The following is a 288,358-nucleotide window of genomic DNA, read 5'->3' on the forward strand; positions in this document are numbered from 1 at the left end:
GGAGGTGGACAGATTCAGGAAATACTTAAAAGCACAATGGCCAGGTGCAGTGTCTCATGCCCATAATCCCATTCTTTCGGGAGGCCGAGACAGGATTGCTTGAGCCCAGGAGTTCAAGACCAGCCCAGGCAACATAGCAAGACCCCATCTTAAAAAAAAAAAAATCTAAAAATTAGCCAGGCATGGTAGTACCCACCTGTAGTCTCAGCTACTTGGGAAGCTGAGGCAGAAGGACTGCTTGAGCCCAGAAGTTCGAGGTTGAATTGAGCTATGATCGTGCTACTGCAGAGGGCAACAGAAATGAGACCCTGTCTCTAAAAAAATTGTAAACACATAAATAAAAGCATGATTGCTCCCTCACCTCCTTTAGGTCTCTGCTATAATTTTTCCTTCTAAATGATTCCTTTCTTGACCACCTATTTAAAACAGCAACCCTGGCCAGGCATGGTGGCTCATGCCTGTAATCCTAGCACTTTGGGAGGCTGAGGCAGGTGAATCACCTGATCTCAGGGGTTTGAGACCAGCCTGGCCAGCGTGGCAAAACCCCATCTCTACTAAAAATATAAAAATTAGCTGGGTTTATTGGCACATGCCTGTAATCCCAGCTACTCAGGAGGCTGAGGCAGGAGAATCCCTTGAGCCCAGGGGGTGGAAGTTGCCGTGAGCTGAGATTGCGCCACTGCACTCCAGCCTGGGTGATAGGTGACAGAGCAAGACTCCGCCTCAAAAAATTAAATAAATAAATAAATAAATAAATAAAACAGCAGCCCCTTCCCCACACCCTATACTTTCTCTGCTTAATTTTTCTGCATAGTTTTTATTGCCATTTGACATTCTGTATAACTCAATCATTAATTTGATTATTGTTTGTCTTCCCCAACTAAAGTATACACTCTTTGAGGGCAGAGGTTTTTGTATCTTTTGTTCTCTGTAGCCCCAATACTTAGAACAATCCCTGGCACATAATAGATGGTCAATAAATATTTTTAGAATGAATGAATAGGTGAAAGATGACAGAATTGACAGGACGTGATCATTGGTTGAATGGGAGGGCGTAAGAGGAAGTGGTAAAGCAGCAAAGGTAGGTTCCCAGGTGTCTAGCTAGGTTAACTGAGGGGGATGGCCTGCTATTCAGTGAGATAAGGAACACAAGGCAGGAAGGGGAGAAGCAGGTTTGGAGGTGAAGGGTTGGAGGTGAAGGAGGTGATGATAAACTTGAGGCACTTGTGGGCTGTGTACAGAAAAATGTAGAGGCGACAGGACTTTGAGCTGAAAGAATAGATTGTGCAACCTTTAGAGTCCTTATACATTCAAAAAATATTTGTTGTGAACCCTCTTTGTTCCAGACCCTACACCAAGCATGTCCAATACACAGATGAGTAAACTGAGGTTGTTACCAGAAAGTGGTCCTGATCCAGACCCCAAGAGAGGGTTCTTGGATCTCACACAAGAAAGAATTCAGGGGAGTCCATAAAGTAAAGTGAAAGCAAGTTTATTAGGAAAGTAAAGGAATAAAATAATGGCTACTCCATAGGCAGAGCAGCCCTGAGGGCTGCTGGTTGCCCATTTTTTTGGTTATTTCTTGATTATATGCTAAACAACGGGTAGATTATTCATGAGTTTTCTTGGAAAGGATGGGCAATTCTGGGAACTGAGGGTTACTCCCCTTTTTATATAGGGTGACTTCCTAGTGTTAGCATGGCATTTGTAAACTGTCATGGCACTGATAGGAGTGTAGCAGTGAGGATGACCTGAGGTCACTCACATGGCCATCTTGGTTTTGGTTGATTTTAGCCAGCTTCTTTACTGCAACCTAGTTTTTATAGTTGTTGTTGTTGTTGTTGTTGGATACTGAGTCTCGCTCTGTCACCAGTCTGGAGTGCAGTGGCATGATCTCTGCTCACTGCAACCTCCACCTCCCAGGTTCAAGCAATTCTCCTGCCTCAGCCTCCAGAGTAGCTGGGACTACAGGCACATGCCACCACACCCACCTAATTTTTGTATTTTTAGTAGAGATGGGGTTTCACCATGTTGGCCAGGATGGTCTCAATCTTCTGACCTCGTGATCCACCTGCCTTGGCCTCCCAAAATGCTGGGATTACAGGCATGACCCACCGTACCCGGCCTACTACAACCTGTTTTATCAGCAAGCTCTTTATGACTTGTATCTTGTGCTGACCTCCTATCTCATCCTGTGACTTAGAATGCCTTAACCATCTGGGAATGCAGCCCAGTAGGTCTCAGCCTCATTTTATCCAGCTCCTATTCAAGATGGAGTTGCTCTGGTAAAGGCCTCTGATGAGGTCATGCAAATGGATGACATTACATATAAAATCACAGTTACCACACAGTTGATAACAGCCAGTGTTACTGAGGGGACAGGGAGTAAGCACTCTCATAGACTTTGGAAGGAACTGGAAAAGCGTGGAATCTTTCTGGAATACAATTTGACAGTATGTATCAAAAAGTTTATAAATTTACATATCCGTGACTCAGTAATTTCCCTCCTAGATACATATTTGCTGGTCATAAGCACAAGATTTGCTATTCACCAAGAGGACAAGGGAGGTTCCTACTTGGGTATGATCAGCTTGTGTACTAAGCAGGCACCTAGGAGCCCCATCAAGTGATGCACCAGCAGGACACCCTAAGAGGGGTTATATGGGCCCCATCTAGATGCAGCTGCAGAAAAGTCAGGGTCTACCTCTAGTCCCTTGCTCATGTCTAAGGCAGACTCTCACAGAAGGGCAACTGGCTCCCTGTTCTGGTTATTTGTCTCTGCATAACAAACTAATCCAAGACTTAGTAGCTTAAAACAGTTATTCTATCTCATGATACCATGGGTCAGGAATTTGAGGGGCGATCAGCTGGGTGATTCTTCTGTTCCATATGGCACCAACTAGAGTCACCTGATGGTACTAAGCTGCTACCTGGGCCAGTCTGGAACATCCAAGATGGCTTCAGTCACAAGCCTGACACCTTGGTGGGAACAGCTCTCAGGCTGTAGTCTCAGAGCCCCTCCATGTGATCTCTTCAGCAGGGTAGTCGGACTTCTTAAATGGTGACTCAGGGCTCTAAAAAAAACCAAAGCAGACGTGACCAGTCCTTTTAAATGGTAGTCCTAAAACTAGCATAGCATCACTTTGACCATACTCTAAAGGTCAAAATGTAATAGGCCAGTCATAGATCCAGCCTCTCAACAGGAGGAATATCAATGAATTTGCAGTCATCTGTAATCTGCCACACTCTCTGGTTCAGGATTTTCAAGGGGGCAAGGTCTGATGCATACATCCAAGTTGTTCTCCTTCTGCTCCTCTACTGTGTGGACCAATTTTTCTCTAGAAGTGTCTTGCAAAGTCAAAATCTCTCCACTTCTTTCTTTATAGGAAGTGAGGCTTATTATAGCAAACAGAAAGGATCCCTTATGCTATCACTCTAATACCAAGGCTGTCTGGCTCCAGTGAGATGCTAAGCTGGCTCTCCTGAGAAGGCCGTTTGCTGTGAAAGAGATGTAATCAGCCTGGAAACATGACTCATCCAAGGGTGTGGAGTTTCTACTGATCAGTTATCACACTGGTCACCAGCAATAACTGGCCATTCTGAAGGCAGTTGCTTCTAAGCCAGACTTGCAGACCTTAGTTATAATTCCTGAATATTCTTGTGAAAGTCATTGAGACTTCCTTATTTTTCAATAGTGAAGAGATATAGCTCTTGCCAGTATTACAGACAGTTTAAAATCTCTTAGGGCATCATGAACTACACAAAAAGTGCCTGAGGAGTGGCCAAAAGTGAGAAGATAGCTACCAATTGGTGGGGCACCATCAAGGCAAGGAGAAGAGTGACTAGTGGCACTGGGAAACCTCGCTGAGAAAGCTGATCAGAGAGAAGGTCCCAAGAGGCTGGAAGATCCTCTCATCTCAGGCTGACATCGGCGACTCCCCTTGGATTATCTTTATATCAGGAGGGCCTCAGAAGGTTTCTCTGAATGTAGATGCCTTTCTACCTTGCAAGGCTGGCAGCTGGTTACAAAGGGCACAGGCTTTCCAAGTGCTAAAAGAGAGGACAAAAACTTCCGGAAAAGCATTTGGTGCAGCTGTTAAAAAAAAAAAAAAAAAAAAAATTCACCAAAAGGACAGCCTCCCCACCCCCTTAATTCCATTGCTAAGCCCCTGTTAAAAGAAAAACTTCAGCCAAATTAAATTTAAAGGGTTTAATTGAGCAATGAATGATTCACAAGCTGGGCAGCCTTCAGAATCACAGCAGATTCAGAGAGACTACAGTGATGCCTAGTGGTCAGAACAAATTTATAGACAAAAAAAGGGAAGTGACATACAGAAATCGGAAGTAAGGCATAAAAACAGCTGAGTTGGTTACAGCTGGGCGTTTGCCTTTTTTGAACACAGTTTGAACACTCAGCTGTATATGAGTGGTTGAAGTATGACTGCTGGGATTGGCCAAGACTCAGCTATTGTTACAGGTGCATACTCCTAAATTAGGTTTTTAATCTTGTCCACCTATCAAGTTAGGTTGCAGTTCATCCACAAGGACTCAAATATAGAAGTACGGACTCCTTCTCAGGCCATGTTTAGTTCGCTTTAATACATCATAACTGTTAATTGCAGCTCTAGGTCAGGCTGAGAGGTTGGAGACTTCCAGAATGGTGAAGTAATAACCTTCCAAAAATCCACTCTTAAGAATATGTGGCCAAAAAAAAAAAAAAACAACTTTTTTTAAACTCTGGAAATTAACCAAAGGCTTGCAAAAAATCCAAGGAGCATTTATGCAAGAAAAACTGCTGAATCTTGGTAAGAATAGCAAAATGTTGTAACATTTTAACTTGCACTATTCCTGTACTCCTCACTCCCACTCTGCAGAAACCTTGAAAACAGCAGCTCTGCAATTATGGAAGCTGTGAAAATGAGCAGCCTTACAGCCACTGGAGGTATAACCTGGATTTAGAGCTCCCCCAAAAGCACATCTCCTTAGAATTGTCACATTTTACCTGTCTTTCAGCTCCCTGGAAAAGCTCCATTCACAGGATGTTGTTGTCATTATTAGATCTGATTCACAACTCATTGCTTGGGATCTGGGGTGTAAAACTTATCCCTAGGGTGTTTGTCAAAAACAACCAATAGCAATGATTTAACATGTGGCTGCCTGAGGCTGCAATACCAGTTGGGGAAATGGGAGCCTGGCAAAATATTTAAAAGGAAGATCTTGGGAATGGGATATTCACAGGGGGCTTTGAAAAAGCTCCAACATATCACAAGGGATCTGGAAGGCCATACACATGGCAGAGCTGTGTGTGCTCAGGAAAGACCTAAGTGGAACCTAACTTCTCACCTCTGGCTGACCTTGCAACCAGGAAGTCGTACTGGAGCATTGAAAGTGTGCCCCAACACACAGCTAACAGTACCCCTTGGCTAAGGCTAGAGACATATTAGTTCCAAGAACTTAAGAAAATCTCTGTTCAGTCATTAGCTGACCACTAAGTTAACTGAGTAGGACTTCAGTCATAAAAGGAAATACTTATTTACAGAATTTGTCCAGGAAAGTTACTAAACAAACAGTAAAAACAACAAAACAGCAATAACAAACCCTGGATACACAGGGAACAGGTTGAGCATCCATAATATAAAAATCTAAACTTGAAATGTTCCAAAATTTGGAAGTTGAGCACTGACATGATGCCATGAGTGGAAAATTCCACAGTTGACCTCATGTGACAGGTCTCAATCAGAACTTTGTTTCATGCACAAAATTATTCAAAGTATTGTAAACAGTTACTTTCAGGCTCTGTGCATAAAGTATGTAGGGGAGCAAACATAATTTCTTTTCCTTTCTTTTTTAAGTTCTTAATTGAGACACCCTCCTGAAAACAAAAGTAAGATTAACAGAAGAAAAACAAGTAGAAGTTTAGTAATGCATGCTGTACCCATCACAGGGAAAGGCCTCAGTTCAAAAATATTTCCCTCTCAAGGCAGTGGTTCTGGGGCCTTGCTTAAATAGTATTGTTACAGGAGAAGGGTCCTGATCCAGACCCCAAGAGAGGGTTCTTGGGTCTTGGGCAAGAAAAAATTCAGGGTGAGTCCACAGTACAAAGCAAAAGCAAGTTTATTAAGAAAGTAGAGGAATAAAAGAATGGCTCCTCCATAGACAGAGCAGCCACAAGGGCTGCTGGTTACCCATTTTTATGGTTATTTCTTGATGATATGCTAAACAAGGAGTAGATTATTCATGCCTCCCCTTTTTAGACCATATGGGGGAACTTCCTGTCATTGCCATGGCATTTGTAAACTGTCATGGTACTGGTGGGAGTGTAGCAGTGAGGACGACCAGAAATCACTCTTCATGGCCATCTTGGTTTTGGTGGATTTTAGCCAGCTTCTTTACTGCAAACTGTTTTATCAGCAAGGTCTTTATGACCTGTATCTTGTGCTGACCTCCTGTTTCATCCTGTGACTTAGAATGCCTTAACCGTCTGGAAATGCAGCCTAGTAGGTCTCAGCCTCATTTTACCCCACCCTTATTCAAGATGGATTTGCTCTGGTTCAAATGCCTCTGACATTTCCCCCCTCCCTTTTAAAAGACAACCCCAGCTTCAAGGTTTGCAGAGGGATGAAGATCTATCTTCTGTAACTACTTCAGGCAGAATAGGGGTGATGATGTTTCTGCCTAACTATTAGAGTCTCTTGTATTTGGGGTATAAAACAGCTCAGTCAGAAAGCATTGGTACGGTGAGGGACATTCCTAACTTTTGAGTTCCAACAAAAGATAGTATCTGGAAGATTAATAAGTGTTCAATTTAAGAAAACATTGAGTAACCTCATCCTCATTCCTACACAAAGAGTACAACAGCAATATATTACACAATAGTAAGGCAAAATTAGTAAAATTATCCCAAGTAAGCTAAATTAGAAGGCTTTCCATGAACTGGGCAGCTGTTGGAAACAAGCTGATATGGGGGTGCTAGATGATTTCAATATGTGCCCAGAATATTGATCCAGATTTTTACATTACCCATGCCTCTTGTTTCTTCTGAGCAGCAGTCAGAGATCACTAGTTGGTTCACAGGGATAAGCAGGATTAGTCTTAATTGCAGGAAATAAACTCATAAACAACTGATGAGACTAGAATTTAATAACAAGTGTACCATAGTTCTTGAAACATAAGTTTTCTCTTTCCAGTTTCCCATTTTTATTAAGACAAATCATGGTAAGACTGATTTGTTTCATTTTACTTGGCCTGATTATTTGTATAAAGTGCAGCAAGAATAATTATTTTTCACATAAGCTCCCTTTAAATTGGCATTGATGTAACTCTGTTCCATAGAAGGAATCTTAGACAAGACTTTTTTAGAGCTGAGCCCTGCCATGGGTTTGTACCCTCAAATACCTATAAGTTGAATAAATTCCTCTTCTCTTGAGGTTCCAAGATAACTTAGCTCTCCTAGGCCTGATAGAAAGTGACATTCTTTACTTATGACATGTCAGGAACCCTGTGCAGGGACTGTGTAGACAAGGTATGAGGCCAGTTTTCCCAAGGGGCTTTTATTGGCTCTATAAGTCAAGTTTAATTCCTTAAAGGAAAACACACCATTCCAGTCAAAGCCTCGGTAAAATAACCAGTTTTTCCAATTATGTCCTGTTACAAAAGAAAACAGATTCTTATTGCACTTATGCAAATAACTATATTGCCATAAATTAAGAATACTCACAAGTAGTTTCCAAATTCTGGAGAAACTAGGTAAACAAATATGCTCCAAATTGTGTTCATAGGAGTATACTTTACCTAATTGTTAAAAGCTGTAAATAGCTTAAAAGAATTGTTTTCTTGTCTTTGAAAAACAAAACAAAGAATCAGCAACATTTTAAGCTAAAAGTTAAAAAGATTACTTTAGACTTCTACTAGTTTACTCCATGCAGTTAACTTCTCTCCTGTTTGATATTCATGAACATTTCAGTTCTCCATGAGAGTTCTGAAAGTTGTTTCATCTATTCTAATGTCACAATTTCCAAAGTTATCAGAAAACTGCATTTAAGAACACCTGTTAGAGTTCTACAGCTGACTATAAACCACCTTTTGAAGAGGATTGAAACAAGAAAACAATTGTTTGTGGATGACAAAAGGTTTTAGGACAGCCACAGCCAAAAACATGATTGACAAATTTGGTTACCTCTGTGGCATACAGTGATTTTATGTAACAATTATAATTATTAATAACCTACAATAAGTTTTATTATATTTGTCAGTGCTTCTTGTATGATTTTACTATACCAAATAGGGCAAATTTTATCTTTGTGTTAGTGTACTATTACCATTAAACCCAATTCTTAATAAAACCTTATAAATAAATCTGTCCAATCTTAAACCATTTGACCATAAGATAAGATTTTCATAAATCTTGTATAACCCTTTACAAATTTTTATTAAAGAGCAGATTATAAGCAGGTTTTTGCTTTAAGAAAAACCTGTTGTCCTTTTATTCCAATGTTCAATTTACAGAAAAACTGAATAATACCCCTTTAACTTCAGCCAATATGTTCACACACAGAATCTCTTTCACAATTAATTTTTCACAAACCTTCCACAACTTGCTGACATCTTCAGCTTTACCTTATCTAACTTAAAACAATCCTTTAGCACTTTAGGCATAAAAAATCCACATTCCTATGACTTCTTATCAAAAACACATTTCTTCTTTACCAAAAACACATTTCACTTTCTTTACACACCTTGCACGTAAAACTGTTTTTTAATAGTCTCAAATACATGTTACACTGTTAACTCTTAGCAACTCTTACTTCTGGTTAAAAGCCTGGTTAGTAAGCCATTTTAATTATGTACTAGTGTGGAGCCTAGGACCCACAGAAGTGCAGATAAGTCCTGACTCTTTCCAACATCTAACTTCACGTGTCCCAAGCCTTACCTAGCTGTAAAGCAGGCAAGTTGTATGGTTAAGCGTCATAGTGGTATTCTATGAAGCATTTAGGAGGCCTAATCACCTTTAAATTATACATTTCTTGCATAAATTCCCTGCTATGGGAATTGCATGACCTACACAGACTATCTATGACATACTTTGACTTTGTGACTAGTCCTAAACATCCCTTTTTTTAAACAACCAGTTATTTTACTTTAGGACAAGAATTTACCATATAACATCCTTTCTTACATAAAGTCTCTTTTCTTTATAAACTTCTTTGCATAGCTATGGAGTATGGCTAATTCCACATGTCCCCAGGCCTTATCTAGAATCTAATGCTTCAAAGTAGGTAAACTGAACAATTTTTAAAAGTCAAAGAAGCAGTTTATGACCTTAAAGCATTTAGTAAACTTAATATCTGACCTGCATAATTTAGAAGACATGTTTACAATTTGGAAGATATTTTGATTTTACCGATAATTTTAAAAACTGTCTCTATTTCCCAAAGATTACTAAAGTCACATAATGTAAAAGGCATTACACTTTTTACTTTTCTGACAACGTATTTGATTTAAGCACTTATTTTTAAGCCAATTAATCAAAGCTCTTTCATATATAATCACACACACAACACATATAAATACACTGACAGACAGAAGATAAAGGACTCATTCTCTAAGCCAGGAATTGGACCCTGAACCCAGGCCACCATTGTGAAAAGAGAAAGCACAGCCACATAGTTACAAGGTCAAGCTCCCAAGGACATACTTGGAAACCTCATCCAGTTTTTTTCAGGGACCTGCAGCAAAGTTTGTAACTGACCAGTTTGTTGGGCCATCTTGAAAAGCCCATGCTGTATCCTAAGGTACCCCTCTTTATGACAGAACAATACAGAAAAATGCACGAAGCACACCAGATTTGCTACAGCTTAACACTAGCCTCTCAAATCCTTTTTCCATTAATCAGAACTTTACAGAGGAGATAAAAAGTTATTTTTACCATTAATTCAACTGGTTAGCATAGACAGAGACAGAGAGAAAGCATTTTCTGAGGCAGGGTGGGAAGGCGAAGAGCTCAGGGAGACCAGAGAAAGATCCCCCTGTTGCTCAAACATTCAGGCAGCCACTTGTTGATCATGAAGGGATCTTTTCCAGCAGTTTCATCAGCTCTTAGGTTTTCCCTTTTAGGGAAGAAGACACTCCCCATGTCCCGTGATCCTGTACATGCCTAATCCTGTTACCCACAGCCGTCAGCAAAGAGTACAAGACAGATTAATCCAAAGAGAATAGCAGTTAGCATCCCATAGTGCCAAACTCATCCTTAGCCAAAAGGGACTTTACCGAGAGGGGCCTCTAACCCACTCTGTCTAGGAGAGACTCTAACTCCTGTAAGTTGAGCCTCTAACCCAATCCCATTCTTTACCCAGGTATATGCACCCCACTTACCCAAAGTCAGCCAAAATTGGTGCAAGCAGATGATTTTCAGTTGAGATTGGGGGTCTCTTCAGTATCATTCCTTTGTGGTTGCCAGAAAGATGTTACAGGAAAGGGGTCCTGATCCAGACCCCAAGAGAGGGTTCTTGGATCTTGGGCAAGAAAAAATTCAGGGCGAGTCCACAGTGCAAAGCAAAAGCAAGTTTGTTAAGAAAGTAGAGGAATAAAAGAATGGCTACTCCATAGACAGAGCAGCCACAAGGGCTGCTGGTTACCCATTTTTATGGTTATTTCTTGATGATATGCTAAACAAGGGGTGGATTATTCATGCCTCCCCTTTTTAGACCATATAGGGGAACTTCCTGTCATTGCCATGGCATTTGTAAACTGTCTTGGCACTGGTGAGAGTGTAGCAGTGAGAATGACCAAAGGTCACTCTTCATGGCCATCTTGGTTTTGGTAGGTTTTAGTCGGCTTCTTTACTGCAACCTGTTTTATCAACAAGGTCTTTATGACCTGTATCTTGTGCAGATCTCCTATTTCATCTTGTGACTTAGAATGCCTTAATCGTCTGGGAATGCAGCCCAGTAGGTCTCAACCTCATTTTACGCAGCCGTTATTCAAGATGGAGTTGCTCTGGTTCAATGCCTCTGGCAGTATTTTCACAAAGACCCATAAATCTTATACACTGACAATACAAAGAAGGCTTCCAAAAGGCAGGAAAATGTGGAAAGTAAATTTATGAGCAGAGTAAAGTCTGCTCTAGATCTTCTAGTAGCACTGTTTCTGAGCTCTGTTTCTCAGTTGATAAGCAAGCATTAAACAGGGGCCTATCTTTAGGTGGGAAAGGCAGAGAGCAGGGGCAGAGTGTACCCCTATGTTTAAACCTTTTAAAAGACTTTAACTAAAATCCCCAGTACTTTATACAGGAATATTTTTGTTTCCTTCAGCTGTATATGAAACATAAATGAATTTCATATTTAGACTTGGGTCCCATCCCCAATATATCTCTTTATATATATGCAAATATTCCAAAATCCAAAACAAATCCAAAATCTGAAACACCTTTGTTCTTAAGCATTTTGGATAAGGGATATGTGACTTTGTCTGATTTCCAGAGTTACTACACTACATTATTTTAAATGTCCAGTTTTGAATTACTAGGTGTGGGGTTTCTTTTTGGGTTGATGAAAGTGTTCTGGAATTAGTGGTGATGCATCCAGAACCTTCTGAATGCACTAAAATCCATTGAATTATATGTACACTTTAAAAGGGTAAATATTATGTATGAGACATATTTCAATTAAAAAAATTTAAAGAAAAAAGTCCAATTTTTAACAAAAAAACTTATGAGATGCACACAGAAACCAGAAAGTATGGGCCATCCACAGGAAAAGACAAGTCAATAGAAATTGAGGAAGTCCAGATACTGGACTTATTATACAGATAGTTTTAATCAGCCAATATGAATATTTTCAAAGAAAGGAACTCATGGCTAAAGAGTTAAAGGACAGCATAAGAATAATATCTACTCAGCAGAAACCTTATAAGCCAGAGGAGACTTGGGGCCTATTTTCAGCATTCTCAAGGAAAAGAAATTCCAACCAAGAATTTCATATCCCACCAAAGTAAGCTTCATAAGCAAAGGAGAAATAAAATCTTTTCCAGACAAGAAAGTGCTAAGGGAATTCGTTACCAGTATACTAGCCTTACAAGAGATCGTGAAGGGAGTTATATACATTGAAACCACCTGACCGACATGGTGAAACCCCATCTCTACTAAAAATACAAAAATTAGCCAGGTATGGTGGTACAAGCCTGTAATCCCAGCTACTTGAGAGGCTGAGGCAGGAGAATTGCTCGAACCCAGGAGGCAGACATTGCAGTGAGCCAAGATCACGCCATTTTACTCCAGCCTGGGCGACAGAGTGAGACTCCATCTCAAAAAAAAAAAAAAAAAAAAAAAAAAAAGGAAACCAAAGAATGATACCTACTGCCAGAAATACATACTGAAGTACATAGGCTGCAGACCCTATGACCCTATGGAGCAAAAACACAATAGAAATTACAAAGCAAAAAGCTAACAACTTCACCACTGGATCAAAACCTCGCACGTAAATATTAACCTTGAATGTAAATGGTCTAAATGCCCCACTTAAAAGGCATAGAGCGGCAAGTTGGATTAAAAAAACCAGACCCTTCCTTCCATGTGCTGTGTTTAAGAGACCCATCTCACACATAATGGTGCCCAAAGGCTCAAAGTAAAGGGCTGGGGAAAGATCTGCCATGCAAAACAAAACAAAACAAAAAGCAGGGGTCACTCTTCTTATATCAGATAAAACAGAGTTAAAACCAACAACAGGAATAAAGGACAAAGAAGGGCATTACATAATGATAAATAATCCAATTCAACAAGAAGACTTAATTATTCTAAATATATATGCACCCAACATTGAAGCACCCAGATTATTAAAACAAGTACTTAAAGATCTACAAAAAGATTTTAGACTGCCACACAATAACAGAGGGGGGCTTCAACAACCCACTAACAGCATTACACAGGTCATCGAGGCAGAAAACTAACAAAGAAATCCTGGACTTAAACTCAACACTTCACCAATTGGACCTATTCCATATATGCAGAATACTCCACTCATTAACCACAGAATATACATTTTTCTCATCTGCATATGGAACATCCTCCAAGATTGATCACATGCTCATTCATAAACCAAGTATCAATAAATTTTTAAAACTCGAAATTATACCAACCATACTCTCAGACTACAGTGGAATAAAAATAGAAATCAATACCAAGAAGATTCTTCAAAACCACATAATTACATGGAAATTAAACAACTTGCTCCTGAATGACTTTTGGGTAAACAACAAAATCAAGACAGAAATAAAATTATTTGAAATAACTGAAAACAGAGATGTGACATATCAAAATCTCTGGCATGCAGCAAAAGCAGTGTTAAGAGGAAAGTTTATAACACTAAATGTCTACCTCAAAAAGTTATAAAGATCTCAAATTAGCAATCTAACATCACACCCAGAGGAACTAGAAAAACAAGAGCAAATGAACCCCAGAGCTAGCAGAAGAAAATAAATAACTAAAATCAGAGCATAACTGAAAAATATTGAGTCCCAAAAATCCATACAAAGAATCAACAAAACCAAAAGTTGGTTATGTGAAAGGATGAACAAGATTAATAATCTGCTAGCTAGGTTAACGAAGAAAAGATCCAAATAAGCACAATCAGAAATGACAAAGATGACATTATAACTGATCCCCCAGAAATACAAAAGATCCTAAGAGACTATTATGAACACCTCTACATACACAGACTAGAAAATCTGAAGGAAATGCATAAATTCCTGGAAACACACAATCTCCTAAAACTGAATCAGGAAGAAATTGAAACACTGAACAGACCAATATCGAGTTCTGAAATTGAATCAGTAATTTAAAAACCTACAAACCAAAAAATGTCCCAGACCGGGTGGATTCATAGGTGAATTCTACCAGACATACAAACAAGAGCTGGTACCAATTCTGCTGACACTATTTTTAAAAATCGAAGAGGAGAGACTCCTCCCTAACTCATTCTGTGAATCCAGCATCAGTATTGATAACAAAACCTGGCAAAGACACAATGAAAAAAGGAAAACTACAGGCCAAGATCCTTGATGAATATAGATGCAAAAATCCTCAAACGCCAATCATTAAATGCAAATCAACAAATGTGATTCACCACATAAGCAGAATTGAAAACAAAAACCATATGATCATCTCAATAAATACGGAAAAATATTTCAATAAAATCCAACATCGATTCATAATAAAAACCCCAACAAACTGGGCATCAAAGGAACATATCTATGACAAACTCGTGGCAAACATCATACTGAATGGGCAAAAGCTAAAACCATTTCTCCTGAGAAGTGGAACAAGGATGCCTACTCTCACTACTCCTATTCAACATAGTACTAGAAGTCCAAGCCACAGCAATCAAGCAAGAGAAAGAAATAAAAGGCATCCCAATAGGAAAAGTCAAACTATCTCTCTTTGTGGATGATAGGATTCTATACCTTGAAAACCCTAAAAACTCCACCAAAAGGCTCCTGGAACTAATACATGACTTCAGCAAAGTTTCAGGCTACAAAATCAATGTACAAAAATCAATTACATAATTTCTACACACCAACAATATTCAAGCTGAGAGCCAAATCAGAACACAATCCCATTTATAATAGCCACACCAAAAACAAAACACCAACATAAGAAATCCTAGGAATACGTATAACCAAGAAGATGAAAGATCTCTACAAGGAGAACTACAAAACACTGCAAAAAAGAAATCATAGATGGCACAAACAAATGGGAAAATATTCCATGCTCATGGATTAGAAGAATCAATGTTATTAAAATGGCCATACTTTCCAGAGCAATCTACAGATTCAATGTTATTCCTATCGAACTGCCAACTTCATTTTTCACAGAATTAGAAAAAACTATTCTAAAATTCATATGGAACCATAAAAGAGCCCAAGTAGCCAAAACAATCCTAAGCAAAAAGAACAAAGCCAGAAACATTACATTACCCAACTTCAAATTATACTATAAGGCTACGGTCACAAAAACTACATAATACTGGCTCAAAAACAAACACATACACCAATGAAACAGAATAGAGAACCCAAAAATAAAGCTGCACACCTACGGCCATCTAATCTTCTACAAAGTTGACAAAAATAAGCAATGGGGAAAAGACTTCCTATTCAATAAATCTTGCTGGGATAACTGGATAGCCATATGTAGAAAAACGAAATTGGACCCCTACATTTCACCTTATAAAAAATTAACTCAAGATTCATTAAAGTAAATGTAAGACCCCAAACTTTAAGAATCCTAGAAGAAAACCTAGGAAACACCATTTTGGACATGGGATCTGGGAAATAATTTATGACTAAGTCTTCAAAAGCAATTCCAATAAAAACAAAAAGTGATAAGTGTGACCTAATTAAAGAGTGTCTTCATAGCAAAAGAAACTATCAACAGAGTGAACAGACAACCCACAGAATGGGAGAAAATATTTGCAAACTATGCATCCAACAAAGGTCTAATTTTCAGAATCTATAAGGAACTTAAATAATTGAACAAACAAAACACATTAGAAAGTGGGCAAAAGACATGAACAGACACTTCTCAAAAGGAAGCATACAACAAATTTATGAAAAAATGTTCAACATCACTAATCATCAGAGAGGTGCAAATCAAAAGCACAATGAGTTTTAATGAAAGGAAGAACTTTACATAGGAAGAGTAGCCCACAATGGAATAAGTCACATTTTAAAGTGGTGTGCTGCTTTTCACTTAAAGACTTCAGTCAAAGATAGAGGGCCATTTATCACAATGTTGAATGTGATTTTCTTCTCTACTGGGTAGAGGATTTTTTAGAAGACCTTTTGTGTTAGTCAGCGTTCTCTAAAGGGACAGAACTAATAGGATATAGGTGTATATATGAAGGGGAGTTTATTAAGGAGTATTGACTCATATGATCACAAGGTGTAAGTCCCACAATAGGCCATCTGCAAGCTGAGGAGCAGGGAAGCCAGTCCATTCCAAAACCTCAGAAGTCAGGAAGCTGACAGTGCGGCCTTCAGTCTGTGGCCAAAGGCCAAGGGCCCCTGACAAACCACTGGTTAAGTCCAAGAGTCCAAAAGCTGGAGAATTTAGAGTCTGATGTTCAAGGGCAGGAAGCATTCAGCAGGGGAGAAAGATGTAGGCTGGAAGACTCAGCAAATCAAGTGCTCCCACGTTCTTCTGCCTGCTTTATTCTAGCCTCGCTGGCAGCTGATCAGATGGTGCCCACCCAGACTGAGGGTGGGTCTGCCTCTCCCATCCACTGACTCAAATGTTAATCTCCTTTTGTAACACCCTCACAGACACAACCAGGAACAATACTTTGCATTCTTCAATCAAGTTGACACTCAATATTAACCATCATAACTCTGTTTTCAAGTTGACTTATAACTTGACATCTGCCACCACCACCATTTTTTTACAGAAAAAAATATGAAGTAGTATGGAATTATGATATATACACATTAAAAACATACAAATTTAAAAAAATAGAGATCAGAAACCACATGGAAGACTTAGGAGAGTGGCAACAATTAAAATTAAAAATTTGAGCTCATGGAAGTTCAAAGAAGAAAATCCAACTCCCAACGATTGGAGATGTTGATTTAGTACATCTGGAGTGGAACTGGGTAATATATTCTTTTTTTAAGCCTCTTCTCTAATTCTGGTTAGAGATCGACTGTCTCAGACTGTCTCTCCCATCTCTTGGTCATCTCCTCCATGATTTTGTCAGGGGCTAAACATTACCCAGTTTAAGGTAAGCTAAAGAGTATTCCTGTTACAGATAGGAAAAAAAAAAAAAAGTTCATGGGCAGCAGTTCCCAGAAGGTGGGTATGAAAAGCCTAGCTCTCTCCCTAATGGAGAAAAGCAAATCTCACCATCCATTATTCACAGAGACTTTTTGTAGTTCCCTGAAGCAAGGCTGTTTTATCCTGCCCAACTTGGGAAGCATTCTCCTTGGTTCACGCTAATGGAAAATGGAGGGGAAAATGGTTTATAGACTATTCTTGCTGAGACAACCGTCTGGGTGACCCAAAACAAAAATCAACTAATCAATCCCAAGGCTTCCTACACATTGACTGGAAATCTACCCCCACAACTTGATGTGGGAGGGAAACACCCAAGTTCCCAGAAAATCCCATTTATCCATAAGACCCTTCTCCTCGTTATTTCAGCCTCCCTAGGGATAGACACTAAGGTGTTACAGCTCTGGTCCATTGCATGAAGAGTTATCCAGGGCCTGGAAGATGTTCATGGTGGCATCAACTGGCCACCTCAGTCATAAATGGTCCTGGAAATCCGACTTGGATCAGTACTGCCTTCTGATCAAAACTTAGATGATCAGTGATATCCAAGGTCCCTAATAACTACTGGATTCTCAGATTCCAGTGTGTGAGCATGAGACAATGAAGGCAAATGGGTAGGACCTGGCACACACACATCCCAAGCACTGTCACGAAAGGAGGATTCACACATATCAACATAAAGTCTGAGACCGAAGCAAAGAAATAGCACCTGATGTTCTTTTCAACCAAGATCCCTGCTTAATTCCAAACATATTCTTCAGGCTGGATGTCGGGCAGCTGAAGGGTGATCAGTCTTCTGCTGGAATTAAAGCCTGCTGTGATGTTAATGAAGAACGGCCAGTGGGTTTGCTGGAAGGTAATTTAGATCTACATAATTATGACTTAATCCCTCACCCCGTGACATCAGAAAGGTCCTTACCCAAGTGCAAGCTGCGTGATATCATGCCACAGAGAGTACAGCTGTGTGACTCCTGTTCCTTTTTGTGAGTAGTGCTCACATCAGTCTTGATAGCTTTATTAAATGGTGTAACCCAACCCAATTCTTGCACACACAGTGCTATTTCCTAATCAAAACTGCAAAATGTGGCTGAGCAGGCTGTGAAAAGAAAGCTAGGTCTGCATCTTAAATAGCAGATTAACTGCTCTGCATGGGAAGGTTGCTGGGGTGGAGGGGTGGGGACAGCTGAGAACATCAGTACTTCAGGGGTAGCAGTTGGAGGTACTGCCTTTCTAGCAGTTGGAAGTGAAGAAATCCTCACAGCTATCTTCAGAACTCTACCTCTGGTTCTGGGGACAACTGTCATGGCAGGGACACGTCACATTCAGCCAGTTCCCAGGGCCAACAAGAGCTCTCACTGAAGTATTTATGCTTCTTGTCCTCCATCTTCCAAGAGAGATGAGACATGGGTGTGAGAAAGAGAAAACCTTTAGAAAATAGCTTGGAGCCACGTCCAACACAGTGCCTGACTCAGATGCAAAGCCAGTGTTTTGTGCCATCAAGTATGGTAAAGATGTAAGAGTTTCTTAGGCCAGAGGCATTCAAGGAGGGATAGAGTTTATGTCAAGCTTGGGGTAGGGAGGTGGGGAAAGGGTCAAGGGTGTTTCCAGAAGGAGATGGCATTTGGGCTTGGCCTAAAGGATGGTGTTATGAGTTGAACTGTGTCCTCCGCCAAAATGCGTATTTTAAGTCTTAACCCCCAGTACCTCAGAATGTGACCTTATTTGGAATTCGGGTTATTGTAGATGTAATTAGTTAAGGTGAGGTCATACTGGAGTAAGGTGAGCCTCTAATCCCATAAATGGTGTCCTTGTGAAAAGGGTGATGGGACTCAGGACATGCTACCAACATTGTGGCACTTTGGCATTTGAGAAAACAGCAGAAGCAGGAAGGTCATTTTCACCATCCCCCTCACGCTTTGTCCCTGAAGCAGGCCATAAAACCTAGAAAGGCCACTCTCTGACCTCCCTCTCTTCTCTCCTGAAGACCGTCATGTGACAGCTGTCCTGTCTTATACCTAGAGGGAAGGAAAGTCACACAGGGACACCAAGAAGGAGCTGAACAAACAGGCCTTCTAGTTCCCCCCAGTGTATTACCATTAGATGGTTCCCTTTGCTCCTCCCATCACACTTCTTTTTTTTTTTTTTTTTTTTTTGAGACAGTCTCGCTGTCACCCAGGCTGGAGTGCAGTGGCACGATCTCGGCTCACTGCAGGCTCCGCCCCCCCCCCCCCAGGGTTCATGCCATTCTCCTGCCTCAGCCTCCCGTGTAGCTGGGACTACAGGCACCCGCCACCTCGCCAGGCTAATTTTTTGTATTTTTAGTAGAGACGGGGTTTCACCGTTTTGCTCTTGTCACCCAGTCTGGAGTGCAATGGCGAAATCTCAGTTCACTACAACCTCCACCTCCTGGGTTCAAGTGATTCTCCTGCCTCAGTCTCCCAAGTAGCTGGGATTACAGGTGCCCACCACAACACCCAGCTAATTTTTGTATTTTTAGTAGATACAGGGTTTTGCCATGTTGGCCAGGCTGGTCTCGAACTGCTGACCTTAGGTGACCCACCCGCCTCGGCCTCCCAAAGTGCTGGGATTACAGGCATGAGCCACTGCACCTGGCCCTCCCATCACACTTCTGCACAGGTTTCCCTGGTTCTTTGGGTCTTCATTTCTAAAGGCTACCATGTCACATAAAACTTAAAAAAAATATGCATTTTTCTTGCTGATATGTCTTTTTGTTATAGTGGTCTCAGCCATGAACCTTGTTAATGGGTAAGGAAAATACCTTTTTCTCTCCTACAGGGGGAAATTTGGAGACAGACAGATACACGGGGAGATGCCGTGTGAAGACTTGAGTTCTGCTGCCACAAGCCTAGGAACCATTAGAAGCCAGGAAAGAGGCCTGGAACAGCTCCTTCCCCAGCACCTTCAGAGGGAGCAAGGCTCTACCAACAACCTGATTTTGAACTCCTCGCCTCCAGAACTGCGAGACAATATATTTCTGTTGTTTTAAGCCACCTAGCATGTGGTACTTGGTTACAGCAGCCCTGGCAAACAAATACAGGTTTGTAGGACTGTATTTTTAGAGATGAAAAGGAGAACCTCAAGCGGAAGGAAGAGCATGAGCTTACTGGGGTAAGAATATGTATTTATATATTGAGTGCATTCAGCAGTTCGGTTCTACTGGAACCACGGTCTGTAAAGGAGCCATGGGAAGGTTATTGTGGCCAAGTAACAGAGGCTTTGAATGCTGGAAAAGACATCTAAATTTTGGGGCCAGGCACGGTGGCTCACGCATGTAATCCCAGCACTCTGAGAGACCGAGGCAGGTAGATCACAAAGTCAAGAGATAGAGACTATCCTGGCCAACATGGTGAAACCCCATCTCTACTAAAAATACAAAAACTAGCTGGGCGTGGTGGCATGCACCTGTAGTCCCAGCTACTTGGGAGGCTGAGGCAGTAGAATCGCTTGAGCCTGGGAGGTGGAGGTTGCAGTGAGCCGAGATTGCAGCACTGCACTCCAGCCTGGTGACAGAGCAAGACTCCATCTAAAAAAAAAAAAAGACATCTACATTTTTATCTGGCAGAGTTTGCTTGTTTTGTGTTAATATTTATTTCTATCTATCTTGGCCTAAAATGATTTGAGGTGGCTGACCTTAGCATGTAGATCATGGGGAACCAGGTTGTGTGCCAGGAAGTGACTTGATCGGCACCTGCACAGGAAGATGATCTCAGATGCAACTCCTTGGAGAAACAGAGTCAAGCAGCAGCCTAGGTGAGAAGCTGTGGCCATCATCTGAAAACTATGCAAAGCAGGTCTGAACTAGGAAAAGGGCAGCAGGTCAGAGAAGAGGGGATAAAGACAAGAGGTGAAATGATAGGTTGACCTGGCAAATGCTTGCATGAGACAGGAAGAGAGAGAAAGGAATTGAATGGAACGTGGTCAACATTTGAGCCTGGTGACTGTGAGGACAGTGGTGCCATTTGCAGATTTAGGAGGAAGCATCACGTTGGGGAGGTGGAGGAGTTGGTTTTGTGCACATTGACTCTGAGGTGGTGGAGGGGTCCAGCAGGCAGTTGGACTTACGAGAAAATGCACCATTATTCATCCAAACAAGATAATTGAATTTTTGAAGGCAGCTAAAAAATAATGGTTCTACTCTACAAGAAATGAAGTGAAATGGTAAAACAACAACAAAAAAAAACATACACACACACAAAAAAGCAAAAAACAAAATAACCCACCCAATTAATCCATTTGGAGGTTGTTCTCATCTAGTGAAATGTGTGTGTGTGGTGGGGGGTGTGTGTGCACTTAAGTACTGTTAACAAAGAAAAGGTCTGGTCATTGGCAAAAACTACTTGAACGCTGCTTTTAGCAAAGTCATCCCTGTCTTCAGAAGGATGAAGTACTCTTGTTTCTCAAGGAAGGTCCCTCTCAACTAGAAAAACAGCTGCAGGAACTCCAGCCCAAGGTCCCACAGCCCACAGGGGTGATCTCTTGCTTTGCTCTCCTGGCTGTCTCAGGAAGCAGAAGTGGAAACATTTGAGATGACAGCAGCTCTGCTTTCTTTGTAGAGTTAATTAGCTGGTGGATACTGAGCTCTCCGACAGAGAGGAAGCTTGGGTTATCAAAGTATTATTAATTGATGCATCTGGAGAAAGAGAGAAGCAGCCCCATCTGGACAGAGCTTGGATTCTTTTAGCGCCAGAATGGAAGAAAGCCCTTTTTAAAGTACAGTAAGAAAAGCCTGGTTCAGCTAAACAGTGAGGGGTAGTAGAATCTAACTCGCACTCAACCCTACTTAACACCTTCCATTCTTAAGTATTTATTAAGCCCGGTACAAGTGACAAATACCACATGTGATCTGTTGTCACCAAAACTCATTAAGACCAATAATATTGAATAAGATCACACAGGATGGCTTGCCATCAGAACTACTTACTACTTCAGGCCAGGTGCCATGACTCATGCCTGTAATCCCAGCGCTTTTGGTAGCTGAGGCAGGTGGGTCACCTGAGGCAAGGAGTTCGAGACCAGCCTGGCCAACATGGCGAAACCCCGTCTCTACTAAAAATACAAAAATTAGCCAGGCGTGGTGGTGGGTGCCTGTAATCCCAGCTACTCAGGAAGCTGAGCCAGGAGAATCACTTCAACCCAGGAGGCGGAGGTTGCAGCGAGCCAAGATTGCACCACTGCACTTCAACCTGGGCGACAGAGCAAGGCTGCATCTCAAACAAACAAACAAATAAACAAACAAGCAAACAAACAAACTACTTACTACTTCCAATAGAAATAGAATACAAGCCACATGTAATTTTAAACTTTCTTTTTTTTTCTTTTAGGGACAGTTTCGCTCTTGTCGCCCAGGCTGGAGTGCAGTGGCGCGATCTCAGCTCACTGCAACCTCCACCTCCCAGTTGGTTTCAAGCAATTCTCCTGCCTCAGCCTCCCAAGTAGCTGGGATTACAGGAGACCGCCACCACACCTGGCTAATTTTTTATATTTTTAGTAGGGACAGTGTTTCACCATGTTGGCCAGGCTGGCCTCAGTCTCCCAAGTAGCTGGGATTACAGGTGTGTGCCACAACACCGGGGCCTCAGGTGAGGCTGAGGGATGAGACTTTACTCAACATCCTGGAGCTGGCTCTTCCTCATGCACAGCCTTTGAAGATCCAATGGAAAAGGCAGCTAGCAGCAATAAAATATGTTACTGGTGGAGGGTGTCCAGGTTCTTGGCATTTTTTTTTTTTTGAGACTGTCACTCTGTTGCCCAGGCTATAGTGTAGTGGTGCAATCTCGGCTCACTGCAACCTCCACCTCCCAGGTTCAAGTAATTCTCCTGCCTCAGCCTCCCAAGTAGCTAGGATTACAGGTGTGTGCCACCATGCTTGGCTAATTTTTGTATTTTTCGTAGAGACAGGGTTTCACCATGTTAGTCAGGCTGGTCTCGAACTCCTGACCTCATGATCCGCCCACCTCAGCCTCCCAAAGTGCTGGGATTACAGGCGTGAACCACCGTGGCCAGCCGGTTCTTGGCATCTTGAACAAAGAATTGGACAAGACGCACAGACAAAGCAAGGAAAGAATGAAGCAACAAAAGCAGAGATTTTTTGAAAACGAAAGTATACTCCACAGAGTGGGAGCGGGCCAAGCACAGGGGCTCAAGAGCCAGTTAAAGAATTTTCTGCCATTTAAATACCCTCTAGAGGTTTCCATTGGTTACTTGGTGTATGCCTTATGTAAATGAGGAAGATGAAGTAAAGTTGCAAACTCATTTACTTGGTGTATGCCCTGTGTAAATGGAAAGGATATTTCCTGTCATAGCTGAAGTGTTTCCATTTGATTTAGTTCTAGGAAGTCAGCGTGAATTGGCCTTATGTTCCCTGCCTCCAGATCTTGTTCTCCTGCCTCAATAATACTACATTTTAAAAAGTGGTTGAAGAGAGTTCCTCATTGCAGAGGGAAGGCAGCAGTGCACAACAAGGGGCAATGGGCTAGTTAAGAGGACAGGTCAAGAAAAGGGTGAGGTGGAAAAAATAGTGGGGGGCCTGCAACCTGCAGAGTCCTGCAGTTGATCTGCAAAGTGAAAGAAGCAGGGGCTGACTCCCCTCTTCTGCCCCCCTCCTCCCATCTCACTCCCAAGGCTCACCTGCCCTTTCTTCCTCAGCTGGTAAAAAATGGGACCCTGATTTGTACTCTCTGCTTACTTTACCCTGATTTATTTCCCTTTCAAGAGTATAAGCTGAGGGCAGAGTCTTGACTTTACTAGAGTTTATATCTTGCACCACACTTATCACAGTGCTTTGCACAAGCAGGCAATCCACACTATTTGGTGAATTTAATGATGAAGATCTGGGGTGCCCTGTGAATTTAAGATTGTAAAGGGGTTAAGAGTAAAAAGACACAGAGAATATTGAGACATTCATTTGCATTTGAGAGAGAGGAGTGGGAGGAGGATACAGAGAGGGACTGAATTGGGACGAGGTACAAGTGGGGTACAGTCTGCAGACCCTTGAAACGCCCCGGATAAATCACATTAAAGAGCTCGAGCCTGAATGACTGCTTTTGGTGGACAGATACCTGTTTGATCTTAAAAAAGAACGTGGGAGAGAAGTTTCCTCTGGCTCCCTGTGTAATTGCTCTGCATTTCAGAAAGAAAGCTCTCTAAATTACAAGGAAAGAAATGAATGTGTAGTAATTAATTGCCCCAGCTTCTCCAAAAAAAAAAAGAAAAAGGCGACATAGCTTAAGTAACCATTTCACCACTGGAAACATCCAAAGGCAGTTACCATCATCAAGGGAAATAATAAAAGGCCCAAGCTGGTTTTCTGTGGGATGCACAGAATGTGGTAGAAAGAGCATGGGTTTAGGGATCGGAAGACCTGGGTTGACATTTTTTGCGGCACCACTGAGTAGCTTATGTGCTCTCAGTCTTAGGCAAGTCACCTAAACTCCTAAACTATGTTTGTTCCTCTGCAAAATGGGAATAATAATTCCCACCATTATAACTATTAAGAAACAGAAAGTGTGTAAAGAACTCAGTGTAATGCCTGGATTATTGAAGGTGCCCTTACTGTGAAATCCCTTTATTCTATACGTGTCCAAAATGGTGGCAGTACCTGGTGGGCCAGCTGCTTATTAATTTGCTAGCGGGTTGACATCCTAGATTTGTTTTCAGAAGAAATGCATTAAATAATTTACAGTTCCACAGCATCCACAGAGAAAACTGGTAGGATTGGGTATCTTCATAAAATATTGAGGAAGGGAGGCACCTAGAGCCAGTCAAGCAAATTAGGAGGCTCAAACTGAAAAGGAAAACATTGGCATGCTTTCTCTCCTCACTAGGACTTGGTACTCCACTTGTTCACTAGTCTATGATAGTGAGAACTGTTGGGTACAAAAAGAGCTCCACTGGCCCCCATTTCTGCTGCTTTCTGTTAGCCCCCTGGTCCATAGCTCCATTAGTACATAATCGCATTGTATTACAACACCCATCCATCTTTATGAGTCATCTGGACTTAGTTCACTTTCTCCTGCTAGACCATGGGTTAGCCTAGGCACCTTTTTAAAAACTTTTCTTGTCTTCCTAAGGGAAATTCCAGGAATCTAGAAGCTTCTGTGTAGTATGTAAATTACAGAGAAAGACTGCCATTTTCCAACTGAAATATGACCCCTTTTAGTGCTGAGATGAGGTCACGGGATGTTCATTTCCTCGTATCTTTAGGGGATAGCTGCAAAGTTAACAGAGCTACTTTCAGAGGAGCCATTAGGAAGGCAAGGGAGGGCTGAGGCTCTTACCCACATTTCATTTTTGTAAGTGTCTGCCATCTTCCTGCTTAGTTATTCCTTTTTTTTTTTTTTTTTTTTTTTTTGAGACACAGTCTCGCTCTGTTGCCCAGGCTGGAGTGCCGTGGTGGGATCTCAGCTCACTGCAACCTCTGCCTCCCGGGTTCAAGTGATTCTCCTGATTCAGCCTCCTGAGTAGCTGGGATTACAGGCGCCCTCCTCCACTCCCAGCAAATTTTTGTATTTTTAGTAGAGATGGGGTTTCACCATATTGGCCAGGCTGGTCTCGAACTCCTGACCTCAGGTGATCTGCCTGCCTCAGCCTCCCAAAGTGCTGAAAGTGCCGGGATTACAAGCGTGAGCCACTGCCTGGCCTTGTTCCCTTCTTTTTCTTTTTTCTTTTCTTTTTTTTTTTTTTTAATCTCAGCCTCTCGTGGCAGCTCTCTAACTGTTGTTCTTTGAGAGGGAGTTCTTGTTCCTCTATTCTAGTAGAGCGGCTCCAAGTTTATGGAACTAGCTTTCTTTGATTTGCTGTTGTTCCTCCAGAAGTTGTGTGCTTACCAGAGTTGCTTTAAGAAGAATGTTTGATTTTCTAGTAATAGTCTTGAGTTGAGCAGTGGTGGCTTCATCCTTGTTTTGCATTTCTACATATTCCTCATGCGGTGATACTTCTTCACCTTAGGCACTTTGGTCTTTGAGTGGTTGAGCTCAGAATTGTAGCTTTGACAGTCTACAGCCTAAATTCTACAGTTTGTCACATAATTAAAATGCCTGTGCTCTGTTGCCCTCAATTAATACATCAATGGGCCTGCTTAACAATGAAATGTATCTAGTTTCTGTGTTTATTATCTGAAATCATGAACAAGGTAGGTGGGTAGCCCTGGTGATCCTAATAGTAGACCAGCATTTGTTTTGGGAAGGGAAGGCAGGCTAGGGTGGGAAGGGATAATCAGGCTGCAAACCCAAGTCCTATGCCCTGTAGGAGAGGAAATTGTCTCCTTCTATCCATCTTAGGTGCATCTCAGGGGCCCCAAAAGACAGACAAACTTATTTAATGTAAGTTTTATGTGATACAGGAGCCTTCATAAGGAAGACCTGAAGAAATGGTTAAACCTGAGTATTTTCTTTTTTTTTTTTTTTTTGGAGATGGAGTCTCGCTCTGTCACCCAGGCTGGAGTGCAGTGGCGCAGCCTCAGCTCACAGCAACCTCCGCCTCCTGGGTTCAAGCAATTCTCCTGCCTCAGCCTCCTGAGTAGCTGGGACTACAGACGCATGCCACCACACCCGGCTAATTTTTTTTTTTTTTTTTTTTTTTTTGGATTTTAGTAGAGACGAGGTTTCACTGTGTTGCCCAGGCTGGTTTCAAACTCCCGAGCTTAGGCAATCCACCCGCCTTGGCCTCCCAAACTGTTGAGAATACAGGCGTGAGCCACCACACCTGGCCCTGAGTATTTTTTAATAGTAGGTTTGATGAAGAGCAGAAAATTGTGGAGAAATATGATAGGGCAAAAAGGGAATGATCTAATGGTAATAAACTGAGGGAAACTTAGCAAGGCCTGTTCAGATTCTTCTTGCCATCTCTGTGTCTTCAAAGATAAGAATGTTATTTCTTCCACATGCAGGTGGGCACCTCCCACATTAGAGTCTTTTGACCTGCTTCAGGGGAAGGTCAGCAAATCCTTTTTAGGTTTTATGACCTGCTACAGGAGGTTGGGGAGGGTGGGTGGCAGTCAGAGTGACCTTTCTGCTTCTGTAGTTTTCTCATATTCTTTCGGTATAAAATATTCAGTACACCAAGGTGATATTTTTGGGGTAGCATTTCTCACACCCCATCATCCCCAGGTAAGTTCTGGGCACCAACTAATATCTCAACGATGGAAGTTTGCTAAAGGCTTAAAGCCAATAGCCACACTGTTACTTGAAGGTAAGTGGACTTGTCTTTGATCCTGAATGACATGACCTTCCCTGTTAAAGCACCTGATCCTTTTCTGGACAATGTCTGGCCCGTGCATACGTTGGTGTCCAGTGCTCTCTTCCCCTGGGTTGATGTGCTTGCCTCTGCTCTTTCTTCTTGCCCTCCCTCATTTGTTTCCTTACCCCTGGAAACAGTATTGCTGCTTCCCATCTGAGTTTGCTTATGCAATCAAGACTCGGCATAGACCATGGTGTATTCTTTTCTCTCCCTATCTTTCCCCTCTGTTCATCTATTTCTTTCTAAGCAATTCAAATGACAACCTCTTCCTACAATGGCAGCCTGTCTGGTAGATACTGTTGTAAAACAATACAGATCTTTTTCTTCTTTACTCAGAAAAACTAATGTCTTTTGTGGTCAAAAGAAAATGAGTAGCAGCTAAAAGTGGAATTTTAATGACAAAACAACCTAATTGTTATTCAGCTTTAACTTTCAGTCCTACCTCCTGTTCCACAAATTCGTATTAATTCATCAGCTAAATAACGTGGCTTCTACTAAAGATTCTGACATCTAATTCTCTGCCTGTACAGGTTTATTGCCAGGGTGAAAAATACTTTGTCTTTATATTTTCATTTTTAAAAACAAGCATAATGAAAATATAAAATATCATTTAGGATTTATCTAAGAAGATTTGGCAGCTTCTTTGAGAAATGGCTAGATAAAGAAATATGGATCAAATTTAGAAGTCGTCTCTCCTAGCCTTAAGTCATTATTTCAATATGTATGAACTGATTAGATGGGGAGAAGATCTCTCTATCTATAGTTTTAACTATGATCCATGTCCACTTATTTATTTTAAAAAGTTTAACATAAAGAGTAATTTTTGAGACAACAAAGGATTAGGAAGTAGCCATGTAACTGTAAATTGTGATGGTTATTATCCTTGAAATAGGTTGGGTTTACAACGCTCATGCCTGGCTGTCTACCTACTGTAACAAGAGGATACAATCCCTTTGAAAGAGGACTAAAAGAGCAAGAGCAAGAGAAATAGAACACTTGGGTAGTCCCAGATTGGTGTCATAGCTCTCATTCACTTCTGATATGATAAATTTTGCTTAATGTAATCCAGTCCTGCGTTCACTTGTTATGTCCAAATTATAAATATATTTCTGTGGCTGAGTGATACATAAACAATGCTTAACATCTTGTCTGGGTTTAGGGAGACTGGAGAAACCCTCCTGGATCCTTTAAGCTGCTGGTAGTGTAAAATCCTATTACTTGTCTCCATATAATAATTATATTAATCACTGCTCAGTAAGAGATGTTGGTCTTTTACATCAAGTTTTCCCTTTGGAATCTTAGCCTTTAAAACACACACACACACACCCCCCTCAGAATTTCCCTTCCCTTTCTTTCCCCCACAGTTCCCCTCCCCATACCAAAAAAAAAAAAAAAGAAGAAGAAGAAAGAAAGAAAAGAAAAAAGAAAAAAAAGCACAGGAGACATGACTCCTGGGTCTCTCTCACTTAACCATCAACTTCCAAACAGGATGTAAGTACCATGGTGAATATCTCTCTAGACTAATTAGTTTTGTTGGCTCCTTTCAAATGGTTGTCTTTATGTTCATGTATCATTCTTATTGGGCAGGAGCCCAGCAGGAAATATTTGGCCCACTCAAAATTCTGAAGAGAATTTAATAAAGGGTCTATTTACAGAGGTATGGGCAAGGTTAAGGAAACCAACAAAGGATGCTGAGGTCCCCGGGGCCTAGCCACAGCAGGAAGCTGAAGGATCAAGAGAAGCAAACAATATTTTTTTAAAAAGCAGTAGGGTCTTTTCAACAGATGATGTTGGGACTACTGGATATCCACATGCAGAAGAATGAAATTGCACCCTTATCTCACACCATATATAAAAATCAACTCAAAATGGATTAAAACTTGGCCAGGCATGGTGGCTCATGCCTGTAATCCCAGCACTTTGCGGGGCCAGGGCAGCTGGATCACCTGAGGTCAGGCGTTCGGGCCCAGCCTGGCCAACATGGTGAAACCCCATCTCTACTAAAAATACAAAAATTATCTGGGTGCAGTGGCACATGCCCATAGTCCCAGCTACTCAGGAGGCTGAGGCAGGAGAATCGCTTGAACCTGGGAGGTGGAGGTTGCAGTGAACCCAGATCACACCACTGCACTCCAGCCTGGGTGACAGAGCAAGACTCCATCTCAAAAAAAAAAGCGATTAAAAACTTAAACATAAGACTTCAAACTGTAAAACTACCAGAAGAAAGCGTAGGAAAAAAATGATTCTTAATGTTGGTCTTGGTGTAAGCCAAAAATAAAACTCTAAGCTTTCCCCCTGACCCCCAACTGACTGAATGGACTACTCTCTCAGCCAAGGACATTCCAAAGTAAACCTGAAAAACTAGTTCAGGCCATGATGGGAAGAGGGGGTCAGACATTATACCCTCCTCCCTTTGGAATACAAACACAACTGACCAGCATTAACATTAAAACAGTGGTCTTAAGACTGACAAAACAGACTCTTGTCAGTAGCAATAAGATACTGAATTCCAACCTGACTCTAGTATAGCATCACATGACAGATAGCAGGCCCTGAAAGAAATCAAAGTGTTTTACCCCCAAATATACTTCTTTGACATATTTTGAAATGGCCCTGCAAAACTGTTTCTTGCAGGGAAAATTTACATTCTGTAGAGAATCCCCTTCCATTTCCAGGTCATTTCCTGATCCAGGAGAGAACTAACTAAGAGTTTGGCACCATTTTAGGTCGGATAAGAGACATTTACCATCTATTCTCTCTGAAGGCTGCTACCTGGAGGCTTCATCTACATAATAAAAACTATGGTCCCCACAACCCCTTAACCCAGACACTCCTTTCTATTTATTGATTCTAGGTCTTTAGATAATTACTTAACTCTTTCAACCAATTGCCAATCAGAAAATCTCTGAATCCACTTATGACCTTGAAGCCTGCACTTTGAGTTGTTCCAACTTTTCAGACCGAAGCAATGCGCATCTTACATGTATTGATTGATGTCTGATTGAAGCTTCTGTCCCCCTAAAATGTATAAAATCAAGCTGTAACCAACCACCTTGGGTACATGTTCTCAGACCCTCCTGGGGAATGTGTCTTGGGCCTTGGTCACTTATATTTGGCTCAGAATAAACCTTTTTAAATATTTTACGGTTTGACTTTTTGTTGATGTCAGTCTTGGCAACAATTTTTTGGATATGACAAAAAGCATAGGCAACAAAAGCAAGGATAAACAAGTGGCATAGCATCAAAATGAGAAGCTTCTGCACAACAAAGCAAACAATCAACAGAGTGAATGAGAGAAAATGTTTGCAAACCACATATCTAATAAGGTGATAACATCCAAAATATATAAGGAACTCATATAACTCAATAGCAAAGAACACAAATAACCTACTTAAAAAATAAGCAAAGGACCTGGGTAGATATTTTTTTCAAACAGGACATGCAAATGGCCATAGGTATATGAAAAGATGCTCAACATCACTAATTATCAAGGGAAACAGGTGTTGGTGAGTGATAAGGTTCGGCTCCGTTTCCCCACCAAAATCTCATGTTGAATTGTGATCCACAGTGTTGAAGGTAGAGCCTAGTGGGAGGTGATTTGATCATGGGGGTGGTTTCTAATGATTTGGCACCATCTCCCTAGTGCTGCCTCATGATAGAGTTCTTGTGAGATCTGGTTGTTTACAAGTGTGTAGTACCTCCCCCTTTGCTCTCTCTCCTGCCAGCCACGTGCTTGCTTCCCCTTCACCCTCCACCATGATTGTAAGTTTCCTGAGGCCTCCGCAGAAGCAGAAGCCTGTACAACCCACAGAACCGGGAGCCAATTAAGCCTCTTTTCTTTATAAGTTACCCGGTCTCAGGTGTGTCTTTATAGCATTGTGAGAATGGATTAATACAGTGAGGATGTGGAGAAAATTGAACCCTTGTACACTGTTGGTAGGAATGTAAATTGATACAGCCATTATGAAAAACAGTATAGGATTTTCTTAAATTAAAAATAGAGCTCTCCTGTGATCTGGCAACTCCACTTGTGGGCATATAGCTAAAGGAAATGAAATCAGGATTTTTAAGGGATAGCTACATTCCTATGTTCATTGTAACATTATTCACAATAACCAAGATATGAAAACAACTTAAATGCCCATTGGCAGTTGAATGTGTAAAGAAAATGTCAGATACATATATATATACATATATATGTGTATATATATATATATGTATGTGTGTGTGTATATATGTGTATGTATATAACATTGTGTGTGTGTGTGTGTGCGCGTGTGTGTGTGTGTTTTGAGATGGGGAGTCTTGCTCTGTCACCCAGGCTGGAGTGCAGTGACATGATCTTGGCTCACTGCAACCTCCACCTCCTGGGTTCAAGCAATTCTCCTGCCTCAGCCTCCTGAGTAGCTGGGACTACAGGTGTGCACCATCACGCCTGGCTAATTGTTGTATTTTTTTTTTTTTTTTGAGACGGAGTCTCGCTCTGTTGCCCAGGCTGGAGTGCCGTGGTGCTATCTCGGCTCACTGCAAGCTACACTTCCTGGGTTCATGCCATTCTCCTGCCTCAGCCTCCCAAGTAGCTGGGACTATAGGCGCCCACCACCACACCCAGCTAATTTTTTTGTATTTTTTAGTAGAGACGGGGTTTCACCGTGTTAGCCAGGATGGTCTCGATCTCCTGACCTCGTGATCCGCCCGCCTCGGCCTCCCAAAGTGCTGGGATTACAGACATGATAATTGTGTATTTTATGTACAGATGGGATTATGCCATGTTGGCCAGGCTGGCCTCCAACTCCTGACGTCAGGTGATCTGCCTGCCTTGGCCTCCCGAAGTGCTAGGATTACAGGAATGAGCCACCATGCCTAACAAGTATAAAACATTGTTGATTGTAATGTTTCATGCACGTAAGTTTTCAATTTTGATGTAATCTTGCTACTTGTCATCTTTGCTTTTGTTTCCTGTACTTTTCTGTCATATCCAATCATATGTATTATATATATATGCACATACACACACATATATATATACAACACAGATATATATAAAATGAAATATTATTCAGTCTTAAAAGGGAAAGAAATCCTGTCATTTGCAACAACATGGATGAACCTGGAAGACATTATGCTAAGTGAAAGAAGCCAAACACTGAAAGGCAAATAGTGCATGATCTCATTTATATGTAGAATCTTAAAAAAGTGAAACTCATAACAACAGAGAGTAGATTGGTGGTTCCCAGGGGCCCGAGAGAGGAGGTAATAAGGAGATTTTGGTAAAGGGTACAAAGTTTCAGTTATGCAAAATGACTAAGTTCTGGAGATCTAGTGTACAGCATAGTGACTATAATGAACAATACAGTATTGTATACTAAAATTTGCTAATAGAGTAGATCTTAAGTGTTCACACACACACACACACGAAAGAAAATGATAACTGTATGAAGCAATGATATGTTAATCAGCTTGATTGTAGTTATCATTTTACAATGTGTACTTATATCAAAACATCAGGTTGTATACCTTAAATATATATGATTTTTATTTGTCAATTATACCTCAGTGAAGCTGAAGAAAAAGAGGGGAAAGGCTTAATGATATTGGATTTGGCAATGACTTTTTGGACATGACAGTAAAAGCATAGGCAACAAAAGTAAAAATAGATAAATTGGACTACATCAAAATTAAAAACTTCTTTGCATCAGAAGTCACAATCAACAAAGTGAAAACACAAGCCATAGAATGGGAGAAAAAACTACTTGCCAACCATAGATCTGATAAGAGGTTAATATCCAAAATATATGAAGAACTCCTGACCAGGTGCAGTGGCTCATGCCTGTAATCCCAGCACTTTGGGAGGCTGAGGTGGGTAGATCACAAGGTCAGGAGTTCAAGACCAGCCTGACCAACATGGTGAAACCCCATCTCTACTAAAAATACAAAAATTAGCTGGGCATGGTGGCGCATACCTGTAATCCCAGCTACTCAGGAGGCTGAGGCAGGAGAATTGCTTGAACCCAGGAGGCAGAGGTTGCAGTGAGCCGAGATCTTGCCATTGTACTCCAGCCTGGGTGACAGAGCAAGACTCTGTCTCAAAAAAAAAAAAAAACAAAACAAAACAAAAAAAAAAACTCCTACGACTCAATAACCACAAAACAAATAACCCAATTTAATAATGTGCAAAGGACTTGAATAGACATTACACCAAAGAAGATAAACAAATAAGCACATGAAAGATGAAAAGATGCTCAACATCATTAATAATTAGGGAAATGTAAATGGAAACCACAATGGGAAGTAATCTTGCACCCATTAGGATGGCTGCTATAAAAAACAGAAAATAAGTGTTGATGAGAATGTAGCAAAATGGAAACCCTTGTGCAGTGTTGGTAAGAATGTAAAATGGTGCAACCAGTGTGAAAAGCTATATGGCATTTTCTAAAGCTAGTGTATTGCCATATGATCTAGCAGCTCGACTTATGGGTATATACCTCAAATAATTGAAAGAAGGATCTTGAAGGGATATTTGGACACCCATGTTTATAGCAATATTATTCATAATAGCCAAAAGGAGGAAGTAACCTAAGTGTCCATTGACAGACGAATGGACAAGCAAAATGTGGTCTATCCATACAATGAAATACTATTCAGCCTTAAAAAGGAAGGAAATTCAGACAGAGGCTACAACATAGATGAACCTTAATGGTGTTACGCAAAGTGAAATAAGCCGTTAACAAAAAGGCACATACCGTGTGATTCCACTTATATGAGATATTTAGACTAGTCAAATTCATAGAGGCAGAAAGTAGAATGGTGTTTGCCAAGGAACAGGGGAGAAAGGAATAGGGAATTACCGTTTAGTAGTAATGAACTTTCAATTTTGGAAGATGAAAAGAGATCTGGAGACAGGTGGATTGCACTGCAATGTGAATGTATTTAATGCCAGTGGACTATATACTTAGACATAGTTAAAAGGTAAATTTTATGTTGTGTGTATTTTACCACAATGTTTTTAAAGGCTGTAGCATTAAGAGCAACTCAATACCTAAAGAGTTAAAATCAAATTTCTCTAAAATGGTTTTTCTTCAAAAGAATTTTGTAAAAGCCCATAAATCACTTTCTGAATGAGTTTCCAGTCAAGATGGACTCTTTAGTAGCTTGATTTGCTCAGGAATGAAAATCACAACGTGACAAAGTGAGAACTTCTTGAGGACGCCTCAATAATGAATGACTTTGAAAAATGCCCTACGTCTCAATTTATTTATAATGGAAATACCAAGCCTTCTCAAATCTGTTTGTGTCTGCAAGACTGTATATGTACCAGTAAATAATTCAAACACAAAATCCCTCACTTTGATATCTAAAGGCAATGAGGGGCAAAGGTCAGGCTTCTGTCTTATTCTTCACATGGCAATGGATTTTTGTCCTCCAGAAATGTTGCTGATGTCCTGTGTCTCACCAGAAGGCCCTGTGTGAAACGACTCAGGGTGTGATTCTCTCTTTATCATACTCTTTCCATTTTAAACATTTAATGTTTGATTTGAAGGGGAAAGAATTTCAAAGCCACGCCTTGTCTACTTGTACTTTTTCATGATTATCATATTATTTCTATGTACACCCTAGACTTTGTAGTATTCTTAATGGTTTGCATCATCACAAACCTTAAGGAAGGTTGGAACACTTTCCAGACAGTGGTGCATGAAATGGCGGAGGATGTTGAAGCAGAGCATCCATGAGGCCTGCTTGGCTGGATGGGAAGGTTGGTACAGCAACACTCAGAGATGTAAGGTTTGTTCTTTCTCTTTAAGAGATTCCAAAGGACTTTCTGTTTGCTGTGGTTTAAACATCTCCTCCAAAACACATGTTGAAACTCGGTTGCCATTGTGGGGTGTCAAGAGGTGGGGCCTTTGGGAGGTGGTTGGGCCATAAGTACTCTGTCCTCATGAATGGATGATGTTTTTATCATGGGAGTGGGTTAGTTATTTTGGGATTTTGGCCCCCTTTTCATCTCTTGTCTTGTGCCCTCTGACTCTCTCTTGCCCTTCTGCCTTCTGCCCTTTTACTGTGAGATTACCCTTGCCAGATGTGGCACCATGCTCTTGAACTTCCCAGCCTCCAGCACGGTAAGAAATAAAATTATTTTCCTTATAAATTACTGTCTTTGATATTCTGTTATAGCAACAGAAAAAAGACTAAGACACTGTTCTTTACTTAGAAACTTCCCTAAGTGTTACATGCTGTGATAATTTTGTCAATTTGAGTGAGACATGGGGTGCCTAGATATTAGGTCAAGTTTTATTCTGGGTGTGTCTGTGAGGGTGTTTCTAGATGAGATTAACATACAAGTGGGTAGACTGAGGAAAGCAGATTGCCCTTCCTAATGTGGTGTGCTTCATGCAATTAATTAAAGACCTGAATAGAACAAAAAAGCTGAGTAATGGGAAACTTTGTCTGCCTGGCTTCTTGAGCTAAGACTTTGGTCTTCCCCTGCCTTCAGACTGGCACTTACACCATCAGCTCTCCTGCTTCTCAGGCACTTGGACTTGTACTGGAATTGTACCACCTGCTCTCCTGAGTCTCCAGCTTGCCAACTGAAGATCATGGAATTCTTAATCTTCATAATTGCATGAGCCAATTCCTTATAATATGTATGTATGGATCTATAGCCTATCGTATTCATTCTGTTTCTCTGAAGAAACATCTTCCATCCTATTAGTTCTGTTTCTCTGGAGAACCCTGACTACAAATACACTTGCATTGTGGGAAAGATTTGCAGCTTCTTTTTTGGCCTTTATAGCAGCAAAGATTTGTTTATTACGGAAGATAGTACTCACAGTAGCAAAGACTAATATGAAACTAATCACTTCAGTGAGAGTCAGAAAATAAAGTCTTTTACTAACCATTGAGTGAGACTGTAGGCATCTTACATCCTATAGACATCCAGATACCATATGTATAAGTTAACTTTTACTGCCTTTCAAACTATCCCAAACATTAGTGGCTTAAAATAGCCATTGATTTGGCTTATGATTCTTGGGGTTGCCTGAGCAGTTCTTCTGGCCTGAGTCATCTCAACTGATTTTTACTGTACTCCCTCATAAATCAGTTGGCAAGGCAGCTGGTACCAAATAATCCGGGCTGCCTTCATTCTCATGTCTGGCAATGGGATGTGGTTAGCCAGGCCCACAAGGGAAACTGGTCCCAGCATCTCTTGTTATCCCGCAGGCTAGCCTAAGCTTCTTCACAGGGCAGTCACAGCATTCCCAAGAGCAACAAGAACGAGCAGCCAATGGCCAAGCATTTGTACCACATTCGCTACTGTTCTTTTGGCCAAAGCAAGTTTCACGGTCAAGCCCAGATTCAAGGGGTAGAGAAATAAGACTCCACCTCTTAACTTGGAGGAGCTACAAAAGTCACCTTGCAAGGGTTGTGCATGCAGGGATGGGAAGAATTGGTAGCTGTATTTGCAATCTAGCACACTGAATCACCCAATTTTACACTCATCTCCTTTAACTTTTCCTGTAACCTTGGAAGGTAGGCATTTGGGCTGGTTTGGATTAGATCTCAGGTCTGACTCTAAATGAGTCCTGTTAGCCCCTCTGAATGCTAGTTTGTGTCTTTTTAATTCTTTGGAGGCTTCAGAGTCTCAGCACTCCTCTCTGAGACAAGCATCCTGATCATTTCATTCCAAGCACTTATCTGCACAGATGTCATTTCACTTAGGAGGAACCAAGTAGCAGATGCATTTGGCATAATCACCATAAAGATAACTTTGTGAGCAGTCATCCATGTTTATAAAGCACACCACTATGTGCAGGAGACTTTTGGCAAGAAAGAGGGATACCCTTGTGGGAGAAAAGTAACTGAGGAAGTTTGGATACAAGGTATAAATAAAAGTTCTATAAGGTGCCTAAAAGGTACAGTAGATCACAGAGCACAGAACCTCCTATTAACCTCATGGGAGAGCATCATCTGTGTGTAATAGACGTCACGTAAGACCAGGAGTTATAAGGCTCCTGCTTCCCCTCACTGTTATCAGGACCTCTAGCTGTGCCCATCTTTTCTTCCTTTGTTTTAACTCTCATCTCTAGATTCTGCTTAGACATTTGACACAATTTCCTCCTTTTCCTCACTCATGTCCCTTTTCTTACAGGAAGGCAATACCCTCGTCCTTCTTCCGACTTGCTGTGAACAGAGTTTATTTCTATATTATTAATATAGAAATACCAAGCCTACTCAAAGCTGTTTGTGTTTGCAAACTAGGACAGACTTCTCAGAGACTTCCTACAGCACAGCCCAGCCAGCCTCCTCCCCTTTATCTCTACCACTTTCCCTTCCCAGAATGCCCACTTCCTTCTCCTCTTTCAGGGTCTCACTCAAGTCTTACCTCTTCCCTAAAGCTCCTTAGCAACTCTCTCTTGGGACAGATTTGACCCCAACTGAGATTTTTCTCTTAACTCCCCTGGACTAGCTCGAGCATTGCATTGTCTGAGTCCAGGATTGAGCCCCGTCTGCCAACAGTGGTAAGGGGAAAGTGATGCCACTGCTGCCTCCAATTCAATTCCTCCCTGAAGACCTGTAACACAACTCCAGACCAATCAGGCAGAACCTATCTCCTCTTGTATACTTTTAACTTAATATGTTTGATGTAGGTGTCCTGCTGCTCCAACCATAATGCAAATCCCTTGAATAAAGAGACTACAACTTTAACTTTTTCTGTATCCCCAGTGCCTGAAACAGCCCTCTCTGTGTAGTAGGGCCTTATAGGTTGTATAACCAGTTGCTGATAATGATGACTTGGGTGTTTCCTGTGCTTTATATCAGAGCCTGCATGACTTGCTTTTCCATAAAGCAGCACTGTTCCACACTTGTTCTTAACTAGATTGTGTTGCTATTTTTGAAGTGTATGCGCTGTGGCAGGATTTCTTGAACCTTTCATGTAACTGTCTTCTATTTGCTCTTCTTCCTGTTTTTATTATTCAGTGCCACTGGGACCCTTTAGTTATTAAAACTTGTGTCTCTCAAGCACTTGTACCTTTTACCACCTCCTGTGATTATTTCTTCCTGAATTTCTCCTCGTCTTCTTTGATCTCCTGACTGTCCTAGTGTAACGTTCTCAAGTCCTCATATCTTCATCCCCAAAAGATTTCACACAGTCCCTTCTGGTCATCATTTTAATCATTTTGATCTTAAGTCTTTGTGACTTCCCTGATGATATCCAGTTTTCTGTCTGCTAAGATAATCTGAGCTAGAAATTCTCAGTAGTCCTTATCTAGTCCTGTGTTCAGATTTTATTCACAACATGATGCTTGCAATTCCTTTGCAACAATTCTTCATTGGCTTAACTTTTTTTGCCTTAGTCTCTGAGCTTTTAAGATTATCTTTTCCTGGACTGCAATTTTTATGTTTGATCTCAACACCAGTATCTGATCTGGGTTATCTATTAGTGGGGCAACCTACAAAGCACCTCTGATATCTGCTAGGATGGATATTATTTGGCTCAGTCAACTTCTGCCTAGACTTTATCGGATCTTATTAGCCCAATTACTTATGACAATTATAATCTGAATGTAGCTGATTCCTGCAAAGGTAACACATGCATTCCTCATCTGTTGTTGGCTTTTCCCAACTTTATAATCATGAGGCTCAAAGTGTTTGTCTAACATTTTAAAGGGCCCCTCTCCATGGTACTGGGTCAGGGCTACAGGTGAAATTCTCATGGCTCCTAGGTTTTCCCTCCTTAGCCCGTATGACAAATAAAACGACATGATTATTAGTGTAATTGTTTGCTTAATGTCTATATACCCATTAGGCTTTTATGAGATAATAAGCTTTCTTTTCTTCTTCCTAGAAAGGGATAAGAAACCATCAAAGGATAATAAGTTAATTCATCAAATTATCTCAAATTTAAGGTTCTCCTCCATAAAGTTTTACTGAAGCAGTTGAGTAGAAGCACAGTGTTTTGATTAAGGATGTAGGCTGGGAAACCAGACTTTGTATCTGAGTCCTAGCTTTGTCACTGTTTGACACAGTGGATTGAAGGGTTACATGACCTCTCTATGCCTATCCTTCCTCATCTATAATATGGGAATAATAATATTAATCTCTAACTTGTAGGGTACCTATAGGGATTGAGTTTATATATGTAAAGCACTTAGTTGTCTGGCACTTAGCAATTACTCATAAATATTAATATGGTTGTGTTTTAATTGTTATTATTATGTTAATACTAATGGTGCCTTCTATTGTCTATATTCTCTCTTCATTTCAAGGTGTTCTGTAAAAATTACAGTGTTCCATAAAAAATCACCATGAGTTTGAAGTGCTGCCATCTCAACTTGTCTGAGAAGCACTGTTTGTCCTTCGCACAAAAGCGGTGTAAGTATGTACAGGGGAAGGGGACACACATTCTTTGCCTTGCCCAAGGTCCACACTCCTGGAAAGGCATTCTTTCCAAATATAGGCAACAGAAGGTGCACCTGGCCTCTTCTTTCCATTCTGAATGAGGTTAGGTGCTGGCTCCAGACTGGGAGAACAACTCAGTTGCACACCGAAGAGTTTGAGGTAAGTAAGAGTTAATAATAACACCAACACAAAGATACCATGAAGCTGAAGCTGGAGTCAGCACCCTCTTTCCAACTTAAGCTCTTTACCCCTTTGGTTCTCCCTCCAGGACAGCCTATCCTGGATGCCCTCTCAAAAAAGGCACTCTGAGAGTATCATCATGTCACTCCTCTACTTTCTCCTTCCTCTCACCCAAGGTGGAAAGGATCCAGGGCTATCACAAAAAGACCCTGCTCTCCGGAATGATCATATCCCACTGTCTTTGCCCACCTCACTTCATTCCCTGGGTCCCAGAAACCTGAGATCTTCCTGCCGCTCCAACACATACACACACACGCACATGCACACACACCCCATTCTCACTCACTCACTCTCTCCCATTTTTAGTATCTCACCAGGGTCAGGTTCTCTATGCCTTGTGATAAGTTCCTCAGAAACTAATTCATACTTTTGGAGAAAGAAGACTATTAATGGTTAATTTCAGGGGCTTTGGAGCCAGGAAGACCTGAGTTGTAATGCCACTTTAGATACAAATTTTGTAACTGGGCAATTGCTTACCATCTTTGGGCCTCTTTCTTCTCCTTTGAAAATAGGGATGTCAATCCTCTTTCAGAGGGCCGTTGGAATAATTAAACGAGATACGTGTATAGCCCTTAGAACAGGCCTGGTTTACAGTAAGCAATGAATAAATGGAAGTGATTATTGATGTTTTTGTACTAATGAGAAGAGTTTAGAATAAATATTTCCTCCCCTCACCTCCTCTCCCTCTGTCTAATTCTGTCTTCTCTGCCTGATAAAAGAACTTGTTTTATGGATACAACGCCTTGTACTTTGATGCCCAGAATCCCAAAGTAGGGATTCTATTAGTAAAAGTCCAGCCTAGTGAGCAGTTTGGTGAACTAGCAAGAGTAAAAATTGAGCAACAAGAGGTCTAGACACTAATTCCTGCTCTGCTGCTAACAAGCCAGGCAATTTGGGGCAAGTCATTAGCCCCTGAAGGCTATAATTTCTTCTATAAAAAGAATTGGGATAAGATGGACTTGTAGGTTCCTTCTGTTTTTTATATTTTATGGTTCTATATGAAAAGGTTTTTCTCTGAATGAATTCTTCTATTGATACTTTAAAAACCTTGGCTGATGTATTTTTTCTTCTGAGACCTCTTATTGCGTAGCTTTATCTTGCCTCATTTTTTTTTCACACGCAAAAGGGGTAGTTGAAGGTGAACTGTGGAGTTGGTCATTCTAGGTTTGGATTTCAGTACCACCACTTGGCTTTTGGCCAGTTATTTAACCTCTCTGAGGCTCAGTGTTCTCATCTGTCTAATGAGGATGGACAGAGGGTAGATGTGAAGATGAAAGGAGGCAGAATTCTTAGACTAACCTCAAAGGCTATAGTTTGATTGTCCTGTAGGACATTAACCAGTTTTGTCTATAACTTGGCAAACTTATTTCAGAATGTCTTTTCTCATGGACTCTGAATGCCTGATTACTATCTTCCTGATTTCTTCATTAATTAGTGAGTCTAATAGAATCTTTCACATGTGCTTCATTCTATTTTTTATATAAGAATCCTGTTTTTAACTTTTTGAAAATTATTCTTTGACTGCCTTCAGACACTCTCCTCGATAGACTGACATAGGCGAAACTCACTAGAAATGCTGATTAAGTTACTGAAAAAAAGAAAAACGATCGAGATTTGCATTTTTACACTTTCTGCCTGATTCTTCCCTATGTCACTTAGCCGAAGCCAGGCCCTACGAGGGTAAGGGTGGGGAAAATTCCCTTGGAGGAATCTCTACTTATTGGAAAAAGAAATAAGCAAAAAGCAAGAGGAGCCTGGCAGAAAGAGATATTTTGCTTGTGGCCTTTACATTTATGACTAGCAAGATAATGAAGGAAGGTAATTCTGAAAGCTTTATGTCAGTTTTAACGGTCCCTCAAGCACTGAGAAAGATAATCGTCAATGGATGGTGTCCATAAGGATTTTTTCTCCTTCTCCCCTGACAGCCATTGACAGGATCATTTTGTATTTGCAACTGCTGTCATTGAAGCGTGCAGAAAAGGCCCCGTAAGGCCAGAAGGATGAGGGCTACTTCCCTGCAAGGATCTCTATTGTCATCACTATGGCAATAATAGTTACTATAATTTTCATTCTGCTTTTCTATAGAGTGTCGACTTTGTGGAGCTTAAGGCTATGGGATTTGGGTCACATAAAGTCACACTAGCATAAAATCATGCTTTGTTATCTTGAAAGAATATTTTTTTTAACTGCAAAAAGAGCCTATGCAACAAGATTAAAATAATTGCCAATGCAGGTCACTTGACTAATATAATTATTTATGGGATGCTAATAGCTTTTCAGACGCTTTCAGATACAGCGTCAATTTGACAGCAGTTTTTTCTCTCTCTGTTTGGATTGTAAGACCACTGCCAGTTTTTCTCCGCAAGGACAAGGCTTATCATTGGGGGGTGGGGGTGGGGAATGTAAATTAATTGGAAATCAGCTCTCAGGCGTCGTCTGGTAGTTTCTCTTTATTATCTGCAATTAAATCATAAGGACAGGAACCATGCCTTCTATTTCACTTATATGCACCCTCATCTCCTAGCGTCGCGCTCTGCATAAATTTCAGTGGTACTAGCTTTCCTACAGACTGCTTTAGAGACATCAGACACTTCTAAAGTACGACTCTGCGGAAAGAGCCCTTTGGGAATGAAGCGGCAACGGTGGCGCACCTGCGATCCTATCGTGGGATGACAAAGCTCTAAGAGGGGTCTCAGGGTAGGGAGGAAACAGCTGGAGACAAAGAAAGGGGGTGTAGCGAAAAGAGGTGAAAACAGGAAAGATAAGCGAACAGAACAGACCAAAGAGAGAAAAATAACAGAAGAGACTGAGAAAAAGAAAAGTCAAGTGGAGCGCCCACTGCCCCGCCTGCAGAAGGCGAGTACGCGCGGAGGAGACTACAGGCCCCAGAATCCTCCGCGGTTCCCCTTGCCTGGGGTCAGTCTCCTAGGCAACCCCGCTAAACAAGATGGCGACCTCCGAGAGGGCTCTCCTGAGGACCAGAGCTGCCTCTCTCCTGAGAGGCTTGGGCAGATCCCGAACTGGAGCCCGATCGTTACAGTTTCGCGCAGAAAAAGAGCGTCAGCCTTGCTGGTCTTTTCCCGTGGGGCAGAAGACGAAAGGCAGCTCTAACATAGCCTCCTCCTACCTGCTCCAGCAGCTCATGCACCGCTATCAGGAGCTGGACTCGGACGGAGACGAGGACCAGGGCGAGGGCGAGGCGGGATCCGAGGAGTCCTCAGAGTCCGAAATGCTGAATTTGGAGGTGTGTCTTCCCCCCAACCCCGTACTCCCTGGCTCCCTCGTCCAGCCCTGTTACTTCAGCGGCAGCTCCCCGATGCACCCCCACGAGCCCGAAGCTTCCCACATCTTCTCAGGCTCTCTCGCCTCCAGGAACGCCTCTTCCCCCTCTTTTCTTCCCCTGTCTTACCCCGTTTTCTCACCCCCTGCCTGAAATAGCTCTAAATATTTCCTTTCTTTTTTCATTAACACATTTGATTTCTTATGAGTCAAGTTAACACAGCGTCACTTTGTAAGAGTGTCTAGATAATTGTCTGGGAATTATGGCTTTAGCTTTTTCAAAATTATACTTTGACAGTATTGTGAATAGGCAGAGTTCATCTCTGACATTGCCAGCACCTGTTGCCCATGGCTATGACATACTTCCACACTCTTCCTCAGTTCTAGTCCCGTCAGCCTCCCTCCAGGAAAAAAAAAAAAAAAAATCCGCTTTTGAAAGTGCTTCTTCAAAGACTAAAGTGACTTAAAAGTTGAATACATTACTTCTGTTGGGGGCATATGCCTTATACAAGCAACATGCACACACACCAGAAAAGAGCCTTAGAATGTTCGAACAGCCAGCTCATTGTGGGAGTATTTTAGGATGTGGGGAATGTTCCCATCATCCCACCCATATTGACTGGGATGGCGGCTTCACGTTTCACATGACTGCGATTCCCTCCTTTCCACAATACCTCTTCTGACCACCACACAATTCCTCTTCTTTCTTATGCTTATTATCGTCCTTTTCCTTTCTTAGTCCATTGCTGTCTTCTTGTCCTTTTCCACTTCTCATCACATCACTTCTTTTCTCTTGGCTTCTAATAGATTGCTTTCTTTCAAAAGCGTAATTTAATTTGCTTCCTTTCTATTTTGTTTATTTTTTTGAGATGGAGTCTGGCTTTGTCACCAGGCGGGAGTGCAGTGGCGTGGTCTCCGCTCATTGCAAGCTCCACCTCCTGGGTTCAAGCGATTGTCCTGCATCAGCCTCCCGAGTAGCTGGGACTACAGGTGTGTGCCACCATGCCCAGCTAATTTTTTATATTTTTAGTAGAGACGAGGTTTCACCGTGTTAGCCAGGATGGTCTTCGATCTCCTGACCTCGCCATCCGCCCACCTCTGCCTCCCAGAGTGCTGGGATTACAGGCGTGAGCCACCGCACCTGGCCTAATTTGCTTCCTTTCAATACACTGTTAGGTTCTTCTCTTTGTCTTGGCTGCCAGGAAACTTAGATTCAATAGTTTTTCTTAATTTCAAAGTTTTCTTTAGGTTTTTTCTCCCGTTTCCTTTTCCTTGGCAGTATAAATTGCATGAAATTCTTTTCAGAAGTAAATATAACATAGAGAAGTAGAATATTTTCTTTTCTTTTTTCTTTCTTTCTCTTTCTTTCTCCTTCCTTCCTTCCCCTCCCTCCCTTCCTTCCTCTTTCTTTCTTTCTCCTTCGTTCCTTCCTCCCTTCCTTCCTTCCTGCCTTCCCCTCCCTCCCTCTTTCCCTCCCTCCCTTCCTTCTTCTTTCTTTCTTTCGTTTTTTCTTCCTTCCTTCCTTCCTCCCTTCCTTCCTGCCTTCCCCTCTCTCCCTTCCTTCCTTTCCCTCCCTCCCTCTCTCTCTCCCTCCCTCCCTCCCTCCCTCCACTCTCTCTCTCTTTCTTTCTTTCCTTCTTTCTTCCCTCCCTCCCTTCCTCCCTCCCTCCACTCTCTCTTTCTTTCTTTCCTTCTTTCTTTCTTCCCTCCCTCCCTTCCTCCCTCCCTCCCCTCTACTCTCTCCTTCCTGCCTTCCTTCCCCCCTTTCCTCCCCTCCCCACCCCTCCCTCCCTCCCCTCCCCTCCCCCCTCCCTCCCCTCCCCTCCTCTCCTCTTCTCTCCTCTTCTCTTTCTTTCACAGGGTCTTACTCTGTCACCCAAACTGGAATACAGTGGTACAGTCATGACTCACTGCAGTCTCGACCTCCTAGTCTCAAGTAATCCTCCTGCCTCAGCCTCCTGAGTAGCAGGGACTATAGGTGTACACCAAAGCAACTGGCTAATTCTTGTAATTTTTGTAAGAGACGGGGGCCTTGCCATATTGCCTAGGCTGGTCTTGATCTCCTGGGCTCAAGAAATCAGGCCACCTCAACCTCCCTAAGTGCTGGTGTTACAGGCATGAGCCACTGTGCCCAGCCTAAGATATTTTCAGTGCTCTCATTCTGTGATATTCTTCTGGTTTCCCCTCTTTGCATCTATTCACAGTCACCTTTTCTCTTTGAGGCCAAACATGTTTCTGTGTTATGCCTGTTCCCTTTCACAAACTCCTTTCCTCATTTGTCTTATTTCTTCTTATTCTCCCCTCTCTAACCTGCGGTGTCTTCTGTTACTCTGATTCTTCTATTAACCACTTGGGTTCCCCTTCCTTTGTAATGTCCTTCTGTTCACTTTCAACATTTGGCCTGTTTCTTTTTTCCCTTCCTCATACCCCATTTTGTCTTTCCTCTTTTTTTACTTCCTTCCACATGAGCTAGTTCCCATTAGTTTTGCTTAAAGTTGACCATAGAAAGCTATTAATTATTCTATTCGTTATTACTTCTTTTGTCTTTTGTTGATTTACTTTGCTATCTTTAACAGTGACTGTTGCAAAACTATAGCAGTGTTTTTGCAACTTTGAGATGTTTGTATGGTTTCCACCAGCTTCCCCCCCAGAGGAATTCACAAATGAACCACCAGTATACTTTGTTATTCTAATTAACACATAGCTCTTTGGCTATGGGGTTCATTAGCACCATTGTTAATCTGTCTTCAGTATGCCATTAACAAACCATAGAAGGGGTTGACATGAACTAGCTATTCCTTTTTGGCTTGTAAGACACATGTGGAACAGGTTCATTATTTCTTCCATTTACATTCTAAATATTAATTTTGTGTTTTTATTCTATTTTGGCTTTTTAGTATTGCACACATATTAATATGCTAAATAAACTGAAACAAAGTTTTAAAAAGAAACATTTGGAAATTCATGTTCAGTGATTTATTATTCCCATCTTAGCCTGTTATTCTCAGTTTATTATTCCCAGCTTAGCACCTTTGCAATGCTATCATGGTCACAATAATTACTGAGTGCCTTTAATGCAATTTGCCTTAAACCTCGGAAGCCCTTATGAAGTGAGGGAGGCAGTATGGACCACCTGTTCAAAACACTGCCGTTGGAATCAAAGATTTGTGTTTGAGGCTTGATTTAGCCTTTTGTTAGTTGTGAGATGTTGAGCAAATTACTTAACCTCTCTCATTCTTCATGTGGGAATTATAATAATACTTAAAGAATTGTGAGAATTAAATGAGATCCTATATGTTAAATGCTTATCATATATTTTGATACAGTTAATAATACAAATAGTAACTTACATGTTTTCATCTGCTAACTACAGCCCATTAAGTGATTTGATTAATTTAGCCTTCATTGAACAAGCATTTACTGAATGATTGCTATGCAGAAAGCACTCGTTGACTGTACAGAGCAGAAGTTTCTGGGCCCAAAAATTGATGCATGAAAAACACTTCTTTTCAGTCCCTTTATAAGGGTAATAATACCTACTCCTGTGATAGTTAAGAACATGAAATTTAATAAGAAACTCTATATTTAAAGTTCTTACTATAGTGTCTGATACAGAATAGACTTTCAAAAAATTATAGCTGCAATAAATAATAGCAGTAATGGTAGAAAAAGATGAGAACATGATTGAAGACATACATGGTCCCTGCTCTCAAAGTGAGATAAGAATGCGAGTAAATCATAGCAATTCAGCATACCTGTAGTATGTCTTACAGAGATGAGTACAGCTTACAGCTGGATTGCAGGGACATGGAAGACTTCAGGGGAAGGAGACTCTTGCCTGGGTGGAGAGGTGGTGTGTGGGCAGGCAGGTGGCAGCTTTTCCTACTGATGAGTTACAGGTGAGAACAGAAGAAGCCTCCTAGGTAGGGATGAAATTGTGGAGGGCACTGTGATGTTGTAGGAATACGGACTCGGTTCTCTACACAGTGGGGAACTGCTCTGTTGGCCAGGTGGTATTAGATTGGAGGATGGTAATACTGGAGGCAAGGAGAACAGTGAGAAGATTCTAGCAAAATCCAGGGGGAGTGAGAAGAGCTGTTATCTATCATAGGAATCAGGGACAGATGGAGCTATGCGTTAAGGAGTTGGATATATGAACAATATGACTGGAAATCAGGGGAGAGATCTCAGAGTAGGAGACATGGGAATCATCACCTCTAGATTCTGGGAAATCATCCAGGAAGGGATGGGAGGGAAAAGGCCACGAATAGAACCATAAAGGTACAGATACCAAGGGTATTTAAGTGGTAGGCAGATGAAGAAGCAGGGAAGAAAACTGGGAAGGACTGGTAAGAGAAGTATAAGGAGAAAGAAGACCTATATGATAGGGAAGCCAAGAGTCTCAAGAACATGATGACGGGGTGCAGTGGCTCATGCCTGAAATCCTGACACTTTGGGAGCCAGAGGCAGGAAGATGGCTTGAGGCCAGAGTTTGAGACCAATCTAGGTAACATAGTAAGACCCTGTCTCTATAAAAGAATTTTTAAAAAATTAGCCGACCAGTCATAGTGGTATGCACCTGTAGTCCCAGCTACTTGGGAGGCTGAGGCAAAAGGATCACTTGAGTCCAGGAGTTCAAGGCTGCAGTGAGCTATGATCATGCCACTGCACTCCAGCCTGAGTGACAGAGAAAGACCTTGTCTCAAAAAAAAGAAAAAGAAGATGGGAATGGGTTACGCTACAAATAGGTTAAGTGGGAAGAGGCCTAAAAAGTGCTCATTCATTTTGCCTGTTTGAGGGTCATTGGAGACATTGGCCCACGTGGTTTTTATGAGGTGGTGAAGTCAGGAGGCTAAGTGAAGTTGAAGAGTAGTTGGGAGGCGAGGAAAGGAGAACTAAGGCATAAAAAGCAATCAACTCTAGAGTAGATTGGTTATTAAAGGAAACTCTAGTTTATAGCTAAAGGAACCTGCAGGACTGAAGAAAGCCTCTGTAGGACAGAAGAGTCTAACACACTTGTGTAGCTGGAGTGGGAACCACAGAGAATGGTGGGTTCAAAACACAGACAAAAGGGGGCAAAAATGGTCCCTGAGGAAAGAGAAGGGTGTGGGACCCCGAGTAGAGAGAAGGCACAGTCTTCCTCTAAGACCTGAGTGAGAAACATTAGGAGAGGTGCTCCTAGGAAGCTGAGAGGGTTAACATCTGAGAGCTTCTGTTTTGCCTCAGAAGTAGAAGAGAAGGGCATTAGTGGAGAAGACGGCAAAGGAGTTGAGGCACTGCACAGCTTGAGAGTTATGGAGAGATGGGCTAATCAAGAAGGGGAGTTGAAAAGGGGCTGATGAAGAACAGGAGACCGTTCATAGCAAAGAGGCCCAGCTGAAAGTCAGCTTTACAGGGACTCCAGGATGCAGAGTTGTGGGGTCTTCTCTAGCCCACTCAGCAGCTAGGGGGCAGATGAGGTGCATTCATTCATTCAACCCTGTTTGAGCACTCACCACATGCGGGGCACTGTTTGCCTCCTTCACACTTAGGCTTCAGCCATCCTGAACCTTCATCGTTCTCTCAATGGGCCATGCTTGCTTTTGCTTTTGGGATTTTGTACATGCTGCCCCTTTTGCCTGTAATACTATTTCTTGGCTTGCTTTTCAGCCTTATCTTCCCTTTTGCCAGAGTTACTCACAATTTGGGTCTCAACTGAATTGCTATCTCTCCTAGGAAGATTTTGCTAACCTCTTACTCCACCCTGGTACTGACATACAATGGGGGCCCTGCTCATAGTCAGCAGACACTGCCTATGTCTATTATAATCTTTATCAAATCCAAAATTTGCTTGCATACTTGTCTGTCTCCCAGACTGAACTGTAAATCCCTTATGGACAGGCACCATATCTGTTCACTGATTCACCATGTCTTATCCATTGAGCCAAGCATAGTGGCTGGCATGTGCTAGGTATTCTAGATTTTTTTTCCCCCTGATGAATGATGAACATGACACAGTCCTGCCTCAATGCAGCAGTTGATTGTGAACTTGATTCTGATTTGTATATGGATGGGGTAGTTGCAACCAGGGAACAAGGATCAGAGACTTGAAGATAGAGAGAAATTGAAATTGCGTATGGGGCCAGGTGCGGTGGCTCATGCCTGTAGTCCCAGCACTTTGGGAGGCAGAAGTGGGTGGATCACTTGAGCCCAGGAGTTTGGGATCAGCCTGGGCAACATGGTGAAACCCTGCCTCTATAAAAAAATTATAAAAATTAGCCAGGCATGGTGGCATATGCCTGTAGACCCAGCTATTTTGGAGGCTGAGGTGGGAGGATGACTTGAGCCCGGGAGGTTGAGGCTGCAGCGAGCTGAGATCACAACACTACATTTCAGCCCAGGTGACAGAGCGAGACCATGTCTAAAAAAAAAAAAGAAAAAGAAAAAAAGAAATTGCCCATAGGCTACCCAGTAGGGAAGGGAGTATAGTCAGAAGGGAACAGATAGACTCTGAGAAAAGTGTCTATCTGTGAACAGACTGGAGATTTTGTTGTGGTCAGTGAACAAGTTCAACAGGTGCTAGGTAGGTTGAAGGATAAGCAATTGTGGGATTAGAGAGGAACACTGGGGTCTGAGGTTTCCAGGGTGGAGCAGTTTAGCATGATGACTAGGTCCAGGGCATGGCCGTGAAAGTAAGCTGTCTGGAGCTGAGGCAGTAAAGAATTGTGCATGTGTGCATGTGCTGGCAATAGGGTGTTGGATGGCCACCCATAGGGATTCTGAGGCCACTCAAGATAACAACGGGAGCTTGAAAACGACCAAAGATCGGAAGGAGAGACATGATACTGCCAAATGTCAGGAACATCAGGAGGTGTGAGGAGGTTATTGTGCAGAGTGCTGCCTTCCCCAAGGAAAAATGGTGACAGCGTGGCTCATCTCCATGTCAATGGCTAAGTTGAAAAATAAGCATCCACCTGCTCTAAGTGAGTAAGTGAGGATGCAGTGTCTTCATATTTCCAGGAAATGGAGGGGGCCAGATGAACTTTAAAGGGCTAGGTGGAAAGTTTGGAGGGAAGGTAACATTCCTTCCCAGGCCTTGTATAATAAATTAGAACTTTATTTAGAAAAGTAAATGTGTTTTGCCTATTTTGTGAACAGCCTGATTGGCATAGGTGAGTGAAACATTACGATGTGGAATTTCTGACTTCATCAATTAGTAGTAACAGAAATCGTCATCTATTGGGAACACTATGTTGCACATACTGTGCTGTGAGTTTTATGCCCATTTTTTTTTTTCTTTCTCCAAAATATTAAAAGAAGGTGTTGGGAAGGAATGACTTTCCCTCTACTCTCCTAGCTTTTATAGCTGGGTCTATAAAATAAACAGACAACAGGTGGATTAACAGGAGAAAAGGTATTATACATGTATTAATTATGAATAAATTTGTAATGTTTGTGGGGGACATTGCAGGAAAAAACAGAAGTGAATAATCAAAAAAGCAGTGAGATTTGAGATGTTATGTACCATCGCAATAGGGGAAGGGGAGAAGGGATGCAGGCCACTTAGGGGAAAGTAAATGCTTTTTAGGGAATGAATAGTCCCTTAGAAAAACAGATGCGGGGTATGAGAGTTTGTGACAAAGTCTGTCTTAGTGTGACATTGACTTCTGGTCTCCTCCCCTGGGTGGGTAAAAGTCATTCTTCCGTGTTTGATGAAAACACTGGAGGGGGGCAAATTTAGGACAACTGAGTTTCTTTTGGAGGATCTGCCTTGAGGCAGATAAAGGGAGTTCAGAAAGAGCCTTTCCCTGCGTTTGCTGTTTTTCAAGTGCCTTCAGCTCAAAATAATCAATATACCAACATGGCATATTTTACAGCGACATGTCCTGAACGTCTTCAAAGGTAATAACATTTCCTATTTATAGCTGAAAACTACCAGATTCAGTGAAAACTTTACCTCCCCAAAGTCACACATCCAAAATGGCAGGGCTGGGGTTCAAGCCATGCCTGCCCAATTCTGAAGCCATGTGCTGCCTCCATGCAGGTGGTATTTACTTCCCTGAACCAGTGGAAACTTGCTGGGAAATAAACTCTTTTTTTTTTTTTTTTGAGATGGAGTCTCGCTCTGTCGCCCAGGCTGGAGTGTGGTGGCACAATCTTGGCTCACTGCAAGCTCTGCCTCCTGGGTTCACGCCATTCTCCTGCCTCAGCCTCCTGAGTAGCTGGGACTCCAGGCGCCCGCCACCACATCCGGCTAATTTTTTTGTATTTTTAGTAGAGACGGGGTTTCACCGTGTTAGCCAGGATGGTCTCGATCTCCTGACCTTGCGAACTGCCCACCTTGGCCTCCCAAAGTGCTGGGATTACAGGCGTGAGCCACCGCGCCCGGCAAGAAGCTCTTTATAATAGCACAAGCCTACATGCATATGTCGTCAGTAGCTACAGCCGGAGCTGCATTGTTGGTTCCTGAATTCATATAGAGGACTTAGAAAAAGGGTATTTTCCATGGTTATCTATATGCTAGTCATGGCTAGTTATGTCGGTGTGACTGATGTGATCACTATGTTTTGTGTTCTCATGTTGATGTCAGTGTTAATGTGTTGGTCATTATGGAGTTGAAGGCAGCACAAACATAATACTGACCCACCTGTTATCTCTTTTGTCTGTCATTGTTGGAGGAAGGGCTTGTCAGGGTGCCCTTGGTTCTTGTGATGTCTATAGACCAAGGGCCAACCTCCTTATGGAAATGATCATCACCTTTTTAAAAATCTTGTACATTTTATAAATCTAGCAACATTGACTAATAGGAAGTGAACTGAAGGACCTATTTTCTCTACCAATCTGGCAAGAATACCAGATTTAGAGAGATAATTGCCTTAATTTGATGTAACCATCCTTTGGGGTGTGGGCAAGCAGTCAAATGCAGTGGTTAGGGCAGTTTGGGAGAATTGCCCTGGGACTGGACAGATTGGGATTTTCATTCCAGCTCTGTCACATACTATCTGTTTGGTTTCAGGCAAGTTAACCTCCAAACCTTAATTCTTTTACCTGTAAAGTGGAGATAAGAGTAACTATCTCAATGTTGTCCAAAGGATTCAATGAGTTCATCCATTGAGAGCTGTTAGTACAGTGTCTGGAATAGAGAACCCCTCAATCAATACCACCACTGATACTGCTGCTTCTACTGCTACAATGTTCACTCAACTTTGAATGCCTAAGGCAAGTGACCACCTGAAAAAAACAGTGGCAATGAAAACATTGATTTGGCAGATAGTTATTTAATTATATGTAATATGTATATGTTATCAACACAGAATTTTTTTGGGGGTTGGTAAATTTTGGAGAGCTCAGCTCCTGCGTATAAAATATACTAAATAAGTGCTGGATATGACAAGATAGATTGTTTCTTTTCTAATGAGAGTCTTTTCTTTGTCTACCTTTCTGGGTTTTTTACAGGAGGAATTTGATGGGGTCCTGAGAGAGGAGGCTGTGGCCAAAGCACTCCATCACTTGGGGCGCTCAGGCTCTGGGACTGAGCAAGTCTACCTCAATCTAACTTTATCAGTGAGTATGACAAAATCTCCATTGGCTGGCTACAGCTTGACACTGGCTAGACCATATTCATTTTCTTCAGTACTCTTAGCTTTTGTGGTGACAGCAAATCTTGGAGCCTCGCATTTGATGGAGACTGGTGACAAGAGATATTTATGTAAATATTAGACTTCAAAGAGCCCCAACCAATCCAGTAATCAGCCCCCCAAATTTCTTAGTTTTCATTCTCTTCACACTCTATTTCTTTCATCTTCAGTAGTCTATATTATAGTAATCAATGCTTTCTTTCCAGGAGGTTGAATTTGATTCTGTAAAACCAATCAAAGACTCTTTAAGAATTTTCTCTCTGATCAGTGGAAGAAACACTAAACTTTATATCTGAATCCAAGGGAACAAAGTATTTTGATATTGACTTTCCCCACTAAGTATGTCAAGAAATAAGAGGCTTTGAGCTATACCTTACTTTCCAAAAGATACCTATCATTAAAGAAAAAAAAATCTATTATTATTCATCAGTTTTTAAGATTTCAGTACTCATCATAGAGTAGCACAAAACCTTGGCTTCAATTTTATCAAAAGAGAGGCTGTAAGAGCAAACTACTGGGAATACTTGCTTCTTTCCTCATTTTGTCTCTCTGTAGTCCTAGAAAAACAATTTAAGCCGTTTTGCCTCCTTATATTGTAAAGCATTAAATATTCATTGGAGATCCACAGAGTAAATTTAGGTACACATGAGAAAAAAAAAAAACGCACATTGAAATTTTACCATGGCACCATGATTTGGCGAAAGGGTATGTAATTCACTATAAGCCTGTTCTATCTTGGATTTGAATGAGTAAGCTAAGCAAGAAATGTTAAACTTTTTTCACCTTTGCTAGTTCCATGGGCATGTCCTTCAAGGTCAGCATATTAAAACAGTAATCTTTTTCTATTTTCACTCTGTAACATTTTATGGATGACTCAGCCAGTCAGGCAATAACCCTGTATGCATTGCACTGTGTTTGACGCTGGAATATGGTATATAATTCCAGCAGCCAATGCATCCCCACACAAGCCCCTTTCAATCAATATTCTACTTCTGTAGGTAGTGCTATGCCTTAAATTGATCTACCCCAAAAAGCAATCCTTTAAATCTTATTTCAGCTGGATGGACTGAAGCTTAATTTATTTTGCCACTGACCTCCTTACATTTGAGATATTACACGTTGAATTACTTTGACTTAATAACCTGTCTTACTGAATACACTTTCTTAGAGTTGCCTAGTTTGGTGATTTTTTTTTTTCCTTTATGTCTTACTTATGTTACATGTTATTTATTTTACTTTCTCTTATTACTTGTGTACATATCTTCTCTCCTACCAAAGTCATAAGTTTCTTAAGGGCACAATACAGCTCTCTTCCATCATTGCATTTCTCATCATGCCAAGCACAATGCCTTGTAAATAGTAAATATTCAGTAAGTGTTTATTTATTATTACTGTTCTAGCGGCCTTCATTAAACAATCACCATTATTCTATATGAGAACGTGCTTATAATGACTCTTCATTGGTTTGCTTTTTTTCCGACTCCGCCATCACGACATAAAACAATCATAGAAGTCTTTGTTCCACTCAACCAAATTCCCCTCAACCTCATCTGAAGTTGACTAGAATCAAGATATCCTGGAAAGAATTTTGGACAAGGATTCAAGAGACTTAGATGCTGCTTCTCTATAACTAACTTGCTGTGTGATTTCAGGCTATTAACATACCTCTCTGTACCTCACATCCCTCATCTCTAAATTGGGAACAAGCTGCCCTACAGATTTCACAGGTGTGTTTGATCAGATGAGATTATTGTGAAAGAGCTTTGAAAATGAACCTGGTGAAAGTGTAGGTAGTATTGTTATTAATGATCTCCTGATGAGGTGTGAATTCTCTTTAAAACTTCATTTAAATTCTAGACATTTTTTTCTTCTACTAGGTAAAGGCCTTGTCTTTATTGCTATTGTGTGATTTATTAAAAGAAAAAAAGGACTCTGTTCTAATGGTCTCCATGAACACTGCTTTAAATTGGCCTTTCATGTTGTATTTGTTTTTGCTAACAACACTAACGTTATTAAGCTATTATTTTCTTCAAAGGAAGGGCTTTTTTTTTATGGCATCTGTTTTGAGATCCTATTAGTAGCAGGCTTCAGATTTTGTTCTCTCTCTTCTTCTATACTTGCGAAAGAAATTCTGGATTTCTTTCCATCAACAGTTATTGCAAGAAGGCTGAGTAGTAACCTGATAAGGCAACATTAAAGTCTTTTACCTTTTGTTTTCTCAGGGTTGTAATTTAATTGATGTTAGCATTCTCTGTGGATATGTTCATCTACAGAAGTTGGATCTTTCAGCGAATAAAATTGAAGGTATGTAATTGTCATTCTAGATTGATCACTGAATTATCTGAAAACTTAAACGTTGCAGTATGTAATATGGTTTAATAATGCCAGACTTGATATCACTAATTTGTGTATCAATTTACATATTGATCCTTTGCTTTCCATGCAAAAAAGGCACCGATAACTGCTGAGAGAGAAAAAGGCACAGATCTGCAATATGATGATGTGGCTGAGATGCAGTCAATGATATTTAAGACTAGGAGATGGAATGTTGGCTTTATTTTTTCCTTTTAAGAGATCGATCATTACTTCTTCAATACTCCCTGAATATTTAATGATTTCTTTTCCTCTGTTACTCAGTGCAGATGAATTAGTCTTTTTTTCTTTAACAGATTATTTTCTGTATTTTGCTTTTGCATTTATATTTTATTACACTCTTTATTCTGCATTTTTAAAATCTTATTTTTAAAATTAAAAAAACATTTTTTTTTGAGATGGAGTCTCACTCTGTTGCCCAGGCTGGAGTGCAGTGGCATGATCACAACTCACTGCAACCTCCGCCTCCTGGGTTCAAGTGATTATCCTGCCTCAGCCTCTGGAGTAGCTGGGACTACAGGCACGCACCACCACGATGGGCTAATTTTTTGTATTTCTAGTAGAGATAGGGTTTCGTCATGTTGGCCAGGATGGTCTGGAACTCCTGACCTCAAGTGATCTGCCCGCATCAGCCTCCCAAAGTGCTGGGATTACAGGTGTGAGCCACTGTGCCCGGGCCTACATTTTGCATTTTAAATCTGTTAGCTCTTTTACCCTTATTATTGAGCACCAGGGATTCACAAATACATATTTTTCATTCTTTTTTGCTGTCTTTATTTAGTTGATTCTTTCAACTCTAACTCCACAATTTGTAGTTTTATATAAGGTATTTGTTATGACACTTTGTTCACATTTAATGAAATTAGTCCTACCATTGTCAAATTTTCTTCAAAGCTTGATCCTTGTTTATAATTTTCTGATCTTATTTGAAGTTGACAGTGTATAATGTTTTTCTTTAGATTTCTAGGGAAGTGAGCAAATCATTACTTCTGACCTGCTTTCTTCACTGATAATCTTTCTGCTTGCTTCTTTTGCCTGCCTTTTTTATGACAAATAAATGTTGCTGATATGTCTTCTCTGTTTGATTCTGGGGTTTTTTCCCCTTCTAGGACCCTAATAAAGTCCACTTTTTAACGATTAAGAAATATTCTAGCCCATTTTCATTCTTAAAATACTACTGTTTTTGAAAGACTTTCAATTAACTTTTTTCTAGTTTTCTAAAGCTTTATTATGGAAAATTACAAAGCACAAATAGAATATTGGAATGAATATTTGGGTTCAACAGTGATCAGCCCATCTATATACCTCCCTGCCCAGCTTCCCCAGGGTTATTTTAAAGCAAATCTTAGATGGTCATCTCATCAGAAGGCCTTTTCTAGTGTTTCTGGCAGGAGCACTTGGCCTACTCCATACCTCCGCGGTTGTTTCCATTTGCTGGGTAGGAAATCGCGGAGTGGTGGGGGCCTTGCCAATGCTCACTGCTGACAACAGGAGCAGGGAGCCCACGGTTACGCTCCAAGCCTTTCTCTTCAGCCCGATCAGTCCTCACTAACCTTGGATGGCACATTTCATTAGTTCGTCAACTGTTTGAAAGCCTCCTGTGTGTAAAGTACCGCATATGTTTCTTTTTGTGATGACAGTCTCACTGGTCTCCTGGTGTAGGCCAAACTTCAGACTGCATCCGAATCACCTGGAAGCCCTGATAACACAGATTTCTGGGCCCCACTCTCAGGTTTTCTGATTCGGTAGGTTTGGGGCGGGGCCTGGAAATTTGCATTTCGAATAAGCTCCTGGATGAGGCTGATGCTGCTGGTCCGGGACCACATGCCGAAAACCAGTGATGGAGACACGAGGAGTTCCTGCCCTCTGGTGGGCAAGGAGGTCACTGCACTGATAGGGACCACAGGCCAGCTCAAGTTCAATGTCCAGCAACCCAGACCAAGGACTTTTTTCTGTCTTCATATGAAAACACTGGCTATCTACAGTGTGTGAAATGCACTCACCATCTCTTTGTCTCTAGCTAAGTACTAGCTGCTGCTTCTGCTTCAAGAAGGATCTCCATTTACCTGCCCACAGAAAGATCATCTTTCAGGAGAGTCTGGGGGTCCCGTGAAGTTAGTAGAGTTGAGACCACTGCTGACAAACATGTAGCTGAGCTCAGCATGGACAAATCGATACCGCTTGGAAAGCAATTACAGTTTCTCCTTAGGTTTCCTCGAAGAGTTCTTCCTTGATTTGCTGATTCATTTCCAACAAAGTGTTAATGTCTCAAAGTACTGTCTCTCCTAGAACTATTTACATTTAGTAAGGAAGGGCATGGTTTCATCCAGAAAAATAACATAGAAATTGGGGGGAATTTTCTGGCTTCAGTGACTATTGAGAAGGGAAGATACCAGGAGGCCCCTTACATAGCATGTCCTACCCACCTCAGGGCAGGGCCCCAACTACTCCAGGCTGGCTTCCTTCCCCAGGTCTGCATGTGTCTGTGCCACCTGGAGAAAGGTAGAAGCACTTTGCTTGGCTTTGGGTGAGGAGGCTCCATTCTCCCACTAGAGGCCATCCCCAGGAGGTTGTAATAGCGCATACTATGATCTAGAATCTAGAACGAGGAGAGAGAGGGAAATGCTAGCATTGTTGCCATTTTCAGGCAGAGAAAGGACTTACTGGTAGAGACAGGGCCATAACCCTTACTGTGTGACCCTTCCTGATTCCTTCCCTAATTCATTCCCCTACCTGTGTGTCTGCTGTAAAGTCATAGAGAAAGGTAAAACAATAGTTCATATCTTTTATCTTTTATATGTAATTTCATTAGCACTATCCTTTATTAGCACAGTAGTTCTTTACTTAGTGTTCAAGATTCAAAGTGTGTGCTTGGGATAAAATGAAAAACTCAGATGTATGTTTGATCCAATCTGGAGTCAAAAATCAAATAACAGCAATGAGTTAAATCACTTCAAATAGTTAATGCGATCTAGTGCTAAGTCCAACTGAAACAAAATTTAATTTACAACAAAGAGAGTTTCCTAATTGTGGCATTTCCACTCTTTATGAAAAGATCTAATTTAGTTATTTAGGGGCTAATTATCAAGAGGATTATCTAAGGCTTTTGCTTCTCATCCTTTTCTCAAAGGCTGGCAAGTTTTGTAGCATTTCATTGTTAGTGGCAGAGTGAGCGGGCATGCGGAAGAGGCCGCAGGGATTGGTTACTTGGCTGCCCCCAAAATAGGGCATACGAGGATTGGCCACCCCTGGGGAAGAGGATTAAATTATTGACTCCAAGAGTTTTCTACCTTTTTTTTGTATATTTCACATACTCCTGATTTTATTCCTTTCACTCATATGGAATAATTAAGATGTCTTTGCAACTGTTATAATTTTAAAATATTCTGACATCATGTACACTGTTTTTAATGCCTTTGTCTTGTTATTTTATTGGCTTACCTTATTCTGTATCTGTTTCCCTCCGTAGATTTATCTTGTGTGAGTTGTATGCCTTATCTCCTAGAACTTAATGCTTCTCAAAATAATTTGACTACGTTCTTCAATTTCAAGCCACCCAAAAACCTCAAGGTAGACTTTATGAATACCTTAATTACACACTAAGGGGTTTGCAAAAGTGCATTAAATAAGCAAAATAGCACTCAAAAAGAGAATTCAGAGAGAATAAGATACAGAGGTAAGCAATGTAAGTGTCTGAAATGAAATAGAAAAGAAGGCTTTGTGTATCCTTTATTTTGGAAAAGGGAGCTGGTCTGTCAGTGGATAGGCTTTCTGGAAGCTTTGTTCAAACCTAGTGTTCAAACCAACGAACTTCCCTCTGGTCTCCTCTTTCCCTCATTTGAATAGTAGTTATTATTGCCCTTTTTTTTGTTATAGTGGAACAATTTTTAAAAAATATTACTTGGTACATTTTATTTATTTAAAGAAATGCATTTTATTGTGTATGTTTCAGATGTACAGCATGATGTTATGGGACATATAGCGGAATAACTTGTCTGAAAAATTTTATATCTGAATAATCTGTAAAAATGTCCTAGGCTCAACTTTGCCCTTTTATTTATCTAACTTTACTTTTTAAGAAAATAATGCTTTCAGATCTCCATTCTTGCTTCTCCGCACTTGCTTTTGCATTTCTGAAGCAGAAATAAACTACCTGTGAACAGTGGTGGATGGAATAGTTTGCTATGCCCTAGAGCAGTGAGTCTGTTGCTTAAATGCATGCCCAAATCACCTGCGGTTCTTGTGAAAAGGGAATTCTGACCCATTAGGTCTGGGGTGGGGCCTGAGCCTGTGATTGCTAAAAACCTTCCTGATGATGTCATGCCACTGGTCCATCGGTCATACTTAAGTAGCAAGGTCAGAGAGAAGTGGTTCCCACACTCTTCTGCACATTGGAATCACCTGAGGGAGTTTTCAGACCTACTGATACCCAAATCCCACTGCAAGAGATTCTGATTTAAGTGGTCCAAGGTAAGGTGTGGGCTTTGGGCTTCTTATTTTCGGAGACAAGTTGGAGTGCAGTTGCGCAATCTTGTGTCACCACAACTGCAGCCTCCTGGGCTGAAGTGATCCTGTCGCCCAGGCTGGAGTGCAGTGGCGCAATCTTGTCTCACTCTCACCGCAACCTCCGACTCCTGGGCTCAAGTGGTCTTCTCACCTCAGCCTGAGTAGCTGGGACTACAGGCACGTGCCAAAACACCTGGCTAACTTTTTTGGTATTTTTTGTAGAGGCGGGGTTTCACCATGTAGCCCAGGCTGGTCTTGAACTCCTGGACTCAAATGATCCACCTGCCTCAGCCTCCCAAAGTGCTAGGATTACAGGTGTGAGCCACCACGCCTGGCCTGGACTTTTAAAGAGACCATCAGGTGGCTCTAATGTGCTGACAAATCTGGAAACGATCACCCTGGGTTTTGTGATTAGTGTTGTTGTATTGGACTCAAATATTTAATTAAAAAGTCATTTTAAGGAATGGACATCAACTATTGCCTTTTATTATCTATTAGTTTTATTTTATTTACAAACCAAATTAACTTAAATCCAAAATATTCTATGGAGAGTTGCACAAATATGAAAATCTGTTTGAAATCAAGAAACAGACATTCCCTTATACTGATGAGAGACCTTAATTTTCAATTTTTCTTCAATTTTATATCATTCCATTATCAATAGTGCATTTTTTCCCTTTGAAATTATAGTTTTTGCCAGGATGACATTCCTTTGTGCAAATAAGCCGCACTAGGTGCCTATCTGTACTCAGTGTGGGGCCGCATCGTCTTGAGGTTATCAGGAATTGAATCTGCAGAGCTGTTTTGATTCACCTTTTGCTGTTCCATTCGCCTTGCCTGAAGCCACAGGGCAGTCATTCATGGTAACAGCATGACCCCTACCCCAGGAAAAACTTTGGAGTTTCTCCCTTTCACACCCCTTCCTTGCACTCTCCCAGAAAGACCCTACAAATGAACAAAAACAGATCATGGACCCCATCTTTAAGGTTCTGAGCTCCTGGAGAATTACAAGCAAATATATTGGTCATTTTAGAGAAGTGTGTACCAAGTGCCAGGCTGTACCCTGAGGTGCTGCAAGCCACTGTGAGCTCTGTGTAGACCTGGGAAGGAATGATGGTGGCCTCCTGGTGTTTGTTTTCTTTTCTTTTCTTTTCTTTTCTTTTTAAGATGGAGTCTCATGCTTGTTGCCCAGGCTGGAGTGCAATAGCAAGATCTCGGCTCACCGCAACCTCTGCCTCCCAGGTTCAAGCAATTCTCCTGCCTCAGCCTCCCGAGTAGCTGGGATTATAGGCATAAGCCACTACACCTGGCTAATTTTGTACTTTTAGTAGAGACGGGGTTTCACCATGTTGACCAGGCTGGTCTGAAACTCCTGACCTCAGCTGATCTGCCCGCCTTGGCCTCCCAAAGTGCTGGGATTACAGGTGTGAGCTGCTGCGCCTGGCCTCAGGTGTTTTCAATGTATTATTTAATCCTCCCAATAAAGCTGTGGGGCTGTCCTGATACTGAAGCATGAAAGGTTAGATAACTAACTTCACCTTTGCTGGGAGGCAGCGGAACTGGGATTGAACCCACTGTCTGAGACCCCATGGCCCACATCTTTCCAGTAAGTCAGGCTCATGTACTATGCTCCACCATCTTGAGAAGCTCCACTTCCTTTTCATTTAATATCTATGAGCCTTGTACCACCAACCAGAGAGAACATGCATTTCCTAGAGCGGGGACTTGTACGTGCACTCTTTTTGTATTTATTAGAATGCTTTTGCTCTTACTAGGTGAAAAATGTTAATTTGACTTGATGGCTACTTTTTCCAAGCTCTAGTTTCCAATGGGAGTCCAAACAGTGGCACAAACCCCTTTAAGGTCTTTCAAGAAACCTGGCTGGGCACAGTGGCTCAGGCCTGTAATCCCAGCACTTTGGGAGGCTGACATGGGTGGATCACTTGAGGTCAGGGGTTCAAGACCAGCCATGGTCAACATGGTGAAACCCTGCCTCTACTAGAAATACAAAATTTAGCCTGGCATGGTGGTGGGAGCCTATAGTCCCAGCTACTTGGGAGGCTGAGGCAGGAGAATCCCTTGAACTGGGAGGCAGAGGTTGCAGTGGGCCAAGACTGAGCCACTGCACTCCAGCCTGGGTGACAGAGTGAGACTCCATCTAAAAAAAAAAAAGAAACCTAATACCATAGCTGCATACAGAGCATAGTATTAGCGTTTGCCCTGACTGAGGTGTAGTTATACAGATGTCATACTATGGCACCAGAATGAAAGATGTTGATGAAAAAGTGTCAATGATAAGTAAGCCCTATCATGATAAGTTTATGAAAGAAGAAAAAAATGAATGTTAAACTCCATTTACATCATGCCAAACTGACTTATTTCATAGTATGCATTTTCCATAGCTCCCATTTGTATATGCATACATTTGATGTTCTGATTTTTTAAATAACACTTTTATTTGTACATTTCTATTTCTTCATATAGTTTGCTAACTTGTATTTTACTAAGTAGTCCTGTTGCTTGCTGTATTGCAATTGACTTCATCAGTTTCCTACTCTTGCCATTGGAGTTGTTTCTAAATTAGTTTTTAGTATTTACTATATAAAGTTTTTAGTACTTAAAGGGTTTAGTATTTAATGTGTTGCTAAAATAATCTCCATAAATTTGGGGGGTGAAATCACTATTTTAAAGGGCATGGAAAAATAAGAATAGTGCTTATTATGTAATTGCTTGATGGTTTTCCAGAAAATGATTATAATGTACCCAGCAAATTATGAATGCAGTGGTTCCAAAACTTGAGTTTTTCTTTCCTTAAAAAACTTTTTTGTTTATCTTTTGCCAGCAGGTGAATAATTAAAGTTATTTAATATTGTTTTTTAGTCTTACATGTTTGACTAGGAACAACAGAAGTTGCTGAAAAAGCTTTCCTACAGTAGTCAATTTTGAGAAAGAATGTAAAGTTGAAGAGGCATTGCCTGGAGATAAATAAGTAAGACTAGGCCGGGCTCGGTGGCTCACACCTATAATCCCAACACTTTGGGAGGCCGAGACGGGTGGATCAGGAGGTTGGTCAGGAGATCGAGACCATCCTGGCTAACACAGTGAAACCCTGTCTCTACTAAAAATACAAAAAACAACAACAACAACAACAAAAAACCCGGGTGTGGCGGCACACGTCTATAGTCGCAGCTGCTCAGAAGGCTGAGGCAGGAGAATTGCTTGAACCTGTGAGGCAGAGGTTGCAGTGAGTTGAGATCGTGCCACGGCACTTCAGCCTGAGCGACAGAGCGAGACTCCACCTCAAAAACAAACAAACAAAAAAGAATATTCTGGCATTTAGAGAGTAGCATGGGACAATATATGGAAATAGGAATAGAAAGGTAAAGGAACAGGAAACAAGATATGCACAGAAATGAAGTGAATACAGGTTACTGGGCAGTAGAGAAAATGAAATGGTTGTGGGTAAGGATGAAATTGAGGTAAATCCTGAAGGAAGACCAAGGAAATTTAAAATAAATGCTAAAAGTGGAGAGCGTGGCTGCAGGAATTGAAAGCATTTAGGTTATTGGGAGGTTCCTGTGCACCATGGGGAAGAGGCCTTCTTACTATCCCTCAAAGTGGACAGAAAAGGATCCCAGTTAGAAAATGATTAAATGGTCGGGCGTGGTGGCTCATGCCTGTAATCCCAGCACTTTGGGAGGCTGAGGCGGGTGGATCATGAGGTCAGGAGATCGAGACCATCCTGGCTAACACAGTGAAACCCCATCTCTACTAAAAATACAAAAAAATTAGCCAGTTGCGGTGGTGGGCACCTATAATCCCAGCTACTCGGGAGGCTGAGGCAGGAGAATCACTTGAATTCGGGAGGTGGAGGTTGCAGTGAGCTGAGATCACACCACTGCACTCCAGCCTGGATGACAGAGCAAGACTCCTTTTCACAAAAAAAAAAAAAAAAAAGATTAAAGACAGATGATTCTTTTAGCCTTAGTGTGTACTTTCAGTAATGAATTCTAACTCTACATTCAAAAATACCTTCTTCTTGCGCAGTTAATTATTGTGGCAAACATGAAAAATGAAATATTAATATAACATCTTGTTCTCTTTCTCTTGCCAGAAGGCGGATTTTTCCCACAACCGAATTTCTGAAATTTGTGATTTGTCAGCGTATCATGCTCTCACTAAACTAATTTTGGATGGTATCCTTTGAATAAGTAAAGGGGAAAATTTTAAAAACAATATAAAAATTAAAGACTACATATTCAAGAATTGTATTAGATTACATGGACTAGTACCAGATAAGCAATTTAATAGAGATGTGACTTATTTAAATGACTAGGAATTGGTATTCACAAAATGAGGATAAATATTTTATTTACCAAGAAATGAAACTGTGAGTCAAAGCTTGTCAAGAGTATCTTACCCTTGAAAAGCCAAGTAAGATAGTCATTTTTCCGATAAATGTAGGCTTATTCTTATTCTAGAACCAGAGAAGAAGTTCTGTTGTAATTAACTCCTTTCTCAGTTGGGTGCATTGGCTCACACCTGTAATCCTAGCACTTTGGGAGGCCAAGGCAGGTGGATCACCTGAGGTCGGAGTTCAAGACCAGCCTGGCCAACATGGCGGAAACCCTGCCTCTACTAAAAATACAAAAATTAGCCAGGTGTGATGGGATGCACCTGTAATCCCAGACTGAGGCACGAGAATTGCTTGAACCAGGGAAGTGGAGGTTGTAGTGAGCCAAGATTGTGCCACTGCACTCCAGCCTGGGTAACAGAGTGAGACTCTGTCTCAAAAAAAAAAAAAAAAAAAAAAAATTAACTCCTTTCTTCAAATTTGCTGAAACTTGTGTCCTATTTTATATAAATTCAGTATTTGAAAATCTAGATATGGTCATAAGGAAAATTAGTGATTCTTTATTTTATAAAAGAGTTCATGATAAGTTCTTTTTAAACAGTAAGCTTTTCTAGTGTATTTTAAATATGCTTTCTTTTTTAAAAAAAAAAAACAACTTTTGATTTGATTTGCAACATAGCTATTTCATGAGCCAGGCTCCCATGCAAGCAGAGCACCTCCTTTAAAGACAGCGAGCTCCAACTTCTAGAGCCTAAGGGGCTAATTGGAGATCTGTGAGTTTAATGAGCTTGAGTCTCTTCTTCACACCAGAGACTGATGTTTTCTGGGTGGCAGGGGAGCCAGTACCTTCTCTTTCTCAGTAAGTATCTTTCTAGTCACCTGAGGATTTTGGGAGACAGAATGGAGAATGAATTGATTGCCTTGGGTGCCTTATTCAGGGATGTGACAGCAGCTAGTACACACTGCATTTGTGATAAGGCTGATACGAGGGACAACAGAGGGTACGTTTTCTTGAAGATGTATCTTGTAAAAGAAAAAAATCCTTTATTTATATATGATGGAAACTTGGAACATAGCACCACTCCCTTTAGAACTTGTGTGTGAAAATGAGCAATTAGTGGACATTTAGATGGTGCTTAAATGAGCAAGTTTTCCTGATTATAGCCTAACAGAGAAATCAGAAAGTGACCAATATAACATGTTTTATTGACAAACTAAAAGCATACACATTAGCAGTATATCTCTGTAGAACCTTCACTTCATGCTTGACTATCATGTATTTTGAGTTTGCAAAGAGATAGCTGGACAGTCCAGAAGCTATCTGGCTCAGACATCCATTTATTTCAGGCTGTGTAGAGTGCTACACAGGAAGACCACAGCAGCAGCATCACCTGGAACTTCATAGAAATGTAGATTCTTGGGCTCCATTGCAGACCTAAGAAATCAGAATCTGCATTTTAATAAGACCCCCCCCCAAAGCAATTTGAGTGCACATTAAAGCTTAAGAAACACTGGTTGGTCTAGGCCGGGCGTGGTGGCTTATGCCTGTGATCCCAGCACTTTGGGAGGCCAAGGCGGGCAGATCACGAGGTCAAGAGATTGAGACCATCCTGGCTAACATGGTGAAACCCCGTCTCTACTAAAAATACAAAAAATTAGCCAGGCGTGGTGGCAGGCACCTGTAGTCCCAGCTACTTGGGAGGCTGAGGCAGGAGAATGGCATGAACCCAGGAGGCGGAGCTTGCAGTGAGCCCACATGGCACCACTGCACTCCAGCCTGGGCTACAGAGCCCGAGACTCTGTCTCAAAAAAAAAAAAAAAAAAAAAAAAAATTAGCTGGGCCTGATGGCACGTGCCTGTAGTCCCAGCTACTCAGGAGGCTGAGGCAAGAGAATTGCTTGAACCTGGGAGGTGGAGGTTGCAGTGAGCGGAGATTGCATCACTGCATTCTAGCCTGGCGACAGAGCGAGACTTCGTCTCAAAACAAAAACAAGCAAACAAAAAAAAAAAAAAAAGAAAAAAACAACACTGGTTTAGTCTAGAAGTCAGCAGCCCCTAAACTCTTGCTAGCCAGAAAGAATTCAGCAATTAGGGTCCCTGAATGCTGATGATGCCATGGCAGTCTGGAGTTTGTTATGGAGATCTCTTGTCCCCCAGAAAAACATTCTATGTTTTGGCATGAAATTGCCAAAGAAAACAACTCCACAGTATTTTGGACTCAAAACACAGTTGAAAACATTTCTATCAAGAGAGTCTTAATTTCTATATACATTTAGCTTTCCATGTAAAAACTAAAGTATCATGACTTTGTAAATGTCAGATATAATGAAAAAAGGAATTAGGGTTTTTTTTTTCTTGACATTAGATGTAGCAATTGAGTCTTATCACTAAAGTATAAAAAGCTGTAATTATTACATCAAAACCAATAGAAGTTTGGAACATGGGTATATAATTAGAGTGTAACATGGCACCATTTCTCACCTGTGTTTTAAAAAAATGCAAAAACAATCATTCATCAACTATTAATGAAATAAACTTCTTAGATCTCTTGCAGTTTTGAAAAGATAGTAGGCTAGTTTTGAAACAGCATGAAATATACTTCTTTCTCTCCTGTTCCGTTTAAGCATATCATATTGTGCATGATACAGGTGGTGAAGTTTTACAAGCTTTTCTGGACAACAGAAAGCAAAAATATATCTAGATTATAAATTAATCTCTTGAGGAGAAGAAAAGCCACAAGGTTAGAGTGTTTTTGAAAATATTAAAACAGTTTGATTAAAAAGAGAATTTTAAAACAACTTTTATGCCAGTACAGTTGAAAACTTGGATGAAATACAAAAATTCCTAGAAAAATATTACACATCAGTTTGGAAATAGAAACCCTGAGTAGTCCTATAACTATAAAATTAATTTACTATAAATTAAAATAAGCTAAATTAAAAAATTAAAAATCTTTCTACCAAAAAAGCCTAGACCCCAAATTTTCAAAACAGACCTTCCAATAGTGAACAAATTCTTTCAAACACTAAAAACAGAAGGCATATTCACAATTCATTTTAATTAGGTTACTTTGATATCTAAGCCAGCCAAGGAGCACTAAGATAAAGGAAAACAACAGGCTTGTCTCACTCATGATGTAGCTGTAAAAGTCCTAAACAAAATATTAGCAACAGAATCTGACAGTGTATTAAAAAGACCATGTATTACCACCAAATTGGGTTTTTCTCAGGAATGTATGGAGAGTTTAATATTAGAAAATCTATAAACATAATTAACTACATTAATAGATTAAAGGGAATAAACCTTGTGATCCAGAGATATAGAAACTCAACAGATATAGACAATTTAATAAAATCCAGCTCTCATTCACAATAAAAACTCTCAGTAAACTAGTAATAGGGAATTTCCACAAATTCATAGAGGATGTCTACAAAAATATTTGAAACACACTTTATCCTAATTGGGTACATGTTCTAAGCTTTCTCCTTTAAAATTGGGAACAAGTTAGGATGTCTGCCATTGCCACTTCAACCCATCATTATTTTGGAGGTCTTAGCCAACACCATAAAACAAGAGAAAGAAATTAAAGGTGTAAAGGTTAGTAAGGAGAACATAAAAGTCATTCTTTGCAAATGACATGTTTATCTATAGAGAATATTAAAAATTTGCTATAAACTACTATAAATAATAGTTTTGAGAGTTCAACATGACTAGATACGACTTCAATAAACGGAAATCTGTTGCATTTCTGTATGCCAGAAACAAGCAATTAGAAAACAACTTTAAAAAGAAACACCATTTATAAAAACAGCAAAAACAAATTTTATTAAAGATGAATAAGACTTGTGGGGATAGGGGGACTAACAAAACTCTATTTAAGGGTGTTGAAGACCTAACTAAAGAGAAATATATCCCATGTCCCTGGATAAGAAGATGGGCAAAATAAAAGATGAGAAAAAGAATTTTATGGAAAATAAATCAGAGAAGGCAAATAAACATACGAAGAGATACCAGCCTCATTTGTATTCCAAGAAATGCAACTTAAGACCACATGAGATATTGTATTATATCCATTCAATTGACAAAATTTAAGAAATCTAAACATACCAAGTGTTGGAGAACTTGTAGATCCAGAAGATCTTTTTACCTTGTTTGTGGGTATGAAATTAGTTCAACCACCGTGGAAAACAATTTTATATTGTCATATAAAGTTGAGCATCCAAGTTCACCATGACCTAGTACTTTTATTCCTATATGTGGAAAGTTTAGTATATGTGTACCTGGAGCCTTGTACAAGAATGTTCATAGCAGTATTGCTTGTACTAGTAAAAAATTGAAACAGCCCAAACACACATTCATAAGAGAAAGCATAAGTTATGGTATAGTCACACAATAGCATATCATACAGTAGAGAAAATGAATGGAATATATCTACATGCATGTAAATATAATTTAGGCATAAAACTAAGGGAGGAAGGGAAGAGGAAAGAGACAACTGAGCATAGTTACTGTCTCTGGGAAGGAGACACAGGGTAGATTTAAGTTGTTAATTTTCTGCTGATTGGGCTGTGGGGGCACTAGTTTCAAGCATGCTCATTATATTTTTAAAAATAAATAAAATCAGTCAAGCATAGGTCAATGGTGAATCAAGTATTAAACTTAACCCAGCTCTATGTAAAAATTTAAAAACCTGAAAATTCTAAATTAATTTCTTTGAAAATAATTATTTAAAATAAAAACAAATCAATTGAGCTAGTAATACTGACAGTGTAATTGTAGTAGATTATATCAATATCTCAGAATGAATTGTTAACTATAAGATACCGATTTTTTTATTTTGTTATGCTATTTTGTCTTTCCATATGTGGATAATTGATGATTAATTGATAATTATCCTAAATTGCAATACAATAAGCTTTGCCAAGTTTATGTAAATATATTTATTCTTAAGAAAGAGTACAGTTTATTCTTTACCTGTAAACATTGACTAGTTGTTTATTAGAATTTATTTTATGATGATAGAATAATGGAATTGAAAAATTCATAGAAATTTAATTCCAGACAGAATTTTAGAGACCATCTAGTGCTAATCACTATTTTATTTTGTGGAAGAGGAACCTGAGACTCCAGAAGGGTCAACAACTTGCCCCAGATTATTTGGTAAATGGTTGAACTGAGACTTCTGAATTCCACTGTTTTTCCCATGTTGCAATTCATTGAGTAATTACAACTTTTGTCATAGAGGCATTTAAACTATGCGTGTTTCTTTTCTTGGAGAGATTTTCTCCTATAGTGAAGAGCATTTTTCACTGGTAAGGTGATATAGATCTTTCAGGATTGGTTTTGATTAAAGCCATCATTGCAGCTCTCTCCACTAAGAGAACTGTGATGGATTTCCTACTATTTCTCAGTAACTGTTTGCTATACACTCGAACCATATTTTATGATTGTAGACAAACGAATAAGAGCAAATACTGAACTAGTGAATAATTCATGTCAAGCATTGTGAACTACTGTCAGCATCGTCAAAATGTAAAAATATGTTGTTGGGCTTTACCCCAGTTGTAAAGTTATGCTTAAGTGCCACAGGGTTCCTTCATTCAGTTTCCCCAAGGATCTACAATTTCACTTTAAAAGATTTATTCACAGAATCATAAAAGTTTAGAGCTGGAATGCGGTATGATGATTTTGAGTTCTTTTGAGTTTCTTTCTCCTGATACTGGTCTTTTAAAATTAAAATATACATAAGAGGATTAACCCAGTAAGCTAATTCATTGTAATGTGTAGTGATTTATCAGATTATGTTTCTTCTTATCAGGAAGTCCCGAGACCTGTGAAAGAATACGAATAATGTTAGGAGGAAGGGCAAGTAACATTTTGTGAAGGTCCTTAAGAGAATGAGAGATTGGGGAGATAAAGATATTGAAGACCATCTATGAACTCAAAGCTCTCTATGGCCCAGGATGCATATTGACTGTTGGCAGTGCCACCAGGCCCACATGAGGTGACTGTGGGAGCAAGTAGAGGAAAAAGCTGTTGTATCACTGTAGAAAGTTCTCTTTACTCAGGAGCCTGATTAATTTAGAGTGTCTGAAATTCCTTGATATTTGAAGGAGAGTGAAAAGCTGAGAAATAGGAGGAAATAATTTTTCTGGAATGAGCATATTTCTCAACAGAGATGTTCAGGCAACTCCTGCTCCTTTGCCCTAGTGCTGTTAGTAACCGCAATGGTACCTGCAGAAACCATAGGTATGATTGCAGTGAGCATCTGAATTCCTCCTCCTTTCTGTCCTTGCAATGCTAATTTCAGAACACGTGACTAGCTGTGGGATTCCAAGCTAGAGAGTAAGCTGGATGTGCCAAGGGAACTGTGGTTAGCCTCTAATGTCTTAGAAAATTACTGTAGACACAATAAACAAGCTTTCCTTTTTGATTCCTGATATCTCTTGATAATTTCAGGATTCCTGTTTTCTAGTTTTCTGATCCTTGCCTGCTTCCCATGAGAATACTTCCTGAGGCAGATACCCACAAGCAGTGGCTTTATTCTGCCATGATTCAGAGTATCTTCATCTTGGTTGGGGTAGAGCTACCAGGACACTTTAGTACTCCTAAAATAGGACTTAAACATGATTTCTGTCTCTGCTAAACTGAGACAGATGGCCATTCGAAGTTTTCCTTGCATAGTTTTTGTTGCCAAAGATTGCCTGCTCCAAGGGTATTTTATTTCATCCATACCTGAGTGAGATAGTTTAATCTCCTATTTCTTATATTTCTTATTCATCTTTTGTTACAATCCGTATCTACAAAGATCTGGTATTTGTTCTAGTTCCAGAACAATTATTTAAGCAGCCCAAAGAAAGTAGAACCAGAAAGGATAGTATTAGTGAGCATAAACATCTGTTTGTAGGGCTATTCTGGCAGGAAGCTTTATGAAAACAGATTTGAAAATGCATATTGACCACAAACAGAGCTATACTTCAGTCTAAGGATTGAAACTGAAACCATTGAGGAAAACCCAAGAATTTCTGGTACATTTTACATTTTTGTCTAGTTTCCTTATTTACCTCTTTCTCTGGCCTAGGTATTTTCAGGCTTAATCCCAGCCTTGAATTTTCCATTTCTGTGCTATTGACCAAGAGGTAGAGGACGTGCTTCCTTGGCCTCATGTAATATAATTTGGTAATGGTATCAATGCTTTATAATTGTGAGGTGATTTATGGTTTGTTGCTCATTCATACCCATTTTCTAATTTTTTTCCCATGACCTAACTTTTGGCCTTAATGGCCACCTGATATTATCCCCACTTTAAATGAAAAATCTACTAAGTAGTAAAGTTGGGATAATTACAAATAATTATGGAGGCAAAATGTTTTTGTGATATTTATGACTTCTTCCTTCTTGCTTAAAAAATTATTTGTTTCTCTGATTAACGGAAGGAGATAACTGGAGATTAGAAGATGACCAGGAGAGGCTTTTAGGAAGAAGTGGTTTGTCTAGAATACATACTAAGAAATGGAATGGCTGTGACATATTTACAGTTATGATAGACATTGCAAAATTGCCTCTAAAGTGGCTATATCATAATGAACTCTCTCAGTAGTATAAAAGTATCTGTTATTCAAAACCTTTTACTTTAAAGTGTTTGCCAAGCTGATGGGTAAAGAATGGCAGCTTAACTTAATTTGCATTCTCCTGACTACAGGTGAGACAGAACGTCTTTTCATGTGTTTATTAGCCACTTGGATTCACTCTTTCGGAAATTGCCTGGGCATATTCGTTGTCCGTTTTTTATTGGGTTGTTTTTTTTCTATTGATTTATTGTCATTTTTAATGTATTCTAGGTAGAATCTTTTGTCTGCTAGTATATATTGGGAATATGTTCTCCTAGCCTATCATTTTCACTTATTTGTGTATTTAAAAAGTAATAGTAAGAAAATAAGTGTTATATGTCAAAAAGAAATACTTAAGATATTGATTTAATGTGAGTGTTAAAAAAATAAGAAAAAAAGTGGGATTTGGAGTTGTCTTGAAGAATGGGTATGGTTTAGAAAGGAGCAGGAAAAAGAAAGTTCTTGGTACATTCCAGAACTATTGTGAAATTGACCTGGCAGAAATAGGGAATTCTCATTGGATGATAATGTGGATGAAACTGGATAAATAAGTTTTGCTTATAGTGAAGGGCCTTAGATGGCAGAGTGAGGAATCTGGAATTCTATGAGAATTTTTTAATTGAAACATGATATTCAATCAATATTTAAAAAAAAATTAATCTGCCTACAGTGTGTAGAGTGACTTTAGGGCAGGAAGTAATGGATATTTGTGTTAACTATTGATGTTAAAGGTGAGTTAAGTTGGCAGAGGAATGAATAAAAAGGAAAGAAATCATTAAAGGGATATTTTAAGGCAAAAAATGGCAGGTCTTGGTGATTGGATGCCTCACAGATTATGAGTGGCTGAGAAATGGAGATGTCATGGGTTACTTGTGAGGAAAAACTGAGCTTTGATGGGGAAATAACGTTAAATCCTGGAAATCGGTCAAAGAGATTGAGAACAGAGAGAGCTGAACAGAATTATGACTTTGAAATTGTAGTGTTAGGTGACTACAAGATGGAACACAGAAGGTAAGCTAAAATTTTCACAATAAATGGAACTTAACGGATGAAGAAAGTAAGGCAGAGTTTAAGCCTCATTGATTTTATGATTGAATGATTTTATGACCTCATTGGTTGAATGGAGGTCAGTGTAGACGGAAAGAAAGGGCTGTTCCTTTCTCTAACAGGGTATTGGTCTTTGGACCACCCATTTGCTGCAGATGACATCTCCCAGGCTCTTAGCCCAGTTATGAGGATGATAATGCATGGTGCATGTTGCCCCTGCAGGGCGATCTGGTAGTCAGAAGTTCTGCCTGTGGGAACACACATGAGTTTCTCATCGAGACTTAACTGATCGAGGGAAAACACACTGCCAACGAGGCAGCTATGAGCCACGGTGATTTTTCTTTCTGTACTGATTAAATGAGTCAGATACAATCCAGCACACTCAAAAGCTATGCTTTTTTTTTTTTGAGACGGAGTCTTGCTCTGTCGCCCAGGCTGGAGTGCAGTGGCGCGATCTCCGCTCATTGCAAGCTCCGCCTCCCGGGTTCACGCCGTTCTCTTGCCTCAGCCTCCCGAGTAGCTGGGACTACAGGCACCCGCCACCACGCCCAGCTTATTTTTTGTATTTTTAGTAGAGACGGGGTTTCACCGTGTTAGCCAGGATGGTCTCGATCTCCTGACCTCATGATGTGCCCACCTCCGCCTCCCAAAGTGCTGAGATTACAGGCATGAGCCACCGCGCCCGGCCACTATGCCTTTTTAAAATAAAAAGTGTATAAAATATGACATGTTCTGTATGAAAAAATATATTTCAGGATTAATACTCATCCTATATTGGGCATATAATCGTTCTTTATTTAAGCTGTGGTCTGCTTTGTCTAGTGATGATTTAACACTGATTCTTTTTTTCTTCCAAATGCTTTTAATAACATTTTCCTTAAACGTAGTCATGGTGTATAGGCAATGAGATAGAAGAAATCAGTGGACTAGAGATGTGCAACAACCTAATTCACCTTAGTTTGGCCAACAATAAGATCACGACAATTAATGGCTTAAACAAGTTACCAATCAAAATACTTTGTCTGGTGAGTCTAACAAAATGCTGTTCTTTATAGAAGTAGTAGTTAATGCTTTTAGTAACTACTTGAATTATGACTACTTAGGATTCAAATATGTAAAGAGCAAATTCCTTCATGAAATGTTATTGTCTTCAGTTTTGTTTGCTCCTTTCTTTACCATTTGTGTGTGTGTGTGTGTGTGTGTGTGTGTGGTTGTGAGAGAGAGAAAGAAAGCAATATTTCATGCTAAAGTAAAATGATTTGCTAATTTGTTATCCAAATTCAATATTTTAAATGATCAGCTTTTTTATACTGGGAAATAAAGGTATACTTTTAGTATGTATTTAAAAATTTTTTTATAGTATCTTATTGGTGAAAATAACATTTAAGGATACTTCAGCATAATATTTATTGCTGTTAACACTTTAACTGCTTTCAAATGAACCAGAAGATGTTTTCTGGGCACTGAATTTTGACAGTCCTTTTATTTTAACATGTGTTAATCAGTCTTCCACTATAGATAATCAAAAATAGTGCTAAGAATAAATGAACAATTCCAATCAGAAAGTTTAAATTTGATTATTTTTCCCACAGAGAGCACTCTTTCGAAGCTGTGTGACCTGCTGTGTGACTATGACTCAATTTACAGAAATTCAGCAGGATTCTAATAGTCCCAAAGATATACACAGTATTTTTGAAATAACAGGATAGCTCCCTAACTTGGGGGTCTACAGTATTGTCTGTGAAATATCCAGGATTCTTTCTTCTCCTTTCTCCTACTTCTTACCCTCTTGGATGGTTTTGCTGTTCTTCATTACATCTATCATGGTGTCGGCAGGCGGGATTTCAAGCCCTGAGGCTTGTAGCTTGTAAATTTCTTACAAGAACTATCCCACAGGGGGTTGTTGAAACTGTTGCTTGAAATGACATCTTGGGCCATGCACTGCAACTCATGCCTGTAATCGCAGCACTTTGGGAGGCTGAGGTGGGAGGATCACTTGAGTCCGAGAGTTCGAGACCAGCCTGCGCAAATAGCCAGACACTGTCTCTACAAAAAATAAAAAATTTGCTGGGCATGGTGGCACAAGCCTGTAGTCCCAGCTACTTAGGAGGGCTGAAATGGGAGAATCACTTGAGCCCAGGAGGTCAAGGCTGCAGTGAGTCACGATCATGTCACTGCACTGCAGCCTGGGCAACAGAGTAAGACCCTGCCTCAAAAAAAAAAAAAAAAAAAGGAAAGAAATGACATCTTGGATTATCTGCTGATTTTTGACATATACAATATACTATTTCTGTCTTATTTAACCATAGATCACTGAAGATTGGCTATGTGTTAGTTTTTCTTTCCCTTAGCTTAGAGCTCGAAGTGCTTTCTTAAAACTCTTCCAGGCTGGGCGTGGTGGCTTGCGCCTGTAATCCCAGCACTTTGGGAGGCTAAGGCGGGTGGATCATGAGGTCAGGAGTTCAAGACCAGCCTGGCCAAGATGGTGAAACTCCGTCTCTACTAAAAATACGAAAATTAGCTAGGCGCGGTGGTGGTCCCCTGTCATCCCAGCTACTCGGCAGGCTGAGGCAGGAGAATTGCTTAAACTCAGGAGGTGGAGGTTGCAGTGAGCCGAGATCGTGCCACTGAACTCCACTCTGGGTGACAGAGCAAGACTCCGTCTCAAAAAAACAAAACAAACAAAAAAACACAAACCAAACCTCTTCCATTCCTGCAGTGAGTTAGGTCAGGATAAAGTATTGGCATCCCAGTACTGAGGATGAACCTGAGGGTTTGATAATTTTCCTGATCTTTCATGTTTTCCGCCCATGAAGGCATGTGAGCAAAACATAAATGAAAATGCATTTGATAAATTAGATGGAAAATGTTTAAGTTAGAAAAGAAAGTCAAATTTTAAAATTTACGACAATCTGAAGGATTTTTAGCAGCATGTGTGCTTCATTTTGTGGTCTGTTAGAATCTTGTTCTTTTCTTTACATATCTTCTCTGTGTTGATGTTCCCATTCATTTAAAGTGGAGCATGGTAAACAGACAAAGATACAGGGGTGTGCTTAAGGGAATGAGAATGAACTCATTATTAAGAATTATAATACGTAGCATTTTCATCCTAAGAGTGTGTTTCAATTACAAAATAAATAATCCATGTTGATAGTTCTGTCTCAAGTAGCTTTTAGAAAAAGGATAGAACACTTCTATTTTCTTAGATTTGGTGGATTGTTCCCAATCTCTGCCCTCATCACCCAAGATCAACTAGAATACACAGAATATACTGTCATTCATTTTTCTTAATTTTTTTGAGAATAGAAAGGTTTTCTTTTCCAAAGTTTAATAAAATCTATAAAATTTGTTTCAATAGTTTTTAATGCTTTTATTTTTAATTCATGGAATCAAGAAACCAGTAGCTTTAGTTACTGTTGAAAATAATTTACATTACAATTTAGAGAAAGAAGAGCAATTCACCATACAAACCAACTGTTAATTCTCGAACATCAACTTTTATGATAAATATAAGGGGAAAATGTGGTTCACTAATGGGCTGTTCTGTCATCCAGCTTCTTAGCAAATAATGACAATGCATTCCAAACTTTAAAATTCATTTCGTCACAGTAAATGCTGCTTGTTTTTTTCTTCCAAAATTGGTTGGTTAAGAATGTTTCTAATTTCATTTATTCAAGAAAGTGGCTTTATTCTAAAAGTCTTTTCCCAACTAATCATTATGAAACAAGCAGGAAGAAGCTTGTTTGTTTCAGAAGCTGGATGTCCACTTTTAGGAGAGATACATTGGTTTTTCAGCATTGGATGAAGAGTTTAACTAGATAGCTTTCAATTCAGAAATTCTGTGATTCTAAATTTTTTTCAGTTCTGGTTTCTTTTATGACCATAGGCTATCTAATTAAACTTGTCTATGCCTCACTCTTCTCATGTCATCTACCACTTTGAAAGCCATTAGAGATACTGTCGGAAGAATTACAGTCTATCTACCACACCTAAGGGACTTCAAAATTCTGTGGGAAGAAGTGTATTAAGAAGAATTACAGTCTATCTACCACATCTAAAGCATTTCAGAGTTCTTTAGAAAGAAATATATTGTATATAAATTTGATATGTGTGGATATTTTGAATAGGCTATTGGGGTCTTATTGCAGTATGTTAAATTAATATGGATATGACATTAAGTTTGGTGTAGTTTTTTTCTTTCCCTTTTCTATTATGCTTTATATAACTTTTTTGAACTCTGGACAGAAGGAAATTTGACTTTACTTTGGCAAATGGATTATGGGTATTTTTTTCTATTTATTATGATATTTTTCAAACATATATAAAAATAAATACTATGATAAACCCTTGTGTGCTATCACTTAGCTTTATAGATTATCGGCATTCTATTAACATGTTTTTAAAAGCCATATAATTATATTAATGAACACAAATCTTGCTCATTATTGAAATGAAATTTTATTTTAAAAATAGGAAGAAAATGAGCTCTTGCTATCAAATGTACCAGAAAACGTGTACCAGGGAAAATATAGAGGGAAGAAAATTATTGTTATTCTTTTTTTTTTTTTTTTTTTTTTTTTTGAGACGGAGTCTCGCTCTGTCGCCCAGGCTGGAGTGCAGTGGCACGATCTGGGCTCCCTACAAGCTCCGCCTCCCAGGTTCACGCCATTCTCCTGCCTCAGCATCCCAAGTAGCTGGGACTATAGGCACCCGCTACCACACCTGGCTAATTTTTTGTATTTTTTAGTAGAGACGGAGTTTCACCGTGTTAGCCAGGATGGTCTCGATCTCCTGACCTTGTGATCCGCCTGCCGCGGCCTCCCAAAGTGCTGGGATTACAGGCCCGGCCAAGAATAATTGTTATTCTTATTTGTTGTTATGGGTATATGGAGATTGAGGAAGAAGACAACATTTCAGTCTTAAATCTTCGTTTTATTCTGATTATTGAGGAAGATGCTTTTGTGTGAATTATTGAAAAACTTGGTTTGGTTATCTTCTGTTGCATAACAAGCCACCCCAGTTGTGGTGACTTGGAGAAATAACCATCGTATTAACTAACAATTCTGCAGTCTGAGCAAGGCTCAACTGGGAGGTTCTTCCACTGGGCTTGCTGCATTTAGCCGGCATCTTAGTTGGGGGCTTGGCTCAGTTGAGAGGCTGGGATGGCTAGGTTTGTCTCTCTATTTAGTGTCAGGGTGTCTCCCCATGTGACATTTCCTTTTCCATATAACCTCTCCACAAGTTCTCTCCAACACAGTAGCTGCAGTTCTTATGTGGTAGCTCAGTACTTCTGAGACACAAAAGCAGAAGCTGTCAGGCCTTCTTAAGTCTTAGGCTTGGAACTGGCACACTTCTACCATATTCTTTGGTGAAGCTAAGTCATAGGTCCAGCCTAGGTTTAAGAGGAGGGGACCACGGCCAGGTGCAGTGGCTCATGCCTGTGATCCCAGCACTTTGGGAGGCCAAGGTGGGTGGATCACTTGAGGTTAGGAGTTTAAGACCAGCTTGGCCAACATGGTGAAACCCCATCTCTACTAAAAATACAAAAATTAGCCAGGCATGGTGGTGCATGCCTGTAGTCCCAGCTACTTGGGAGGCTGAGGCAGGAGAATCACTTGAACCCCAGAGGTGGAGCTTGCAGTGAGCCGAGGTCGTGCCACTGCACTCCAGCCTGGGCTACAAAGCCAGACTCCTTCTCAAAAAAAAAAAAAAGAGTGGACGGAACTGTACAAGGGCAGGAATAACTGGGGGCATGGCTCATTGGAGAATGCTAATATAACAGACTACTAGCACCCTCACCACATGAGTGATTACATTTAGGGTGTTTCTGAAAACAAAATGTATGTGGGGATTATAATAGTCAAGTGGCTTCTTGTGATGATGATGAAAGAGTTACATTAAATTTATGTTTCTAGTGATATATCTGGAGTTATGCTGTCATTACACTTCAGGTGTGCAATGTTAAAACCTTATGTTACCTGCCTTTTTCTTTCTTACTGATTTGAATACTCATCTTGCTTTAACTTTAATGAAAATATTATATTCTGAATTTTCCAGCTGAAAAACTGGAACTTCTTTCTGGGGTATGTGTAGGTGTTTAGAGAGGTGAATGATGGAAATGGGATGGAGGGAAGGACAAGAATGCCTTCTTGATTTTTTTTAGAGAGATTTGGGTCAGTATCCCAAATGAAAACTTGCCATTACAACTTTTCCTTGAGAGGTCTTTGAGACATTAAATATATTTTTTTCTGTTTTAGAGCAATAACCAGATTGAGATGATCACAGGTTTGGAGGATCTGAAAGCCCTGCAGAACCTGGATCTGTCCCACAATCAGATAAGCAGCCTCCAAGGCTTAGAGAATCATGACCTCCTGGAAGTGATCAACCTGGAGGATAATAAGGTAGTGTTGTACTTCACATGTCTTGGTTTCAGTGTTGACATAAGAGGACATATTAGAGACTTAGCACAGACCCTTCATTTTTGGTTTCTTAAGGGCGGACACATTAAATGTCAGCTTAGAAATATTGTTCTAGCAAAATTCCTGGAGTAGTTGCAGAAGGGTTGTTTTTAAAAATACTTACAATCTTAATTATTGAAAATGTGATGATTCCTAATTACATTGTTTTTAAGGTTTAAACTGCAACCACGTGTGGATGATTTTCTAAAGTATACATGTTCATTCAAAATTTTGTGTAGAAAGATGGCAGTAGGAATGTCTGAAATATCAGAGTAAGGAGGTTGGAGATATAAGAATAGCCATTGGCTGGTGTTGCTCCATATCTGCCATTTAAAGAAAAGTCTAGGGCCATGATGGGGGGAGTGTTGGGAAGATGTTGGTCAAAGGATACAACATTCTGGTTACATAAGGAGTTTGTTTCAGAGATCGATTGTATAACATGGCGATTATCGTTAATAAAAATATATTGTGTTTTTCCATGCTGAGAGAGTAGATTTTAAACATTTTTACCACAAAAATGATTACTTTGTGATGTAACACATTTCTTAAATAGCTAGATTTAGCCATCCTACAATGTAACATGATGATTTGATGAATTTCAAGTCATCATGTTGTACACAGTAAGTACATATAATTTTATCTGTCAATTTAAAAATATTAAAAAGTTTTTAAAATGCAAATACCCTAGGAAAGGCTTAAACCCTCAAAAATAAAATAAAGAGAAGAGGCACAGGAAGGGAGTTCTTATATACCAATCTGCATGGTAGGTTGGGGACTGGGTTTATTCAAATTTTCAGGTCTGGCTTAATAATGCACACTTTACTTCAAAAATCACAGAAACTGGCTTTCACTCTTAATTACATTTTATTTTTAATAAAGCATTTGTGTTCCTAATCATGGTATATTAAGTTGGTAACTTTAGCAAACTTCTTATGCTGTAAGGTCTACAACGTTATTTTATTTATATCGAATACTTTATCACATTTTTGGGAGAATGCTTTCATAAGGAAGTTGAATGTTTATTTCTTCTTGAAAATGAAAAATTGGGCTGAGCCTGAAAGGGACAGTTGGTGCCAGCTCAAGTGAGCTGGGGTGTTGTGGGGATCTTGCCGTGTTCTGCTGTGGTGGTGCTTGTCGGTTTTGTGTGATGAGCCTTTTTTCCAACAGACTTCCCTCATCTGTTAGGTTGCTAAGAATCAAGAAAAGTCAGTTATTAGTCCTGGGAACAGATGAGTTTTCAATCACAGACAAAACTGTTCATCTTCATTCTCCTTGACTTGTATATTAAGTTGTTTTGGCAACTTCTCCAGTTAATTCTGGTGGACAACCTTTGTTCACTGTACCACGTGTCTTAGGAAGTCCACACAATCTCCATCTCACGTGGTTTTAGTGTCCTGTTCATGCATTTGCCATTGAAGACTGATTTTTAGAAAATTTCTTACTTAAAATGATTCTCACATATATACAGAGGCTGGTGAAAGGGTGGAAAGCTCTCATTAAATCTCAACTCAATGCATCTCAGGATTTAGGAAGAGGAGTAACAATAATAATAATAATTCAGGTCATAAAATAATCTAGAGATATTTGTTGAGTACTTATGTACCAGGCACTTTCCTAAGTACTTTATCTCATTTAATCCTCATTATAACCCTATTATTATTGTCATTTTACAGATGAAGAAACAGGGGCAGAAAGAGGTTAAGTAACTTGCCCAAAGTCATATATCCAGCAAATAGCAGAGCCAGCCTGCAAATAGAGAATGGTTTGCCTCCGGTTTCAATGTTCTTAACCTCTGCAGGGTGATATAGTGCATAAAATGCTAACGGGCCTCCCTTCTGAAAGGGCCTGTTGTAATGCCCCAATACAGTGCTTTCTCAGCGAAACGTCACGTGAGCCACAGATGTCATGTAAAATTCTCCAGTAGCCACAGTAAAAAGGTGCAAAGAAACAGGTGACATTAATTTTAATAATGCACTTTACAACCCAGTAGATCCAAAATGTTGTCATTTCAACATGTAATCTACATACAAACTTATTGATGAGATATTTAACCTTCCGTTGTTTCATACTAAGTTTCTGACATCCAGTGTGTATTTTACACTTCAAGTATGTCTCAATTCATCCTGGCCATATTTTAAGGACTGGGCAGCTGCATGTGGCTAGTAATTACCATATGGGACAGCACAGATCTAGAAATACCTCATAAATAGTATGTTGTTCTCTTCCATTTCAAGAGGCTTTTCAAATTGTATTTGACAAACTTTAAAGAAAAAAGAGGAGTATCATCACGTGAAGAAAGCAGTTTATAATTTTCAAATGTTAAAGAGGCTCCATGAAAAAAAAGTGGCCACGTGTCCCAAAGGGGGATCCTTTGGCACCCATGAGCTCTGTAACAATCACCTAATTCCCCGACTCCCCCCGGGCAGGTTGAGGAGCAACCCGCAGTACTTTGAAATATTCTTTGAGCCTTCAGGAGAGTTCCTCAGAGAACTCTACAGGACTACCGAGAATACTGTGTATCTCGGTGGAAAATTTATCATTTAGCAGAAACATAACCTAGCTTCTGCTTCTCATATGATTAATCTGATGTTAAGAATATTGTTTTATTGGTAGCACTTCATCAGTATTATGTACTTGGTTTTAGCGATTGAAACATTGTAGCACCCACATGTGATCATTTGAACATCTTCTTAAGGCCACTTGAGAATGTTTACCATCAGCTGGGGATTTGGGGACCTTAGTTACCCTCTACTCTGTAGTCTTGTTAGATTTTATATCATTTCCAGCATTGAAAACATATCCCAAGCTGTTAACTCTATTATAACCTCAGTCCTTTCTTCTAGAAGCAAGATATCAGTCTGGGAGTGACTTCGAAAAACGCTGTCTTACTTCTCTTAAGTCTCAGTGTCGTTATGTCACACTGTTGGTTCCCAATTACTTTTCTGAATTTTTGTGAGGATTCACAAGGTAATACTCATAAAGCAATGGCAGCATGGAGAGAACTTGAATCCTGAGTAATAACAGTGCTCCTCCCAGAGCTGCCCGTCTCTCCATTCTTTGCAGTGCTCTGGCTTTCCTTCTAAATCATTCTCTTGAGTGCTGACGGGGACAATGGCAGCTGAAGACCATTATTCCACTCAATTTTTGTGCTGCTTTGTATAGGCGGAACATTCTTTGCCGAGGACTCCTTGCTTCTTGTTGTTCAAAGACAGATGCCATTTAATGTCCCCGGCAAGCAATGTGCATTACCCCCCCCTTCACTGAACCTTGGCTCACACTTCTCTTCACATACGTGAGCAAAAGGAACTTTGGGGGCATTAAACCCAATCAGGCTTCTAAGTGAATTTTATTTCTCTCTGGATTTAAGTTTGTTAGATTAGGCCTGTAATGAGAAGGGTTGGACTGGGTGAGTCCTTGGGGCCTCCAGGGGCTGACAACATTGATGCAGAGGCATGTCATTGATGCTCGCGTGATCAGATCTCCTGCTAAAGTCAATCTCCATTCCACCTGGCCAACATACTCCTGCCCTGGGATGCAAGCAGGAAGGAGGCCCCCTTGGAGGTCTTTGGCCTCCTTACACCCAAAGGTGATGCCCAAGGCAGGATACCCTGATGTGCTCAGCAACTGCTCTCTGGATAGTCTTGGCTCTCTGCAGAGAGTGCTGATGGGTGCACACTTTAAGTCCAGGTTTTGATGCTGCTTCATCACTTTTACAAACAATTTTTGAACTCTCAGACCAAGGTGAATGTGACTTTCCCCTTTGCCCCTGACCCCTTTCTTAATGCCTGTATCACAGTGATGGACTTGGCCTGCTTCCTGGTGCCCTGGCTCCATGATGATGGGGTCAGCAGGGATAGTTACCCTTTGCCTGCTTTAGCACTGGCTCACTGAGTAGAGTGCCGGCCGTTGAACAGGAGACCGCAGGTTCCACACCGTCTGACTTGGTTAGGCCAGCTACGCAGGACTGGCAGTGGCCAGTTTATGTGACTGAGGATAGAGACCAGCACTCTTAGGGGCAGCTGGTGGGGTGCAGTGCTCCCTTGCAGAAGGGGCGGGAATGTGAAGTCAGCCATTTTCTTCTGATCCTCATGCAGATCCAGCGTATTTCCACCTCTGGAGCTTCATGACAGCTGGTGTCTCTGCTGGAAGTTTTTCCCCACATCTTCAAATAAATTCACTTCATTTCATTTAAGCCTCTGGCAAACTCTCATGAAAAAAGGCCTCTGACCCCCTCTGGCCTCTCCAGCACCCCCTCCCTGTTTTCTTTATCCCTTTACACTGTTTAATTTATCATTAGTACTTACTGTTACCTGGGGTTATGTCATATTGCATATTCTAGTTTCACATCTGTTAGAGTTCACTGGCTTTCCAACTAGAATGTTAACTTCATGAGCTCAGGGACTTTATCTTGTTCACTTTTGAGCAATGCCTGGCTCCGAGGCGTCATTGAAGAATATTTGTTTTCTTGGCCAGGCATGGTGACTCACATCTGTAATCCTGGAGCTTTGGGAGGCCAAGGTAGGCTGATCACTTGAGGCCAGGAGTTTGAGACCAGCCTGGGCAACATAGCAAGACTCCCATCTCTTCCAAAAATAATAATTTAAAAAAAACTGGGCATAGTGACATGTGCCTGTAGTCCCAGCTACTTGGGAGGTTGAGGCAGGAGGATGGCCTGAGTCTAGGAGTTTGAGGCTGCAGTAAGCTATTATCACACCACTGCACTATAGCCTGGGCAACATCACGACACCCCCATCTCATAAAAAAACAAAGAATATTTGTTGACTGAATGCAGGACCCTCAGGAGCTCTCAGGAATACCCAGATTTGCCTCCCTTCTATCAAGTGCTTGGTTGATGTTTGAGCTGCATGGGATGAGATTCTGGAATGATTGTGTATAAGAAGTGAGGCTTGAGTGTCTTCCTACAGGGCAGAGAAGGGAGATGGTGAATGGAGATCAGAGGAATGGCTTGAGCTGAGAGGACAAGGGCCTTCAATCAGGTAGCAGTAGTAAGGAAGGGAAGGAAGGCTGGGGTCTAGAGTTATTTCTGAGGAAGAATTACTAGGGCAGATTGGAGGCGGTGGATGAGGAAGAAGATGTTGCTGAGGATGACTCCCGGGTTTGCAGCTCAGGTGACTCAGGTAACTGGGTGACAGTGCTGCCATCCAGCCTCCTTACTGTCATCGAGAACCCCTGGTTCATGGTTCTTTATCTTGTGCTAAACCTTAGAGGCAGAGTGTCCCATTCCAACAGCAGGGTGGGGACATGCTGTGCCAGCTCTCTATGACACAAGGCAAGCCCTGGCCATGGAGCCACTTCTCTTGGAAGCTAATCCTTACTAAGTATAGTGGGTGGAATTGTGGGCCCCTCCCCTCCAAAAAGCCTACCCCAGGAAACTGAATGTCCCCTCATGTGGAAAGGGGTATTTGCAGATGTAATCAAGTTCAGCATCTAAAGAGAAGAACATCTTGGATGTAGGGTGGCCCTAAACCCAATGTCCTGGTAAGAGGCTGAAGGGAAGAAGACACACACACACACACACACACACACACACACACACACACACACACAGAAGGCCATGAGAAGACCCAGGTGAAGATGGGGCAGAGATTAGAGTTATGTTGCTGCAAGCCAAGCAATGTCTGGAGTCACTGGAAGCTGGAGAAGGTAGGGAAGGATTCTCCTCTAGAACCTTCTGAGAGAGCACAGGACTGCTGACACCTTGATTTCAGACTGCTGGTCTCCAGAACTGTGGAAGGAAGAAATTTCTGTTGTTTTAGACCTCCAAGTTTGTGGTAGTTTGTTATGGAAACCCTAGAAAACTTATATATCAAGTGAAACTGTATGTCTGGGGAATAGAGGATGAGGTCTGAAAGTTATTCTTCGCTATGATCTTTTGTAATTTCTGCTTTTTATGTTTTATTGAAGAAATTTCTATATACCCTAAGGTTTTAAATATTCTTATATATTTTCTTATAATTTCAAGTTTTGTTTTTCCATATTTAGTCTTTAATCCAATTGGGATTTACTTTTGTGGGTAGTGTGAAGTGGGCATCTAGTTCCCAGGTAGGAAACAAATTGTCCCAACATTTCAGAATTCTGATTAATACTTGTAAAATATTCTATTGAATGGGTAAGTCAGGATTTATTGAGACATTTCCTTATTGAAATTTATGTTTAAAATTTGTTGTAGTATATATTCTTGTTTATAAATCTTTAAGTGTATTTTAAATTATTTACTTAGGATAGATTCTTGGAAATACCATTACTGGATATAGGCATTTTTAAGACTCTTACTATATTTCATAAAGATTCATACTAATTAATGTCCTACCAGCAGTATATGAAGTTAGAATACTATATTATAAGCACATCTTACTACACCTTTGTGAGCAAATATCTTTTAAAAATTATGTCACTCTGGTAGAGAAAAACGGTATTTTGCATTATTTTATATAAAAATTTTTGATTACCCATGAGGTTAAACATTTTTTTGACCTGTTTGTTAGACACTTAGTTTTCTTTTTAGAAATTGTCTATTCATGCCCTTAACTATCATTTATTTTATTATCGTTCTTCTGCTTTTCGTTGTACTCATTGTACTTTTGAAACACATTTGAAAGTAATTTATGAAGTCTGTCGATATTTTTCTTTGTGTCTCCCTTTATTATTTTTAAAATTTTTATGAAGTCTTTCTCTGTTCTGAAATCTGTTAGGTGTTCACCTAAACTTTTTTCCCCTGGTTTCTTTCATTACCTTTCAACTCTTAATCCATAATTTATTTTATGGTACAATTGAAACAAAAATTTTAATTTATAGAAGGAATAAGATCTAGTGTTCAACAGCACAATGAGGTCACTATAGTTAATAATATTTTACTGTATATTTCAGAATAACTAAAAGAGTAGCATTGTCACATTTCTAACACAAAGAAATAATAAATGCTTGAGGTGATGGATACCCCAGTTACCCTGATTTGATCATTACACATTGTATGCTTGTATCAAAATATCACATTTACCCCATAAATATGTACAACTCTTCTGTATCCACAATAACTAAAAATGTAAAAAATTAATTTACTTTTTCCAATATCTAATAGTAATGTAATGATAACAGCTATCATTTATTGAGAACTCATTATATCCTCAGCCTTGTGCTAACCAATTCCCATTCATTAACTCATTTAAAAAATAGTTTCATTGAATAATACTAATTTTCTCACTGATACAGAAATACTTTCTGAAGTATGCATTCGGTTCCATTGATCTGTCTGTTGATTCTTATTCCAGTAATGCACTCACCATCATCATCAACTAGTTGATAGATCCTCACAGTTTGAAAAATATTTGTGGTTCATCTTTTAAATATACACCATTCTTATTTCTCTTAAGATTCTACTAAGATACAGAAAACTTAAATAAAACTATTTGTCTTTAGTTTAGTGGAGAATTCAGGCCTGCTACAACCCAAGTTCTAACCCTGGCCAAATTCAGGAAGTCAAGCAATCTTTTTTTTTTTTCCTTTTTCCCCCTTCTTAAAATTGTAAAACAAAACCAACACTGAGAAGATCTGTTTCTGAAGTATTTATTCTGTTCCATTGATCCGTCTGTTGATTCTTATTCCAGTACTACACTTACCATCATCATCAACTAGTTGATGGGTTCCCCGCAGTTTGAAAAATATTTTTCTGCACAGATTTATGTTTAAATGTGGCAGCGAAAAAAATTTTAATGGTTGTACCCAATTGTTTTCTAAGATGACAAATATATATATGTGTATATATAACATATATTTATATGTACTTACATATTTTTATATATTCACATATAGAAATGTATATTCACATATATAAATTATATATGTATATATCAATTATATATGTATATATAAATTTTTTTTTAAAGAAAAGACTTTAGTAGTTCCCTTTAGATCTGGATGGTGATGCTTAGAGACTATGGCCTTGAGGGAAATGCTAAAAGAAGAAAAGAAGAGGAAGTCAACGTGCTTTGGGGATGGGGGTGTGGACTATCGTCAATAGGGGCAAAGGAGGTGAGAGAATGCGCTGGACTGGAGTCTGGGGATCAACTGTGCTGAGATGACATTCTTGGCAGCAGATGGCTGAACTTCCCATAGGAATATAACCTTTCTGGTGGTATTTCACTGCAAGCTATTTGGGGTGCTGTTGTCTCTACTCCTGCTGTAAAAGTCTGTTATGCACACAGCCCTGGGTTTGTGGCCTTTGCAGAGAAAAGATGTGAGGGTGGAGTCCTCGGGGTAGGTTGTGCAGGAGAGGGAGGGCGCATGCAGGGCAAGCAGTATCTGTGGCACTTTGCTAATTCAGTAGACGTGGGGAGGTGAAGCCAGGCCACCCCATACCTTCTCCCATCTTACCTCATCCTACCCATGGAAGGCCAGGAAGGGAAGATGGGTCCCTTTCATCTGATTCTCAAAAAACCAACTGATCCCAGCTGACATCTTGTGGTAACATAATTTTGTATGTTCCATGATCACTCTGTTCATGGTGTTTGTAACATATTAAGGAGATCTTTTCATGTCAATCATTGTAAATATCACTATCTTCTAAAATGAGCATGTAGTGTTCCTACTATAGGACTGTACTGTTACCCATTTAATTACAGGATCATGGTGTTCTTAGGAATTCATACTTTTTTTACTTTTACTGATAATGTTAGACTGAATATTCTTGTATCTAATTTTTTTACAAAAAATTAGAATATAGAATATTTCACATATAGAAATTACATATTATATATAAATTTTTTTAAAGAAAAGACTTTAGTAGTTCCCTTTAGATCCAGATGGTGATGCTTAGAGACTATGGCCTTGAGGGAAATCTAATTTTTTACAAAAAAATTAGATACAAGACGATCTCTTTAGTATAAACCCCTTGAAGTGGGAGAACTGGTTCATAGCTTATGAAACATATGAAATACATCAGATTGCCCTATAGAAAGAATTCACCAGTTTCCACTCTCACCAGCAATGTATGCAAGTGCACATGGCCACAACTTGTTGGTGAGACGTGATAAATGAAGGAACACATCTCCTCTTAACATTAGTGTTAGGTCCAAAAACAAGAGCAGGCCAGTGTGGTGGCTCACGGCTGTAATCCTAGCACTTGGGAATGGGAAGTCGAGGTGGGTGGATTGCTTGAGCCCAGGAGTTCAAAAACAGCCTGAGCAACATGGCAAAACCCTGTCTCCAAAAAAATACAAAAATTAGCTAGGCTTGGCAGTGCACACTTGTAGTCCCAGCTACTCGGGGGTCGGGGGCTGAGGCAGGAAGGTTCCTTGAGCTAGGGAGGTTGAGGCTGCAGTGAGCCATGATCATACTACTGCACCCCAGCATGGGTGACAGAGCAAGAACCCATCTCAAAAATAAATAAATAAATAAATAAATAAATAAATAAGAATAAGAGCAGGTGGAATGCTAGAAGGAAATTAATCCGTTGTTCACAAGTTTACTTTTCCACTTTCCTGAATAATACAATAGAAAACAATTGATCCCTTTTAAAAAAAAGATAATCCAAATGGCAGACTGATGGACAGTTTAGTCATCTTACGGAAAAAGATGTGTATAATAGTATAATGTTGCTCTAACAAGATTAATGTGTTCAGGTTGTAGATTGCAACTCTGGTGTTCACCTTTCATATTGTATCTTTGAAAATGGCATCCTTTGAACATGGTGCATATGTTTGTCCTCTGACTTGGCTTTGGGTCTAGTTTGCATTTTAGCTGTGTATTGTGATTGGATAACTCAGGAGTTTTTGGTGACCCTTCTGTAGGAGTGCTTTCCAATGCATGCAGAAATGATTGGAGAAAAATAGAAATGAAAAAGTGATGATTAACTTTTTGCAAAAGTGTAATATCTACACTTGAGATAAAATTGTAATTATGCTAATTACAGAATATTTAAGTAAACCTATTTGCCTTTAATTTAGTAGAGAATTCAGGCCTGCCGCAATCCAAGTTCTGTTTCTGGTCAAATTAAGGAACTGTCAAGCAATCTTTTTTTTTTTCTTTCTGTTCTCCTACTTTTTAAAATTGTGAAACACAACCTATACAGAAAAGTATATAAAACATAAGTGTACAACTTAGCTAAAGAGTTCAAGGTGAACAGTACACACCCATCAAGAAATATGTCATACAATTTTTAGTTTTTTACTTTGAAATAATTCTCTGTTGGAAAAAGTGATAAAGCCATATATGTACATGCAGTAAGAAGGCTTTGGCCGGGTGGCTCATGCCTGTAATCCCAGATCTTTGGGAGGCTGTGGCAGGCGGATCACAAGGTCAGGAGATCAAGACCATCCTGGCCAGCATGGTGAAACCCCGTCTCTACTAAAAATGCAAAAATTATCTAGGCATGGTGGTGTGTGCCTGTAATCTCAGCTACTCAGGAGGCTGAGGCAGGAGAATCACTTGAACCAGGGAGTCGGAGGTTGCAGTGAGCCGAGATCACACCACTGCACTCCAGCCTGGTGACAGAGCGAGACTCCATCTCAAAAAAAAAAAAAAAAAAAAAAGGCTTTAACCAGTCACAAATGACCAGGGTAACAGAAGAAGGATTGCGGAAGGAAGTTGGGGGGCTGCGGGGCTGGAGGGCTAGGAATGGGGGTGGGGTGGGTAACCAGGTCATCCTTGGGTGCATTTTTGTACTGTTTTTCTGACTTTGAATGCTATTTTATTTCTGCCTTAAAGTGAACATGGTTAAGAGGAGGAAACTTACTGTTCCCTAGCTAGAGAAGAAAAAAGAAAACGTGGTTGTGTGCATGCACAGTTATAGAAGGGGTATGCCATAATTCCCTCGTTCTGTGTAGTTCTGTGGAATTCTCATTAAAAAGCTAGACAGAGCAATTTTTAAAATAAGTTGAATTTAAAGGACCCAAACTGGCTTCTATTGTATTATGTTTTCTATTGTCTTTGTGCATTTAGTCTGTTGATAATTTTTTTTCTTTGATTGAACAGATTGCTGAGCTGAGAGAAATAGAATACATTAAAAATTTACCCATCCTTCGAGTTCTCAATCTTCTAAAAAATCCAATTCAGGTGAGACATTATTTATATCAGGGAGGGAGAGAGAGAAGAAAGTGGGATGGTGGAGGGAAACTATCTAGGAATTCTTCAAGAAGTACTTTTGATAAAAGAATATCAGGAATGTGAATAGAGTTTGTCTATCTTCCTTCTTTCTAAGGAAGGGTTTAGTAGTACCTAAAGTGACGATTTTTTTTTTTTAAGACATAAGATCTTCTCTCATGACTAACAAGCTGTCACATGACTGTCAGCGAAGGAAAGCCTGAAACTGAATATCATTTAGTTGCTCTGCTGGTCATTTGTGACTCATCCCTGGTGGTAAAGGTTACAGGAAGGAGGTAATAAGATTGCAGAACAATGTTCTCTGACATTAGACAATGCAAGACACCAGAGGGGGAAATAGAATGTGGTTCCTATTCTATAACAGGGGAAAGAAAATCTAAGATTAGCTACCTAATTTACCTGGATATAGCCATGAAATTGATGTATATGTGAAATAATTATAGAACAGAATAATACATTTCCCAGGAGTTCTTCACACCTCTGGGACTGAAGGATCAGGGAGTGTTTCAAGTCCTTCTCTTTCTCTCCATTGATAGATGCTTTCTCCCGGTCTCCTCCCCTCTCTCCTTGTCTGTTTGTCCTTCATTCCATTCTTCTACCTGTATCCTTCACTTAGTTTCCACAGGCTCTTGACTTTGCATGTAGCTCTTAGTAACTTTCTTTTTGTTTGTATCTTGATGAACACGTCTAGATAGGTGAAAAACAGAAAATACAAGAAAGATTTATAAATTAAAAGCTGCCCTTGGGACAGGAACAGTGGGAGGCAATTTAAAAGCATTTCTGGAAAAGTAAGAGGCAGGGCTTAAAGTGGCCAGCACACCTCAGTTTCAAATCCCTGAAGGGTGTTTGTGCATATGCATGAATAAGCATCACAAGCCGTTTGACACATGTTAACTGATTTATATACAAAACCTCTCCCCAACATTTACATCTAAGCTTTGTACATTCATCTCATATACGGTCTCATCTATTGGATTGGCGCAAAAGTAATTGTGGTTTTTTCATTCTTTTAATGACAAAGACCACAATTACTTTTGCACCAACCTAATATATAACGGATCATCCGCTAATATCTAATGTCTTTCCCCTCAAAGAGGCATGGCTTCTTACTACAAAAACTCTAATTATAATTTCCAAAAGGCAGATAATCCTGATGGTAGGCAGTAATAAGGAGTTTGTTTTATAAATGAATATCATTTTATTATTACAAACAAATTCATAATAAACAATACAAATTAATACGAAATATTGCATATAAATAATAACAAAATAATATAAAATATTAAAGTTTCATTATTTGCAGAATTGAGACTTGTTGGAGTTACAAGACAGGGTTTGAGTCACTGGCCACGGGATCTTAGATGAGACGCTTCACTTTTCTGAGGCTTGGTAGCCTTTAGAAATGAGGATAATCTGGAAGCCATTATCCTCAGCAACCTACCACAGGAACAGGAAACCAAACACCACATGTTCTCACTTATAACTGGGAGCTGAACAATGAGAACACATGGACACAGGGAGGAGAACAACGTACCCTGGGGCCTGTCGGGGGCGGAAGGAGGGAGAGTATCAGGATAAATAGCTAATGCATGCGGGGCTTAATACCTAGGTGATGGGTTGATGGGTGCAGCAAACCATCGTGGCACACCCTTACCTGTGTAAGAAACCTGCACGTCCTGCACATGTATCCCAGAACTTAAAATTAAATTAAATTTTTTTTTCGACAGAGTCTCGCTCTGTCAACCAGGCTGGAGTGCAGTGGCGCGATCTCGGCTCACTGCAAGCTCCGCCTCCTGGGTTCATGCCATTCTGCTGCCTCAGCCTCCTGAGTAGCTGGGACTACGGGCACCTGCCACCATGCCTGGCTAATTTTTTTGTATTTTTAGTAGAGGCAAGGTTTCACCGTGTTAGCCAGGACGTTCTCGATCTCCTGATCTCGTGATCTGCCTGCCTTGGCCTCGCAAAGTGCTGGGATTACAGGTGTGAGCCACCTTGCCCGGCCAATTAAATTAAATTTTAAAAAAAGAAATGAAGATAATCCACCTGTCTTGTTAATCTCTAATCTCACAGGGAGATTAACAAGAGTGTACACTCGAAGACCTTTATAAGTTACAAGGCACAGTCTGCATTGAGTTAATGTAAGGGGACTGGGAAGTGTGAAATGCATAGTCCTGTGAGGGTGTGTGGGAATGATGAGGTAGCAGGTGAAAGCCCCAAGCTCATGAAAACCCAATGCTGGTGCTTGTTGATTTGGGAAAAGGAAGGCAACTGAACAGTCCTCTTGATATTTTAAATAGGAAAAGTCTGAATATTGGTTCTTCGTAATTTTTATGCTTCTGCGATTAACAGAATTAGATCAGAAGAAGATTAAAGTGGAAGAAAAGGTATGTAATCATGTCATACCATTACCATTGTGTTATTGGGTTAATATGCTCAAAAGCTCGTGTTGCCTGCTGTGGAAGCAATATAATCAATAAATAAGACACATAACAATATGTACATTAATTCATTTAGGGAATGTTTCCTTGCCTTAGGATCTGTTCATTTAACCCTCTGCAAAGGTGAGTATCAACACAAATGCAGTGAAAGGCCTGATGTCTTGCTGTTAGTACAGTGAAGAAGTTGGCTGTGGGGAACAGCAGCAACACTCCACTTATATAGGTCGCAGCTTTTTGGCAGACTATCAGTTTGAAAAACTATCCTGTTTGGAAGGTGTATGATTCTGTCTGTGTTACCTGAAAAATCCATTTAACAATAAAATGCATTATAATGTCACTCTACCATATAATCAAAAGGTACTCAAATAAATCACTACTCTGATATTTTAAATCCTTAATTCTGCTCTTTAAAAAAATGATTCATCTAGTCACAAAATTCCAGAATAACCAGACCTTGAATGCTAGCACCTGCCTCCCTGCTTTTCATACTCACGGTCACTGCTTTGTCTTGCTTTAGTAGCTGGTGACAGCCAAAATCTCTACTAATGAGGGATTTCTTACACTGGATGCAAATTTGAGACGGGAATGAAAACAGGTATAAATATGTAGAGAGGCACGTATTCCATCTCATAAATGCCTTTCTGAAATCTTGGTTAAAAGCAGTTACAGATGCCAGTCTGTCATTATTCTCACACTCAAAGGTACTTATTAGATTCCTCTTTTCCTTTAACATTTTGCAAAAGGAATACAATTTAAACCCATGTATTAAGTAAAGATACGGCATATGATAGATGAGGATAATGTATTTAGAAGAATGGGAAAGACAAGGGGATGAAGAACTGTACATTATGAAGAAAAGGCCCATATCCTTGAATGAACAAAGTTATGCTAAATGAGGAGGAAGTTTTGGTAGAATTTGAGATTGTGGGAATCGTTCTTGGTGAAATGGTATGAGGAAAACATTCCGCATGCATCAAAACCTGGAATCTACAGCTATAAGTTTTATTCCTTTTTCACATATTAAAAGTTGGAATGTTTACTATATTCAAAGTAATCATGGGCTTTAGAGGGGCTGTGGGTTTTTGTTTGGTGTTTTTTTTGTGTGTGTTTTTGTTTTTTGCCATTTTCCCTCCCAAACCAGGCAGAATAAAGAAGTAGGAGATCAAAAGACTCCACTCAATATTTTTAAATAATTATCATTTCTTAAATTTTAGGAAAATTAGAGTAGACATGAAGACTGAATACTAATGTTAATGGGTGTGTGTTAAATTATTTTCTGTACCTGGCTGCACGTGTACAACATTTCATTAAGGAAAAATCCAAGCTTTGTCTTCTTTTTAGAAACAAAACTTTTTTTCCCTTTTACATCTCTAATTCTGGAAAAGGTTTCAGCAGTGAATAAATATGATCCTCCCCCTGAAGTGGTTGCAGCTCAAGACCACCTGACCCATGTTGTCAACAGCGTGATGCAGCCGCAGAGGATCTTTGACAGGTACTTATTAGAAATCCAAAGGCCGGAATTCAGGGTGAGCAAGCAAAAGACAGCCTCATCATTTCCCCTAACCCCTATTTTGTGACCCCTTTATTTCCGATAAAGGCTGCTTTTTCCCTTTCTCTGAGGGAAGGGGCCAAGTCTTTATTTGATAGACAATATTGTCTCCATTATGGTATATTATTAATATCATGTACTTGAGTGTGTTGCTTTCTTGCTCGTATTTTCCCAAGCATGGTGATGAGTTGATTCACCTTCACTAGTTTTTCTGGCCGCTTGTATGGTGGCCAGCCTGTGCCATACAACAGTGAAATCTCAACAAAAAAAAAAACCAAAAAAAAAAAAAAAAAACCAGGACCAATTTTTCTGCCTTAGGAGAGAAACACAGACCTTAACCTTAACAGAAAATTGTGATAATTTATATCCATTGTAAATTTTCCCTCAGCTGTGAGTGAATGCTAAATACCCTTGCCAAAGACTGTTCCATGAATTCACATTATTAGGGAGTCCCTTAGAAGGAAGCCCAGCTAGCCTAAGGAAAACCTGAAACAGTCTTTGCACTAAGCTGCGATAAACTCAGCAGGGAGGAGTCGCCCAGCTCAGTGGAACACATGAACAGAGTCTCTCACCTCTGAATTCGAAGACAGATTTGCCATGCTTTCTTCATTTCTTTTTAAAACAATCTGTTGGAGCAGATGGCCATTTATGCTCTAAGTATAATGCAGAAATTCTATCAATACCCAAAGACATTTTAAAAATACTTGTAAAATCTCTTGGATATAAATGGCTTCTCTTCTTCATGTGGTATTTGCTCCTGTACTTCACATGGCTGGTTTCCCACAGAGAGCAAAATGTTTTATTTTGCAACCCAGGACATGATTTTTACATATCATTTAATAATGTAGACATTGACAGTTTTACATGTTTATGGTGGCCCTCTAGGTGAAATGAATTATCATTTATTACATACATCTGGAAAAGCACATTTGATTCAAAAGAGGGGCATTTATCTCCTCATTGTATTTCTATTCTAGTTTGTGGTATTGCTAGTTGTTTCATGCTTTAGGGTACGTTTAAATAAAAACATATATCAAAGAAATTTGCAGCAGTGTTTGATAAACACATATGTCTTGATCATTTCTGGCTGTCGGGAAAACAAGAATAAAGGCCAAGTAGGCCCAGATGTTCCAGGATGGAGTGGCATTCATTGCAGAAACTCATGGACAAAGGACCAGTAGCTAGTGCGCAGGCCTGCAATGCCCTTCCTACTCTGTGTCTAGGCCAGTACACAACTCTCTGTCAGCACCAGAAGTCAGGATCCAGGAGAGGAACCCCAACCCTTGGCTTTGGGACTTGTATGCTGCCATTACTGGGGAATCACTGTCCCCTCTCCTGGTATAATTGGGGTGAGGATACAGTATTAAAATGACATGGCCAAACCTTGACTCTGGTCTGGTAGTCATTGATAGCTTCTTACCTTCTGATATGACAAAGTTCTCCAGACCCATCTGGTACATGTCCTGTCCCAAATCTGGAATCAGCCTTTTCTGCAAGAAGCCCCAGTTTTAGTGAAAAATAGTATTTCCCAATTCCAGTCTGGGGGTTAAGATACTCATTGCTACCAGGTTGGTCATTTATTTAGAGGCCTTTTAGTGGAAAGAGCTAAGAATGTAACTCTTTTCATCAATTCCTCTGTCCATCCATCCATCCATCCATCCATCCATCCAGTCTATTTGTACCTACCTATATCTGTTCTATCTATATCTATCTGTCTGTTTGGGTAGACCTATCTGTGTCTATCTATAGATAGATGGATTAAATACCTCCTGAATTCTTGATATTTACAATTTTGATTCCAAAACTACAGTTAAGCTTTTACTCAACCTCCTCGCTATTGTATGGATATTTCCTTTTTTCCCACACCAAGAAATCTGGTTCTAAGGGACACAGAGGAAGACGAAATTACCAAATCCCGTAATTACTCATTTGAAAAAATCCTAGATTGTACCACAGTGGTATTAGAATACCAGTACTAATACTACCACCAAAATGATTCCTGTAAACATTAAAAATATTTTTTGCCTACAACTTACCCATTTCCTCCCATGTTTTTTATTGTGGTAAAATATATGTAACAAAATTTGCCACTTTAACAATTTTAAAGTGGACAGTTGAGTGGCATCAAGTACATTCATAATGTTATGTAACCATCACCACCATCTATTTCCAAAACATTTTCATTACCCCAAACAGAAACTCTGTACCCATTAAGCAATAACTCCTGGTTCTTCTCTGCTCCCAGCCTCTGGTAAGCTCTAATGTACTTTTGTCTCTATGAATTTGCCTATTCTATATATTTCATGTAAGTGTCATCCACCCCTTTTAGAAAATAGTGGTGTACTATATTTATATTGTCAAAACATACAGCCATCACATACCGTGCTTTCTCCTTCTTTGCTCTTATTTAGTCTCAATTCTCTGGCTAACTACATAGTTGTTGCTCACTACCAGTCGTTATATTGATGTCCCTTGAGTCACTTTGGTTGTATGAAGCTTGTTTTCTAGTATTTTCCTTAGGAAGGGATATGGCATCAGTATCCTCTGAATTCTTGCATGTTATAACAATGTGTGCCCTTTATACTTGAAAGTCATTTTTGCTAAATATAAAATTCATGACCCACACCTTTTTCCTTGAATATGTTAAAAATGTTACTCCATTGTCTTTTGGCATAAAACAAAATCTGATGATAATTTAATTTTCTTTCCCTTACATGTAATGTGCTTTTTTTTTTTCTAATTGGAAGTTTTTTTCTTTTTCTTTAAAGCCAAGTAATTTTACCAGACTATGTCCTGGTTTAGTTCTGAGCTGATATTTCAGGTATAATGTGTGCCCTTTCAATGCGTAGTGTTTTTTGTTTGTTTGTTTGTTTTAATTTCAGGGAAGGTTTTTTTGAAGTATAGCCTCTGTTTTCTGTTCCTTTGGTTTTCATCTTCAGGAAGAAGCTCTCTTTTGCTTATTTTCAATATTTGTCACTTTCTTTTTCTTAGTTATTTTTTTGAAAAAATATATTTTGAGGTAATTGTAGATTCACATGAAGTTGTAAGAAATAATACAGAGAAATTCCATATACCAGTCATCCAGTTTTCCTCAATGTTGATATCTTGCATAGCTATAGCAGAACATTAAAACAAGGAAATTGACCAGGAAATCCACCAACCTTATCGGATTTCACCAGTTTTGCATGTACTCTTTTGTCTTTAGTTCTATTTACCTCTGTGCAATTTTATCATGTGTAGATTCATCTTAGCACCACTACAGTCAAGATATAGAGCAGTTTTATCACAAGGATCCCTTGTAATACTCTATAATAGCCATAGCACCTCCCTCCCTCTCATCTTCCCTAACCCCTGGAAACCACTAATCTGTCCCTGTCTCTATCTATAATGCTGTTATTTCAAACATGTAATATAAATAGAATCATACAGTATATAGCCTCTTGGGATTGGCTTTCTTTTTTTCACTCAGACTAATTCCCTGGAAATGCATTCGAGTTGTTGCATGAATCAATAGTTCATTCTTTCTTATTGCCATGTAGCATTCCATGGCATGGAAGTATCACAGTTACTTGAACTGCTTACCTGTTGAAAGACATCTGGACTGATTCCACTTTTGGGTGATTGCAAATAGAGCTGTCATGAACATTCATGTCCAGGCTTTTGCACATGTACAGCTTCAGGCTGCCTGCTCTTGGCAGGTACCCAGTGGCTGTTTTGGGGTTCACTTGCTCTCAGATCTGTCAGATGCTGCCCATTGCTTCCCTCTTCTTCCTCCTGCATTGACTGTAGTACCACACAGATTTTGTGGGTCCGTGGCTCTTGGCGATTCTGTTTCATGTACTTATATGTGTTTCCCGTAGGCTTTTGCTCTCAAGTTTTTCTGTGGGAATTCGGAGAGATTGAAAAACTATGCTGTTTCATTGTTTCCACAGACTCTTCTCAGAATCTACACCTTCATCTTCATAGAATCCACACCTCAGCCATGTGGTTTTTTAAAATTTTATATTTTATTCTAGATTGCTACAATTTCTGTCATGAGTAGAGTTTAAACACATTGTTCAGTGTGTTGCAGGAGATTTTATTATGATTATGATTATGATTATTATTTTTTTGAGACAGTTTCACTCTTGTTGCCCAGACTGGAGTACAATGGCGCCATCTCGGTTCACTGCAACCTCCATCTCCTGGATTCAAGAGATTCTCCTGCCTCTGCCTCCCGAGTAACTGGGATTATGGGTGTGCACCACCATGCCTGCTAATTCTGTATTTTCAGTAGAGACAGGGTTTCTTCATGTTGGTCAGGCTGGTCTCGAACTCCTCACCTCAGGTGATCTGCCTCAGCCTCCCAAAGTGCTGGGATTACAGGGGTGAGCCATTGCGCCCGGCTGCAGGAGATTTTATTAATCAATTCATTCTTTAGTCCAGTCTTCAGGCTTGGCAGCCAAACCTACATTTGTATATCAGCTCTCCCTTATTAACTATCACTTTGAGCAAGTTAATTAACCTCATTGTACTTCAGTTTCTTCATACGTTAAAAGGGGATAATGACAGAAACATCTTCATTAGCTTCTTGTGATAATTAAATGAGGTAATGGATGTATGACTCTTAGAATGCTTCCTGGCACATAGTAATTGCTCAGGTAAATTTTAGCTATTACTGTTAAGTTGGCTTTGCATACCTGCATTCTAATTCAGTAGTTATAAATATTTATCTTAACTTTACAGTCTTATTTAACTTTAACAGTCTTATTTCTTTCATTGATCAGTTTTGGGGAGGAATATTTCACTCTAGCCATCAAGAACCAATAAATGTTATATTTTTTCCTTTAAAAGTCATTTTAAAGTAAATTTACATAAGTTCATATTTTACCTTATTTGTTATCTATGCTTTGAATATTATTTTTGACATATAATCAATCTGTTTCTGGAAAGGACAACTATTCTTCTATGCAGTGTCTTATATAGCAAGTGCTCATTTAGCCGGGTTAATGGTGGCCTAATGGATGTAGTTAATGTGCTGTCTCCCTGACTGCAATAGGAGAACTGACTCTGGTCCTGTGTTGTAGCACTCTTCCCAGCCTGGATGCCCCTTATCCCATGCTGATACTAGCTGGTCCTGAAGCTTGTGGGAAACGAGAGCTTGCCCATCGCCTCTGCAGACAGTTTAGCACTTACTTCAGATATGGGTAAGTTTGTTTATTGGCTTGTTAAGACTTGGAAATTCATCCAAATTATTGGAGGTATCAGTAGTTGTAGTAAAATCTCCGATATTGCTAATGTTGGCTATTAATTTTAAGCAAGTTCGGAAATGTACAAAACAACTTAATATTTAAGTTACACTTTATAGCAAAGCCAAAAGTGGTAAGTAAATTGAATGTTCAATAGATATTAACTCTTGGTAAGGACAGAGCACCATGTGAGTGTTAATCCTTGATGGTAAATTATTGATAAAATTGGATCAATGTGATTACCTGGTTCTGGAACGATAGAATCTTGATTCTTGTGCCATTCTAATCGATATGGTAAAGATGATTGCTAAAGTGTACTTCTAGCAATAGAAGAACTTACCATATAGCAGGAAGAAACAAAATAATTTTTCTTTTTCTTCTTTTTTTTTTTGATACGGAGTCTGGCTCTGTCACCCAGACTGGAGTGCAGTGGTGCGATCTCGGCTCACTGCAAGCTCCACCTCTCGGGTTCATACCATTCTCCTGCCTCAGCCTCCCAAGTAGCTGGGACTACAGGCAGCCGCCACCATGCCTGGCTAATTTTTTGTATTACTAGTAGAGAAGGGGTTTCACCATGTTAGTCAGGATAGTCTCGATCTCCTGACCTCATGATCCTCCCACCTTGGCCTCCCAAAGTGCTGGGATTACAGGTGTGAGCCACCGCGCCTGACCGAAACAAAATAATTTTTCTTTTGTCAAGCAGACAGTAAACATACAGCAATGACTCCCCTGCTCCCTGCTTCCCCGCCCCCACACCACAAAATAAGCAAGCAAACCAGCATGGCTCATTCATGCTGTTCCCCACCTTTTCCATAAAAGGCTTATCGGCTTCTTTGCCACTTATTATACTGTGATATACACTGTATTTTTTTTTAACTTTAATTTTCCAAATGCTTAACTTAATTCAGTCTCAGCCCAAATCATCCTCCAGGGTTTGAAAATCAACATCTTTTTCATTAAGCATAAATGGCATTTGAAGGCAGGCTTCTCCCCTTGCCTTGCAGTATGATAGCATGAATCACCGTGTTGTGATGTGTGATGGGCATATCTGTGCTCAGGAACAGCCTCTCCTGTCTGAGCCTGGAACATGTGCCAATGGCACTTGAGCGTCTTTGTCTCTGACAGGTCTTCCTCTTTTGGTATTTCAGGAAGAAGGAAGGAGAGGGGGCAGCAAGTTTTTCTTTTTCTTTCCTTCAGGTTAGCATTCAATACACTTCAAGTTTTCTGGAGCAAATATTTTGCTTAGTGATGTCTTAATGACCCAGTTAAAATAGAGGAACATATCCGAAAAACTAGAACCATCCAAAAAAAAAAAACAAAAAACAACAAACAAACAAACAAAAAAACCACACACACACAAAACTCCAACTGAGTTTAAAGAGTTTTTCAGAGGCTGAGCGTAGTGGCTCACGCTTCTAATCCCAGCACTATGGGAGGCTGAGGCGGGCGGATCACTTGAAGCCAGGAGTTCGAGACCAGCCCAGTCAACATGGCAAAATCTCTTCTCTACTAAAAGTATAAAAATTAGCTGGGTGTGTTGGCGCACACCTGTAATCCCAGCTGCTCGGGAGGCTGAGACGTGAGAATCGAAGATTGTGCCATTGCATTCCAGCCTGGGCAACAGAGTGAGACTCTGTCTCAAAAAAAAAAAAAAAAAAAAAAAAAGATTTTTTTTTTAGAGGTTTTGGTGAATCAAATTTAGAATTGTCTGTCATCTCTTAAACTGGTTTCCTCTTGTACTTTTTGTGTATGGCAAAGAAATTACTTTTAGATTAGTGGTGCCTGTCAGTGAGCTGAGGATGTGGCTACAAAGATATATAGGACAGCCAGAAAAATAAGTGCAAATTATTTCCTAATGCTATTACAAAAAAACTTCCTTCCCTGAAGCTACACGTGTTCAAACAATGTAAACACTATTTCAAACAGATCCATTTATTTAGATATTTAAAATTACATCCTTTATTTGAACAACTCTAGGCCACAAACACTATGGAAAAATTTATTAATACATTTTAAACACCCTGAAGTAACAAAAATAAATTAAAAGTTAATGTTAGAATAAAAATATAGAGTACATTATGTTTCTGTGGATGTACTGAACCTGTTTTAAAAGATAAGCTGAACACAATGAATGGAAGGACAAACTAGGGCAAAAGGGTATATGCTATTTTGCTAATGCGTAAATTTGGAACTTTTTAGCAAACCAAAGTGACCTATGAGGAACCAAGTTTCTCCAGTTCCTTTCACATCTCTGATACCAGTTATGTTGCAAATGGTTGGTAGCCCAGTCCTGTTTATTTCTCTGTGATATGCTACTGCTAAGACATACTTTGTTGGATATGTTTTTAGAGATGTTTATTGACTCATCATCAAGATTTGGAGCCAATCTGCCCTTACATTCTTATCTGGTGAGGCCTCCCAATTACTCATTTTCATTGAATCTTTTATTTCCCTAATTAGAATGCTTATCCATCATGCTTGTGATTAGTTGATTTAATGTCTGCTTTCCCTGCTTGTCTGTAGCCCATTGAGGGCAGGGTGCATGTCAGCCTTGTTCACCACTGAGTTCTCAATATCCAGTATATGGCCAGACACTTAATATGTGTGTGATAAATATTTGTTAAATAACTGACTGACTGACTGATTGAGTAAATGGTTGGCTGAATTAATGGCATGGTGTGCAACAGATCATATAAATGGCTGTAATAAGAAGCATGGGTGATCTTCCCCAACCTCCACTGATGGAGCTATGCAGAGATGAATGGATTCATCCACTTGTTCATTCTTTCAATACATATTTATTGAATTCCTCTCTTGTGCTAGTCCCTGAGGGTAGAGCAGGAACAAGACTGGTGAGGTCCTTGCCTTAATGAAATTTGTAATCTAATGGGGGACTCAGACCTTAGATAATCCGTGCTATGTGAAATTTAGGTGGAGGTACAAGATGGCAAAACAGAATCCTAAAATTAGCTTCATGCTCCTGTACTGTTACCTCTGCCACTGCTATTTTTCTCTTCTGGCTGGAATTAGTGGTGAGTAGAAAGACACTCCTAACTGCCCCCCTCCCAACTACAAACTCATTCAACCACCTCCCTCAGAGTTTCAGAAGCACCATCCAACTGTTCACTGTCATCCTCATGAAGGCAGAGGTCAAGGTTTGTTCATTGGCAAATTATTCTAAGAATTTCATCAAGGCACAGATAAAAGACTATGCATCGGATGGAAAAGGATATTAGATAGCTAGTTACTTTATCCATTGAGAAAGTAAGCTACTGCTACCATTACATGCAGCAACTTTCTAGTTAAAATTAAAAAAAAAAACAAAGCACATTCGCATTCTCAAGGACAAGTCATTGCTCTTGTTTAGATTTTCTTTTCTATTATTCTTTATCCAACATAAGTTTTATTGATTTTTAATTATGTGAAAAGAAAAAAGGCGTGCATAGAGTCTCATGGTGAAACATAAAAGCATTTACAAAGGCACTTGCTCCACCATTTGCTTGAATCATTTCTTTCCTTCCTCCTCATTTAATTTTTTCCTGGCATTTTACTTCCTTTCTAAATTGCATTGACCCAAGATCAAGACATTCAATGAAATTTTCACATGCTAAGTTGCATATCCAGATATATAAATATTGAAAACATAACTCAGTCACAGAACAAATATTGGTGCGGCTGAGAGATTTTGCTGTAGTTAGGTTTTGATTTTACTATTTGTTCTTGGTTTTAGAAATATGTTGAATGTTCTTTCTTTACCAGTATTAGTTATGGGTGACCTGGAGATATGCATTTACTTTCTTCAAAGTCTCTGTATTGATTTCCAGCTGAGCACCCCACAAATCAGTGACTTCCTGGAAAAGTGCCAGATAATGAGGGCAACCCAAAACAATATCAGCATGCCTGTTTATCTTCTAGATTTAAGGCCATGAAAGTGATCTGAATGGCCCTGAAAGAAAAACTTTATTCTTTCTTAGATCTCTATTTGATAGCCATCTCTATTTTCATAAGCTTCTCATGATGTTGACTACTAAATATATTTTATTTTTAGCATTATAATAGAGTAAAATAAAAGACCACAGCTATTTAGTTACATGAGATGATATGAGCTGTAGCAGCCTAAATGCAGTCTCAGCTAAGGTGTCTGTTTATACACATGTGACAAATTTGTAGAATGGTTCATTTATTCCTTCAATATTTATCGAGCACTGTGCAAATGCTATATGCTGGTGATGAAACTGTGAAATGAACAGGCATGGTTCTTCTCCTCCTGGCAGCTTACAAAGTAGTATGAGATTTAAACAGGTAAATACTAACAAGATAGTTTGATGGGTGCTATGATGAGGGAGGTAAAGAGCCTCTGAGATAGAAATAAAAGAGAAGTAGGAAGTGGGGCTTGAGTTGGGGGTGTATTCTAGGCAGAGAGGACAGCATATGGCTCAGCTTGAACTATCAAGGGAGATGGCAGAAGATAAGACTGGAAGGACAGACAGGGGTCCGGTCATAAAGGATTTCTAAACAGGGAGGGGAATGGCGTGATCACATTTGCATTTTAGAAAGCGTATCCTGTTGGCAATTTGGGAAAGGGCTTAGGGAAGGAAGGCTGGAGACAAGCAGACCAGGTAGAATGTAGTGACGGGTGATGATAGCATGAGTCAGAAAATGGTGTGTAGTTACTGAAAAGTGGGCAGAGTAGTGGCTTCATGGAGTTTGATACTTAGATACAGTATGTGCTGGAATCTTTTGTGTGGAGGATCACTTAAATTGTGTCCAGCAAGCTATTGACATATATTTGCATTGGGTGTTCAGACCAATTTCATTTACCTCCCAGACTCCTCTAGGAATACCTGGGCTTTTGTGGCTACCCATTGATAGAGCTCACTTACTAACAATGTGATGTGCTGTAATGTGCTTGAATTCAGATGTGCCCAGAGCCAAGCCTCTGCCTAAATGTTTGCAATAACAAGTTCATTATTTCCTGAGGCAATCTGGTTCAGAATTAAGATTCTAAATCTGCATGCTTCTGAATGACACAGAAAAAAAATACTACTTCCTCATCCACCTGCTAGCTCTTCTTAGATATCTTTTCTTCCTGTTACATTTCCCTGGATATTTTGGGATTCCATTATTTAGCCTGGCTTTCCAATTCCTTTTCCTCTTGATCATCTCCTTTCTGTGAACTTGGTTTGGTAGTAGCTTCAGTGACACCTGGCCATGAATTGGCACCCTTAGACTTTTAGGACCAGAGTTGGAGTCTGGGGTTCATCTCTAACTTAGTCCTTTTCTGTGTTAAGTGAAATCACAGGGATTATGGTTCCCATTACAAACCATAATTTTACTAGCAAATTAATTAGTAAATGATGAATATGTGGAAAGATTTAGACAAGGGAAAAGAAGAATTTTGAAAGTCCTGGCTCGAGCAAATTTCTTTGTCTAGAATTTGGTATCACTTTTCTTATGTAAGTTTAGTGAAATGTTGCCTTCACTATGAAACATTTTCTTTTTGAGATGTTCATATTTGGGCAGCATATAACACGGTGAACATTTCTATATGTGAAAATTGGATGATGAATTAAAAAAAAAACACAGATCATCTTAGGTTCTTCTTAATAGGAAGTCTGCAGTGGCTGCAGGTTCTGTCATCAGCATTCTGCACATCAGTGGAGCCATCTCTTTATTTACCTGCCTAGAAGCTTCAAATTGCTCCTTTGTTTTGTCTTTCTTTGAGATATTCAGAAGAAATTCTTACCACTCAATTCCTTTGTTGAGAAATGTAAGTTCAGCATAATGTGTAAAAGCTATGCTAAGGGTTTGCTGCAAGGGTGCCAAGCTATTGATTTATCTTCCCTGACTGTCAAGGACACCAATAGACAGAGGGTGTCAGGTCTCTGCTAAGGCATGTGAAGAAATGCCAATGTATTCAAACAACAAAACAAATGCCACAGTGTTTTCACAGCCTTCTCTTAGAATGTACTCTCTTCCCTGAGTATATAATTTAAATATGATGTTAAGACCTTAAAATGTATTAGTACAGTTAATTCTTAAGTATAATGGAAAGGGAGCAGTGGTATGAATTATAAACATTTATTTGTCTTTGACTTTGCAACGAAGAGCCTTTCGAGGTTGCAACTTTACTCTCTGAATTAGTATGATATTAACAAGAATTGACTTTTGAGTCATCCTGGCATTGCTACTTAGTAACATTACTTAATCGCTGTGCCTCCAGTTTCATTATTTGTAAAATAAAAATAAGAAATAATACCTAGCTTATGGTTTTTGTAAGAAATAAATGAAATAACATGTCAAGTGTCTAGCTAGTCTCATCTCTTATTTTATTTTATTATTTATTTATTGAAACAGGGTGTTGCTCTGTTGCCTCGGCTGGAATGCAATGGGGCAATTATGGCTTGCTGCAGCCTCAAACTCCTGGGCTCAAGTGAGCCTCACACCTCAACCTCCTGAGTAGCTGAGACCACAGGCACATGCCACCACACCTGGCTAATTTTTAAATTTTTTTGTAGAGACAGGATCTCACTATGTTGCCCAGGCTGGTCCTGAACTCCTGGGCTCAAGCAATCCTCCTGCCTTGGCCTCCCAAAGTACAGGGATTGCAGGAATAAGCTACTGTGCCTGGCTCTCATCTCCTATTTTAAAACTACAGTAAAATCTAAAAATCAGTTTGCATTTCTGCAGTTAACAGTGGAAGGCAGAATTATATGAACTCAAGAGTCCTGGTGGTTGGGACCACCATATTCTTGTTGTAGGACCAACACTGGCCTGCTGTGTGACCTTAGAGGAGTTATTTTTGTAGTCATCTATAAAATGGAGTTCTTAGCAGCTGTTATCCACTTCTCCTGTTTCATTTTTCATTCATTTTACAAAAATTTATCAAATGCCTACTATGTGCCAAGCATTGGGAATGCAGTGGCGAATAAGACATGGTCCTCCCCTTTAGGACTCATATGTTCTGCTGGGAAAGATAGGGAAAAAACAGATAAATATATAAAAGAAAGCAGTTCTGGGGAGACAGTAGTTGAGCGGTGTGGAGGGATGGGGAGGCTATTTCAGACAGTGGAGAGAAAAGGCCTCTTTGGCTGAGCTGAGACTTCCATTCAGCATTGGCACCATGGATTGCCACAGGAGGTTTATACACAGTGTTGATATGGACAAGCACAGGGCACATGAGATAGATTTGCCCTCAGGTGGTGGAGGGGATGGGCCCTGAACATACAATTGGAATGCAATTGGCAAAGACACTAAGGCTGTGGAAATATAAAGAGATGAATAATCCAGCCATAGAGGTCAGGGAAGGATTTTTGGAGGGGTGACATTTAAACTGAGTTCTGAGAAACAAGTAGGCCAGCCAGGTGGAAGTAGAGAAGGACAGCCTGTGGAAAAGGCTCATAGAGTAAACATGAAAGCAGGTGGGTGGAAAATAGTTGAGTGATAAGTATTGATTTAATTCTTAAAGTATTATTACATGATGGCAGAGGAAGTGGTTCAGAAGGTGGTAAGTAAGTAATAATGAGTAAAAATTTGGTATGGATAATCCAAATTTTGTATAATCCTTATAGATGATAGCAACTGAATATAATCTAGCACTTCGAAACCAACATATTCTTACAACTGTATTACTTTATGATTTATGATTTGTGGATTAACTTCATTTTTTAAAACATAATTTATATTGAAACCTTTTCCATTTTGAATTTCAAGTTAGAAATAGACTAGGTGATCTGTTTTATGATTTCAGGGCCTGTCATACCACAAGACCACCTTACTTTGGAGAAGGGGATCGAGTTGATTATCATTTTATCTCTCAAGATGTTTTTGATGAAATGGTAAACATGGTAAGAATGTTTGCCTTTGTTTTTATTGCACAAGAAATACACGTTCTCTGGCAAAAATGTTAGGAAATAGTTATAAATAAAAAAAGGAAGAATTAAATTTTGTGCTTGTTATGAGAGGTGAGTTTTTACTGGGTTGTTTTTTTCTTAAAGTGCTTAATATATCATTCTTCACATGCTTTTTTATTTTATGGTCTTGGGGAAAATATTGTAAATTTCCAATAAAAATGAATGAGTAAGCATTTTAAGGAAATAGAACTAAAGCAGTATGAAAAATTCTTGTGATCTGTGCTTATCAGTTGCTGCTACTGTTATTAGTCAGATTTACTCAAGAAAAACAGTTCTTACATAACCGATGGCACACAAATCTTGTAAATTAAGTATGTCTGGGGATTTGGGTATTCTGTCCAGAGAGTAGTCTTTCTGTGTATTATCTGTGGTGCTTTCTAATTGTTACAACCCTAAGCACCATTTCAGTATGGTGTGTCCCATTTAGTTGGCTTGTTCTGGACATGTTACCATGGTCATGTTCCTGTTTGAGAAGTTCTCAGTCCTGGAGGCCGAGCAGTTCATTAATGCAGATGGCAGCCCTTGCTAGAAGATGGGAGATGATCCCTAACTTCTTTGAGGACTATGTTTTTACAAGGTCAAGGTAATTACCGTGCATTAGTCCATTTCACAGGCACTCAGAACAATCTTGTTTAAGTTTTGGGTTTTTGCATTTGTTTGTTTTTTACTGAAACCCTGACAATCTGGTTATTGATAGTAACTCAAAACACTCTTGTCTTTGAATTCATTTTCTTCAAAACAACTTATATGTTCCTTCTTGGCCTTCACATACAAAGGGAACCCTCATAATCCTCGCATGTTTTATCTGCTGAAAGTGTATGCTAATGTAAATATGTATCTGCCCATGACTTCAGTTAAACTGAAGGAGTAGCTCATATTTTCATCACGACCAATGAATCTGTAAACCTTTGGTTTTTACTTCTCCGTGGCCCTTATTTTTGTTTATATCTTCATTGTTTCTATCACCAAGTAAATCCTACACCACTTTCTTTTCTTTTCTGAAGTCCACTGAACTATCAGATGAGGGACTCATCTGTGTTTCTGCTTTTGAAAGATTACCATCCAACTGGTGATTCCCTTATAGCTACATATCCTCTTTCCTCTTTCCCCTTCTTTTTCCTTCTTCCTTCCTCTGTTCCCACCCCCCAAATAATGGACCTGGCTTATTCTTCATTGTACAAAATCATGGAACATTTCAGCATAGGCTTTGCAGTTTCTATGAGTTTAATTTTGAATGGCCAACTCTATACATGGTGCCTGTTTTCTGGACTTCTCTTGTGTTTGTGGAGATATACAAGTGAGAAAATCCTATGTTCCCTAGGCAATTTTTCCTCTAACTTTGTCAAAAGAACATCTTGGAAATTCTTTATAATTTTCTCTCCTAGGGCTATATTTTGGCAGTTCAGTTTAATTGATTAAGAGTACTCTGGGACTTTATGTTTCTAAAAGCCTCAATAGAGATTTGAGAAGTTATCTTGATATTAGTAAGAAGCATTCTCTTAGGACTTTTTAAGTTGAAAGACAACTAATTCCCAAAATTAATGTTAATTTATCTTGTTAGAGTATGAGGCATTTTTTTCTCACGTCAGTTCATCTGTTCTCAGTACCCCATCTGCTCTCTGGTGTTTCATACCTTATCAGATCTGTAATCTAGTCTGGTTCAATTCCTAGTCTAAAAAGTCACTACACTTCTATGCTATATTTAGTCTTAGAATTTTACTACCTCTACAGAAATCCTCCTGTGTTTGAGAAGTACTTATTTTTACTGCTTCTGATAACATATATATACATTTCAGGATAATGTAATTTTCTTGAACTTGAATTGTGCCTCTGATCTCTTTTCCTTTAATGTAAGCTTGAGACTGTTTGATGAAGAGAGACAAACTTAGAGATGACAAACTTATGACACATTGTCAGCTTTGCCAATCACCCACAGACACTCAGCCTTCTGTTCACAGAACCCCCCTCTACACAGCAGCCACCCAGACAGCCTGCCCGCCATCCTCCATTACAGCAGGCCCACTGACGGACAGCCTTGGCACACCCTTACTGTGGACAGTCACACCTTTCTGCTCTGACATGTACAACACATAGACCTGCACACCTTCCCCCACACAGGGGCCTCCTCTATCCCATCAGACACTTCCCCCACAACAAACAATCATCCCCCTAACATGCCCACAGATATGAGAACCCTTTTTATGGACACATACACAGTCCCCACAGAAACTCTCCCTCTCCTGTAGAAATAAAACCACAGACCCCGAGGTTTCTGGAGTATGACTATTGCTATTTATTAGGAAATCCATATGCAGCAAGAAACCAAAGTAGCATCACCAGCCAGAATGGGGTGGAGGGAAACCACTTAATCCCAATTCTTAACAAACGTGTAATGGGGTCTCTTTTATACCTATGTACTATGCAAGATTCCTGCCAACTCTACATCTCTACATCTTTCTAGAAAATGTTTTTTTTTATTATCCACAGTAGAAGGTCCTTGTACATAAACAATAAACAAACTTACAGTATATATCTGAAAAGGAATTCAAGTATACATTTTGAAAACAGCGAGTCACAGAGTGTTAGTCAGCGTTCTCCAGAGAAACAGAATCAATAGGATGTGTATATGTATAGCAAGAGATTTAGGGTTGGGCTCACACCTGTAATCCCAGCACTTTGGGAGGCTGAGGTGGGAGGATTGCTTGAACCTAGGAGTTTGAGACCAGCCTGGGCAACAAAATGAGACCCTATCTCTTCAAAAAATAAAAAATTAGCCTGGTGTAGGGGTTCATGCCTGTAGTCCCAGCAACTCAGGAGGCTGAGGCAGAAGGATTGCTTGAGCCCAGGAGGTCAAGGCTGCAGTGAGTTATGATTGCCCCACTGCACTCCAGCCTGTGTAACACAGCAAGACTCCATCTCTTAAAAGAAAGAGATTTAGTGTAAGAAATTGGCACACATGGGTTATAGGGACTGGCAAATCCAAATCTGCAGTGTGAGCCGGGCAGCCAGGAAATCCTAATGGGTTCACCTTGCCCGCTGCCTAGACAGAGCCGATTTTTCAAGATGAGAATTGCAATAGAGAAAGAATAATTCACACAGGGCCAGCTGTGCAGGAGACCACATTTTATCATTACTCAAATCAATCACCCTGAGCATTTGGGGATCACAGTTTTTAAGGACAACTTAGTGGGTGGGGGGAAGCCAGTGAGCCGGGAGTGCTGATTGGTCAGAGATGAAATCACAGAGAGTCAAGCTGTCTTCTTGTACTGAGTCAGTTCCTGGGTAGGGGCCACAAGATCAGATGAGCCAGTTTATCGATCTGGGTGGTGCCAGCTGATCCATCAAGTGCAGGGTCTACAAAATATCTCAAGCACTGATCTTAGGAGCAGTTGAGGGAGGGTCAGAATCTTGTAGCCTCCAGCTGCATGACTCCTAAACCATAATTTCTAATCTTGTGGCTAATTTTTTAGTCCTACAAAGGCAGTCTAGTCCCCAGGCAAGAAGGGAGTTTGTTTTGGGAAAGGGCTGTTATCATCTTTGTTTTAAAGTGTAAACTAAGTTCCTCCCAAAGTTAGTTCAGCCTGTGCCCAAGAATGAACAAGAACAGTTTGGAGGTTAGAAGCAAGATGGAGTCAGTTAGGTTAGATCTCTTTCATTGTCTCAGTCATAATTTTGCAATGGAGGTTTCAGTGGTGCAGATGAAATCCAAAGGCTGATCTTTTTGTTCTATTGAGGCCTTCAACTGATTGGATAAAGTCCACCTATATTATGGGTGGCAGTCTGCTTCCTTGAAGTTCACCAGTTTAAATGTTCATCTCACCCCAAACATCTTCCAAGTTGACACATAATACTAACCAGCAGATGCAATAAACAAGATAAAGTGTCCATCTGAAAGGAGAGCCAGACATATATATATATAGAAAAGGAGTCACAGTATTTGTTCCAAATAACAAAGTATGACATTGAAGGAGTAAAATAGTAAGGATATTTATTGTTGAGTTTTTAACTTTCGGAATATATAACATAAACTTCTTTTGATTATGGGGGATGTGGATCTTCCTCATCACCTGCAGCAGACACATTGCCCAGAGACCCATCCCCCAACCTCAAAAGACACCCTACGCCTTCTGGTCTCTGACCTGTCTTCCCTGACAGACAGCCCATCCCCGTACCCTCACATCTCCAGAACATCTGGGGCCAAGACACAGGGTAGCAATAGACCCAACTGCTGCTGTTCTTAATGCTGCCACCGCCATTTGATGGGATTCAATGCAGCCCTGGAAGTTTTCACTTCATTGTTTATTTCAAAATCATGTATATGAGAAGTCACACTTGCCAAGATCATCCACGTTTTTATTCCTTCTGTTGTCATCAGCTACCCAGTTTAGATTTGACCTAGTGGTTTAATGAATATAGTATTGCCAAAGAAAAAATCACAGACAATTTTAAGAGACGTCTTTTTACTTGCCCCACCCCTCCTTTTTTTTTTTCCCAAGGGAATACCGTTTTTGGAAGAACTGAGCTTCCAGAATACAGACAGAGGCATCATTTATAGTTCAAATGGCTATAGGGCGGACACCAATTCTGTTGGATGACATTTGGGGCAGTTTCAGTAGAAAGCTATCTTTATGAGGAAAAACAGGATGGGTCTGCTTTTTCAAAGCTTTTAGGATGTCCCTGTAATTCATGGCCTCCCAGAATTATCTGTAATTCATAGCTTATCTTGGTAATGCAAGGCTTTTGGAAATGGAAGGCTTTTCTGGGTTGCCTGGTGTGCTGGCACAGCTGAAATGGTGGCGGTAAAGGGCAGGCCATTAGTTTTGTTCTCTCAGTAATGAAGGTTTTGGTGCGGGTTTGGCAGGAAGTGGGTAAGTAAACAAAATAGTCTATTTTACCATATGCTGCAGTGCCTTAACACTCCTCAACATTTTGTCAGCAAATTATTTCTAAAAACCTATTTTTTTTTGTCAGCTGAGAATTCTGAATAAATTTCTCTGTCACAGTTTGAAATTAAGTTTCATTTACCCCATTGTCATCCTGATACAGTTGCTAAAATTTGTAAGGTTTTTGAAATTATTTAGAGTAAGACATCAAATGATTTTAGTTATGTAAATTCCATGATGGCTGCTGTTATATGAAAATCTTTGTTCTTCTCGAATTCCAGGGGAAATTCATTCTAACATTTAGTTATGGTAATCACAAGTATGGATTAAATAGGGACACCGTAGAAGGTATCGCAAGAGATGGTTTGGCAAGCTGTATTCATATGGAAATAGAAGTAAGTGTTTTCATTCAACCAATTAATGTGTGTGTAGTTTGTGTGAGTGTGGTGTGTGTGTATGTGTGTGTGTGTGTATATATATATAAATTTTTTACTGATACATAATTGAGGTACATATTTGGGGTACATGCGTTAATGTATATACATATTTGAGGTTGGGGAGGGGGATAAAATGCACAGGCAACACATTGCCAGGCACAAGATAAGATATTCCATTTATAATTACTATGGGGGGCAAGACACATGAAACATTAAGTGACAGGAGTTCGGTTACAATACAAGAAATTGCACAGATATTGTGAGTGAAACTGCTACTCGAGCTTTATTTTCTGTTATTTCCTCACTAAATGCTCCTTTTTCTTTTTAGAGCATGGCCTCTGTTCACATAAAAGGGTGTAGATAAAGCCTGATTCTTAGAGTGTGGAACTGGTTCCCCGTCCCCTCAGGACAATGGCAGCCCCATGTGGTCAACTTTGTTCCTTCCTTCTGCATGAGATGTGTGGGCTGTGCTGCCATTTAACTGCAGTTGCTCACTGGGTGTAATATTTTCATACTTCTGGCAATTTAGACCTGTAGATGTCAGGAGATTTTTCTCTCTACCCTGATACCCTGTCTTCCCCCAACAATGATCTATAATTAGAGTATATAGAAGCTTCTCCAAAATTAAGATCCAGAGTAAAACTATGAATTTCCCACTCATTTATTTTTTTTTAAATATAGCTTTATTACATACTTGGAACCTTCAAAAATAGTTGATTGTTTTTTCAAGATCCTTTAACTGAGCAGTATGACACTTTTGGAATTAAAAAAAAAAGCAATTATAAAACTAATTCAATTAGACCAAACATACAGAAAATAAAACCTAGGCAAATCGGGTACATAATCCTTCGATGTCAACTCTGAATCTTTCTTTTTTCCTTTGTGACTTCACACAGTAGGAGACCGCAATTCCTTTCTGGCTCTTTGTGTTGGTATAAGTGTTTCCTAGCTTACACATTTCTTCCAGCTCTTTAACTTTCCTGACTTAGAATATTTCCAATCTTACTTCTCAGTGATTAATTGGTTTTGTATCTTTAAGGAAGGTTTTCTTTGTTTCTATAATAACTAGCAAAAATAAAAGGTCTTTTCTAAAAAATTTCTTCATTTGACAAGGCAGAAACAAAAATTAATGCATTTGTGAGTCCAGAAACTCTCCATCTTTTGTGTCTATCTTTCTCCAGTCCAACAGTTATCTGAGCAATGGCTCCCGTTTCACTGTTTTTCTCCCTGGGAGTTCACTCTTCCTCATTTCCAGGAGGTTGAGTCTATAATCCATGCTTGATTCCCCTGATTCTCCCCAGCTGAAGTATTTTTCCAGACTGCCCTGGTCATTGACTGTTTCAGAAATTGTTTTGGAAATAGCCTGTATTTCTTCCAACTGAATTTTTAAAACAAAGACTTTGAACATTGAGTGAAACTGATTGAGATGGAAGGGACTTTAGAGTCCATTTGGAATGGCTCTTTCATTTCACCCGTGAGGAAACTGATAGCCAGAGAACTTGAAGGATTTGTGCAGCGTCTACAGGAGCCGGAGAGCTGCAGTTGTGACCAAGCCCTCCAGACTCACAGACCAGTCAGTTCCTTACACAGTTCCACGCTGTGATCTCCTGGTCTGCAGGTTACGAGGAGCTTGGCCTTCCCAACCAGGGTGCTGATTTAGGTGCAGAAAGGGTCCCAAGATGATGACAAAGGAGTCACAGAAGAGCCTTTTCTCCCTGGTAAGATCTCTATCTCCTGGTGCTCCACAGAAGCCTTTTGAAATATAGAATTGAAATTACCTTTCTGTAATAAAGTTGCAATATTGCTATGAATGTACCTATTTTATATCCAGCAATTTTCTAACAGTCATATTCATTAGAATGATTAATTAAAGGAAAGCCAGGTGGAGTGAATTGTAATATTTCCAATGACAATTTAAAACTTGATGAAGAGAGAAATGTAATCCAATCTTGAGATATTTATAGAAAAATAGTAGCTAACTATACAGATGAAATAAATTCTTCAATATATTAATAATACTACTTCTTATATCCATGTTGTCAGATGGCTCCAAAATGATTTCTAAATCATGTATCTGTTTCCAATTTATTATCTTCCTTTTAATACACAGGGTGTAAGAAGTTTGAAATATTCCTATTTTGAGCCTCGTTATATCCTGGTGGTGCCCATGAACAAGGAAAAATATGAGGGATATTTGCGGAGAAAAGGATTATTCAGTCGTGCAGAAATTGAATTTGCTGTCTCCAGAGTGGACCTTTATATTAAAATTAATCAGAATTTTCCGGGATATTTTGATGAGGTAATCAATGCAGGTTGGTAATTTTCAGCAAAGTTTTGTTTTTGAAATGTAAGGTTACTGAATTAAAAGTTTGTTTCATGGGGATAAAATTCTTGGGTAAAAGCTATTTTCCTTGTAACAGTGAATCACAAAGAGCTGCAAAAAGGGGTAAGAATCCAAGAGGTCTAATCTTCCACTGTTTTAATGAGAGCATTGTCTCAATTATTTCTTAAGATTGTAGCTAATAAGATTTGGTGTAAAATGAGCCTGAACTAAGTTCATTTTTTAGGGGACATTGTGAGAACAAAGTTAAATTATATATAATTTGAAATACACATTTAAATTTCTAGAAAGGCATATGAAACTCAGGTAATTTGATTATAATCTACACGTAGGTTAAAAACCCAACTACTCAAAATATTATAACTTAAAAATGTATGTGTAAAACAAACATTTTCAGAAACTAGCTTAGAAATGACCATTTAATTTAAAGCAATAGTTCATGGGAGAATTTATCAAAATATGAAAATTTCTATATATATGTGTACATATTTTTACACATATAAAATTTCTATAGATATATTCTAGAAACTTATATATATATATATATATGTATATATATATATATTTTTTTTTTGAGAGAGAGTCTCGCTCTGTCACCCAGGCTGGAGTGCAGTGGCGTGATCTTGGTTCACTACAACCTCTTCCTCCGCCTCCCAGGTTCAAGCAATACATCTGCCTCAACCTCCCGTATAGCTGGGATTACAGGTGCCCGCCACCACGCCCAGCTAATTTTTGCATTTTTAGTAGAGACGGGGTTTTACCATGTTGTCCAGGCTGGTCTCAAACTCTTGACCTCAAGCAATCCACCCTCCTCAGCCTCCCAAAGTGAAGGGATTACAGGTGTGAGCCACCGCACCTGGCAAATTTCTCTATATTTTTAAAGTGCACTATGTTACACAGTCATAAAAAGGAATGAGAAAATTCTCTGTGTCTAGATAGGGAAATATCTTCAAGTCATACAGTTACTGAAAAAGACAGGTTTACAATATAGTATGCCATAATTTATGTAAAAAAAAATTATGCAATTATATTTTCTTGTGCTACATAAAAAAGTTCTCTGGCAGAATCCTCAAAAAAACTAATAACACTGATTACCTCTTAGGGGGAAGGGAAACTAGATGAACTAGATGGACAGGGGACATTAGTTGAACCATATGAAATTGTTGATATTCAACTATTTTGACCTATGAAAACAGCAATGTCATATGGTTCAAATTATTAATAATAGTTTTTGGTCTCTGAAACATGTTAAAGTATTACACAGTTGAATTTGTTTTCTATTCCTGCATAGAAATTATCACACTTAGTGTCTTAAAGCAACACCCATTTATTAATTCACAGTTTCATAGATTAGAAGTCTGGTACAGCATAGGTGGATTTTCTGCTCAGGGTATCAGGAAGCTGAGGGCTCATCTGAAGGCTCTGGGGATAAGCCCCCAAAGCTCATTCTTGTTGGCAGGATGGAGTTTCTTTTGGTTGTAGAACTGAGGTCCCAGTTTCCCTGTGGGCTGTCTGCCAAGAATTATCCTCAGTTTCTGGAGGTTGCTCTCAGGTCTCATCCACGTGGCCCCACCATCTTCAAGCCAGCACCAGCACATCGAATCTTCCTTGTGATCTGAGTCTCTGACTTTTTTTTCTGCCAACAGCTGGAGAAAACTCTCCTTTTATGTGGCTCATGTGATTAGGGTGGGCCTACCTGGATAATCTCCCTTTTGATTAACCCAAAGTCAACCCGTTAATAACCTTAACCACATCCGCAAAAATCCCTTTTGCTGAATGTCACACAATCGTGGAGGTGGTATCTCATTGCCTTCACAGGTTCTGCCCACACTTAAGGGGAGGAGATTGATTATACAAAGGTGATGTGTCCTTAGGGTCATCTTAGAATTCTGCCTATCATAATATATATAAAATTAAATGCAGTAAACAAATCATTACCACCGATAGTTGAACATCAACTGTATTGGATGTGATCCTGTTGTTTAAAAATGTACTCTCTTTGCTGCAGATGATCTGGATGTTGCCTACCAAAAACTGAGTCAGCTCATTAGAGAATACCTTGGATTGACTGAGGAACCTGCCAAGAGTTTGGCTACAACTGCAGGTACTATTCTATCATTTTTGTGCCAGGATTTTTTTTTTTTCATGGAAAGGAAAACAAATCTGAGTTGCTATTTGGGTACTCATCACTTGGGCTAAAGCTGGTTCTCTTTTATTCCTGTACTTCTTCTGGGGCAATTGTCCCCAAAACAAGCAGCATGAGTCAGCTTTCTGGACCTGTAACTCTGCTTATCTCCATGGTCATGATGGACCTCCAGGTACTGCCCTTCAGGAACAGGCTAGGCAGTGCCTTGGCGGAGGTAATAGATAAGGGTTAACCTCATGGTTCAGAACTCAGCCTTCCAGAGGTTTCATTCCTTAGAGAGCTGAGATGTTGTTCTACTTGTCGAGTTTGTATTTAGTTTGAGAGTTTTCTTTCCCCTTTTCTTTGTGTTACCCCAGTCCTCAAAATACTGTGCTGTGGAATATAGTGGCAAGAGCCCTATTCATAGCATCAATGTTCCTGGTCCTAGCCCTGTGCTCTCTTGGGTGAGCTCCTTCGCTGTTCGGAGCTTCAGTTTACTGTCCTGCTACATGGACCTAATGCTCCTTATCTAATGCTCCTCATCACCACATGGATGGTGAGCAGCACGTGATGTAATATATGTAAGAGTGCATTCCCTTGGAATCCAGGAACTCTAAAGCCCTAAGTTAGAATTTTGGTACATGAATTTTGAGATGTATTTAAAAGTCTCCCTTGAATCCACCTCACAGCTATTAGGATGGCTACTATAAAAACAAAATAAAAAAAAAACAGAAATTAACAGGTGTTGGCAAGGATGTGGAGAAATTGGAACCCTTGTGTGCTGTTGGCGGGAGTGTAAAATGGTATTGCTCCTGTGGAAAACAGTATGGAGCTTCCTCGAAAAATTAGCAATAGAACTGTCCTATCATCCAGCAATCCCACTTCTGATCTACCTCCAAAAGAATTGAAGGCAGGGTCTCAAAAAGAGAGCTGCACACCCATGTTTTTAGCAGCACTATTCACAATAGCCAAAAGGTGGAAGGAACCCATAAAATAGAATTTTATTTGACCTTAAAAAAGGAAGGAAATTCTGGCACATGCTACACATAGATGAACCTTGAAGACATTGTGCCAAAAGAAATGAGCCAGTCACAAAAGGACAGCTATTGTATGATTCCACTACATGAGGTGTCTAGAGTAGTCAATTCATAGAGCCAGAAAGTAGAATGGTAGTTGCCAGAGGCTAGGGAATGGGAGTGGTTTAATGGGTACAGGGTCAGTTTGAGAAGATGAAAAGAGTTCTGAGGATAGATGATAGTGACGGTGGCACAGTGTGAATATACTTCATGCCACTGAACTGTGTACTTAAAAATGGTTAAGATGGCCGGGCGTGGTGGCTCATGCCTCTAATCCCAGCACTTTGGGAGGCCGAGGTGGGCAGATCACGAGGTCAGGAGATAGAGATCATCCTGGCCAACATGGTGAAACCCTGTCTCTACTAAAAATACAAAAATTAGCCAGGCGTGGTGGCATGTGCCTGTAATCCCAGCTACTCAGGAGGCTGAGGCAGGAGAATTGCTTGAATCAGAGAGTAGGAGGTTGCAGCAAGCCAAGATTGCACCACTGCACTCTAGCCTAGTGTCAGAGCGAAACTCCATCTCAAAAAAAAAAATGGTTAAGATAGTCAATGTTGTGTTATGTGTATTTTGCCACCATAGTAAGTTTTAAAACTTTCCCTTGATGGACTGAACCGCATTCACACACTGCATATTGTGAAATGTTAACCTGAGACCCTGGCTGCTTTGCAAGTATGTTCAGCTTTGTGTTTTAGTGGTTGTGACTTTTTGCCCAAATAGGATTTTGTTTACCAGGTTGCATCCTGGCAGACTGCGGCAGGGCAGGTCATGATTTTGCCAGACTTCAAACCAATGCTGTTTTGTAATTTTGCACACTTTTCCCAGGTTGAGGGCCCCTGGTATTTTGGAATGAGGTCAACGTGAAACTGGTAAAAATCAACAGATAATGGCTGAGAATTTCCTTCTCCATATGTCTTATAGGAGATGAAGTGACCAGGGTATGACCTGCTGACTGGAATGTTCCTGGAGAAAGTTTGACCTGTCTTAAAATAGGCAGGAATGGAGGACTGGAGGACTGTGCTCAGTCTACAAAGTGGGGATTGGGGAACATTAGATTAGGAGCGTGTCAGTGTATGTATCCAGCCCTGCTCGGAATCTCTGCACTGGGCGTCGGTTCTTCAGAAAGCCATCTCTATGGAGAAGGGCTGTGAGTGTATCTAATGAGGCTTCTGTAGCTCAGGAGAAGTTTCCCTTGAGAAAATCTGGCTCCCCTTGCCTTAATTCTTTGCTAACCAAGCAACCTTCTGATCTTTAATTTGGTCCCGTCGGGTGGACCTGCTCCTGTGGGGGCTGTACCCTACGTTACCCACCCTGCCCTGATCCCTGAGCCAGGCTTGTCTCCATTGTAAATTAATTAATTGGTGTACTGGCTTTTAAATCAGCCTCTTGTGGGTTTGGATAAACATGAATCAGTCCCCTGAGCCTGACCAGCTCTGAGTAACTGAGAACAGTGTGTTTCTCAATCTGAGGTTGCCACTGACTGGCGGGGCTTGAACAAGACTTTGCCTCAACAGCCAGTGAGAGTCCATCTCTGTATCTTTTCTTATTCTACAACTATCAGGAACACTGGCTATTGGGTGCAGTTGCCATTTGGTAAATTAATAGACCAGATAATGTGTGCATAGAAAAACAGACTTTGATTCTAACGGGTATAATAAAATTTTATTTATTTGGACTAATGAGGTTAGGCTTGGCTGATTTAATGAAAAGCGTGAATTACTGAATTTGTAAAAATGTTTTAGCTTTCAGTTACATTTTATAACTGAAACTGAGCCATCTAGTTACTGACTAATAGAATTCCAACTGTAAAAGGTAGGTAGGCAGATTTGTAATTAATGTATCAAATCACTAGCCTCAAGGCCCCTTTGTTTTTTTGGCATGTTTAGTATTTTGAAAAACAATGTGTTTTCTGAAGCCAACCACTTTATCTTATCTAGACAGTTAATTTGCTGAGGAAGTTACTTTTTCTACTTGTGGGTTTAAGAATAAACTTGCACATTGTAGAGGCCAGACATTATTCAAGTGAGTATCTAAAAAGTTCTAAGGAACATGGTCCTTATTAACACACATTTAATGGTGTCTCTAGTGGGACAAGAAGTAGAGCCAGTGTTCTTCCTGAGTCTCAGGGCTGTGAAGAAGGTGCCAAGGAATGGGGACCAGATGTTTACAGGTTCAGTGCACAAGAGTGGAGCCAACCATAGTTACCTTAAAACAAGTGTCAGTGTGTCCAGAGTTGGTTCCTGCCAGTGGGTTCGTGGTCTTGCTGACTTCAAGAATGGAGCCGTGGACCTTCATGGTGAGTGTTACAGCCCTTAAAGATGGCAAGGACCCAAAGAGTAAGTGGTAGCAAGGTTTAGTGTTAACAGCGAAAGGACAAAGTGTCCACAGCATGCAAGGGGACCTGAGTGGGTTGCCGCTGCTGGCGGGGGTGGCCAGCGTTTATTCCCTTATTTGTCCAGGGAATGGACATGTTCCATTTGTGTCCTATCAGAGTGCCCTTTTTTCAATCCTCCCTGAGATTGGCTACTTTTAGAATCCTGCTGATTGGTGCGTTTTACAGAGCGCTGATTGGTGCATTTTACAAACCTCTTATAAGACAGGAAAGTTCCTGATTGGTGCGTTTTACAATCCTCTTGTAAGACAGGAAAGTTCCCCAAGTCCCCACTCGACCCAGGAAGTCCAGCTGGCCTCACCTCTCATCAGCACTCCCCAGGAAGGGACCCAGAGTCCCAGCAGAGTCACCATCATGTGCCCAGCTGGTGCTTCACCTCATTGCTCCTGCTCTGAGCTGGGTCACTCTGATTTTAAGTTCTATAATTTAGATATATGTGTATAAACACATTACTCACATAAATGGGACCTCTAGAAATAAAAAACAATAGTTTTAGTATAATGAATTTTTCAAAAAATAATTGAGCTGTCAAAAGGAAGAAATTGAAATAAAAAATATTTATGATTCTGTGAAAGACAGCTTTGTCTGAGCAATTAGAAAACTGGACTGGAAATATGAAGCCTTGGTTTTCTATTCTAAATCTAACCAATAACCATTAACTTGATTCGAGAAATAATTTTGAGCTCCCATTTCTTAAAATAAAAACCTATACATAATGTCATGGTGCACTATTAGAATCCGGCTATCTAGAGCTGAGGTTTTTCCCAATTGGATTAGGCATCAGTACAAACAGAAATGTTATGACCAACAGCATTGTTTTTCTTAAAGTGGTAATCCTGTATCAATGCAAACAGAAAATTATTCCCAGATATCTGAAGTAGTAATACATAACTTGATCTTTTGTAATTTTATGTTGCTAATTTATAACTAAGAATACAAGCTGAATTTCTACTCTTAACAATGAGAGTGGAACACAGTGATAAAAGGAAGCGCAAGGTTTATCAGTTCTGAGTACAGCATCTTTCAGCCTGGACCCAGAAATATAAACTTTCACTAATGGGTGGATTAATTGAATTTTCACTTAATGCATGTATAAAATAGTAACTTTAGGTACACGGTGATTATAAACCCTGAAATCTTCAGATATCCCCTTAATTTAAAATACATATCAGCCAGGCGCGGTGGCTTACGCCTGTAATCCCAGCACTTTGGAAGGCCGAGGAGGGCAGATCACGAGGTCAGGAGGTCGAGACCATCCTGGCCAACATGGAGAAATCCCGTCTCTACTAAAAATACAAAAATTAGCTGGGCGTGGTGGTGCGTGCCTGTAATCCCGGCTACTCGGGAGGCTGAGGCAGGAGAATCGCTTGAACCAGGGAGTCAGAAGTTGCAATGAGCTAATATTGTAGCAGTGCACTCCAGCCTGGTGACAGAGTGAGACTCCATCTCAAAATAAATAAATAAATACATATATATATATAATATATGTATGTGTATATATGTATGTGTGTATGTGTGTGTGTGTATATCTATATAGAATTGTCTTATTTTCCCTATTGTAATGTGGATAACATTTATTTCTAATACCCGAAGGCTTAAAAAGCACAAGTAAACAAAATAGTTTCTACAAAATAAGGAAAAAACTATATTCACAACTCAGTATTAAGGGATGTCTTTCCTTCCATTTGTCTCTAAACAACCTACTTCTGGGATAGTCAATGCTTCCAGCAAAGCTTTTAGAAAGCTGGACCAACTATCACCCTGAGTTCTTGCTATATAGATCATAAAATAAAATTGTATTTGCAAATCATTAATCTGACTAATGGTAGAAAGAAATGATGATGGTTATGATAAGTCAGACAGAGGAGAACTGAGCAGTTGACTAGTCCGTAAAGTTTTCCTTTATCTTTAATAAAAGGCCTGGTATGATTTGCCAAGTTATGTCAATTGTTAAATTGTAAAAGTGGGGAACACATCCTTATATATCTGATTACAGAAAACCAAGAGAGATTAAGGAGCAAAAGAAGCTTTAGCACAGGATTTCATTGTTCTTATATTTTTCCATCTTTTAAAATTAATTTTATATTTTGGTTAAAAAGCATACCTTAACATAAAATTTGCCGTTTTAACCATTTTAAGTGTACAATTCAATGGTACTAATTACATTTACAATGTTGTATAACCATCATCACTACCTATTTACAAAATTTGTCATTATCCCAAACAGAAACTCTATACCCATTAATCTATTACTCCCCTCAACTCCTGGTAACCTCGAATCTACTTTCTTTTCTCTATGAGTTTGCCTACTCTCGATATTTTCACAGTTTTATTTTTCAATTTAACCTTGTTTCTTGTCTAAGCTAGTATTTCAGTTTATAACAGTTATAAACTAGGGAGTTCCAAACGATGAACAGGACATCCCCTCAGAAACTGCACCAAGAGGGAAGACTTTCTTTGTTCCCACCTGTCCCGCCCTCTCCCTAGAGAACACCGGTTTGATGGGATGCAAAGGGTGCGTGTCCAGACCAGGGGCTCAGTGAGAACCCAGCAGTGCAAGCTCATCCTGCGTCAGTGGAGGGGATCGGGGGCTGGGAGCCTGGTTTGCCTCTGGGGAATGGATCACTCCAAGGTCACCTCAGAGGTCTGATTTGGGTTGGAGTCTCTGAGTATCAGATCTCCCCCAAAGTGAGCTGAGACTAGCTTCTTCAAGGCTGTTCCAGTCTGGTGTGCCACCTCTGACTGCTTCACATTTCAGAGCTATGTCCTTAGGACTGGGGTAAGATGGTATTTGGGCCCCCAGAATCCATCTAGTGAACAAGCGCTCACTGAACAAGTGCCTGCTGGATGATGGCGTCTGTGAGACTGTCCCAGAGATCAGTCACTCTGAGAACTTGGCATCAACACCAAGTTGACACCTCTCTGTAACACCAGCATTGCTAGTGGCCTCTGAGAGCCATTTTTGAAGGCAAGGTAGATGTGGAAGTCCAAGAGGAGGCCTGGGGATGTGAGTGCGGGAATAGCAGCCTAGATGGGGGTCCTCAGGAGCAGCTGTTCTGAGCCATGGTGCCTTGTGATTCTGTCCGGCCGATTCTTTCCTTCCTTCTTACATTCATCACCCATTTCCTCAGTTCCTGCCCCTTTGCCATGTATTGGTGAACGGACATAACTCTTCACAGAGCTCACGGCTTATATAAGAGGGCTGCCGTTAAACAAGGAAACAAACAAATGGGATTTCATCTGGCTTGGATGTCCATCCTCTAGTTTCTACCATCAAAAGCAGCATTGATCTCTAAGTTGGTAAAAATTTAAAATCTCATTCACTTGGAAAATGTCTCACCACCCACAAATCTGGATGTAAATTTTGGTTCTATGAATAAGAACCAGACATAAACCTCTTATGTTTATTCATTGAAGTTTATGTTTTCAGTTGACTAAACTTGTTCTAAGTTCCACTAAATGAGAGAATTATAGACAGTATCTCCAAGGAGAAGGGAAGGTTAAGTTCTCCTATATGTGTAATTTTATTCCTTTCAAGGGCCTATGTGCATCTAACAGGGGAAAGATGTTTTTCTTATTAATTTCTAAGCAGTTAGTTAACTTCTGTTTATAGTTATTTTTTTTTATATTAAAGCAGGAGCTCCCGCTAGCAAGAAGACTGTCTCTGGGGTACCAGCACACCTGGTTCCATCTCCCAGGCGCTTGGCGAAACTGCAAGCAGATGGCCAGATGACAGAGCATCTCTCTGGAATGCAAATTCATGCCAAGGACCTAGAAAATCAGAGCGTAACTCCTGCCCAGAACCAAGAGCTGGCTCAGGATGGAGAAACCCATCAAAAAGAGCTTTCTCCTGACAGCCATCTCAATCCTGAGCTCCCTCAACACCTCAGTTCATCAGCACTGGGTCTTGCTCAGCAGGCCCAGGACCTATCCCTAAACCCAACGCAAGAGGATGTCCAACAATCAGATCTTCCCCTAAAACAAATAGCCACTGAGACAGATGTCCCTGAGGTGGAAGCCAGTGAGGTTGGGCAGTCTCCCATCACCCTGACCCTGGCGCCTCCCGCGCATCCTTCCCCTCCCTCGTCCCACGGCCCTCAGCCAGGCCAGGACAAGGAGTCAGGGGAGGCCCAGGTAACCCCTACTGGCCCTCGTCTGTCTGAACCTCTACAGGGACCTGGCTCCACTCCCCTCAGCCCTCAGAGAATTCAGGATGAGGAAATTGAGTCAGACAAACTTCCACCCAGCAGTTCCCACCATGAGCCTCCAAAAGATTCTTCCCACACTGACTTGGTGCAGAAACTTGCTGGAGATTCTCAGCAAGCTCTGAAGGAGGAAACCTCCAAACCGGAAGCCATCCGGGTCAGTATCCCTCACCCAGAACTGCCACATCCCCAAGACTTAGCAACAGATACCAAGCAGCCCCAGGCCAGGGGAGCCCCAGGGACCTTGCTTCCTAGAAGCCGGCTGGCTCCCACTCGGCTGCCCCAGCCTCAGGTGCTGGCTCCCCTCCAGAGCAGGAGGCCCACACCCAAACTCCTATCGCCCAGCAGGGAAGAGGCTTTAGGAACAACCTCCCATCAAACCATGACAGTCTCTCCCAGGCTTCCACCAACCCGGGAAGCAGACACCAGTAAACTTCCTCCCATCAGCCCTCCGCACTCAAAACCACCACCAAATCTGAGCCCCCAGGCAGCCCACAGTCTTCAGCAAGTCCAGGAAGAGAAGGTCAGTGAGGTGAAACTCCCTCTTATCAGTACCCCCAGCCAGGAGCAAGCAGCACCTCGCATCCTCAGTCCCTCCCAGGAGGAGGCGGCTCAGAAAGTGAGGCTCCCTCGCATTCCTGCTCCCCTTCCGGAGCCAGGGCTGCCCCAGAACTCGGGGACTCAGCCTCATCCAAGGCCTGCAAAGGAAAGGAAAGCTCCCCAAGCGGGCGGCTCCTCCAGGAGGAGGATTCCAGACATGCGGGCCTCACCCCACAACCAGGGGCCACTTCAGCAGACAGGGGCTAGGGAAAAAAAACTCCCCAACCAGAAAGGGACGGCTAGAGGACTGGCACCTCTGGAAGAGGCACCGCCTGGGAACCACCAGCCAGCCTTGCAGCTAGAACCCCACGATCAGCCAGCTCCCACCATGGTGCCCGACGATCCCAACCCCAGCCCTCCTCTTGTTTCTTGTCTAAGCTAGTATTTCAGTGTGTAACTGTTACAAACTAGGCCATCTGAGCCACCAGAGAGGCAAAGTCCATACACCAGAAATTCCTGAGCCGCCCCACGCCGAGCCATCACCTAAGAGTCCCAATTACAAGAAGATTAAAAAAAAACATAATTCCAGGAAAAGGACCCATACCAACCTCCCCACAAATGACCTGGCTTGGAATGTAGATGTGTCCAAACAAGGGCCATCTTGTAAGAGAGAGATTTTTGGAGGGTTATCTCAAGAAAATAAAACTCCCGTCAATGGTGATCAGCCAGCTCAGGAGGGCCAGCCCTCACCCGGGAGACCCCTCCAGAGGGAAAAGGCCCCTGCGGAGTCGCTACAGGATAGCTCGGCTCCTGTGGAGCATCCAGGGAGAAAGGGACAGATTCATCGAAAGGGCAGGTCTCAGAGGAGAGAGATTGCTTCACAATCCCCAGAGCAGGACAGTGAGCCCCCAACCCAGCAGCCTGTCAAAGACACACCAGCCCATCAAGGGAGAGGTCAGGCCAGAGGGAGCTCTGTCCAAAGGCACAATGCACTTGCTTCCAAGCAGCAAACCAAAGAGAAGCGAACCTGGAAACATGGGACAGTGCCACAGGACAAAAGCCCCGCCACTCCCCAGAACCAGGTGTCTGCTGTGGAGCAGGGCAGCTGGAAGGGAAGACTGCGCCCCAGGAGCAGTCAGAGCACCAAGGTTTAAGCCATCCCTGGAGCCACCAGCTCATTAAGGTCTGGGAACCCTGAGGCAGCACTGTCACAGAACGGCCAGCTATGGCTGGGTGCTGTGAGTCTCCACACTGGCTTCCTCCTGAACCCATGGTCAGCGTAGGTGGAGGGGCTATTCAGCACTGTCCAAACCTTGGATTCCTAGAAGGCAGCCAATCTGCACTCCTGTGCCTCTTCTGCTGTTGCCGTCACAGCCTGGAAGAGCAGTTGTTGCAGAGGGATGCAGCTCTATCAGCTGCTGCCACCAAATTGAGCCATTCTGGAAGGCTGGTGTCAGCAAGTAGCCTTTGTGTCCAGACACGAATCCAACCTGAGTTCCAACTCTGGCTGAAGCAGGGCCATACTGCCATTAAGTTTTGTTCTCTTCATAAGGAAAATTCGCTTCTAGACTTCTAGAAAATTCTCTCACCCCTCTTGCATTATCGAGGAGTTCCAAAGCAAAAAGAACTTTTGAGACAGGAAGACTTTGCTGTTCCTGGAGGTTCCAAACCTACAGTTAACTTGTGGGAATCTTTTATAGGGAAGAAGATATATTTTGCATGCATGACTCTGTGATCAAATGCTTCAGATTTGTCTTGGCAATATGTTGCCTGAAACTTACTTTTGCTTGAAATGTATTTCAAAATGAATACCTTCTTTCTTTCTCTGAATAGAAATCTCATGTAAATTAGCTCATGCCTTTATTATGCCAAACCATCTGGTTGAATCAATTAAAAGAATTAATGGGGAGAACATTTAAGTGAATCAGTTGTTTGTTTATCTATTCATACCATCAGGATTCTTTCGCTGGCAAATGATAGGAGTCCACTCTAAGCCAGCTTGTGTGACTCTATTAGAAGGGAGTAGAAGATTTCATAAGAACAAACTATGGGAAGGGCAGGGCTACAGCAAGTCTCAGAGAGACTGGGGGCCAGTTGTGGAACATAACCAGGACTCTAGTCATCTCCCGGACTCTGGTCTAGGACTCTCACCACTTCTCTTCTCTGTTTCTTTCTCCATGTTGGCTTCATTCTTTGGACTACAGATGACTCTATCAGTTTCTGCACATGGTGGGAAACATGGCTACCAGCAGCTCTCAAGCCCATATCTGATTTTACCTCTGGAAGCTCCCACTACTGTAAAGGGATTAATTTGAATGAATGTTCATTAATCCTAATCCAAAGAAAGTCTTGTTGGCCTAGCTTGGTTTAGGCACTTGTTCTTAAACCAATCTACTCTGGCAAGTACCAGGGTTACCTTTAGACATACCTATTGAACCTACTCCTATGTATGGCCACTATACTCCACCCAAAAAGAGGATAATTGTGACTGAAACGGACAACTCAAAATGTGACTCTTAAAAAGCTACAAGATATCTATTGAGCACTTACTGTGTACACAGCAGCATGCTAAACGGTATTTGGTATCTCATATTTAAAAATGTAACTGATGACTAAATGCCTGTGTAAATGTCTCTTACACAAAAGAGAGGTGTCTATGAAACTATGAATTTCAAATGTTATTTCAAGGGCAGTAGAGGAAACTGATATTTTAGAAATCCAGGATATAGAAATCCTCTTGCAAAATGAAGAGCTTATATAATGCCAGTAATTGCCCTCTGATTTATCTGATTTGTCCATGATGAAAATAATACAGTAATTGTAGAAAATATATCATTTGTTTATTTTTACTAAAAGGGTATTTATTTTTACTAAAAGTTCATTCATCCAACAAGCATTTATTGAGCACACGCTATGTGCCAGACAGTGATGGTTGCTAGATAAGGGGAAGTGATGAGGATACTTCAAGAAGCTTTGTCTTTTATCAAGGAAGACAGAGAGTTCATTATATTAATAACGCCATGTGATTAGGGCAGCTGAAGGCCCCACAGCATGTTAGGCTACATTTTGCATCCTACAGACAGGAAAATCCATTTGTTAACTTTTCCAGATGTCATAAGAATACCAAGGAAGGACACTGAATTCGGCCTGGGATACAAACATTGGATCAGGAAACACTCCTAAGAGAAGGTCAGCCTTCAGCTTAGTCTTCGCGGTTGCAGAATAGTCAGCAGACTGATGGGGAGGGGAAGTTTTCTTAGAAGAAGGAACCACGTACGCCTAAGCAGAGGCAGCGCAGGCATAGCATCTTCTAAGGACCCGAATGCCAGGAGAGATGCAGGTCTATATAGATCCAAAGTGCTTTTTGTGCTACACCGAAGAGCTTGGAAACTTGATCTTTAACAATGGGGGGCTGCTGAATTTGTATCTGAGAGGCATCTGTCTGGAGGGGATATAGAGGATGAATTTGAGGAGAGCAATACAGGAAGCAGGAGGAGTGGCAGGGAAGTTATTGCTGTAGTCCAGGAAAGAAGGTTAGGCCTGAAATAAGGCTGTGGGGGCAGGAATTGTCAAATTAGGTAAATATTTAGATTGCATGTGGGAGAGGGTAGATTGTACAAGACAGGAGGAAAATTAAGATCATTACCCATTTTCTGTGAGGTGGGTGTGGGGCACTTTAGAGTTGTCCGTGTCTCATTTAGGTGAAGAATTTTCAAAATTTAAAATTGCTTTTAGAAATGTATAATTTTCCTCTTCGGGCGCCTGTTTCTGAGGCTCCTGAAGGCATTTGGGGTTGCATTTCCATTAGGGTACAAAAGGGAAGCGATAAGCCAAATTTTTTTTATCACTTGTTTGTGTTTCTGTTATTGCTTTGGTAGTATATGTTCCTAATGTCTCAGATTCAGTGGAACTGGACAATATTTTGTTTGTGGTCGGAGGAAAGGAGTGGAAAAGAGTATCAACAGGAGATTTTTAGTGCTATTATTGATTCTCTTGGTATAAGGGAAACCTCTGATTTTTACACATAGAATAACAATGTTTAAAAATTGCCATTTTCCATCTATATTTACAAGGTTCCTATCATTCCCATTTGATATGTTGCTCAGCAAGGCGATCTTTATAGGAACAAAAAAACATTGTGGCTTATAGTTACTACATTAGTAATACCATCTTTAGCTCCTTTAAAGAAAACTGGCACCTAATATTCAAATCAATGGAGATAATATTGCCACTTGGCATGAAAGCCTTCCTCAAATATTTAAAGAGCTAAATCAGTTATTTCCAAAACTTCAAATGATAATTGAACAAAGGGCATGATTGGGAAATTCACAGAAGAGGAAATAAAAATGGCCAATAGATATGTCAAAAAGTATTTAACCTCATTATAAGTTGAAACAGGATAGACTTTTTTTTTTGTACTGAATTGGCAGATGAAAAACAACTTAATGCCTATTGTTGGCGAGGCTGTGGGTAAATGCACTTTCTGTGTCTCAGGAGAGAAAGTAAATCGGCACAATTTTTCTGGGGCACAGTTTTACAATTTTCTGTCAAAGCCTTAACACTTTGTATATCTTCGGTCTAGTAATTTGAATCTGAGGATTATCATAAGGAACTCACTTATGTGCAAGGATGTTCATATCAGTTTTTTTAATGATAAAATCTAGAAATAACCTAGCTATCTAATGGGATTTTAGAAATAAGTTATGGTATAGCTATATGCTGGAATATTATGTTGTCATTATAATCAAGTCATAGAAGAATATTTAATTAGAGGAAACTATTGCGTAGTAAGTAGAAAGCAGGTTAAGGAGGTAGAGCCAGTATGGCTCTAGTTATTAGCTCTGGATTATGGATTATGCATAATTTTTATTTTCCCATCTATGCTTTTTAGTATTTTTTAAATTTTCTACAATGACCTATGTTTATTCAGAAAAAGTTATATAGAATTAAATTTAAACACACACACACACACACACACACACACTTTGAAGAGCTGTCATGAGAAAGCAACAGCCTTACATTCTATTTTGATTTGACATCATGAACTTTCTAAGAGTTAGAGGTGATTTGCAGAGTAACAGACTGGCTTGCTCCAGAAGTTAGGTGCTGTGTTATGGGAATCTTACAGAAGGTCTTCATATGTTGGGTGATTAGTTGGACTGGCTAAAATGTAAGGTTCATTTTATGATCTAAGATCCACTTACTGCAGCTGACTCCATTTGCTTGTTATGAGGAATCCTGTTTTATTAAATGTAGTGCTTAGAAAATTATATGTACTTAGTACTCCTTAGATATGTGGCTTTCAAAGTTTTATTGACCAAGATCCATAATTAGAAGTATACATGTTACAATATCATGACCCAGTAAACACATAAACACCTGGCAAAAAAAAAAGTGTCATAAAACACCTTTGCTATGGTGATAGACAACTCTGATATTTTCTATGGCGCTGAATTTCAATTTTTAAAATTCTGGTTGTGGCCTCCTAAATTGATTTCACAATTTTGTTTGCAACCTGCAGTTTGGAAAACCCTGCACTGAGTGCCCTAGAGCTTTGCTTTGATGCTGTCCTTACTTGGAGGCCTGTTACCAGACTTCCCCCCAGCTCTGGTTGCCTTCAAGTGAGGTTGGATGGGTTGACATCATTTATGCTGAATTCTTCTCTGGGACAAGGATCTGGTGTATTGGCAGTTATGTTCTTTGTCAATGTGGGGGCTCAGGATAAGATACATCCAAAATCTATCTGCATACGTTTTATATAAAGCTTTTTTAAAAAAAAGGCACTTGAGAACAATCTTGATCAGCTTACTTCCTTGCCTTTTGCTCCATGACAAGCCCGAAAATCATCTTATTACCATAAAAAGATCCACCAAGTTCCACTTCAGATAATTGCGCTATTTATATACTATGTAGCACAGTATGTCTGTAAATGAATTTAATTGCATAGTCCAATTTGAAAGACATAATTCTAGAAATCACTTTTCTGTATTGACCAGGCATTCAGAGAAGAGGATAAGAAGGGCCTAACCATTTCTTTGTGTTGATGACAGATAAATGGTGTTAGAAGATCAAACCTCTAATCTTAAAACTGATTATGAGAGTGCAGTCATGATTTGCAAAAGCTGAAGACTTTTTATTACAGATTGTAACCTTAGAAATTCATGATTGCAAACAACACTAAAATTCAAAATAATCCTTGAAAATTCCATTTGCATTACAATCTAGCCATGTGACCTTGGGCAAGTTACAGAGTTCTAATGTATAAAATGGAGGTAATAATAGTACCTACCTCAGTATTTTTATGGGGATTAAATGAGTTAATATACTGAAAACCACCCAGAACAATATCTAGCACACAGTAAATGCTTCTATGAGTAGTGTTTGTTCGTATTAACATGAAGGCAGCAAAAAAATGTTTGCATTTTCCTGTTCATTGAAAGAGGATGATACTGTTCAAACTGGGTGGAAATATTTGGTAAATGAGATGGTCTTTGTGAAAATCCTTTTTTAAAAATTTGACAACCTTGATTTAATTAAGTAACTTAAAATTAGAATAATATTGGAAAGAAATTGCAGTTGAGCAAAATATTACAAAAATCAAGAGGTTCTTCAATGGGCATTCATAGGAGGCATTGCAGTTTGGAGAAGTGAGTAGGGAAACATCAATTCTGAGATTATTATGAATTTCCATGTGATACACACATAAAAGACCTGTAGTAACATCTGGCACATAGTACATGCTCAATAAATGCTATCTGTTATTTTTACTATGATTGCATTATTGATAAAATCAAGATCATTTGTATTCTGGGTTTCAGATTGGTTAGATAGGAAATGCTGTCAAGTCACTTGTCCAGATAGTAGATATTTTATTTTCTCTTTGTGGCTCAGTTGAGACAAAGACCAGCTTCTACAATTACCAGATCTATATACCCTCAGTGTCCTAGGATAAAAATAGAAAAGCAAAGTGAAGAAAGACAGAGAATGTTTTTGCTGGAGAAAGTGACCAATGAAGTAACATCTTTGAAAAGGTTATTCTTGAACGATAAGCCCTTAGCAAGCAAAGATCATGCTTAGGGTGTGGGACTGGGTGGCAATCCCATCAGAAATACAGTTATTTGAACATGTTAGTTGAAGGAAAGGAAATCTTTAGCATGTATTGAAGCTTCCTGCCAATCATTGCTACCCGTTTCCTCTTTTCTTTCCCAAAATCTGCTATATTAATACAGATCATATATAGCAAGTTTCCACTCTTGAAATTTACCTGTTCTATGTGTTTTATCTTCTTTAAAGTGTCAAGTAACTACTTCATTAAATACTCATCCTTTTTTTTTTTTTCGGAATTCTGGGCCTTATTGCTCTATGTTTTAATTGGAACATTCTTGATGCAAGGCCCAAATATTGACCCATTAGTTCACCTCCACTGAAGACATTACAATGTATGAAGTTTACTGGAAAAGAACGTTTTTGTACTTTATTTGCTCTTATGAATGTAAATGTATATGTTTTCCTTTTTCTTGATATAGAAATTGTTTTTGTTTAAATAACTAATTTTTCCTTTGATTAGACACTCAAGAATATAGCACTTCACTCTTAGTATAGTTTAATAAATGTATTCACTTTCCCATATATAACATGACTATTTACAACATTATTACTGTATTTCCTTGGACTTATGTGATAACTTTCTACTCTAAAAGTTTATTTTGCTATGGAAATTATCATGGATACTATGCAAAATTATTATTTTTCTAGTTGATATTATTCTTTTCTTAGAAGCACAGATAGACAAGACTTTTAAGATGTAATTCTGTCCTAGGAAAATAGCTTATTTTGCCACCTTTAGTTTTGAGATAGCACTTCTTAATGAACTAAATTTTTGTCTTAATTTTCCACTACAAATTATCTATCATATTAAAAATATTTAAAATTCAATAGCAGATTATTGTGTTTTCTTTTAAGCTCTTTTTTGTGACTACATATTTCAGTATCAAGACTTACAGAGATTTTAATTTTACAGGTATTTACCTCATATGTATATATGCATTTAATCATTGTAGGTATGAATTATTCTTGTTATTTTTTCCTTTGTTTAAAAAAAACCCCTCACTATATGGTTTTGTTGTTGCTGTTGTTGTTTTTAGATGGAGTCTTACTCTGTCTCCCAGGCTGGAATCTAGAGTGCGGTGGCACAATCTCAGCTCACTGCAGCCTCCGCCTCCCAGGTTCAAGTGATTCTCCTGCCTCAGCCTCCCGAGTAGCTGGGATTACAGGTGCATGCCACCATGCTCAGCTAATTTTTATATTTTTAGTAGAGATGGGGTTTTGCCAATGTTGGCCAGGCTTGTCTCGAACTCCTGACCTCAAGTGAACGCCTGCCTCGGCCTCCCAAAGTGCTGGGATTACAAAGCCCCATTTGAGTGGGGAAAAAATAAGTGATTCTGAAGTCGTCTGTGCATCTCAGGACTTTTATTTAAAAATTAAAGTCTGTTTCTAAGTCATCCATTTCTAAGTGCTTTCAAAGAGAGATCAACTCTAGTGTTGATACATTTTTTTTGCAAGGTTTTATTTAAATGTCAAAAGCTCATTTTGAAAAGTAATCAGTCATATTTTTGGACAGGAGAATGACTAAATTGCCTTGCTATATAAGAAATCTTATTAATGTAGAAACACTTGTCATTAAAATAGAGATTTTTGTTTTTCAAAATATTTATAACTTGACCCCCAAATGGTAAGTTCATCACTAATTATTGACCTGGCTACGTGCCTGTGATACCAGGTCATCAACATCTTCTATTTTTAACTTTCCTTTTTGCAGTAAATGGCCCTATTTAGTCTGTTTGATGATACAATGTGAAATATACATACAAATCTTTTATTCTTAGGTACATGGCCTCTACTGCTTTTGTTGTTTAGGTTGGATTTTATGCTTATTCTTTTAAAATGTTTTATACAAATATTGTTTTAATTTGTTTGATTTCAAATGAGTATGTCTAACATAAAAGATCTAAGCCATTTAGAAGTAATTTGAAACATAGTTCCAGTTGTTCCAGATACTTCACTTATATTTTCCTGCATTTGTAATGATACTAATCCATAAAATAACTTTAAAATCTGCCTGGGATCATTAAATTCATTTATGCTTCATTGCAGGTATTTAAATAAATTTAACTAGCCTATATACTGAAGAACTTGGTTCTTTTTGTGGACTGTAAAGTAGTTTATACATATTTAAAATGTTGCCTTAAGGTTGACTTTAATTTAGATAGCTTGAATAAAATCACATTAAGAAAATTTGTCGCATGGTGTTATAACATTGGTAATTATGGTTTTTCCCTTAAATTGGGAAGTAAGCTGTTTTGTCCATTGATGTACTAAGACATTAGACAATATATTAAGAACTCTATGAAAGTCTTTATTATAGGAGTTCAAGTTGTTAAAGTGGCAGCATTACAATGTAGTTTAATAGTAATCTAAACACATTATCTTCACCCAAAACGTTTTGTTCCCAAGAAATCATTAAGACACTATTTTGGAATTACAGCTGCATTGTGTCATCAGATGGAACTTGACTTGTTTACACCACAGTACAGGCAACTTATATCTTAAAAAAACTGGAAAAAGGAACCCAGACACAAAAACTATATTTTGAATAAACTTTTATATATTATGTAGGATCTATTCTATGGAAATTATTTCAGTGAATATTGCTTTTATTTCTTTAAATTTTATCTTATTTATATGGTTCCAGTTCATCTAGTCTTTTTCCTAATGCGCTGTACTTAGAGTGACATCAACAGGACAAGGGATTTTTCCAAAAGATAAATTTGCACAGGATGCACCTCCTTCGTCTCTCTCTCTCTCTCTCTCTGTCTCTCTCTCTCTGTTTCTGCCTCAGCCACACTGAATTGTTTACTGTGATGAAGTTATATTAAGGATACATCTATGTTCTTATACCAGCCACTTTTCCTGTCTCATCTAGTTTCCCCCAGATGTTTGAATGCTGTTCTTCTTTATGCCTTTTAATATTTGTTCAGATGTCACCACCTTAGGTGGACTTCCTCTGACCACCATGCCATCTCTCATGCTGTCCCCTCATCCGGCTTCCTGTTTCTTCATCACCCTTGTCATTACTTGATATTATTTAATGTGTTATTTGTCCGACTCCAATATTAGAATGTAATCCCCACAGGTCAAGAACTTTTTATTTACTGCTGTATCCCCAGCATCTAGAGCACCAGTCGGTACATAGCAGGTGCTCAATAAATATAGGTCAAGTGACTTTTATCACAGAGATTCAACAGAGAATGTTTCTGCGTACAGCTGTCTCATTTTGTCACTTTGTGATTAAACACAGTTTCTTTAATATTCCTTTCTATATTGTTCTATTACCTGAAATTCTTTGGATATAGTCCTTGCCCATTTGTTGCATCTGTTCAAACTCCCTTTCTCAAGACAGGGGCTAGGTGGAACTTTAGACTTCCTTACCATGATTAAATAGTTTTACTTGTCTGCAACAACTTTTACCTTGTGTTATTGGTTTGGGATTGCCACACAGTTTGGGAGGAGTTCAAGTTCAGATTCCAAACCAAAGTAGAGTCTGATTTCCCACAGGTGTTTCTATCATCTGGTTAGGTAAGAATCTGTCCCCAGGCAAAGTCCCTACATGTGTGGACTGACATTTCCAGATACCCCTTTTCCAACTTGTCAACTTATCAAACAGTCCAGGTCTTCTTCTTCTTCTTTTTTTTTTTTTTTGTCGTTGTTGTTTTGAGGCAGGGTCTCACTCTGTCACCCAGGCTGGAGTGCAGCCTCTACCTCCTGATCTCAAGTGATCCTCCCACCTTAGCCTCCCAATTAGTTAGGATTACAGGCACACACCACCACGTCAGGCTAATTTTTGTATTTTTTTGTAGAGATGAGGTTTCACCATGTTGGCCAGGCTGGTCTCAAACTCCTGGGCTCAAGTGTTCTGCCAACCTCAGCCTCCCAAAGTGCTGAGATTACACATGTTAGCCATTGCACTTGGCCAAGTCGGGTCTTGTGTGCCAAGCATGCAGGGGCTGTGGCTTCCCCCACTCATACCATGTATTCAAACCTCAGCCCCTGATGCCCTCTGACCTGTTAGCATCAATTCCCACTCCTCTGACTTCGAGCCTTCACTACACTTGTAGTGCCTAGAAAATTTTCTTTCTTAGTTTCCGCCTTACTATGTATTAAAAACAAAACAAATTTATGTTATATATTAGTATTTTTTTCATCTTTGGGTGGGGGTAGCTTTCCACTTCTGCTCAGTCCATCATATTGACTGAAGGTACATGTGGATATCATTTATTTTAGCATTTTAAAAGCAATACTCCTGAAAGTGTTGATGCTCCCATATAGCCAAAGCTATTTACTCCTAGCCCTCTGTGAATGAGCAGTAATAAAAATTTATACAGTATTCTTATATTCTAGGTCTCTGAACATTCTAACATCTTAAAGGAAACATTAGATATTATTTACGAATAAATTCTGTTAAACAGTGGCCTCATCATTCCATTCTATTTCAAAGCCTCTTAGCATTGCATAGTTTATTTTCCTTTTAGCCTTTTGGACTTTCATCAAATGAAAAGTCATTATAAGGGTAATTTTTCAATTAAATATCTAGAAGCCACTGTTTTTGACATGTCTTACTTCTTTTGATTCTATTTATAAGCCTGAATTGATTACGTATTGGATATATTTGGAGGATATATCTATTAGGTATTATAGGCTGATTTTATTATTATGAGTTATTTTATTCTAAGATATATTTTTATTTTATTTTAAAGTTGAAATGCGCAGATTTTAAGTATCTAGCTTGTTATGTTTGGGCAAATAAAAATATAAAACATTTCTATCACTTCAGAAATTTCGTTTATATTATGACTTTTATTTTAAACTTTATTTTTTTTCCTACCAGATGTTAAGACATCCCACCTGAAACCTGAAGCGCATCCTACAAAGTATATTTCTTCAAATATGGGTGATTTCCTGCATTCTACAGACAGAAACTACCTCGTTAAATTATGGGCCAAACTTTCAGCCAAAAAAACACCAGCGGTAAGAGAGGAATAGAAGGGGTGAAGCAACAACTGAGCTCTATACAATGTCAGACAAAGAGGGGATTTAATATTTTGAGACTAATAAGTTTCCCCAAAATTATTCTCTCACTAGTGTCAGCTGAAGACAGGATTTTGACTCTTTGTACATCCCTGAGAATAGACACTCGTTCTAAAAGTAGAATATTCAATATCAGATTCTGTGAGTACCTTTTTCCCGGGCTCCCAGTGAAAATTCTGACATTCAAATCTTCTATTTTGTAAGAACAGAAAAGCACTACAAGAAAATTAATGCAGTGAAAGATGTATTTCAAGGGAAAACTTGCTTTGTTGCTAGGGTATAAATTTGAGTATTCTTGGGCTGAGCCTGAAAAGTGAGTCCACTCCAAGAGTCCGTGTTTTATAACTTAGCACTTCTTAAACCAGTCGCATCACTTAGTCCCAACTTATTTCTCTGAAAGTTTTGAGAAAGCAGCATGCACAGGAGTGTTGAATGCAAAATTGGCACTGCATTCAGATTAGGTTGTACTTGTTTTCCATCTGTAATCATTTTTATGTGATGATCTGGGAATACAAAGAGACTTAATTGCAATTGCAATCTGCTGCAGAAGCAACAGAACTTTTTGTTTTGGTTGTCAATTCCTTGTGATTCCTTAAGGCTAGCCTGTTTTTTTTGTTTGTTTGTTTGTTTGTTTTTGAGACGGAGTTTTGCTCTTGTTGCCAGGCTGGAGTGCAATGGTGTGATATCCGCTCATCGCAACCTCTGCCTCCCAGGTTCAAGCGATTCTCCTGCCTCAGCCTCCCGAGTAGCTGGGATTACAGGCATGCACCACCACGCCTAGCTAATTTTGTATTTTCAGTAGAGATGGGGTTTCTCTTGTTGGTGAGGCTCTCCCAACCTCAGGTGATCTGCTTGCCTTGGCCTCCCAAAGTGCTGGGATTACAGGTGTGAGCCACCATGCCCTGCCAAGGATAACCTGTTCTAAACAAATAGGTGCATCAAGTCAGAACCATTGGCAGTGTTCAGTGGTCAAAAGAATCAGAATGATTACTGATTACTTCAGGCAAAAAGTCTTAGGCTGGGGTATATACAGATATAGTATGCTATATACATTTTACTCTCACTGAGTCACAATAGTTGTTGGGTGTTCTAGGTGCAAGAAACAGTATCTCCCTGCTTCTATTTCCTGCATGTGGTAGCCCTCCCTCTCCTGGCTGGCCTCTTGCATTTGCCCACAGGCTTTGCTCCCACTAGCTTGAGCACTACTCTGATGCGCCATCCAGCCCCGACTGTCCTAGGCCTCTTGGCTCTGTGCTCATTCTTCCTGGCAACTTCCTTCCATCTCTTTAATTCAAGTTGCTGAAGGCAGGAGAATCTACCCAGCCCAGCTTGACTTTTCAAGCCATGCTGTGGCGGTCATATTAGCCTGCCTGTGTGGTCACCTGTGGCAGGGCAGAAGGCACGACCTGTGGCTCAGGCTCAGTATTGTTCCATGATACTGAGTGTAGGAAAGTCATATTTATCCAAAATCAATGAAATCTGGAATTGTTCCCATCCCACCAGGATTTGTGGGAAATCAAATGTTGTTAGAAATGGGGATCACTCCCCATATTTGGATTAAGTTCAAGAATCCCGAGAGTTACACAATCCTGGGAAATTGCAGAAGGGCCTCTAGCCTCATAACCACCATGGTTGCCATGGAGATGCTTCTTATCTAAGGCACTGAATCCCATTCTGAGCCAGTGGCCCTGGTATTCTCCATATCCTACTTTTTCCTACTATTAGTAGCTTTTTTCTTTTACTTTTTTCTTTTGTAGAGACAGGGTCTTGACATGTTGCATAGGCTGGCCTTGAACGCCTGGCCCCAAGTGATCCTCTCACCTCAGCCTCCCAAAGTGCAGGAATTACAGGCATGAGTCAATGAGCCCAACTAACTAGTAGGTTTTTTTCTTATACCTACCCCTGAGATCTTGCTATACCTGGGGTAATGGGTAGAAGTCAACAGGTAAGGCTCCCTCTACATGAGGAACCTATCACTCTTTGTCCTTCTGGTCCTGGGAAATCCAGCTCTTTCCAGATCAGCCCACAGCTTTCTCTCCTGCCCTTGGTATTCCAGCTTTCTTGGATGGTGTGGCTTGATGCTTCTTGGACTTTCAAATACAGCATCAGTTCTTTAATGTCCGCTTGGGACATGGAAATCCAGAATGCAAACCTTCAGACCACTAAATCCTGTCTGTCTTTATTCCTTAGTGGTAAGCCTGCACCCTGACAATCAGAGGCAGCCCATTTCCCAGGTGGGCTGTCCTGATGCACAGCTGGATTCACACTGATAGGCAGAAGCACACGCCATTGACTTGCACCCCTCTTCCACTTAATGGGTATTCATGGTTTATTTAAACGTGTTCAGGGATCATGTCCTTTGCAGGAACATGGAGGCCATTATCCTTAGTAAACCGATGCAGGATCAGAAAACCAAGTACCACATGTTCTTACTTATAAATGATGAGGACACATGGACACATAGAAGGGAACAACACACACTGGGGTCTATCAGAGGGTGAAGGGTGGTAGGAGGGAGAGGATCAGGAAAAATAACTAATGGGTACTAGGCTTAATAACTGGATGATGAAATAGTCTGTACAACAAACCGCCATGACACAAGTTCACCTAACAAACCTGCACATATACCCCTGAACTTAAAAGCTAAAAAAAAAAAGTCCAATCTAAATATCACCTGTTAGAAAATGTTGGGGCCTAATTAAAGAGAGTGCTGGTTGGCTGGGCGCAGTGGCTCACGCCTGTAATCCCAGCACTTTGGGAGGCTGAAGTGGGCAGACCACGAGGTCAAGAGATTGAGACCATCCTGGCCAACATGGTGAAACCCCGTCTCTACTAAAAATACAAAACATTAGTCGGGTGTAGTGGCTCGCGCTTGTGGTCCCAGCTACTCAGGAAGCTGAAGCAGGAGAATCGCTTGAACCAGGGAGGCAGAGGTTGCAGTGAGCGGAGATCTCGCCACTGCACTCCAGCCAAGGCAACAAGAGTGAAACTCCATCTCAAAAAAAAAAAAAAAAAAAAAGTGTTGGTCAAGGGCAATAAGGTACTAAGGGCTGGGGACAGGGGAACAGAACTGGAAAAAAAAAAAAAAACCCACTCTGTGCTCCTAACTGTGATTCAGCCGTAACATTTTAATATAAAATGAAGACAGTATGGGGAAACTGGAGAGAGGAGAGGATAAAAAGGCAGTGTGAGAGTGGAAGGGGCCACCCTGGTGATGATTGGTGGGGGAAAGGACCCAATATCCCAGGCCACCTGTTACTGGAAAGAGTTTCATGAACTTTTACACCAGATTGCTCCTTGCCTACAGTGCCCCTCCCTGAGAAACTGAGCAGCCCCCATAATCCACAGCATCTGGAACCCAGTGTGGAGCATGTGTTGTGTCCAGTGTCAGCACTGTGGCATTTACTGATCCCTGATGGTAGTAATTTGCAGAGCCCTGAGGTTCTGGTGCCTTTGCCTCTCAGTGCTAGTAGTTTAGGTGGAAATACAAATGTAACAAGGTAGTTTCATAGAAAAGCAAATCAAATTCCCTCAGAACTAACAGATTCACTCTTAAGAAATTAGGGCAAATATAATACTGAATTGCTCTTGTCATATATGTGGGTGAATTCACCTAAGATTATGTTTGGTGCCTCATTTTTCTTTTAAAGATTATGAATTCAGTTCTCTTGGAATTTGCAGGTATTTATCACATTTTAGGAGATCTCACAGGTTGTTAACCTTTTTCACAGCTGGTATAATGCTGCAAAACAAGCAACATACCTTTTTGAGACCATCACAACAGAAGATTCCATGAGACATTATGATGTGTGTTAGAGAACACACATTGCCTTTATGCAGCATTTATAATTTAGAAAGAGCTTTTGTGTAGGTTATTTCACATACCCCTCACTGCAACCCTAAGAAGAAGTTGTTGTTTTTTCTCATCTTACCTTCCCAAGGTAAATTTCCATGTCTTTTTGGAACTTTTGAGTGGATGGAAGAAAGTAATTGCAGCTGTCTCTGTCAAAAACCTTTATCTTAAATTATCCAAAAGAAAAAAGGCATTTTTGTGCTTTTTGGTGTCTTAAGTGTACATTGAATGTGTTTATATTTTCTTTTGCAAACTATTATGAGGGCTTTGACAGTGATGGACAAGGTAGAAATTCCCATCTCCAATGTGTGTGTGTGTGTGTGTGTGTGTGTGTGTGTGTGTTTCTGGTTCTGTTTCTCTGAAGCACCATTCCCACTTATGTTAAAGATTGCATTCTTTCTCTTCCGCTCAAATCCACCTCAAAACTCACTGTGTACATGAGGCCTTCTCTATACCGCCTCTGTAATCTAATATTCTCCTCTTCCCTTGGCCATCACATGCAATGACATGTGTGTGAGTTGTGATTACAAAATAACGAGGCTGGTTTTGTGTGTGTCTTAAGGAAACCAGTCTTATTTCTTGGTAGTCACATATGGCACATGTCATAACTAGCTGGGTAAGTACATGTTTATGTGTGTATTTCATCTATGTTCATTTCTATTTCCATTTAACTATTGGCTTCTTGACCCAAGAGGAAAAATGCACCAACTTTTGAATAATGTGACAGCCTTGCCATCTACTGGGTAACCTTACAAAAGCCACTTACCTGCTATGAGATGCCATTTCCTCTTCTGTAAAGTACATACAGAGAAATAATAATACCTATCTTACAATGTCATTGTGTCAGATGCACATGAAACTTCTTTGTAAATGATTGACTACAGAACAAATGTTGTCGCTATGGCAGTGATGGTAGGCAGGGAGTGAGGAAGGACTCAGGCCCTCAGCTGTACTTCTTTATATTCAAGAACAGCAGCTCTCCTTTGGGGGATCATCAGCATCCCTGTATCACCAAGAACCTTCAGATACCTGAAAAGTGGTTAATTGGACTTCTGCTTCCACTAAAGGCAGACCTGGTAATTCAGAGTAACCTTCCTGCTGAGAACAACTAGAAAATCTGGATTTAAAAAATATCTACTTGAAGGGATCAGAGAATAAACAGAAGATGAAAGTTTATCTGGCCAGGAATTAGGGGAGGATGATCCTGAGAGGTGAACCTGGTACCAGAGGCCACTTATTCTTATGGACTTTTGCTAATTGAGGTAGACATGGTTGAGGGCTGAACTGACACTTTGAGAGTCTTGTGGAACTAGGACAATAACATCAAAGTATGAGGTCCATCAGGGAAGTAAACTTAGCAAACGATGCTTTCTTTAGGTTGGTAACTGAAGGCCTGCAACCTTGGAGTAAAGGTGAACAAAAAGAAGTCAGGACTTCATAGGAGCCACAGTTAAAGTACTCTTATTTCTGAAATTATATTCAAAAGATCCCAGATGTCCCTAGGTCCATGGCAGAAAAAATGTATATAAATAATGTTGTAAATACACTGTCTAATGTGTAATGAAAAATAACCAGGCACATAAGGACATGGGAAAACATGAACTAAAAATAACAGAATCCCCAGATGATAGGAAACAGGCCTACAAGAGCCTTCAGATTTTGGCAGCATTAAATACATATTTTGAAGCCTCCAAGCATTGATGTTATCAAAGCAAGACTTTAATGTGACTGCATTTATAATGGCCAAGATATAAGACAAAAATGTAAATTTCAGCAAAAGTGGAGACAATAAAAAAAAACTAAATGGAAATTATAAAACCTGGGGGGAAACAGTAACTGAAATTGATACCCAATTAGACACAGCTAAAGAGAGAATTAATAGACTGAAAAGTTGATAAGAAAAATAAATCTTAGAAACATAACAAGATGGGAAATATAGTGGAAGAGTGAGTAAGAGACATAAAGCAAACATGAGAAGTTCTAACATATGTTATTGAATCCTAAAAGGAGAGAAGAAGTGGAAGAGAAACAAGATTTGAAGAAATAATGGTTGAAACTTTATGGTCCTGATAAAAGTCATCAAGCCATAGATTAAATAAATCTTAAAAACCCAACTTAGACACATATTTGTTTTGAAATCATATTGTACTAAAATTAAAAACAAAGGAAAATACCTAAACAGCAGTCATAGGGGATAAAATTACTTTCAAAAAAAGTAATAACAATTAGGTTGACAGCTGACTTTCCAAAAGAAATCATGAAAGCCAGAAGACAAAGAATATCTTTAAGGTGATAACTTATTGCCAACCTAGAATTTTGGACCCAGTGAAGATATCATTCAAAAATGAAGGTGAATTAAAGGTATTTCTAGACAAAGAAACAGAATTTGTCACAGGAAGCCTACATGAAAGGAAACAGTAGAGAATTTTCTTTTGGCAGAATGAAAATGATTTCAGATAGAGAGTGTCATAGATGGAGAAAAAAATGAAGAACAAGACAAAGGGTAATACATGAGTAAATCTGAATACATGAGTAAATCTAAAGGGTTGCTGACTATATAAAACAGCAATGGCTTTAACAATACATAGAATTAAAATGTATAAAATTAAAATACGGGGAATGAAGGGAAAAAATATAAATGTATTTAACACCATTAACTGTACATCTATAAATGGTAAAGATGGTAAATTATATGTGTATATTTTACCTCAATAAAAAATGTTTAATTAAAATATAGAAATTAAAAATAAAACTAAATTTATGACAACAATTATAATAAGTCAAGAAGGGTATAAATGGAGATGAAATGTTCTAGAATCCTTGCATTTGAAGTCTAGGAAGAGGGTAAATGTAATAATATCAGATTATCAGATTTTGATGAGTCAAGAAAACATATTTTAATCTCTAGGATGATACTAAAAGAAGATTAGGAAATGTATTATTTTTAATCTAATTGGCAGAAGGAGTAGAATAATAAATAAGTAATTCAACATGGTGTCAGAGGTCGTAGCCAGTGCAATAAAGCATAAACAAGAAATAAATAGTGTAAAGCTTGAAAATAGTTAATAAATGCATTTGACAAGATTATTAGAAACATAAAACATACAAAAATAAATTTCTACCTAATAGCAACAATTTTAAATATATTTAGTTTTTTAAAAATATATTTTCAGGCCAAGTGTGGTGGCCTACGTCTGTAATCCCAGTACTTTGGGAGGCTGAGATGAGAGGATCACTTGATGTCAGTAGTTTGAAACCAGCCTGGCTAACATCTCTACTAAAAATACAAAAATTAGCCAGGCGTAGTGGCACACGTCTGCAGTCCCAGCTACATGGGAGGCTGAGGCATGAGAATCGCTTGAACCTGGGAGACCGGAGTTGCAGTGAGCTGAGATCGCGCCACTGCGCTCCAGCCTGGGTGACAGAGGGAGACTCCATCTCAAAAAAAAAAAAAAAAAAAAAAATCTATCCATCTATCTATCTATCTATCTATCTATCTATCTATCTATCTGTCTATGTTCGGTAACATCCAAAGTGTCAAATATTTAAAAACAAATTAATAAAAGGTGTATAATGCCTCTATTCAGAAAAATGTAAAACATATTTTCTAGAAAAATTAAAGACCTAAAAAGTGGAGAGATAGACCATGTTTATGGATTGCATGGCTCCATATTCCATATTATACAAATGTCTGTTTTCTTCAAATAGGTCTATATGCTCAAAGCAATCCAGTCAAAAACATTCTCACATTTTTGTGGAAATTAATAATCTGATTTTAATATGTATCTGAAAATGCTGGTATCACCACTAAAATATACAAGTAAAATAAATAACAGCCCAGAAATAGATCCATGCACACATGGAAAGTTGATTTATGAAAAAAAGTGACACTGCTGAGCAGCAGGAAAGTGATGCCTTTTGTATAGCATTAATTAGATATAAATAGGAACAAAATTAGATTTAACCCTGATCTGACACCATATATAAAAATTAAGGTAGATTATCTATAAAATGTGAAAAGCAAAATAATAATAGTTCAAAAAATAATGTAAGATAATATTTTTATGATCATGGGGTCAAGATTTCTTAAATGTAACACAAAAAGCATTCATTATGAAGGAAAAATCTGGAATATTGCAGTACATTAAAACTAAGATCTCCTGTTAACTGAAAACACAGCATTAAGGAGGAAAAAAAAGACAGACTACAGAGAGTGGGGAGATATTTGCCGTAACTATAACCAACAAAGTGTATCCGAAATATATAAAGAACTCCCACAAATTATTAAGAAAAAAATAGGTAACCCATAGGAAAATCCCTCCACAAAATAATATCCAGATAGCCCATATTCTTATGAAGAGATACCCAGCCTTATTACTAATCAGGGAAATGCAAAATATAATCGCAATGAGATACTACTATGCATAAACTAAAAGTACTAAAATTATAAAGACTATCAATATGTGGGGCAATGGAAACTCTTATAAGAGAACTGATGGAAAATTAAATTGGTATAACTTGGAAAATAGTTGAGCATTATTTACTAAAGTTGAACATGCAGATACCCTATACCTCAACCGTGGTATTCTTGTGTATATACCCAATAGAAATGACTGGTTATGTGTACCAAAAGATATGTGCAAAAATGTTTATAGTAACATTGTTCATAATAGTCCTAAACTAGAAATTCACATGTCCATCAGCAGTAGAACAGCTATGTAAATTTTTGAATAGTCATATAATAAAATACGTACAGTAATGTAAACCAACAAAATTAACTTCTTGGTTGTATTTCACAAACATACTGTTGAACTAAAGAATTCTAACTAGAAAGAATACGCGCTATACATGCCATCTGATTCCATTAATATACAATTTAAAACAGGCAATATTAAACCACAGTATTTAGGGAAGCACATTTAGGTGATAAAACTATAAAGAAGAAGTGGTTACTGTAAAAGTCAGGAGAGTGCTTATCTCCAGAGGGGGAAAATGGTGGTAATAGTTGAAAAGGGTCTTGAGGGACCTGGAGATGCTGGCAATTGTTTGTGAGGTTTACGAGGCCACCTGGCGAACTGGAAGGCTATTTGTTCTGTTCATTAGCCGGACAAGCCGCAGTGAGTTAGCATAACCCACTCTGGGATTGGGCAGGATTTTCTGAGGGCTGTAGTTTGAAAAATTAAGAGCAATCTATAAGGCGAGGATCCAAGGGTGATGCTGAAGCCCAAATCAGCCAGAGTCCAACTTGATGATCCATCTGAAGGATTTGAAGAGAGTGAGGATCATGGCAGTAGCCCACATTAGGGGGAGACCCAGCTTGCTACCCCACTGAACATAAATCTGAGAAAAGTGAAATAATGAGTCAAAGGAGGTGTGGCCATGTAAGAAAGTAGTGTCTGTGGTCTGTGATAGTTTATTGGCAGATGAGTTCATTCTGTCATTGCTATTGATCAAGCTTAGAAAGAGCCTTTGCTCTCATAGCCATCGTCTCCATTCCCATATTCAAAAGGACCTTCCTTTTTTTCCTTCCTCCCTTCCTTTCTTCTTTCCTTTCTCCCTTCTTTCCTTTCTTCCTTCCTTCTTTGTTTCCTCCCTCCATTCCTTCCTTCCTTCCTTCCTCCCTCCTTTCCTCCCTCCGTCCCTCCCTTCCTCCCTTCCTTCCTCCTGTTCTCCCTCTCTTCCTCCCTTGTTTCCTCCCTTTCTCCCTCTCTTCCTCCCTTCTTTCCTCCCTTTCTCCCTCTCTTCCTCCCTTCTTTACTTCTTGTCTTCCTTTTCCCTGCCTTCTTTACTTTCTCTCTCCCTTCCTTCCTTTCATTTTTCTCTTCCTTCCTTCCTCTCTTCCTCCCTGCTTCCTTCCCTTCCTCCCTTACCATCCCTTCTTCCCATTTCCTCACTTATTTATTTATCTACCCATCCTATATTTGTTGAATTCTTATCATGTATGTAGGATATTGATTTGATTTTTCAATATCAGCAGACATTTCCTGATCAGACCCTGCTGCAGACACTAGAACAATATGGGCCTGGTCCCTGTCCTTATAGAATTAATATTCTAGTAGTGAGATCTTCTGGTCTACTTGTACTGATGGGATAAGGTCAGTGTATCCCTAGCCCTCTTACTACTACCTTCTTTCTTTGAGTAGAAAATGGGCTAATGGGATGTGGAAATCCTCAGTATTACTGACTTCCAACATACTGACAGTTGTTTTTAATTTTTTTTTTTTTTTTTTTTTTTTGAGACAGGGTCTCACCCTATCATCCAGGCTGGAGTGCAGTGGCACAATCTCGGCTCACTGCAACCTCTGCCTCCTGGGTTCAAGCGATTCTCCGGCCTCAGCCTCCTGAGTAGCTGGGTTTACAGGCACGTGCCACCACACCTGGCTAATTTTTTGTATCTTTAGTAAAGATGGGGTTTCACCATGTTGGCCAGGCTGGCCTCGAACTCCTGATCTCGTGATCTGCCCACCTTGGCCTCCCAAAGTGCTGGGATTACAGGCATAAGCCACCGCACCAGGCCCTTTATTCCCTATTCCTAAGGTCACTGGAGGTTTCCTCTAGAACCTAAATAATTTGTCTTTGTTAGGAAGAAATGCCCAAGAATATTATTTTTTACTCTTTAATCTGAACAAAATCTGCTAACACCACATTTCTTGATTGCTACTCCAATCATTTATAAATATAAAATTCTTTCTCTCTATAAATGTGATCATAATTTAATATGAATTTAGATAATTTAATAAAATATCCAATTTACTCATTTTCTCACTCCTTGCTTATACAATTCTTTGTTGCTTTATTTCTTCTCTCTTCCTGTCTTAAATGGTACTTACTTTTCTGAATGACTCCCAAAGCACATTAATTTGAACATCTCTAAGAGAATCTTAGAGAACTGTAAATGTAATTTTAATCAGCCTTACTTCATAAACACTTAAACATTTTTCTTTGCAGGTTTGAGTAAAAAAAAAGTGCACAGCTCTTTTCTTACTGTTGCAAAAAATATATAACCAACCCTATCAGTGAGAGGTTTTTATTTTTGCAACACTCATGTATAGGTTACAGATGTCTAAGTGTCTAAGTTCTTGTGTGTTACTTGCCAGATATTGTTATACTTCAGTCTCCCTCCCTGATAGTAACCCAATGCTCTTTGAATGGTTGGCTCCCTGGAAAGCATACATGAAGGCTATGCTGACTTAGTTAAGGCTTCTTGCTCTGGATTTGCTATTGTGACTAGGTTTTTCCTTCTAGAAGAAGCTTGACTTCCTTTACCTCCATCATATCTGTTTCTGCAACCGGCTCCTCCAACCCCTTTACCCCTGAAGCAGGCCAAGTCACTGAGAGCCAATTCTCCAGAAAGAAAAATTGCTGAATGACCAATTCATTGAGAGACAATTTAGCAAATATATGTGTACAGCAGACAAGGCCAGTACAATCCTGTAAGTACCAACTGTATGAAGGGGAAATGAGAAAGTGGACCGGTGGTGACAAAGTATTAGGCACTTGCATCCACCAAGCACCATTTCCTTTCAGTACTCTCAGGACCCAGGTCAGCTCAGGGAAGAGGCTGCTTGTCCAAGTATCACACAGCTTAGGAATGTCTATTTTGATTTCAGAAGAAAAATGCCTTCTTCTACTCAGGTGCATTTTTCAGTATTAACACATCAATGTGAATCTTTTTTATTTTATTTTATTTTATTTATTTATTTTTTGAGCCAGAGTCTTGCTCTGTCACCCAGGGATCGATGTGAATCTCGAGAGAAGACATTTGATTTCCAGTATCTTTGCCCTCTGCTCTTTGTGTCTAATTTGAACTCAGGATCCTCACGGCTCTAAACAAAGCTTGTCCAACCCACAGCCTGCTGGCCACATGTGGTTGAGGACAGCTTTGAATGCAGCACAACACAAATTCATAAACTTTCTTAAAACATTATGAGATTTTTTTTGCAATGTATTTTTTTAGCTCATCAGCTATTGTTAATGTTCGTGTATTTTATGTGTGGCCCAAGACAATTATTCTTCCAGTGTGGCCCAGGAAAGCCAAAATATTGGACACCCCTGCTCTAAACTGTTTCACTTTCAATATGTCCTTTGTCATAAAAAAGCTTCAGTTAGGTTCATAGGGGCACAGATCAGCATCTCAAAGCTGTTCTTCTGCTCTTCATGAGGCCAATTCCCAATATCCCTTTTTCTAAGCATTATATGACGCTCAGATACCACAGTCTGCTGCAGTTTCCCAGTCTCTTGGCGATGTCACACACTGGCCTTCCTGAGATGAGATACTCCGCTTTGTTCGTAGATGGTTTCCCAACATCTAGTGTGGTTGTCTGACCCCCTGCACGGCTTCGATAAATTTTGCTGAACCTATGAATGAGTAAAAGTGAATGGACAAAGGAATGATTTGTGATGTACTAGAACCCTTCCTCCAAAGTTTTCCTTTGATTCCTTTCTTCATTGTTGTTTCCAACTGGTAGGTGGGCAGGGAATAGATTATATAATGACTATCTTACTATATCTCTAGTCCTCCTAAAATTAGCATCATATTCCTTCTCATGATAAATTTGTTCTTCTAAGAATAGATTTATTGTCTGAGCCATTTAATTAAATCTTTGTTTTCCCCCTGCTTCTCTTGTTCCTTTTCAGTCTCCTTTCTCTTTTTCTTTCCAATTTCATTGGAGGATCTGAGGGCTCAGTTCTTTGTCCTTCCCTTTCTTTCTTTTCCCTTCCCTTCCCTTCTCTCCTTTTTCCTTTTCTTCCTTTCCCTTCCATTATTTCCCTATCTACACTCACTTCTTCCAAAACTGAAATACTGATCGTTGCCCTAAATCTTACTCTTATTTGATGCCAACTCTGTATCTGCAGTTATCAGGCCAAAAACTTTGTACTCTTTTCTCTCCCAACCCAATATCCAATCTGTCAAAAACTTCTACTGGCCCTACCTTCAAATTATTCTGGAATCCAGAATCTGCCCACTATCCTGGTCTACTCTTCCATTATTTGTCACCTAGATCACGGCAGCCACCTCTTAAGCGGTCTCTTTGGTTCTACCCCTGCCCCTATAGGCTATTTGCAAACACAGAAGACAGAATGATCAATTGCAAACCTAAGTCAGATCATGAGCCCCCTCTGCTCAAATACCTGCAATGCTTCCATGTTACTCAGTGTCTTTCAGTTTCCTGCAAAGTCCTCCATGATCTTGTTCCTTTGGTGTCTCTGATCTCATTCCTACTACTCCTCTTCCTACCTCAGCTCCACTGACACTGGCAAGTGATTGTACCTCTAACCCACCAGCACTCCTGCCTTAGAGCCATTGCACTAACTGTTTCTTCTTTCTGGAACACTCTTTCCCCAGATAGCCACATGGCTGACTCCCTTTCCTCCTTCAACTATTAACTCACATTTTACCACCTCTATGCTGTCTGCCCTGAAACCCTAATTTATACTGCAACCTGTATCTCCTACTCTGTGTCCTTCCTTGGCCCTCCCTAGCCCCTTTTCCCTGCTCTGCTTTTTCTTTTTTGAAAAATTCGTATCACCCTCTAATGCATTAGGCTATTTGCTTATCTATTATGCTTGTTGTTGGTCTCCCCCTGTTAGACTATAAATCCTCCAAAGGCAGAAATCATTGTTACTCCCTGATGTATTCATTATTTTATACAATGGTAGGCACATAGTAGTGCTCAGTTAATACTTGTTGAATGAATGAAGGAACAGGGGGAAGTATAGTTTAGAGCACTGTCATGTGGGCAAGTCACATGTCTTCTCTGAGTCGTAGTTTTCTTATCTGTAGAGATAATAGTAATCGAGTCCTAGGTTATTGAAAAGATTAAAGGGGTTAGTTGACATCAATTTCCTGGAATATATTAAGTGCTCAGTAAGTGTCAATATTATATTTTTATTTGCTAAATCAAGACAATGCTAGAACAAATGTTATCCGCATAAGATATCACATTTTTAGTAAGATATTAATAGGTAAGAAGCACAGTGACATTTTAATTTTTCCTCAAGTCCCAATCTTCTACCTCATATTTAAGTTCTATGTTATCAAAATACAATATATTTTCTTACCCTTTCTTAAATTATAAAATTAAAAAACAAGGAAAAGAAATGTATAGATTATTATAAGGCAAACCTCCTTGTCACCACTCCCCAAGTTGGGACATGGAACTTTTCCAGTCACTCCAGAAGCCCTTCCATGAGCCCCATCCTACTCTCCCTCCCTCCAAAGGTAACCATCATTCTGACTCTGTAGTAACCAATTCCTTATATTCCTTTTTGGTTTTATTGCACAAGTGTGCATCCTTAGATTCTAGTTTAGTCTTATCTATTTTAAAATAAATAATATATATTTACAGTATCTTTTAATCTACAGGTTCTCCACCCAGCCTTTTCTTTTCTTTACAAGTTCCTGTTAAAGGACTCTGTTTAGACTGTAGCATCTCCCACAATTTGGGTTTTGCCAGTTGCATGCTTATGGTGCCATTCATCATGTTCTTCTGTCCCTGAATTTCCTGCAATTGGCAGTTGGATCCAGAAGTTTGTTCAGATTCAGGGTCTGTTCCTTTAGCAAGGCAGTAAGTAGTGGTATTTATTTTTCATTAAAAGGTAGATAACATCTGTTTTTCTCTTTTTGTGATGTTCTTCTAGCAGAAGTTTCCTACACCCATAGGCGCCTATAGGGCCATACAGATATCCAGCTCTGAAAAGTAAAAACAAGCTTATTTTCTGAACAGTTTATCAGGTACTGTGTCCTTTCAGTGGCTGGAAGATTTTAACACTAAGAGGATTTGTAGGCAGAAATTTAAAAGAAGCTAGCAGAAGAAATTTCTTACACCTACTGTTATTATATTAGCTGTTGTTCAATACCTAGTTCAATTAATATGCTGGGGATTGAAAACTGATGATTTTGTAATTCTATCATTTCATTTTCTTTTATTAGCTGGAATAATACTATAAAGAGATGCTTCTTTCATCTCTCATCAGTTCTTACAGGATCAGCAGGCTAAATGCTTTTTTCTTTCTTTCTTTTTTTTTTTTTTGAGACTGTCTCTTACTCTGTCACCCAGGCTGGAGTGCAGTGGCACGATCTTGGCTCACTGCAACCTCCACCTCCCGGGTTCAAGTGATTTTCCTCCCTCAGCTTCCTGAGTAGCTGGGACTACAGGTGCCTGCCATCATGCCCAGCTAATTTTTGTATTTTTAGTAAAGGCAGGGTTTCACCATATTGGCCAAGCTGGTCTCAAACTCTTGACCTTGCGACGCGCCTGCCTCGGCCTCCCAAAGTGCTGGGATTACAGGGGTGAGCCACCACACCCAGCTAATGCTTTTTTCAAGATAATGAATTGGCTCCCTTTTATTCTCTGAAGGTGACCAATTAATTTTAAATTATCATTTATGGTCATTATGATCTTCATTTAAGCATATTTGAAGGATACCACCCACCGCATTTTTTATCCTTATTGAAATTCATATTATCTTACCTTTGGCTAATGGAAGCCTTTTCAAGTTGGCATCTGTGTCCTTTAACGTGACCTGTGGAGTCTTTCATAGCTGTCTTTCTGTCTGTTATGACAAGATAATCCATGATTTCTTGTGCTTTCCCTGTCCCAGACCTGGAATCAGTCTTTTCTTCAAGAAATCTTGGTTTCTTTAAGTGAGAAATGGTAGTGCAAGAACACATTGTTGTTACCAGGGATGTTCATTACTATTGGGGTGGTTGTCATTTCTAGGTCTTTTATGTGGATAGATAAAATAGTTCATAAATTCAGTTAGTATTTCCAATTCAAATTCAGGACTTTCAAGATTTTTACTTAAGTTTTTTTCTATTATGTATTTCTCTTTCTTCCACACTGAGAACCCTAACTCTGAAAGACACAGGAGATGATACAATCTCCCATTAAATTACTCCGTTGATTTATCCCATCTTACACACAGAACAGTCTCAGAATAACAGTACTAATACCACCAGCACCCATAATGAAAACCAAAAAATAGTTAAAAACATTTTTTACAAATGTTCTCCCCCCCATTATTTATGGATTCACAGCTACACTATCAAAGCATAGTCACTGAATACTCTCCTTTTGTCTTAGTTCTCAAGTATGTACATACTTAATACTCATCATTAGACCATAGGTCAACACTGCTCTAGTTTTTTGTTGTCTAAGCTTATTCTTTACTAGATACAAGAGGGATTATGGGAACAATATTTCCTGAGTTCTTGTATGTGGATAACAGTGTGTGATACACTTGTACTTTATACTGGAATTGTAGTTTTTATCATTACGCTGTTTCCTTGTTATGTTTATTTTGTCAAGGATGCCTGTTGTTTGTATGTTGAGTCTTCTTTATCTTAAATATTCATCATTTTCTCTTCAGTCCTTTTTTACCTGTATTCATTTCTTTTTTATTTAAAATTTTTTAGCCTGCTCACATTCTATTTTTCTTAAACCATTGTTTGTTATGTTTATTCACTCTTGTATTTCTTCTAGTTTAGTTTTCGTTTCTGAGGTGGGTTTTTTTGTTTATTTCTAATTCTTTCCTGAGTTCTGCCACCTAGTTCATGAGTTTTTAAAATTGTAATTTATCTGTTCCTTGATGTTTTGTGTCATTTTCTTAATGTCTTTCGTTTATTCTGAATTAGTAGATTGCAGATTTTTTTTCTGGTTTTATATGAAAGCTTTCATTGTCTGTTAGAATGTTACTCTCCTCCTTTTTCTCTCACAATAACTTTGGGATTCCACTAGATACTTTCTGTTGCTCATTTTTATGTGAAATTAGTTTTCTCAGACTTTTAGAAGGGAGCACAATCCCTTCAAATAGTATCAAAATACATGACGGCTTTCTTCCTGGGATTTCCTGGCTCTGTTCTCCTCTGACCCCACCCCTTTGGTCTAGGCCTTCTCTTTCTTTTGTTTCTGTTTGATCCATTCTAATACATTTTTATTCCACTCCCATCACCTTCTCTGAGTGCGGAGCCTATCTTAGCAAGGGGCCCTAGGGGGTCAGTTTCAAGAATTCACGGTTGACCCAGCTCCTTTGGAAGTTCTTATGACTTCTGGAGGCTCCAAGATGGCTGAATAGGAACAGCTCCAGTCTGCAGCTCCCAGCATGAGCGACACAGAAGATGGGTGATTTCTGCATTTCCAACTGAGGTACCAGGTTCATCTTGCTGGGGATTGTCAGACAGCGGGTGCAGCCCACAGAGCAGAGTGGGGCATCGCCTCACCCGGGAAGTGCAAGGGGTTGGGGAATTCCCTTTCCTAGCAAAGGGAAGCCATGACAGATGGTACCTGGAAAATTGGGACACTCCCACACTAATACTGCACTTTTCCAACGGCCTTAGCAAATGGCACACCAGGAGATTATATCCTGTGCCTGGCTCGGAGGGTCCCACACCCATGCAGCCTCACTGACTGCTAGCACAGCGGTCTGAGATCGACCTGCAAGGTGGCAGCGAGGCTGGGGGAGGGGCATCCGCCATTGCTGAGGCTTGAGTAGGTAAACAAAGAGGCTGGGAAGCTCGAACTGGGTGGAGCCCACCACAGCTCAAGGAGGCCTGCCTGCCTCTGTAGACTCCACCTCTGGGAGCAGGACATAGCTGAATAAAAGGCAGCAGAAACTTCTGCAGACTTAAACGTCCCTGTCTGACAGCTTTGAAGAGAGTAGTGGTTTTCCCAGCACAGAGTTTGAGATCTGAGAACAGACAGACTGCCTCCTCAAGTGGGTCCCTGACCCCCGAGTAGCCTAACTGGGAGGCACCTCCCAGTAGGGGCCAACTGACACCTCATACAGCCGGGTGCCCCTCTGAGACGAAGCTTCCAGAGGAAGGATCAGTCAGCAACATCTGCTGTTCTGCAATAGTTGCTGTTCTGCAGCCTCCACTGGTGATACCCAGGCAAACACGGTCTGGAGTGGACCTCCAGCAAACTCTGACAGACCTGCAGCTGAGGGTTCTGACTGTTAGAAGGAAAACTAACAAACAGAAAGGACATCCACACCAAAACCCCATCTGTATGTCACCATCATCAAAGACCAAAGGTAGATAAAACCACAAAGATGGGGAGAAACCAGAGCAGAAAAGCTGAAAATTCTAAAAATCAGAGCACCTTTTCTCCTCCAAAGGAACGCAGCTCCTTGCCAGCAATGGAACAAAGCTGGACGGAGAATGACTTTGACGAGAGAAGAAGGCTTCAGATGATCGGTAATAACAAACTTCTCCAAGCTAAAGGAGGATGCTAGAACCCATTGCAAAGAAGCTAAAAACCTTGATGAAAGATTAGACGAATGGCTAACTAGAATAAACAGTGTAGAGAAGTTCTTAAATGACCTGATGGAGCTGAAAACCATGGCACAAGAACTACGTTATGCATGCACAAGCTTCAGTAGCCAATTTGATCAACTGGAAGAAAGGGTATCAGTGATTGAAAATCAAATGAATGAAATGAAGCGAGAAGAGAAGTTTAGAGAAAAAAGAGTAAAAAGAAATGAACAAAGCCTCCAAAAAATATGGGACTATGTGAAAAAACCAAATCTACGTCTGACTGGTGTACCTGAAAGTGACTGGGAGAATGGAACCAAGTTGGAAAACAGTCTGCAGGATATTATCCAGGAGAACTTCCCCAACCTAGCGAGGCAGGCCAACATTCAGATTCAGGAAATACAGAGAATGCCACAAAGATACTCCTCTAGAAGAGCAACTCCAAGACACTTAATTGTCAGATTCACCAAATTTGAAATGACGGAAAAAATGGTAAGGGCAGCCAGAGAGAAAGGTCAGGTTACCCACAAAGGGAAGCCCATCAGAATAACAGCGGATATCTCAGCAGAAACTCTACAAGCCAGAAGAGAGTGGGGGCCAATATTCAACATTCTTAAAGAAAAGAATTTTCAACCCAGAATTTCATATCCAGCCAAACTAAGCTTCATAAGTGAAGGAGAAATAAAATCCTTTACAGACAAACAAATGCTAAGAGATTTTGTCACCACCAGGCCTGCCTTACAAGAGCTCCTGAAGGAAGCACTAAAATGGAAAGGAACAATCAGTACCAGCCACTGCAAAAACATGCCAAATTGTAAAGACCATCGATGCTAGGAAGAAACTGCATCAACTAATGAGCAAAATAACCAGTTAACATCATAATTACAGGATCAACTTCACACGTAACAATATTAACCTTAAATGTAAATGGGCTAAATGCTCCAATTAAAAGACACAGACTGGCAAATTGGATAAAGAGTCAAGACCCATCCGTGTGCTGTATTCAGGAGACCCATCTCACATGCAGAGACACACATAGGCTCAAAATAAAGGGATGGAGGAAGATCTACCAAGCAAATGGAAAACAGAAAAAAAAGCAGGGGTTGCAATCCTAGTCTCTGATAAAACAGACTTTAAACCAACAAAGATCAAAAGAGACAAAGAAGGCCATTACATAATGGTAAAAGGATCAATTCAACAAGAAGAGCTAACTATCCTAAATATATATGCAGCCAATACAGGAGCACCCAGATTCATAAAGCAAGTCCTTAGAGACCTATATAGAGACTTAGACTCCCACAAAATAATAATGGGAGACTTTAACACCCTACTGTCAACATTAGACAGATCAATGAGACAGAAAGTTAACAGGGATATCCAGGAATTGAACTCAGCTCTGCACCAAGCAGACCTAAGAGACATCTACAGAACTCTCCACCCCAAATCAACAGAATATACATTCTTCTCAGCACCACATCACACTTATTCCAAAATTGACCACATAGTTGGAAGTAAAGCACTCCTCAGAAAATGTAAAAGAACAGAAATTATAACAAACTGTCTCTCAGACAACAGTGCAATCAAACTAGAGCTCAGGATTAAGAAACTCACTCAAAACCACTCAACTACATGGAAACTGAACCACCTGCTCCTGAATGACTACTGGGTACATAATAAAATGAAGGCAGAAATAAAGATGTTCTTTGAAACCAATGAGAACAAAGACACAACATACCAGAATCTGGGACACATTCAAAGCAGTGTGTAGAGGGAAATTTATAGCACTAAATGCCCACAAGAGAAAGCAGGAAAGATCTAAAATTGACACCCTAACATCACAATTAAAAGAACTAGAGAAGCAAGAGCAAACACATTCAAAAGCTAGCAGAAGGCAAGAAATAACTGAGATCAGAGCAGAACTGAAGGAGATAGAGACACAAAAAACCCTTCAAAAATCAATGAATCCAGGAGCTGATTTTTTGAAAGGATCAACACAATTGATAGACCGCTAGCAAGACTAATAAAGAAGAAAAGAGAGAAGAATCAAATAGATGCAATAAAAAATGATAAAGGGGATATCACCACGGATCCCACAGAAATACAAACTATCATCAGAGAATACTATAAACACCTCTATGCAAATAAACTAGAAAATCTAGAAGAAATGGATAAATTCCTGGACACATACACCCTCCCAAGACTAAACCAGGAAGAAGCTGAATCCCTGAATAGACCAATAACAGATTCTGAAATTGCGGCAATAATAGCCTACCAACCAAAAAAAGTCCAGGACCAGATGGATTCACACCTAAATTCTACCAGAGGTATCAAGAGGAGCTGGTACCATTCCTTCTGAAATTATTCCAATCAATAACAAAAGAGGGAATCCTCCCTAATTCATTTTATGAAGCCAACATCATCCTGATACCAAAGCCTGGCAGAGACACAACAAAAAAAAAGAGAATTTAGACCAATATCCATGATGATCATCGATGCAAAAATCCTCAATAAAATACTGGCAAATCAAATTCAGCAGCACATCATAAAGCTTATCCACCACGATCAAGTTGGCTTCATCCCTGGGATGAAAGGCTGGTTCAACATACGCAAATCAATAAACGTAATCCATCATATAAACAGAACCAAAGACAAAAACCACATGATTATCTCAATACATGCAGAAAAGGCCTTTGACAAAATTCAACAGCCCTTCATGCTAAAAACTGTCAATAAACTAGGTATTGATGGGACACATCTCAAAATAATAAGAGCTATTTATGACAAACCCACAGCCAATATCATACTGAATGGGCAAAAACTGGAAGCATTCCCTTTGAAAACTGGAATAAGACAGGGATGCCCTCTCTCACCACTCCTATTCAACATAGTGTTGGAAGTTCTGGCCAGGGCAATCAGGCAGGAGAAAGAAATAAAGGGTATTCAATTAGGAAAAGAGGAAGTCAAACTGTCCCTGTTTGCAGACGACATGATTTTATATTTAGAAAACCCCATCGTCTCAGCCCAAAATCTCCTTAAGCTGATGAGCAGCTTCAGCAAGGTCTCAGGATACAAAATCAATGTGCAAAAATCACAAGCATTCCTATACACCAATAACAGACAAACAGAGAGTCAAATCATGAGTGAACTCCCATTCGCAATTGCTTCAAAGAGAATAAAATACCTAGGAATCCAACTTACAAGGGATGTGAAGGACCTCTTCAAGGAGAACTACAAACCACTGCTCAACAAAATAAAAGAGGACACAAACAAATGGAAGAACATTCCATGCTCATGGATAGGAAGAATCAATATTGTGAAAATGGCCATACTGCCCAAGGTAATTTATAGATTCAATGCCATCCCCATCAAGCTACCAATCACTTTCTTCACAGAATTGGAAAAAACTACTTTAAAGTTCATATGGAACCAAAAAAGAGCCCGCATTGCCAAGACAATCCTAAGCCAAAAGAACAAAGCTGGAGGCATCACGCTACCTGACTTCAAACTATACTACAAGTCTACAGTAACCAAAACAGCATGGTACTGGTACCAAAACAGAGATATAGACCAATGGAACAGAATAGAGCCCTTGGAATTAATACCACACATCTACAACCATCTGATCTTTGACAAACCTGACAAAAACAAGCTATGGGGAAAGGATTCCCTATTTAATAAATGGTGCTGGGAAAACTGGCTAGCCATATGTAGAAAGCTGAAACTGAATCTCTTCCTTACACCTTATACAAAAATTAATTCAAGATGGATTAAAGACTTAAATGTTAGACCGAAAACCATAAAAATCCTAGAAGAAAACCTAGGCAATACCATTCAAGACATAGGTGTGGGCAAGGACTTCATGACTAAAACACCAAAAGCAATGGCAACAAAAGCCAAAATTGACAAATGGGATCTAATTAAACTAAAGAGCTTCTTCACAGCAAAAGAAACTACCATCATAGTGAACAGGCAACCTACAGAATGGGAGAAAATTTTTAAAATCTACCCATCTGACAAAGGGCTAATATCCAGAATCTACAAAGAACTTAAACAAATTTACAAGAAAAAAATCAAACAACCCCATCAAAAGTTGGGCAAAGGATATGAACAGACACTTCTCAAAAGAAGACATTTATGCAGTCAACAGACACATGAAAACATGCTCATCATTACTGGCCATTAGAGAAATGCAAATCAAAACCACAATGAGATACCATCTCACACCAGTTAGAATGGTGATCATTAAAAAGTCAGGAAACAACAGGTGCTGGAGAGGATGTGGAGAAATAGGAATGCTTTTACACTATTGGTGGGACTGTAAACTAGTTCAACCATTGTGGAAGACAGTGTGGTGATTCCTCAAGCATCTAGAACTAGAAATACCATTTGACCCAGCCATCCCATTACTGGGCATATACCCAAAGGATTTAAATGATGCTGCTATAAAGACACATGCACACATATGTTTATTGCAGCACTATTCACAATAGCAAAGACTTGGAACCAACGCAAATGTCCATCAATGATAGACTGGATTAAGAAAATGTGGCACATATACACCACGAATACTACGCAGCCATAAAAAAGGATGAGTTCATGTCCTTTGTAGGGACATGGATGAAGCTAGAAACCATCATTCTGAGCAAACTATCACAAGGACAGAAAATCAAACACTGCATGTTCTCACTTATAGGTGGGAATTGAACAATGAGAACACTTGGACACAGGGTGGGGAACATCACAGGAGTGGGGGGCAGGGGGAGGGATAGCATTAGGAGATATACCTAATGTAAATGACGAGTTAATGGATGCAGCACACCAACATGGCACATGTATATATATGTAACAAACCTGCACGTTGTGCACATGTACCCTAGAACTTAAAGTATAATAATAAAAACAAACAAAAAACAAAACAAAACAAAAATAAATAAATAAATAAAAAGTTCCTATGACTTCTTATACTCAAACACTACTGGAATGGGAACAACCCCTCTTCTATTTCAGCTGTGGTTCCCAGATTGCCCTGCTTTGCTTTTCAGTGAATATTTTTCAGCTGTCTTGGCATTCCCTTGTTTCCAGGTCTTTCAGTCACCATGCTGCTTCCTTCAGCTTCCTTCTGCATAGACACTCACATCATGCAGGTGTTGTGGCTATCATCTGGCTTCCTCCTGCATAGATACTGATACCATGCAGGTGTTGTGGTTATGAAAGCCCCACCTGTATTTTGGGGTTTGAGGAGATACCCTGTCACCTGGTTTTGTTGTAAGTTTTTTGACATGTTTTTGATTTCGCTATTTAGTTGCTATGTTTATTTTTATGTGGAATTCTAGAAGATCCAAAAAGTATGCTGCCACTACCACTGTCATCTTCTCAGTTATAATAAAATATAAATTAAGCATAAATAAGGGAAAAAGTAAGGGCGGTATACAATGAAATCACAGTAGTAAATGGTGTACTACTATAAAGTGATTCCCAGCAAAATAATAAATTCACGGGAGAGTGAATAACAACAAACACAAAACATAAAGTGAATTCACAGCAGACTTGGTTAATATATAGTTATTTTATAGTAAAGTCAAGCTATTTAGATCTATTCATGGAATTATTTAAACCTGTAGTTTGTAAATGGTGAAATGTAAATAGGGCTTGTTCCTTTCTTCTTTCATTACATCCTCCCCTGACTTTCCCAATACAATTTTCTCCTCATCTTGTTTACATAGAAACACAGAGCTCAGGGAAAAAGTCAAATGATTTTGGTAATCAAGTATCCGCCAGAGAGTGTGTTCAGTGAGCCCACGTTAGCGCTCATGTGTCATGGTCTCTAAGGAACAATTTCAAAAGCTTGACCTAGACTTTTTCAAGCTAGGAACAGTTGACAGCAAATTCTAATCCAGGTTATAAAAAATGGTAAACATTATTCACTCTTTATCTTATCCCCCCCCAAATTTATACTGTTGTACATTAAAGTGGTTTATTGAGGTCCTGCTTTGTGCTAAAGTGTGTGTGCCGTGTGCACGGGATACAGCAGTGACAAAAGGGATTCTGATCTCTCTGGGATATGACTTATTTCCAGCGATGTTAGGTGTGTCAGTCTTGGCATCGCTACAGATCAGTTATTGTGATGCAAAAATGTTTTTCCAATCACATCAACTTAATTCTTAAAAATTGATTTTTAAAAACTTCCCCTAAAGACACGCAAACAAACACTTGAAACTATGCTAGCCCCCAAGGCTAAGACAGGTGATTAATCTGGAGTTGTGGTTTCACCACCTTTAACTATCGTCTGTCCTTTCCCTTGCACGCTTGTTTGTTGTTATTTCTTGTGAAATTTTAAGTGAATGCCAATTTATAGTGGAGCCTGGTAATGACATAAAAATCAAAACAGCAAGGCTTATTTCAGATTAAGTTACTGGAAGCAAAATACATACAATGCAAAGATTAATGTATTTTAAGTGTACTTGCTGTTTAAATAAATACCATTATAAATCCTCTTGTCAGTAAGTCTTTTATGTAAAACAAAGAATCACTTGTTAATTTATCTTTTCTGTAAATTAAGAACTTTATGTATTAGGTTTGCTTTAAGGGAGGAAATCCAGTATCTGGACAGTTGCTAAATAGGTCATACTCCATCAGGTGATCTGTGTATCAATGCATCCTCTGTTATTTATAAAACAACATGTGCCATCTGGGTTTTATTTCCTCCTTGTTTGTTGCCTTTTGCCACCAGACCATAAACCTTTTGAATGCAGAGACTATCTTGTATGTATCTGTATCCCCATTAAATGCTTACTAAACAATGATAGTGATATTTGTGAAATAATGAGAGAAAGACCGCCCCCATAAATTTTTCCTATTTCCGGATCATAATTAAACTTTGGTGGCTGTGTTAATTCAATCAGTTAGCTACTATATGTGCTGAGATCTGGGAAGACTAAAAAGACCATAATAGTCTGTACCTTTGAGAAGTTTATAATCTCATTAGAAAGATAAAAATGCACACATAAAATGTGAATAAAAATTGCCATATTATTATTTAGATGTCAAATAGAGTTTATATATTATATTACAGTCTTTATAAAAATACTTTGGCTTTATTTATAAAGTTGGTTCTTTTCTTTTTCCTGAGTGAATATCAATTGTTTTTTATGCCTTTTCCCCCTTTTTCTTTCCACATATTTGTCAATCTCTAGTACCAAAGAGAATTATTATAGATGTTTTAATCATCTGACATTTTTAACATCAATGCAATTTTCTAATGACATTTCTTACCTAGGAAAGAGATTCTATACACAGACAGCATGAGGCAGCCCGGCAAGCTCTAATGGGAAGGATACGCCCTGATCACACACTCCTATTTCAAAGGTAGCAATTTATCACATGAGCAACTTTAGATTGATTTCCTAGTGTTCAAATAGATCAAATGAATCCGAAATCGTGAACATAAACAGAGACCTCTGTCCTAAAATGGACCCAGTGATTCAGCAGTAAACCCAGTTCTAGAAGTTGTATTTCCTTTTCATTTGTATACATTTTTAAAAGGCACAATATGCTCATAGCTACTAGAAACTGATGATTTTTTGAAAATTGCCAAGAATATTTCTTTGCAAGAAGAAGACGGGTGATTAATCTGGAGTTGTGGCTTCACCACCTTTAACTATCGTCTATCCTTTCCCTTGCATGATTGTTTCGGTTCTTTTTATTGTTTGTAATTTTAAGTTATCTATTGAGAATCTTTAATCAATATAAATAAAATTACATTTTTGTTCACTTGTTTGCTACCATGTCAAAACAGAGTGATTAATTTTCTTCATGTTGGTAGGCTATCTTTGGATAGTCAGATTCAAAAGACAGGCTGTGTGATATATGCAAATTTGTATGGGGGGTTGGGAGGATGGTGGCCAGGAGTGAGACACTGTCCCCCAGAGCAGCTGAAGCTGGGCCTAGGTGACCACTGCCCAGCAGAATGCCAGGCCTGTTCGAACACTCTGGACAGAGAAACTATGCAATTTTAAATATGAGTTCCAAATGGGTCATCACAAAGGCAGATAGATGCTTTGAATTTGCCTGCATTTATATGCAACTGGGCTGCTTTGCACATAACAACTCTAGCAAGTCTGAAGAACAGCAGGGTTTATTCACGAAAAATGGCTAATTCTTTTTCTTTCAAGTCAGTCTGAGGGAACAGACTTGCATACAGCACACATGAATAGATGAAAAAGGATATTTTATGCTAGAGTTTAGTTGAACGTATAATGGTAGAATTTTTAGAAATATTTTACTTGGATACCATTTCAAAGCATTAGATTATAAATAAAGTTGGAAAACACCTATTTTTAACTCTTATAGCAGTTGTTATATTGCTAGCCCTTGCATAACAAATGGACTAGGGAATCTCCAGGAAGATAATTTGCCTATATTAGTACTTTAATGGCTATGGAATATTCACAGCAATGAATATTTACTTAACCTTCAAATTAGAATGTAATGATGCCAATGACTTAGACAAGCTCTGATGTGAATGTTTCTGAGTGGATATATTACATTATTTCACATAGATCTCATTGGCATTTGCGTTTATCTGGGATATTTAGGTATACATGTGTGTACACTTGGTATCTTTACAAAATCCTTTGGTTTTTTTTTTTTTTAATTTCCAATTCCAGGGGTCCAGTACCAGCACCTCTCACCAGTGGTCTACACTATTATACAACTTTAGAAGAACTCCGGAAGAGTTTTGATCTTTGTGAAGACTATTTTAAACCTCCATTTGGACCATATCCTGAAAAGAGGTGAGTTGAGGTGTTTTGTTGGATGGAATTGGCTATTTTCTGGTTAGTTAAAATTATGGTACTCATCTCTAACCTTCAGAGAAATCCTAAAACTGGGAAGCAGGGCCCTAACTCCCGCTGTAGAATTTGAAGGGAGTAGACCCTGCCCCTCTATGGAGGGCCCAGGCATATAACCTAGGTTCACCTTTGGAAGCTTTTATCTGGGACCTTGAATCTTGAGGGAGTGATAGAAAGACACAGGGGCAGTTAGAGGCTCTTCAAGTCACCAGTAGCAGAAGAACCGAGATTTCAGAGGAAGAGCACAGACATCCATTGTGGTAAGGCAGGCAATGATGTTCTGCTAATCTCTTTCTGTACTGTGATTCGGCTGTGTTCTTGGTTCCTAGCTTACTTTTGTTCCCGCCTCATTTTAAGGCCAGGTTCTCTAGTTTCCACTAATTTCATAAAGTACCCCGTAGCCTTCCACTAATTCCCTTTTTAATATTCACCTTGGCCAAAGAGTGTCTGTATTTGCAACCAACCATTCTGATTAGTATGATGCTGTATTTCAAAATGTTTACCAATGGAAGTGCGATACATAAAAGGCCATTTCAGGGTCTCAGTGTTTAATATGTCATAGTGTGACTCAAAAGCTGAAAATGTTTATGCTGAGGGCCCCATATAGACCACAACAGAGCCTCCATTGCTGATTGTAGCACTGTGCTTTTGAGAACATTCTACTACATTTTGTTTCTCCTTCAGTTGCTCCTGTCACTGCAGCTGACCATCTCGCTGTAGGTCTTGAAAACAAATTTTCACAAAGATCTGGCTGGTTGGGTCAATTGCCATCTACTATGGGGTGCCTCTCTTGGGTAGAGATCTCTAACCAGGGCCCTCATAGGTTGCTGGCTGGTCTATAGATTGGCTGTCCCTATGTCAGGCACCTATCCTTTAGCCAGTATTCTGTGGTCAGACCAGTGACAGCGAACCAAGTGGAAAACTCTTCAGAAGGGGGCTGTGGGTATGGCAGTCTCTGTGGAGCATCCAAACACATGGCAATGTAATGGACATACAAAGTGACTGGAAGAAAGCTCACCAAAATGTGAACAGTGGCTATTTCTCTAGAATTACCAGTTATTTTATTTTTTCTTCTTTATCCTTTTTTCCTGTAACACCTAAATTATTTGCACAGGGATATATATTTTATTTCTGTATCCTAAAAAACTATTAAAAATCCCTAAGAATTTAATGAAATATTCAATAAATGAGAAAGTAAAAGGATTTACACCAAAATATTATGTTATTATCTTCTAGTGATAAGATTATGGCCAGTTTTTGTTTTTTTGTTCACCCCCCGTATTTTCAACAATGAGCATTTTTATAATTTTTGAAGCATTAGCATAACTTTACAAAGTTATTTTAGAAGTCTGTCACAGCAAAGGGATATTTTATGACGGTGATATATCATAATGAGAATGAAAACTTTTAAAATGAGCAATGCTTTCCTTTATTTCTGAGTTTTATTGTTCTGACACTTGGGATTTCCTTCCATAATTTTGATGATGAAAAATAGCTGTCCCCTCTAAATGGTCCCCTCTCAGTCTGCATGTTTCACTAGAGATTAGAGACCCTAGCATTATAATTAGTTAATTAGTTTTCTGTAACCATGTTGAAACTGTGATCTCTGAGGATTTGTTTGAGCTCTGAATTGTTAGTACAGTGAGGTAGGCATATGGGAATACAGCAAAAAAGAGAAAACAAAATGGCCTAATGGGCTGCAGTAGGTTTACACATCATCTCTTCCCATGGTAAAAGGGGTCAGGCCTGTGGCTCAAGTCTCACACTTCACCCGTGGTCATGCATATGTCTTTTAACTCCACCACATTCTTTCTTCAGACTTTCAATGAGTATTCATTTAATACTTTGACACAAAGGAAAAATAATTGTTGAAAGAGAGAACTTGCTCTGTGATGCCTTTTTTGATGTGTGTCTTAAATGCAGACATATTCTTTCCCAAAACATATGTGTTATGGTTTGAGCTGTCCCCCATTCCCCCAATTTCATATGTTGGAGTCCTGACCCCCAGGATCTCAGAATGTGACCTTATTTGGAAATAGGGTCACTGCAGATGTAATTTGTTAAGATGAGATCATATTGGAGTAGGGTGGGCTCCTAAGCCAATAAGGCTGTCCTTGTAAAAAGGAGAAATTTGAACACAGGCACACACATAGGGAGCATACCTTGTGATGAAGACTCAGATTGGGGTGATGGGGCAGAAGCCAAGGAGCACCAAAGCTTGCCAGCAAACCACCGGAAGTGATGAGAGAGGCCCGGAACAATTCTCCCTCACAGACCCTGGAAGGAATCAGCCCTGCTGACACCTTGATTTTGGACTTTAGGCCTCCATAACTGTGAGACAATCAATTTCCATTGTTTAAGCCACTCAGTTCATGGTATCTTGTTATGGCAGCCAGAGCAAACTAATATGACCTGTATAAAAATCCAGTGAAATTTTTCTTTTCACATTCTTTCTGTGTTCCCTTTAACATGCTACATAGTTATATGCTATGTATGTATTTAATTTATATGTTATACATATAAGCTACTATCGTATGCACTATATCTTTATCACTTTGGGTTATTGCATTTTTCGCTAAAAGATGGAAGAACATCTTTATGCATCTATCATTTGATAAAAAGCTCTATCCCATAAAACATGAATGCATCTACTGCTATATTTAGGGCAAAAGACTCAGTCTAGGTATAAATCTAAAGAGAAGATCCCATGCATAGGTTAATAATAACACTTTCCCAATGCAGGAAGTAGAGGAGAGATTTGTCTGGTGACTGGAAGAGCCAGATGTTGGCAATATTGGTCTCAGTTTACTCTTCTCTAGCAAGTGCTTCTTGGGCAAGCTCAGTAAACTTAGGTGGGAGCAAGAGATTGGGAAACAAGGTCTCCTAGGAGACTTTGCTCTGTATAAAGGGAGCCTAGGCCTGGTGCAGTGGCTCACACCTCTAATTCCAGTACTTTGGGAAGGCAAGGTAGAAGGATTGGATCATTTGAGCCCAGGAGTTCAAGACCAGCCTCGGCAACATAGTGAGACTCTGTTTCTACCAAAAAAAAAAAAAAAAGTAGCTGGGAATGGTGGTGTGTGCCTGTCGTCTCAGCTACTCAGGAGGCTGAGGTGGGAGGATGGCTTGAGCACAAGAGGTTAAAGCTGCAGTGAGCCATGATTGCACCATTGCATTCCAGCCTGAGTGACAGACCCAGTCTCAAATAGATAATTAAATTAAATTAAATTAAATTAAAGGGATTAATTAATTAAATTAAAGGGATTAATCAATTAAATTAATTAAAGGGACCTAACATTCTGGCATAGAATTCCAAAAGCTGTCGTCCAACAAAAAGAAGACAGTCCCAAGAACTCAGCCCAAGATGGTAAGATGGACCTCCTCCTTTGAGCAAGCAATTAGACTTCTCTGCCACTTGATAACAAGTAACTGACACTTCTAAGCAGAATCCTTAGGGTGCAGAGAGAGTGCCCCATCCCAGAATACCTCTATCTGGGAATGTTGGTGCCATGTAGCCCTAGCTGTAGTTGACAGACATCTGAGGTCCAAGTAGTAGGCAGGTGCCTATGCCCAGCATCACGTGGGCTTTCCAGGAGAGCTGGGTTTGGATTCCCAAGTGCACCAGTGCTGTGGCCTCTGCTTGCCATTCAAACATAATACAGACAATGTGAGTGGTGCACATTAGCTGTGTCACCCTCAGTATGCCTATATCACCCCATTCCCTTACCTCCTGGGTCAAAGACAGGCCCAGATGATAGCTAATTGCACTATGTTTTTCAATACTAGAGCCCTGAACCCCTGGGGATATCTCATTAAGACTGGCTTCTACCCTTTTAATCTCTGCCACAGTCAATATCATCCTAGTAAACATAGATGCCTTCATTTAAATGGCAGGCTTTACCTTGTATAGACCCAATTGCATCAGCCTTTCCTATTGCCAGGTATGAATCTAAGTTAAATGTGGAGTGTGAACAAGTGGAGTTCAACTTGAACTTGATCCTAGAAATGTACTTCTTTGCTGGGATAGGGATCATAACATTGGAACTACAGAAAAGAAAGTATCATCACAGCCACCTACTAGGTTCTGCAGCGAAAAATTACCTATGAATTTTTGACGTTTTAATCAACCTTTGGCCAAATCATGAAAAGACAGAACTATGAATACAAAGCTTAATATAATCAACTTTGACAGTGAAAAGCAGACCCGTAATGACAAAGTTTAGGAGGTAGAGGTGGAGGGTCAATTTTATTATGTTGTTAATGAAAGAAGAAATGTAGTTTTAAAATATGATATATGAAGATGCAGATCTGACAGATGGAAGAACTGAGAATAGTGATAGAACTATGTAGGGGGAGTGTTATAAAGTGAGTTAAGTTCTTCCGTATCATAGCAGAAATCCTATCTATTAAAAGATATGTTTAAAATTGATGTCAGGCCTGGGCGGCGTGGCTCATGCCTATAATCCCAGCACTTTGGGAGGCCCAGGAGGGTAGATCACTTGAGGTCAGGAGTTCAAGACCAGCCTGGCCAACATGGCAAAAACCCATCTCTACTAAAAATACAAAAATTAGCCAGATGTGGTGGTGCACACCTGTAGTCCCGGTTACTGAGGAGGCTGAGGCAGGAGAATCAGTGAAACCAGGGAGGCAGAGGTTGCAGTGAGCCAGGATGGTGCCACTACACTCCAGTCTGGGTGACAGACAGAGCCTCTCTGTATAATTTGACTTAATTTTAACTATATAGAGATAGCAGGTTGATTAAAATGTTAATGATAAATTTTTGGAGAGTTGAGAAAAAGTTTGTCTAGATCCAAATCAAATTTAAAAGAAAAACAGCAAGCTTTATACAATACAACAAAAGGGTTAATATTCAATACATAAAGAGTTCAGACAAATTGGTAAGAAAAACGGTATGGTCCTCAACAGATAAATGAGCAAAAGACATACACAATTCACAAAAGGAGTGTGGGGAGGAGCTAATGAATAAATATAAAAAATAATGTTTAATCTTGCTTGTGATTAGAAAGCAATTTTAAATAATATGCCACTTTTTGCTTGTTGAATTAGCAAAACTGATTTTTTAAAATTATTTTTTAAATGGTGCAAACAGAAAGATACTGCTGGAGAGCCCAGATTTTGTTGGAAGATAAAATTTCACAATCTTTTGGGGAGCAATTAGGAAGTTTATAGCAAAATCCTAAATAATATATTTACTATTGACCTAGTTATCCTGCTTCTGGGAATTGATACTGTCTTAGACCATTCAGGCTGCTATAATAAAATACCATAGACTGCATAGCTGATAGACAACACACATTTATTTCTCCCAGTTCTGGAGGCTGGGAGTTTAAGATCAAGTGCCTGGTCAGGGCCCACTTCCTGGTTTCCAGATGCCATCTTGTGGCATTGTGTAGATGTGTCCTCTACACAATGGAAGGGGTGAGGGAGCTCTCTGGAGTCTTAAATAAGGGCACTAATCCCACCATGAGGGCCTCACCCTCATAACCTAAGCACCTCCTGAAGGCCCCGCCTCCTAATGTCATTACCTTGGGGATGAGAATTTCAACATAGGAATTTGTGGGGATGCAAACATTCAGACCCTAGCAGATACTAATAAATTAACATGTGGAAAATCATCATATGCAAAGATATTCATTATGACAGAAAAACTTGGAAATAACCTGAATGTCAAAAAATAACAGAATGGTCAAATAAAGCATGAAGCATATACTTGATGGACTATTATGCAGCAATTAAAGATCAGGGTTCAGAAAACTGTTGATAACTTAAAATTGTTCACTGAAAATGTGCATAATTACACAAAACAAAAAGAGCCAAACTGTAAGAGTGGCTTTCTATGTGTGATTTTCCTTTTTCCTTCTAGTTTTCTGTATTTTCTAAATTGTCTATAATGCGTATGATTTACTTTTATAATGAGAAGCAATTAGTGAACTTTATTTTTAGGAAATTAATTCAGTGGATAAAGATAAGTCAATCCAAAACAATTGAACTGAAGTATGAATGTGTATGGGATATGAGAAGCAGAGTTACAAAGCTAGTGGATCTTGTGTAACACTCAACCACATGCCAGTTTCTGTTCTGGGAATGTGACATATGTTATCTCAACACACACACACACACACACACACACACAAATTTATAACTACTACCCGGCGAGAAAAAAATGCTGTCATTTTTCTCATTTTAAAAATGTGACAACTGAGGCAAGTTAATTAGTTGGTAAAAGGACTTGAAGCTATCAAGTCTCAGAGCTGAGGTCTGAACCAAAGCCAAAAGGCTCGAATCTTTGTGCTAAGCCACTTGGCTACAGTCTACAAGACTTAGAATTTAACTGAAGGAGGAAGACATGTATAGAGAAACACCAATGACACAGGCATGTCTGTGATGAATGAAAGACAATTAGTTCAGACATATTTTTTGTCTGACTTTCATTATTTTCTACCAGAGGTTTCTTTTTTCTTCCCAAACTACCTCTTATTTGCTAAAGCTCCCCAAGATATGCCAGCATCTCCGACATAATTCACATTCTCTGTGGCTTTCTAAAGAAAAATTATTAAACTTTTAAAAATGGGAAGGTCCTATATTTGCATTTCAACTCTATGTCTGAGGGGTTCGCCTACATTTATACCTGTTTTTTTTTTCTTTTTTGACACTTGCTGTTAACTAGAAATCTTTCCGGGTGTGCATGGGGGATGAGGGGATCTTTTTGCTTGGTCTCAGCATGATTCCTTGCCGAGGTCCTACCAATATCTGAGGGCATCCAGTGATGAGACAGCTGGGGAGGTCAAGAGCACAGTCTATAAATACTTCAATCAGCCACCATCTGGTCCTGGAGTCATTGGCTGGTGAGATCCAGAAACATGGGCCAAAACAAGCCCCCTGTGGCCTGTGTCAAAAGAGACACACATCACTTGGGTTATGGCGCCCTCTTCCCAAGCCATAGTGGTATAAAACTCCAGGCCTCATGCTTCCCTGCTCCTGCCTTTTCAGTAGTTGAATTATCCTATTCCCACCCCCGAAACTTCCCTTAAAAAGTCTACTCCTGGCCAGGTGTGGTGGCACATGCCTGTAATCCCAGCACTTTGGGAGGCCCAGGCGGGCGAATCACCTGAGGTCAGGAGTTCGAGACCAGCCCGGCCAACGTGGAGAAACCCCGTCTCTACTAAAAATACAAAAAATTAGCTGGACATGGTGGTGGGTGCCTGTAATCCCAGCTACTCGGGAGGCTGAGGCAGGAGAATGACTTGAACCGGGCAGGCGGAGGTTGCAGTGAGCTGAGATGGCGCCATTGCACTCCATCCTGGGCAACAAGAGCAAAACTCTGTCTCAAAAAAAAAAAAAAAAAAAAGTCCACTCCTTGTCTTTTTCCAGTTAGTTTTCCAAGCCAGCATCTTTCTATCATTCCTGAAGTTTACTTTGACTGAGAAGCATTCCAGAACCATTAAGTTGGAGAAGAGAAGCCTGTCTCCCAGTGAGGCCCTTCAGATGTCACAATGGTCCCTCTGCTGAGAGCATTCTCCTTCCTCCCCTCCAGTTTCAACCTCCACCCCACCTTCCCCCTTTTCTAGCTAATTCATCCCTCATGTCTTAACTAAAATGGCACTTCCTCAAGGAGAGCTGTCCTGGTATGCCTAATATATCATCTTATAGCATTTGTGTTTTCCTTCATATCAGTTTTTGTAAAGCACGTGTGTGATTAGATACACCTCCCAGTCTGTAAGCTGAACAGGGCAGGTCCAGATCTCGTGTTCACTGCTATATCTCCTGAACCTCCTCAGTGTTAGAATTGAGAATGACTTGATAAATGAGTGACAGAAAAGGGTTAAGAGTGTAAACAATCTTTGGGGTCCCAAGGTGGGAGATGGGGACTGCACCGGTCAGGGAGAGGGGAGAGGATCGTGTCCACCTTTCTGTCAGGTGGAATCAAAGCTGTCCCCCTTGCTGAGTCAGGGAGTACTCATGGCATGACTTCCATGTTTAGTGAGGAAATTTCACTCAGTAAATTTCTCCTGCCTTCTTGCTTAGGCCTGAAATCTGCCATGAGAGCTGCATTCTTTTAAGACGTTGGCCCTCATTAAAAGGCAAGATTTATCCAAAACGTAATGGCTTAAATATCAGCCGTTTTCGTGTGATCAATTTCAGATTCTCCAATGACAGCAAATATGGTGGGGATGAGGCACAGTGGTAGAAGTGCCTGTAAACAAGGTTCAGCTGCTTGCCAGGGCTTTGCAGGACGAGCTCCCCTGGTAGAGCTGCCTCCCTGGAAGGCAGTGAAGAAACAGGTGAATCCCAAAGGAGAGGAACCTGGCGGTAGGAAGTGTTTGGGCTCAGAGGCAGGGATTTCAGATGCCCAATCATACCTGAACATTATCCTAAAAATGGAAATGAGTGTGGGGCATGGTGGCTTACACTTGTAATCCCAGTACTTTCGGAGGCCGAGGCCGGCGGACCACCTGAGGTCAGGAGTTCGAGACCAGCCTGGCCAACATGGCATAACCCCATCTCTACTAAAAATACAAAAATTAGCCAGGCAATGGTGCATGCCTGTGGTCCCAGCTACTAGGGAGGCTGAAGCGGGGGAATCACTTGAACCCAGGAGGTGGAGGTTGCAGTGAGCCCAGATCGTGTCACTGCCCTCCAGTCTGGGCGACAGAATAAGACTCTGTCTCCAAAAACAAAAAAAAAAAAAAAAAGGAAGCAAAATAACAGTCCCCAAAACCTATGCCCAGTGTGAGGTCCAGATCAGGCCACCTACCATGGTTTTGTTTCTCTATCCTTGAAATAGCACTGATTCTAAAATCCTGGAGATTAGGATCTGCGCCTTATCTTGTTTTATACTCCAACACTTATCATGATGTCTTGCTCTTAGTAAATACTCAGCCATGTCTTGTATAATGGATGAGACATTTATGCTAATGTGTACAGTACCTATTATACTTTAAGATATGTCAGCTTCTATATAGCACCTTCTATAGACACTGTTGAACACTAGCTCAACACAAGATATGTCCACTAACTACTGTGAACTTGATAAAGGTAACCCAGTGAAGTCATAGGCATAGATCGTGTGGCCATTAGTAGCGAATAGTTTGGATCTCAAAAAGATCTTTGGTTTTTCATTTTTTCAGTGGGAAGGATTCCTTGGTTTCCATGAAATGTTCATTGTTTCTGTTCTGTCCGTGGTCAAAAGAATTGCCTTTCCAGCCTCCGGAGGGGAGCATTTCTTCACACCTAGGATCAGGAGCCAGTGACAGTGAGACCGAAGAGACCCGGAAAGGTATGAGTTAGGCCAAGCGCGGTGGCTCATGCCTGTAATCCCAGCACTTTGGGAGGCCGAGGCGAATGGATCTCCTGACGTCAGGAGTTCGAGACCAGCCTGGCCAAAATGGTGAAACCCCATCTCTACTAAAAATACAAAAAATTGGCCAGGTGTGGTGGTGGGCACCTGTAGTCCCAGCTACTCGGGAGGCTGAGGCAAGAGAATTGCTTGAACCCAGGAGGCGGAGGTTGCAGGGAGCCGAGATCACACTACTGCACTCCTGGGTAACAAGAGCAAAACTCTGTCTCAAAAAAAAAAGGTATGAGTTGTTTTACATATGGTACTATAAATATAAGTTATATATATTTATATTTGTTTATATATGTTTCCTACTGTCTTTTTATTGATCCTGATTTTTGAAAATTAAATGAGAGTATTGAGTCAGAATCTCCCCCTAAGGTAGCGTGTTATTTTGTTGCCCATTGTTATAGGTGAAAAACAAAGTTGAGAAAGGTGGGGAATCCACCCACGGTCACTTAGCTACTTTGAGTAGAAGCTGCTGCACTGTCCACCCGGCCACATTATCTGCAGCGGTCTGGGACAAGGACCACATGCTCTTTGGAAGAGGCTTTGGTGAGGTAGACTCCATTCAATGAAGGTGAAGGAAAGCCTGGAGGCTTTGAGTTGCAGTCCAGTCTTCACTGTGGCGGTTCGGCAGAATTCTGACGGCTTTAGGCTTGAAGGATCTGGCCCAGCCCCGCTTCACCTCCTTTTTGCCCCTAGATCCCAAACACACATGTGAACATGCATGTCCAGAAAGAGGCAGAATGGCCATTGCACTTTTCTCTCTGGGCTCCGCGGCAGTGTTCACAAATAACACTGAGTAAAGACCTTGAACAGGGTGGGGAAAACAAAGGACTGGAGGTGAAAATGGGAATGGGAGAGAATAATCTGGGTGTCAATAGGAAAGGTGGGGCGCTGTGAGTAGCTGATAGAGGAATGAAGTGAATGGGGAGAACTCTCTAAGGCATGGAGGCTAGGACAGAGCCACCATTTGTAGTCTTGAGGGGATGTTTTGCCTGAACCCTGCTTGCTCAGGTGACCGGAGGAACTAGCAAGATAATACAGACCTCTTAATTTGCCTGGCATGAGAAGACACAATAGATACTGTCTCCAAAAGGAAGGGATTACTGAAGCAGGCATCTCCTAAGCAATGTGAGGGTGGACTCCCCTTCACTGCAGTGGTATTCAGGATAGCTGGCTGGAATAAGAGATTTTCAAGGATTTGACTCATGCAGGACACAAGCAATAAGGATGAGAGTTCTAACACCAAAGCTCCAGGAAGTAATTCCAAATTCTCTTGGCTTTCATGTCAGCTCACAGGAAGTGGGAAATGTTCTAGGAATTCTGTAAAGGCTGGGACCTGCCACTCCAGGGCCCGAGGGAACCAGGAGTTCTAGACCAAACATAGCACCAAGGCTCATCATAGTTCTAGCTTCTCATAGGACAGTGTTCATGGACCGTCCCCATCTCATTTCCTCCCCCTGCCTGTATCCTTCCTTAAATGGGATGCTTAGGGTCAAATACCTTATTCTAACCCATCTGGCCAGAGCAAAGTGGGGCTGTTATCAGTGGTGTGGTACAGTAGAAAGACATTAGATTAGGAATCAGAAGACCTGTGTTCTAATTCCATTTCTCTACTGGCTGGCTGCACAATATTGGGCAAATCAGTTAACATTTGAGCCTTGGGAATAATAACATAATATCTGTCGTATAATAATATGGTATTATCATATATAACTATATATGATTGTAACATATATATGCATATTATAAGATAATATATAATATTGAGCCAGATAAGATGAGTTTATGGTACAAGTAAGAAGTAAATTGCTAGATACCTGCTAGATATTGTGCTTGTAAATTTGTATACACATAGCAGAAGATTGTGTTGGTGTATTTTATGGATGCTTTCTGTAGATTCATTTTGTTCCTTTGAATGGGCCACACTTTTCTGTTTGTTTGTATGCCTTTGCTCTTTTGTTGAAAATTGGGCATTTGAAAAAACAGCTACCTCTCCAAAGCTGCAGACTAGCTCAGCGCTGCAGAGGACTAATTAGTGGTGTGTGTTCTAAGCCTAGGATCAGGCTTGCATGCAGGCTTCACATCTTTTCAGGCCTTTCCTGGGTATGCATTTTCCCTGGGCTTGTGTGTGTGCTTTTTTCCCAGTTCCCCAGTAGACACAGTTGCTTTTAAATGTTTTAATTTTCCTAGGAGTCTCACCCCTGCTGCTTGTTGGGGCTTTAGCTGTTCTATCGTATCCCTCAATTAGTAGCCCCTGTGTGGTTTTCATGAGCCATGCCCACTGCTCCTGTGGCTTCTCCTCGTTTGAGATCCCAGCTATGCCTGTTTGGGCCATTTGAACTCTGAGTTAGATGACACAGAGACCAATCAGGCAGCTGCCAAATGGGTTAGAACATTGCAAATTAGATCTGCCCTACTCTCTCTGGTTTATAGAAGGGGACTGGGGACCTGACTGCACTTGCCCCAAATCACTGCAACGTGCTGGGGTGAGGCGGGGCAAGGGCAGGTGAAAGCACCATGACATTTCCTACCATTTGAGTGTGGCTTTTCCTGGAGTGGGCATTTGTTTGGTTGCAGTAGATATTTGACTGGTTCCAGAGTTCCTATAAAGTTATTTCAGCCAGTCTCTAGTTGTTTATTTAATGTTTCCACGGGACAATAAGGGCCTGGAAGTTCTGAGTCTGCCATTTTGCTGATATACTGTGGTGGTTTTCTTAGCAACTATATCATACTGCTGGCTCTGGGTCAAACTCTCATGTCTTTTTTTACATGAACTGTCAAACTAGGTCTCCATCATCCCATATATGTGAAGTTGATTTTTTTTTACATAAATGTAACTTTTGTTTTCATCTTTTTATCATTTTGGTTTGGCCCTACATTCCAGCTCAATTTGTATCAAATTAGATCATTTCGTATCTGATTAATCTCCCATATTCTCTATTCTCCCATATTCTCTATTAATCTCCCATATTCTCTATAGATTTTTGAAATCTATAAAACCAACAAGCATGTGACCTCTGCCTATGTCATAGTCACTGTCAACAACAGGACTCAGGACTCAGCCAAGTGCAGTGTCACATGGCAAGTCTCAAGTCTCTGCAGACTTAATTTCAGGGAAAGTCCACTACTATGTGATTACTAGTCAAATCTCTGTAGTGGAACCCCATGAGAAACTTTGATAAGTGCCCTGTAGAAATCAAGATACATCGTATCAGTGGTATTTTCTAACTTACAGGTCAGCAACCTTTCTCTAAAGGACCATATAGTAAATGCTTTTGGCTTTGTGGGCCATGTGGGCTCTTGTGCAACTTCTCAACCCTGCCATTGTAGCGTGAGAACAGCTATAAACAATGTGCAAATGAATGGGTACAGGATGGGTTCCAATAAAATTTTATTTACAAATTAAATAAAATTTATAAATCTGGCTGCAGGCCTGATTTGGCCTATGTGCCATAGTTTACTTGACCCCTGCCTAAATAAAAGGGAAATTAAGTTACTTTCAAGTAAATTTTATTTGCAAACCCCTTCAACACTCATCATTCACTATAGTATTTTATGAATACACAACCATTTCTTTAATAAACTGAAATTTGCTAAGATTTAAAGTCAAATGTGGTTGGGTGCATTGGCTCATGTCTGTAATCCCAGCACTTTGGGAGGCTGAGGTGGGCAGATCACTTGAGGTCAGGCATTCGAGACCAGTCTGGCCAACATGGCGAAACCCTGTCTCTACTAAAAATCCAAAAAGTAGCTGAGTGTGGTGGTGTGCGCCTGTAATCCCAGCTACTCAGGAGGCTGAGGCAGGAGAATCACTTGAACCCGGTAGGCAGTGGTTGCAGTGAGCCAAGATTGTGCCACTGCACTCCAGGCTGGGTGCCAAAGCGAGACTCTGTCTCAAAAATAAATAAAAATAAAGTCAAATATACTGGTTTGTAAACCTTTATTCCTATTTTTTTTAAATGTCAATATTATTTGTCTCCAACGCTGTTCTCACTGTGGATGAATTATCTAAGGGTGGATACTCCAAAACTGCTTTCATAAGCAATTCCGGCACCCTGAGATGTAATTTAGCTGGTTGTAGGACTTGAACAGATTGAAAAAGGAGGCCTACTCCTCTACTGTCTGCTTTCTTTTCAACATGTTTGCTTTGCTCTTTCCTGTTTAAAAAAATATCCCCATGGAGAAAAACAAAAACCAGCAAACAAGGAAGGGCCAGACTCAGTGGCTCATGCCTGTAATCCCAGCACTTTGGGAGGCCAAGGCGGAAGGATCATCTGAGGTCAGGAAGTCAACTTTAGCCTGGCCAACATGGTGAAACCCCATCTCTACCAAAAATACAAAAGTTACGCAGATGTGGTGGTGGCATATGCCTGTAATCCCAGCTCCTTGGGAGGCTGAGGCATGAGAATCATTTGAACCCGGGAGGTGGAGGTTGCAGTGAGCTGAGATCGCACCACTGCACTCCAGCCTAGGTGACAGAGCGAGACCTGGTCTCAAAAAAAAAAAAAAAAAGGAGGAGTTTTTTTTCTTTTCTTTTGCTGATAACAATATCCTCTCAAACAATGTCTTATTTTTTTCTTTGAATATGTCCTAAAACGGTCAATGTTCCCTTTGACTTTTCGTTGGTTTGATTTGGCCAATAGATCCAGTCTTCATAATCTTATCCATCATTTCTGTTTCTCTCACTCTCTATAGAATCCTCTGCTTTACTTTCTCAATCCCTGCTACTCTGCTTTCTTACCAGTGAGAATTCTGCTTCTGCTATGGCCACCATGCCTCTACCTTTCCTCTCTATCTTCTAAACTCCTCCTGCTTCCCAAAGTCCCTGGAGAAACTGACATCCAGATGTCTTCCTGCTTGGTGAGCAGACCAATCTTTAGAGGGCATTAAATGAAGCTTCTATAGGAAGAACTTCACTTCACTGTGTGTGTGTGTGTGTGTGTCTGTGTGTGTGTGTGTGTGTGTGCATGTGTATGATTGTGAAAGAGTACTGTGTGGAGCATTGTTACAGAAGGCATGACAGGTGGAAGAATCGCTAGTGAGTGCTTGCTGTAGCATCCTCTGGTCATTGGGCAACTCTATACAACCTAAGGCTTGTTCAACCATGTACATGCTATATTCTGACCTCATCCACTATTATTCTTCCTTGAATGTCATTTCTTTCTTTTTTTTTTTTTTTTTTTTTTTTTTGGCCTCAAGTGATCCACTCACCTTGGCCTCCCAAAGTACTGCAATTATAGGTGTAAGCCACTGCACCTGGCCTCATTTATTTCTTATAGTTTGTCATGAACGAATTCTAGAAATTGTTCTGGTGCTTATATCATGCAACACTTATTCTCTTTGTACCAAGAAACCAAGGGATTAACTATCTTTTTTTCTGAATGTTTTACAGCACTACCTATACAATCATTTTCACATGAAAAAGAGTCTCACCAACACAGACAACACTCGGTCCCAGTCATCAGTCGCCCAGGTTCCAACGTCAAACCCACCCTCCCTCCAATCCCTCAGGGCCGCAGGTAGACTAGCACTTGATGTCTGATCCTAACATGGAAAACCTGCTCTGCTGATGTCGAATTCCTTGCCTTACCTGGCCATGGGTCCAGCTGTTTCTCACTCAACCCATTACCCACGGAAGAATGTTCTACCTGCCTTAATTCTATCAGTCAGTTTCTCTTGTCATTCTTTGGCTGGTGTCTTTTAGTTTTTTAATTAAAAAATTGTTTCTTAAATGATTTTTAAAGATGTGAGTTTTTTTTAATGTGAGTTATTCTTAGCTTTTAAAAATGTCATTTCATTTTTTTTCTATAGTTATAAATAATTTTTTCCACCTGCTCCCTGCTCGGAAATATCAGATGGGAAAATCTCCCAAGATCTCTGCACCGTGATATGCAGAGTGGCTTTCTGATATATCCAACTGGGATTGTGCTCTTAAAATTTCAATATGTCCATTTACAACATTCCTGTATGCTCTAGAGGATTGATTTATTTTGCTCTGATTATGAAAGGATTGCAGAGTTCCATTTAACTTGTCGCCAACATGATATCGACTGCATCTCTCAAAAGGAATTAATGTAATTTTGGGGGGTTCTTGACTTACTTTAGCAACATGAAAGAATAAAGAGCAATAGTTGATTCTTTTATTTCACCCTTCTTTGACTCTGATTAGGGACTGCTTGTGATTAGATATACTTTTAGACAACTTTCATCATCTTTGTAGTTTCACTCCTTGTCTTAAAAAGAAAAACCTCCATTGAGCAGTTATAGACAAGGCTGGTATTCCGCTAGTATGTCCCAGTAGGCTATCTTGATTGTTAAAACTTTGAGATACATTCCTTTGTACTGGAAAATGGTCTTTTCTCTGAGTACTCTGTGCATGATGACTAGTGAAAAGAGAAGCCTCCACATAGTACTATACTCATTGTTAAATATTTTGAATATCAGAATCCTCTAATGACTTTCCTTTTTAAAATATCAAAACCCCTTTTAATAATCCTCTTCCCTGTGACAAATTTGGTTGTAACACAATTTGCTGTTGGCTCTTGTCCTCCCCCAGTCCTGCTCTCAAACAGGAGCTGATTAAAGTTCTTTTCTTGGGGTTGGTGAGGGTGGAGCGGGGGGACCATGAAGGAGATGACCACGTTGGGCAGGGAAATCAGAGGAGTCTTTTCTGGAGAAGTGGGGAGGAAGAGGGTATGTCTCTGTATTCCAAGAATCTTCAAGAATAGTTTAACTTTCACAAGTATTGTCTAATCTTTAAAAAAAATTATGAAATATTTTAGGGACAATAGAAAATATAAAAATAATACTTCTGATTTAAGACAGCATGGAGGAGCTGCACATTTCCTGGTTTTTCTCACCGAATACAGCTAAAACCCTGAACATTATAGCTCAACCTCTGAGAGGTGAAAAGAAGGCAGATGGGCTATGGATCTCAGAGCCCAAGTAACAACATGGTGGTGAATCCTCTGAGTTTGGTTTTCCTCATATATCCTAAACTGGGTGCTAGAGAAACTAAAATTCAAAGTTATTAATGGATACATCAACAAAAGCCCCAGCGAAAGCCCATTCTCTCCAGCCAAAGGACTAGGAAAGGGACAGTCTCAAAAGATAGAAAACTTTTAGACAATAGCTGCACCATTCCAGCCAAACACCATGGATTAAACTATGCTCCCTACCCTGTCAGCAAAGGCTCTCAACCTCTTCTGGCTGTAACAAGGTTCTCCTCCTTCTCTCTGCTGGGACAGTATCAGAGAAGGTGTTGTGGACAGCCAGGACTTTAACCACTGCCCAATATTAATGAGAATGCCCTCCCACAATGTCATTGAAAGCCACTTGGGGGCCCTGGACCTATTCCTCACCTGGTAATAATGAGGAACCTCTTCTCCTTCCCACTGGAGAGTATTAGAAAAGGTCTCATGAAGAGCCAGGACTTTCACCATCAACCTACATCCCTGCAGTGTCAGTGGAGGCCATGTGAAGAGCTGTGACAAGGTGCCTCTCCCCCTCCCAGTGAGGGTGGTTCAGTTGAGGCCTAGTGGGGATCCTAAACTTCTACCCCAAAGCGTTAATGAGGCATCACTGCCCTCTTTCCCACCCTGGGTGTCAACAGAGGCCAAGTGGAGAACTTGGGCTTCTCTCTCTATCTGCCAGTCATGAGTCAGTGCCTTTCTGCCCCACTGGTATGGTGTCAGAAACGTCCTACTGAGACAACAGATTGAAATAAGATCTGAAGTCTCATTAACACACTATCCAAACTGTCTAAGATATAATTAAACCACTCACCATATCAAGAATTAGGAAAATGTCAACTTGGATAAGAAAAGACCATCAATATATGCCCACACCAAAATGACACAGTTGTTGGAATTATCGGGTAAGGATTTTAAAGTAGCAATCATAAAAATGCTTCAACAAGCAATTAGGAACATGACTGAAACAAATGAAGAGATAGATAATTTCAGCAAAGAAAGAGAAAGCCATAGCAAAGAACAGAAGATATAAAGAAGAACCAAAAGGAAATGTTATGACTAAACAGTACAATCACTGAAATTTTAAAACTCATTGGATGGGCACAAGAGTGAAATAGAGAGGACAGAGGAAAAAAACTTAATGAACCTTAAGACAGAAGAATTGAAATTACCCAATCTGACCAACAGAGAGAAAATAGACTGAAAAACAATATGAGTCCCAGGGATGTGTAGGACTGTGTGAAAAGATCTAATGTTTGTGTCATTGGAGTCTAGAAGGAGTACAAAAAGAGTGTGAGACTGAAAAATATTTTTTTTAAAAATGACCCGAAATCTCTAAATTTGGCAAAAGCCAAAAACCTACAAATCCAAGAAGCTGAGTGAATCCTAAACAGGTCAAAGCCAAAGAAATTCACAAGACACATAATAATCACACTACTGAAAACCAAAAACAACACAAAATCTTAAAGCAATGAGAGGGAAATTATATCTTAATTATAGAGGAAAAAACAAATGCTAGTGGACTTCTCATCAACAACCATGGAAGTGGTATATTTTGAAGTACTCAAAGAAAAGAACTGTCAACTTACAATTCTATCTATATTCAGTGGAAATGTCCTTCAGGTATGAAGGAGAAATCAAGACATTCTCGATGAAAGAAAACAAAAATAATTTGTTGCCAACAAACCTGTCCTAAAAGAATAGTTGAAGGAAATTATTGAAACAGAATGGAAATGATAAAAGAAGGAAACCTGAAAGATCATGAAGGAAGAAAGAAAAATGGAAAGAGTAAAAATATGGACTACTACGCAGCCATAAAAAGAATGAAAACCTGTCCTTTGTAACTACATGGATGTAGCTGGAGGCCATTATCCTAAGTGAAATAACTCAGAAACAAAATCAAATATCACATCTTCTCACTTATAAGTGGGAGCTAAACAATGGGTACACATGGACATAAAGATGGCAACAATAGACACTGGGACTGCAAAAGGGTGAGGGGTGATATGGTTTGGCTGTGTCCCCACTATAATCTCATCTTGAATTGTAGCTCCCATAATTCCCACGTGTTGTGGGAGGGACCTGGTGGGAGATAATTGAATCATGGGGCACTTTCCCCCATACTGTTCCCATGGGTAGTGAATAAGTCTCACAAGAACTGATGGTTTTATAAGGAGTTTCACCTTTTGCTTGGCTCTCATTCTGTCTTGCCTGCTGCCATGTAAGACGTGCCTTTAGCCTTCTGCCATGATTGTGAGGCCTCCCCGGCCATGTGGAGTTGTGAGTCCATTAAACCTCTTTTTCTTTGTAGATTACCCAGTCTACGGTATGTCTTTATCAGCAGCGTGAAAATGGACTAATACAGGGGGCAAGGTTTGAAAAACTTCCTATTGGGTACCATGTTCACTATTTGGGTGACGGGTTCACTAGAAGCCCAAACCTCAGCATCATGCAATATGCCAGTGTAACGAACCTGCACAAGTACCCCCAGAATCTAAAATTAAAAAAAAAATGTTGAACTGAATAAAAATGAAAATATACCCTATCAAAATTTGTAGTATGCATCTAAAACAGTGCCGAAAGGGAAATTTATACCACTAAATGCCTACATTAGGCAAGAAAAGTCTTAAATCAGTAAGCTCCTACCTGACGAACCAGAACAAAAGCACAATAAACACAGATCGAGCAGAAGAAAAGAATAAAGAGCAGACATTAATGAAAGTGGAAAAACAGTAGAGGAAAATCAATAAAACAAAAAGCTGATTCCTCAAAAACATAATAAAATGGACTATCTATTTAGTAAAAACAGATGAAGATAATATATTTTAATACAAATTACCAATAGTATAAATGAAATAGGGGATAAAACTACAGACTCCATAAATATCAAAAAGATAATAAGGAAATACTACAAACAACTCTACATATGTAATTTGACAATTTAGATAAAACAAACTCTTTTCTTAAAAAACACAAACTCCCATAACTCATGCTGCATGGCATAGATAATTTGAATAAGCCTATAAATATGTTAAGGAAATAGAAGAATTGGGTTGAATTAAAGAATTTATAATTGAATTTGAAAAAGAATCTCCAAGCCCAAATGCTTTCACTGAAGAACCAATTGCTAACAGAAGTATTCACACCAATTCTATACAATCTCTTCCAGAAAACAGAAGAGGAAGGAAAACTTCACAACTCATTTTATGAGGCCAATATTACCCTGATATCAAAATCAGACAATATAAAAAAATAAAACTACAAACCAATATCACTTATATATGCAAAAAATTTTTTTTTTTTTTTTTTTTGAAACAGAGTCTCGCTCTGTTGCCCAGGCTGGAGTGCAGTAGTGCCATCTCCACTCACTGCAAGCTCTGCCTCCTGGGTTCACGCCATTCTCCTGCCTCAGCCTCCTGAGTAGCTGGGACTACAGGCACCTGCCACTGCACCCGGCTAATTTTTTTTGTATTTTTAGTAGAGACAGGGTTTCACCGTGTTAGCCAGGATAGTCTCCATCTCCTGACTTTGTGATCCTCCCGTCTCAGCCTCCCAAAGTACTGGGATTACAGGCATGAGCCACCACACCCGGCTGCAAAAATTCTTAACAAAATATTAACCAAAAAAGCCCAGGACTAGACAGATTCACAGCCAAATTCTACCAGTTGTACAAAGAGCTACTACCAATCTTACTGAAACTATTCCAAACAATCAGGAGGAGGGATTCCTTTCTTACTCAGTTCAATGAATTTTTAATTCCCTTAAGACCTCCTTGTAGATCCACAAATTATTTAGAAATGTGTTGTTTCATTTCCAGATACTTACAGATTTTCCTGTTAACCTTTCTGTTGTTAATTTCTAGTTTGATTTCATTGTGGTCAGATCAGAGAACATACTCTATATGATTTCAATTCTTTTTTTTTTTTTTTTTTTGAGACAGGGTCTCTCTCTGTTGCCCAGGCTAGTGTGCAGTGGTGCCACCATAGCTTGCTACAGCCTTGACCTCCTAAGCTCAAGCAACCCTCCTGCCTCAGCCTCCCAACTAGCTGGGAATACAGGTGTGTGCCAGTACACCTGGCTAATTTTCTTTTTTGTAGAGATGAGGTCTCACCATGTTGTCCAGGTTGGTCTTAAACTCCTGGCCTCAAGTGATCTTCCTGTCTCAGCCTCCCAAAATGCTAGGATTACAGGTGTAAGCCACTGTGCCTAGCCTCAATTCTTTTAAATTTATTGAAATTCTTCTGTGGCTCTGGATATATTCCATCTTGGTAAATATTTCTTGAGCAAATAAAATTCAGCAATACATAAAAGATGTGTGCGCTGTGACCAAGTGGGATTTAATCCAGAGATGCAAGGCTGGTGCGACAGTTGAAACCAACCAATGAAATCTATCATAATAATAGGATAAAGAGGAAAAATCAGAATATATAAATTGATGCAGAAAAAGCACTTGACAAAGTCCAATATCCATTCATAATAAAAGTCTAGGAATACAGGGGACCTTCCTCAATTTGCTGAAGAACAGCTACAAAATACCTACAGTTAAAATCATACTTAGTGGTTACAGGCTAAATGGTTTCTCTCTGAGAATAACAAGGCAAAGATGACTACTCTCATCACTCATTTAACATAGGACTAGAAGTTCAAGCCAGTGCAATAAAGCAGGAAAATGTAATAAAAAGAATACACATTACAAAGAAAGAAATCCTTATCTGCAGATAATATTATGATCTACACAGAAAATTCCAAGAAATCTAGAAAACTCTTAGAATGACTAAATACGTTCATTAAGGTCTCAGGTATCAAGATCGATACAAAAAATCAATTGTATTTCTGCATACTAGCAATGAGCATTTGGAAACAAATTAAACTACACTCACTCAACAAAATGAAGTTTTTAGATGCAGATCTTTTAAAAATGCACAAGACTTATATCTTACAAGTGAAAAAGAATAATATAATAAAACTCTAAGCCCATAATATACCCACTTTAAGAAACAAAACATTACTAATATATTTAAAGCCCATTTTGTATCCTTTCTAATTACATTTTCCTGATTTCCCACCCTGATGTAACCATTATTCTCAGTTTAGTTTTTTATCCTTCCCATGAATTTTTTACACTTTTGGTATATATGTGTCTATTCCTAACAATATATACTGTTGTTCTCCATGAGTCAAAACTTTGTGTTATATTACATGTATTCAGCAATTAACTTTTTTCTCAACATTATGTTTGTAAGATTAATCCACATAGTTTTTATTATTGTAGTTTTGTAATTTTTATTGCTATATAATATTACACTGTAAGAATATATGGTAATTTATTCACTTTTCTGTTGGTGAACACTAAATTTGTTTCTACATGTTTGTTATTACAAAGGATGCAGCTAAAAACATTCTTGTGTAGGGGTGGAATTGCTGTGTTATAGGTATACAAATATTTAACTATCAGATATTACTACAGTGGTTGCTGTAATATGCTCTCACCAACACGTAAGAGGGTGCTCATTTTTTCACATTTTCAGCAAGTGGCATTAATAGTCTTTTTATTGCTAATCCAATAAATGTTAATGTAATCTCATTGTGGTGTTAAGTGTTTAGTTTGAATTTCTCCAATTGTCAAGTAAAGTTGAACCTTTTAAATAAGCTTATTGGCCACCTACAGTTCTCTTCTGTGAATTGCCTGTTTATATGTTTTGCCCAATTTTAAATTGAGTTATTATCTTTTTCTTATTGGTTTGATGTATTTGTATATTCTGGTTAATAATTTTTTGTTAATTATGCATATTACAAAGATCTTTTTCCAGGTTGTGACTTATTTTTTCACCTTTTAAAATGTTATATTTTAATGAATACAAGTTTTTTATATGGCCAACTTTGTCAATCTTTTTCTTTTTGATTTGTACTTTTTACATCTTATGAGTTTCTTTTTTATCCTATTGTAATAAACATAATCTCAGATATTTTTCTAAATTTTTGTTAAGTTTCACTCTTCCAATTTAGGCCTATATTTTACTTGGAATGAACTTCTGTGTATGATGTGAGATAGGATTGAATTTTTTTTAATTCCAATTGTCCCATTACTCTCCCCTCCTAGTTTGTAATACCCTCTCTCTCATAGATTGTTTCCATAAATGCTTGGATTTATGTATCAAATTCTACAAATGCCTCACTTGGAGTTGGTTAGAATTACATTTAATTCAAAAATTTGAGGAGGTTTCTCTTTTTTTATGATACTTGCTCTCCCTATCTGTAAACATTCTCTATTTATGTAGGTTTTCATTCATTTCTTCAATACAATTGTATAATTTTCTCCATAAAGGACAAATGTATCTTTAGTGAGATTTATTCCTAGATGCATTTTATCTTGGTTGTTGTAAATTGAATGTTTTTAAAGGTTATATTTTCTCCGTCTGGTGTATAAAATGCAATTCATTTCTACAAATAACCCTGTGTATTAATTCTGACAATGTATTATAGATTATTTCAGTATTTCTATGCAGATAGTATAATAAAAAATAACAATATTCCTTTTCTTTCCATCCGTTATTATTTTCTTTTTCCCTTTCCTTTCTTCTTTTCTAAGCTGCACTGGAGACAATCTTCAATACAATGTTGAATAGAAACAATGATAACACGCATCCTTGTCTCACATCTGAATCTGTCTAATGCTTCACTATTCAGTGTGAAATTTGCTATAGATTTTAGGTAGATAAACTTCTTTGGAAAAAGAAGTTTCATTTTCTTCCTAGTTTAATAAGAGTTTTACCATGAATAAGTATTGATAAGAGGGTGTTTTCTTTGTAGGGTACAAACATTTGCAGTATGTATTAATTCAATCATATTCATTGTATTATTCAAACCATTTATTTCCTTTTTCATTTTTTCCTACTTATTCATATGGATAGGTCAAAAAATTTCTCACTGTGATAGGGTTTCTGTTCCCTTCTCTTCTTTCCTTTCCCTCCTTACCTCCCTCCCTTCCTTCCTGTATTGCTGGATGGTTGTAGAAAAGTCAGTGGTACGTAAGAAATGCTTACAAAGGCATCAGAAGTAAATACCACACAAATAAAAAGCAAGGAGGGGTAGGAATATTATAATCAGACAAAGTAGAAGTCAAGACAAAAATCATTAAATGATACATAAAACACCTTTTACATTAAGTCAGGTACATCCCATTATTAAGATATAATAACAGTTATAAGCCCTTATGAGTTGAATAACATGACATCAAAGTATATAAGGCAAAAAGTATAAGAAATGAAAATTACTTTGTCTGAATGACAGTACTATCATTTATAAAACTAACAGAATTGCTTATTAAGAGTCTTGTGATGATTAAGCTAGGTAATGCATCTGTGGTGAGTATGAATACTTCAGGCCACAAACTTTTAATTTTAAGTGCAATCCAAAGTGAAAGAATTAATCTTATTCTCAGTCAATTCAGGACAATCTCAATTAATTCACAGTTTCTCCTCTCTTGCATTTTACTTCGGATTTTATCCAACTTCAGGGGGTTGTGGGGTTTCCAGGCATCAGGGGAGACATTAGGTTCCTCCCTGCATTCATAAGAAAGTCTTGAGTATTGTCTATTTGCCAGAATGCATGCCTGGCTGTGGCTGCATCCCCATCATTCTGACCTCTCCAGGTGTGTGAACAATCTTCTTCATGGAACTTTGGTTCCCTTCATGAAAGCACATAATAAGCCAACTGCTCCCTGTGCCAAGAGTCAGGCTCAGCCCTTCTCTGCCTTGACACACACCTGGTCTTCCCCTGACTAGGGGAAGACATATTGGGATGTAGACATATTGAGAACTTGGCGAACCTGATGCCTGGTAGAGCTCTCTATGGTAGAGCCAGGCAGTGGGCATGAATGCCCTTCCTCTCAGAGTCCCACACTCAAATGAGATTTCTATGGTAACCTGGTCCCTGAGGTTATGCCTCTGAAGTAATTGTTCTCAACCTTGTGTGCATAACAGACTCTTTATAAGCTCCCAAAATACCAAAGCCCACTATCCATCCCAAGCCAATTAAATAAGAATCTATGGGCAGGGAAGCTCAGGCATTGCATTTTTTTTTTTTTAAGTCCCCAGAGTGAGTCCAATGTGCAAATAGGTTTGAGAACCGTTGCTCCACAAGGTTGAATGGGGGCTTTCTAGAATGATTTTGGCAAATTTTTTAATTTTTGGCCTTCAGCAGTTTATGAGTGATCATATTAACATACCCTCATTAGCATAAAGTGTATTATACTTTTTTAGAATTACTAATTTGTTTGTTGAAAAATATGTTATTTTACTGATTAGGTTTACTATTGTTCATATGCTTATTTTTTATTAGTATTTCCTTCTGAACCACAAATTGTTGGCTCATGTCTTTGTTACATTTTTATTCTGGGATGTTGGTGTTTTCTCTTATATTTTTGTGAAAGTGATTTAATATTAATAATAGTCTATTCAATATTAACTATGTGATTCCCATTTGTTATAAATATTCATCTTAATTTGTTATTGGTCTGCATTTATTTTAAATAGAGAAGTTTTTAACTCTATATTTTCCTATGTAGTGTTTGGTTGTGTATACACATCCTGTCTTCCACAAGCAGCACTGTCCAATAGAGCTTTCTGTGATGATGGAAATATGTAGAAATATCTACTTCGTCCACTATGGTGGCCACCAGCTCCGTGTAGTTGTTGAGCACTTGAAATGTGGCTGGTGTGACTGAGGAAATGAACTTTTCATTTTAATTAATTGAAAGGTAGATAATCACATGTGACTAGTGACTACCACATTGGACAGTGAAATTATAAAGGGTTTATCATTATGGTTTTGTGCTTTTTGACCCAACAGTGATTTTGAGAGTTTTCTTCCTTATAAGTTCTAGTTTTGGTGAATTACAATAAAGAAATAAAAGTATGGCTTATATAGTTTATATTTCTAAATTTTATTGATGTTCTTTTTGCCTTAAGATAATGTGGTCAATTTTAGAAAATCAGTGGAATTGAAAAGAAAATCTGTGATATAAAATGTTGCTATATCTACTAATTCAATTTTACTGATTATGTTATTTAAATTACCTAGATACATCCTCTTATTTTTATCAACTTGTTCTGTAATAGATGGTGTGGGATTTTAGTACCTAATTATAATTGTGTTTTAGTCTCTTTCTTCTTATATATCAAATAGTTTTTGGCTATATAAATTTTGATGTTATGTTAATCAGCTCATAAATGCACAGGACTATTATATTGCAATTACAGATTTCATCTTGTTTCAATGGAAAAGAGTCCTTTTTGTTTCATTGTTGTATTGAATGTTTTTGCTTTGAACTTTCCTTTGAAAATATCAGTGCCACCTGTGCTTATTTTTATTTGCCTTCTATACCTATCATTTCAATCTTATCTTTTTAATGTAATTTAAGTTTGGTCTCACTCTTGATCTTCTTTAACTCAATTCAAATCTGTCTTTCATTTCAGTTGTAGAGCAAAACTATTTTTATTTATTTTTCATACTAAGTTCAGTCCTATTTCTACCATTTTGTTTTATATTTTTTATTGAGTTTGACACTGATGTTTTGCTGTTTCACTTATTGGTTTATGCTTTTTGCTATACTTTTTTTGCTCTTTTCATTTATAGTAATTTGGAAGGTATATTTTTCTCTACTCTGATGTATATCATGGTATTTAATTTTTTTCATTTCTCCCTGTCTTTCCCATTCCCACAATTATAAGTTTAATTAGAAATTACAGACTCAGTTTATAGAGTCTCATCTCCATTTTTTTCAAATACATCTTTAAGAGCTATTTTGGCTTTATATTCAATATTTATGTTATTGCATTTCTCTCTGAACTTTTTAGTAATTTAAATGTTTACTACCAATTGTTTTATATGATAACTGTCTCATGGTCAAATTCTTGATCTAAAAGCCAGAAGAGAAAGTGAGGGGAAGGGAGCATTTTGGAAAATATACAGTAATAGAAGAGTCTGCTTGATTTCTGTATTCCAGCAGGAGAGATGAGAGGTGAGAAATGACTGAATTTTTTTCTTTGCATTTATTTTGCTATTCCCAAGATATATATGTTTTTTCTGTTATGCTCAGGATACTTTGCTTAGTGGAAATACCAAGACTTTGGCATATGGACTCAACTTTAGATGTTATTTCTAGTGCCAGTTACCCTTGTTAATGTTGAAGTTTTTTCCTGGATTTTATCAAGCTGTTGTCTTTCACCCCCTTGATAAATTCATTGAATGAGAAGTTTAGGAGAGGTAGCTGCCAATATGCTACCACATTAACCAGGTTTATCTGCACTCCAATTTCTAGAGAGCACTAAGTTTTCAAAAGTTCATAAAAATGTGTGTATTTATGTATTTTTATATCAGCTCATTCCAAAAATATTTGAGAATATTTAGTAGTAAATTCAATTAGATAAGGCACAAAAAGGACAAGGATATTGGGGCAAAAAGAAAGAAAAATGTTTAATATATCAAATGCAAGCTCTAATTGTTAGAATCACAACATGAAGCTTCCTGGTAGCCAAAGCAAAGAAAGAAGCAAGCTCCATTCCACAGTATCAAGACTCATGGTGACTTTAAGACCTTAAGTCAAACAATTGCTCAGAAGCAGCACAGCTTTTCTTGATAATGACTTCAGAGACTTACTTTCCCAATTCTCCCAAAGAGGGCACTGTATGAAGGTATGGACCACACTCTCAGTAGCTTACGGGCATTAAATACAGCCTTGAGTTTGACAAAGCCATTTCTATTTCTTGTAATGACATATAATGTCGACTATAGAATACGAAATCACAATTCTCCCCATCCCCACCAAAGGCGTGATTTGACAGGCATGTCTAACTATGTAGGAAGGCACTATTATAGAATGATTCAGTGTGGGAGACTGCTGTCAGAATTCCTGAGTTCAAATCCTGGTTCAGCCCTTTGCTAGGAGTCTGACTTTAGGCAATTTACTCCGCTCTGTTTCTTCATCTGTTAGGCTCGGTCACGGAAGGACCGATGGTGGTGTCATTCACAGAAAGGTGGGGGACAGGGTGGGGGAGATGGATGGGGACATATCATGAATCAGGTTGAACAATATCAGGCAGGCCTCTAGCCTCAAGTCCTCAATTCTCTGGGGCTGCATCTTGGAAGAGAATTAATAATCAAGTGGTGGAAAATAGAAAGGAAAAAAAAAAGAATTCCATTGATTCTAAGAGGATATTTTTCACATTTTAATATCTCTAAATTCAGGGCACATTTAAAAATTGATGGCATGCCATGGCTGAACTGGCAGCATTGTTTTTCTTTCTTGGTGGAATAGAAAATAATGGTGTATATGACAATGCACCACATCCTAGATTCAATAAATTATGGTAGCAATAATTATTGTAAGAGACCGGCCGCTCCTCAGGGGCAGCCAAGGTCTGTCTGGGGAGGTGGCATGGATCCGGCTAAAGTTCTGGCAATCCAAGAGGACCATGTCTGTCCAGTTAGGGTGCTGTCAGGTGAGAAGGTGTTCAGCAGAAGCACAGTTCTCTTATTTTAAGAGAAATCCTTCCTAAGGCTAATCCTTGCTGCCGTTCCCAGCATCCTCATAAGGATGAAAAGGAACCAAGGAGCTGCTGCATATAGCAGGAAACTCCTTTTGTTTGCCAGGGAGAAGAGTCAGCCACAAATACACATGAGCATATGCAGGTCAGAGGGAGGCAGGGAGCAAGTCGACAGCCTGCCAGGGGCCTCTCCAGTACCACTTCCTTATGGTTATATGTTTTTTTTTCACCAGTCAGCCAGGACTGCGGAGAGATCATCGCCAGTGGATGCTTTCTCTGACCTTTCCTTCCTGCATGCTATTGGGAAGACTGGCCCCAAATCCAACGGGAAGGATATCAGAGACCACCGGGTTTGGGGCACAGAGAAACTCACAAAAATGTGGGAGAAGCAGAAATAGCTACACCATACCCGTTTTGGAAGAGGCTACATCTACATTCAAGGGAAGTTTATGCCCCATTCCCCTTGAACTGTCCATGTAAAGCGCTTGTCAAATGATCGATGCTCCATATAAACATGAGCTATTTTCCTTTTATAAGTTTGTTTGCCCAGACAGGTTTGGAAGGTACGGAAGATCTATTAGGAAATCCCAGAAATGCAGCTCTGCATTTCATGGTGTGTGGGAATGCTGGGGGAGGGGAACACCTAGAAGTGTCCCTGTAGGTTGAGAGTTCCATGCACCTTGGTCTGCCCTTGGCTGTCCCAGTTTATGTCTATTGTCTCAGCAAAATTATTAACAGAGGTCCCTGTCACCCTCAAAAGTATTCTCATGCAGACAATAATTTCATGATCACTCTACAGGTGGCTCATGTGAGTCCAACTTTCTGTTTCCTTTCACACACGTGAGAAATAATTTAAATATAGAGAGATTAAAAATGGAATCAGTAAGATATTCAAATGCTTGAGAACAAGAATTTCAAACCCAAGAAATCAGGAATAAATAAAAACACACATAAAAAATAAATACCATAGTATAGGATATTTCTATATTAGACTTGTTAAATGTAGACACTTGAGAAGTTAAAAGATCTATCCTAAACCAACAGTTCAAACTAAGTATTTTTAAGGTATAACATTAAAACATGTAATAATAAATCTTAAAGGACAAAATAGAGAGCCTAAATATTTAAATAGATAAATTGCACAATAGGATGAATATGAATAGAAAACAAAAGAATAAAAATAGAGTGAGAAAATCTCATTAAAGCAATGCACAGCTGTAGGTAATACACACATATATATGTTTACATTTGTAATATATGTATAGATACATAATATTTATCTCCTTAGCAAAACAAATAAACCAAAATCTAAAAGAGAAATGGGAAAAAATGAAAATTAGGCCTTAGCTAGAAGTCTATGAATAGCAACAACTCTTAAATTCTGTGGTCAAATGGTCTTCTCACAGCGCGGTGCCCACGCAATGTCTGTGGCAGGGGGAGAAGAGGTGTGAGGGCACCTGGAAAATGTACCTTTCCTTCCTCTCCCAAATCACATCAAATCCCCTAAAACAAACACTTCTTATAGCAATATTGGTGAGACATTGCACGCATATTCGTACATGTGCCATTTAGATTTCCAAGTGCATAAGCATTCTATGTTATCATTTTTTACGTTTCTGAAAAAAACCTTCCTTAAAGAAGTTGATTAATGAAACTATCCCAATCCCAAACGCTATTAATAGCACAGGGTGTTGTTTAGAAAGATGATGAAATTAACACACAAAGAACAGCTACTCAGTACAAAAATCAGCCTAGCACCAGACAGGATCTATGGTATTACTCTTTTTAAAAATCATATGCAGGAAGTTTCGTCAAACAAGAACTCTAAAAAATGAGAGCAATTTGATTAACTAATTACAATGCTTCCATCAATCAAAGTGGCTCCACTAAGGTCATATACAACTTGGTTGCATTTAAGGAGAAAGGTCTGCAGTTACACATTTTCTCTTGTTTACTAAGGTAAAAAACTTCAGGTTTTTTATTAACCCAGGCAGTCGTTGGCATGAGAGATTAGTTTTGCAATTGGATGAGGTGCATTCCACAGCACGTTAAATTAGAATCCCAGATACTAAAGCCCCAAATCTAATTTTCACCCTGGTTTATAAGGTTCTCTTGAAAATTCTATTATCCTAATGCATGCCTCTTATTCTCTAACTCCTATAAAAGACCATGCCAATTATAAAGTCAAAAATATTCTGAATTGCCACTGTGGAATATTTAAATTTTTATATTTACTGGATCATTGAGCTTAGGTACAAAGCTCCAATCTATTTACCTAAAATTGCAGTTCTTATAAATTGTAGCAAAATTCTGGATCTAACTATGAATTCTGTCAAATAAGGATTTGATTGAGCCACTCAATTTGCCTAAATAATAACTACACTTGCTTGTTCTTGGGCAGGTCCTTAAAAAACTAATCAGTATATGGTTCAGAAAGCCAGAGGACGGAGGGAAATGGAGAAACAGGGAAGGCAAGATAATGGAAGGTGAAGGATGCTGCTTGATTTCATTGCACCAGTGTTGACAACATGACTTTCACTTATGAAACTGAGCTACGTACAGATGAGAGTGTGAGCATTTCCTGTAACTTTCCCCAGGACACTCTTTGCCCAGATCACCAAAGTGCTTGCTCCCTCATCTTCTCAGGTATTTGCTCACGCATCAGTGTCTCAGGTCTTCCCTGATCATCCTATTTAAACATCTGTCTGTCTAGAGCCCCCACCTACACCCCACATCTTTCTCTTTCCCTGCTTCATTTGTCTCCAGAGCACTTTTCAACATCTAACATTTATTTTAATTATGTATCTTGTTTACCATGTATTTCCTCTTATTAAAATGGAAGCCCAGAAAAGCAGAGATAACCTCGATTCTAAATTTCTAGATTGTGATTACCTTGTTTGGTTAATAGGACATGTTGCTTGATGTTGCTAATTTTTGAGCTTTATGAAAATGCTATCCTTCTGTTTGTTGTCTTGTGAGCCTGGCTTTTTATGCTCAACATTATGCTTTTGAGATTCAGCTTTGTTGATGGCTGAAGCTATAGTACATTCATTACTTTTCTACTTTTCCATTCTCTTGTCAACAGCAATTTTGGTCTTTCCAGTTTTTTGCAAAGCAAGCAGTTCTATTATGAAAAATCTTACATATGTCTGCTGTACACATGTGAAAGAGTTTCTCTGTGGGTATATCCAGGAGTGGAATTTCTGGTTGCAGGGTAGACAGGTCTTCTTATTTCCCAAGTGGGCTCTACCAATTTGAGCTACACAGTAGTATATAAAAAGTTTCTGTGGGTACACTGTTTGTCCAAACTTAATATTTTCCAGCTTTCCAATTTTGGTCAATCTGATGAATGTAATGTGATATGTCACTCTGGATTTAAAAAGCATTTCTGTAATTATTAATGTAATCAAGCATCCTTTCATATTTAGTGACCATTGGGTGTTTTCTGTTCTGTGAAATTCCTATTTTTGTGAAATATTGTTCATGTCTTTTTTGCCTGTTCTTCTATTTAGTTGTCTTTTCCTTACTGATTTTAGGAGTTCTTTCTAAATGCTGTCTATTAATATTTTATCTGTTGTACATACACAAACATGTTCTCCTAGTTTGTGGCTTAATTATTATCCTTTCATCTTTTTCCCCCCTCTCTTCCTTGTCATACTTTCCCCTGGAATATCTATGGATTTGGAACAGGAGGAGAACCCATTCATGTCAACTTGATTCATCACATTATGCAGAAATTCCCAATAGACGCTTCCTTCTTCTTAAATTTTCCCATTCCTAGCATTTTTGGTAGCCTTTCCTAGATAACTTTTCAAAAACAAAAAAACAAATTGCTAACCCCTCTGGTGTGCAAATTATTCTATTTCATTATTAAATTGGGGAGTAAAATAATTATTTTTATTTCTTACTTTGAGCACCATTTGGAGTTAAACCAATTTCCAGTATTCCTCCATAACCTTAACTAACTGAACACAATACATAATTTATAGGTAATTTGACAGCTGCTATAATGCTTAGCACATTTTAATGCCATTTGTTTCTTGGAATTCTTTGCATAAATGATACTCTAAGAGTCAAAGCTTTCCTTTTGTTCTTAATTTTTCCTTCCTCTAAGCTTTTAATTTTGCATGAAATTTGACATGAAATCTATAAAGATTCTTGTTCCAAGATTAGATCTAGATTCTTGGTCAATGACAACATTTGTAAGAACAGGGACTCTGTTGATTTTGCTCAGCAATGTGCTCCTGGTACCTAGCATCTTATCTGGCACCTAATAGCTTGCCCAATATATACTTGACTAATGATGTAGGTAAAGTATACAGCACAAAATTGTCTTTAAGAATCTTAAATATTTACACTCTATGGACTAATATGTCTGTCTCTAGAGATATATTCTAGGAAGGAAATCTGATCAATGCAGACATATTTACCTACAAAGATGTTCATGTGATTGTTATTTATAATAAAGTTTGGAAACGGTGAATTTTAAATGCATTTTAATGAATTAGAATAGCACACTTAAAAATAATCAGAATTCTTAATCCTGCATGGGCCTTTTCAGTAACTTGTCATTGGTCATGTATTCTAAAACTTCATGTATCAGCTCAAGTTTCTGCTTGCAAAACAGGGGGTGGGCCATGCCCTCCAAGGGCACTCTGGGGATGGAAATGGCAGAGGCACCTCAAGGACTTTTCATTATCTCCTTCGAATGCCTGCAGACTGTGCTGACAAAGTGTGTTGTGGAATCTGTGCCTTAGCTGCTTGAATTGAACTCAACACGCAGCATCCACAGCAGAGCGTGTGTGTTTTTGTTTGATTTGAAATAGAAATATTTCCATTCACTCTTGGTGGGAGATTGTCAAACACAAGGCACTAAACATACTGAGCGCAGCAACGCTGGCTTCCATGAATTATCTATTATACCGTGGCTATATTTTGGCTACTTAAGGATGATTTGGGGATATGTCCTCACTCTAATTTTTTTTGTATTACCCATTGGCTGCCAGTATCTGATCCTGGATTGACTATGCATGACTCCAGCAGTGGTTACTGTGGGGCCTGGGCTTCCTGGGCCATTCAATTATAGGATCATGTATTAGTCTGTTTTCACTCTCCTGATAAAGACATACTTGAGACTGGGTAATTTATAAAGAAAAAGAGGTTTAATGGACTTACAGTGCCACATGGCTGGGGAGGCCTCACAATCATGGTGGAAGGTGAAAGGCACGTCTTACTTTGGCGGTAGGCAAGAGTCAGAATAAGGACCAAGCACAAGGGGTTTCCCCTTATTAAACCATCTGATCTCGTGAGACTTATTCACAATCACAAGAACAGTATGGGGGAAATCGCCCCCATGGTTCAATTATCTCCCACCGGGTCCCTCCCACAACATGCAAGAATTATGGGAGCTACAATTCAAGATGAGATTTGGGTGGGGACACAGCCAAACTATATCACAAGTCCTCTGGCCTGAGAGCCCTAGAGGTCCTCTGGCAGAAATGATGCAGAAGACTTTGGGAAAGTAGGGAATGTGTTCCCGGTTCCTCAGCAGAGGGCCACTCTTATCTGTAATCACTCTCAGATAAGATCTTCTAAGATTGGCTGATATTCCTGTGGCCACCCAGGAAGGAGAGATTCTCCTTCAGCATCGCAAGTCAAGGAATGGGCATGGACGCAGCAGCAGAGACAAGGCGACCCCATAGACCACAGAGGGCACAAGCCACACCGTCTCCTTGAAAGAGTTGGTGGTGGTTGTGGTGAGTCCTCTTGGAATCTAGGAAAATAATAACAGGAAGACAGAAAGCTCTAAATTAAGGAGGTGCCCTAATCCTTCCTCCACCTCAAGGCTACACTTCCAGTGTTTCACTGTAATCTGCCTCTGCCATTCATTTTTCTTCATTAAAATCCCTTTGCCAAGCTTTAATTTCCCCACTCCAAGCCCTTTGTGGTCTCTTGCCTGAGGTAAGCCAGGGGTTTGGACCCAGGGAAATGCTCAGAGTTAAACGCCCAGGGGTAGCCAAGGCAATGTTTCCAGGGTCAGGCACTGGAGCTGCAGGGTTACCAGGCTTCAGGGACCACAAGAACCAAGAATGGGTAGAAATACAGAAGACTCCATTCATTTTTTAAACATCACATTAGACTCCTGGGTTTTTGTTTGGCACCAGGGAAGTGAGGGTGCCTTAGCAAAGGTGGAGCTTGAGAGCCCTACCAGTCTGGCAGAATGAGGGCTGGAAATGAGCTCTTGAAATCAAAGTCTTCATAACAATTCTATGCACCATTCCTTTCACAACCCAGTTTGTGGTGCAAAATTCATACCCATTGTACTCACGCCCTCCGGGGTTGTGGGGAGTGTACCAATACCAAACCTGGGCTTTCCAAAGACTTTAGGGACAAATTCCAAATGACATCAACAAATATGGGAGTCAAAGACTCCCATAAAGCAAGAAGTTTTTTGTCTTCCAGCAGATAACAGCAAAGTGTTAATGTTAGCATTGGCGAAATACCTTCTGTCACTGTCAGCTGCCTCGGTTTTCTGTTACCCCTAAATGCCATTCGTGGTTTTATATTCTACCAAGTGTGCCTCTGTTTACATAATTAACAACTTCTGCAGTGGTTAATGGATGAGGAGAAAGCTCTCTAAGGAGGCGATCTTAATTCATCCCACGTCTCCTACAGGAAGACACACGCTTCTATGCAAAGTGTAGACATGACATGATGGGGGATTTACACACGGCCTTTATAGAGTAATTTACTAGCAAACTTGGGTGTATATTATTGTAAACTGCTGTATACCATGTGATTACAAGATTAAGAAAGAAGGAGTGAATTGCTAATCTTGTCAGTCCAACTGTTTTCTTTCTTGATAACATTTGCGTTATTACACTTTGGGTGATGAAAGACTGTAATTGGCTGTTGACACTGATTGAAGGAAGGAGACGTGGCTTTTTCAAAAAAGAGAATTAATTAGCTTGGTGAGGGGGGTAACAATTCAATCTACAGCTCTCACAGCTGCAAAACAGAAGTGAACTGTCAAAGAGTGTTTTCATCTCTTTCTTTCCCACCTGCTTTTCTCCTTTTGATGACATCTTTTCCTAGATTTAACACATTTAAAATGGGCTCACCAAAGAAAGAGGTGTGTGGAGTGGGGGGAGCTGAGGAGCCTTCAGAAGAAAAACAGAGAATGTAGCTTTCAGGATTCACAGCAGAAATACTGTAAATGTGAGTGTGTTCCATTTGCATGTGTTTAAGCAATGTTGAAGGAAGACGTCACAGACAGATGAAGCTCAGCTAAATCTCTTTATGCCACTCAAGTTGTTTTAAACCAGTAACGAACACCTGAGACCTCGTTGCTTGTCTGGCAGTCGGACAAGGATAATCTAGGTAAGCTGACAAATCCTGGTTTACTTGGTTGAGTCTCCATGGAGGCTGATTGTATTAATGAAAACTTGCTGTCCTACAAGATATAGGGTATGCTTGAACTGCAACCGGTTCAATATGGCACCTTTTCACCCACAAGAAACCCCAGGTCCAAGAGTTAGGAGGCAGAAGTGAATGGCTTCTCATTGTTACCCATAATAACCCCTTGCAAAATTTTTATTTCTGATCCCCACAACTTCAAGTGCTGCTGGTCTGGAAGTTTTAGTTCTCAAGGGAGGAACGCTGTCACCAAGGAGTACAATAAAGGTTTAGTTGAGGAAAGAGTTGAGACTGCCACCTGGTCACATTTGCCTTTTTATGCCCCTGAAGCAGTAGACAAGAAAGACGATGACTACAGTTGCTGGGGGAATTGATCCTGGTTATCAAGGGGAAACAGAGTTCCTGCTACATCATGCAGATAAGGAATATGTGAAACTCAAGGCATTCCCTGTGTACCTTTCTTCGTACTTACATGTCCAGTGGTAAAAGTTAATGAACACCACCACCAATGTAGGCAGGAAAGGGAATCAAGGTTTTGGTCCTTCCACAAGGTGAAGACCCATGACCAGCAGTGGAGCTGGCAGAGGGCAAAGGGAATACAGACTGAGGAGTGGAGTATGGCCTCATGCACGATTGCTAACATAAGGATTACAACCCTGCATATCTTACTCTTTGCATTGTTACATACATATTAGTATATTACCATTGGTGAATTGATTTTATAGAAGATGTGTGGTTAGCTTTTGATTTTTGGCTTTAGGTTCACAGGATTATCAAAGGGGAACTGCCAACTGAACTAGAAATGGATATGGAGACTTAAGGGACTTTGAATCTCCATTTTGGGAAAGAATGATAGCATGTTCATTTGCATGAAGGATAGTCACATCATATTAGGAGCATGCTGTTGTTGCTCATTATTTTTGTCTGGAAGTTAAACATTATTGTTGAATAGTCCACCACAGGGGTGGACTGTGCTGGATTGCCAGTTGCCAAGTCAGCTGTATTTCCCCATTCATTTCTCTCCTGTACCAGAGGGGCTGGGAGTCTTGGAATCTACATTTCCCATAATCTTTGCTGGCAGCTTTCTGGGATTCCTCTAATGACAGGTACTCGAGGTTTGGAAGGCGGAAGTGAAGCAGAAGGCAGAAGTGAAGCAGAAGGCATCAGACTGTTCCTCTGGCAAGTGGGCTTTTGCAGATGTGCCATTTTACAGTGGCTTCCGCTTGTTTTCCTTGACAACTTCCTTGAATGACTGACCCAGCCCCAATGTGCCTATCTCCTGTGAAAAATAAACCATCAGATTGGGACTGGTTTGAGTTTCCATTACATGCAATTAAACATAATCCTGATAAAATCTGCATAAAAGAGATGACAGCTAGTTTTCATTTTTTGAGAAAATTACGCATGCAAACACATCTGTAGAGACGAATGTTTTCTAGAACTAAAAACTGAGCCATAATATAGCATTGATCCTTTTTTGAGCGGGGGATGTTAGGCAATCCGGTGGATAATGGCTAAAGTATTAAACTCCATTTGTGTCAAAGATACTGAATCATTGAAAATGAAAACTCATGTAATGATCCTTGTATAATGGTTGAAGGTTTATTATCAAAGGATAATTCAGGGATGGCATTTATCCAGGTAGGTGAGATAATAGAATTTAAATGTTTTCTGGGACAGAACTTGGAGAAACTGAAAGACCAGTTAATATATACATTAAATATTCTGCAAATTACACTTAAGTAGCATTGATTGATGTTTTGATTCAATTACCTTTTTCTATTCTGTATATTTATTATTGCTGATTAACCTGAAACTCATATGCTACAGATACCAGAGAAAATGGGTACATTTTGATGTGAACATTTGAGAAGCAGAATGGCTTCAGAGTCCTGTTTTGCTGCTAACTTCCTGGGTTTTATTTTCTTCTTGCTGGTTGATATGGCTTGGCAATGTGTTCTCACCCAATCGCATGTTTAATCGTAATTCCCATATGTCAGGGGAGGGACCTGGTGGGGGGATTAGATCATGGGGGCAGAGTTCCTCCTTGATGTTCTCATGATAGTGAGTTCTCGCATGATCTGATGGTTTAAAAGAGTGTGGCACTTCCCCTTCCCTCTCTTTCTCCTGCCACCATGTGAAGAAGGTGCTTGCTTCCCCTTTGCCTTCTGCCACGATTGTACGTTTCCTGAGGTCTCCCAATCCATGCTTCCCATTAGGCCTGCTGAGCCAGTGGAAGTGTGAGTCAATGAAACCTCTTTCCTTCATAAATTTACCCAGTCTCAGGTAGTTCTTTACAGCAGTGTGAAAACAGACTAATACACCTGTACTACAGAACAGATCATAAGTTCTTAGGAAACAGGACATGAATTCAGACACATGATGACATAACAGATGCAAGACTTATTGATGACATTTAGCATATAAAAATCTACACCAAGCAGGGACACACAGGGCAAAGGGAGACTGTAGTCTCATTACTGAGATTTTTGAGGTGGCATAATGCAGGGATTTAGCAGTATGCATTCTGAAATCAGATTTCATGGGCTCAAATCCCGGCTCCAAAATATAAGAGTAATTGAGGCAAGTTAGGAAGCTCATCTGAGCCTCAGATCCCTTATCTGTAAAATGAGGATGATTTTCTTGTCAACAATTTTTCATGAGGACTAAATAAATATAAGCACCTTGCACGTAGTAAATATATGTTTACTATTATTACTATGTCACTCCATTTAATTGCTGGAATGGAACCTATTATTTTAATAATGCTGAAGATTCTGGGAAATCAATATAGATTTATGGCCTTCTTGAAAGGAGTGTTTCATGCAGTAAACTTCATTCAAAGCTATTACAGGAAATAATAAAACTCCAGTAATTATAATCATAAGCTCCCTTGGCTTAAAATGCATCTGTACATCATGGAGTCACATGTAAAAATGGAGCCATAGGCTAATTCCTTGAAGTGCTGATTAAGAAACAATCAGATACCAAAATAATTTTAATGATGAGATGATTTTAATTTGCAGATAAAGAACATTACTGAAAAGCTCTATTAACAAACACTTGCATAGCCAGATGTGCCTTGTTTTTCCTTTTAAAGAGAAATTTTGACATAAACACACATTCAACTCATTGACATGTATTCTTTTCTTATGGCTGCCTGATATGGTTCGGCTGTGTCCCCGTCCAAATGTCATCTTGAATTGTAATAATCCCCACGTGTCAAGTGTGGGACCAGGTGGAAATAATTGAATCATGGTGACGGTTTCCCCCATGCTGTTCTCATGCTAGTGAGTGAGTTCTCAGGAGATCTGATGGTTTTATAAGTGTCTGGTATTTCCCCTGCTTGTACTTCTCCTTCCTGCTGCCCTGTGAAAAAGGATGTGTTTGCTTCCCTTCCGCCATGATTTTAAGTTTCCTGAGGCCTCCTCAGCCATGCAGAACAGTGGGTCAGTTAAACCTCTTTCCTTCATAAATTACCCAAGATTGGGTATCTCTTTATTAGCAGCATGAGAATGAATTAATGCATTGCTCGAATGCTGAATGTAAGACAGGGACAAAGAAATTGGATCTTTGCTGACACCCACCTATGTGCTTGGAGCCTTTACTAATGAGGGATATCTCAGCCTGAGATACCACTGCATTGTCTGCAATTGTGTTTTGCTGCTAGCACCAGAATCACAGAGTTCTGTGTAGAAGTCTCTTCCAGTAACGAGATGATACAGTTTGCTGAAGAGTTGACCTAAACCATAATTGAGTCCCCCAGAAGGTTCTTTACCTTTTTGTAGGCTTGTGGTTCGTAACATCTTAGAGTTCAACACACTCTAAGGCCTAAATGACTTGAGAGTGAAAGGGCTTCAGAAGCAGTGAGACCATTCCTGCGTGTAATGACAGGCCCAGGGCTGTTTAAGAACATCCAGCCCTGTCCTGATAAAACAGTAATGCCATTTTTAAAGAGATGAATTTTAACTATGCTATATTTCGTGCAAAATTTCTCATTTGTTTTTCTTTTTGTGTTCTGTACCTGGGGGCTACTGCATAACATGATTAAAAGTAGGCTGGGTGTGGTAAACTGCTTTGAAGAGTTGCTTTCCAGCTGAGGTTTATTTAAAAGCAACATATCAAAGACAAAGAGAGCTGGTCACTGCAGCTGACAAAAGTCAGTGTATTTCTATCAAGGCAAAGAGGTTTTGAGAGATTTGCTATAGAATGTACTGCCACAAACCTCTAAAACTTCCAAAAGTAGGCTGATCCTCTGTAAACTAACTTCTGGCGCAGAAACCAGCCTGAGAAGTGGTTTATTACTGATCCAGCTGCAAGGCATTAGGAAGAGAGATTGCTGACAATCGTTTGTAGTAAAATATGCCACCACCACTATACAAGGTAAAAATTGGAGAGCTTTTGAAACTGCACACAGGCACTTCAAAGGTAATGGTGATTGGAAACACCTGCAAGAAATTTATCACTTTTATTAAGAAACAATGATGGTACAATTCAAGATAAACCCCAGATGTCTGATGAGTTGTTTCAGAAGGTAAAAAATGGCTCTCTATAAGAAATAATGGCAAAAAGACTCATTCAGTTTGGCAAAACATTTTATTCACAAAATCTCCCATTCCTCCTTAACTCTCTGCACAAATAACTCTTAAGGCTGGAAGCCGATGTTTGATATTTACACAGCTCAAAATCTGAATACCCACTAATGTCTTGTAGCTGTTCTACGTACTCTCAGCTTTCTACTCCCTCCTCCCCCATCTTTGTTCTTAAAACCTAATGGTAATACTGTATCAAGAGCTCAGACAGGATGAATAAAATCCCTGCCATCCCTCCCCACCACATAATTTGTTAGGAAATCCTACTTCTAAAATCATCGTCTTTTTTTTGGAGAATGAGGCCATTCTCTGGAATGAGAGCAACTGGCACAGAAATGACTGGCAATCGCAAGTGATACACAAAGGCATTTTTATTGCGCCGGGGAATAACCACTACTGCTCTCTGGTTCACAAGAGTCGTCTATGCATTTCAAAAGATATCAGTAAGTCAATGTGCCAAAGAAATTATTACAACTTCTTTCTTAGAAAGTATCAGTATTTCTGCTTTTCTTTTTTCACGTATCTCTGGCTCCCTTGCAACTTGCCTCACTTGATTAAAATTGACAAATTTTGGTAGGACGGTTACCAATTTAAGTAGGTAAGGCTCAGGGGAGGTGTCTCAGTATGATACTGAGATCAGACCGACAGACAGTGATCTCCAGGCATCAGCTTCAGCTGCTACAAGCTAACTGTACCAACTATGGAGATGTAAGGGTGGGGCTGGTCACCCCAAGCAGCCTACTTCAAAAACTTTTAAGAATCTTTAATGTTCTATTAGGAATCTTCTTGCACTTTCTTCCTGAGCATCAAATATGTAAGGTGCTAACTACATAATACTCTTCCCTTTTACCACCAGGCAATCCAGAGCCAAAAGTGAGGTAGCAGGCTGCACACTGAGCAATCTCTGGTGTACCTCCTCCCAATAGTCGTTCTTCCTTCTCTTGCTTGGAATGTTAAGAATGTTTCCCCTTATTTGCTTTCTTGCCAACCCGCTGATGAGGAGTGGGAACAGGTATCACGAACCCTCAGGTTTTCCAGAAACTTGAGGGAAGAAGAGATCTTGGCAAGCATTCATTTATTCACGTAACGTAAGCCAGACACTATGCCAGGGGCTGGCGATACAGAAATGAGTAAGACATGATCCCTGGCCCCTCCCATCCCTGGAATGTCTACTAGGAAGAAGCTGCTAGAAAAAGACAACATGCTACTTTAAAGCCAAGAGGGGCCAGTCTCCCATTCCAGCTTGGTACACACTGAACACATTTGAGGCTTATGACTGGTTCTTTTACTTACAAATATTGTTTAGACACATTTTCAAATGTCACACCAATCAATAATAATAAGGAATGGATTTTATCTATATTGACAGTTCTTTCAACCTTAAGAGTGAACTGCTACAGGTAAGATTCAATCACATTTTTCAGGAGAAAGCTATTGAGACCAATATGCTTTGGTTATCTAATAAGGGTGGAATGACTTATAATGCTATTTACTCCAGGCAAAGAGAAAATACAACAGACATAGGATCTTGATTTCAACGTAGTTCTCCTCCATGTGCATTTCTCTGTCCGTTTAGGTCAATGCCAACTGGTCCACCAGTGAACATGTCCACCGGCCCTGAGCTAACTCATTGGTTTATAATTATTCCTGACCTAAGGTGTTTTACTTCCCCTCTCCATAGGTATCTGGCACTGTTGAGTGAAGCCAGTTAATGGGAAGGTAAAAATAGCAAAATAAGAAAGTATTGTTTCCCAAATAGAGAAGGGAATGGTGGTAGAGATTCTCAAATAGAGAAGGGAATGGTGGTAGAGATTCTCAGCCTCCACTTTGAGCTGTAACAGAATAAACAAACATTTCTACATTAACCCTTCACATTCATCGTCATCTACAGATATGGCATTCACACATTCTGCCAGATATTCTCACTATTATAAATGTACCCCCCAATATCAATGCTTGTAAGAATGTATAACAAAATACACGCTGTGCAGATATAAATACTCTGTAAAAATCCACAAAAACATCCAGGGGCCCCAAAGAAGAGAGGCATAAACAGATACAAGATGATAGGTCTTTCTTAGCAGAAAACGCTGCAAGTGAAGAAACTGGAGTGAAGAAAGTGGGGGAAGGAGTTCCGAAGTGAAACAGAGGAAAGCTGCTCAGGAGATGACTGCGGGATATTTATTAGAATCCTTGAAAAACATCACGCCATCTTTCCAGAAGAAGAGAAGAGGTTTACTCTGGGTGGCACAGACCAATTCAGCTTTCATGGTCTTCCTCCGTAGCACTGACCAAATCAAAATACTGCAGCGTTTCACTGTGGTTAACAGGATGGAAAGGAGGAAAAAACTAAAAACAAAGTATTTGGATTTGTCTAAATACTTTAGAACTTGATATAAATGTATCAAGTACATTACAGTTGTTTTAGTTGGATGAAAAAGAAAACAAAGAATCAAAAATAAATTACTAATAAACATGAAAAAGATAACATGTTTCTAATATGACAATAGAGTTTTGGCCAAAGATATGTAGACATTAAGCTAATACAATTCAAATATCCACCATCTTCTGTTACCTTATCTGTTACACTGTCAAGTTGTTCAGCAGGCACACAGGTGCACACACACACACTGTATTTTCTGGCTAGTGTCCTTTGCTATTTGATTTTTGCTCTAGCATAGAGTTTTGGATGTCTTAAAAACTAAACTCTTTGTAAACAAACAGTATCTTCATCTCTGAAGCATAAAATTACATGGTCTTGACCCAGAGAAAGAGGAGAGACATTTAATAGACATGTCTCTTCCAGTTAAGTAGGAGTCTGATCTTCTACAAAATAGTTTATTTGTCTTTTTAATAAAGGTTGAAAAAATGTCCACCCTGGATTAAAAAATCAGTTAACCAAGGGGAACGTATTTTTTTTTTTAAAGAGTAGTTTTAAAAAGTATTAACTGGTGTCCATTAGACATATTTCCTTATATTCAGCTACTAGAGAAAAAACAGTTCCCAGGGAATTTGGGGCTTTCTGCTTCTATATGTGGTCATCTTGTGTGAGTGTTCTAATCTAATCTATTCCCTGCCCATACATAGCCTCCTATCCATAAGACTGGCTGAGGTATTCACGCTGAGATGAATACACATGCTCTAAGACCAGACGCTAAAACCTAACGGGCCCAAGTACTGTCTGCGAACATCAACACATACCCAATGATGAAAACTTGTAATGTTTTCATCAACATAAAATGGGTGACATTAGGTATGTGAGGCTGCATCCTATTAAGAGTTCAGAGACTCCAGATCCATAGCAATGAAGTCGCCTCTAGGGACAGGTTCTTCTATTAAGTGGTAAGAAAAAAGTAGCTTTTGTTGCTTTTAAAAGGTTATTTAACACTTGGATATTTCTAGCACCGTCAATTCTGAGGAACTCTACATATTTCAAAGCAAGTGGCTTTTGATCCTATGAATAGGTTCACTTCTAATTCAGCATCCTTCAGAAGAGCCCATTACTGGCTCTAGAAAGCTGTCAATGTCCAGAGCAACACATTATTACTCTGTAAACTTAGTGATTTAGGTGGAGAAATAATATCCACATTTTAAGTAACAAAAACCCGAGGCAGCTTAAATGACTTCTCCAAGCGACCTGGTGACTCTAGGACATTTATCTCCACTACTGTTGCTCAAATCCATCAGAGAATAGCTCTGGACAGTGGAATAAACATACCACACCATGGAATGAGCCCAGGAGACCTGCAGAGCCACGTCTCAGTTTAAGAACACAATGTGTGCACCACACACACACACACATACACACACACACACAGTCTTTGTCTATAGGCAAACAGAGAAGTGGCCGGTGAGTTCAGCTGCTTACAGAGGAGCATGTACTGGTATGTAAGGTTCCAGCTAAGTAAAGAAAAGGGATGTGAAAGTGCAGCCACTTCCGTGCCCTTTGATCACACACAGACTACACAAGAGCACACACAAGCTACGCATATTACAGCAACAGCGTTCCTCCTATTCAAGATTGTCCAGTGAAAGGAAAACTGGACCTCTGAAATGATTAGCAAAGAGAGGCATGTTTCCACACACAATAAAGCACATCCAACCATCCTCAATACCCATCGAGAATGCTAAGATACCTTATAGGACAATAACAACTTTCAATTGTCGTTGAGGTTTGACCTGATTTACACATCACACACTATATATCTCCATCTATGCATTCCCTTGATGGGTCGTGACTCTATCAGAGTCATCGGGTAGAGGGGAATCTCCTGGTGGTGAAGCCTTATCCTCCCACTTGAGACCCACCCTTCTGCCCTGTGAGTGCCCGGCTGGGCCAACAGGGACAGCCATGGCTCTTGCGGTGCTGAGCAGGGCCATCCTGCCATCACCACTGTGGCCTAGGCAATGGGCTTCAGGGGTGTCCCATCCATAACAACCTTTCTTTTTTTTTTTTTTTTTGAGATAGAGTCTCACTCTGTCACCAAGGCGGGAGTGCAGTAGCACGACCTCAGCTCACTGCAACCTTCATCTCCCGAGTTCAAGTGATTCTCCTGCCTCAGCCTCCCAAGTAGCTGGGATTACAGGCACGTGCCATCACACCCAGCTAATTTTCGTATTTTTAGTAGAGGTGGGGTTTCACCATGTTGGCCAGATTGGTCTTGAACTCCTGACCTCAAGTGATACACCCACCTCAGCCTCCCAAAGGGCTGGGATTACAGGCGTGAGCCACCGTGCCTGGCACAACCTTTCTTTGTTATGAACACTGTGTCTGCTGTGAGATATGCTGCAGGGCTGCCCTAATCACAGAAAGCAATGGATAGAAGCATCTGACTTTTGCATAGAAAAAAAAAAAGCAAAATGTGGGAAAGAGGAGTCCCACTAGTCTTGCTGCACTGTCACTGGGAATCAGCTCAGGGGAACATCTCTTTCCTTCCCAAAATGCTGGAGGAAGTCCAGCCCTGCTGTTACTGGTGTCTCGGTTTACTTGGCCACTCCTGGTGATGGTGGTGCCTGCAGCGTCTGACTGACCGTGAGGTGCTGCTGAAGAAGGAAAAGGTGATGGGAGACAAAAGGGATAAGGTCACAGGATGACAATGACTGCTGTAGCAGAGATGCATTAGAACAGCAAGAGAAGGGACAATCTTTTCCAAGACCATGGATAGTAAGCCTTTTGTTCAGGAGACTCAGAATTCAGAAAACAAGAATAATACTGAATATGTCGGTAAACAAAACAGAAATAAATGAATGGGCTGTTCAATAGTCCAGAACTGTTCTTTTTTCTATTTTAGGGCTGAGGGGTTTCTATTTAGTCTACATGTGTCAGTCTGAGCAATGTGAGAAGTCCCCTCCTCCTGAAGATTTCCTGTTGCACGGCTGGCTCAGCACTGCGGGTAGCTCGGCATTAACAAAAGCGAAACGGTGGTCAGACCTTCACAGGGTCCCTCCCTCATGACGACACTGGTCTACGTACTCCAGGCAGGCCTCAGTTCTTCTTGCTGTCCTTCTGAGGCTCACTTTTTGTGGTCCCTAGGTTGTTCCACACCTCTGTGTACATTAAGGTCCCAATGAAGACAAACAAGGTGCCCAGCCAGTGCCACAGGGTGAAAGGGTTCTGGAAGTACAAGATGGAAAAGATGAGGCTCACAAATTTGCGTAGGGTCACGACGAGCGTGACGGTGAGGGAGGCGCATTCCGTGGTGAGGATAAACACACCCCGGATGCACACGTACCTGGAGGAGTGGAGTCAAGGTAGTTTTCTGTAGACTGTACTTGGGGGATCAGTGAGAGAACCTTCTGGCATGGTCCCTGGTTTAACTTCTCATATTCTAAGAAAATGTGAAGGTCCGCTACGGCAGCTCTGAGGCTCCTCCTGGGGAGAACCTGCAGAACAACTCCTGTCCTGCCATTCCATTTATGGGTACCAATTCGAAACCGCCTAAAAAACCCCCAGTTATTCTTATGTTGGAGTCTTCCTATGGTTACAATGACAGGCACCTCCAAGATAATGACAGAGGGTGACGCTCTCGGTAAGGGTGATCCCATTCACCTTTATTTATCTTGCCTCCAGCCCTTCTATCCCCTCCTCCAGAAAGGGACTCTGGCAAATCTAGGAGCTGACTTCAGAGGAATGAGGTCAATCTCGATTCGTTTCACTATTTCAAAGACATAATTATTTTTATAATGAAAGTAAGGTCATTCGAAATAACCATTTTAAAAAACGAAAACTTGATTACTTTGAAATTTCTTTTTTTTTTTTTGAGACAGGGTCTTGTTCTGTTACTCAAGCTAGAGTGCAGTGGAGTGATCAAGCTCACTGCAGCCTCGATCTCCTGGGCTTCAGCGATCCTCCCACCTCAGCCTCCTAAGTAGCTGGTAATTTGAAATTTCTTTCAGGACTTTGCAGCAGCTTGTGATCACTGGAAATATCTTAGGACACCAAAAAATCACAGGTACAAATCACAGATGATTTATGCTATACAGTAGTTTTTTGTTTGTTTTTTGAGATGGAGTCTCACTCTGTTGTCCAGGCTGGAGTGCAATGGCATGATCTCAGCTCACTGCAACCTCCACCTCTTGGGTTCAAGCGATTCTCCTGCCTCAGCCTATGGAGTAGCTGGGATTACAGGCACCCATCATCATGCCTGGCTTACTTTTGTATTTTTGTAGAGATGGGGTTTCACCATGTTGGCCAGGCTGGTCTCAAACTCCTGACCTCAAGTGATCTGCCCGCCTCGGCCTCCTAAAGTGCTGGGATTACAGGCGTGAGCCACCACACCCGCCACTATCAATCAACGGACTCCTACACTTCTACTCAGAGCACTTCCTCCTGCTGCCCTGTGCCTTACTGACCTACTGCACCACTAGCATCTCTTCTGCCCTCTACAAGGAGTTCCCTGAATGGGTCTCTGTCTCCAGCTTACCGCAGAATAAATCCAGCGAAAATCAGATTCAAGTCAACACACTGTTAGAAGAAAAGAATGACCATTCCTGTGCCAAAAGAACCTGATGATGACATAAGGGTGACAGCACAGTCCAAAGGATACTGAGTGATGATGTTCATGAGGAGGTAGAACCACATGATGGGCAGGGTCACTCCGATGACTGGAATTTCATATAACTCTGTGGAGGTTACAAGAGGATATAGCCATATTGCTTTTTCACAGCTGAATTTTTCATATTTTGAACAGGGTAATACAGACTGAACATAATAGGAACAGCAACATTGTCTTCCTTGCAAATAGAATTGGATCACGCATCACTTCACTTGCCTTGACTCCAGTCTATAGCAGCCACTAAAGTCATTAAATTGGTTTCTTAAAACAAATAATAGTTTTAATTTTTAAGGAAGTGTTTTACCATTTGCCTGAATAGTACCTCACTCTACAAAGAAAGACTGTGAAGCACAGAAAAGTTGAAAATGATAAAATGATATAGACAGCCTTAACTACTCAACACAAGAGGAAAGGCGGCTAGCAACTACTGTTTGGAAATATGTTCAATCACACTAGTAATTACAGAATTCCAAAGTAAATAAGACTGTACCATTTTATAGCTACAAAATTAGCAATTCAAAACTTATTTATTTATTTTTGAGACAGAGTCTCACTCTGTCATCCAGGCTGGAGTGCAGTGGCATGACCTCAGCTTACTGCAACCTCTGCCTCCCAGGTTCAAGTGATTCTTGTGCCTCAGCCTCCCAAGTAGCTGGGACTACAGGCACACACCACCACACCTGGCTCATTTTTGTATTTTTAGTAGAGACGGGGTTTCGCCATGTTGGCCAGGCTGGTCTTGAACTCCTGACTTCAAGTGATTCGCCTGCCTTGGCCACCCAAAATGCTGGGACTACAGGCTTGAGCCACTGCGCCTAGCCAATTCAAAATGTATAAATAATATCTTAATCTGGCAAGTTGGTAATGGAACTGGCAGCCACAGGTTGGTGGCAGTATAACTTGGCGTCATTCTTTAAAAAAATCAATTTCATAATCCTTATTAAGGGTCTGTAAAAGTATTCCTACCCATCCTTCAGAATTAATCCTAGTTTAATTCAAAGGAAGAAAAAGGTTCTGCACTCATTAAAGTACTATACATAATAAAGAATAACTCTGAATCAAAATCAAATGCCCAATGATGGTGCAATGGCTACATAAACAAAGGCACTTTCATTAGAGGAGGCACTGTACATTTGATAAAAACAAAAATCATAGAGATTTTATAGCCACATAAAAAAACTCAGAAAAAAAGTAAAAAACAAATATAAAATTATATCCACACAAGGATTACAGTTATGTAAGAATCTCTGTAAACAGACATGGTCTAGAAGAAAATCAATAAAAATAAAATTGGCAGATGTCTAGGTTGATGGAACTGTGAATAACTTTAAATATATTCTTACATTAGTTTTAGGCCAGGAGTAGTGGCTCACACCTGTAATCCTAGCACTTTGGGAGGCCAAGGCAGGAGGATCCCTTGGGCCCAGGAGCTCGAGACCAATCTACCAATCTGGGCAACAGGGAGGTCCTGTCTCTATTAAAAGACACATACACACACACACTCTCACTCTTATGTTAGCTTTATATAATGACACTTGCACAGTAAATTTGTGGGAGGAAATAAGATGAAAGAGAATACAGACATAGAAACCCTTAATGGCTCAGTTTTTTTGTATTACTAAATTTTTTTCAGGTTTTGAATTATACAGCATAATTTAAGAAATTCTGATACAATGATGCTGAGATCTGGTAAGAAATATTAATTTTCTTTCACCAATAAAATGTCTCATATATACATACACACGCATACACATAAAGACTAATTTTTGAAACTTAGTTCTGGATCAGTGGGCAATGCCAATAATCTGGTATTCTATTATCTTTGATATACTTAGCAAGTATTGAAATGAAAAGGAAGTTAACAAACGTGATTACTTTTTAATAACTTCAGAGATACACAGAATCTCTGAAGGAAGGAGACAATGAATATCACTTAAAATATTTTGACAGATATTTAGCTCTCTTGGAAAATTCACGGATCTCAGACACTTAATCTCAAGGAAAGCAAGAGAAGGAAAATGTATCTTTAACTTGGAAATGATTCTGGAGAAGTTGAAGGCAGATTCCGTAAAACATTTTATCATGAATACCTAGCCCTGTGATTTTTAGAAGCAGCATTCTAACAACTAAATCAATCACGTGGAATTTGACAACATTTTTATTTCAATAGCTCTTTGCTACGTGGGACTTCTCAGAGATCTTAAAAACTGTTGTGTTAATATGAAGAAATGATTATTTGAGTAATTCAGAGCCTTACAAACTCTTACACACTACCTTCACATTTTTTGGGGGATGGGGCAAATGGGAGAGGCAACGCTATAAATGCAGAGAATAGTCATAACTTCACAACTCATGCTCAGATAGCAAACAAATGTTTACTGAGCACCTACTGTCATTCTACAAAATGCACTTAAGCATTTGAGGTGTGTGCAACATAAAGCCTTGATTTTAAAAACGTTTATTTGTTCCTTGTGTGTTCAATGTGTCTATATTATACTCTGTTAGTAGATAATCAGATCATATAAGTGATCCCTTTCAAGTTAACTGACAATCTATAGCTAATTTATTAACTGGCCAGTTTAAAAAGTAACAGCTAACTTACACTAGACGCTTGAAACTAATTTTGCTTATTCATCTGCTGCCTATCTCATCTGTAACTAGGAGAAAAACCTTGTCATCATTGAGTTCCCCTCTTGCTCTGCTCCATGGCAGCTTGGGCTGGATCTGAGAGCAGCTCTGCCTTTCATGGCAGAGAAGGATAAACAGCAGTTGAGAGAGCTGGACGGCTGCCCAACTTCGCAGGGCTCCAGTCTCTGCAGTGTGCTATAAGTATTCATTTGCATTCTCAAAACATCAAACATTTCACATACAAATGCAAACACACAAATTCCAAAGCAAAATGGAAAACTCGAAGATATTCTTTTACTTCCTTTGTAAATAATTGAGAAACCCCTGTAAAAGCTTTTGCTGCTTCAATGACTGGAAAGTGGAATGGAGACATTTTCGAAAGGAACACATGATTTGAATAGGATTATGAAAAAGGCCGAGGTCAAGTCAAGAGTAAAACTGAGACTCTGCCTCAGAAACTGTCAGGTAATTCTACTGTCTAACCCCAAACTCACCAGACTTATTGAACAGAACTGCATGGTCATAAATATCAGAAGCCAAGAAGACGAAACCCGGAAGTGGAAGGGCATGCTATGGAAAGAAACAGGTCAGATAAATGTAAGTGCAAAAACATTATAGAATAATTAGAGTAGCTTTACAATGATTAAAAGTTGTACAGGTTGTTTGACAGCAATACAAAGAAAAGCAAGTTAGACTTAAGTTAAATGTATACAGTGCTTCTTGACCACTTCACCTTGTATGGCAGGATATTAACCCCCAAATTATGGTTCTTGCCCTTATAGGGTCTGAGGGCCATCACAGACAAAGCAAACAATGGAGCCAGCATCCTTTCCTCAACAACAGGGAATGGAGAAATTTAAACATATAGTCTTTCTGCACAAAAGGATTTGCTAAATATGCAGACACAATTTAATTTGCTTTGATTGATCGTGATCATCTCATGTAGTGAACTGTGACTCGGAACCCACCAGAGCATCCCATCAAAACTGCTTCAGTCTGTGGGTCTCAAAGCCATCTACCAATAATACACCTTCAACTACATCAGAGAATGTTAATAATTCACTTGAAGTAACATTGTACAACTTAGGAATTTTCATGTTCCCAGGTTCAGGAAGTTGCTTACATTATAAAACAAAGCCTCCTTGGAGTGTTTCCCAAATCGTTTGTAGAGAGTCTCTTGGAATATCCCCATCCTTGCTGACATCAGAAGAGCAAAAGTCAATGCCCCAATACCTAAAAAACAAACATCAGGTGACAAGATGTCTGCATTTGTTCATTTCCAGATGTTTGTCTTGAAGAACATTATGGTTTAAAGTCCTGCAAATATTATGAACTAATTGTAGGACATGTACAAAACTGTAAAAAGAAATAAAAATACATTATTACCATCTAGTCCTTTACGGCTTTCTACATCTCCTTATATATTCATTTATGTAAATTTTTTTAACACTAAGACAGGATCAGATTGCATATGGAATTTTATATCTTGCTTTTTTCATGAGCTTTTGCCTGGAATTTTGCTTCAAATCAGTCATTAAAATTTTTTCAAAAGAATGCTTTTAATGACTATGATATGGATGTAGCACACTTAAATGTATGAGGATGGTTATTTCCAATTATTTCATTATTAAAATCAATGTACATCCTTGTATACAAATCTTTAAACAAATGTTGATATATTTTAGGATAAACCCTCATAAGTGGAATTACTGAGTCAAAGGCTGTGGACATTTAAAAAATACAATACACAATATTTTTCCATAAATGCTGTGTCCATTTATACCCAAACTATTTTTATTATATAAAAATAGTTGTCTTACTGTACCCTCAGCAGCAATGAGATAACCATTTATCATCTTGCCAGTATGATAGGCCAACATAAAAAGGTATTGCATTTGGGTTTCAATTTGCATTTCTCTGACTACTAGACTAGTGAGGCTGAACCTAAAATTGTTGGGTACTACTATTTCCCCCATGAACTATATGTTCATATCCTTTGCAAATTTTTCTTATGGAGTATTTTTCTAATAGCACATAAGGATCTTTCTATGTTACAAACAGTAACAAGGGATAAAGTTTCAAAGCCAAGAAGCAAGGAGAACACAGTTCTTTCACTGCTATTTCTCTTCCACTTGGTCAGTCTCAACCTGTTATTGTTATCATTGAAAGCCCTTGGAACGAGTCTCACCTCCATATCAAAAAATGTGAGAACAAAGCTCTACAGGAGCTGCCTATTTAATTCCACAGAGATCCTTGTATTTTTAAAAATTCCCCAGGAGATTCTGATGATCAGTCAGGTTTGGGAACACTGCCATATGGAACAGCTAACCTCTGAAGAAAATAAGTCTTTAGAAATGAGTCCCTCGGAAATTTAAAGAGTCAATTGCTCTAACGTGCCCTCTTGCAGAAGCTTCAACTCGGCAGACGGATCGTGAAGAGACGGATGACATTCAAAGGGTGTGATGTGCAAGTAGACACACACTTTTCTTTCTACACCAGTGGCAACCAAGAAAAACATGGATCCATGTTGCAGAACATACTGCCACGAATGTGGGGGCATTTTCTTTTTTTCATTTCTTGAACGCTAAGGTTCAGAGAAATATGATCCCAGGTGCCTCTCTTCCATGGCATAATTTGTTTAGCTGAAGCTTCTTGTCAAGAAACATTTCTCTTAGGAGAAAACTCAGCAAACACAACTGCAGAGGCAATTAGCTTTATTATAATTATTGTACTTGCCTAGTAACCACCACACAAATGCCTGGAATCCATCATTCTCACTCAAGCTGGACTGGGAAGTCTAGGAAATAAGAAAATAAATTAGACACAGAGAGCAGAACTACGTGCAAAGTGCCGACATACAAGGGAAACATTTATGTTACCCATTTCCCTCCCCTCTTCTCTTTCAAAATCTTTGTATTACATAAAAATTTGAATTGTATTAATTGCCTGGTAACTGGGCCCCAATAGCAAGTAGTGAACATAAAATAATTTGTGAGCTTCTTACCACCTGCTTTGCTGACATAAAAGTGCAAATAAATATCCCCACAGACACCAGGGCAATGGAGGTATATTTGAATATACTGTATCTGCAAAAAAGAAAAAAAAGAAGAAAAACACCTTAGGAAAGCACAGATATGAATTTCCCAGTGATATTTACAGTCAGATGGTGCATGAAAGTACAAATCACTAAAGTATGACAGACAGGATTACTTTCCAGCAGACTCCACAGAAGTATGCATATGAATGAATCAGGAGACTGACTGGTTTCTAACCAACACTTTTCCTTAGTACTGTTTAGTCTGTCTCCAACAATTTGTTGACCAATCGATTATTTCATCAGGAGACAAAAACAGAAATAGACCAGATGTGATGTTGCATTCTGCTCTCAAGAGTCCAAATGAAAGCCTGACCCAGTCCTTACTAGGATCTGTTGCTTTTCCTGTCTTTAGGGAGACCAAATCTGTGTCCTAAGACACACTGTGCGAGTGGAAGAACAGGCTATCAGGTGCAAGCAGCAGGATTCAATGCTCAGAAAATAATCCAATCATCCATTCTCTGGGGGAGGCTTGTTTTTTTTTAAATCTCTGAATGACTTAACGTTGTTTTAAAATGTTGGCATAGTTGGATAAGAGGAAGGATATTCAGATTATAGAACTATGGGCTGTAATAACAGTAACATTTCACATTAGCTAGTATCATTAGCACCCTCTCAGATTTTTGGTGATCAAGCAAAAGGCCTCAGGCAAGGATTAAAAGAAATTAAGAAGATGAACCATCCCAGGTTTTCTACTCAAATACATAGTATTGTCCTGGTCACAGTACCTCATAAAAGGCCAGCAGAACTAGCTAATGAGCAGAGAAAGGGACTAAAAGGGCCAAGAGGACCACGCTAGGGAGCGGTTGGGGAGGAGGCAGGTACGAGCGGAGGTATGGTAAAAAATAATGAACCCTTCAGTCTGGAAAGATCACGCTGAAGAGGTTTACAACTGAGGCCAAAAATAATAATAAAGGCATGGGTAAGGTGAATATAAATTTGATATTCAAATCCTGGAATGAGGAGCACACTATGAACTTGAGGGGCTTCTACCCAAGATAAAAGGAGATAAGAAGTTACTAATTCACTCTATTGGAAAGTTAACTTATGGAAATTCCTGCTCAATGGGAAAGAGATACACACAGAAAAGAGAGTCAAAAGGCTTAGATAGATGCAAGATGACACACTCAGAACAAGTTCTTAAGGGCAACAGATGCTTGAGAAAGACCCCTAACATTTTGGGGCACTATCAGGAGAATACAATTTCTCTTATAACATGTTCTTTTGTATCCTTGTTATGAGCCAGAATCAAAGGTTGGGAAAGAGCACAGGCCTGTCCCAAGGCGAATTCCACACTATAAGAAGCATGATGATCACTTCAAATGTAATAAACCTGACCATCATATGTATAAATATATGTTTAAATGCAGAGAACCAAGAAGAAAGAAATCAACTACAGTAGTACTTTTCAGGGAATTCATAAGCCTCAGGAGATAAAGGGTCCATGATACGGAGCCTAGTAGGACAGGACAATTGTTCTTTTTATGACACAGCCCTTAATACTTAAAAACTCTAGGTTCTCACATTCTGAATTTACAGCTACTTTCCAAGCATGTATAGAGAGCTTGGGGCTGGATATCAAATACATTGAAACGCTGCCATCGACTTGTATAATTTTGGTCTTAACAGTGAACTTTCCCTGATAAATTTCCCAAACTGTATGTGTTGTCTCTTGCTAACATCCTTCCTCCTTAGGAGTGAGGGGTGAAGCTCAGAATGAAGGTGACAGACAAATACTTTGAAAAAGCATCCCAGGTACTTCTGGTATTTCCTGCTCCTGTCCCCCCTGCTCCTGTCCCAAAGAGAGCCATTGGTGATGGTCACAAAGAACAGTCCTGAACCTTTCATTCCATCTTCTTGGCTATTTGGGCCTTTTTAGGAATTTCCTTTTTAATATGTACAACCATTCCTTAGCTTGCTATGCTGTACTGATAAGCATCTTCTAGGGCAGAAGTATCCCATGGAATTTCTGAGATGTTAGAAATGTTCCACATCTGGGCTCTCCAACGTGGTCACTACCAGCTCTGTGAGTCTACTGAGCACTGAAAATGTGACTAGGAGTTTGAGACCAGCCTGGACAACATGGCGAAACCCAATCTCTACCAAAAATACAAAAAAATTAGCCGGGCATGGTGGCACATGCCTTTGGTCCCAGCTACTTGGGAGGCTGAGGTGGGAGGATCACTTGAACCTGGGAGGTGGAGGCTGCAGTGAGCCGAGATCACACCACTGTATTCCAACCAGGATGACAGAGTGAGACCTCGTCTCCAAAAAAAAGAAAAAAAAATGTACGTGACTAATGAAACTGAGACACTAAATATTTAATTTTCTTTAATTTTGACTATTTCTTTAAATAGTCACACGTGGCTAGTGGTGACCATACTGCACAGTGAACCTCTCTATCATCTTTGTAAGTTGGCTTCGCAGGTTAGTGTGACACTAAAATTCAGTGATGCCAAGAGCTATTCAGTTCGACACAGAGACACCACAGGTGTGGCCTCTTACCTGATCAGCTGCTTCAGGACATTGCATGATTGGGCCTCACTGGTAAAGAACTAAGAAAAGAGGTAGATGGCCAGAAGCAAACTTTGGGACAAGGAATCCAGGTGACTAGCTTATGGACAGGGGCTCAGGGTATCATTTCCATACACAAAATATAGAAGTGTATTGTTTACCTTTTCTTCAAAATGATAATTCCTAGAATCATGTTGGCAATTAGAGAACCCTGCAAAAGGAGACAACAGTAACAGAGAGGTTTAGTGCACTAGGAAAAAAACAACGTAATTCGAGAGAATAGGAACATGGGCAAGGGGAAAAAACATGGAATGAAGGAAGCTAGGATGAATAATTAGTAAAGATTTAGTTGTTCTTATGATGGCAAAAGTATAAACCATAAAAATCTACTATGATGGCCGGGCGCGGTGGCTCACGCCCATAATCCCAGCACTTTGAGAAGCCGAGGTGGGCGGATCACCTGAGGTCAGGAGCTTGAGACCAGCCTGGCCAACATGGTGAAACTCTGTCTCTACTAAAAAATACGAAACTTAGCTGGGCGTGGTGGCAGTTGCCTGTAATTCCAGCTACTTGGGAGGCTGAGGCAGGAGAATCCCTTGAACCCGGGAAGTGGAGGTTGCAGTGAGCCAAGATCGCGCCATTGCACCTCCAGCCTGGGCAACAAGAGCGAAACTCCGTCTCCAAAAATATACGTGTATATATATATATATATATATATATATATATTTAAAAAACCTTTTAAAGATGACAATGAGAATAAAAAGGATCAATTCTCGATATAGTCATTATCAGCCCTCCTTATAGGCATGTTTTGCATCCCGTGAATACTGTATTTTCATATTTGTTTGAAAAAAATTTGCATATTTGTGGACCCACGTGGTTTAAACCCATGTTGTTCAAGAGTCAACTGTAATTGCTCAGTGCTGAAGCCAGGGCTAGCACGAATAAATGATATCATAGACTTATTTTTGTCAAAATTTCCATCACCTAATTTATAAGAGCTTTTAATAAGCTTCTCCCTATTACCTGCACCTTCTACCCCCGACCAGTTTTTTCTTCCCTCAGACGGAGTTTTGCTCTTGTTGCCCAGGCTGGAGTGCAATGTTGCGATCTTGGCTCACCACAACCTCTGCCTCCCAGGTTCAAGCGATTCTCCTGCCTCAGCCTCCCGAGTAGCTGGGATTACAGGCGTGTGCCACCACGCCCAGCTAATTTTGTATTTTTAGTAGAGATGGGGTTTCCCATGTTGATCAGGTTGGTCTCGAACTCCCAACCTCAGGTGATCCACCCACCTCAGCCTCCCAAAGTGCTGGGATTACAGGCCTGAACCACTGTGCACAGCCCCTGACCAGTTTTAATGGAAAAAGTCATGCAAGGATCTCTCTGTTCTCTAAAAAGGTGACAATCAATCAACAGGTGTTTATTGAAAGTCCACTATGTTTTCAATGCTTTGAAGGTCACCTTATTATAATTGCTTTGGAAACTCCCTTCAGGAACAGTACAATCTCACAAAAATCTCAGACCACATGGAAATGTTATCACCACAATTATCAGCCTTTTTTGCCTGGAGTGCTTTAGGAGAAACCCTACCTTCATCAAGAATTTCCCTTTATTATCTCAAGTCTCTGCTTAAAAAAAAAAAAAAAAAAAAAAATCAGAAAAGACAAGTATCTCTTTCATGTTCTAGAAGTAAATGTACTTTTATGAAAGAAGAAGAGATAAGAAATAAGTTAAATAACATTAATAGCATGTTTGAATATAAAATCAAAGAGATGAGGGAAAATGAAGGTAAAATCAGTTTCCTAGGGAAAATTTAATTTTCTTTTTATTAATCACTCATTAGACCTCAGAAGAATAAAAGTAAACCATCCACTTTGAGATTTCTCTTTTTGCCTTACTTCTCAGATGAAAGCCACCCTTGCTCACGCATTCACAAACCTATTCTTCTACCCAAGACCACTTACTACAAGAACCTTCTAGTTCTGCCATATATTCAATCGATCTACTTAACTATACTTTTCAGAGGAACATATACACGTGATCCGGCAGCACTTACGGATCTAAATATCATATGCAGGGGCATGGCAATGTTGAGATTCAGGGCATAGTTGTTCACCACGCTCACGGTGAAGAACATGGTCACCATTATGGCATAGTACCTGAAATGCAGACAGAACAGCTCATCAAACAGAATCTAGGATTTCAAGAAAATCAAGTATAGGAAATATATATTTTTGGCTAAAAAGGCATTTTGCCTATTTCCTCTGCGTTGCAAGATTGCATCACTATTATGCCATGTCAACTACTAAGTACATATCAAAATGCTTCACAAAGCCAGACTAACATGGGAAAATCTAAGTTATAAAATACATTTAAAGAAACACTATTTTAAAATTTTCAAGTATATATAGCAACTTAAAATGATTGTATTGATTCTTTGTAAATAATTTTCATATACCTCTGAAGAACTTGAAAATGGCTGATTTTCTCAAATACCTCCTCTATACACTTGTTTGTACTGTTAATTTTCGCTGTTTCTAAAGAAAGTATTTGCTAAGTTAAGGATTATTTTCAGCCTAGCAGCTGCTAAAATTCTCCCGCATTCTGAACTAGTGGCCTCCAAATTAATGAGGACATGGTTTGACTTGTACAGATTTTTATTTAAAATCAGGGTCTCTGTTTTTTGAAAGTTTATAGGTCTTAAAATAATAGAAACAAAAACTAAAAAAAAAAAAAAAAATCCAGTAACCCTAATAACTTAAAGGGATAAATACAAATGAATAATTACGAACAGATGAATTACACAAATAATTTTACATTTGTATGTCATCACTGTGATTCAGAAAATACATAAGATGCCTTCTACATGTATTGGTCCAAACCATATAAAATTGCCGTTTTTATAGGTCAAAAAGAGTTGAATGTCAGAAATTTCATATGACTCACTTACTATATTGAGTAAGAGAAAAAAATAGCATTTAAAATAAATGGCTAAAGAATGCAGGGCAAAGGCAAATAAGTGGTTCCATATTCTTCAGGAAATGTTGATCTTGGAGATTCCCAACCATTTTCCACCTTTGCACATCTGAAGGATATGACAGCACTGAGTCCTAAGTGATCTTCCCTGAAAGAACCCATTCTGCGTTGCTAGTTAGGTGTGGAGCCATACACCACAACAGGCAGTCAAGCCAAGGCTGAATTAATATAGTCTGGAAAGTCTGAGGAACTTGACAATGAACACACATGCAAAATTACCAGCAACAGCTTCTTCACAGCTTCTAAATAATATACTATCAGCGACTTTACAAAGTTTCTTGCCAAATTTTCTTAGTTCTATCTTGAAGAGGTGCCATTTACAGAGTTTGTCAAGGTCTTTTAGGGTAATTAATTTAACTATTCCACATTGCTTGCCTAGAAATTGTGGATGGGGATGAATGACATGAGCAAAATTTTGCTTATGGCTCCACCTACAGAAAATAAAATGGCCAACACACATAGGACATGCATGAGAATATGGTTATGAGGGCAAGATCACAGAGACCCTCAAAGGGCAGGATGGGGAGTCTGGACATCATTCAGAACATCGTGGTAACCACAGAGTGGGGCGACATGATAAAATGATATTAAGTGAAATGGACGGATGAAGAGGTGGGAGGCAGGGAAGTCAGCCAGCTAGGATGCTATTATAAAAGATATGGTGACAGGGTATACTTCCTGATCTATGCTAGTGGTGGAGAGAATGGGGAGAGATAGTGGGAAGAGGCAGGAAAGGGCCAGAGGAGTCAAGAAATGCTGGGGCTTTTACTGCAATATAAATGCTGGTCTTTAGGGGCAGAAAGTTTTATGCAGATACTAAAGCCAATGAAAAACTAAAAGTATCTGGAATATTTAGCATCGCACTGGGAACTTTAAAAGTATAATATTAACAAAATTCAGCCAGATTTTCTATAGCAGGCTACGTAAGAATGCTGCAAAAGAAAACCAACAAAGATGGGCCTTTGCCTTCATACTTGGATATATTCATACCAGAATGTCGCTCTAAATGGGAGTAAGTGACATCATCCTACTAAATACTCACAACTGGATGGATTACACTTTTATCTCAAGTCACTCTCAGCAAGAAGGCTGAGTTTTCAATACACTGTTTAACATAAGAACTGCCCTGCTTTCTATTTGGCCCCATGAGTACAATTATGCACATTTGGACTAATGTACTACAGGTCTGGCATCAACAAATGTTGACTTTGCTTGCCATTCATTTTCTTTTAATTGAGGTGAAATTCACGTAACATAAAATTAACCGTTTTAAAGTGAACAATTCCGTGGCATTTAGTACATTCACAAAGTTATGTAACTACTACCTTTATTTATTTCCAAAAGCCATTCGTTTTTAAGAAGAAACAAGGATACTCCCCTTTTAGAATGTTTGATAACTTCACCAACACAGAAGACAGCACAAAATTTGTGGTCACACTAGGCCTTCTGACTAATCCTATACTAAATAAGAACACACACACATACACACTCCTGTCTCCATCATGGTTATTTTAAATCTTGTGGCAGAAATTTTATTTTCGAAGTAGGTACCCCGGATTTTCACAACATATTAAATTCAGAAAATGACTTATTATTCTACTGGTATCTCTGAAATAAATCTTATAAAAGAATGTCTCATCCTCCTTTTATACAGGTACCACCTCTTTACTTTCTTAAAAAATCCAAAAGCTAAAAGAGACTCTAATGTACCATACCTTATTGGGATAGCTGGTGGCTTCCTTCCCAAATCAGCTTCAAAGAGGAAGCCTTCCACAGCAATAAATAAAAATTGTGCAAATGTCACAATGTTCCCACATCCTGGATGCTTCCTGTATAGTGAATAATAAAAGAGGGGGTGAAGGCACAAAAATTGAGATACAGAACACTAAAATGCATTCTAATTAGAGGGCCAGAATAACAGCGTGGATGGATTTCAATTACCCACTGTCCTTTATCTCAATGTTCATAGCCTTTGGATCACATATACTTAGCATTGATCTCACAGAGAAGAATGTCAAGCTTTCTTATTTAACTCTTCCTTGCGTGTATCAGGCCATGAGTGAGAATTACTGTGACGACACACTTGTTCCCAGAACTACGATACAGCTTTCCTAGTAAACTGCAGGAAATTGGTCATATGTTCTTATTGGGATCTTTGCTTCACCAGAAAGGTCTTTAATCAGGATCCCAGTCAGCTTAGGTAGCAAAGCCCAGGGACAGAAATATGCTCAGGTCTCCTGGAATGTTTATATATCCCTCCTGACCAGGAATCACCAAGACTGCTGTCAAACGAAAAATGGACCCAGTGTTGATGATAGGAACATTACTTTAAATGGTGCCCAGCAACGGGGCAAAATTGGTTCTTGGGATGGGGGAGATATCTTACTCTTTTTATAATAATAAAGTACAAATATACATACAGTACCTGAACCAGTACACACTATATCTATGGCAGGGGAGGGATTAAGAAAACAACGTCTAAAAAGTATTCTGGAGGAGGCATAATGAACAAAAGACTGAAAAACACTGCCGTAGTCTACTATTCTCTACAGCCCTTAACCCAGTGTTTTGAATATATTAGGCACTCAAAAAATGTTTGTGGAATTCAATAGAGTCTCTTTAGTGATCTGTGAAACAGTTGGGGAAGATTCCCCACGTTCAACAGTGATTGTTAGGAACAAATTTACAAAGTTAAAAACTTCCTCCTGACATTCATCTTGAGGCACTCTGAAAACTAGTCATTTAAAATGTTCAGGTTTTCTTGAGCTTGTCTTCCATTCAGCTCTGCTCAATCGCTGGAAGAAGAACAAAGTGAGCAGTTATCTTTGCTCTCCTGAAGCTTCCAGATTTCCTATAATACCAATATTCACCCGCCTTCGTATTCTGTGTTTTCACCTTTTTTTTTTTTTTTTTTTGAGACAGAGTCTCGCTCTGTCGCCCAGGCTGGAGTGCAGTGGTGCCATCTTGGCTCACTGCAAGCTCCGCCTCCCGGGTTCATGCCATTCTCCTGCCTCAGCCTCCCGAGGAGCTGGGACTACAGGTGCCTGCCACCAGGCCCGGCTAATTTTTTTGTTTTTTTTTAGTAGAGACAGGGTTTCACTGTGTTAGCCAGGATGGTCTCCACCTCCTGACCTTGCGATCCACCTGCCTCAGCCTCCCAAAGTGCTGGGATTACAGGCGTGAGCCACCACGCCCGGCCTCTGTGTTTTCATCTTGACCAAAGGCATTTACCTGAAGCTGGTGAGAGGTATGTAATTGTATTATTACATATTAATATACTGCTACTTACCAGAAATGACTCCATTCTCCATTGGTATTAGTATTATACAGCAATGCCAAGATATACAAGTCCTTAAATATACCCATTAGGCACAAAAATAAGACAATGCAGGCATGAGCCATTCTTCTACAGAGCTAGGCTTACTAACTGAAGCAGAACTGTTGCTACTCTTTAAGCTCTGCTGCCTATGAAGGTTTCCTTGAAAACTGCTTTCTATTCAATTCAACAAGTTCTCTTTTAGCACTTCTTATGTTCAAAGGACAAGGCTAAATGCAGGAATCCATAAATAATCATGTAAGACATTTACCTCATTCAAGGACCTAATTAAAACCATTAGCCTAAATATGAGTGACAGAAGGAACTTTAACTCTAGATGGTTCCTAGCACGGTGCTTTGGAACTCGGGCCAGCCTACTCTGCTTTTTAAAAACCTGTTTCCCAAATGGTCGGCACGGTGGCTGGCTCACGCCTACAATCCCAGCACTTTGGGAGGCTAAGGCAGGTGGATCACCTGAGGTCAGGAGTTCGAGACCAGCTTGGCCAACATGGTGAAACCCATCTCTACTAAAAATACAAAAATTAGCCAGATGTGGTGGTGCATGCCTGTAATCCCAGCTACTCGGGAGGCTGAGGCAGGAGAACCACTTGAACCTGGGAGGTGGAGGTTGCAGTGAGCCGAGATCATGCCACTGCCCTCCAGCCTGGGTGACAAAGCAAGACTCTTGTCTCAAAAACAAACAACAACAACAAAAAAACCTATTTACCCAAAGAGGCTCACTCTCCCACTTCTAATTTGATTAGTCTGGGGTAGGACCCTGGAATCTGTACTTTTAAAAGCTTTCCACTTGATTGTCACATGCAGCCAGGTTGGAGAAATACCAGTCAAGGTGCAGGGAAAGGGCTGAGAGTGTATGTGAGTGCATGTGTCGCTGTGTATGTGAATGCACAGGTAGTTCTCAGGTGCTGACACAAGGTTGAGAACCACTATGCTCCACTGTGCTTAAAAGTACACACCGACATGCGAGATGCTGCTCTGTCACTTGCTATGTGACAGAAGTGAATTAATTTATCTAAGTCTAGTGTTTTTATCTTTAAAATGGAAACCATATGAGTGCCTATCTCTGATTTATTGTAGAGTAAATGAGCCATCCCTGAAAAGCACTTAACACAGTGCCTGCCACAGAGTGAAAAAGGCAAATATGATGACCAGTATTTAGGATCTTGCATGCTGAAAGGTCTTCAGCCTTTAAAAGGCATTCCAGTTGACTAAGTTTTCTCATCTCTAAAATGAAACTGATTTCACTGTTGTAGTGAGTATTCAATGAGAAAATACATGTAAGTGCCAAGCACAAGAGGTAATCCAAAAGAGGCTTCAAAGTTTCCTTCTATGTTCTCTTTAACAAGCTTAGGCCAAGTCAACTAAAGAACAATTATCAAGACTCAATTATGTGTAGAGTTAGGTGGCTGCTTCCAGGGAGCCCCCAACTTGAATGGGACTAGATCCCTGCCCAAGAAGATGACAATATGGGAGAGCCAGATGCGAAGAAGGAGGACGTCAGAAGCCAGTGCCTTAGCAGGGATGGTGATGGGACAGACCATGTCCCATTTACCTTTCTGCTCTCACTTTCGGGTCAGTGACCCACCTTTACTCAAGCAAGAGAATGAATGTGAGGGTTCCAATGTGATCTAGAATCTTATAATTTCTACAAAAGATAAAAAGAGATTTAAAAAATGATTCACATGACATGTGTATTCGCTATAGGATTTTTAAAAAGGGCATCTTAGTACTTTTTATTTTATAGAGGTGGGTATTGATATGCCCATTTCATTCCATTTCTAAAGACGCGGAGGGTCCCATTGCACTGCGTCAGGTAAGTCTCCCAGCGGTCAACGGCAAATAAATGGCATTTGCGGTTACCCTTAGCATTATGATTATTACAATTCAGTGGGGTTTGGTATGGGTTTTTAGTTGTGCAATAATTGCCACTATCTAATGTTAGGACACTCCCAAGAGATACTCTATTCCCATTTTGAGTCACTTCCCATTTCTTCCTTTTCCCAGTCCAGCAATAACCCTAATCTACTTTTTGTTTCTATTTCTATAGAATTTAAAAATCTCCCTAATGTACTCAAATAATTTAATTTTTGAAAGCGCAACTTATGAAGCCTTTTTGAAACACACTGTTGTATAGCTACCAATGGAATTATTTGTTTTAACTTGAATAATTCATTTTAAAACTTCAGAGTAAAAACTTGGATCCCTTAATCTTGTTTTCTTGAGCTCTGTTCCTCAGGAATTGTAATCACTAACTGCAAACAGTTTCTCTTACTCTGAATTCTCTTGGCAAAAATTCCAATTTTTATTTAAAAAAGAATGCAACTTTGAAGAGAATGAATTGGGCAGATCGTTTATGCCGTTTGCATTTCTTTTGCTGAATTTAGGAAACTAATTCAAGATCAGGCACTTGAATGAAAAATAAAATAGGAAAAAAAATGTTTCAGATTGTTTTTCTGATGTAAGGCATGCAATATCTTGCCTAGTTAGTTAGCTGGTGTGTGTATATCTTGTTTCCAAGGTAGAATGTAAGCTCCCTAAGGAGGAATATCAACGCACTCGTCCATTACTACCTATCTGCTCTGTCCACTGCATTGTGTTTTATTATTGGTCCCAATCATAGGGATAAAAATCAGAAAGAAAAGCCTAAATTTGTTTTCCAATTTAGGGAAAATGGTTAAAAATGTCCTCTTCTTCCTGCAAGTCACTTAGCATTTATATTTAGTGTTATACTTGCTACTTATTAGGGCACCTAATGGCTCCAAGCCAGCCAATATAAAAAGCACAGTTCCTAGGCTATAAAAATTTATGGGCCTTCCACTGCGATGTCCCAAGATAAAGTCACAAATTCCAAGGCCATATCTAGAAAGAACCTTAAGGCCATCTGGTTCAACTAGCTCTTATTTTATTGATCTGTAACACAAGAAGTGGAGACTTGTCTTAGGAAAAGGCTCTATTCAGTCTGGTGCACCACTGATTATTTTAATAAATGCACCTCCTCACCACTTTATGAAAACCCATTGTTTTATGCAAAAAATGCAGATTTACAAAAAAAAGATAAGTGATGATTTATTTACAAATTATTCAAAATATTTTAAATAGAAGCTCCTATAATGCATGAAAATATTTTATAAAATTAGATTTGTCCACGACTTTGTAGGACCATAAATATATAAAAAAGAAATATATCTTTCTTTTATATATTAAAGAAATATATCTGTATTGAAACCAAGTTGTTGGACAGAATGGGAAGCCCTACAAGTGTGCTTTAGGCTTTACATGCGCATCTCACTTCATCCTTCAAAACTCTGTGAAGCTGGTAGAACCATCATCACCATCACCCCCTTTTACAGTTGGGTCAGACTCAGGGAGATCAAGTAATTCAGTCAAGGGCTCACAAACTAGTAAAGAGGGGATTCAGTTGCTTGCATATTCTCATGTCATACAGCCTTTGGCAAGATTTAATTTAATGGCATATTCAACACAAATATTACCATTATTCCCTGACTTTCATTTCCATGGCTGGCCCGATGATATCACTTTTTTATATTTTCTTTTTTTATTTTTTGAGACGTAGTCTTGCACTGTTGCCCAGGCTGGAGTGCAATGGTGCTATCTCGGCTCACTGCAACCTCCGCCTCCCGGGTTCTAACGATTCTCCTGCCTCAGCCTCCTGAGTAGCTGGGATTACAGGTGTCCACCACCAGGCCCAGCTAATTTTTGTATCTTTAGTAGAGACGGGGTCTTACCATATTGGCCAGGCTGGTCTTGAACCCCTCACCTCGTGATCCACCCACCTCGGACTCCCAAAGTGCTGGGATTACAGGTGTGAGCCACCATGCCTGGCCAACTTTTTTATATTTTCAAATCAATTGTTGCCAAAGTGGCCTTCCTTTAAAAGTGTATCAGATTTACAGTTGGATACAATTTTTTTTTTCATTTTTTATCCCTCATCACCTATTCCCAAGTCAAATAACAGATCTTTATCAACACCTTCTGTACAATAAAATGTCAAGCTCCGTAACAGCAAAACTTAACCCCACACAGAGTTTACCTTAAGTAAACTGGTTGCTTTGGGATGATTTAATCAATGATATCAAATAAAATAAACTTCTAGTAGGCACCACATGAAGAACTGGATGACCAAAATCTATGGGCTGCTCAAGTTCAAAACTGGCAGGGAGGTTGAAAAAGGTATTGGACCAGGAGCTTAGATATCTTGGGTCCCATTTCTGGCTCTGCCACTTACAAGTAGTGAAGGGTCACCTAACTTCTTTGGACCATTTCCACTTCAGTAAAACAGTTTATAATTCTTGACCAATCTTCTGCACAGGATTGTTCGGATGATCAACAGAGATACAAGTTGAGTATCTCTCATCTGAAAATCTGAACTCTGAAATGCTCTAAAAAATACGAAACTTTTTGAGCACTGATATGATGCCACAAGTGAAAATTCCACACCTGACACCTTTGCTTTCTGATAGCTCAACGTATACAAACTTTAATTCATGTACAAATTATTAAAAATATTGTATACAATTACCTTCAAGCTAAGGTTATGTGTATAAGGTGTGTAAGAAACACAAATGAGTTTGTGTTTAGATTTGGGTACCATCCGTAAAATATCTCATTATGTATATGCAAATACTCCCAAATCCAAAAAAACAAAAAAACAAAAAAAAAAAACACCAAATAACACCCGTTCCCAAGCATTTCAAATGAAGGATACTCAGCTTGTAATGTATAGATTCAGAAACACGAGCTAGAGAACACTATAGGTATTGTTTTACTGCCAGGAAAAGGAGCCCAAGAGAGGCTAAGTGACTTGACGGGCTACACAGCCAGTGGACGACGCAGCCAAGAGTGAAATTCACAACCCAGCTTTTTAGTCCTGGAGGCTTTTCCACACCACCTGTTGTCTCTTCTGTAATAGCTTCTATCCACTGAACTTTGCACATTCAAAGTGACCTCAAAGAGCCCTCTCAGGTCACTTGGACCGATCTTCTACTTGCTTTTTTTTTTTGTCTTTTTGCAAGCCACCTCAAAGAGCACTCTCGGGTCACGTGGACTGATCTTCTACATAAAAATCTGTTCTACCGCATCATTTATGTATGTTTGGGCAAAGTACTCATAACCATTTCCAAGGCCAATAAAGCAAATGCTTTGCAGGATGCCGTAATAAAAATAAAACTTTCTTTGCAGTATGTACAAAGTCAGACTGCTTTACAAGTCAAAAACCTTTGCTCAAGTCCAGCCTGTGCCATTTAACAGGATCGAAAAAAGAGCTAGAGTTGGATGGGAAGGAAGAGAGAGTGGTTTGGTGAAGGAACCTTGGTTCTGACACTAGCTCTCTGCCGACCTTGGACTGGTCATGTGAAAAACTCTTCAGACTTCAATACCCCCCGAGTGTGGAAAAGGGGTGACGACAGCAACACCCTGAGTCTTCCCCTCGCAGGAATGCTTTGAAACTGTTAGGCGGGACTGCGGCCGGTGCGCAGTTTTGGGAAGCAGCGGACTCAGCGGGGTCCCAGGCTGCCCAGACAGGACGGATTGCTGGGGGCGCTCAGGCCGTCCTGCCCCGGGCTCCGTGGGCGGCGGGGTGGGGACAGGGCGTGGGCGCGTCCCGGGGGGACCTCTCCTCCAGCTTCCTCCGCCCCGCCCCGGGAGACCGGGTGCGGCCCGAGCGGGTCACTCACCGGGCCAGGAGCTCTAGGAAGATCACGTTACTGCAGCAGCCTGCGAACACCAGGCCCACCGCCAAGGCCGGGCGCATGGCCGGTGCAGGGTTGGGGAAGCAAGCGCACAGAGTAAGCGCCCGCCTACACCGCTACCCCAGGAAGCCGGCCTCCTGCCTCTTCGCTGCGCAGCACATCGCACCGTCCTGGAAAGCCGCTCTCACTGGGGGCCGCCGCGGTCTCCCCTTCTCCCGCGGCCAACACCGACGCTGCCAAGAAGCTGTAGTTCGCAGTCAGCCTCGGTCCCATTCATCCGAGGGGGCGTCCGAGCCCCGGCCAGACTACATGTCCCAGGATGCCGTGCACCTTTACCTCAGGATGCGACGTTCCCGCTTCCGCCAGGCAGCTCCGCCAGAGAGGACAGGGGGACGAGGTGCCCGGCATGACTCGCGCGATAGGCGGCCGCGGGGCTTGCTGGGAAATGAAGTCCCAAAGCGTCAGTGTTTCTTGCGAGACCGCCCAGAGCGCTGAAAGTAACTCGGCCGCCAGGGTCACAAGAAACTTGCTGGCAGCGGCGGCACTAGAACTACAGAGCTGTGACTGCTCGTTGGAGGTGTTCTAGCATCTGAAACAACTCTGCTTCCTGAACTGATATATATATATATATGTATCTTTGGTGACTCTATTATGCTGCCAGGATTAAGAACCACTGAGAATTCAAGTAAAGCAATGGCTCTCAACCACGTCTGTACATTGGAATCACTTGGAGAGCTTTAAAGATGACTGATAGCCAAGTCCCACCCCCAGCGATTCTGATTTAATTAGGCTGAGGTGCAGCCTTAAAGGTGATCTATTGATATTATCCCTAATCCTAGCTCTTTAAGGTACTCCCTTCCTTTACCTCCGTGGTTCTCAAACTTAGCTGCGCAGTCAAATCACCTGGGGGCTTTGAAAACTGCCAACGTCCAGGCTCTTCTACTGGCAAAAATGCCAATATCAGCAATCAGATCTTTAATGGTGAAAAGAAGGCATACTTCCCTCTTCTTACAGTGGAATTCTCATAGCACTTACAATCTGAGCCATTCGACTTGACTCTTACTTACTCAATGAACAAATGTTTGTTAAGCACATATTACGTACACAAACTAGTGCTGCACTATTCTTTATTTGTAAAATAGGTATGCACACTTTATCCACCCAGCAAGACTAGTTTTTAAGGGAAACGTGTTTACACTTCCTTTCTGCTTCCCAGTGTCTACTATAAAACGTTAGCATCACTGCTCAGTGTTTTACCACATCAAATATTTCCGTTGTAATTGAATCCAACAGCAATAGCAAAGTACACGGTACAAAGCTAGGTAGGATTTTGGAATGCTATATTGTTTTTGCTATTTCCTGTGAGACACGAACATTCTGAAGTCTTTCTCGAGATCTACAAAATAGTTTGGAATGCTTTTTTCCCAGTCCGTGACTGGGAGATCACATTGGAATCATCTGAGGTACTCGTTATCGAGTGCAGATTATTGGGTCTCGCTTTAGACCTACCAAGTCAAAATCCTTGTGTATGGGTTCTAGAAACTTGTATTTTTAACAAGCACTCCACGTTCTAATTCTAATGCATTCTAGAATTTGAGAACTGCTTCCTTAAAAAGGTGAGTAGGAAGAAGAACTAACATGAATAGAAAGCCTACTACCTGTGAAATTCAGTATTTAATGAGCACCCGTCTTGAGTTTGCACAGTGCTGGCACATTACAACAATGAATTATATATACATATATACACGTATATATACCAGTTATATTCATATACACATATATACACACACGCATATATATATAACTGGTATATATACAGGTACATAATAGTACCAGTTCTACCTCAGACCAAGTAAAGTGGACTATCTGGGAGTGAGGCTGAAGCAATGATAATATCTCCACCTCCACTATCGATAATCCTGCCAACAGGAAGCTGGTCTGGATTTTCATCTGGATTTCATTAGAGGTGATTTCTCTTCACACAGACCTTCATTTTCCATATATGCCAATAATTTGGAAGCCCTTAAAGGACGTTCTAAACATTTCTCATTACATCTCAGATAAAAACCCAAGCATGTCTAAGTGATTGCACAAGAAAAAAATGGCCTGAGTACTGTAATATTTGCACGAGTTCTGTATCTTTCTTCCTTCCTCCACATTTCTGTCTTAACCTACTGCAGTGAGTATTAATTTAATGTGCATGTTAATCACTTGGGGATCTTGTTAAAATGCAGATTCTGATTCACTAGGCCTGCAGCATGGCCTGAGATTCTGCATTTCTAAGTAGCTCCCAGGTGATGCTGGTGCTACTGACCTGTTGACTGCACTTGGAGAGCAGAAGCCTGTAAAATCATTAACTCTGAAGACCTCTCTATCCTCCCCTCTCATTTGCTCAGAGAACTCTTGCTAGCAAACCTGTCCTCAGACCAAAATCATGCTCAAAGAAACTAACTTATCTTTCTTCCTCCCTCATTTTACCATCAACTCTCTTTAAAGAGTAATCTACATTCGTAGTCTCTACTTGTTAAATCTCCAATCAGCTTCTTAAACTACTCTGATCAATGCCAGGGTATTAAAAGCAGTCCTGTTTAGAGCCGTAATGACTTCTTAATTGTGAAAACCATATAACACAGTCTCACCTTACTTGATCTGGCAGTGGCTTTTTACAATGAAAACCCAATATTTCTTGACATTCTCTTGTCCCTCTGTTTATAAGACATGAGTCTCCTGTTTCTCTTTTGGCTTCTCTGACTTACGCTTTCCAGTTTCCTTAATGGGCTCTCCTCCTCTGACCACTGGGTTCTCCTTTCAGAGTTCCATCATTTATTCCCTCCTCTTATTGCCCTGCGCATGTTCTCTTGGCGATTTCACCTCTGGAACTTCCACCATTGCCATATGGAATAGTGATCCTGCGTGTGTGTCTATGTACAGCCCCCATCTCCCTTGTGTCCTTAATCAAAATTTCCAGTGTCTTTGGAATGTTCACTAATATTTCCCTGTAAACCCCTCACCATTAGGGCATACACATTTCATTACCTACCCTCCCTAATAGGCCTTTATTTCTATTAAGAACATCGTACTCTACTTCTTCTCTTTGGGAAAAACCTGAAAGATTTCGGTCTTCCTCTTTTTTCCACTGCACATTTATTTGCTCTTTATATCCCATCAGTTCCACCTCACAAGTATCTCTAGATTCCAGCCTTTCTTGTCCATTCCCATTGACATCCACTTCTTCTCCCGTAAAGGCCTCCTAACATCTTGGTGCCTTCAGCCTCTGTGGTGTTCTTCAACCCATCCTCCCTGCTGCCTCCAGGCTGATTCCAAAAACAAACCCAAAATCTTCACGTCCCATTGCTGTTCTAAGATGTCTGTTCTAATTGTGTAGTACAACGTAACAAACCACCCCAAACTGTAGTGATTCAAAGCAAAACAAACAAATAAAGAAACCCACACACTGTATTTCTCACTCAGGTTCTGTGTGTTGACTGTGCCCAGCACACAGCTGCTCTGTCCTCTTGGGGTTCTCATGCAGTTGCAGTCAGATGTAGGCTGGGGTTGGAGTTCCCTGAAGGCTTGAAAGGGTTGATCCCCGAGATGGCAGGAGCAAGTCTCTTGACATGATGTCTCTTAGGCTGTGCTTGCTCACAACATGGTGGATTCAGGATAGTTGGAATTCTTAAATGGTAACTTGTTTCCCCTGGAACAAGCATTCCAAGATATTAAGTCAGAAGCCGTGGTGGCCTCTGAAGCCACACAGTGCCACTTGTACCACATTCTATTGATTCCATAGGACCAAGCCTGATTCACTGTGGGAGAAAACTAACAAAATCATCAGTTGTGTCTGTGTGGGAGGGACGTCTTTGAAGTCTAGCTATATACAATGTTCTTGATTCCTTGTGTAAAAGCCACGCTTAGTAGAAGGCATATAAACATCACAATCAAGCCTTAGTTTACCTCTTTGGTTTTACCTTGTGATCATTCTCCCTAGGGTTACCTGGGCTCCACCCACATAAACTCACTCTCTTCCCTGAGTTTACAGTAACTTTCAAAATTATTATCTGTGCATACACTGTTCTGTCTGCTTGGAATATCCTTTTCTCTTTAGCCAACTCCTGTTCATCCTTTTACGGTGGCCAGAGAGGACAGTAGAGTCAGTGGATACCTCTATATTGTGCAGGAGGAAGGTGCTGTGCTAAGATGTCACTTTTCTGTGTGTAGCTTTTCTTTCCTTTTTTTTTTTTTTTTTTTGGAGGGAGAGTTTTGCCCTTGTTGCCCAGGCTGGAGTGCAATGGCACGATCTCGGCTCGCTGCAACCTCTGCCTCCCGAGTTCAAGCGATTCTCCTGCCTTGGCCTCCTGAGTAGCTGGGATTACAGGTGCCCACCACCACACCTGGCATATATATATATATATATTCTGTATTTTTAGTAGATACGGGGTTTCACCATGTTGGCCAGGCTGGTTTCAAACTCCTGACCTCAGGTGATCCACCTGCCTCAGCCTCCCAAAATGCAGGGATTGCAGGGATTACGGGGATGAGCTACTGCTCCTGGCTGCTTTTCAATGAACCATTCATGGCTCCCTTCTCTATACCTCCAGCACTCCTCCATACCCCCACTAATCCATTAATCATGTTGCACTGTAGTTATCTGTTTTCCTGTTGGTCTCCCCCTCTAGACTAAGCCTTTGATGAACAGGATCCACAAATAACTAATTTATCTCTAGATCCTCAGCCTCTTACATGGTGACTGGTACACAATATGTGCATATACCTTCTATTCAATGACTGAATGAATCAGCTTGAAGTGGTCAAATAATTCACACCTCATGAATACATGATATTTTTCAGCTTGACTAATTTTAACAATGTAAACATCAAAAATGTACTGCTCAGTGAATTTGCACGAACAGTGGTGTATAACCAATACTCAGGTTAGGAAATAAATGAGTACCAGCATTCCAGCAGCTCCTGTGCCCCATTCCAATCACTAACCCCCTCCAAGGGCAAGCACTATTCTGACTTTCTAGCACCAAAGATAAGTTTGGTCTGCTTTTGCACTTCACATAAATGGAATCATGCAGTATATTTCTTTTGTTTCTTCTTTTTTTTTCTCAACATTATGTTGTCAGTTCAGCTACATTTCTTTGTGTATTTGTAGCTCATTTATTCTGACTGCTGCATAACATTTCCTTGTATGAATATACGACAACTTATTTGTTCTCTGGTGATGGACAATTTGGCTATTATCAATAGTGCTACTGTGAAATATCTTGTACATATCTTTTGTACATTTCTATTGGATATCAGCGTATCAATTAAGGTCCAGTCAGGAGGCAAAAATTATATAGTAATTTGAACAAAGAAAGCTTAATATAAAGAATTATTAACTAGTAGTATTAACTAGAAGATAAACTACTATAAAGGATTAAAAGAACTCCCCAAATTATGGGAATAGCAGATACAAGGAGTAGCCACTACATAAGACTGAGTCAGACTACCCAAGAAAAGAATATATTTGGAAAAGGGCCCTCTCCCCTCCTCCCCAAATGGAGATTCAGACCTCATTGAAGGGGGTAGTGCTGCAGTCCTCTGGCTAGCAGAGAAGTTCAGTGAGGTGCTGATGAAACTCACCTAGGGTCATCCTCTGGGGTCCAGGTAGGGCACTGGTCAGCTCATTGAGAAGCTGCTGGTGGAAGTTTTGTACTTGCTAGGAAGCTGGGTGGAGCTCTGGCAGAATTTTCTGGATACCAGCTGTGAGGATACTAGTTAATCCACCAGGGTGAATTCCCCAGGGTATCCTACATGCTGGCTGAGCACTGCATGAGCAACATGGAAGAAAGCACACCAGAACCAGAACTCCTCCCTCAGTGTCCCTGCAGCCCCCTCTGTGACAAAGCTCCACACTGTGCTCCCCATCAGAGGAGAAACGTCCACAGGGTCCAGCTCCAGCATCCTAAACAAGGCCATGAAGGGTGGATATGGAGTGGAGAGGCCATAAATTGACAACTAGAACATCCAAGAGTTTTTTTAGGGGTCATGCCAACTTCAACATTTTGTTTTATCATAAAACCAAAGTTATGAAGTATAGCTATGATTTCATCTCACAGATCTTTTTTTCGTCTTTTATTACCCTGAGTTCAGAATTCTAACATTTTTGAATGAATAGCAACTTCTTAGACACCAGCTGTGCTCAACATGTTTAAACCTCTTCACAGTCCTCTTACCTTATAAAGAAGGATCTATCACTTTGGGAATGTTCATTGTCTTTGACCTAGTCTTGTCAGTGGGAAAAGCTGTCAAGCTTGTTCTAAAAGCCATTTTTGTTTCTAGTTCTAGACACTCAGACACATTTTGAATCATTTGTAAAATTCACTTAAACAACTTGTTGACAAAAAATTAAATAATATACCTCTGATGGAATACTGCCTGATAAGTCTCAAATTGCCAATCCTACAGAGATCCGTCATTTGATTTTTTAAAACGTCTTTTCTATATCTATCATATGATGATTATTTTCTCATCTTTGCATTATGTAAATCTTGAGATATTTAGAGCTGTGCACTATAAATATACTTCAGATATTATTCATAGAGTCAAAATATTCTTGTTGTTTGTTTCATAGGTCAGATTCAAGCAATGCCCTGGTATATTAATAGACTTATGAATGCTAATATTTTCAAGGGCATTATTTGAAGACATATTTTTTCAGATTACTATAATTTGGGAGTATGACATTTTGGCTAGGAAGAAAACCTTCTTGATCAGAATATTAGTGGCCCAAGGACAAGGGCTTTGTCTTATTAGCCACAGTATCCTCCATATCTGGATGACATCTGGCTTATAGTAGGTGCTCAGTAAGTAACAGCTGGCGGGAAGGAGTGAAGGAAGGAGAGAAAGAAAGAAATAGAAAAAGAAAGAAAGAAGGAGAGAGAGAAAGAAAGAAAGAAGAAAGAGAAAGAAAGAAAAAGCAGGGAAGGAAGGAAGAGGACCTTTCAAAAAACCAGCTACTCTTTAAGGGACTCATAAACAAAACAGGTGAGCGTTTGAAAATGGTACCTGCTATGAGAGAAAGTAAGTACGAATAATTACCTGAAGAAAATTTACAAAGAACTCAAACAACTCAACAAGAAAAAAACCATTATAAAATTGGACAAAAGACATAAACAGACATTTTTCAAAAAATGACATGCAAGCAGCCAATAACCATGTGAAAAAAAATGCTCAACCTCACTAATCACATAATTACACCAGTCAGAATGACCATTAAAAAGTCAACAAACAACAGATGTTGGTGAGGATGCAGAGAAAGGGAAACACTTATACACTGTTGGTGGGAATGCAAATTAGTACAACCCCTATTGAAACAATAGAGAGATTTCTTGAAGCAATTCCACTACTGGGTATCTACCCCAGAGAAAAGAAATAATTATATCAAAAAGATACCTGCACTAGTATGCTTATTGCAGCACTATTCACAATAGTAAAGACATGGAATCAACATAAGTATCCATCAACAGATGATTGGATAATGAAAATGTGGTATAGATACACACACAGTGGAATACTAATCAGCCATAAAAAAGAATGAAATCAAATCTTTTGCAGTAACATGGATGGAACTGGAAGTCATTGCCTTAATGAAATGATTCAGAAACAGAAAGTCAAATACTGAATGTTCTCTCTTATAAGTGGGAACTAAATAATGTGTACACAGGGACACAGAGAGTGGAATAATAGATACTGGAGACTGGAAAGGGTGAGAGGGTAGGAGAAAGGTGAGGAATGAGAAATTACCTGATGGGTACCATGTATACTCTTTAGGTGATGGGTACAGTAAAAGCCCAGACTTCACCACTATGCAATATATCCATGTGACAAAACTGCAATTGTATCCCCTAAATCCATAAAAATAAAAAATTTAATTAAAAAAGAAAAAATAATAATTCCCCGAAGAAACAAACCTTAGTGCCCATGACTGTGGGTGAGCTCCTGAACAGCAGGTACCAGAGCTCGTTTATCTAAGTACCGTACCATTTTCCCCTTTATTGTTGCTGAAAAGATGTTTGTTAAATTATATTATTGAACTGAGGTGGCAAATCTAACTGAGGAAATGAGACTGTTTATACCACCTTTAGGCGCAGTGGCTCATGCCTGTAATCCCAGCACTGTGGGAGGCCAAGGCAGGCAGATCACCTTAGGTCAGGAGTTCAAGACCAGACTGGCCATGGTGAAACTCTGCGCCTGTAATCCCAGCTACTCAGGAGGCTGAGGCAGGAGAATGGCTTGAACCCGGGAGGCGGAGGTTGCAGTAGGCCTAGATGGTGCCATTGCCCTCCAGCCTGGACAACGAGAGCGAAACTCTGTCTCAAAAAAAAAAAGAATCATGTCGAATAATCAAGTTTTCTCAGTTCTTCACTCATGTCAAGTGTGAGAAGTCTCCAAGTTTTTTTCCACTGTGCCTCTACCCCCCTGCCTTGTATAGCTGATAATATCTTTTTTTTTTTTTTTTTGAGACGGAGTCTTGCTCTGTTGCCCAGGCTGGAGTGCAATGGCATGATCTTGGCTCACTGCAACCTCTGCCTCCCGGGTTCAAGCCATTCTCCTGCCTCAGCCTCCCAAGTAGCACCTGTAGTAGACTACAGGCGCACACCACCATGCCTGGCTAATTTTTGTATCTTTAGTAGAGATGGGGTTTTACCGTGTTGGCCAGGATGGTCTTGATCTCCTGACCTCATGATCCACCTGCCTCGGCCTCCCAAAGTGATGGGATTACAGGGTGAGCCACTGTGCCTGGCCAACTGATAATATCTTAAGGGAAAAAATACCAAAACTATGGGATCATTTAGTTTTCCTACTCTGACTGCCACCTTTCTCCTCTGATTCCGGCATTAGGTGCTTGGGAAGATGTTACTAACCCATGTACCAAGCATGTGCTTTGATCTGCTGTTCCAGGAAGTAAATGCAGCACATTTCAGTTTCTGACAGTTTCAGCTTATAAAGTGATCCCATACAGAGCTAGTCTACCCCCTACATGAATCATATGAAGCAGATAGGCATTATTAGTTCTAGGAGAAATATGATTAAATGTATTTTCCAAGGCTCACTGGTGTGAATGCATGAGGCTGGGCAGGTAAGGTAAAGTGGGTAAAACTGATTTCTAAGGTAAATGTGTGAAACTGGCCATAAATCATAGGAGTTTTGCTGGGGAATTAAAAAGTGTAAGCTCTGTCTGAATACATTTGAATTTACATTTTCAACATTATTTTTCATTGTGGTAACATACACATAACATAACCATTTTGACCATCTTAACTATTTTAGAGTGTAAGGTTCTGTGGTATTAAAACACTCACACTGTTGGGCTGCCATCCCCACCATCCAGCTCCAGAACTCTTTTCATCTTTCAAAACTGAAACTCTGCACCCATTCTACAATAATTCCCCATTCCTGCCTCCCACCAGCCCCTCGAAACCTCCATTCTACTTTCTACCTCTATGAATCTGACTCCTCTAGGTACTTCATATAAGTGAAATTATACAGTATCTGTCCTTTAGTGACTTATTTAATTAAGCATAATGTCCTCAAGATTCATCCATGCGATAGCGTACGTCAGAATCTCCTTCCTTTTTAAGACTAAAATAATATTCCACTCTATGCATAGCACACATTTTGTCTAACCATTCATCATCCACAGACCCTTGGGTTGCTTCTACCTTTTAGCTATTGTGAATAATGCTGCTATGAACACGGGGATACAAATGTCTCTTTGAAACTCTTTCAGTTATTTTGGGGATATACCTAGAAGTGAAATTCCTGGATCGTATGATAGTTCCATGTTTAATTTTTTGAGGAACCTCCACACTGTTTTCCACAGTGGCTGCACCATTTTATATTTCTACCAACAGTGCACAGGGTTCCATTGTCTCCATATCCTTGCTAGTACGCGCTATGTTCTGTTTTTTGTATGGTGGCCATTCTAGTGAGTGCTTGGTGGCATCTCATTCTGGTTTTGATTTGCATTTCCCTAACGATTAGTGATGTTGAGCATCTTTCCACGTGGGTATTGGTCATTTGTATATCTTCTTTGGAGAAATGTCTATTTACGTCCTTCAAATTCACATTGTTAAGGCATGGCATACACCAATCTTTGAGCCAGATTTCTTCTCTAGGCTGCTGGCTTATGACCCCGATAATGTCCTAAGTGACAGAGCCAGGAAAAGGATGAGCCAGCTCTTTAACACCCTCATTTGATACCAGCTCAGTCACTCCACCAGCTTACCCCGACGTATTACTTTTGGGATTGGTGACACTTTTAATTTGTAATATGTACAAAGGGTACAAAATTCAAAAGGTCTAGAGGATATTAGTGTAAAATAATTTTCCTGAGCCCCAATAACCCACTGCTCCCATTTGAAGCAACCAGTGTCACCAGTGTTTTGTACATTCTTCCATTTTCTACAAAATATGTAGTTTTTTTCACTCACCTGCTGTTTTTTCCTTAAAAGACTTAGAGAATATTTCCTTAGAGAATATTTATATTAGTAGTGTGTTGTTCTTTTTAATGACTGTATAATATTCCATTTATTATTATACTATCTTTTATTTAACTGGTTCCCTGTTATTGAATCTTTAGGTTGGTTCCCATCTTTTGCTCTAACAAGCAGCACTGCATTGAATATCATGATACATATTTTTGAGTAAACTAAACACATGGACAACTGGCCCTTGCTTGGCTATGAAACTTAGGTTAACTGACTGACATGCTTTAGATTCATAACTGTAGCATTGATAGTACAAGCTTTCAAAGAACTCCTGCAGCCAAGGATTCTTCTTTCCAAATCTCCCTATAACCAGATAGTTTAAACAAAATCCAAACCTCAAATACAAATAACACCAAAGCAGATATTTTGTTTAATACATAAGTACAATATAAAATGTTACTCTAGTATGCTTTATATATTGTCTGAAAAGTACAGCCTACAGTAATTCCTCACAGATGCAGTATCATTAGGAAATAACTCATTCCAACTAACCAAGAACTTCCAGATAACATGTTGATTTTAGAACTGAAATTTTTTGTACTAAAGCAATTTTGAATGGAAATCTTCATGCAATCCCCTGCTTTATCAAGTATGATATATTGAATGTTGGCTATCCTCGTTTGTGTACTCAACGCCATGGTTTTGAGCATCCCATATTGCAATGTGCTGATTCTCACTGAGCCATGGGGTGAACCATGGTCTAAGAGCCCTCATACGAAATAGCCCCCATTTCCTCCAGGAGGTCGTCTGATACCTAAGACTGATCAATGCTCCTCCAGTGCCCCCTAGTGTCCTGTACTCCCCCTTGGCCTCTTAACACATTGTATTGAAATCATTTCTTGCTCGTCTGCCCCCACCACACCCTTGTGTATGAGCCAGCGTGCCTCTGTGAAGGCAAGGGTGTGTTCTTGTCACTTCTATGTATCCAGCTCTTAAGGATAGTGCCTAGCCTACAATAGTCACTCATAAATACGCGTTGAGTGAATGAATGATTAAAGGAACAAAGGAATAAATAGATTCCTATATTCCTTCTTTGAGTCTTTCTCTCTGCTTTTTATAGCTTTTATTTTCGTCTTCTTTCACACTGTTGCTCCTTTTAAATTCAGCATGTTGCCCTTCGCCACTGTCCCGCTCTAACTCTCTGCAGCTTGAGAAACCCAACTGCGCCATTAAGATTGGGTTTAAAAATGAGTAGGGAATGGAGGCCTCTCCAGGATCCAAGTTCGTAGCTTTAGTGCATAATCTTTCTGAGAGGTGTTTTGGGAATTCCAAGACATATTTTGTTTTCCTCCTGGCTCTTGTGTTCTGAATGGAGTCGTCAGTCAGCTGATTGCTAGATTTAAAATTTACTGCTGTTTTGTAAGTCTAAAAAAAGTTTGTGAAGGGCCTAGTTATGTGGCCAACACGACACTAGGAAGTATGGGATTATCCATCACAGTTCTTGCACATGGCAAGAGATTACTATGTATTTATTGATAGGCGAAAGAAAAGCTCAGAGCATGTTCCCATTGCCCTCAGTAATGTCTGACGTATGGGGCAATTACACAATGCCAGGCATTTTATTCAAGTTATCTCATTTAGTCTTCATAAAAATCTAGTGAGATGGGCACTATCATAATATTCATTTCACAGATAAGGAAATTGAGGCTTAGAGAGATTAAGAGCCTTTCCAAGGTGCTATTAAGTTGGGAGTTTGGATAACACCCAGATCTGTCTTGATTCTCAAAACCATAGTCTACTGTACTTCACTCATCCTCGAGGCTTTCAGTTTCATCAGAGAGACAAGATAAACACGGATGAAACTACTAAGACTTCTCAAAATACTCCAGCTTGTGACCTGGCCCCTGGTACTTTTCTCCTACTCATCTGCCCACTCTTGCCTGTGCAACCTGCCCTCCAGCCATGCTGAGCCCCTTGCAGCATGCTGAGCTCATTCCTGCCCCAGCGTCTCTGCCCTGGCCATTCCCTCAGCCTGGAACACTCTCTCCCAAGGTGTATCCATGGCTCTCTCCTTTCATTTGGTTCTGTACTTACATGTTACTTTCTCACAGAGATCTTTTTTGACCACCTTATCTAAAATGGCATCCCCTGACACTATATTTTAACTTACTCTGCTTTATTTTCTTTATTTTACCATTACTTAACAGGATATTAATTATCTTTCTATATTTTCATTTTTATTGCCTGTCTCTTCCACTCAGTGGTAAACTCCGAGAAGCCAGAGACTTTGTGTGAATCTCCAGCACCTAGAACAGTGCCTGGTACATAGTAGCACTCAATATATACTTGTCAAATGAACAAACACCTTTACTATATATGTCAATGTCCTTTAAGATAACTGACATATATTGAACAGCAATCCCATGCCTGATATTTTGCCAGATGTTTTTCATTATAGTATCTCATATATTACTTTGCCACAGCCCTATGGGAGAGGTGTATTATTTTATTTTCATTTTACAGACACAGATAAGGAAATCGAGTTCAGAGAGGTTAAAGAACAGGCTCCAGGCAGCTGGCGGCTGAGCAGGATTTGGACCACAGAGTCTGACTTGGAGTCCATGCTCTTTTCCACTGTGAGTTTGTCCTGGGAGTTCATTCTTCCAGGCTTATTTTTCTTGCAGTGCTAAAGTCTACATCTCCAAAGCTTTTAGTGGCAAGTAGTTTCCCTTCCATTTTGCCCTCATGGTATTTCAACAAGTTCTAACAGGATAGAGAAGAAAACTGAATTACAGGCATTTCAAGCTCCAGTCTAATGTCCACAACATAACCTCACAAAGGTCAGGACACAGGAAAGCTGCTTGTCCAGGATCAGATTTCTCCCAGGATTCTTCAGATCTTTTTACTTTTCAACCATGACAGATGGCTTATGTGAGTGGTAAAGAGGAGTGGTCGGAGGAATGCCAAAGCAAAGAAGGCTTTATGTTCCTGCCCACCCCACTGACATAAGGAAAACTTGTTTCCTGGAAAGAATGTCTCCCAAAGTTTCTGATGATGTGGCAACGGGTTTTGTACAGGTGCAGTTTGTTTATTTGTTTGTTTTAGACAGAGTCTCACTCTATTGCCCAGGTTGGAGTGCAATGGTACGATCTCAGCTCACTGCAACCTCTGCCTCCCGGGTTCAAGCCATTCTCCTGCCTCAGCCTCCCAAGTAGCTGGGATTACAGATGCCCACCACCATGCCTGGCTAATTTTTGTAGAGACGGGGTTTCACCATGTTGGCCAGGCTGGTCTCGAACTCCTGACCTCAAGTAATCTTCTTGTCTCAGCCTCCCAAAGTGCTGGGATTATAGGCATGAGCCACTGTGTCCAGCCCAAGTGCAGTGTTTGCAGTCTGCTTTCCTTACACTGCTGTGATCGTTGGAAGTTACATCATGTCTTCTGAAGGTGGAGAGTCAGTCCCTGATCCCCTTCGGTAGAATAATCCTACTCAGAATGTGGAAACTGGAAGGCACTTGGACAAACCCAACCCATTCACTTTTGCTTGTTCTTGGGGGCGAGGGTGAAGGAAGGTGGTTCTTTCATGTAAACTGAAAACAACTCAGGATTAATATCAACTCTGTTTCTCACGAGGCACCAAAATGGCAGTCTGGGTTTTTGTTAAAAATAAAAGTTTTGGAGTTTCTTTATTAACAAACCTTTTGTTGTTGTTGCAGGATCATGCCCTAAACACCCATAATTTCATGAAACAGCATTGGGGGTGCTACAGAGGAGAGTGGGGAGAGGAAGTTGAAAAAGAGGAATTTGGAGTCATCAAGCCTATAGTGGTGACAGCTAGGAAAGGGAAGCGTTGGCATACCCGCCCCCAGGGTGCTAAGTTTTTACAAGGCAGCCAGTAGAACTCTAGGGAACTAACCTTTATCCTGCAATTACTCTGCTGCAGGCAACATACTGGCCCTTACACAGATCCCCAAAGCAGGTGTCATTATCCACAATTCGCAATTTTCAAAAAAATGAAAGAGAAGCTCAGAGAGGTTGATAGTTAACCCAAGGTCACACACGTAAGATACACTTTTCTGTTTAAAAGCCTTCATGAATTTCTTATATCTTTACAGAAAAAGAAACTCCAAACTTGTGTCCAGGGCCCTTCACACCCTAACTTCCCAGCCTCATTCCACAGCCCTCTACCTCCTGCATTGGACATCCCTGAGCATGGCCGCGTGGTCCTGCTGTGATGCTTTGCACCTGTTCTTGTCTCTATCTCCAATGCCCTCTCTGTAGGGCCACCTGACAAATGTCAGCTCATTTTTCCAAATTCTGCCCAGGTGTGTCCTCCTCCTCCAGGAAGTCTTCCAAGCTCATCCTGAGTTAGGGTTCCCTCTTATGAGCTTTGATAGCACCCTGTGCTTTGTGTATCTTCCACGATGCTGCAATTCGCTACAAACCCAAGTCTGACTGTCACTTCCAGACTCACACTCTTCAGTGGCTTCCCATGGTCCAGAGAATCCAAGGCCAAATTCTGAATGGAAGCGCGGCATCCGATACTCAACCCTCTTGATGTGAAGTCTCCTCCCCAACCTTTTCTTCTCAAATTGCATCATCTGGTTTGGTAGCCACTAGCCCCATCCGGCTATTTACATTTAAAATATTTGAAAATGAAATATTTGAAAATGAAAGAAATTTTGACTAAAAAAATTCATTTTTTTAGTCAAATTAGCCACATTTTAAGTACTCAATAGTCACACGTGGCTAGTGGCTACCATATTAGTGCATTTTACTGTGTAGATTTAAATTATAAAACATGATGTTATGGGGCATATTTAGATAGTTAAAAGGTTGTGATAGTGAAGCAACTTAACATATCCATCATCTCAGATAGTTACCTGTGCTTTTTTGTTTTTGTGGCAAGAGCAGCTAAAATCTACTCATTTATCACGAATCCCACATACAGTAAATTTTATTACCTATAGTCCTCATGTTGTACATTAGATATCTAGACTTGTTCATTCTACATACGTTCTCCTTTGGCAGCGCTGATTTACAGAACGTTTCCATCATTGCAGAAAGTTCTACCGGACGGTGCTGCTCTGGAGCCGTCTTCCTCCACTTCTTGCATCACTTTTGACACTGATAGATTAAAACTTCTTGTGCCTCTGTGCCTCTGTTTGTGCTGTTTCCTCTGCCTGGACTTCTCTTTCTACTCTTGCCCTCCTGGATCAATTTTACATATCTCCCAATATAAGTTCAGGCATTGCATCCTCCAAGAACCTTTCCGTGAATCCTGACTGGGCTAGGAGACCCTCTCTGTGTTCTTACAGCTCCCTTTTCCTATCTCTCTCACAGCACATATCCTCTTGGGTATTCAGCGTATCTCAATTGGAGAGGCCATAAGGGCAAACAAGGACCCTGGGCCTTATTCATCTATTTCGTGCTCTGTTGCCTCCATATAGCCAGGGTTGAGCTATTTTTTCAGCACTGGAAACCTAGTGCCTAGAATAATATTGTTTCATAATAGATACTCAATAGAAACTTGCTAAATGAATGAATGACTCTGCATGGGTCAGCAGCAAGATATCCTTGGGAGAGCCTGGAGGTGCAAACATTGATATCCACTAGAACAACAGAGTGTGCTATTAGAACATTTGGCTCTCCCCTCCCCGCCTCTCCTCCTCCTCTCCTTCTTCTTCACATTTTTGGATGTTTTCTGCTATTTACCATAGAATAAAAGGGAAATACATAAAAATATCAAGAAAAGACATAAAAATCATCCATCATCCCAACAGTGAGAGATGATGATTTTCCAGCATTATTTTATTAGCATTATTAACTTTTATTAGCATTATTATTTTATTAACATTATTATTTTAACTATTAACTCTGTCAGTATTCACTGAATCAGTATAGATTTTTTAGTTTTTACATGGTTTGACATAGCTGAAAGTTGCACTCAGCAGATGGGACAAGGAACAGTTGGGCAGCTGTGCATGAGGAATCTTTCCAACAAAACTGGATAGGGAACTGTGATGTTATTCTCTGAAAAGAGCTACTTTCTGAAGGGCTGCTACTAGTTTGTCCAGCAAATGGCCCTTCTCTAGTGTCTTGGCCCAAAAACGTGGTGAAAAGAAGGTTCAGAAGAACTTTGGTTGATTCATAAAAACTATTCAGCAGCTCAACAAAATAGCAATGCTTAACTTTGTCATAGAAAACTATACAGGTTATTCTCCATTGTCCCTCCAGATTCATTTTCCACCCTCTTCTGTCCTGTTTTGAGCCCTGAGTGCCCCATCTCTATGGAACATGCCACCCAGGCTCTCTTGCTCTCCGGATTCTCATTAAGTTTGGTAAATAGAAGGTACCAGCCAGGAGATCAGAGGGCAGGAAGAGAGATAACTTAGGGTCTTTCTTCCCCCTGCCACTTGTCCCCATGGGCTGTGGTTCTGGCAATGGCAGCATCTTTCTACCTAGGACTATAATTCCTGATAGAGAAATCCTCTCCCATGAATATAACTCTTGCCAGATTCCAATAATAATGTTCCCTCTCTTTGTCCCTTCAGGCCTAGGGTTGTACTGTTGCTAGCCCCTGGAGGTTTAACTGTGCTTTGTTCTTAACCCCATGCACATTTCCATAGCCAGCCCCTTCATACAACTTTGTCTAATTAATCTTTTGAATATGTCATCTGTTTCCTTTTGGGACCCTGACTGATAGAGTGGCAAATTACACACTGTCTTCTTTGGGGGTCTACCTCTCCCCCAACTTAATGTAGACATTGATATTTGTGGGCAAGATGCTACAGAGCAGGGACCGGAAAACCACGGAGACGGACAGCACAAATCCACCCGCTGTCTGTTTTTGTAAATAAAGTTTTATCAGACCCCAGCCACACCCACTGATTTACATATTTTCTATGGCTGGCGTTCGTGCTGCAACAGCTGAGTTGAGAAGTTGTGAGAAAGCCTAAAATCTTTGCTATCTGGCCTTTTACGGAAGCAGTTTTCCAACCCCTGCTGTGAAACCACGCAAACCTCCTCCAGACTAAATTCATCATTGTATTGCAGTCTGTGCCCACAGACTCATGTAGAAAAGTCACACATCCTTTGCCTGTGCTGACCCCACCCTTGACGCCAGTGCTGTGAAGTCAGCGTTTTATGGTACATCAGATCATAGGTTATGGCACCAGACAGACCTTGGTTCAAGTCTCAGTTCTAACATTTACTAGCAGACCTTGGGCAAGTTTTTAGAATTCTCTAAACCAAACTCAAGTTCTTAATCTGTAAAAAGGACATAATACCACCTCCCTCCCTCATAGACTCATAGTTAGAAATGAGTAAGATGGTGTGATGTAAAATGCTTAACCCAGGGCCTGGTGCATAATGAATGCTTTGAAATTGCTAGCCCTCTATGCACCAAGCCCTGTGCTAAGAGGTGGAAATAGAAATATGTAATACATAGGACATAGTCTTTTGCCTCAAGGAGCTCATAGATATAATAAAAGATAAAGATGGCTTCCCTATAGAGATTTTCTCACGTCCAGTTTGGGACTATAATATAGCCTGAACCCTTCCACTCACCACCCCCTGCCTATCCCCACCCCTTTTCAAACTCCTAAGTCTGTCCTGTCTAGTCCCAGTTGGGCAAATTGCAGAACCTCATGTTTGGTGGAATGGTCTCTGATATGGTTTGGATGTTTGTCCTCTGCAAATCTCATGTCGAAATGTAACTCCCAGTGTTGGCGGTGGGGCCTGGTGGGAGCTGTTTGGGTCATGGAGCCAGATGCCTCATGAATAGCTTGGTGGTGTCCTTGTGATAATGAGTGGGTTCTCACTCTGAGTTCATGTGTGATCTTGTTGATTAAAAGAGTGTAGCACCTACCCTTCTCTTGCTGCTGCTTTCACTATGTGTATGCCTGCTCTGCCTTCACCTTCCACCATGAGTACAAGCTCCCTGAGGCCTCACCAGAAGCCAAGCAGATGCCAGCGCCATGCTTCTTGTACAGCCTGCAGAAATATGAGCCAATTAAACCTCTTTTTTTGTTTTGTTTTGTTTTGTTTTGAGACAGAGTCTCACTTTGTCACCCAGGCTAGAGTGCAGTGGCACAATCTCAGCTTACTGCAACCTCTGCCTTCTGAGTTCAAGCAATTCTCGTGCTTCAGCCTCCTCAGTAGCTGGACTTACAGGCATACGCCACCATGCCCAGCTAATGTTTTATATTTTTAGTTCAGATGAAGTTTCAACATGTTGGCCGGGCTGGTCTCTAACTCCTGACCTCAAGTGATCCACCTGCCTCAGCCTACCAAAGTGCTGAGATTATAGGCGTGAGCCACTGTGCCCGGCCAGAAACCTCTTTTCTTTATAAATTACCCAGCCTCATGTATTTCTTTATAGCAATGCAAGAATAGACTAACACAGTCTTCATTATAGCCACTGCCCCATTTTCATCCATCAGGTGGTAGTATCTCTGCTCTGTTAAAGGTGATTTGTGATCTACTTGGAGGTTATCACTTCAAGGCCACCCAATTCCATGAGTTCGGATGGAAAGATGCAGCTAGTGTGCAATGTCCTTTGCCTTTTATCTGCCTCATTAGGCTGCGATGCCATGATTCATCTGCAGTAGCGTATTCCATACTACCACATCATCAGAAAGATCTCCACTTACTTATTGGCATTCCATGGGAGCCTTAGTGACAATGCTGAGCTGATGGAAGGGTCGTATGCATCATGAATATGAATATCATTATTCAAATTACCCTGGTAGATGTTGAAGATAAAAGGCAATGTTTTATTTTGTGTTCATTAAGCACTAGAGGGTATTTTCCTGTGGCTGCCGACTCATTATGCCTGTTATGGTTAATGGGAGTTAAATTCCAGCATCATGTTAAGGGGAAGAAACGATCCCTCAAGTATTTGGAAACTCTTTCCTCCAAATTGCAGATCAAAGCTAGGTTAGGAACTTGTAGGCTGCCTTGCTAATAGATTAGACAAACTGCACTATTTGAATTTTTCTCTCCAAACGCTAACTTTCCCTAAGTAGAAATGATTATAGACATTTTGTAAGCATGAGTGATTGTGTGATCTACTACAGCCAGCCACTATTATGGCTTTTCCCTCCAGGAGAGAAAAATTAACATTGTCTAGGCTAGTTGCGGTGGCTCTCACACCTGTAATCTCAGCACTTTGGGAGGCCGAGGTGGGCAGATCATGAGGTCAAGACCATCCTGGCCAACGTGGTGAAACCCCGTCTCTACTAAAAATACAAAAATTAGCCAGGCGTGGTGGTGCATGCCTGTAATCCCAGCTACTCAGGAGGCTGAGGCAGGAGAATTGCTTGAACCAAGGAGTCGGAGGTTACAGTGAGCCAAGACTGCGCCACTGCACTCCAGCCTGGGCAACAGAGCGATACAGCAAGACTCCGTCTCAAAAAAAAAAAAAAGAAAAAAAAATTAACATTATCTAAATGCGTGTTATGTATCAGGGGCTCTGCTTATGCCTTCTCACTCACAGTGGACAAAAACCCCAATGAGACATCATATATATGAGGAAACTGAGGCCCAGAATGGTTAAATTACCCACCCCAAATCACCCAGCCGATGGGAGCGCCAGACAACAAGCCCAGGGCTTTCTGGCTTAAAAACATGAGAATCTACTGTTTGGGGCCATCTCCCAAGTGTCTGTCAGATGCCTGCTCTAGGAGAATGTTACGTTCGAGGATGGAGTAGGCATACGAGAAGAGCAAAAACTGAGCTCATAACAAAATTGCCGGAGAGGTGTGGCTGATTCATAAGAACCCATACAAGCTATCTGCTTTTGTGGTTTTCTCCTCTTCCATAAACCTGCTGATGAGAAAATGAATTAATTCCGGGTCACTGTGGGTGAGAGCTAGGCTAGTGCCCCTTTCTGTGACTTGGGAGAGAGAAGGAGCCTGTCAGAGTGAGGGAATGTGGGCAGGAAAGAGCAAGTTGCTGGGTTGTGCCTTCAGCATCCTCCTGGAATTGGAGGTTCCACCTTCTCTGTCACCTTACTGTAGAGGAGGCTTTTTAGTGACTTCTGGAAGGAAAGAAATCCTAGAAAGCTTAGCCCCATGCAGGTTTTCATAACATTTAAGACAAAATGTCTCTGCTGCCACATAACACCTGTTCTCTTGTTGTCACTGAAGATGGAGTAAAAAATTAATCCCTGCCCTCTTCATAGCATCTCTTCCTGTGACTGCTTTTGGGCCCTAAATAGAACATGGCCTAGCTTTGTATCTTCCTCCCAGGACCCATTTTCTGGGTCTGGGTAATGTTTGTGTTGTTCTTTTGTGCTCTCTTCAGCTCAGCTCTGTCTAAAGTGAAAAGTGGGGCCCAGGAGGAAATGGAAATGGATCTGCTAAGCAACACTTGGAGAAACAGATGACTCTGCTGAGACCCCACCTGGAAGGCTGTGCTCAGCTCTGAGCACCTAATTACCAGCCAGGTACAGACAAATGGGGTGAGCGTGAGGGGAAACTCAACAAGAATGATGGAGAAGGACAACTTGATTTATGAAGAAAGATTAAAAGAGCTGAATAGGTAGAGCTCAGTAAATGATGATCTGGAGGAACTCTGGGACCATTCACTTATAGCTGAGAGTTGTAAACAGTCAGCAAGTAAGAATTATTTTGGTTAGAGCTAAGAAATATAACAAAGAGTAATGAAGAGAAATTTATAATAATAATGGACTGTAATGTTATACCTATTTCCAACCCAAGGAACCTTAAGACATTTTATGGCTAAGTATAATATACATACTACAACGAGGCATACTCAGACTGTAAAGTGGCTTGTAATTTAGCTAAAGCCTTTTCAAAAAAAATTTAGTGGGAGGGTAATGGGCACTTTGTGTGTAAAGCACAGGGCCTTGGCTTTGTTTTGCCTGCTGCCCACTCAAAGACAGTGTAGGTGGAGAATGGTGTTGCTTTGCATAAACAAGACCACTTTCAAAGTTTCCTGCTGCCATTTTCAGAGAGGCACAGAATCCCAACCCCACTGTATAGAAAAAAGTAGAATGATCTTCACTGTCAGAGAATTGCAGGTCTGAAAAAACAGTGGAAGTCTGCTACAGCTTAGTTCTTAACACTAGGCGACGGCGTCAGTCCATTCAGGCAGCTGTAACAAAATACCATGGACTGGGTGGCTTATAAACAACAGAAATTTATTTCTTACGATTCTGGAGGCTGGGAAGTCCAAGATCAAGGTGCCAGCAGATTGGGTTCATAGACGGATTCACAGATGGTGTCCTCCTGCTGTGTCCCACATGGCAGAAGAGGCATAGGAGCTCCCTGGGGCCTGATTTATAAGGGTGCTAATCTCATTCATGAGGGCCTAGCCCTTGTGACCTACTTACCTCCCAAAGGCCCCACTTCCTATTACCATCACCTTGTGAGTTAGATTTCCAACATATGAATTTTGGAGACACACAAAAATTTAGAACCAGAGCACTGATGGAGTAGGTGGGACTGTAGCCGGAACTGCAACTTTTTTTTTTTTTTTTGCCTTGCTTCTGTCCAGACTGTGAAATGGTGTGGATTTGACCACGTCTCCCCTTCTCTGAACCTCAGCATCCTCAGCCTCTGTCTGAGGAAGCAAACCTTTGTCCCTTCTCTGATTGGAATATTGAGGGATGGGTGAGCCTTTGCATTTTGCTGCTCTCTCTGCTTGGATTGCTTCGTCCTCAAATATCCACATCACCCACTTCCTCACTTCATTCAGATTCCGCTCAAATGAACTCATTAGAGAGACTGTACCTGGTCATCCTGCCTAAGACAGCAGGACTTTCCCCCTTCATCATTCTCCAGTAACTTACTCTTCTTTATTTTATTTTTATTTTTTATTTTTTGGCTTTAGCTTTCTTTCTTTTTTTAAATTGTACTTTAAGTTCTAGGGTACATGTGCACAATGTGCAGGTTTGTTACATATGTATACATGGGCCATGTTGGTGTGCTGCACCCATTAACTCATCATTTACATTAGGTATATCTCCTAATGCTATCCCTCCCCGCTCCCCTCACCCCATGACAAGCCCCGGTGTGTGATGTTCCCCACCCTGTGTCCAAGTGTTCTCATTGTTCAATTCCCACCTATGAGTGAGAACATGCAGTGTTTGGTCTTCTGTCCTTGCAATAGTTTGCTCAGAATGATGGTTTCCAACTTCATCCATATCCCTACTCTTATTTTTTTTAAGCATACTTATATCAACCTAAATAACAGAGAAGTTTTCTAAAAGAAAAGGTATTTATTTGGAAATAGGACATTACAATGGTAAAATGTGTGCCATAGTGAACTATGTGTGTATTCAGGGAGGTAAAGGGAGACAAAAGTTTTTAAAGGAAAAATGAGGAAGATTACATAATTGTTTTGAAATAATTATCCTTGCCTACACAGATCAATAACAAGGCTGACGCCAGCCCAAGGTTACACAAGCAGGTGCCGGGCAGATGTCCTTGCAAAAGTGTTTTTTTGTGTAAGGCTATGACGGCTTTTGGGCAAAGTTGTGGTTTTTGCAGTTTTATTAATCTATTCTCACACTGCTAATAAAGACATACCTGAGACTGGGTAGTTTATAAAGGAAAGAGTTTTTCTTTTTCTTTTCTTTTTTTTTTTTTTGAGAAGGAGTTTCACTCTTGTTGCCCAGGCTGGAGTACAATGGCGCGGTCTCGGCTGTCTGCAACCTCCGCCTCCTGGGTTCAAGCAATTCTCCTGCCTCAGCCTCCCCAGTAGCTGGGATTACAGGCACCTGCCACCATGCCCAGCTAATTTTTTTGTATTTTTAGTAGAGACAGGGTTTCTCCATGGTGGCCAGGCTGGTCTCGAACTCCTGACCTCAGGTGATTTGCCTGCCTCAGCCTCCCAAAGTGCTGGGATTACAGGCGTGAGCTACCATGCCTGGCTGGAAAGAGGTTTAATGGACTCACAGTTCCACATGGCTGGGGAGGCCTCACAATCATGGTGAAAGGCAAAGGAGGAGAAAAGTCACATCTTACATGGCAGCAGGCAAGAGAGTTTGCGTAAGGGAACTCCCCTTTATAAAATCATCAGATCTCATGAGACTTACTCACTATCATGAGAACAACATGGGAAAGACCCACCCCCATGATTCAATTACTTCCCACCGGTTACTCCCATAACACGTGGGAATTTTGGGAGCTACAATTCAAGATGAGAATTAGGTAGGGACACAGCCAAACCATATCAGCAGTCTTTTGTGATAGTTTTTGTTTTCATGAATACAAGTGTGAGACCTCTCTTCATGGCCTTCCTCAGCTCTATTTGTCAGATTTTTCTTTCATTTTTTTTGAACTTAGTGACCTCATTTTGATTCTGACAACTTTCTTACTTATCAACACCACAAATTATTGTATTACCCATATCATATAACTATTGTTTCCCGTCTCCCCGACTTGAATGTAAGCTCCTTAAGGACAGGGACTTTGTTCTGTCCATTGCTGCAACCAGCACCTATATTACTTTCTGGCCACTTATAGCATATGCTCAGCATATATTAACAACGTGAATGGACTTGATGTACCTTGGGTTTCTCAGATAAAGAAACCTTATAAATTGCATGTGTAGTTTATGTCTGCAGCATGTTTTTAACCTCTTAAAATTCTCATCCTTTCAGTAGTCCTGTGGTATATGGTAGTGCTCTTCTCTCCAATTTACAGACAGAAAAACTGAGGCAGATGTTTAAAACTTGAGACAAATTTACATGGCAGGAGCTAGATTTAAACCCAGAGCTCCTACGTCCTCAGAGCTTTCTTTGGTTCTTAGGCATCTCCTCCCGGAGTCCAAATTTTATATCTTTATGCTCCTTGCCTCCTACATTGCACGAACTTGTAGAAAATCATAAAGGCACCAGACGTGGTGGCTCACGTCTGTAAGCCCAACACTTTGGGAAGCCAAGGTGGGTTGATCGCTTGAGCCCAGGAGTTTGAAACCAGCCTGGACAACGTGGTGAAACCCCATCTCTGAAAAAAAAAAATACAAAAATTAGCTGGGCATGGTGGCATGTGCCTGTAGTCCCAGCTATTCAGGAGGCTGAGGTAGGAGGATTACTGCTTGAGCCCGGGAGGCTGAGGCTGCAGTGTGCCAAGATCATGCACTCCAGCCTGGATGCCAGAGTGAGACCCTGTCTCAGAAAAAAAAACAAAAACAAAAACAAAACAAACAAAAAACCCCCACATAGTTGTAAAGGGATTATAAAGAAACTCTTCATGAAGAATTGGCTAAGTGTATAAAGTAATGATCTCATTATAGGAAAATCTATAAAGCTGGGCCAACTCCCCTTGGTTGTTAATTATAGGTACCTGAAGTCTCTGGCACAGGTTGTTTGCACAATATATACTTCAGCTGGTTGTTCTATATGTACCTACACAGTGCTTTGCTGTTCCAAGTAGCTGAGAAAGTGAAAGAGGTGCTTTGCTGCTGTGCTTTTTCTGCCTTCCATCTGGCTAAGATTCTTAATGGCCATATACAGGGCTGATAATGGGTTTTCTGACCTAAGTTTCCAGTGATTGTCTTTAACTTAATACTTGCTGAGGCATCAGGAGGATTCAGAGGTTTCCCTCTCTAGTTCCTTTATTGGCTAGTATCAGCATCATTTTAATTTTTGTCATTAATACTGAGTCAACAATATGCCAGGTAGCAATATGGGGACCTGGAGGAGGTAGTCATAGTTCTTGGCTGGAGTCCTCAGGAGAGAGTTTTAGCAGGAGATTTGAGAAGCTGGATCACTCTCAACGACTATTGTTGTCCTAGGAAATGAGGTTATGATGTGCTAGTTACTGTATGAGGAGCTTTGGAACCAGTTTTTTTAGCAGCAAGGAGTTGGGGGTTGATTCTGTGGCCAAGGGGAATCCAGGATGAACCAGCCACAAGGAAAAAAACCTCCAGAGACATCATGAGGCCAGCACGATGGAGAGAACATTTGGGGCTGACTTTTCCTCTCCCATTGTATTAGTCCATTTTCACGGTGCTAATAAAGATATACCTGAGACTGGGTAATTTATAAAGGAAAGAGATTTAATGGACTCTCAGCTCCACATGGCTGAGGAGACCTCACAATCATGGCAGAAAGCAAAGGAGAAGCAAAGTCATGTCTTACATGGAGGCAGGCAAGAGAGATTGTGCAGAGGAACTCCCATTTATAAAACCATCAGATCTCATGAGACTTATTCACTACCATGAGAACAGTATGGGGGAAACCCCACCCATGATTAGGTTATCTCCACCTGGCCCCACCCTTGATACATGGGGATTATTACAATTCAAGTTGAGATTTGGGTGGGGACACAACCAAACCATATCACCCATAAAGAACACTGCATTGCATATTAGAGAGTGGATGCTTTGCTTTGTTTTTACAGGTGGCTTTACTCTGTGCAACAGCTCAGCGAGTAAGGCCAGCCCTCTTAGTCCTACTTCTATGAATTGCAGAAGAAATGATAAAAGAACAAAGATTCTGGAGGCCATTGGATTCCCTCAATTTGCAATAATTCCTTCTCTTTGAGACCACCCCCCTTATCTCCTTATAGATCCAGATGCCATTTGAGAAGGTCAAATTAGAAATACAAGAAGAAAAAAAGGCAGTTGCCAGTTAAGAAGTCCCTTTCTTAAAAGAAAACTCATCTATGCAGACTTCCCAGTGTAGGTGGGTAATGATTAAGTCTCCCCTCTTCTTTCTTCTTAATCAAAGATTTTTTTCTTTCTTTTTAGTCCTTTACCTGGCAGTGAGGAGAGTTCATTAACTTGGTGAACAAAGGGAACACATTTGAGCAACGTGCTTTAGAAGGGAGGGAGTAATGTTCATTTGCTGTGATTCTACATTTTGTGAAAACAGTTGTACAGATAGCTGTATTTTGGCTTCTGAAATGGTGAATGACAGCATTTGAATGCACAATCGTTCAGTATAATTTTAGGGCATTATGCCTGCCTCAGTGAATGGTCTTAAACTGCTCTGAGCCTGTGCAGAAGTGAGACTGGGGCCACCATAATCTCCAAAAGAGTTTCCTCCTCCATTTGCAGCAAAATTATATTTGACATGTACACCAGATGTCACAGTCATTTGTCCATTCTGAACATGCCCAGGAAATAATGCCAGAGACTGAAAATAGCAGAGTGTGTGCAGTTTTTTGAGCAAAGGGTGGATTAATGATTTTAATTAAGTTGGGTTTGCATGATTTTTTTCTGTGAAAATGATTTTTTAAAATTTTATTATATTTTTAATTGACAAGAAATAATGGTATATATCATGGCTACAATGTGACGTTTTGGTATATGTTTACATTGTGGAATGATTAAATCAAGCTAATTAACATATCTATCACCTCACATATATGTCAATTGAAAATGATTTGCGGGGTCTTTTATTAAACCTTAATTTAGGAATGTGTAGAGTTTGTCTATAAGATACATGAGGTTTTAATTTTAATGTAAAACCCTGAAGATGGGAAAGATTATGTAGAATTATGGGAAAAGTAGATATTTTGGAATCAGATGGATCTTCCTTTAAATTCTGACTCTGCTTCTTCTTCTTAGCTGTTGAGACCTATGCAAGTTGTTTTTAAAAACTTCAGCTTCAGTTTCTTCATCCATAAAAAGAGAATAATAACACCTACTTAATTCAGCATTAGAGAATTCAGTAAAATGACAGATGTAAGCCTCCTGGCATTTGGAATGCACTCAATTGACTTCAGTCTCCTTCCACCCACCCTCTGTCCACTTTAAAGTGTATCCGATGAAACACACAGCCAAGGTTTATGCAGGAGGCCCTGTTTGATGTACCCAAGAGCTGTTGCTGTCTGTACCTCCAGAAACCCCTTCTCACAAGGGCCAGACAAACCGATAGTCATGCGAGCCTTTTGTAGACTCCACAGGAGTTCTTGGGCAGCTGCGCATTGCATGCCAGCTTTATTTTTTATTTTTATTTAATTTTTTTTTTTTTTGAGACAGAGTCTTACTCTGTCACCCAGGCTGGAGTGCAGTGGTGCAATCTCAGCTCACTGCAATTTCTCTCCATTTCAGAGAGGAAGAAAGCAAGGCTTAGCGGGGGCTTGGTAATGTGTAAAATCCCTGGCTGTGCAGTGGCGAAGCTGGTGGTGGGTAAAAGCCCGGGTCTGTCTGGCTCCAGAGTCCAGGCTGTTGCTCATCTTCCCGAAACCCTCTTCCTCCTTTGTTATGGAGCATGCTGTATCTTTGGACAGCAGCTGTCCTTACTGCTATGCCACCAACTCTGTGCTCTGGCTTTGGGAGTCTCCCTAGCATCTCCCAAGCACCGAGCTTTCACATAGTGGGTGCTTGGTAATGTTTGTAGAGCAAGTGAGTTCCCTGAGTAGCACACATCACATTAAGCCACACGATGCACCTGTGCTAAGCACAGGCTTTTAAATTCAGGAGGCTGCATAAGAGCATGCTGCTGGGTTCACAGTTACTCTCTCAAGTGAACAATTCATGGATTAATTATTTCTCAGGAGACTTTCACTGCCTCGGAGAAGTGCCCATTCCCTCAAAACTTGGCAAGATGAGCATGAGCAAAGAAAATCAGCAAATCTGAGACATGGTCAAGTGTGGAAACAGATGCATAATTTTTATTCAGGGGCAGCAGTAAAAGGACATCGGGTTCTTAGATTTAATATATACCCCGAGGTATGCTTCGGATATCTTTCTGATGGATTTACAAGAAATCCACCTCACCCCATCAATCAAATTAGGACAAAGAGAACACAGAGTGGGAAGGATGGGTGCGGTCCATCACGACACAGCTTCTCTCATGCTCCTGAAATCAGGGGGCAGAGTTGGGGAGAGATGAATCGTAGAAACTCAGCACTGGAAGGAGTTTTGAAAAGTCATCTAATCTGTCCCCCTAAATCATCTGAGGCAGGTTCATTTTTATTTTGAAAGGCCCCCAGGGAAAGACACTCGGCAACCTCTTTTTTGGTAGAGGCATTGCAGGGTTAACAACTCTCACACGTCAGAAGGTGAATCCCCCTAATTCATCACCTGCCACAGCAAACACAAGCTGATGGAGTCTATCTATTTACTGAGGATTTATGTCTTCCATCCACTTTAAAGTGTATCCAATGAGGATACACTACCTGCTTCCAAAATGGCTGTGAGGCAATCTGCTGTTGGAGTGGGCTCAGAATTTAGAGAAAAGAGAATGCAAAAAAGAAAAAAAATTAACAAAAACAAAAAACTGAGTGGTGTGAATTATGCTGCCCTAAAGAAAGATAAAGGATGGCCTCAGGTTGTGAAACTCTGGGCTGCACTGGTTATAACTGGAATGAGGTAAGTAGCAGAGAGCAGAGAGACTGAGAAGTTGTGGCTGGCGCAGAATGAATGAACCGCTGTGAGGTTGCTTTGCAACAGTCTAGACATAGAGAAAAAAACTGGTGATAGGTAAATTCTGACACAATAGAACATTTGAAGAAGGACTGGTAGTGCCTTATTTTGTAATCTGTGCCACAGAGAGTCATTAAGGAATATGTGAATCTATGTGGGGAAGCTCTTGTGAAATCTACCATCATTACCAAGCTCGATGAATAAATGATATAGATATGGCAGATGGTAGCAAGAGAAGGGACCTACCCAGGGAAGGAGAACTTATGGTTCTAGTGGAGGCAGAGGTTAGACAGGAAGTCAGCCATGAGCAAGGATGCTGGGTGAGCCAGGGTGGGGCGTGTGCTGCAAGAAAAAAAGGGCTCACTCTGAAGGACAGCACAACAGATTTGTCTTTTGAGAAAATAGTCTCATCAGTCTTTGTGACGGTACTACACTGACCTTTAAGGCATCACTACATAAGAGTTTTTCATGCTGACAGGCTAAAAGAAAATGCAAATGTTGAAAGAAACTGAGTTAACTGGGGGAAAGTCGTCTTAAATGGGTTAGAGGCAATCTAGACTGTGGAAACACAGTGCAGGTAATTTGGAAGGCTAGAAATATTCCTTCTCTTCATTAAAAGGCAGATTATTTCAATCATAGTGTTACTATTATTGCTATTATTATGACTACTAACTCAACATAATTAAAGTGGGATGTGAGGTGCTTTACCAAGACCAAATACCAGAATGCATATTCTTATACATACATGAAGCACATCCTGCACAATTTCTTCAGGGCCGGAAAACAAAAACCAGAAGAGAAGGGAAAGGAAAAGGAAACGTGGAAGGAAAGAAGACTGAGGGCTCCTCCTTGTGCATTCTTGTGTGTCCTGCACCTTAGTGGGAAGTCTGGGACATGGATGGATGGATGGATGGATGGACGGATGGATGGGAGGGTGGGTGGATAGATGGATGGATAGATGGATGGATGGGTGGGTGGATGGATGGATGGATGCGTGGATTGATGGATGGATAGATGGATGGATGGGTGGGTGGATGGATGGATGGATGGGTGGAAAGGTGGGTGAGTAGATAGGTGGATGTTTATAGTAAAATGTCTACCTGGAATAGTTATAAAACATGAAGGAGTTGGAAGGAAAATAGAAACAGTGCCATCATCAGCTATGTCTAATTGACACCTTCTGGGACAGTGACCAATGCACACCTCTACATGCAGGCCTTGGGTCAGTGTTGGTTTAAGCAGCTAAATCTCTCAGTGGCTTTGCCCAGCTGCCTACTCCATCTCTGTACTTGCTATGAGACAGCCTGCTTGCCCATTTTCCTTATTCCTCTCCAGCTAGTGTCTCTCAGAGTTCATGGTTGATTTTCCTCTACCTCAGCAATCAATGTGGGAGTCTCCAGCTCAATCCTAGTCTCTGTTCCCATTTCACTCTACACTTCTCCCATGATTTTTAAAAAAACTCTATTTATCTTGATGGCCCTCAACTTTATCGTTCTCAGCTAGACCATGCTAGATTCCTTTTTTTTTTTTTTTTTTGAGAGAGAGTCTGTCCGTATCATTCAGGCTGGACTGCAGTGACACAATCTCGGCTCACTGTAACCTCCACCTCCCAGGTTCAAGCGATTCTCCTGCCTCAGCCTCCTGAGTAGCTGGGATTACAGGCACCTGCCACCACACTTGGCTAATTTTTGTTTTTTCAGTAGAGACGGGGTGTTGGCCAGGCTGGTCTCAAACTCCTGATATCAGGTGATCCACCCACCTTGGCCTCCCAAAGTGCTGGGATTACAGGCATGAGCCACCGCGCCCGGCCTGGAGTGCTAGATTCTTATATACAATTACCTGGTCTTCTATACTACTTTGATGTCTCAGAGGCAGCTGAAGCCTAATGTGTCCTGCCCCATCTGCATCCACTCCAGGGTTTCCCATCTCAGTGCTGGCACCTGCATCCACCCAGTTGCTCAGGGCCAAAACCTGGGGAACTGTGAACCTCAGATGACCATGGATTGGCCACTGCCATGACCTGTAGCCCTGGACTAAGAAGCCAGCATAGTTTCTCCTCTGTACTCCTGAAATGGGCTCAGAACTGGTCTCCCTGCCTCCATGGTTGTTTCCCAGTTATATTGGTTCACACTGTAGACAGAATGATCCTTTAAAACAAACAAAATAATGCACCTGCTTAAAATCCTTTCATGGCTTCCCACGGTGCTTTCAACAAAATCCCAAACCCTTAACCTGGCCTACGAGACCCAACATCTCTGGCCCTGGAGAACCTCTCCAGCTCATCCCAGTTCACCTTCTGCTCCGTTTACCACACTCTGGCCACACGGGCATGTAATGTTATTAAGTAAGCTCAGCTCTTCCCCACCGCAGGGCTTTGGTCCTGTGGTTCCCTGGCCCAGAATGTTATTTTTCCTTCTCATTGAATGGCTAATTCCTATTTTTTTTTTTTTTTTTTACATTTGGCTTAAATGTCACTCCCTGAGGACCGCAATTCCTGGCACCCCCAATCTACATAATCACATCCCCGACGTCCGCCATCACACCATCGTTCTGTGGTTCTGTCCTGTAGCCATCTGTATTTTTGCATACTACCTCCTCTTACACTGTGCTTTATCTATGTATGTGCCTATTTCTGGTGGTGTGTTTTTCTCTCTACTAAATTATTCCATGAAGACAGAAGGTGTGTTGTTTTTCTTTTACACTGTTGGTGGGACTGTAAACTAGTTCAACCATTGTGGAAGTCAGTGTGGCGATTCCTCAGGGATCTAGAACTAGAAATACCATTTGACCCAGCCATCCCATTACTGGGTATATAACCAAAGGATTATAAATCATGCTGCTATAAAGACACATGCACACGTATGTTTATTGTGGCACTATTCACAATAGCAGAGACTTGGAACCAACACAAATGTCCAACAATGATAGACTGGATTAAGAAAATGTGGCACGTATACACCATGGAATATTATGCAGCCATAAAAAATGTTGAGTTCATGTCCTTTTTAGGGACATGGATGAAGCTGGAAACCATCATTCTCAGCAAACTATCGCAAGGACAAAAAAACCAAACACCACATGTTCTCACTCATAGGTGGGAATTGAACAATGAGAACACATGGACACAGGAAGGGGAACATCACACACCGGGGCCTGTTGTGGGGTGGGGGGAGGGGGCAGGGATAGCATTAGGAGATATACCTAATGTTAAAAGACGAGTTGATGGGTGCAGCACACCAACATGGCACATGTATACATATGTAACAAACCTGCACACTGTGCACATGTACCCTAAAACTTAAAGTATAATAAAAAAAAATTCACACCCCCCCCAAAAAAAAAGTTGTGTTGTTTTTGTTTACAGGCTTCTGTCTTCTAGGAATCTGGGATTGAGAATCAGAATGAATCAGCCTCAGCCGATCACAGCGCCATGGAAGACAAGTCCACGTGGAGCTGTGGGAATGAGTTTCCTGCATGACAGGAAGACGTGGAGAAAGCAAGCTGAGAAACCCACACGGAAAGAGACACAGATCCAGAAATGGAGAGACAGAGCGAGAGGCACACACCTAGATGGAGACTCAGAGAGAGGCAGACATTCTCCTGCCTGCCTTGGGATTTTTCCTTATGAGCTCTCAGGATGCTCACACAAATCCCCTTTTAGCCTGGGCTAGGCTGAGGGCATTTCCATTACCTGAAATGGAAATCCGTCATTGGCCTGGTTGGAGACGGAGACAGACAATGGGAAGAAAGGCGCTCTAGCAATTAAGCAAAGAATATACACCTTGAATCAATGCTTGGAACCGACCCAGTGGCAAATTTCAGGAGCTGGGCCATGAATCTTCCCCATGACTTCATTTGCCTGTTACCTGTATTTGGCTTTGGAAGGCACTTCCCTGGTCTAAGGTCTCTTGAACCATCTTCATGTTGGATTGTGGCTGTGGGTCAGAGCAAGGCCAAGGCTCTGACTGGCTCAGACACCTGTCATTTAACAGCAGAGTTAAATATAAGCCCTGGAACATGCTTTCTGTCTTTGCAGCTGCAGCACATGCAGAAACTGTCCAGGGCAATGATGAATTTCAAGTTTCTTCCTTTGAAGGACAGGGCCCGGCTAATGTGACACATCCTTCCTGAAAATGATGTGTTTCTAGGTTTCTGGCTTAAGGGTATGTGATTTCTGAAGGGTAAACATGGCCTTAGAAGGGGAAAATTTGTTCTGCTTAACTATGCAGAGAATTCCCAGTAGTTTCTCTAATTTGGTTTTCTGAATAGGGCACATTTGCATTCACTGACTTGTGGCTTTTTAGACTAGCAAATGCATCTCTCTCTTCTCTGTGTTTTATTAAATGATTAGGTGGTCTCCAAGCTACACTAACATTAGCCAGTACCCTTGAGATATGGAGGCAAGTCCATCTAGCCAGTTTGTTTCTTTTTCTTTATATTTTCCCTCCCACATCTTTTTTCATTTTAAATCCTTTCTGTCAAGTAAGGACTGGGGCTCACAAATGTGTGTGTGCACATGTGTGTGCATACAACGTGCAATGCAACAGGGTGGGAATAGGAGAGGAGAAAGGAAAAGTATATTAAATCTTGCTTAGGATAAAAAGATTGCCTTGGTCTCCAGCTCAAATCAGGAAAAGGGAAGGCGGTGGATGTTTTTGTTATTTTACAACTTAATTTTTTATTCTTAGCACATCACATAATACCTGGTGTTAGTGACACATGTGATCAAATGGCTGCTCCCCCATCAACGAGGACAGGCAGTTCTGAGCAGGGAGTCTATCACTGCCATGGTCACGTGGCCCACGGACCCCCGCCCCTGGATGAGTGAGGCTGAGATGGGTGCTGCTGGGGAATTCCCATTCAGACTGCTCAAGCGAGTGAACACAGGACAGGGAAATTCTCCATACTCCAGCAGCAAGCCAGGATATTTAGATTCACCTAAAACACCCTCTGTGGTTGGACATTTTGTTTGTTTCAATAATTTCCAACTATAAATACAGCAGGCCAGGAATCGTTGGTTGGGAATGAATTGTAACTAAAGGGTTGAAGCTGCCTCCAAAGAACTCTGAAATTTGACAGAATTTCCTAAAAATGCAATAAAGGTTACAAAATAACCCCACAATGGGCTAAAATTATGAATGAGCAAGACAATAATTTTCAATCAAATGACATTTGCATCCACATTGTCCTTTTGATCCATTTAGGTCATTTTCTTAGAGGTAGAAATCCTGGCTTTGAGATACAATTTTCCCACCCAGCTTGGGCAAGTTGCAACATTTCTAAGCCTCCCTTTTCTGAAATATCTACTTCACCTGGTTGGTAGAAGCATTTGATGATACAATACATATGAAAGTGTTTCACAAACTGTGAACCATGAAGATATTATTATTTCTCCTCCAAGCTACTAGCAACTATTTTCAGCAATGGCTCACGCCTGTAATCCCTACAGTTTAGGAGGCTGAGGTGGGTAGATCACCTGAGGTCAGGAGTTTGAGACCAGCCTGGCCAACATGGTGAAACCCCATCTCTACTAAAAAAATACAAAATTAGCCAGGCTAATTTTCTAGTGGTGGCAGAGGTTAGGAGGAAGGCAGCCATGAGCAAGGATGCTGGGTGAGCCAGGGTGGGGTGTGTGCTGCCAGAAAAAAAAGGCTCACTCAGAAGGACAGCACAACAGAGTGGTGGCGCATGCCTGTGATCCCAGCTACTCGGGAGGCTGAGGCAGGAGAATTGCTTGAACCCGGGAGGTGGAAGTTGCAGTGAGCTGAGATCGTGCCACTGCACTCCAGCCTAGATGACAGAGCGAGACTCCTTCTCAAAAAACAAAAACAAAAAACAATGAACAATAGATAATGGTCTAAATACCAGCAATAAGGTTTGCTAAGCAAATTATGCTACATCCATAGGATAGAATTATCTGCAGGAATTAAAAAAGACAGCAACGTTTATCTATTGACATGGACAGTTCATCTAAGTACATTATAAAGTAAAAAAGTAAATTACAAATATATAATATATATTATATAAGTATAATACATTAAGTTAAAAAGTTGATCTAAATACATTAAGTAAAAAGTATATTTTTCTAAAATAAAACAATGTTAATTAACATTTGTACTGAAAGATGTCTGAAACAATTCATATAAAAATGTGCTCTTTTCTAGAATAATATGTATCACTAATGAAATACATATTATATATATTTTACATAACATTATATGTGTGTGTATATATACGTATATATATATAAATGTGGAGAGTGTGGTTTGGAATTTAGATGCACTCATTGTTTAAAAAAGAATGTAATTTTCTCTGCCCTAGAAAACTTGGTGGTCACAGAAGGATAGGAGGATACTGGCAGCTTGGAAGGCTGAAGGAAGAGGCTTCATGGGAGAATGAGACCTAAGGAATCTCTAGTCCCTAGGTACCTGGAAATCCATACACATCCCCCTGACCAACCAAAGTCCCAGTTAGGAAAACGTGGATATTGCCTACAATATGCGCCCCCTAAACCCCTGCCCCCAGCGCCTTCTCCCTCTGCCCGGACCACAGACCATTCCAGGTGTCCCAGAGCCACTTGGGACCATGTGAACTCAGTGAACAAGTGAGCAGGTTCTTCTTGTGGGTTTCAAATGAATGTATGGCAGGACCATCTTCAGACCTGTTGAGACCTGTTGAAAATCTCAACATCCTGCTAAGTCATGCTGCCAGGAAAGAGACTGGCCCAACTGGATGGCTGTGGCCCCTTCAGTAGAACTTTCTGTCACTCGTTCCAGGCTTGGCATGAAGCACAGCTGCAATGTTTTGCCACTTTTCCTTGAACTTTGTTACCTTTTCTTTTAATGATTGCCAACCTCATGGGCACTCCACTGTGCATGGAGTCGGGTATGGAGGAGTGAGGTGGGTGCAAAAATAAGTCAAAATATCTCTATCCTCAAGGGCTTTATGGTCTAGCAGAGGAGGTGAATATATAAGCAACAAATTATGAGTCAAGACAAGATGAAAAAAATGCTAAATGGGCTCTGAATCTGAAATGACACAGAGCAGGATCTTTGATCTCAATCTCCTGACTAAATCCAGAAATACATCAGTCCCTCCATAACGACTCAATACTTACGACAGTAGTTTGAGAAAGAAGTTTAAAATATCAACTGATGAAGAGACTCTTCATGTTTAACTCCCTGCAAATATTTTTCTGAACAGATATGACTATTTTCTAGTATATGTAATCAATACTGTTTTCAAATAGCTTCCGTGAAATTTGCTAGAAAGATTCACTTAGAATGGTCCTAGCCCCTTCCTATCAGAGCTTGGGGAGCTCCTCTCCCTGCCCTCCACAGGATAGCCCTGGAGGGGACCTTAGGTTGAGCTTCTTGAAAACCGGTCATTTTTATGTAAAGAATTGGTGTGAACAGAGGCTGAGGCAGGAGAATCACTTGAACCTGGGAAGCAGAGGTTGCAGTGAGCTGAGATCGCGCCACTGCACTCCAGCCTGGGCCATAGAGTGGGACTCCGTCTCAAAAAAAAAAAAAGAATTGGTGTGAGTGGTCCCCTTCCTCTGATAGTGAGCCCCCACTTTACTATCTGCAATGCAGTTTCTTCTAAATGAAATAGTGTGATGATTTTAAAAATTCAGGCCTGGGAGGCCAAGGCAGATAGATCACTTAAGCCAAGGAGTTTGAGACCAGCCTGGGCAACATGGTGAAACCTTATCTCAAAAAAAAAAAGAAAAGAAAATTAGCCGGGCATGATGGCACACACCTGTAGTCTGTAGCCTCACCTACTTGAGAGTCCGAGGCATAAGAATCACTTGAGCCCAGGAGGCAGAGGTTGCAGTGAGCAGAGATAGTGCCATTGCACCCAGTCTGGGTAACTGCAGTAAAACCCTGTCTCAATAAATAAATAAATAATAATAAAAAAGTTTTAGGTCTGTGTCTTTTTCTTTTGTTTTTCACATCAGGGTCCAACCACAGAAAGTTGGGGACAGTGCCAAAATGGGACTATCCAAATGCGCTTCCGTGTGCGACTCAAGTCTGTATTCTCTTTACCTCTCAGCAGTGAAAACTTCATGCCCCCTAGAATGCTGTCAAGGGGAGGTGCTGCTGGCAGGGAGTGCAACTGCCCAGGCTGGCTTCTCTGGAAGCAGTGGCTGAGATAAGAGTCTGGGGTTCAAATGTGTATTAGGAATTAACCTCCGTAAAAAGAAGGAGGGGGACTGGGCAGAGGAAGGAGCCGAACCTAGATGATGCTGGCCTCAGAAAACCCAGGCCACTCGGGAGAGCCATGGAGCTAGGGCTGCACCATGATAGCTGGCCTTGTATCCTGGCCCTGCTCAGCCACCAGGCACAGCTGCCCTGGGAAATTGTGACCTCCAGCGAGGGAGCAGCTCTCTACAGCTGAGGCTGACCTTGAAGTTGCGGACAGCTAGAGGCTGTCTGCTGACCACACTTCCCAGGGCTGGGCTACAAGTCCTTCCTTGACCTTGTGGCACATCTTTGTGTCGATCACAGGAATGACCACGGGGAGCCTCAGAGGTCTCTGCTCCCTGAGCTGCTGCCTCTTGCAGTGTACAGGTAGATGATATTCAAGGTTTATGTGCTCGATGCTATAGCTGCTCTATGGTTTCTCTGGATGCACCCTGAAGCTACTTGTTCCAGGGTATGCTAGGACCAGGACCTTCCAGGGCTGCACAGCCCCACATACATGGGAATACTTTTCCGGAATTGCCATGTTAAATTCAAATGATTTCCTTTCTTTCATCAATATGAATCTCTGCTGATCACCTTCAAACTCCCTCCCGCATGCTTAAATGGAGGCTGTTCATTCAAGGACAATACATCAGTAAGATTTTGTTTATATCCAAACTCTAACATCACAAGAAACATTCTCAGGGTGCCCACCCCATGGGGGGATTGTATAATCAACTCACATTCATTAATGTAGTATGTGCTGACTTAAAACCCAACGGGAATTTAATGTAACTTATATTATGCACCTGTTGTGTATTGGGTAAGGTACAGTGTTCAGTTCCCTGGAATGTAGAATGCATGTAATTACCCTCTTCCAAGTTAACAAACAACCCCAGGTAAAGGTAAATAATCAACAGAGTGAACCAAGGATTATGCATTAAAATAATTTTGGTGTTTTGCTGATCATATGCCCAGTGGGGTTTGAAGGTTGCACAACGGCATATTGCTAAACATTCCAATGCCACATTACCACAAAAACACAAAAGCGTCACAAGGTCCAGAAAGACTCCTCGTGTGGACATTGCTTCTTTATTTGCCAGGAAGCAGTTTGGCCCAAGCAGTTCTTTTTTGACTGTAGGAAGTTGAGGGCAAAGTAAATCTGGCAGACAATGAGCCCTGGGCCCAGCTGCACTCTTAGGATAAGACAGGCTGTGAAGAGGGCCCTGTGGCCAACTTCCCGATGAAGCTGTTGGCACAGAAGAGAAGGGGAGCAGGAATCCTGGCTGGCAGCTTTTGTGGGAGTGACTGAGCAGCTTTTTTTTTTTCTTTTTTTAGATGGAGTCTTGCTCTGTCCCCCAGGCTGAAGTGCAGTGGCACAATCTCACCTCACTGCAACCTCCACCTCCTGGGTTCAAGTGATTCTCCTGCCTCAGCCTCCCAGGTAGCTGGTATTACAGGTGTGCACCACCACGCTGTGCTAATTTTTGTATGTTTTATAGAGATGGGGTTTTGCCATGTTGGCCAGACTGGTCTAGAGCTCCTGGCCTCAAGTGATCCACCCGCCTCAGTCTCCCAAAGTGCTGGGATTACAGGTGTGAGCCACCACGCCCAGCCCTGGGCAGCTAGCTATCTTGATAACATCTGCCATCTAAGAGGACATTCATTTTGCCAATTTTATTGTCACCAACAACATAATATTTACCCTTGGAAGTGATAAGACTAGGTGGATCTACTCTCTTCCTACATTAAACGGGAAGTTGATATAATCAGTGAAGCTGCTATAAGCTTCTTTGAATAGCAGAGTGTAGACCTGGTGAGACAGACCAATGCCTTCAGATCTGAGCTTAACAGAGCCTGCCTGTGATGACTAGTGACAGGTGCTTGCACACTATTTTCCACAGGCCCATCTGGACTGCACACACTCAATGGATGCCAATTACATAATGATCATACACAGCTGGGAATAGACCCACTTGTACAAAATGGATCCAGTGGTAATGGTGTCTCCCCATTCTCACCTTCATAGCGATGCTTTCAGAAATTCATTAAAGTTTGTTGAGTTTTGATAGTTGAAACTTAAAAAACAACAATGCATACAACATTTCATTTACGGTTTCAAGGTTTCCCAGAGTTTAAAAGAGTTCTGAATAACTTTAATTGCCAAAGTGTTACAACTCAAAAATAGACCTAGCAAATTTGCTTGGCAGTAAGAATGCTGCTAATTTGACATATGCCCATACATTTTTGAGAGACAAATGTATTTTTAATCCATTTAGGTGCCAGGGGTACTCCAAGCCTGCACATGTTTGAAGTAAGGACAATCCCTATAGGTCAGCGTCCTCATTCATCAGAGGACGGTGGTCTCACCCCAGCTGATTTGACTTTTTTTTTTTCCCCGAGACGGAGTTGCGCTCTTGTTGCCCAGGCTGGAGTGCAATGGCACAACCTTGGCTCACTGCAACTTCCGCCTCCCAGGTTCAAGCGATTCTCCTACCTCCCAGCTGGTTTGACTCTTCAGGCACACAGTTTGATGCTTAACCATAGCATCAAATACTTGTTCTCCAATGGTTATCAGGGTGTGTAAACTGACTCAGTAGCTCTCAAAAACTTAGCTGAGAGAAAGACTATACTTATGGAAGTTTGCCCCTAGTGTATGCATCAGAGATAGCTCATTAAGTACTCTAAATTTACCCCTGGCTTGAGGCAGATCAAAACAGCCTCACATTTTGGCCCCATTATTTTGGACTATGCTCGGTGTTAGGATTTTTCTGAACTCTGAGACATTGTGGAGAACAGGAGCCCCAGGAGACTATTTTGCCATGGAGGTGTGTACGGTGAAGAATTAACTTTATCTCAACATAGATCCAGACTTATCCCAGCTCCTGGAAGGGAGCCTCTAAACCTTTGGAATTCCCCAAGTGATCCGAGTGTCTTAGTTATTCATGGTAGACCCCCAGGACCACATCTGATTGTTTATGCTAACCATTTGACTCTGGGAGAGTTAGCCTTGCCAGACAGACCAACCATATGATTAGCCAGGAACAAGACAGAGTCTTGATTGGAGGGCAAACTGTGTGGCACACTCAATTAAATGAAAAGGCAGCAGATTGTAAGGGGGCTTTTCAGGAAACTCCTCCAACAGCAGAGCTCAATGGGAACAACGTGGGATTTTAAAGCCAGACCTGGGTTCACAACTCTAGTTAATGCTTCTTATGAGTGGTGTGATCTTGGGCGGGACTCTGGAGCTTCCATCTTCTCATCTGTAAAATGGGGATGGTAATATTAGGGTCACTGTGGGATCAAATGAGATCAGGTGGGGATGGCTCCCAGTGCAGCCTGACACGTGGTAGGAAGTTAGTTCTCTTGGAAACTAGAATAACATGCCACCACCACCTGGTGGCAAGATTTGGAATTGCAAACAAAAGTCTCCAGAAGAAAGCAGTTTTAAGATGGCTTGCCTTCTACATTCAACTTGATTAAATAACAGCAAGTAGGCCGGGCACGGTGGCTCATGCCTGTAATCCCAGCACTTTGGGAGGCTGAGGCGGGCGGATCAACAGGTCAGAAGTTCGAGACCAGCCTGGCCAATATAGTGAAACCCCGTCTCTACTAAAAATACAAAAATTAGCCGGGCGTGGTGGCGGGTGCCTGTAGTCCCAGCTACTCGGGAGGCAGAGGCAGAAGAATCGCTTGAACCCAGGAGGCGGAGGTTGCAGTGAGCCTAGATCACACCACTGCACTCCAGCCTAGGCAACAGAGCAAGACGCCGTCTCAAAACAAAAAACAAAACAAAACAAAACAAAACAAAAAAACAGCAAGTATAAAGATGGATACAAACTGGGGAAATTGGATAAAGAGGCAAGGACGGGGAGGGATTCTACTCAGGGAGAGTAGCGTGATCAAAAACACAGAGATTGGAACTATTATGCTGAATTTCAGGTTGGAGGTGTACAGTAAGGAGACAAGAGGAGATTTGGCGTTTCTCACGTTCTCATAAATTCTGCACAAGTAGACAATGTACAGGGACACTGCCTGACCCAAGGGTATGGCCTTGTACGACATGACCCCTATATCTAGGCTTTAGAAATCCTTAGCTTTTCCAGTTACACAGAAAAGTGCTTTTTTTTGTGGTTGCCCAAGGAGAATGCTATAGTCATTCTAGCAATGGTTGTCAAGGCCTCCACTAAGGGTGGGGGGGGGGTGTGCTGATGGTCTGTGGATTCTGCAGGAGCTGCATTGGGAATATAGATATCTCCAGTCCTGATAACTGAGCAACTATATTTGTCTACTCCTGTCTTCACTGGTTGGTCAGGGACCAACCAGATGGTACCTGATTCCCCTCAGTGGAAACCCAAAGGGGTCATTGGGAAAATCCTGGGGTATACACAGTGGACATCCCATAACTTCAAACAGAATCATGAATTCATGCCGCTTGAGGGTTTGATTGACGGAAAGTGACTAATATCACCTACAGGGTAGTTCTGGGCTCTGCAGCATTCTCTGAGTAAAAGACAGCATGCGCCGTACACCATGCACTAAAGGTCCTTGTGCATTGCTCACTGCTTTGCAAAGACTTCTGCTTCCCAGAGGCATTGGGCATGGCTAGGGTGGATGGTTTTCCCTTACTGTCTCCCCTGTGCCAGCAGGCTAGCTGAGGCAATGTGACCTAAACAGTTATTGCTGTGTGATGCTTGCTGTTCATAACTGGAACTAACCCCAACCTTGGACTCATCACCCTGTGTTCTAAAGACATGAGATCACTCACTTAGAGGGAAATGTTAAATAAATGCACTCATGCATGTGTGCACCCACCTGTACACATGCACATAAAGAGACCTTGGAAAGCCACAGAGAAATGGACTAAGATAAGTAAAGTAGCTTTGTTTGAACTTAGCACAGCTGGCAGGTTCTAGGCATGGCGGATAAGCAGGGACAGCCAGAAGGGCTTGGCAATCTTCTTATCCCTCCTCCAAGGTGCAGCCCCTTTCTCTTATCTTTTTTCCACAGAAAGCCAAGAGGGCTTCAGAGGAGGTCCCTCCTGCCCAGAACATTTCAGACTTTTAAATGATGCCTTCTTGGTGAGCTAAAGAGGTGGCCACATGTGCTGCCAGCTGTCTCTGGTCCTAGTAAATCCAGTCTGAGCCTGGGGTTATCAAGGCCATGTGCAGCAAATCCCCAGCTAATATGTCATGACCTGGCATTGTCCTGGCAAACAGACCTTTGGGCCTGTGTGGGTCACTGGCAGAGGGTCTTGGCGAGCTGGGGCCTCTGCTGACCTTGGCTGCTGTTTGGTCTAAGAGAGCTGAGAGCCCCAGGCTTGTAGGTTTTTTTCCTTTATTGTGGTAAAATATATATAACATAAAATTCACCATTTTAGCCATTTTCAGCATACAATTTAGTAGCATTAGGTACATTCACAATGCTGTGCAGTTATCATCACTATCCATTTCCAGAGCTATTTTCATCTTCTCAAACTGAAATTCTGCTCCTATTAAGCAGAAACTCCCCTCATTCCTCCTTCCCCACAGCCCTGGGAAACTCCATTGTACTTTCTGTCTCTTAAGGGTTTGCCTATTCTGAGGATGCCGTATGAATGGTATCATGCAATATTTGTCTGTTTGTGATTGGCTTATTTCATTTAGGATAACATCTTCAAGGTTCATCCATGTTGTAGCATGTGTCAGAATGTCATTACTTACTGAGGCTGAATCCTCTTCCATTGTTTGTATATATCACATTTTGTTTATCCATTCTTCTATTAATGGACATTTGGTTTTTTCCCACCTTTTAGCTAATGTGACTAACGCTGTACAAGTATCTATTTGATCCCCTGCTTTCATTTCTTTGGGGTCCATACAGGACTGCTCGATCATATGGTAATTTTAGGTCCAACTTTTTTGAGAAACGGATACAGTGTTTTCCATCTGCAGAGGCTGCACCATTTTACATTCTCACAAGCAATATATGAGGATTTCAATTTCTCTACATCCTTGCCAACATTTATTTTCTGTTGTTGTTTTTCTAATAACTGTCCTAAGTGTGTGAGGTTTGTGGGTTTTTATTCTTTCCCCCTTGTCTCTTTCTCAGTGTCTCAGATTTCAGGAGAACTGTGACCCATGCAGGGGGTTTGAGTCCCGGTGAAAGTGGAGACCCTGTCATCCTGAGAATCATCCCCAGGGGGAAACCATCCTTTTCTAAGGCGGAATTTCTCAACGGTGGAACTACTGACATTTTGGACCAGGTACTTCTTTCTCGTCCTGTGCACTGTAGCAGCGGTCCCCAAACTTTTTGGCACCAGGGATCAGTTTTGGGGAAGACAATTTTTCCGTGGACCAGTGGGGTGGGATGGTTTTGGGATGATTCAAGTGCACTGCATTTATTGTACACTTTCTTTGTATTGTTATTACATTGTCATGTATAATGAAATAATTATACAACTTACCACAATGTAGAATCAGTGGGAGCCCTAAGCTTGTTTTCCTGCAACTAGATGGTCCCATCCGGGGGTGATTGGGAGATGGTGATAGGTCATCAGGCATTAGATTCTCATAAGGAGCGTGCAGCCTAGATCCCTTGCATGTGCAGTTCATAATAGGGTTCATGATCCTGTGAGAATATGAGAATCTAATGCCACGGCTGATCTGATAAGAGATGGAGCTCAGGCAGTAATGCAAGTGATGGGGAGCGGCTGCAAATACAGATGAAGCTTCACAGCCTCGCCTGCTGCTCACCTCCTGCTATGTGGCCCAATTCTGGTCCATAGCCTGTTAGGTACCATGGTACCTGAGGACCCCTGCACTGTAAGATGTTTAGCAGCATCACCGGCCTCTACACACCAGATGCACACCTGCCCAGTCATGATAATCAAACGTGTCTCCAGACATTGCCAAATGCCATACCAGCCCCCAGCTGAGGACCACTGTTCTAAGTCCTGACTAGCTAGAGTCAGCTCAGCACATCAAGAGGAAGGGGCTGTCCCAGATCCCGGGAGCTAAGATTTATGGGCTCCAGTTCCAATTTCCTCAGCATCTCAGTTTAGTTTAGTGTCTTCCCTCCATCATCTAAAAGTTGAGTTCAAATAGAGCTAATTTGTTGCCAGGGCACAGAAGACTGGAGTAAATATTTGTGCAGTACCAGTAGGGGGGCACTGTTGATCAAGAAAGGCTCAAGATGGAAGGGGTGTGTATGTGTACGTGTATGTGTGTGTGTGTGTGTTTGTGGGCTTGAGAGGGGAAGCTTTAAACGAGCAGTTGGTGCTCAAAAAACTCAGGTTCTTATACCTTAAAACTTCTGATAATCCAACACCAGCCTCACCCCATCCATGCTCTCCATACTGGCATCAACCACACTCTTTTCATGGTACAGGCTGTCTTTCTGTGACATCTGCCTCCCCTCAAGGCTGATCTTGAAGCCCACAGCGAAATTTCACCAATGGAATAAAAATGCTCAATCTAAAATACCTCAGGAACATTTTCCCTCAACCCTACCAAGTCTACAGACCTCCTAGATATCCAGCCCTGACCCCACTGTCTGATTTCGAAGGACGGTAGCACCAGATGTTCCACATCTGCCTGCAGCCATGTGCTTTACTGACAATCAGGATCCATTTCCACCCCCTGCTGATCTCCCCTCAACATTGCAAGAGAGGAGAGGCCCCAAACTGCCCTCCCATATTTCTTAGAGTTGGGATCCTGGTACAGTTGAGATGGTGCCATTGAGCTGAATTTGCTGGAGCAATAGAGAAGCAGGCAGAGGCCATCTGCCTACACTGTGGCTGTTGGAAGCAAGGTCAGTCAGTGACGAATGTTTGTGGTGGCTCAACTCCATGTCTAGGTGTCTGGTCCTCACTTCAGAGGTGTGAGGCAATTGCGTGGTGCCTCACATGATTGTGTGATGTAATAACAGCTCCCTGAGTTATGGATCACAGCTAGGGTAATTTGATCTAGAAACCAGTCATCCAAAGGTGACCGCTTTGCTTCTGCTTGCCCAGTGATTATAGGGGTGCCTGATTCCCTATCTTCAATCCCTTTCAGCTAGAGTCCTTCTATTTCTTGCATCAGCCCCTGGCTGACGCAATACTGTTTGCTCACACACACATACACACATCCTAACATGGCCCAATCTCCCTTCTCATGCTGCTTATTCAAATTTGGGAATTAGTTATTGATCTGAGGGGTAGAATAGGCTAAGTGCTGTCGGGAGTTGACATCCAAAAGACTCTTCTATTGATCTTGTCTCAGGAAAATAGACTCTGACATTCAGGGACAACACCCACAGAACAATACAAAGTCAATAAGTGAATAAATAGTTGCTAAGTTGTGCTGTGTTGAATACCACCAATGGCTCTAGGCAGTCAAAAGGTATGGGATTGGTGGAGTTACTTCATTCATACAGGTTTGACCTAGTCTTGAAGGACAGGTCAACCCTGGGTAGGTGAGGAGAAAGGAAGTGGTAGGCAGGTATGAGAAGGGGCAGAGGCAGAGAGTGCTGTCTGTAAGGGTCAAAATCCTGGATTGATGTCCTCACTCTGCCACCTCTTCTAGTGGGGTCAATGATTTGACCTCTGAGAACCCAACTTACTGCATTTGAAAAACATGAAAATCCTGCGGGGTCGTTGTGATGATCAAATGAGATTTAAAAAAATCTATCTGAACCTATACACCTGCATCTATCTCTACCTATAGAGATAAATATCTATTCTCTGGATATCATAATATGCTGCACAGATAGAGACTAGATCTTCTCTGTTTGCCCCTGGAGACCCAGTGCCTCACTTCTGGGCCCTCCTCTGACCCTGGGAAGCTGGTGTGAGTGAACAGCCTCCAGGGGTTCTCTCATCCTCTCACTTCTGGGTGGGTTCAGCCAGTGGGAGGTTTCCACAGGAGAATGGAGGGTGAGAGGAAAGAGGTCAGGCTTATTTCCCTGGTTCATCCCTTCCTGCCATACCATGTTCCTCTACCCAAGACCACAGCTTCTGGCCAGAGCTGTCTGTCCCCTGGAGCTAGAGCTAGATCTCCATCTAGGTTTTGGGAGCTGCTTCAGGTCTCAGGCAATAATGGCTCCCACCGTTGCTAGCTCTGAGGTCCTGCTCCATCCCTTGCTGGCTCCCTATACTCTGCCCACACCACTGTACATAGTCCCTGTAATGAATTTTCTTTGAACATCCCTTTGGAATGTGTCTGTTTCTTGCCATGATTCTGGTTGATAGAAAATACAAGCTGCTGTGTTCAAATTGTCCTCTCTCCTAGGAATCTGTAATGGTCCCTTGTTGTTTAATAAGGCCAAGACTAAATTCATTTTAATAGCATAAAAATGCAATTAAGAAAGTAAATACATATTATGTGATTTACAGATTATCCTATTACTGCTCCAAGCAGCCATGTGCATAACGGAGATGTTAAGCCTGAGATTGGGCATGGGGGTCAGTGGGCGTGGCACACAGACATGCCTCCATTGGCTTGATTTCAGCTGTCTCCTTCTGAACCAGGTAGGCACTTCCAGAACACCTCTCCTTCCCTTTCTTTTCCTTTTTTCCTTTCCTTCATTTCTGTGCTCCACTTTTTCTTTTCCCTTCTGAAATCCAAAGGTAAACACAAGAGGAGAAGGCATGATCTTATGTGAAAGGCAAACATGGTGAACCACTGGAAAATTTCTTAGCCATTAAAGCCCAATAGTTCATTGGGCAGCTAACCTTCCAGAAGATGGCAGCAGCAGGTGACTCATGTGGACAACAGGAAGCCAGGGCAGGGAGAAGGGTGGGGGATGGACAAGTTCCAGGGAGACTGTAGGTCTAATTCTGACTCAGTGCCCAACTGGCTTGACTGCACTCTCTCTCTTATCCCCAAGGTGAAGGGTCAGAGATTAAGACTCCATTTTCATGAACTAATGGCAACACCTTTTGCAAATATAGGTGTGCCACACCAATCACCATTGAAGTGATTTTAATAAATATTATTCATAGTGACATAGCACAAAAATGCTAATAGACTTTGAATAAGGAAGGACAGCCAAGTCTGGCAGTAAAAGGTAGATTGGACATCCAGTCCAATAAGATGGGTTAGCCCAATGAGATGGGATATCCAGTCCCATTTTATTTCATGTCACAAACTTGGCTGAGCCCTCACCCCTCTTAGGGAGCCTCTAGGACTCTGGTGGAGGTGTCAGCTTTACTACACAAAGTCTGTACTTTGGCTATGGCTTGTTGCAGGCACTATTTCTTGCCAGGGGCTCTTGCTAGATCTTTTACTTCAAAGACCAGCTGAAGTCTCAATTCTCCTGTGAAGTTTTTCCCTTATCTCTGACTGGATGAGGTAGTAACCTTTTACATAGCATTTAGACATAGGAAGAAAGAGAGAGTCACTCCAGGTTGTCTTTTCTTCCCCACAAATTTGCCTTTGGACTGAAATCATGTTTTATGTTTAAAGAATTCCCAACAATGCCAAGCGTAGGATGTTGTAATTCTACATATGAGTAGAATTAGAAAAATGTGAGAGTTGGAAGGGATTTCTTCAGTGGCCTGGCCCCAAACACCTCAGTTTCTGGGTGAGAATGCTGATCCAGAAAGAAATAGACACAACCAAGTTAATTATGAAAGTTGCACTAGAACCCAGGTCGCTTGATGTCCAATTTTGTATTCTTCCATGGCACTATAAAGCCTTCTGATGGCTTGGAAGCTGGCTGACCCTGAGATATTTGTCCCCACACATAAACTCAAAGGGTAAGTAGAGAGATGGGTGGGTCATGGAGGGATGAGTCACCATAAGCCAGTCTCCTCGGAAGATTCCAGAACGTTCTCGGATCTGATAGCTCAACCTTAGGAAAGATGACAAGGCAAGGTACAGAACTGATTCATATGTGCTGGATAAACATCTGAAGACATTTCCCTTTTGTATCTGGAAAGCAGGCATGGCAGGTCTGAGATGTCAGCTCCCTGAACTTGGTTCCTTTTGCTCCCCAGGCTATGATGGGATTCTGGTCTCTGTATTGTGGCTGGGCCCTTAAAAGCAGAAAGAAATCACTTCTTCTTGCAATGCTGATCCCTGACAATGGGAATTCCCTACCTGAAGTTAGCGTTTAGATCTACTGTTTGAACTTAACTGCTTGATGAGGGATGCATTTCCTTCCTCTCTCCATGTTTTCGTGCTGCTAACCAGAGCCTTAAGCATTTGGCTTTGGCTTTCTTGCCATTTTTGCTGAGGTCTATTGTTTTCTAATCAGGAAAATTTTTTCAAGAAAATGACAGCTCCTCAGAGACCCACAATACCTCAGCTCTTCTGTGGTTCATGCAGACCTGAGCAGCAGAAACATACTGTAAACATAGATTGCATTCTGTTCACTCAACAGATATGTATTCCTTGTGTACCATATGCCAGACCTGCAAAAGGCACGGAGGATATAGTTAGGGTGACACAGTTCCTTCCCTCAAGGAGCTTAGTACCTGGGGGGAAGACTGCCAATTACACTACAGTGTGATGAATGATAAGGTGGGCATTCCAAAATGCTATGGGGGCATTAGGAGGGGAAGGTGGCCCACTCTTGGGATGGGTGCAGTGCAGTGGTCATACTTGCCAAAAGAAATCAGTCCAGGCAGGGGAAACTGCATGTACAAAGTCCTGGAGACCATCCTGAATGCTCATTACGCAATGCCAACAAAGTTGTGTGATGTTGCTAGGCCATGAAGTTCAAGGGCAGAATAGCAAACTATGAGGCAGAGTCAGTAAGACGAGGCAAGCTCACACATAGCCTTGCAAACCACATGAAGGAGATTTAACTTTATCTCAATGACAGTGGGGGAAATCAGTGGAGGTGTTGGCATGGGTGTGATGTGATGTCACCAAGGTCCCAGGTGAGATGTCACATGAAGGTAATAACCATAATGATGATTATGATAATTATTAGTATTGGTGGTAACTGTAATGTGTGGAAGGAAAATGTCCCTGATTGAGGAGGTGAACTGAGACAAAAAAGGCCAGCTTCTAGGTTTATAACAGTATTGGAGTCTGTGATCATTTTCACTAGTAACCATTCTAGGAATTGTCCTAAAGAGAAAAGGCAAACAGAACTTCAGGCACAAAGATATTAATGAAAACATTATTTATATAAACAAAAATGTGGGAATATTCAAAATTTGCAATAAGAAAAGGAAGAGTAAATCAATGATATTACATGCCTAAAATGAAATACTAAGTAGCCATTGACATAGAGTCATCAGACTTTTTTAAAGACAAGGCAAGATGTTTATTATATAAATGAAAAAGTCACGATCTTACCTATGGGGGAAGTGTGTGTGTATGTGTGTATGTGTGTGTTTGAATTACATTCTAGATTTTATTTTACATTTTAAAATATTTTGTAATTTTATACCATGAAGATACATTTCTTTTATCATAAAAAAAACTAGATGGGTGTGATGGCACATGTCCTGGCTACTTGGGAGGCTGAGGTGGGAGTATCACTCGAGCCCAGGAGTTCGAGGCTGCAGTGAGCTATGATTGTGCCACTGTACTCCAACCTGGATGAAAGAGCAAGACCTCATCTCTAAAATAAAATAAAAATATATATTAATTGGAGGAAAAAATATTTTGATAACAATGACCATCATGAACTTCTTCACAATCACTCAGTTCTAAATCACATTGATGGGCTGAAGAGGAGGAGCAGATAGATATTCAGTAGAAAAGGGCTGGTATAGTTGTCCATACTGTTTACTTCTGCTTCCCTTCTGATTGGTCAATACCCTGTCACACTGTGGCTAAATATTTTGAATATCACCCCTGGAGAGGAATTTGTATTACCAGAAGCTTCATTTCCAAAGCAGCATCTTCCTAAGAATGTGTATGTAGTTTCGGCAGGAAAGTCATGGGTTCTAATGCCAGTCCTGCTTCTTACCTGCTGGGTGACCTTGGGCAGATGGTTTTAATCCTTCTGAGACTTATTTATGGAAAGACAATAACCCCAGAACTAGTATAGGGTGGTTGTGAGAATAAATGCATGTAGGTAAAAGCTCTGGCCCTAATGAGCACTCGATGACCTCATCTTTCTTCACAGTGTATCAGAGGTACCACATACTTCATTGGTGGTTAGTCTTGTAGTCATGGGATCTCCAAAAAACCCTTGCCCAACACTGAATTCACCAAGTATCTGTTATGTCTGCCTAGTCTTTAAGGCTACCAAAAAGCTGTTGAGTATTTCTCTAAGAATTGCTGGTTTCATCATTGCTTTCAATGGTTCTCCTGGGCTGGGCCATTGTTGACATGGAACATTTATTTGTTGACTCAACTCAGGTGCAGAAACTTTCCATCAAGACTCACCACCAGCACACCTACTGTGTGAACTTCTCAGGTGGTTTCTGATTGGGCATGTGAAACACGTAAATATCCATGAAAACAGAACTTTCCTGAGAGTTTTCCATCAAAGTAAAACCAAAGCTACTTCTTAATTTTCTTTCAGCCAGAGCAAGATTTTCTGGTGGGGCTGTGATACTGCAGGAGGTGATGTGTGCATGAAGTGTTGTGATGACTGAATCCATTAAAACAGAGAATTCCAGTGCTCACTGATGATCTAGCTCAAATTCCCCAAGATCTTGTATTACCAATAAGATTGGTTGTTCAGTTAGGCAGAGCTCTTTTGTGTGTGTGCAATGGGAAGTTTCCTGTATTAACCTATATAATTAATTTGCAGACAAGAAAAACACTGCAAACATTGTTAAAAATGCATTTTATGTTCATTTAAAAAAATTTTTTTAAATCGGGATTTGATCTTCAATGCTACCAAATCACCTCTAGTAAGACACAGGTCTGCAGTTAGTTTTTGAAGTGGATCCAGGATGGTGGTCTGAGGTTGCCTGTAAAGAATGAGGTTTTTCTGGCCTTTGGCCAAAGCAAAGTTAACTAACGGAAGGGATAAAAATTGTCTTGCGTGGGCCAAGCTGATGTTGCTCAATAGGTATTTTTCTGAATTCTGAGGAAAAGAGTTGCCTTATTTTTTCCACTTCTGGAATCATGAGAACCAGGGCTGGGAGTGAAGTTGCATGAGTCACAGCAGTGCATACAATTTTCATGTTAACTTTCAGATGTCAGCAATTCCTTTATCTGCATCATTTAACATTAACCAGGCACTGCCCAGACCTGCCCAAACCCTGTGTATGTAAGATGTTGCCCTTCTGCACCTGACAGCTTCCAACTCAGAGAGCTGAGGGAAAGGGGTCTCTGAGTCCTGGATATGTCCATCACCAAGCTGCTGAACAAAAGGCAGACACTAGGTGCCTTTGCACTTGGAGCCAAATCACTACTGGGATGTGGGATTCCTAGCCTGCGGCAGATTCTAATCTGGGAACTGGAAAGGGTCTTGTAGTATGGAAAGGGCAGGCATTCGAGGCAGGTGTCATGGGAGCGGAAGAGCTGGCTAGCAGCCTGACAACTGAGGAGGAAGGCAGAAAATCTAAACTCAGCACAATCTGTAATCCTGCATGGTGCAATCACTGACATCCAGTCCTGCTGGTTTCTCTCTGGAAGAAAGCAGAGAATTTTATAATGTGTTTCAGAAAGGTGTCAACATTCTCATCAATATCAAGGAAAAATTATTTTTCTATTTTTAGATGACTGGCAATTTTCAGATCCTGGGAGAAGGACAAGGCAAGATGCCTGCCTGGGGAAGCTGGGCTTTTGTAGGAAGAAAAAGGAATTAAAAATGCAAGTTGGCTTCTGATAAGTGCCAAATAAATGATTTAGGGGGTAATTGCCTTGGAATTGAAAGAAATGAAAATAATTAGGGCTCCCCTAACCACCTGCTCCCAACATTGTATGACCAACTTCCTAGGGAGGGAAAATATATTTATTGGAAACATGATAGAACTGTCAGAAACCCAAGAAATCAATTACATAAATTGTGAAGCATAAGTCACAATGCTATTTGTTCTATAAGAGTGTAGAATTTGCAATTTTTCATTAAGATAGAAAATAAGAATGCACCACTGCTTCATCCAAGAGAATCATGCGCCCTCCCCGCCCCATGGTCCTCCTTGTTTCAATCATGCTATATCTGTGCAGGTGTTTTTGTTACTAACATTTGTCATTTGAGGTATATGAGAAGTCATTGGTCATCAGGTTAACTCAAGGGTGAATTTTATTTTTGCGCCTTCTGATAAGAACATTGGCTCTCATTTGTATTTAATGAGGCAATTAAACAGAGAAAATGGCCATGAGGAAAAGTAGATGATACGCCTCCATCAGGAGCCTACAATGTTGGCAGATCACTTTGTCAGAAATGTCAAGGACTGGCGTCATGAGTCTTGAAGGATTTAGGCAGGAAAAGAGACTAGGAAACTTTTACAGGGACTGTTATGAAAGACATGGAGGTGTGCATCAGGAAACACCTAGGGAAACAGTGTGACTCAAGCAGAGGTTTCTCTGTAGGGACTTGGGGGAAATTGATTTAGGGTGGTAGATGACATGGTGGGATACCAACGAGTTGTTATTGCTTTGAGAAAACATGCAGTCTTGGGTTCAGCTCCCTCAAAAGCAAACCTTGAGTGAGGAATTAGGTCCAAGTAGTTTACTGGGGCTGGGGAATGCAGGAGTGGGGAGAGGTGATTCCAGGAAGGATGAGAAGCAAGTGGAAGAGTGAGATGGGAGGTGGGAAAGCCAAGGAAGGGTGAGTGGATATGAAGATTATTACCATGAGCAACCAGGACTCAGTCCCACCAGGTCCTTGGAGAGACTTGAGGAACACATCTTAGGATTGTCCCACTGAGGTATGAGGAAGCTAAGGTTTTCATTCCAACTCCATCTCTTATTGGCTTGAAGGTCGCTGTTGGGGCTTTAACTCCCTGGCACTTCTAGTTGTCCCAGGAATGGATCCCGGTATGGGGCCAGAGGAAACCTGGTGTGGGGCAGAGGGAAACAGGTGCTGGAGGTGACTACCATCACCCTCTATGGGAAATGTCGGCCAAGCTGCAGGTGACCTCCAGGTGGGCAGAGGAGATATGGGTGGGCCACCATCAAGCTTCTGCCATGCGTTCTTCCTTCATCCAAGGAAACGTCTAAGAAGAAAACATTGGTTCTGATATCCCCAGTGGCCCCTTTCTCCCTGCTTCTGTGCTCATGTGTTTCCCTTCCCATCCCACCCACCAGAACCCCTGATCCCTGTATCTTTCCAAGTAATTGGGTCAGGATGAGGGCTCAAAGGAAGCTTTTGCTGTATACCAGGTGACCAAGCAAGGGATGTTTAATTATGGAATTTCAGCTGATTGAGAAATAGGCTTTGGGGGAGACAGAGAACAACCCAGAAGTTTGGAATCACAGTTACCTTCCAGGATTCTGCCAGATGTCAGGTAACTCACTGCCCTGGGGAAACTGGTGGGTTTTGTTCATGAACACATAGGACCATTTTATCTTCTAAAAGGCTGAAATCTGGGAGACATTCTCCTGTTGACATTCAGAATCACCATAACTGTAAGCGACAGTGACTTTAGATGGGTATCATCTCTATAAATTGAGGATAAGAAAATAATAAAGAAGCTTTAAAAATATTAATTGGAAGAATTCCTTTCAACAGGAGATCTTTCTTGCTCTTACAAGAGCAGCAAAAGAGCCCAAACTATCACAGAAACCATCAAGCAAGGATGGAGTAAGTCATCCTACACCTGAAATTATGAAATTCTCTATTCTTGACGCATGCAGTTATCACCACGGCAACTGATTGTCATGGCCCAGAGCAGACAAGAATACAAACACAAAGAGAAGTGGCATGAGCAGATGAACTGTGATTCTGTCTCTATGCAAATAGTCTAAGTCAGAAAAATGAAAAGAAGAAAATCTCTTAACACGAAAGTAGAATTATGTAGGAATTGATTTTTCCCCCTCAGCATTTCTTTTTACATAGATTATTTTTTAAGTGGATTTTTTTTTTGTTTTGGTCTGGGGGGATGACAAGCCTGTTAGGGACTGGAATAATAAAAATCATAAATCCGGAAGGAGCTCAAGGGGTCACCTTGCTCAGCTTTTGGTTTTCAGGCAGAAGTGATCAGTAGCAATGATATTCTGAAAGAGCCCGCGGGAAGGATGGTTCCAGTCTTTTACAATATCCTAGCTTGCATGTTTTCACCCCTCCAATAGGACAGTCCCTTCTTACATCAATTGTGTATCTCTGTCCTGAATTTTAAGTCCGTGTTTTATATTCTGTTCTCACTGACACACTGAGCACAGCTGGGTACCATGCATGCTACACTCTGCATTCTCGGTAATATATCTACCCTGGGTACTCTGGCTTTCTGGTATTCCTGAATCAGTAGCATTTGTCCTACATGAAATTACTAAATAGAAGGGAGTGGGGAATAATTGGCTAGGGTGGAACTGCAGACTACAAGTTGTCTCCCCAAATTCATGACAGTTACTAAATTCCTAAATTTCTGCAAGCTGGAATATGGGCATGGCAGCAACTCAACTTCAGCCATCCACACCCAATGCCCTAAGAAATCATGGAGCAACAAGGTGAAGGAACAGAGCTGCCCCTCCCACCTGGACAGCCCACCTTGGACCTGGTACTGAGAGAGAAACAAACTCTCCAACTGAAGGCAGCTGCACATTCGGTTTCTTGTTGGAGTAGCCTCTGTTGTACCCAAACACAGTACTACGGCACTGGTGCTCAGCCCAGCCAAATAGGAGGGACTCCATGTCAAAGAGCCATTCCCAAGCCAATGATTCTCAATGTCTTTTTTTTCCCCACCATAATAGACATGATGAATGACATTTACATATTCAACAGTCTCATGGGCAGACTCAAATTTCGAAGAAACTGCCCCAAATCCTTTGGTCAAGTGAAGCCCCAGGCTAGCCCTGGATGCCCACAAGTCTGATAGTCCCTTGCCAGGCTGCTCAGTGTAAGTGGAGGCTGGGGAAGCTGGGCTGGGGTTACGCACAGTTCCTGGCCCTCAGGCTGAAACATCCCCAGTTCTTTCCCACTCTAGAAGTAACAGCGATGTGCAACAGAGACTGCACATTTGGGTATTAAAATGTGTGAATCACTCACAAACTGGCAGGTCAAGACAGAGCCATGGTGAGTGCTTTCCCTTGGCAGGTTGCATTGGTGCAGGGACTTGAGCAGAGCCCTAGGAGAGAAAGGAGAAAGGACCTGAGGCACTGCTCCTTCTTGACGCCTCGTTTTTGTCCCATAGTAATATTTACACCAGTTTCCAGACCCTGTTACACTTTATGTCATTGATTCTCACTGGTGGTTGTGTTTCTTAGAGAAGGAGAAGGAATTGGATCCCAAGTCCCCAAGGGCACCACCACTTTTGGGGGCTCCCTTGCAGGGGTGCCTGCCTGTGATACAGGCACTTGGCTGCTTTACTCCCCAACTCCACCCCTATGTGGTTTTTATCCCTGGCAAGCTGGCTGGGCCAGGACATCTGTCAATCATTTCATTTGTACTCTGAGCTTGTAAATCCCAAAAATTGGAGACAAGTCTTGTTTAATTTAGAAAGTTTATTTTGCCAAGGTTGAGGATGCATGCCCATGACACAGCCTCAGGAGGTCCTGATGACATGTGCCCAAGGTGCTCAGAGCACAGTTTGGTTTTATACATTTTAGGGAGACATGAGACATCAATCAATATATATAAGCTGAACACTGGTTCCATCTGGAAAAGGCGAGACAACTCGAAGCAAAGGCAGGACAACTCTAAGCGGGGAAGGGGCTTCCAGGTCATAGGTAGATAAGAGACAAATGGCTGCATTCTTTTGAGTTTCTGATTAGCCTCTCCAAAGGAGGAAATCACAAGCATTTATCTCAGTGAGCAGAGGGGTGACTTTGAATAGAATGGGAGGCAGGTTAGCCTTAAGCAGTTCCCAGCTTCACTTTACCCTTTAGCTTAGTGAATTTGGCACCCCAAGATTAATTTTCCTTTCACAAGCTGTAGGCCTTGTTTGGAGCCAGGGGAGGGGTGTCACTGTCCCCTTTCCCTAAGGCACACACCATGGTCTTGGCCATCTGAGTAGTAGCACTCAGAACCTTTCTTCTGAGGGACTGAAGCAGATCTGGTCCCAGCTACACACTTGATGCATCTCCTACCCAGGGCACTGGCCTGGTCCTTGAATGCTCCCAAAGGCAGGGTCCTTCTAGGAGGGGTAGCTCCAGATCTTATGGCACCAGGCATATGAAGAGGAGAAGAGAATAAGGCCATCTTAAAAAAGAAAACCCCCCAAAATCCAAGGTAGGAATAGCTCTAAGACAAGATCACACTAAGGAGAAGTTACTCCACTTAGAAAATAGGAATTTAAATCTTTTTAATCCTCCTCCTAAGAACTTCTTCCTGTAAGTCAGAGTCCAGCTTTTGACCCAATCAGTTATTCTCCCCAAACAGTGGGTGGAGTGGGTGTTGGAAAGAAAAAACCTTGAGCACCCGATAGAGGTTGAATGGGACACACTCTTAACAGCCCTATGAGGCGGCAAGGACTGTTTACTATCTCCATTCTACTGTGAGGAAACTAAAGTCCAGAGAGGGTAAATGATTTGCCCAGGATCACATGATAGCTTAGAGGCAAAGCCAAGAATAGTTCAATCTACCTGACTCCCTCAAGATGGCATACAGCTTCTGCATCCCCTTCTCAAATCTCCCACCCCAGAAACTTACCTGATTATTTACCCATACATACTGACATGTCCTGAAACATAAACCCACCTTCCTTGGTTAGAATTGCCCTGGAAGCAGAGCCTGGATGAGGACTTCAGTGTAGATGGCCTTTTGGGAGGAAATCCCAAGAAGCAGGAGTGAGGGAG

The 288,358-nt window shown here is 40.4% G+C and overlaps 2 protein-coding genes across 6 annotated transcripts; one reads left to right on the forward strand and one right to left on the reverse strand.

Moving 5' to 3' along the window:
* Positions 1–39,888: 39,888 nt before the first annotated feature.
* On the forward strand, positions 39,889–194,048 carry LRGUK (leucine rich repeats and guanylate kinase domain containing). 5 transcript variants are annotated; one of them, XM_055115385.2, is made up of 21 exons: positions 39,889–42,956; positions 52,427–52,534; positions 54,831–54,912; positions 58,451–58,551; positions 63,602–63,683; positions 73,399–73,523; positions 78,756–78,899; positions 89,946–90,026; positions 92,372–92,458; positions 93,898–94,004; positions 99,128–99,247; positions 107,040–107,136; positions 112,367–112,480; positions 114,633–114,834; positions 116,872–116,967; positions 137,146–137,285; positions 162,729–162,817; positions 164,119–164,244; positions 173,448–173,596; positions 190,563–190,657; positions 192,416–194,048. In XM_055115385.2, exons 1-20 carry the CDS (start codon positions 42,660–42,662, stop codon positions 190,652–190,654), a joined length of 2,439 nt encoding a protein of 812 aa, XP_054971360.1. In that variant the 5' UTR covers positions 39,889–42,659; the 3' UTR covers positions 190,655–190,657; positions 192,416–194,048. The 5 variants fall into 5 exon arrangements, with proteins under 5 accessions (XP_054971360.1, XP_054971358.1, XP_054971361.1 ...); XM_055115383.2 differs by lacking the exons at positions 190,563–190,657; positions 192,416–194,048 and adding exons at positions 178,410–178,525; positions 179,058–182,120; XM_055115386.2 differs by lacking the exon at positions 190,563–190,657 and having other exon boundaries at positions 173,448–173,617; positions 192,416–192,714.
* Positions 194,049–204,175: 10,127 nt separating this feature from the next.
* Positions 204,176–231,999, reverse strand: SLC35B4 (solute carrier family 35 member B4). The gene is made up of 10 exons (XM_003813454.6): positions 231,548–231,999; positions 224,233–224,346; positions 221,538–221,640; positions 219,643–219,692; positions 216,878–216,959; positions 216,610–216,670; positions 214,997–215,106; positions 214,368–214,443; positions 211,237–211,312; positions 204,176–209,922 (listed from the first exon to the last, which is right to left on the reverse strand). Exons 1-10 carry the CDS (start codon positions 231,622–231,624, stop codon positions 209,676–209,678), a joined length of 996 nt encoding a protein of 331 aa, XP_003813502.1. The 5' UTR covers positions 231,625–231,999; the 3' UTR covers positions 204,176–209,675.
* Between the last annotated feature and the right edge of the window lie 56,359 nt (positions 232,000–288,358).

The sequence above is a fragment of the Pan paniscus genome, chromosome 6, assembly GCF_029289425.2.
Source record: "Pan paniscus chromosome 6, NHGRI_mPanPan1-v2.0_pri, whole genome shotgun sequence".
NCBI classification, from domain to species: Eukaryota; Metazoa; Chordata; class Mammalia; order Primates; family Hominidae; genus Pan; species Pan paniscus.

Coding starts and splice junctions, on each gene's coding strand:
- LRGUK (XM_024929713.4), top strand. CDS start 42,660: ATGGCGACCTCCGAGAGGGCTCTCCTGAGGACCAGAGCTGCCTCTCTC. Junction 107,137..112,366: donor TTGATGAAATGGTAAACATG/GTAAGAATGTTT, acceptor CTCGAATTCCAG/GGGAAATTCATTCTAACATT. Junction 114,835..116,871: donor TGATGAGGTAATCAATGCAG/GTTGGTAATTTT, acceptor TCTTTGCTGCAG/ATGATCTGGATGTTGCCTAC.
- SLC35B4 (XM_003813454.6), bottom strand. CDS start 231,624: ATGCGCCCGGCCTTGGCGGTGGGCCTGGTGTTCGCAGGCTGCTGCAGT. Junction 224,347..231,547: donor TTCCTAGAGCTCCTGGCCCG/GTGAGTGACCCG, acceptor TTCACTATACAG/GAAGCATCCAGGATGTGGGA. Junction 216,671..216,877: donor TTATGTCAGCAAAGCAGGTG/GTAAGAAGCTCA, acceptor CTTATTTCCTAG/ACTTCCCAGTCCAGCTTGAG.